General features: G+C 42.1%; 3 protein-coding genes and 1 long non-coding RNA gene across 8 annotated transcripts; 1 reads left to right on the plus strand and 3 right to left on the minus strand.

Moving 5' to 3' along the window:
- The first annotated feature begins 78,094 nt into the window (after positions 1 to 78,094).
- PTER (phosphotriesterase related) lies at positions 78,095 to 102,655 on the plus strand. Of its 5 annotated transcripts, none has more exons than XM_087775845.1 (7): positions 78,146 to 78,224; positions 82,183 to 82,242; positions 85,673 to 85,770; positions 89,281 to 89,716; positions 91,909 to 92,174; positions 95,627 to 95,767; positions 99,137 to 99,984. In XM_087775845.1, the coding sequence occupies exons 4-7, from the start codon at positions 89,285 to 89,287 to the stop codon at positions 99,345 to 99,347; spliced, it is 1,050 nt and encodes a 349-aa protein (XP_087631971.1). In that variant the 5' UTR covers positions 78,146 to 78,224; positions 82,183 to 82,242; positions 85,673 to 85,770; positions 89,281 to 89,284; the 3' UTR covers positions 99,348 to 99,984. The 5 variants fall into 5 exon arrangements, with proteins under 5 accessions (XP_087631965.1, XP_087631971.1, XP_087631960.1 ...); XM_087775825.1 differs by lacking the exons at positions 78,146 to 78,224; positions 82,183 to 82,242 and adding exons at positions 83,110 to 83,262; positions 101,516 to 102,655 and having other exon boundaries at positions 99,137 to 99,225; XM_087775839.1 differs by lacking the exon at positions 82,183 to 82,242 and having other exon boundaries at positions 78,095 to 78,224.
- C1QL3 (complement C1q like 3) lies at positions 102,349 to 108,369 on the minus strand. The gene is made up of 2 exons (XM_087775857.1): positions 107,448 to 108,369; positions 102,349 to 102,911 (listed from the first exon to the last, which is right to left on the minus strand). The coding sequence occupies exons 1-2, from the start codon at positions 108,033 to 108,035 to the stop codon at positions 102,732 to 102,734; spliced, it is 768 nt and encodes a 255-aa protein (XP_087631983.1). The 5' UTR covers positions 108,036 to 108,369; the 3' UTR covers positions 102,349 to 102,731.
- Positions 108,370 to 121,101: 12,732 nt separating this feature from the next.
- Positions 121,102 to 126,374, minus strand: LOC148057649 (uncharacterized). Its single transcript, XR_015708460.1, has 3 exons — positions 125,576 to 126,374; positions 122,708 to 123,001; positions 121,102 to 122,424 (listed from the first exon to the last, which is right to left on the minus strand). It is a non-coding gene; the product is annotated as an uncharacterized LOC148057649 (long non-coding RNA).
- A 7,063-nt stretch (positions 126,375 to 133,437) lies between these two features.
- On the minus strand, positions 133,438 to 243,486 carry RSU1 (Ras suppressor protein 1). Its single transcript, XM_087775893.1, has 9 exons — positions 243,355 to 243,486; positions 242,946 to 243,057; positions 231,980 to 232,030; positions 215,640 to 215,760; positions 211,848 to 211,966; positions 210,238 to 210,320; positions 209,850 to 209,964; positions 195,687 to 195,819; positions 133,438 to 133,904 (listed from the first exon to the last, which is right to left on the minus strand). Exons 2-9 carry the CDS (start codon positions 243,052 to 243,054, stop codon positions 133,802 to 133,804), a joined length of 834 nt encoding a protein of 277 aa, XP_087632019.1. The 5' UTR covers positions 243,055 to 243,057; positions 243,355 to 243,486; the 3' UTR covers positions 133,438 to 133,801.
- Positions 243,487 to 243,793: the final 307 nt, after the last annotated feature.

Raw genomic sequence — 243,793 nt, forward strand, 5'->3', positions numbered from 1 at the left:
GTAATCCTGCAAGTGATACTCAAGGGAATAGTACTGCTGACAACAGGCATCTAAGTTTAGCACCAGATTTGAAGACTGGCACACAGTCAATAATACAGTCCAAAACTGCTGCCCAGCACTCCTACAATAATAACAGCCACAGCTGAAGACTATCACGCACCCACCAGACGTTCTACAATAACATGCCTGGGAGGTGTTCCTGCAATAGTCTTGATAGTGAAAAAGCAGAGAGGAAAAAAAAAAAAAAGCAGCTTCCAGATATAAAATATTTTGAGACTCCCTTCAAGCTATTATAGCTGTGCTAAAACTGGCCTTGAAAATTTTAGACATGCTACGCATGGGCATGAAGAAACATTGGATCACATACTAATTTGAGTAGTGTTGATGCATTCACAAATAGCCCTGAAAAATTAGATAATTTAATGGAAACAAAAAAAAAATTAGTGAACACTGTTAGAGAATTACATGCAGTGCCATCTGTTGGCTCTTTTGTTCTACTTCCATTGAATCTTTGCACATCCATTGAAGGTTACCGTTCCTGTCTGAGTTGCATAAACCCAGCGTGAGTAAACAGAAATGATTTATTTTGTGAATTTCCAAGTTCAGAACTTGTGAACTGCAGCATTTAGCCTTGTCATTGATTAAGCTGTTGGATAAAGCATTTCATTAATCTTACTTCATTGTATAAGTTATTAATTTTAAAGGATTTGTTGCTATGTGTTTTCATAGTTCAATAAAAAATGAACAAGTTGAAGTGGAAAAGGATATGGAGCAGAAGGCCTGTGCCTTTAGGGACTGACACCGGTTATTAGACACATATCTTAAGGAATCTGAAATTCCTCCTGGCAGGTGTATCATAAACAGGGAGCTGCAACTTATGCTCTGACGGTGCTGAGATACTTGGCTATTATAATTAAACTTACATTAAAAAATAACCTCCTGCTGTTTCCCTCTCCTTCTGGAAAGGCTAGCAGTTTTCTTCAAACAATTATGACAGTATTTCTAACACCCCTGCATTAGTTTTCAGGATATAAAAAGTCACATGCTCCTTTACATGGCCAGACTGCAAATCTAGCAGAGGGGGAAGGGAGCACAGGAACAGGGAACAGGGAGAAGCGTTCCCCATCAGAGATGGGGATTGCTGGGAAGAGCAAGGCAATGGCAGGAGTGATCTCTTCTTCTAGTTCTATTTTTAAGACAAAGAGAAATAGCTACACAACTGTCTTGGTAAATGGAAAAAGAAAATCCAAACAAGAAAACCGTGTAAGCACTACAAGGCCAGTACTTTCCTGGGTTGGCCACAGATCCACATGCCATTGCTATGCTGTACATTTAACTCAGGCCATGGGGGATGGCAAAGTCAAAGTGAAGCTTCCCCAGAAAGTGTGACCTCTTCGGTCTCTTCCCCCGGACAATTCCAGTCTCCAGTTTCAGGCTCTCTCCCAGGCTGATTTCCTCCCTGGAGTTCAGTGTCCCACATGCCTGCTGACTCTGGATCTTTTCGCAGTCTGGTTCATACCTCATCAGTAAATTGCACCATTTCCCACTGTCCCATTTTCATTCCTTCACCTCTTCTCTTCGTCTCAGTTTTCACCTACCTGCAGGCTCCCAGTTTACTCACACGTGCCAGAGTATGCATATTATGACTGAAATTGTCAGGGCATTTAGAAACTAAATTTTAATAAACCTCTACTGATCCTATGCCAAGTGACTTTTCAAATTGCAATTTGGGCAAAAGTTTGACACATATGAACAGAGCTTTCTGGCTCCCCCATATTCCTGCTTGGGGCACTAGAAGTTTTCAGCCCCTCAAATGCATCAGCTGGTGTGAGGGTGCCAGCTTTTCTGCAAACAGGTTTTGGCTGAATTCTCCAAAACCAAATTTATTCTCCAAATAGAAAGTCATAGACAGAGCACTTATGAGCACTTACAGCTTTGCAAAGTTATAAGCAACCAAAAAGAGGGGATAAAATGGGAATCAATACCAAATCTTAGCTACAGCCAATGATGGGATGTTGTTTGTAATATGAACACATGCCTGAGTGGTGTCTATACGGCATCCTGTCCACCTGCTGCTTCAAGGGGTATTCAGGCTATGTCAGAAAATGCTAGCACTTCCAATTCTTCTCCAGCCAAGCCTTCCAACTGTAAATTCCCAAAGTGCGCAGAAATATTTATAACTAGCATTCATAATGCTAATTGAAATATTAGTAGGAGATACCAGCTGCTTCATGTATCAAAATACTGACATTCATTATTATTGGTTGGCAGAGACTTTGGGATTTTTTTTATTTTTGTATAAATTTGGTGTTCATTAAAGCATACTAGTGGAGATGAGAGTGTAGGGAAACAGAGATCTAAACATGAACTCTAGCCCTATGTTCTACGCCTGCTAAAAGCTTTAACTACAGAGCCAAAGTCTGAGCTTGGCTCCCTGGAAAGGAAAGGACTTGCATCATAATTTGACTTTTCCAAATTCTCTTTCTCAGCTGTGCAAGAAGAGCACACCAGATATTTGAAAAAGTTTATGTTACCCATATGGCTAGGTGTGCAGTTATATTAGCAAGAAGAATGACAGAAATGGAAAAAAGAAAATCTTGGGCAGCCTTGAAAGATGTTGCTTTAAGGAAGCTTAACTCAGTCCCTTCAGGGTGAAGACGTTTTATCCTACACACTGCCAATTTGAAGTTACATGCCGTTTTTTTAATTACATATTCAAATGATTAAGAAGCACTGCTGCTAGTGTTACGATCACAAGTGAAATTAATGTAGGGTCTCACTGCTTTTGGAATGATTTGGAATGTTATTACATGTATAACATCACATGTATATTAAATAAGAAAATAATGGCCATTTTAGACATTTTACACACTATAGGAACAGCAAGCACAATTTCATTATTCTCTTCATGCAGCATGATAACAAGTGTAATTCTCCCTCTTGGAAAGACTGACTATATAATTGTTATCGATCTTGTAGTACCAATCTTGCGTAACTAGGAGGACCCATTAAAATTTAGATGTCCCTGTCCTAGGCATTGTACAAACAGAAGGAAAAGGTGCACGCACAGCAAACAAAAATGACAACCTTAGTCTAAGACAAAAATCAGTAGCTGGCAAGGTAAAGAAGTAATATCATTTTCTTTATAGTGTATATTAGAAGCTGAATTGCCCATTGCCATGGCTACCACGCTGTGATTTCAGGACTGATCTTACCTTAGCAGTTTGTTAACTTTTCATTTTATCAGTCCAGACATTTATGTTATGTACTCATCATAGTGGTGCCCAAGAGAGCTGAAGGCTCATCACAGCCTCAGTACCCAACCGCTGGATATACACAGGGCAGAGCACTACACAATCAAAACACAGAGATTTCATTCTCAACATCCTATCAGTGTAACTTAAATGGTGATGGACTCTCACTCAAGTGTGACATTAGAGGGGGTATAAGGTACTTATGGCTCAACATCCCTTAGAAAGAGGCGGAGGATTACTGGTTAATCTTTCTTTACTGGTTAACTAGTAAAAATCCAGTAAAGCGTGTAAAATAAACTAGTTATTTGGTGTCTTTGACAGTAGGACTATCTCCCTCGTATCAGAACAAAGCACACACTGGACACAGTGACTCTGATCCTCAGTTTCCTCCTCTTCTGCTGCATTAGACCTTTGCACTTTGTTTTTGGCATTATTTCCAATGAATTAACACAAATGAGAAAGCAGAGGGGTCCCAAAACTCCAGCGACACTGGGGTGAACTGTGCCGGTGGTGGGACTCCCCACCCTAGGCTCCTCTCCAGGGGTCTGTGTAGGTGGGCTCTGTCACACACCAGTTGAGTGCTAGAGCTGACTGGAAAGTTTCAGCCACACAATTTGGTCTGAAAACTCTCATTTGTCAAAAATAGCACTTAGAGAGAAAGCATAGAATCATAGAATAGAATAGAATCATAGAATCGTTAAGGTTGGAAAAGACCCTTAAGATCATTGAGTCCAACCATTAACCTATCACTGCCAAGTCCACCACTAAACCATGTCCTCAAGCACCACGTCTACCCGTCTTTTAAATACCTCCAGGGATGGAGACTCAACCACTTCCCTGGGCAGCCTGTTCCAGTGCCTGACTACCTTTTCAGTGAAGAAATTTTTCCTAATACCCAGTCTAAACCTCCCCTGGCACAGCTTGAGGTCATTTCCTCTTGTCCTATTGCTTGTTACTTGGGAGAAGAGACTGACCCCCACCTCGCCACAACCTCCTTTCAGGTACTTGTAGAGAGCAATAAGGTCTCCCCTCAGCCTCCTCTTCTCCACACTAAACAACACCAGTTCCATCAGCCGCTCCTCACAGGACTTGTGCTCTAGGCTCTTCACCAGCTTTGTTGCCCTCCTCTGGACACGCTCCAGCACCTCAATGTCCTTCTTGTAGTGAGGGGCCCAAAACTGAACACAGTACTCGAGGTACGGCCTTGCCAGTGCCAACTACAGGGGCACTATCACCTCCCTGGTCCTGCTGGCCGCACTATTCCTGATACAAGCCAGGATGCCAGTGGCCCTCTTGGCCACCTGAGCACACTGCTGGCTCATAGTCATGTGGCTGTCAACCAACACCCCCAGGTCCTTTTCCGCCCGGCAGCTCTCCAGCCACTCCTCCCCCAGCCTGTAGCGTTGCATGGGGTTGTTGTGACCCAAGTGCAGGACCGGGCACTGAGTCTTGTTGAACCTCATACAATTGGCCCCGGCCCAACGATCCAGCCTCTCCAGGTCTGAAAGCATACAGTTTCACCGCGGAAGATCTTTCAGGTTTTAGATAGAATTTTTAACTGGAAAGGAAGCTTTTCTACCCAGAATTTGTCATCCAAGGCATAGAAACCATGGTTCCCTTCCCTGCTCTACCTGAAGTACATGGGGGATTTCAGCCTGTGTTTCCCACTGCCTTGTTTTAGCGCCCTAAATGGTAGCAATTGGTTATTTCAGGCTGGGTCAGTTTATTTTTCTTCAGTGTCTGGAGTGTTTCTTGTTTCACCCTGCTATGAAAGAGGTGTCTTTTTTTTGCAGCCAGAACATCTGTATGCTGCCGAGACTTACTGAGAGTGTCAAAACTCTACTATCAGATTTTTATCCTCACAGCACATCTGTAGGAGTTAGGAAAGAATATTTGTCTTTTTAAGGTGGAGATGGTGCACAGCATTTGTAGCGACATCTGTCCAAGGCCACAGAGGAAGTCTGGAACTAAAGTAGTATTTCCTATTTTCCCTGGCCATGAGGCCGTTGTAAGCCACAAAACTTATATAGAGATGTATAAAGATCTATAGCAACTCTAGATCCATTGATTTCAAATGAGCTAAATACCTCAGTAGCCCTAGCCCGAGTGCTTGAACTGTACAACCCTTTGCTGAACGTAAATGGCTTGCATGCATTTGAAATCGAGACCTACACTTCATCTCCATTTGCAAGGACTTCTGCAAGTAGTTCTTGAAATCATAAAGGTAATATGACCATTCTTTCTGAAAACACAGCAGCTCTGGTTGTCTTGATACTTTATTCCCTTTCATCTTTTCTAGTTACCCTTAAGTTAATTAAAACCGGTGATTTGAAGATCAGAGACAAAATCCAGTAATCTTTTCGTTGCTGTTTGAAACATCTGCATAGGCATTTCCACTTTCACTTAAGCCGGTTTCATTTTTAATAAAATCTTGTCTGGAGAGTGAGGTTAGCAGACATTTTGTTAGCAAAACAGCAGCTTAACAGCTGGGGAAGGCAGATCATCAGCTGCCCTGTTGCTATAGAGTCTGTCTCTGGCTGTTTTGCTATTCAAGTTTCATGCCTTTATATTATGCCTTTTAGGAATATTTCTAACACAAGCTTGCATCATATTGGATTAAATCAACTCCTGCCAGTTTTTTCTCACTGTATGTAACAGCATATTATTAATTAACTATAAGGTATGAGAGCTCTGACAGCTTCTGAAATGGAAGAGAGCAAGTTCCTTAGGGCTAGAGGCTAAGGATTTCATTCTGCAAAGAAATTCATGTCAGTGTAGTGCTGCACTTTCGTACTTTTTGTTTCATTTTGCAATATCAAACTCTACATCCCAATTCTATAATCCAATTCACGTTAACTGGACCAAATAACCATACAGACATAGGACACTGCTTAAGTTTAAATGCAGCATATAGTTGAGATGTACATACAAAATGGAAACAAAATGTAGAACACAGAACAAGGAAATAACTTACAGTTATGGAAAAATAAGACTAGGAACAGTCTTGAGATCTGATCTGCTCCCTTCCTTCTGCCCCATGGCAGGATCAGCTCTGTCTTTGCTGTTTGCAGCAGCTGGGCTCAGAGCTCCCCAGCTCTGGAGATGCCCTGGCTTGCATCCACTGCTTCCCGCTGCCTCGCTAGGTCATTGCCATTATGAAATTTAACCTTACTGTCTCACTTGAGCTTTTTGTGCTATGAGTTAAATTCATTGCTCTTTGCTTCTTTGTACAATAGTCTACTCCCGGGTGATACTTCACTTGTCACAGGAAGAAATTCTCAGAAATCAAAGATTTTAGGTTTATAACTTATCAGTCCAGATGCATGGAGCCCTCCCTATAGCTCTAATGTGTGATTACATATTCTACCACAGGTTAGCCAGGGATACTGCTTTTGCTAGGTTTGCAATGGCTCTTGTAGCAGCGTCATTACTTGGTAGACATTGCCAGTGCTGTGTTTTGCAATCACATGTAGTTATATTCAAACACATCACTCCAACATTGAGAGTGCACCACCAATGAGGCTGAACGGCAGCTGACACTCCCAGCTGCACTGACTCAGTACTGTACCACCGTGTGTTTCAGAATCATGTTTTTTGCTGTTTCCTTTGTTCTGTGTTCTTTTTCATCCAGGCAGTTCTCCATAGACCAGTTGTTGCTGTAGAAAGTTTCACTCAGATTGTGGCAATTCCAACCACTAACAAAAAACCTTTAAAAAAAAAAAATCCGTAGGGCTCATACGTCTCCAGTGGGATAATATGGGTCTTGAAAGACCAAAGGAAATCTTTACCATAAGAAGGCATGTTATAAGATTTATTTCAAGAGCATTAACATTATACATCTTGAACATGTTTTAAAATATCACACTCACTGAACTCTTAATCACATTTGAACATGTAATGATGATGCCAATATTTTGTAAGTTATTATAAAAATAAATTTCTTCAAAGATCTACAGAGTAACCATTGACAACCAAAGTTTCATCCTGTTGAGTTCACTGCATCAGTTCAGGAAGAAAATTTTTCCAGGCAATCATGTCTCAAATGCACTGTCTAATTAATCCATTAATATTAAAGGCAAACAGTTGCCAATCTTGCAGTGCAATTTCACCCCTTGTGCATTCTCTCTATAGCAGATCCATTATTCCAATGCAATTAAACTCTTTGAGTTTTTGCAATGATTTATTAATAGTAATTTGTAATGCAGCAATTGGTTGGTGCCCCAACAAACTATGCATATACCAAGGATATTGCTAGGTTTCAGAGCTTTCATTCTAAGATAAATGAAAGGGAGGGGTTGTGGGAGCCAGAGCCAGGATACTGTAAACATATCTTTTTAATTGCACCTTTTAAAATACAATGTGCTCGTGGTACAAATGATTTGTGAGAGTGCAGCATCAAAGTTTGTATGTGAGACTTCATACACCAGCATATAGCCAGCAGTCTTTTAAACATACTTCTCTCAAAGACAGGGACTCCCAGATGTTCGTTTCCCAGGTTTAAAAGTAATATATAAATGTTTTGATAATGTGGAACAGAAAAGAAATTAATCAAGTTGTCCTTCAATAGATACACAGAGACAGGAGTTTCCTTTCCATCTGGTACAGTCCAGTGGTTCCCACTGCAGTGAACTGATAGTGCATATGGTTGCTTTTGGTGACTAGTTCACTTTTTTGAACTTCTCCCTCCAAGGATGAGGGGAAAAAGAAAGGGGAAGGTCTCCCTGCTTCACCTATGTATTTATTATACCACTGACTCTGTGGTATCAACTCGACAATAAGAAGCTATTCTTAATGTATCTTTCCTGCTGGTCTTTACTAATTTGAATGACTGATACATCTGCCACAGGTATACACTTCTTGTAACCACATATTCACAGGCAAAATTAGAATTATGTATTTTGTAGTTGAATTTGGAAGAAGTAAATTCCACGTAACTAGTTGAGGGTACCGATAAGAAATTTCTCGCTTCCATACTGATGGTACACGAGACTGCCAATACCTGGGTTTTGTTACAGTTGCCCTCCCAGGGTGTGGCATTCCTTGTTATCGTTACTGGCCTTCTTTGCCATCCCAGTACAATTTATTTTGAAGACTAAGTTCTGGAGTATATCTCCATGTATCAGTGCTTTCTAAAAACTCTCAGAGCTTAAACATGATTTTAAAAGAACTTCAGTAACTTCATGTATTTAAAACTAAGTTAAATAACTTTATTTAAAATTTAAAATAACTTAAAAGCTGAAAAACTGATTTAGCTGGAGTTAAAATATCAGATAAGAAGCCATACCCAGCAACATAAAAAAATCACAAAAATTTCATTAATCTTTACTTCTTTCTTATAAACTTCGCTCCCTTGATAGTTGCTACGATTACCTGTAAATGCCGTAAATATCCTTACTAGACCGAAGAACCCAAACCAAATGAACACCAAAATACACTCAGCTTTTTAGGCCTTTCAATATTTTGTTTGAAACTTACTTTTCCCCAGTATTTTTATACAGTTATATGCAATAGAATTGAAGACAAGGTAGATTTTTCTTGTGATGATTTTCTGAACTGAAGCTTTAGAGAACACTATGTATTACAGGGTACATGAAAAAGATGTGATACTTGGCAACACCGTTTTTGTTTCATTACCATCACATCCAAATGCAGGGAAGCTGCTCCCAGCACTGCTAACATTTACTCCTCTGGAAATCACCCAGTCCACCATCCTTCTCCAGGCTGCAAAGGAGGAAGACGGTATCTGGAAGCAGCGATGAAAGCTGGCTGTTAAAAAGCATGCTCCAAGCAGAGATTTGTTTTGAGTCAGGTGGCAAAATATCTGTCTGCGAAGGAGGCAGGCTTCTGAGGAGTCTGTGGGCAGACCTCGCTCAGGTGGTGGCAGGTTGCAGATTCTCCACCAGCTGGTCTGGAGGCTCTCCCGAGCCGGTGGAGGAGAGCAGCTCCTCCTCTTCAACCAGCATCTAGCAGCTTTCACTTTTACACAGGAATAACTAGGAAGAGTGCAACTACTGCTTCTCAGCACAGAATAGGAGAAACCTCTTCTTTTCCTGGCTTAGACAAAACAAGTCTCTCCTAGACTCTCACACTTCTCCCTAGTGTGTGGTTAAGATCTTCCCCTTAATCTGTTTTTACCATGTTGTGGTGTAATGTTACTGTTGTCTGGCAGTTTGTCTGGCCCTCTAAGCCACACAGTACATGCACAAGATGCTGTTGTAAAAGGCAACCATTACACATTTCCACTTCAGGCCTGTAGGCTGGCTTGAAGATGCAAATACCTCCTTTATCACATGCCTCAGTGCAGGATGTAATATACAGCAGTGGTATTCCCTAGCAACAAAGTTCAAGGAAAAATCTTCTTATCTGGAGTTTAGAATTGGAAAACACAGCAAGCAAAAAGCCCTGAACAGACTGTGAAATAAATCTTCATGATGAAATTAAATACAATTGATTTTTTTAAACTTTTGTATGTTTATAGCCATCTCACAAGAGGAGGGCAATTTTGGAGAGGTAGCTGGAGGCAGTACCAGTGGGGATTTACTCCTGCAGTACTGATGACTGGACTGCGTATGGGCCCATTTCAGGGACTACACACTGTATTTAGCAGAGTTTTAGGTTCCCTAAGGAGTAATCAGTGGTAAGGGTGTGTATGAATGTGATTATGGGGACCTCAACGTACCATATGTTCTACAGGCTCAATGTATGGGAAAATGATTTCCTAATTGGTAACACATATCTGAAACAGCTGCTGTTTTAGAAGAAGCAAATCCATCACTTAGGACTCCCAAGAGGAGTCAAATCATCACTTGCTATGTCAAAGTGTTGGATTAACTTTTCCCCGTGAGGCCGAGTATAACTGCTGCTGTATTTGATCCAGACACCTGACTGTCTTTGTAAGTTGAACAAAGTCCTGCATGCCAAAATTAAATGGTGATTCAATCTCAAGGAAATAGGGATTTTCCAGCTTTCTTGAAGGAGACATTGTGAAAGACAGAAATCTTTCAAGAGGGGATTCCCCATAATTGCCTGGGTAGGTGGGGTGTGCAAACTAGGCGTCAAGGTTGAAAGAAAGCTTTCTTGAAATAAGAACACAAAAACTATCACTGTCAACTGAGGAAATCCCTACTATTTCTAGAATATCAAAATGCCTATAGAAGATTACCTCTGGCTTAGTTTTACTTAAGCCATGCAAGACCAAAGCTGTGCTGGTCAAAAAAAAGAGCCACCTCTTCAAAGTGTTCCCCAGATACTATTTTTGTCTTCCTCGGCATTCAGCCTTCAGCAGTGCACAGTGTGCACCTTCAGACTTCGGTCAGACCCTGTGAAACTCAGATAAGCAAGTAACAAGGAACTGGAAAGGAACGAGGAAAAGGATTTGAAGATTTAGAGTCTTACAGCAACTGAAAGGGAAAAAGGGAACAGGGAGCCCATACAGCCCAGAGTATTGATTCATCGAGTACTGGGGAGATTAATTGGAAGAACAGAAAGCCACAGAGGCAAAATCTTTCTAGAATTAAAGAAGAAAGCTAATTCTTGGTCCAGAAAAAAGAAGGAGGTCCAAGGGGATGCAAATAGCAGCTCTGAGACTGGTTCAGACATAGGTTTCTGGAAGCAAGAGAGGAAAGACCCACTCACAAGAATGAAGAGAGCAAAACAGAGATGAAAAGGAGATCTCAGAGCAAATTAATTTTAAGGATTTCAAGAAGCTTAGAGACAAAGTGGAAAAGGGAGACGAAAAGATGGTTGGGAAAAGCTTGCTTTCCATTTATTGGGAGCACTGGTGCTAAAAGCTGAACTGACAGGCAGGGGGTGAGGGACTGAACAGAAGGAAGTGATTTTATGGCTTACAGGAACAACTAGCCAGAGGGGAAAATAAGTCTTAATTGATGCAAGGTCTTCTAGTTTATTCAGAAAAAAAATACAATATTTTTTCTGTTAATTACTAGGGACAGTTCTTGAAATGCAACAGCTTGTTTTAAAGAGCATATGGTAGGGTGTGCTAGGCAAACGCAGCAGACAATGTGTTACTAAAAGAAGAAGATCTCTTTTACATAAGGAGACATATGTAATCCAAATTTATCCACACTGTATCATCAAAATGGGTATTTTAAATCATACCGTCTATAATATTAATATGCAGACTGCAATTACTCAGTAAGGTCCAGTCCTTTCAGACATTACATTAAGGGGCAGCTTGAATCTTAGATGTATAGAAAAAGATCGAGGAAGGGCAGCCAGGAGATCGCTATGATAAGTGATGTGCTAACCTGGCTGTGATAAGTGATGTGCTAACCCAGCCTGATCACGTGCTGAGGCCAATAAATGGTCCTGTCGTCTGGAAGCTTCTCGAAACTCTGCAACCACAGGACTTACTCCTTTTACATAAATATCCTTTTCCTGCCTTCTTCAAGCTCTCTTTGAATATGTGCTCATAACTTAAATTTATTTTTCAATAATGCTATTTTTATGGCATTAGGATTTTATATCTCTGCAACAACATGGTTCTCCTACTGTCTCATTGCCACCTTTTGTCAGCTGCCTCCCAGTTTTATATTCTTTGGCACAGTGTGAAGAAGTTTCTGATCTACCCTCTCTTATCTCTACCCAAATCCCTTTGTAGATGAGCCACAGGGGAGAAAACTGGCAGCACTCTGCACTTCACTCATAAAATTATTTCTGTTTAAAATAAAATTTTGTGTTTTTATAATAAAGTCACAAACGAACCGTGTCACCGAATGGATGAATGGATTTTATTAAAATCAAAAACTAATTATGAACGCCCATCTTCGCAGCATCCTTGAGCAGGAGGGAGAGCTGAAGGAGGACATGGGGGGACAGTGTCTGGCAGCGGGGATGGTGTGGGAGGAGAGGGTCCTACAGTGGGGTCCGCTCTGGGGACAGGCATTCAGACTGCTGGCTGTGTGGGTCAGGTAAGATACGGCGCATGTATGAGCCCTGGGTTAGTTGGGATTATAGAGGGGTGGCAGGGGGTCTGAACGAGAGGGCAGGAGGGGCTGGCACAGCCTGCAGCTCAAGGGGCTCTGCGCTAGCAACAGGCACCAGCAGTGGCACCTCTGAGGAAAAGTGGCTTCTGTGGCAGCCTCTATGTTCAGGCAACTGTCTGGATTTGTGCTATGTATGACCTCAACTCTTCACGCAGGTTGCAAAAGTGGGGTTGGGATGAAGAGCACAGTCCCACCCACACGCTTTGGTTTTGCAGGGGAACTGAAACCTCACGAGCGTTGCTCTGCAGCCAGCTGGGAAGGCAGCCCACAGGTTGCATGGCAAAGATAGTACCAGGCGCTTAAACCTGAAGTGTATTTAGGATGAGTATTTCAGGTGCTGTAGATTGAGAATGGATGACTAATATTTCCTGTTTTAAAACTAAAATCGAAACAGAAGTCTTGCCAACTTCAAAATAACAGTAAATCCTGTGTAACCTAAAGAAAAATATCCCCTTCCCAGTTTTGAAAGTCTTATTGTTTCAGTAATAGCAGATACTGTGATGCCCCTAATGAGCAAAGAGAGTGAGCATTAATTATTAATTATCATTAATTAATATTATGACCAATATTATCATTCAGTCATCACCTTTCTATAGACTTGGGCCCCTTGGTTCCTTTTTCATGTGCCTGACACCTTCTCCTCCTCTTGATTGCACTGTTTCTGCTAAAGGAGCTAGCAATACATACAGCTGCTTGTAAAGTAGAACAGGTTCAAAAATGCAAAACTTTTGTGAAGGTGAAACGTGTATCATTACAAGTTAGCACTTCAGTATCTATCCACTCTTGACTTAGCTGAGAGAGTGGTTCAAACAGCCCTTTATTCCATACAAAGGCTAATTTGTATAGCAATATCTACCAAGAGACTATGTGGAACTCTGAAGAGGCCATACCCACAAACAAAAAATCATTCACAGCATTCCCTCTTTTTCACTCTCCTGGCACATCTTCCTGCAGGATCTTGCAGTACAAAGTACTTTTCCTTTGTGAGTGGCAGTTTCCATACCAACCTTGCTTTCTTAAGCACACTTACAAAGAGCTGAGACGAAAAGGCTGAGGTTGAACCTGACAGAAACTGCACCCTGTGCTTGCTACAATTGTGGGTTTGCAGCCCCCACACATGGAAGTGTTCACCAGAAAGCACCATATCAGGAGCATAGCTCCTCCATTAAACTCCCAGCGCTGGGTTAGGTGTCTACATAATGCACAGGGACAGCTAGATATGGAGGAATGGAAATCACTACTGAATGAGGGGACACCTTGTAACAGTCAATAGGAAGAGCTAAAAAGGGAAGAGTGTTTCTTACAGACTTAGACATCTGTTCCTTCTCTGGCCCCAGACTCGAAAAACATACGTGAGATTCACAGACCAACACTCTGTCACTTAAATCATCCCTTTGGGTACAGACGACCAGCTCCCTTTGTTTCTTTAGAAAACACAGTCAGTAGCAACATCATTTTATCAGCTAGTCTGGTGTTCAGATCCGAGTCCTTTCCAGCATGAGACGGTCAAGCTCATTTCCCAGCAGATACGGCTAAATACCGATCCGTACGGCATACGAGGATGAGCCTCCTGCCTGGTACACTTTCCCTACTGTGCAAAAATAGTGGGAAGTTTTTTAGGGTCAGAAGGAGAGACCTTAGGAGAAAGCATGATGTTGTAAACCTTTAAAGATAATGTTCAGCTCAGAGGGCCTTACTCCAAGCCTTGCTGTAACACATGAGTAAAAACACATGCGTTAAACAGTATTAACCAGTTGTCCTAGAGTCGCACTACATGAAAGAAATTACATGGCCATCAAGAACTAAACCCCAGGAATCTTCATGAAAGCAAATGCTACAAACATCTAACACCTCTGCATCCCTGTTTCTGAGCAGAAGACCTCTTGCTGAAGCCTTTTCTCCTATTCTAGCTGCTATTTCCATCTCCTGCATCTGACCATGCCTCACATCAAAGCTGTCTTTGCAGTTTTCCCTTTGGCAGCCCACTTCCAGCCCCTCTCCAGCTAGAACCCTAGGCTTTCTCTGTCTTTCAACACTACCCTTCATCCATTTGTAGGTGCTTAAACTCCTTTGCATATCTGCACCTTTGCTTCTCCAGTGACAGATACTTTGAATTTTAGCTTTGGCATCATGACTCTGGAAAGATGTTTTCTCACTGTCTTGCTGCTAATTAAAGCCAGCTCACTGAAGGCTCTGATCCACAGCCCCAGGCGGCTCCTGTCCCTTTCATTTGGTACACAGTTATTTTCCAGGTGATTAGTTCGGGTATTTTTAAGTGGTTTTCAAAAGCAATGTTTGCTAGGTACAGTACATTAAATCCACCCATCAAAACCATAGTCATTATATTTTTAAGAGAAAGTAATTATTAATCACGCTAGTTAAATTATTCATTGTAATTTTGAATTGGTCTGCCACTTTGAAAATAAACAGCTTGTTTTGTCTTTACATACGTTTTAGAACTGCATTACTTAACACCCAGCTGTAAGCCTGAGTAAAAATCAAAGAAACATAAATCTGTAGGCAGATGTTGCATTTCAACATCTATTCCCACACTCAGCTCTGAAAATCCTGTGTGCAGAATTCACTTTCCTTGAGATGACTCAGCATCAGCAATTATCCCGGGGCAGCGAGGCAGAGTACGTGCGTCCTTTGAACTGACTCCATGGATCATTGATCCCAAAAGTCACTCACCGAAGGCAACAGGTGGTTGGACAGTATTACAGGAATAGGTTTATTGATTCAATTCCTTAAATAAAACATTATGAAGAAAAGACTATTCCAAAAGATCTGCAGATTATCCAGCAGGCTTGTGGCATGCGTTTCACTCCTGATATAAAATATTCATGGTACAAATGCCCAGGGAGTCTGGTTCTTGTCATCAGGATAGTGTCACACGACAGCAGCAACCCAAGCAAAGGAAGGATGTATGTGAACAGCATGTTTACACAGATATGTGACTGAGCATGAATGCTGAGTTCATTCACTTTATGCCTGCTAAAAATCAAAACTTTCATCTATATTTGACATTTAGCACAGGCTGAATCTTTTCATATATTTACACCAATTTTATATTTCCAGCCATCTCAGCTCTCACTGAATGTCTAGGCTCTCCCATGCCATTTCAGGGCAAAATCAAACAGGTCAGTCACGATTTAAAGCCGATTCTGCTCTGAAAGGAAAACTCATACAATTAGGGACAACCACAAGGTGATTTAGGAACCTGCCACCTCCCAGCTAAGCTGGGCTCACAGGCCGTGTGATATTGGAGCCCAGTTTGGGTTTGGCTCAGGAGGGTCGGGAGGCACGTGGGTGATGCGGTTACCCAGCCGGCTCTTCAGATGCAGCACAGAGGATCTGCTGAAGTTGTCTTACAGCTGCAACACCTGGGCTGTTGTCTCTCAGCATCCCAAAGGCCAGGGTAGGCGTCGAGGCTTAGCGCTGGTGTGCTTTCCACAGCGGTCTGCCTAGCCTGGACATAAGTGCAATGTCGCTGCAGGGCTGCACAGCTCGCCAAGGTAGCAAAAAGCTCCCCACGCCATCACTGCAGCTCACCTCCCAGTTGTATCAGGAATCACACGTTGACACAGGTTGTGGAAATGATTCCCTCATCTTGGTGGCCCCACTTGCAAAAATATTTTTGGGAACGGTACTGACTGATAAAAATATGCGCTATAATCTATGCCAAGACAGTGGTGAATTTGCTATAGCAACATAGTATGTCTGATGGTTATGTTATTCTGAAGCCTCAGCTGTGGGCCAGGACTCCTTCACACTAGGTATTGTACAAGCCCAGAATGAAAACTGTCACTGCGAATTTGCTATTTAAGTAAGTAAGTGATTTGATGAATGATGATAGCCTCAGTTGTGAAAAGTATTGCTTTTAGAGTATAAACCCTGCTATTTTTATCTTCGGTTGTTTGCTAAATATCCAAGTAAACTTAAGAGTTCCAGAGCAACATGCTTTCTCACAAAAGATTTTGAGTAATTTCTGACTTTCCTTATATCTCTACCCTAGAGGTGCCCTAACAAAGGCTTGACAAAGAAGACCTTTCGGAGGTTGTGGAAACTCTCAGTCCTTGCAGAATATTGATATTTGCAAAGATGTCTCACCATGGAATAAAATACATTCACATTTACCATGTATTTGTTATTTCCAACCTATTCATACATGACAATATGCTTTCTCTCCTACAGTGGAAGAGCCAAAACATAACCTCATGTAAGAGCATGTAGGTTAAAGATGACAGAAAAGGTGCAAGGAGAAAAAAAGGGGGTGCAAAGCAACCCCGCAGGGACTGCAGCTGCCTCCTGCTCTGATGAAATGTCTCCAGAGGCACCGAAGGAAATTGTTTAATAAAGGGGCCCTCCTGGAATATGAAAACCTGGTGGCATCACACTGGCACAAAAAAAGCAAGTCATTCCAGAAGAAAGGGTTGTTTCCATATGATATGATTAAATCATGCTGTGTATTCTGTCTATTAATGCTTTAAATAGTTTTCTTATTTAGCTTACTTATTTCAGATCCTCTTTCCCGCTGGCAGTGTGAGTAAACAGCTGTAAGCTGAGGTTTTCTTCCTAGTGGTGGGAAGAAGGAAGGACTCCAGACTTAACAGTGTGCAGCTCCTATCTAGTGCAGAGGAGATGGGCCCTCCAGCTCCATTTTGCGTACTTTTAAAATTTCAAATATCAAATTAATCCTGGTTGTGTGACTTTAACTTTCATGGTCACCTAATGAACCAGAACATGATACGTGCATCTTAGGCAGCTATTTGCACATGTGCTGAATTTTGTCTTTAAAAGGCCTGGTAATGTGAAAAAGATTGGTACAAAAAATTTTCATCCAATTTGATAAATATGTCTCTCTGTATCAACCCTATAACGATCTTAGACAGAAGGTAAATGGTTATATAAATAAATGCACCCAATTCCAATGGAATTTATTTCATTGCATTCACATGTTTTGTTTAGCATTTTTATGAAACCATATGAAAAATGAATGAATGCTCAAACTAGTTTACATCACTCCTTAGTGATTAATTACAACATAAACACCGTGATTCTTCTATGCAGAAATAGAAAAAAAATACCTCAGAGACATGTTTAATCATTTGGATCTAGTAGTGCTGTGTTTATTCGTTCCTTTTTGGTCCATTAGGGAGTAAATTAGATTTGACTCGCTTACTCTGATTGGCTTAATTGTACCAGTTACAGATGAAGTACAAATAAAACCATAATAAATCCAGCAGATGTTTAACCTGCTCAGCCAAGCTCTTTAACAGTCAACTCCAATTGCAATTTACACTCAGCAATTGAACAAGACCCTTAGGAAGCTGATCTGATTTTTCTAAAAACCAAACACTTTATTTCTGTGTTGCCGATACAAGACCTGCACACTGTATTTTCAGGTCCAGATTCTTTCACAAACATTTTTTGTGATCTCACTTCTTTCTGTGCCGGGCTGTGGGGGAACAGCATCCCCCACAGCCGAGGGGATTATAGGAGCTGCTGTAAAAGTAAATCACGTGGCTTCTGCCCAAGGTAAAACCACTAAAGGTCACTAGTATAGAAAACAAAAATTTCAGAATAAAATTATAAAATAATGGTTTTTAATGTCTTTGACTTAAAAATCTGAAAATAATTACATCTAATGCATAATGCACTAAACTGCAAGGTTCACCAGATCACGGTTTAAATTGCTATGACCTTTAAAAATACTATTTAATATATGCATGAGAAATTCTAATACTAAATACCGTATCTTAGTCAAATTGATCTTTCATGTGGTATTGAGAAACCATCTGTATCTATAGAACTAAAAAGGACAATATACATTAGCAAGCCAGTCCATTCTGGAGTTCGTTATGCCCCAACAAGCTCCTCCAAGAAACAAAGTAGCTTATTAACATAGAAAAATGTCAGTTATTTTAATTATAACGAGAGGCAAAAGGAATCCTCTCTGAGTGTGAAATTACTGCAAAGCCATCCATTGATCCCTCCGTTTAATCAGTCTCTCGAGAGCGCCAGGAAGACAGAAGAATATCTGATTAATGTGGAAGTGTCAGCCTGGGATTAGCTTTAGGCACCAGGTTTCATGTCAAGGGATTTCCCCTCTCCACTCCCAAACCTGGACCACTGGCTGGTTTCACCACTTGCCCCACTGAAGCAGGTTTCCCCTCCCTATGTAATGCCGACACAAAGACCGGAGGATGCCCAAAACTTTCTCTTAGGTTCCCTGAGCAAAGGCTCAGCAAATGAAGCACCAAGTCCTGGTGAAGAAAGCAAAACCAGAGCCCCCAAATCAGGTACTCCAAGGCCATCCAAGGAGGTCGAGCAGACCACTGTCCCTGGGATGAAGCCCAGTGAGGTGGGTCAAGAAGAGGTCCCCCCCTCCCCGGCCATCCCAGGCAAACCAAGGACTGATTGCCCGCAGGGGTGGGGGACTTGTTTTGGGCTGTATGGGGAGAGAATTGTGTAAAACTTGTGGGACATTTTAAGGGGATTGAGTGCGAAACTTCCTATGGGGCATTTAGGGGAAGGACCAAGGTGGGGAAAAGGAGGGATATGGGTGGCTCAGGGATCCAGATGAACCAGGCAAGAGGCCCACCAGTACCAGCTGCCTCCATCAGCTCTCTGCAAGAAAACCACAGCTTGACCCCACAGGCAGAGCCTGCTTGCTGCTTGTGCAGGTGCTTATGAGCGTGAGGAAGTTCGAATTCTCTTTTCTCTGTTGTAAAATCTTTTGCTCCTCCAACCAGAAGCAGAGGACAATACTCACCAAACAGCTGAATACACACCCATACTGAAAACAAATAATTTGCAAACAAGACATAGCCTGGAATATGTTCTGACTATTTTGAATATTGAACAAATCTGTCAAAATCAAACTCTGTTCGTAGATAATTTGTGAATAGCAGAAAAAGCTAAAACTGTAAATAAATGTTTGATCTGCATCATTTATGCTGTTCTGTCAGCATCTGAATTATTAAGCAGAAATCCTACTTAGATTCCTAAATGTCAGATCCAAATTTACTTGTCCCCAAGACAAGTCTGATCTGTTCAGAGGAGGCTGAGGCGAGCTGCTCGGTGCCAGGCGTGTATATGCCTTGCATTAGCACTACACTGGGCACCTCTAACCTATATCTGTCTTCCCTATAAACCAGTTGTCTGTTCTAAACCAAACGAAATCATGCAACATATCTGATTTTTCTTCTTTTTTGTGTATATGCATTATATTACACTCGATTATTGTGAGGTCAGAATTTTCAAAGCATTTGAATTATTCACCACCTACATTATTTTGTATTTTATTCAGTTTGCCATGAAAATTGCCTGTGGATTTAAACACACTCTCTAATAATGCTCACTTCTTATTATTGTACGGATATGATAATGTTAGTAAAGGTGGTTCAAAGATATATGTTTCAAAAACAACATAAAGGAAATTAAACCCTTTTGTTTTTATCAAAGATTTTTAAAGCCTTCTAAAAATATATTTATAGATGTCCAAAAAGCACATTTCTATAAAATGTTTCAGTGATTTATACATGTATTTTTAAAATGTTTAAGCCAAATTTCTGAGCTTTTAAAAAACCAATTGTCTTGAAAAAAGGTGGAATATGAATTCTTCATATATTGACTTTTAAAAAGTGTTTGCAAATAAAATCTGTAGTTAGAACATAAAACTTCTTAATAAGTCTTGAATCTCTTAATATCATATTAGACATCTTACTCTTGAATTCCATCCTACGCTGCAAACCATACCACTTTAAAAAGAAGGAGCCCTTTATTAAAACAGTATTCTTACACCAGCGGAGCAATATGGGAAGCTGTGATCGGAGCTGACAGTTGGTTTACTCTTACCATTTGATCACAAAATTTCAGTGCCATCTGTGGGAAGCCACACAGGCAAATGTGTCATCACATCTAATAATGAAAAGAAGAAACAGACAGAACGTGCTGTAGAAACAGACTGCTTTAATTACCCCCTATACAATGCTTTACAAAACTTGCAGAGGAAAAGCCCTGTGCGGACAGGTTGCTTACACAAAGGAGAATCTCACGGCAATGGCAAAACAAAGTTTGACCTTGGGTATTTTTCCTGAGCAATATCCAAACTGTAGATTCATTAAGAAAACCTTTTAAGTGTAGGATTAGGGTATTGCATGCCTTGCAGACCACTGAATTTAGCAAAGCCAGGCAACGCTGGTAGGAATGCATCGCTCTGCCCTGTGGGAAGGGCAGTGCCCAGCTGTGCTTGCCAGCTGGCTGCCCTGTGCCGTTGAATGCATTGGCCACATGTGATAAGATGGGGGGGAGACCCCATAGTTTGTGAAGTTTAACAGTTATGCTTAGGAGATAAAAAGGTTGTGGTTGATTTTTACTCTGAATGGTGATCTCCAGCTGCAATGAGATGAATGGAAATAGGTGCACACCAGCATCCCCCGGTGCCAGCTGGGATGAGGTTTGGTATAAGGACAGTATTTGGGGGACTCAAAGCACTCTGTGGGGATGAAATCCCAGGGTATGGGGTGATTCAAGCACATGAAGCTTGAAGGATTGGCCTGTGCTGATGGGTAGAATATAGTTTCAGTTTTGGAGAACAGATTGCTCCTGCGCAGGTCATGACACTCCTGTGTAGTTTGTGTCTTAGCAAAGAGATGGTGCTATGCTGTTTTATTCTGACTGCATGCCCTGCCTCCTGGATATTCTGGGCTGACCACGAAGGTGATGGCTTTCCATGCTGGTTCAAAGAGTTGCTAATGGGATGGAGGAGAGCAAACTTCTCATTTCTGAGGGTGGCCTGGGCATGAAGACACCACTGCAGTGTGATTTGTGCCAAATGCCACCCGACAACCAGGAGGGAAATCCCGTGGTGGTGGGGAATCATGCAGGTACAGTGGGCCCTGCTTGGACAGTGTTTTGGATGGCTGGGGAAAGCAAGTCATATGTGATCCTTCTCACCTGCAAGCCAGCACCCTGTCCCAGCACCCGCTTGAGGTCCCAGACTGCCCCTCAGCCTTTCCAGGTGCTTTTGTTTCTTCCTCATTCACATCTAGTCTCAAGTTCTGCTGCACTAATGTTTGCGGGAGAGAAAGTGGTGATACTGCTATTACTTTCTTTATGTTCTTCAAGCACTTTATTTTTCCTCTGTCTCTGGCAGGCTGGTTGACCTCCCCAGGGGAAGGGCCTATGTATGATCTAAAGCGGAGACGTCCAACGGCCCCTCAGAGACACTCCAGGCACTGGGTCATCAGGATTTGGTCTCTGCCAGGAAATAAAGTTGCTTGGGATTTTACTTACAGTCCAGACCGATCTGCAAGAGCATAGCCAGGGTCGGCTTTGGGCACTTTGTGGAGGCACCCACGAGTTGTCCCCCCAGTGCCAGCTCAGCACAGCACAGCTGGTGACATCCAGGTTTGGCAGCCGGAGCTGGCAGTCTCCGAGCAGCGGGCTGCAGGCAGAGGGTACGTCGGCACTGCTAACGCGGCTCACGCTGCACCCTGCTCAGGGGAAGGCAGGCATGGCTGCAGCTCAGCTCATGCCATAGCCTGGGACCCATAGTTATCCAGCCCGTTTGCCAATTCAGCACCTAAAGTTAGAAAAGGAGGGTCTGTAGTGTGGCACAGAAGTTTGTGGAGAAAGGCAGCTGACAGCTCTCAGGAACCATGGCAGGGCAAGCACATTTCCCGTTCCAGCCAGTCTGTCCCACTGAGAATGACACTGTAACACTCACAGCTTATGAACAAAATGGCACATTCATAACATTCCTGTGTGACCAAGTGTTGCAGCATTATACGTGTGCAAATTTGCTATCCTTGAATGCCACCTATAGGTTACTGTTTTCTGAAATGATCCTAATGCAAAACCATGGAAGACAGAGGTCAAAATGTAGTTTTTGATTAAAGCTGCCAAATTTTTGTGTGCTTACTTTGATTTTTGTAAGGTCACTAGCAATCGTGTTGTCCTCAAGACAGTTGCATCCATTGCCTGATCACAGTTCCTCTCTATCTGATTTTCCAAATCTTCTCACTCGTGGTCATAATGGCTCATTTATGAATCTATCATTCAAAGACTACTCTTTTGCAGGAACACAACCCTATGGATTTATCCCTTATTGCAACAAAACTTTTAGTTACTGCACAGTGCTGCCACACAGCATCCTTTGGAAGGATGTCACAGGGCACTTTGCAACAAATGAGTTTCAGATCTTTAACAAGGAAGTCAGTGATTTACAGCAGCTGTGGGTCTGGCCCTGCTTTCTGATAAGAGACTTTTGAACAGCATGCATTTTACCTTTCACTTGACACCATGTCCTTTCTATTTATTCATATTTTCCTAATTAGAGCAGAAACTTACCATTTCTCATCTCTGTAATAACATAAGGTTCCTTTGGGAACTGGTCTATTTGGGAAGTTTTTGGTAAAATAAATGAAACCGTCGAGAGATGATCAGTTCATTTCAAGAGGATTCATCCTGCAAGTTGCTGAGCACGACCTGCACTGTGCTCATGGCCTTCCCCCCACGCACCACCTTTCAAGAAGGCACTGCAAGACCACATTGCCTTACCCCAGCTCTGGCTCAGTGATTCAGGTAGAATGATTTAAGAACATATTGTATCCCATTCATAGTATATGCCAGCACATATTTGGTAGCATATTTAGACAATGTTGCTATCCTAGCATTATGGAACATCTCAATGTGACTTCTATTACTATAACTTCCCTGAAATGCTTGGGAAAAGAGGAATACAGATTTGCTTCAATATTTTTTAGAGACCTTCTAAAGAATGTGGATGAATAAGGTGTTACTATAACTATTTTCTTTCTGGGCTCTTCACACCTGCATATACAGAGTGTATGGGAGTAGCTGTATAATTTAACAAAGAATTTTTATTTTATTCCACTGTAATGTCTTCAGGACACTTACAATGAGATCAGTGCGGAAGGTGTTTGATTTGAGCCATTGCATCTCTAGCATCATATCAACTTAAAACAGCAATGCAGTAATGGAAGTATAATGCACATTAAGAAATTCATTTGATGCAGGAGGTCCTCCAAAAGGTCTAGGGACCTAAGATGTGTCCTAAAAATGTTTCCCGAAGTACATGGTCATTCATTACAACACTGAACTTCATTGATATGTGTAACAGCAGCAAAAGCCAGCCTCCTCATGCAATGATGTCAAATTCTTTTTCAAAAGTTTAAAGCTCAATGAATTGCTGCAGGCCTTCCTCAAATCCTTAGATGATTTCTTAGAGAACACCTGAAAATGAGTATGCAAACAGCTTGAGATCCCTTTGTTGTACAATCTAATGAACTGTTAAATGGATGAGCAAAGGTGCATAATCCTGTTCCCTGAACCTTTGTTGCTAAAGTAAACACTCAATGGATCATTGCAAACACATCCTTACCACATAGGCTGATAGGTTTCCTAAAGTCCCTGTTGCCTTCAAATCTTCCTGAAAAGACTCAGAAAGATCTTTGATATTTATATAAGTTTGGGATCTAAGGGTAAATTATGTGCAAGTCATACACATAACAATAACAAAGGCAGAGGTAACTAGCTGAAACCAGAAGGAGTAAGCTCTCCTAAGAGCAACATAGCCTGATATTACTTGTATTATTAGTAGTAGTAGTATTGCTTTATTATTTCTTGACTGAAGCTATTTGCCTATCACTTCCAAATATCTTCTAACTGTGGTATAATAATTAACAAATGCCTTTGTTTAAATAGAAGTTTGAGCTATTGAATCGCTGCAGTCTTCCATTTTTTATCACGTGTGCTAAAGATGCTGTTCAAGCATCTGTCCGCATTAGCAGGCTCAGCAGCATATTTGCTCTCACAGAGTCAAGAGAAGGCAGTATTTTCCTGACGACATTCCCAGAGCCATCTAATTGTTTTTCCTCTGTTAAGAGTCTCTCCCAGGAGGTATAAACAACTTGCAGAGAGGAAAAAAAAAAGCACTCGAGGCACCTTCTGAGATGACAAAGCACAAAAAGTTAGGAGAGACATGACTTTTCCTCCTCTTTTTCTCATTTCAGTATTTGCAGTGTTACTTAGTAGGACCTCAGCACCAATGAATCAGAAAACAAAACTCTTAAAATAATCCAGAAACGTTCAGAAGAAATTAATGTTTTGCAAAATCCCAGGCTACGCCATCTCCAGAGATTTCTCTAATGACTATTCTACTGGAGAGGAGAGCAATGCTTTCCCTCGGCCTCGTTCATGAAAATATTGCCCTAAAAAATTCCCATCCTTAGCAACAGAGAGTTTGGGCAGGTCTGGCTTCTCCTGCTCCTGATGGTGCATCTCTCATCTGATGGGCTTTTCAGGGTGACAACCCCTTTACCCAGGGAGGACTTCACTGAGGGGTCTCAGGTAGGGCTAGTGAGCAGCCACGGAGCAGTGGTTGTTGCTGTCTCCAGATACCATCTCCTTCACTCCAGAGCCCTTCCAAAGTGGGACGAAGAGGAGAACAAAGCGGTATCAGGAGAACAAAGGAGAACAAATAGGGGGTTCCCTGCAAGGGCTGCCTGTTGCCATGGGAGAGGGTGGCCACATACCCCATTTTCAAAGACACACACATAGAGAAGCTTCTCCTGAGCCAGGAACAAGCTTGGCTTTGTCATCTCTGTGGGATCAGGGATGCGATTAGGACTCTGCCAGTGTGTGACCTGGTAAACTGGATATTGAGGTAAGATAATGTGCTCTCATCCATTTCTGTCAACAAAAGCAGGTTTTGGCATGGCTAATGACAAAATTCTTCCCTCTGAGCAAAACAGTGCATTTTTATGATTCTGATGCTGGCTGTAATTCAGCTTTTCTGTATGTCAGTTGCCAGCAGCTTCCTCGGATGAATCAGTTTCTGTTCCCTAAACTGAGGCAGACAGATGTTAACAAAATATCTGTGCAGTACTTAATTCCAAATACTATAAAGACAACTTTCTTGGATTTACACTCTATCAAGAGGACTGGTTGAGGCTGTGCAAAAAAATTGTCTTGGAAACAAGAGGAGCAGAAGGCAGCCCCTTGCTCCAGCTTGGACAGAAGTCTTTGGGACACTCACATAAACCATATTTCATGTGCTCTTAAGTATCTGTGGGACTACAATATTTATGTTTGTTTCTACATGATTCAGAAAACATTAACTAAGATTCCAAATGATCTTTGCACAGAAAACTCTAGCATTGCCTTTTGGCCACAAGGTGATCAAAGAGCCTTTCGACTCATTTCTAGCACACAGACAAATAGTAAACAAAGCTTATTCAGCACCGAGCATCCATCTAGGCTGACAGATTTTGCAAGCATCCCACCAAGAGTGGAATCCTACCAGAATAAAACTGTACCAACTTAACTGAGTACATCACAGAGGCCAGCATCTGCTAGTCCTCTTCTTATTACTGTCAGATACAGAAAGCCTTGGTGTTAGGTATTACATTTGGAAAAGTATTTTGGCTTTTCCCCATAAAACATACTGCTTTGGCACAGATAGCTGGACCAAAGAAGAAGATACACACTGACATTATTTTGATTAACCTTCCAGGGAATCATTTGCGAGAGAGCATAAACAGTTCTATAGGGGAAACCTGAAGAATTTGGCAGCAGTATTAAATTGCACTCTACCTTAGTAGTTTCTCTTTCCAATCATTAGCCTGACATGGAAACAGCCTGGGAATAATTACCTGATCCCCTGCATTTTCTTTTAATGATGAAGAGAGCTCAAGCCCAACAGAAAAGCAATACCATTTTTAGGAATAGGAAAATATATGTATAGTAACATTTGCTGTGTATTAAACACATGCTCGTTTATAACAATAAGCCAGAAATGTATGGATTCCACTTTATGTGTCCTTAAAAAGAGTTCAGTAAATATTAAGGAAGCTATTATTGTTCCTAAAATACCTTAAAGGCACAAGGGCAAGTAGCTGGGTGATTCCAAGCAGGGTAGCTAAGCAGCTCCTGTGCTACAGCCGGTGTTTGCAGTGCAACCACCTCCAGCTGAACTGCTCACCCCAGATCCCCGTAGGGTCAGTGGAGAGGAAAGCATGACCTCCAAAGCACGTTTATGGCATGACTCACCCAACCTCTTCTATAGTCAAAATAACTGACACACTCTTAGAGAAAAAAATTTCCCTTTACATCTGATCAGAATTTCTCTCACTGTAACGTGTGAAGGTTTCCTTTCAGTGCTCACCTCTGGGAGGAGTCTGACTGCCCTGCCTCTAACCCTGTCAGGTAGCTGCGGACAGCAATTGCCTCCCCCTTCACGTCTCTCCTCCGGCTGAACAAGCCCAGCTCTTAGACACCCATGCCAGGACGGGTGCAGATCCCGCTCCACTCCCCGGCCGGCACCGCCTGCGTCTCCTCGGAGCAGGGTGAGAAGCTCAGACGCAAGTAGTGACAGGTAGCAGGTTTAACAGTGTTGCTTGTCAACTATACATCTGTAGCTAAAGCTAAACATGTGCCTAACCTTGACTGATGAGCAGGGCAGCCGCTCCTCCCACGCGGGCTGCTCTAGGGACACGTAACAGCAGTGAGCGTTGCGCTTAGGTACAGTCGACTTAGCATCCCTATTCAGAGATTAGGCAGGTGTCACTGACAGTCTCAAAATTACCCAGCCACTAAACTGACATTTTGAAAACATCCAAAAGTTCATCCACCAGCAGAAGTTTCAGAGAGAAAAAGGCAAGCGAGGGGTGATGGCAAAACACTGTTGCTAGTGTGACTTCAGTCAAACCACAGCTGTCATTGCCAGCAGCATGACTATGTTCACAAGGTAGGTAGTTTTAAAAATAAAAAGATTTCACCAGAACAGATAAGTGTTGTTTTAAAAATGGCAGATACTACTTTAGCATTCATATGAGAAACGTTATAAATAGGTAGCTTTGAATATAAAGCATGCAAGCCACAAGAGAAGACAGACCCTGCTTACACTGCTGCTGCCTGGATTATCTGTGCTGTGGCTTTGCCCCAGAATGAATTAGCCTTATCGAGCTACTTTAACCTCAACGAAGGACAGGAATGATGTTGAAGATGATATAGGGATTGTCCATGGGACCTGCCCTCTCAGATTCTCTTTGAAATTGTGATGGATGATTCTTTTTTTTGTGTGTTTCTTACATCATGTTTTACATGAAAGGCTGTAGGTGGGCATCGGATAGGACATGGAGGGAGAGAGACATGAGCGCGAACAGACCAGGATGCCATACTGCAGCTGGGCCAGCGTTATTTCCTCGGATGGGATAGAAAAATCCAGGTTTTTCCCAGGAACTCAGAAGGTTATGGGTAGAGCTGTTTCTATACCTTTGTACTTTCACTCTGTCTAAAAAGTTTTCTGTTTGAAATGTTCCTTTTTTAGCATTACAGATTCCTCCCTTTTGGGATGCTCATTTTAAGGAATTTAATCTCAAAGCCTTGGTCCATTTGGGGCATGCCACAGGCATAGTCTCTCCTTGTCACGGTGCTAAAGAATCCATTGATTAACCTGTACATGAAACTGTGTTAGATATTTTAGCAACAGTATATGAAAATTTATACAGTATGAAAACAATCGCAGGAAAGATGGCATATGCTGGGCATATCATGAGGGATTTTGTTTTACCAAGCAATTTTAATTTTTTTTTTTTTCATTTGAGTATTGCAAGAAAGATGAGTGCCAGGGATAAAATTAAATGAAAGAAGGCAGTAACTTAGCACTTTGGGACATGGAGGACAAGAGGTGTTGCATATGGGAAAACACACGATGAGAGATTCATGGTGTGCTGGAGCTTTGCAAAGCTTTGCAGGCACAGCCAAGAAAATTCAAATGAGAAGGAAAGGGCAAAAGGGAGTCAGTAGCATGAATCATAAGGGTGTAATGAGAGAAAGGTCAGGAGCCGAGATCATGTTAACCAACTGGCTAGGCTGAATGGGAACAAAGCAAATCTCAGGGAGGCCAGATTCAATGACAACGCAATGTGAGTTGATGATTTGTAATTTTAATAATGCAAAATTCAGTAAATAAAATGTTAAAATAAGCAACTTTAATAATTCATCACAACGTTTACTATTTTAGGACTGTTATTTTATAGCATATTTGATTCAATTGCTCAGTGTCATTGTATGCCCTTTCCTTGTAACCATGCCACAACTTAGACATTACAGTGTTTCATAAATGGCCAGCTAATTATCAGGTATTTCTGGGTTTTTCAATAAACCAGGATCCTGTCTGTCACACTAGAATATCAGCTTTGAACTAGAGTTACTCTCTTGCTCACTGAGGTTTTTTATCACCTCAGGTGGTCTATGTTTCTAGTGCTTGTACTAAACCAGTAACTTTGTGTAGGTTTGAATACCATTTAGGGCTTCAATAGTTTGTATCTTCAAAGCACTGTGTAAATATTAACCAACGTATACATACCTTAACTTCAGCAAATGATGCTTGTGTTAACTGCGGGAGTTAAGAGCCAGAGGCTGCATCAAAATTTAGAGGTTATGCTGTGTTTATCTTCGCTATATTTGTAAAAGCACTTGGAGGCGCTTTTGGTAGAGCTGAAATTTTTGCATGCAGAAATAGATAACCTTCACCAAGATGTATCTTTTTCTTGATAGTACTCTGTGTTTGATGCTGCACAGTGACAGATGCATGAATATGACCAGGTAAAGTGTTAAAGGCGGGCAAAGGCTCCAAAGACTAAAAGGTATTATTACACGGCTGACTGCAGGCTTGTTAGCTTAGCATTGATCCCAAGCAAAGTCATGGGAAAGATTGAGCATGATATATGTTATTGTTAAAGAGCGGTTTAAGTACAATGTAAGACGCAAGTATAAGGAAGACTAACAACATGCTTTAATGAAAACAATAGCATCCTTGTTAAATGTAGATTTTTAAATGTTAGTATTTAACATTGAAATATTGCTCACATTTTTTACAAGCTTAGTTAATAAAAAGTGACAGCTGACATAATACACTTAGATTTCCACAGGTTCTTTTACTTGATACAGTATGACATCCTGATTAAAAACATTTAACTGAACCACTGAAGCACACAGTAAAAAAGATTAAAAACTGGCTAACTGATGGATTTCAGAAAGAAATCATTGATGGGGTCTCTTTTCTAGGCTCAAATCTGTTCAGTCTCTTTACTGAGGAGTAGAATCCATCAGATGACTCCTACAGCTCAGCGAGACTAAGCCTTAGGAGAAGACTAGCTAGCTCTCTAGCTCTCTAGCTTCTCACTAGCACAGAAAAAATCTCATATATGCCCCCACCTTTGTAGCCACATACTCATATTTACTCTTTTGTTTTTCTTACTCTGGCATTTTTTAATCTGACAGATTCAGATTTCACAGTGTTCAGGGCAAAGGTCTTCACTCCTCAGTTGGAACCAAATCTTATTTTAGCCAGTATCAGGCTACTGTTAAGTTCAGTGAACTTTGGCTAAGGTCCCCAGTGCAATATTCAAATAATTAAAATTCCACCAATTCCTTGTGCCTAAACAGTGATGAAAGCTGGACTTCCCAATTCCCCTGAGGACCTCTTCCAAGAAAAACACTTGGCACAGGGATTTGGGTGAAAACATGCCCCTGTGTATTACTAGTGCTTGAGGGTAGCTTTCAGCTATAATAAACAACAGGTAGAACAACAGTAGAACAGTAGAACAACCCGTACATACAGCTTGCCCTGCACAGCAAAATACCCTGCAAACTTTGGGTGAAAACAGGAGATTTTGGCATTGCTATAGATATAAAATTTTGCAGACCCAGTTGTTGTGCAAACCTGAGCCAACTGCTCTCCAGAGCCCTGCTGATGGGGTTAATAGCCTCATAGCTACAGCAAGTGCACAAACTGAGATGACAGATGCAATGGACACAAGAATTAAAAAGTAATTCACATCATATCCATTATATATTTTTATATTAATTGCCAATCTGATTGTTGCACTATATAATCCATGAAAAAAAATTCAGGGAGCCTGAGCATAAATAGAGAGAGATTTTATATGGGCACCAGTAGGCATGAAAAATAAATCAGAAAAGCAATGGTGATCACACAATGCTCTCTGAGCCTGTGGCATGGAAGCAAGAGGTTTGCAATTTATCATGCAGTTAAGAAGGCAGCAGGAACCCTACAATTCCTATTGTGAAGCTGCAGAATTGTCCTACAGTCAGCAATTTAGTCTGAACCATTTTATTAAAATACCTTTTTGTGCTTTGCAATGTAACTTCTGTTTGAGACGATAGGTTTGAATTTCGGAAGGCAAAGAGTATAGAGTGAGAAGAGTCTCCAGACTGCAGTGGAGAGCTCTGCAAGCTCGAGAAGATGGAGAGCTATCAGCTCTCCAGCAACTCCTCTCTGTGGGTAATCATATTATAATATGCTTTCTTCTCCTGTAGGGGCTGATAAATATATGTATGTATAACAGGTCCAAGATGCATGTTTCTGCCATTTTTAAAGCCTGGTTTCTTACTGTGGCAATAACTTGTTTTCTGTTTAACACAGGCAAGTAAAAAATTGCTAGAACATGGGCATCTTTCCCAGTCTCTTTAAACATACTGCCTTTACAGGAGGGATGACGCGTTAGCTGCTCCCACTACAAACAGCATAAGGAGCTCACTCTGTCCTTTGTTGTACCGAGCTTGTTGTGGCTTTCATTTGACAAGATTACATATATGCAAACCTCAGATAATGTAAATTGTTTTAGCTTGATCTGACATTTATAGCATGACCCTATCTTGTTGGTTTGGAGTGCAGGGAAGAAGAATCATACAAATAGATGCTGCATTTCAAAACTTCTGTATGCGTCATGGATCTTTTTTGGAAGAACCCTGGGGAAACTGCAAGTTTCCTATTCAGCTGTTACCAAGTCTTTGAAAATACCTTAAGATTTCAATGAAGATTGAATAAATACATGGTGGTCCGGACCTGTAACTTTTTATGGCATAAAATATCACCCCAGTGAACAATCAAGTTAAAGTCAAGAGATGGGTCTCAGAAGAGGTCCTCCAGCCCTTTATCTTTCTCAATTATAATGGGTCTTTACAGTAATTTTGAGATCCTATCCAATAATGCAGCATAACATAAGAATGCAAGACTGGTGTTACCGAGGCAGCCCACAGGTTTGTTGAGCCCTGTATCCTCTTCCTGACTGTGGTCAACAACAGATGAATACTAAAGCAAGGGAAGCAGGCAGTTACATTTCCCCTGAGTTCTCTCCCTGACTCCAAAAAAATTGTAGCTCAGAGACTGTCTAAACAAGAGGTGTTGCCTTTGCATTTAATGAATGCTGATGGATTCTTTTCAATGATTTCATCTAGTTGTGGTTTTGATGTTGTGTAAATTCTTAATATTCACAGCACCCGGGCTCAAGGGGTTACACAAATTATCTGCATAGTATGTAAAACCCACCTCCTTTGTTTTGAACTTTCTGCCTGCTGGTGTAATTATATCTCTCTTAGATCTTCTAACTGGAACTGTCAGAACCATCATTCTTTCCCCATTAACACTTTCTGAGCTGCTCCTTATTTTGTAGATCTCATATGCCCTGAAACTATTGTTTCTTAAGGCACATAGATCTTTTTGGAAATAAACTTAGGTTGCAAGCAGAAAGTGATGTAAACTTTAGCTTCCTAGCAGGATAGGAAGACATCATCACTATCTTCAGACATCATAACAAAATGCGCATTGACCGTAAAACACTTCAGCAGTTTTCCTGTCTCACTCCAAGACAAAACTTTTCTTCCAAACTATCATATCCTGAGTGATGCAACATTTTCCTTCTTCTAAATTGTGTTCTGCAGCTGTATGCAAACAGGCTAGTTGTCAGAGAGCTTCCTCCCATCTTCAGTATCTTGTACACAAATTCTAAAAAGTGAATGGTCTCCACTGACTGGTGTATATTATTGTAATAAGGAATTGCACAGCATGCTTTTCACATTGAGGCAGTGCTTAAAGGTTTTTCTGAGGCTGTGCTTGCATAAATAAGTTGTATTTGTTTGGATGGTTGAAGTAATTACCACATTTCACACAGCAGCAAATAGTATGGGAAGATCCAATATGAAAAAAAAAAGCCTTAAATCATACAAATCTTCAGTTCATACTGACTCAATATTATAATCCATTTCCATTGTTTAGAGGAAAGGACAATTATGAAGTTTCTAAGCGTGCTTAATTATCTTGAGCCCATTTCAAAACTGATTGCTGTCTTTTCAAGCCTGTCTCATTTGAGTAGCACAGGGTTGTGATGTTCGATAATCAAGTATACCTTGAGAATGAATCAGTAAAACAATGAGTGCCTTAGCTCGGGAGTTTCTCTGCAAACTAGCTGCAATGCCTTCAACCACAAATCTTTCCTCCCTTCCTGACCACAGCAACATCAGAGATGGATCTTCTGCTCAGCTTCAGCCAGGAGGTGGAGTCGTGAGGCTTTGGCATGGCCCAGCCTAACTCATAGCCCACCAGCCTCTTCACATGATCAGTCTATTAGAGAACTATCTTCTGAAAATAAAAAATGTAACCCCATGAAGTTTTTAATAGATCATAAAGATCTTAAAGCCCCTGAGCCAACAGATGCTTCTGAATTTCCTGCACGGATATATTTTGTGTGGTTACAGAAGCCAGGACTTCTTGGGGGAAAACATTGTTGGAGAAACGGTGCAGGGAAAGAAAAACAATACGAAATTGTCTGCAGCCAGCCCTGCTCAGACGATATGGATCTGAATTTCAATTCACTGTAAACAAGCAGCCCATCTCCGAGCGTGTCAGCAGTTTTAATGTCATGTCATCCAATCAACACAGGTTGTGTTCTGGGAATCAGAAAACACTTCTGCATTCATGGGAGAGAAGATGTTTTGTCTTGTTTTACTAATTCCTTCTACTAAATTGTACCTCACTTAGCATCTTGCTGATGGTAAAGATCAGCATTCACTTTCTGGCATTGGCGAATACCTCTTTCAACACCACAGCGAGTTCATATATGCTTCCAGACTCCTGTACAGAAAGAAGTAGCAAATCACTCTACAGAGGGTGGCATTTCTTCTTCTGTGATCAAATCTGAGTGTACCACTGATGAACACACTTTTTAAGGTGAACTGTCTATTTGAAATCACAGTGTGCTTGAAAATACTGAGCTAGTTCTTCAGCTGCTGAAGACTGGCAGAGATCCATTTAATTCAATGGAGACGTGCTAATTTGAACTAAAGACCTGACCCTCTGTGCCTACCCATATTAAATTATTATTATATTAGACAGATTGCAGATAATTATAATCCTGCATGTTTCAGTTTATTGACACTGTGTCTCTGGGAGCCCTCTCTTAAAGGAATTTAGCCAGTCATCTGCCATTCACTTCAATTACAGAAATGCTCATACAGGCTCTCAAACTAAAACTGAAAAAACCCCAACCCAGAAATAAAAGACTATAAAACCACAGCAACTGGCAGAGAAATTATAGGCTGGTCTAATATGTGGTCTGCTTTCAATTCATTGTAAAAACATTGCCTACCAAGCTGGCAAGATTTGAATTACTCCTTAAAAGGCAATTCATGATCCTTGTCATGCAACATCAATCCTCACGCATAAGCCCTGTCCCATTCAGTTCTGGACCAGGGCTGGTCTCAGCACTCTTCAGACCATAAGGCTTCTTCTTATTTTAATTTCTCAAGAACAGATGTCTCCTGCCTGACAGCATATCACTGCCTTTGATCTGTTTGCTCCGGGAGGAGGAGGTGGAGAGCCACAGACTTGCCTCCTGCCACCCACTGATGTTAGTGCTACCAGCACAGAGCCTCACCAGCGTGGCATGGGGGGCCCATCATGTTACGGAGATGCTGCCCCACTGCTATGATGATGATGCTGCCTCACTGCTGCCTCGTGCCCTGTCCTGCTCCATGATGGAGACTAAGCAGAGGTAATGTTACCTCCTGTCTGGATGTTCCCATGAAAATCGGAAGGGAAAGGGGCTTTGTAGTCCATGTGATCCCTCCTTTTTTTTTTTTTTTTCCCCTGTGTGTTCATTTCATCAGTAAAAGACTGTGAACCTGGTTTAACAGATAAGTCTAAACCCTGTCTGTGTTGAACTTAGCCCTTGTCTGTGTTAGTAAAGGAGGGTTTCATTTCCTCTTACATTGTTAAATAGAAAGTTGTGAACTGTGCTGCACGTTTTGTCATGCACGGTGGGACAGGTACGACAACCACCTTAGCATGCTATTTACACAAACAAATTTAACCACACCAAATTTTACTCAAAAGGAAGACCATCCCATTTCTGGTACCTGAGCTAGCTCACAAATCACTATATTGCCATACACCTGGGATGAAATAAGCCCCTGCGACAGCACAGGCTGGGGCCAGCCATGGGCGGTGGTGGAGAGGCAGCTGAACCCGAATCTGCACTGGGCTCTTGTGGCAGGGAAGGGCAGCCACGTGCTGGGCTGCATGTGAACAGCGCAGCTAGCGGATCAAGGGATGTGCTTATTCCCCTCTGTCTGGCACTTGTGAGACCACATCTGGTGTGCTGTGTCTAGATTTGCATTCCCCAGTACAGTAAAGACATTAACAAACTGGAGATTCCACAGGAGGGACAACAAGAAGATTACAGTAGGGGAGTACAAATCAGGAGTGTAAATATGTAAAGAGACTAGAAGAATTGCATTTGTTGAGTCTGAAGATGAGAAGGCTAAGGGAAGATCTTATTGTCATCTTCAACTGCCTCATGGGAGGATATAGAGAAGATGGAGCCAGACTCTTCCCAGAGATGAACTGTGAAATTACAAGAGACAATGGACACAACTTGCAGCAAGAGAAATTTGGCAAGATGTAAGGAAAAACATCTTCACAGTGAGAGTAAACAAATTCTGGAACAAACTACCCAGAGAGTTTCTGGCATTTCCATCCTTGGAGATGATACTCAAAACACAACTGGGCAGTCAAGCAACCCGGTCTAGCTTTGAAGTTAGTCCTGCTTTGAACCAGGCACTGGGCCATGTGACCTCCAGGATCCCCTCCAACCTGAACCATTCCGTGATGCTGTACGGCATGGTAGCGGAAGAAACATGCTTTGAGGGGATGTAAGGTGGTGCAGGTCTCTGGGAGGCCAATGGGCTCATAAGGTCTAGATGCTACTTCTGAACCTGCCCCCAACATCCCGTGTGACCAACCACTCCGAGGCAACTTAGGCACCGTCAGCTCCCGGGGAACCTGGAGACAATAGAAACGCTTGTATTGTGCAAGCAATTGCCGACTGCCAGCAGCAAGACATTTAGCCTAGCCTGGGATAACTCCATCATATTTCCCAACTGAAAAATAGGGATACATAGAGTGAGACAGATTAACCGTATTTGAAGGATACCTGGTCCATAGCTATGGAGGCCATCAGACAGGAAAGGAAAACATCTATGAATAATATATACTAACATCCAATACTGCGGAAACCCATCCATTTTATCTGCCAACTTATCTAGAATGGAAATCAGTCAGGAGGGATTGCAGTTAAGTGGAGAATGTGAAAACATGACTTTAAATGTTTGGTAAGTACTTTTCAAGGCAATATTAACATTAATAATTCCTGCCGGCATTTGGACCTCCGTTGTCACCCACTCACTTTGGCATCATATCATACATGAAAACTTTTGCCATTTAAGCTAGTTAGTAACATCCTCCAACATTCCCACTAGCACTTAACTTTCAATTTGTCATCATTTAGCATTCCCAGTTTGTACAATTTTTTAACTTCTTCCATATATGGATAATGCCATGCATCGAAGAGGGCAATATCCAGAATCATTTACAGCCTATGGAGGTCCGGAATTCATTAGACAGCTCTCTCTGTGAATCTGATTCATGAACTGTAGTACCACCTCTGTCCTGTCTAGGATCAAGGAGCTCTTTGTCTTTTAAAAACAGGAGCCACCCACTGCCCTTTGCATGCATTGAAACTGCTGCTGAAGCCAACAGACCTGTGTGCATCGGAGGGACTGTAAGACTATAGTCTTACTGTGGTCAGCCTGTGGTACATAATTGTGGCTTAGTGGACATATGCCTATACAATACACCACAGTGCCACATAAGGGTACCCAAATCAGCTGAAATACTGATACGTTATTTCAGTGGTCCATCAGGGTGATTCATTTATTTCTCACCTTTAACAACAGGCTATACAGTTACTACAGTATCTTCTTGCAGTCATGAGAGAGGTACATCCAGATGCTGATTACCTTGATCTTGGCAAGAAAAATTGCTAGCAGGCAGTTCAGCAAGGTCAGACTGACCTCCAACACACTTGAGGTGCCTTGGCATGAGAGAAGTCTTTGGGGGATCGCTGGCCAATATAAGGAACATGATGAAGCAGCTGTATGAAATGTAGCAGTAGTAATATTCCCAATAAGCACCTAGCTTTTCATCGCTGCAAGATTTTATTTTCTTGTAATAACTCTAGTATAACTCTAGGTCAGGAGTGACCAGCTCTCTACAGACCCAGAATTAAGAATTAAAATAAACACCAGTGAATAGCCATAAACTTTCAAAAAGCATTGGATTTCATATTTTGCTGATATTTTACCATTATCTTTATTACAAGAAAATTACACAAAATCAGAAGTATGACTGGCCTGTTTTTATTGCATGTTTAATTTTGATACCTGCCTAAATCATTTTCAGTATAGAGGGGAGTTGAGGACAACATGCTTGACAGTGGGGCATGTGCCTTTTGGAGTAACTGGGGTTCAGGAGGTGCTGCTTTGCGCTGAGATATGACCCCAGGTTGTCTCTGCACATGGTGTTTTTCCCCATGGCTGGGAAGTGCAGAGGAGCAGATGGCCACTGAGGCCAGTTGCTGCCTGTCCTCCTCCAGGGATGCCTCAAGGGGTGAGGGACAGCAGCCCTGGGGCTCAGTGCATCGCTCTGAGAGCTGCACCACAAAAGACAGACATCCAGCTACTGAGACCAGTGGGCCTCCTGGGCTCTGTACTTTTAACCAGGGCCATGGGGGAACCTGAAGCAGGGGAAAGGGAGGGCAGAGAGCTGTGGCAGTCTGATCCTGGGCAGATTTTTTTCCCAAACATTTTGTCTTGCTTGCTGCCTTTTGTGTGTAAATGTGTGGGGTTTTTATTAGAGAGGGAATTGATGAGTTGTTATGAGCAGGGAGCATCCTATAGAATTCTTACAGTAACAGATAATCTACAAATTTATACTGGCTCTCTTAGTTCCTTAGGAATGGCTCAAAAGTATATAAAAGATGCAAGTATATATAAACATATTTCTTAAGGGTATACAATCAGTGAGAAGCTACAATTTAAGGTCTAATGTAGAGTAGCAACCAGCACGGCCTGCAAAGGTTGAAAGGCTTTATCAGTGGTGTGATCTCACGGCCCAGTTTATAGCAAATACAGAAGGGCTGAGTCTGACTGTTAGCAACAAGACAGCCATGGGCAGAAAATAGTTACAGAAAACACCAGTCATTAGAACAAGAGAAAATTCTCATTTACCACCCCCAGAAAGACTATATTCAACTCAAAAATAGAAAACATGAAAAAAAAAAAGAGGTGATTATTTCAAACAAAATAAAATGCTCAGCTCTAGACCTAAAAAAAGACAGTAATGATATGGGCATACAGAAGATGCTACTTTTCAGGGAAGCATTTGCCTTGCTAGCACTCTGTCTATCTGTGAGACAAAAATTACACAAACATATGAAGATGATAAAATGGGGTTATCCACAGGGGTAAACACATTCACAAGAGGGGGAGGCTGAAAGTCTGCATTTGCCAGTTACCCAGCACACTAGTACTTGATCTCTCTAAATGGACAGTCTCTGCTCCTCTTCTTAAGCACTTGTTGCTGCAGGCCTTGCTGTTCTCTGCCAAGCCCCTGCCTGGTTGCATCTCACCCAGATGTGCATGGGCCTGGGGCCTGGGGTGTCTCCCACAGCTTGTGGACATGCCATCTCTCCCACTTCCTAAGCAGTGCCACCTGTGTGCATTGAATTGACACCTTCTTCAGTCACTCCTTGAGGTTTCTGTAATCATTAATTGATAATTAATACTCATCTCCTTGCAAAGCTCTTGGAGCTGCTGCTTGTTTAAAGTATCATCTTGAATGACGCATGTTTTCATGCACTCCTCTTGACAAGGAAAATAAAGACTCCACATAAACAGATCTCTCTTTTTTTCAGTGTTATCTTCTTTGTCAATTTTGGGATTCACTGCAGCTTGTGACATACGAGGTCCTCTTTCTCTCAGTCTGACCTCCTGGACTTCCTTCCTATGCAACTTACTACTCCACAGCAAGCTCCTTGCCAGCTCTCACTTAGGTTTTCAAGCAACTCCTCCAGAAACACTTTTGCCCTTTCTATGTCTGTCTCATGAGCAGACATTGATTTTTCCAGTCTCTGAGCACAACCCACAGTCTCTATCCCAAGAATGACAAAACCTCAGGCCAAAAGACATCTTAAGTGTCAACAAAGCACATCTAAATCTCCACCTAGCTTTACATGCATTGGCCAAAATCTTAATTAGGGGAGTAATAAGCCAATGAGATATGCTGTAACCCTTAAAATACAGCCCGCTGGCATAGGTGGGAGCGTTCAGCCTGGAGTCTGTGTGTACCCTGGGGTGCTCTGAGTCACTGGTGCAATTGCTGCAGGTGTAGATATAGTTGCATCAGCTTTGATCTATATAACGCAAAGGCCATAGTGGCCTGGACCTCCACACAAGCTGTAAAAATCTGTATGGACTTTATTTAGATCTTCAGGTGGCCAACTCCCTGTGAAGTTTATACCGCAGTGGCTCTGGTACTGTGGTTACTTGGAAAGCTGATTTAAAGTCAGCTTGACCATGTCTCAAGCAGTCTTTTTTCCCAAGCAAGCACATGCACACTGCACAGTTCCCACTTCTGCAAGTACCAAAGGTGGGAATTTTCAGAGACAAAAAGATTATGGTATAGACAGTTGGTACCAAGTACAGGCACTTGCTTGCTTAATTAAGAATTATGTTTCCACCTTCCCATCTTCTGGTCCCCATTAATGCAAAAGCTCCACTCAGCCACACAGGTCGTGCAGTCCTGTGATAGCTCTCTGCCCTGATCGGTGGTGTCAGTGTTACAAAAGCAGGTTTGGTAGCAAGTATGGTTTTTTGACAGAGTATATCCAGCTCAGCACAGTCACTGCACAGTAATTAAAGATGTCTTTCTATTACACTGAAGCTCTCTTTTAAGTCTTTTTGTGCTTAACCATATACCTTGGAAATCGAAGAATTTATCTTATGATTCTAGTTTACACTAAAGAATAGTTGTAACATGCATTCTCCATGTCAATATCTCCCCCTAAATTACTTAAAGATCATAAAACTTTTTTCCTAAGGTTCTTGGAGAAATAATTATTTTTTTAATGGAATTATTAACAGTTATTATCTCTGATAAGCATTAGGGCTGTTGAGAAGAAAATTACCATGTGAGAGATGCATGAGGGGTAGACTACTTTTTACTATTAAATTACTTGCCTTGTTTATAGCAAGATTTAGAGTCCCCAGGAGAGCCACAGTGTATAAGGTAATGTAAATGTACACAATAAAAAGCACATCAAGTTTTTCATCTAAATAAGACAGGTGAAAAAGACCAAAGGAAGTCTCATTACTGTACCAAAATCTTGAGCAGGACGAAAAGGAAAAGAAAAATTATTTTATTTTGTTCATGGCTGGAGAAGAAAACTACAGTAATATTAAAGAGTCATCCACTCCTCATTAAGCTCACTTGCTTCACCACTAATCCTTCATCTAGTGCAATCCAAACGGAACCTGACTAGCCCTTCACCCAGCCTCGAAGCGTCTTCCTGGAAAATCCTTGTGGTCCAGTCTTCGTGTCAACGCAGGCAGTGGGACAGTAAGTGCTACCCCACAGAAATGGTTGCAGGTTCAGCAGCACCACTCAAGAAGAGTGAAAACAGCCCAGTGCAGAAGGGTGGCTGACAAACACTTCACAACCTAGATGAAAAATAAAACCCTTCAGTCCATTAGGAAACAGGGGCTTCTTCCTCACATCAGGCTACAAACCGGTTCTCTTACTGGAAATTACAGCTAGGGGAGATTTTTAGAAACAGTCATCAGCAAGCTTATCTCCAGACGGAGCAGGGCTCCCTGGTTTGTTGTTAACCACTCATCTTCTCTAAAGTTGTATGTTGACTTGTTTGTATCTTTACAGAACTCTGTTCAGAACTGCCAAAATGAATTCTTAAGAGATATGCTTAGGAAATTTTGTCCCAGTAGACTCTGCTCTCAGATAGCTTCTACTAGATTATTTCAGTCAACTGAACAAAGTTTTCCATCCTTTTCAATTATTCATTTTTTTTTCCTGAGATGTTATTTATACAGCAGTGTACACAGCACTTTGCAGTAAGTAGGTATGTCAAGCAAAGAACAATGTCCTCTGGACAGCCTTTGCAGCCCAAAGAAATGAATAAGGTACAGAACAAAACAGTAAGAGTAAGGCGGCAAGGTCACTGTAGTTCAAATATTTCATAGAACAAACGCAATGGTAAGGATGTTTGAAAAAGCAAAAATATTTGTCACATTGGGTAGGGTTTGTTCACTTAACTTTACACATCTATAATGCAAGAATCTATAAGCTAGTCACTGGAGCTTCCTTTCTGTTGATAAACAAGTATTTTTAGCACTAAGATTAACCTAATTTGGACACCTTCAGGAAGAGAGGAATCATGCTTTATGCTCTACCTATCATATTGACCATCTCCATTGCCTGCAACAGTCAAGCTGACCAACTCAGATGTGGGTATCTACCTTTAGTTAGATGATTCCAATCTAGTATTCTAGCCACATGACAATATCTCTTTTTAGTCCTTTGTAAATGAGATTTCTGCTTGACAAAGCTTCAACCAGTGGTTCCCCATTCTTTTCCACTGGGGGAGAGCTTTTTTTAAATCCCCCATTCACAAACACTTTTTTCCAGGAGATAATTGCTAGATTACCTCAACTAAATCAGCTGTCTCGTAGGCTGCACTCTAAATCAGATTTGGTTATAGAAGCCTGTTTTTTAAAAGCTGTCTCCAGATATTTTTTTTCTTTTTGTTGTAAATAGATTCCTGTGTACGTGCGGATTACAGCCCTGCCATGCAAAAGGCTGAGTCAGAGCGAACTGGAGTTGACCTGACTTAGCCTTTTACATGACTGATAGCAAGTTGGGATGGGGTAACTAGGGGGACACAGAAAGCTTCTATCTGTGTCTGTAACCTGTGGACCACTCCACACCACCATGTCCTCAGCCTCCATTGCTCCCGCTTCTGTTTAACGTGGTCACCCACTGAGCGGGAACGACGCTGGCAGACACCCGACAGGGTTTTGCTTGACACCCTGTGCCTGGCCTCAGCCCCAACCGGACACTCTCACCTCTGAGGAAGAGAGTGCAATGCAGCACGGAGAGCACAAGGGCACCAGATGCTCAGCACCTCCAGGCCCCTGCGCCAGCAAGGAAAGCTGAGGATGCTCAACGCTTGGTCTCGCACTTGAGGCTATGAATGTTGTCACTAGAGGAAGTACCTTTTCTTTTCTCCTGCAGGGACTGCACTGGGAGTATTAAGCCACCTTTGCTCTGGCACTGGGCAGCTATGAGATTACAATGATTTGGTGGCAGTCGTTACTGAAGCCCGTTGATCTGGAATGGAAACTCCTGTCTCCCATTAACACTGCTAAACCTGAATCAGTTAGTCTCCTGTATGAGACATCCTTTGTTTTTCTATTTAATAATTTCAGTAACTCTGCAATATGAAACTTTCTCAATCCAGTCCTTCTGTGTGGGAGGGTGTGAATATTTCCAGCTCATAGTAATGAATGCTTTGGCACAGGCGGTTGCAGCAGGCATAGAACTGTGAGCACCGCTTCCGAAGCCCAGCTCCAACATGCCTCTCGTTATACCCCAGTGCTAATGCAATTAGCTTTGCTTTGCATGTGTGCCATGGTGAGATGACACAGGCAGAGTGACAGAACAGTTCTCAAAAGACCCTGACGTTTATCTATGCTTTGTTACATACTAAAAATTAATTGCATTCCTTACATTAGACTCTTCAGTCTGAAAAAGGCAGTGCCTAAAAATCTGAGACACCCATGACACCACAACATCCCTCTGCGGTGCTTTGGTGGCATGGAAGAACGTACCCAGGTCAGCTCAGAACTGGTCCCTCCTGGCAGGACATGGGGCAGGGGGAGGCAGGTACGGATGCTGCCTGCGCTCTTCCCCAGAACAAAACCTCTCTCAGCTGCATTCAGGAGGAGTTTGAATTCTCCGTCTGTTTTCAACGTACACGTTGCCTTCCTTTTCAGTCCTGAAGCCAGGCTCCAGTGGAGACCCGGAGCAGCACAGACAGTATAAAACACTTCTGCTTTGCCTTTTCTGTGACTACCCCATGAATGCATTAACATTTTAGCATTTTTGCTGCATTATGGCAACACAGAAGTGTTGATGCCATTTAAAATTGGTCCCACGTAACTAATGAAGTTATTATATGTTGCCATGGTATGCAAATTGAATTGCAGCACAAAACCTATATATTTAGCCAATCATATTATTTCTTCCAAAATTAAGCCATACATTTCAAACTTTAAATAAATAGAATGAAAAATATAAGTTAAGGGGAGAAAAAGCAAAATATCATCTAATGAAACAAGGTGATAATAGTTTATTGTGCATGGTTTAATTATGAAAAGCACATTCTTCTAAACAATACAGTGCATACTAAAACTGAATAGATATAGATGTTAATTGTCTTCTCCATTACAAAGACAGAGCTAATGCCAGGGATTTGAGACAAATAGCACTTAACCTCCTGAACCCCAGATGAAGAGGGAGATAGATGTTTGCTTTTGATCATTCTGGTCTTTTCATGATCTGAATCAATAAGTACCCCTTATAGCTTTGAGTCATGTTTCTAATTAGTCAGCCTCTTGGGCCTGGTTTACAAAATAAAATATAAATCAACGCACATTTGTAAATTCCAACAAGCATTCTGGGCCAATGCCATCTCAATAAAATAATTAAAATGCCATCAGCCTGTTAACTTGCTCTCATCTCTGCCAAAATATATATACTGTCAAATGCCAACTCATACTTGGAGTGGTAAAGAAAAAGGTATTTTGAAGATACAATAGCTGCAATAAATATAAGATATAAAATACATAAATCTTAATATAAGCAATTAAAGCTTCACTGTTCTTTGTTAGTGCAAGGTATTGCAGAAAGAGAATTGATAAGCAATGCTCTTGACTATGAAGATGTATATGATCCAGAAAATACTCAATGAAGCTCACAATTAGCTTCTCTAAGTCAAGTGCAGCAGGTAAACTCCACATTACAGAGCAAAATACATAGAGTGCCACATCGGGGCTTGAATTTTACAAAGACAACAGCCTGTGTGGGACCCCCTTCATTGGGGAGCATCCAGGAGGCAAATTGTCCATTAGCAATATGATTAATTTTCCCTTCTTTCACTTACTGTTATGCCTCGTGTGTACTAGGACAAATGTGTAAGGACAAATTATCAAAAACAGCCTCTGAAATCCCATCTGCCCCTCTCTGCATTCCCAGCTTTGTGTACATGCTGTTGCTTGCTGCTTCCAGCAAAAGGCCAGATTCGGGTCTCATTGATACCAGCCAAGGAAGGGAGATAGAAATGAGCACATTTAAAGTGGAAGCCAAATTCCTAGAATTCCATATATGCAAAAGAAGGGACTGGAACTTCCCCATGATGGGTTTTCAGTAAACCAGTCAAGTGAGACATGTGCCACACATCAAAGATCAATTAATTAAATATCTATAGTTATGGGGAAGTGATAATGTCACCCAGGCCAACCAACAGTATGCAAGACTTGAGAAAGAATCCTTAAACAAAAAGTGAAAGATATAGAAACATATAGGAAATAAGATAGAATTTTTTTTTTTTTGCCAGAATAGATAATACCAAACTGTCCTGATATTTCAGGGGTTTGTATGGTAATTGCTGATGAAATGCCCTAGATTTCACTTACCTAAATTTAAGATAATCTACATATGGTGCCATATGAGAAACAGTTAAGCTGGCAGAGACTGGTATTAGTGTAAGGATCATAAATTTGCTCAGAAACTGACTGGAATGGTAATGGGAAAAGAAATAGGAAAGTTACTGGTGGAACTCCCAAAGAGTAAGTCTTAGGATGGAGCGTGCTTAAAATTTTTGCTAATGATACTGGCACAAACGTAAGGATGCACAAAATGAACCGGGTGCTTCTGACACACCACTGGGAAGTACCAGCATCGTGATGGGGATTCAAAAGGGCACAAAGGAAAAACAAATGACTTAAAGACCTGGAGGAGAGGAACAGAATAGTAAGACAAGTGGCACAAAAAGCTTATTGTGGGGGGAGGGGGAATTTTCTCTGTTGGCTACTCCAAGGGAAGTCTTAATTCTGTAATGCCTCGTTCCCCACAGAAGTTTTAGCAATCATTACCCACAGTTTATCTCGGCACTATTAATTTTTAAATCAAAGTGAGATAAAGTGCTCAGCAGAGATCTCTGTTGTTCTGCGTCTGCGTTTCATCAGGATCAGCAGCCGACTTGCTTTCTGGGCTGGGGACAGCATCCCTGTTTTAAGGCCAGGCTGCAGGAGCCCTGGGGAAACCTGGGAGGGGGACAGGTACTCCCGTGGCAAGCAGGTCTGTGTGGGCTACCAAGCCACTTCCAGTGTGAACCGAAGGTGATGCTTCTAATACGCATCCCAGATGTTCAGTGAGCTTTCTTTTTGGCAGACTTTCCACTTGCTTTTTGGCAAACCATTCTGCTCTCTGCAGTAATGCCATGGCTTTGATCTGAAAGCCCCAGGGCCCGAGAGCTGGGAGCACTGGAAGGATTCGGGCAGTGCTAACATCAAAACCCCCTCCCCTCTCAGAGCACCTTCAGCACTGGTCCCAAATGGGATTTACTGGGTTGCCTCGTGAATGTGCAGAGCAATGGGAAATGAAGGCAATAAAGAGGGACATGGTCTTGCTGGAGGTCACACTCATTTTGACAGTAGTCTGTGTAATTCTCCATGGGTGTTTTTGGACACAGGCTCTCAAAGGATTTTAGTCAGGTACTGGTTTGCAATCAGTTTTAAAAAATAATTGCAGTAGTGTCTACCAATGAAATCAAGCAGCTTTGCACTGGAAGTAGAAGGCTGGGGAGTTGGAACAGGAGCTCTGATTTTGTCCATGCTGATGACCAAGGAATCAGAGATTGCATGGCTACATTTTGTCACCCCAGCATAAAGGCCCACAGAAAGCAATATAACAGTCACTGGAAGACAGATAGGTGGGGATGTCCTTGAATAGTAGCATCCCTTATTTGGACAACCCCAACCTGAGCAAAACCCCAAGCTGGAAATCCCTCTGTTAATATTTTATGTATATCAACTTAGTTTAGTCACGTTAATTCACATGTCCTTCCACATTAAGAACCATTAAGACTTTCTAACCATTTATTTGTTTGTAGAAAACAATGTTTTGTAAGCACACTAAGAGCGAGAGTACAGCAATGGGCTTCTAGATCCTTGGCCTTTGGTGGACTGTGTTGTGATAAAAACAGTCCTGCTCAATACCTCAGGCAGTGATGATACAATCATCTTTATGGATAATAAAAAGAACTAATTTCTTTGTTTTGTTTTTATCCTGCTCTGAACTTAGGGAAAGACACAGAGAACCAGAGGAATACAAATTACATCTGTTTGCAACTCTGTGGCCTTACTGCACTTCATAAACAGGCAAAGCAGAGATGTCACTCACTCATCAGAAGGGAAGGCAGTGCATTGCTTAATGGCTAATTGAGTAATCAATGTGCTTCGCTGCCTTAAAAGACATCACACTAGAACTAGTGAAGTTTAGGACAAGAGGAAGCCTTGCAGCATGTGGAGGTTGAGGGAACTCAGCCTTCTGTAGGATTAGGCACAAGAGGGTACGGAGGGTATAGGAGGATTTTGCATCCCTCATCCTTTACCCATCTGTCAGAGTGCTGCTTTAATCTTGGGTTTCTTATTTTTAAATTACTAGGATGGAATTTTAGAGGCTTCTAATTTCCTCTGATGCAATTTTCTGCAAATATGAATAATAATTGTCTACAACATTCATTTCAAAGACTAGTTACTCTTATGCACCCACAATTAAATTCAGTTTCAAAAGCTGGAGGCTGCTAACGTTATATAAACAGGACAGAAGCAAAAATTAGAAGCCCCTCAGTCTATTTTCTTCCAATTCTACTTGTGGGCAATCTCAACCAGCACCAATGGACACCCTGCTGATTCCTTGAGGACAAAGAGTTGTCAGTAAGAAGGAGAAGACAAAAGTGTCATCTGAGTGGTGCCTCTCATTTGTAAGATTGGTAGAGTGGCTTAGAACATCTGTTGCAGGGCAGTGATAACTACTAGGTTGAAAACAAACATGGGACCATGTAAAACTGACAAGAGAATAAACTCTCTATAGAAGAAGGATGGGTTATGAAATGTTTTACATCAATGTTGCACTGAACATATTCAGCCAGAAGAAACAGAGAAATCAGGCACTGAAGCTAAATTTGTATTTTCTTTTATACTGGTGATAAACACAGATTTAAATAATTATCAGATACTGGCAATGCTCAAAGCAATTGGATTTCTTCTTGAGAAGTGGCCATGTTCTGATACTTTGCCTAATGGAGGATGCTGGGCAGAGACTGTAGGCCACTCCTGCACGGTGGAATATCATTAAACACCAAATTCTAAAAATCACAGACCTTCTAATAAGTGCAAAATCTTTACTGCATGGCCGTAGTTACATATGCAGTTTTCTATCACTGTAGGCACAAAATTAGCAGTACAGTTGTGTATGTCTTTTGTATCTTATTCCTAAAGATAGCTCAGTCTAGCCCGAGGGTAAGTTTTTTGAAACAGTAAAATCACTTCCCATTGAACAAATGTATTTTTAAGCTGTGATTAAGCTGTATAGCAACAAGCAAACAAGAATCTGATGTAAATACAAATATACCAAGTGCAAAATATTCAAAAAGCACACATATACCTTAGGAACTTAAGAATTTATTTGGGGCTTTTTTGTTTGTTTCTTAAGTACCTTAGGTGCCCAAGTCTCTGGAAAATTACACCTAGCTACTGAATTTTTTGAAATGTTTAGAAGTGAAGCACAGGGAACTGAGATGAAAAGCAGGAGTTTGGATAGCAATGTGGCAAGAGCATCGCAAACACTTGGAAAGATTTCTTACACGTTAATAAAAGTTTTGCTGAACAGCTACCAAATTACTCCTGTCACACACCAGGAGTATCGGCAGCCCTGCAAGGGTGTGGCAAGTGTACGGGGAATCCTCATTAAGGACGGCACTTCTGTCTACACGCACCCAGATGTGACTGAAACCCTGCTGCTGCTGCTTTCAGCCCTGACCTCTTCACGGTACGAGAGCTGGTGGCCAGGAACCTCAAGCAAGGAAGCATACTTATACCTCAAAGCTCAGCCCTTCATCCTCCCCTTTCGCCCGGCTGCAACAAGCCTGAAGCCCCTTCTGCTCATCACACAGGGATGCCCTGAGACATCGAGGCCAATGTCAGTGGTTGCCACAGGGCCTAGTCCCACAACACTTTCCCTTGTGACAAGCCTTGTACATTTTCTTATGAATACTTTTATTCCTAGAGGCTAAACTTTCATCATTTGCCTCGGACTGAATAGCAAGACTGTAGCATATCATAAGATACGTGTTTCATTCTTTAGCAGATGTAGATAATGGCACAGATTTCTCAGATTAGGCTGGAGAAATTCTTTGATACGTTAAAATAATTAAAATGGTCTGGCATGTAAATGTCAAAAAGGAAGAAATTTAGCAGAAAATGGAGGAGAAATGGCCAGATCTTCCTATTATCACTTGCTGTACATCTCAAAAGACAGCTGATTCCCAGCTCTGTATGGGTTCCAGCATTCAGTGATTTATTGGGTAATTCAGCATTTGCCAGTATGTCTTGTGCTAATTAAATGCATCGCACTCTATTCAGAAATGTCACAATTGATTTGTCTTCTGCAAGCACTGACTTTATTTCAATCTTCTAAAAAAGATTTTATGAGCCCCAGATAACTTACCCTGGCACATTCATCTCCCAGGGCAGCTTCTGCATCTGAGGGCAGTATGGGAAGAAACCAACAGTGAACATCCAATACAAATGTCTTCTTTGGACAGCTTATTTATCTGATATGTGCTGTATATCCAGGAGTGGGTAGCCTATATGGTGAAATTACAAGCTGCTCCATTAATGTATAAAAACACTCGAACATGACAGAAGTTAATATACAATATTGGCAGATTTTATTGGTTGATAGACTGAGCCAAAGAGCCATGCGGATTGAGAATGCTGTAATCTGTAACAAGGTGTTTATTTACAAGTGGTTTTGTGACTGAATTCGCCTATTAGCTAAATTGCATCAAGAGGAAATGAGCATAAAATAGCTCACTCTAAATATAAGATGCCAAAGCATGCTTAGTATAATATTCAGAGTCTGAGGACTATTCTGTCATTTTAATTCAGTGCTTTTCCCCCACATGTTATGCATAACCAAATGCTGAGGGTGAATTGCAGCATTTTGCCACTCAACCATGGAGAATACAGTTACAGTGTACAGTAGAAAACTGCTTCGTTCTGAGAAAGTACAATTCCTGACAGAAAATTGTGGTTGAAGCTTAATCGGAATTGAAAATCTGTGACGCAAGACAAGAAAGAGTGCCTTTCTTGTGACACAAGAAGAAAACAAATACCTGTTTTAAGGCAGGGAGTGATCATTCAGAGAGGCAGCAGGAGGGTCAACAACACAAATATTTTGAGTATTTTACTAGAAAACAATAATTTTCTATTACTATTATTTCTGTCCCAGACCCTTTACTGCTTAGACTCTTGTGTGACAGAAATTGTTGCAGAGAGGAAACTTGCTGCCTTGATGCGAAACTTTCTGGAATAGGCACGAAGCAGTTAAGCACAGTTTGAATTTGTCATTTGTCACATTAGCAACTGAATGTTGCATTTGTAGCAGTTTGGTTTGCACAGCAGAGGGAGGACCCTGTGTCTATTTTTGCTGCACAGGCTTCTGCTGCTGGGCCCCAACCAAGGATACTTACTATAAGTGGCAGTCTGAGATACTGCAGCAATGATGACATTTAACTGGAAGACAGTGATTCACACAGTTTACTCCCTGGTGTCAGACGGTGACTCTTTATACGCTTTCTGAAGAAAAGCCATTGCACTGGCCATAAATGTGGTCATTTGGCCATGGCTGTTCGTCTTGCCAAAACATGAATGAGTGTTGAGTAGAACTGGACTGTCAGTTCGAGGTCCCTGTCCATTTGCAAGTCTTTGTTGTCTCCTCTTCACTGGCATGGGAAGGTGAGGAAACACAATGTATGAACTGGAACAGGAAGGAAAGTCTTGGGTCCTTTATTCTGTAACTCCACACAGTCGTACTATACACTTCGCCTAAACTCATCAAGCTCGGACTGCTGAAACTACCTCTTACGTGAGTCTGTTCCAGAATCTCACCAACAATTAGAAATGTTTTTCTGCTAATTTCCATCTTAAAATATATATTTATTTGTTCTGTGCTTATTTGATTCTTTTGCTTAAATAGCTCTTCTATATTCTGACTACGTATGTCCTTTATGCATTTATAGAGCACAATCACATGCTCTCTCAGTTTCCACCCATCCAGTCTGCTAAGTTTTACCAGCCAAATGTTTTAATCTCCATTCCTCTGGTCATTCTCACTCCCTGCACCAATTCCAATTTTAATTCATCTTTCTGGCACACAGATAGCCAGAGCTATTTCCAATAATCTATATTGTACGATGAGTTTTATATTTTCCTCTTTTTCTGAAAATGCTTCATATGCTACATTAGTATCAAATTTGAGTTTTTCATAATTGCATGATAATTATTGCTTACAGCCACTCATTGAGTAACACACCCCAGTTTTCTTCTCCTTTTTCATTTCAAACCAATGAATTCCCAGTTTACCTGAAAAGATCTTGTTACTGTCCCTTAAGTGCAATTACATTTTACCCAATTTTCTATTACCTAATCTATTTCAGTCCTCTGGTCGTCCAGTTCTTCATGATATTCTGATTTGTTGCTCTATACTATTTTCTGGTGCAACAACGGTCTCACTTTTTAGGATACTGTCATACATAATGAGAAAAACTACAAGCTAGGAATATTGCCTGCTTATTAACATTAAGCCATTTGTTAGTAGCAAAAGCAAGTTCTACCAAGGGATTCCTTTCTCTGTATTCAGAATGTATTTCATATAAAAACCACAAATATGCCGTTTACATGAAAGAGGGGGAAATTACATACCAGAAGACATCTTTGCTGCAACCATATTTTACTAGTGCCTTATTTTTCCATGTTGCTGATAAAGAAGGGTGCCATGTAAGTAACTGTCCATTTACTACTAAAAGGAGCATTTGCTTCTGTAATAAAGGGTAAACATTTGTCTCCAGAAGTATTTTGGGATATCATTACTGCAAAAGGCTGAGATTGCTCACAGAAAGGCAATATTTTCAAAAACAGTTTTTCATAACTGACTGTTGGAAAGTAAGAATTAGTAGTTTGGCAAAGCCTTAAAAGCTGGTATTTTAGAGAACTGAGATGAAGGAACAAATCTGGTTAATGAAGAGATTCACATCACATATGGAAATTTAGCTGATTAGTAGAGCGATGGAATATGCTTCCATTTCATCAGGAAAACTGTCTGTCAGTTATGAGGTTATGCTGACCCAGAAAGCTCAGATCTAACACAGTATCTGGTGTTCTGATAAGTTTTGCTTTCAGCTGCAATTGCCAAGCCACTCTTTCAAGTGACCAGTTTTAGGTCACGCAGGGAATCAGTGCTCCGGGGTAACCTCCAGAGCACTTGCTGCTTTTCTGCCAACCCAAGAAATCATGGACTATTCCTGCTTACACTACCATATCCTTCAACACAAATTTTTACCACCAGGGATCACGTTTTCAGAAGGGGCCTCCAAATTTGCAAATTGAGTTTAATGCCCCACCTGGTGTGTTTGGTAAGTCTGCTTTCATAAACTGGGTGATGGCAAAGATGTGGTTGAGTGAGACAGCTGAGGGTTGATACCCCTCATCTACTGTACATGCAGTAGTGAAGATCATGGTTAAAAGTGACCTCCCTGCATGTCGAGCTGGAGACACTGACAACAGTGCCAATTCTTGGTCTGCCCATGGCACAGGTCAGCACTTGTGGGGAAGGGACTGCTGGCATCTCAGTCAGTCGCTGAAGAAAGAACATCCTTATACACCCTATTGTAGGAGACTTCTCTCATTTCTTTTAAACTTAACTTCTTGCTTGAGCCTATTACATTGCATACAGGGGGGAAAAATGGGGCTTAGTCCAATTAAACGTTCTAATCAGAAGTTAGAGTAAAAGCATACAGTTAATGCCTAGAAGACAGAAGCAATGAATCTCAATTTCCCTGAGCACCTTCTAATGGGACAGTTGCTAATGTAACTGCTTTTTCTTCCACGAATGCAAAGCTGATGCACTTCTTTACAAATATTTCCCATTCCCTTTCCTGCCAATTCATTCCCATTGGAGTAACTGGCAAAACTCCCATTGATCACACAGGCAGCATGATCAATGCCTCCTGTACCTGGATGTTTGTCTTTCTTTTTAGGAGATACTTGACTTAGTTTCTTCTTACTAGCACACTTGTTCTGCCTACTTGAAGGGCTTCCCTTCATGGCACTGTCACAAATGAGGATGGTCATTTAACAGATGTGAGCAAAACCTTGCCTCTGAGTCTTTCTAGATGGTAAGTCTAGAGAAAGAGGTAGCTAGACAGGTGATAGTGTGCATATCAACTGTTATTTAGATTAAAAACTATTTAGATCTTGGTAGGGAGGAAAGCCTAGTTGCTGACTTGCAGGGCATATGCATCAAAGAAAAGCCTTTTCTTAGACCCCTATGATACGCACTGCATGCACCACAGAGGAGCTGTATGTTAGAGCACCCCAGAAGTCCACGTACACAGCACTGCTAGCTCAAGTCCTGGGAGCAGTCTGTCCTTCCTTCCTTGCTATGGGATTGCTCTCTGGCTTGGAGAGGTCACACCATGCTATTGTGGGCAGTACAGATATGTTTCTCTTCTTTTCCTTCCCACACTGTTTACCCTTCTCAGCCAGGAAACAAATGAGCTACTCTTTCCGCATTTCTGCACCTTCTTTTTGCATTCCCTGTCTCTTAGGGGTGTCCCAGTGGCTCCAGTCCTGAGTGCAGTTCCCCAGGGCAGGTTGCACTGTGCCATCCTGAGCACATTTCTTTCCAAGAGAATGAATTTTCACTGGGTGAGAGACAAACAGGGAAGGCAGCAAAGGATTCTCTGTAGGACTATGCAGGACTGTTCTGCCCTTACTTTTATTTGGACCTCTGTCAAATAAAAGCAAGCATTTGCTGTCTGAGCTGGGCCCTCTCACTACGGCAACAAATGCAGAGTTTAGAGAGCTGGAGCACCTGGAAGGAAAAACAGGTTACTGAGAAATCATGTACTTAGGACAGTGTCCCTGAGCCTGCATTTAACGACTCCTCGATGCCCCCCATCTCAGGGGAACTGTTGCAGGATCCCACGCGGCGCGGCGTTCTCTCAGCCTCCTCTCCACCCACCCACGCAGCCACGGCGCCTGTGCCAGGCAGCCTCCCGCGCCGGCTGAGTCAGCATGCTCGCCGCCCGGCAGAGGAACCCGCTTGCCCCAGCCACCACCAAGCTCCTCCGTGCTCCCAATCTTCCCCAGGGTTTCTGAGGAGAAAGGCAAAAGTGCCTTCTCCTCTCAGTCAGTCTTGGAAGGCAGGCGTTCGTCCCACAGAAGCAAGAAGACTATGTTTCTTTCATTTGCAATTAAAATACAGTTCTTAAGCACCACATTTTAATGCAGAAGTAAAATAAACAATAAATCAACAAAAGCATAGTTTGTTAGTTGAGAGAAAACTGCTACATTCTGCCTTTGCTGCTTGCTCTCTGGAATATGACAGAATCCAGTCAGTCCCTGGGTGCCAAGGATTCAAATAAAAAATATATACATAAAAACAGACAGTTACTTCTAGCAGAAAGCCAGGATTCGTGCATGATAGACTCTAGAATAGATATTACTCAGTAGCTGCATCTGCTGAAAGTCTGGATCTTTCCCTGGAATCTGTTGTCTTACCTTTGAGCTATAAGCTGAACTGATGGGTTTCTTAGGGACCGTGAGCTTGTATCTGGTGTGAGGGTAAAGGTGACCACAAGTGCTCAGGTCAGCTGAGACAGTCATGTGCAACCAAAACACCAAAAAAATAATAACCCTACTGCCAGAAAGCCACCAGCAATAGAATAATTTGTGCTTCTAGCTATGGACGACCTGCTTCACTGAGTTTATTTAAATTGGCTGTACACATCCAAATGCACTGCACTTGGCCGCATCTGGCTTCCTGATCAGTTTGCAGCACGAGAAATTACATACGGAAAACTGCAAGCAGGTGGCTTGTCCTGGGCAAGGACCAGGGTTGCTGGAAGTGGCCTCAAAAGGCATTGAGAAAACTTGCTGTTTCCCTGAACCCTACACATGCTTCCCCATTCAGTTCTTGCGCTGTACGTTGTTCCTTTGCTGGTGGAAATGCTCCATACCATATTTCTGCACCTGTTACTCTCATAAAACACCGGAAATACCTTCCCTTAGTGTGAATGTGACTATTCACAGTGACAGGAGTCTGCAGAGTCCAAACCCTGGTTGAGAAGACACCCACTGTAATTGATAGATGAGGTGATTACCACCAGAAGCGCTACCCCAAGGAAGGGAAAAAAGCAGCTAAGCGCTGACGACACCCTGCAGTCAAGTGGCAACCGAGTCGCAGAATATCAGTCTTACTTGTTAATTGCTGTGATTCAATTCTGAGACAGCTGGAGGTCAACAAGAAAGCAATTTGTTTTGTTCAGTGGAAAATAAAAGCACTTCTGGGGTGCAATCCAGAAAATTCTTTTGAGTACTCACCTGGGCAAGGTCAGGCCCTAAACTGCATCATTTTATTTGGAAAAGAGTTTTAATGGAAGAAGGATGCTGAGGTGAGTGTGAAAAAAATCCCTCTTTAGGGTTGCCTGTGACTGAAGTTTGAATGAGAATTAACCCTTGCAGTCTGGACAACAGAAAGCGGAAAATGCATTGGCTAGCGAGACATTTGTTTCTCTCTGACTTACTGTGCCGACTCTGGCGGGGAGTAGAGTGACAAGCAGGAAGGACAGAAGAGATGGTCAGACGTTGCCTAGAAATAAAAACAAAATGCTTTTTGCAGGAAGCACAGAGAAATGAGTCAAACAGGGAATTAAGAGGAAGATTCAGAAAACAGATCACACACAAACAAAAAGAGAAAAAAAAAAAGCCACTGACGCTTAAGAAGGAACAAGGGGGAAACAAACAAGGGGGGGAAAAGACCTAAAAATTTACTGTGGTCCAAGAGAAGAAAATAACCGGCCTTTTAGTAGAAACTGATCACTCAAACCGTCCATAGGTAAAAGTGGTTGTAAGACAGGTCAGTATATCTTGCCACATCCTCAGCTGCCTTCAGAAAATCAGTATGTGTCAACTGAAATGACATCAGTGGAGCTTCTGGCCCAAAGATTTCAAATGGTTGTGATTAGCTGGCTGTCGATAGCAGATGTGTAACTGAAGTAAAATCCTTTCTAAAGAAAGAGAAGCTGCGAGTGTATCATCAAAACCAAATCACAATGAAACCCAAAAGGCGGAGGAATTATCCACATTGACTCAGTGGTGTTTGAGACATCCAACTCAGACCTGTTTTTCAAATTGAGAAGAAAAATATTTAGACCCAGAACCTGGGAAGCCTCATAGCCTTGGGTGTGAGCAACACTTGCATGAAGCTGGGCCAGTTCATCACATCCCACTTGAATGGTGGGGTTACAGTGACAAATAGTCACATCAGTGAAGTCCCTTGTTTCTGGTATCACACTGCTATCACTAAGCGTGCTCAAATGCCTTTCAGCAATTAAATTGCAACTTTACATTTGAAATGCCATGTTAGAAGGAAATGAAGATGGCATGTGGGAGGTCAACCAACATATCCAGCAAAGGAAACCTGCTCTCGGAGAGCAAACGGCGAAATATGACAAAAAGCAAGAAAGCTGCAGCAAGCAAGGTGAGGGTTGATCAAGCACACTGATTTTGGGGACACTTAGAAATAAATCTGGTCACCATGGCAAGCTCCTATAGTCTGCCAAAGCAGAGTCATTAAATGTGACTTCACTGCCATTCTTTGCTGCCCAGAATGATCCTAGGGAAGACAGCTATTCCAGTTTGGGCTTCCAGAGCACAGTGGCAGCAAATTCACTTCACTTTGTATTGCTCAGTCAGTATTCCTCACAGTGTTACCAATGATTACTGTTCCTCAATCAGAAAGTCTAACGAAAGTCTGCTAATGACAATAACAAGAGAGAAATAATTTCTTCTGTCATAGCTAGTCCACTCCTCTTGGACAGCAGATGGACCTACATGTCGGTGAGAACATGGGCTAGCAGGCAGACTGCATCACATGGGAACTTCATGCGATCAGCTCTGCATGGAGGGATGGTTCTTTACAGGACTCCGAAAAGTGTCTAACAAGAATTTCACTGAACCTAAGCACCAAGCAAATGAAATAAAAACTTGGAAACAGTTGTTATTTTCTATTTTGTCATCCTTTTACTTTCATGTTATGAAGTCCTTCCTACTCTTTTAAACAGGCTTGCTTTAGAGTATTTGTGATAGTTTCAGACCAGATGGAGTCAGTCATTGACAGGCAATACTGTATAACAAGTGTCCAATAATTAATAATTAACTTGGCGTTTCATAATTTGTTATAAAAATCATCATACACTAATTTACTGCAATTATGAATCCAACAGGCAATTCCAGATGTCTGCTATAGCTTGGCATCAGCTCATGTTCTTAATGTACTTATGGTACAGCATTTTCATTTTAAAAAAGAGCTCTAGCAAAACTTTACAACCAAAATACACAGAAAAAATCACCAATTCTCTTCCCCACACTCAAATGTATTATAGCTTTTCTCTGTCAGTAGAGAGTGTAGGTGTTCTCTTGTGAAAGGTGATGGAAGTTTTGTGCCTTTATGATGGAAACCTTGTCACCACTTCCAGAGCGATGAAAATTTCTCTGTGCAACAGCAGTAGGTTCAAGTTTTACTGTATTTAAGGTAAATTATGATTTCTGGTCCATAGCCTAATAAGAACAGCCTCCTAAGGAACATTACTTTGAGCTTTTGAGCTATGTTGCAGAGAATGTACAAATGTGGCGTTTTTCAGCATATTTGGTGAGACCTTGGCATCACAGCAGAAACTCTTTTCAAAGGACCAATAAGAAATCTGTTCACATAACTACCATGTGACCCTCATATGATTTCAGTATGATACCACTTCATAGGCTATTTTGTAATCAACACATGAACCCACATTTGCACCAGATTCATGACCCCTCTTGAGCCTAGAAGTAGGACTAGAGCATAATTACAAAGGTAGTCGGCACATTTCTGCAAGTAAAGTGGCCAGGGCCTCCTTCCCTTAGCTCCAGTTTATCACATGAGCATAACTAAGGGAGTTTCTGAGACATGGGGGAGTTTCAAATGATTCTGACCACAGTTCCCACATTATGGCACAATGCAGTAGTACTGGGCTGAATCCCAGGTGTGAGCTTTCCAAAATGATTTTGCATCAGGTTAGTTCAGAGCTCAGGACAAGTACTCAGAGAAACAGAACTTCTTAATCACCTACAGATGCATACCATTTTCACTAACCTCGGGTAACTTAATTTTGGCTTATGATCTAACAGTGTCTATGAGTGCAGCAAAGTATCTGGGAATTTTTCAGACATGAAGAAAAGCAATATCTAAAATTACGCTTGCAATTTTCCATGGCAGATTTTTGCATGTTTCAGATATGTCTGCGTACAGACATGTAATTAGATATAGTTAACTATACAGTTAATGAAGAAAATGCCTATATGGGCATGCAGATGCAGGGTCTAATTGCACAGGTCTCCAGAGAGCTCTGACAGCACATGGCAGGTTTGGTTTAGGGCATCAGGACATGGGCTTTCCCCTTTCTAGAGGGATTCTGCACAAGTGTCTCTGCCATACCGCCACTCCAGGCTCCCCTACAACAGGAGCGGTGAAGAATGAGTGTCCAGGCCACATCTAATACAGTTTTGCTGTTGAAATATCATGAGTCCTTTGCAATATTTGATGGTGCTTCTTAAAGCTTCATCTTCTTGAGCTAAATAGTTTAATCTAAAAATGCTTGATGTTGGTTTAAAAAAAAAACCAAACCAGCACATCTCTCCCTCCCCAACGCCTCTAGCCCTAAGGGGAGCTGCTGACAAAACCCTATGAACACGATCGACGTGCTCACAAAGACTCAGAAGCTAAATGAGAGCCCAAGCTGTATGGCTTCTCTCAAAACCCACGCTCCTGGGAAGGGAGAACCCCTTCTCCATGCTGCTGGAGGAACCCTCCCCATGCCACTGGGGAGCCGGCAGCCCTTGGGCTGCGCAGAAAAGCTCCCCGCTGCAGAGTAAATCTTTCGCTTACCCAGTAACTCTGGGCAGGAGCATCCATCCCAGCAGCTCCCCGGCTGCTCCCACCCCTGCTTTGATGCTTTTAGTAAAAGGATCTCCCTGAAACAGAAGTGTCTCAAATTTTTTTTTCATGTCTTGTTTGTAGCCCTGGAAGAGCCTTTTTGAATAAGCCTGGTTTCAGTGTATTCTGCCAGTTCAGACAAGCTCTGCAGACTTTAGATTCCAGCTTTTTCCTAGCCTACAGGCAAATTAGAAATACATGCACATTTTAGGAGACTAGAAATCTCAGAGGGACACCTAAAGGGAACTGGAACGCTTTCACTGCTAAGTCACACCAAGGGATGTTACCTTTATTCAAATAACCTTTACATAAGTGATCATTTGTACTGCCTGGGAGATGTCAAAGCAGTCGAGACAATCAGCAAAATGTCAATTCTCCTGCTTTCAACAGACTTTGCTACAGACCCCAGCAGAATCCTCTGCCCCTCTGGGGATAGAGTTGTCATGCTGCAGGAGTCAGAAGTGAAGGTGGGGTAGTTAATATCCCGAGCAAGGCACCTACATTGATCTCCAGTCTACTCCCGTTCATATTTCTCTCAGCAGGATTAGATGCAGAACAGCCTCCCCGAAGACCACTTAGCAGGCAGTCTGTGATTTGAACCACTTCAGGGCTTCTCAATCGGGTTGTTACTGAAGACTAACAACCAACATTTCTCAAGCTGCTCTGCCCTTTTGCTTAAGGTTGCTTCATGCCTGCTAACCAAACTGATATCTCAATCATGGCAGATTAACGTCACTTTGCTATACCCTGAGAAAAAGGGGAAAAAAACTGTGTTTCTTCTTTCATAAAGGCCACCACGCAAGAAGTAACCAAGATAAAGTTCCACTATCCATTTGCCCATCTGCTCTGTACCCTGTCAGTCAGGTGCTGTATTTAATTCCTCTTTAGCGAGAGAGGCTCTATCCTGCATAGTGAAAGATGCTGGGTAATACAGTTATAAACACCATCAAGCCTATAAAAGGGGCAGTGAGTGAGAAATAATTTACTTTTATCAGAACTACTGAATCTTATTACAAGTTCAGCAATTGCATGTCCTTCTAGTCCACAATCATGCCAGAAAAGATATATTGAACTGCTGTACAACCATTGAACTTACCACTCTTTTACCTTTCGTCCTTTGAAAGGTGACGAGGCTGCTATTATGGTGGGGCCTGCAAAACACAAAATGGAAACCATTTCAATTTGATTTTTGGAGAAGATTTTGTCATAAATCAATGACAAACTGTCCCTGGAGGATGTTATATCCTCACCTTCTTTTCAACCCCACTACAAAGCTTATTGTATTTTATATGATCAGAGATATATGAAACTGCTGATTGTCTCCCGTTTCCCTCCCCACTATTAGTGTCTATGTATATAAAAATATGTGTGGTCACAAAGGAAAGTGGGTAAGGGAGGGTAAGGGGCCTCCATTAGCCCTGCAGTCTGGTTCACAAGTGACGACTGAAAGGGCCACTGTGACAAACTAAACAGAAAAAACCTCTTCCAACACCTCAGGACTGCCGAAAGACCCTGGGAAAGTGGATGCACTCAAACTTCCAGTCTGGGTTTTTGTAACCGAATGTCACAACAGCAACAAAGAAACCTCTCCCATCTCTTCTCTTCTTCAAAAAGCTGGAAAGGATTTTTTTTGCATGTTGATTCTCATCTCGATTCCAGGAAAGAAACAGCTTGAGAAAGCACATGCCTCCCGTGAAATAACCAAAACTCCAAACCGCTTCTTGCTGTCTGTTCTGTTCCTGGCCTTCTGATCTATGCTAATTGCTAAACTTTGAGTATGCACTTGAAATTTTCTGTGGGCAATGTGACTCTATTCAAATAAAAATAGATGCCAGAAATTCTTTTCTAACTGAAATACAGAGAATGACATTTAATGTAAGTGTTTAATCATTATTAATTGCTTTGCTACTCATTAAAATCATGATGGGTTCATTTGAATGTATAGCATCATTTCTGAGAATACTCTGAACGAGTAGATATACCAGATCAGAGTAAAAAAGCATAGTGAAGCCTTCTAGGAATGCTATTTAATCCATAGAGGTGTATGTTGGAGCCGGTTAAAAATTCCAATTATTTGTCATAAGATACCTTCAAGAAATAACCCCATCTATTTTACCGTATAAACAGTTTTGTTGAAAATCCGAAGCCTAAAATAGTTTCAAAGCAGAATTATTAAAATCATTCATTTAAAAAATCCATTTTTATTTTTCAAATAAATTGTTCCTAACAAGTTTTGTGATAAAGCTATGTTTTGTATTTTCTTTAAAAAGTCAACCAAAATACGAAAGCACCCAGCTCTAGCCCAGGTAGACAGGCACCAAGTCGTCAGGCAAATTACACACGACCTGTCAGGGAACATGGCATCCCACAGCCTTGCCAAAAAGCCCACTACAGGGCTCTGTCTTGCAAGTCCAGGGAAAACTGTTAGCAATCCTGCCAGCTTAGGGGCACAGAGACTCCAGAGTATACTAAGAGCACAATTTTTGATTGTGACCCTTTCTCCATTAAAATATCCCACTGAAACAAGTCAGGACTCTCTCTAACCTCTTAACACAGAGGTCTGGTGCAAATTTCTCCACTGTTCTCTTCTCTGAAAAGCCCTGTTAAGACTTTCAAGCTCTTTACGACATCAGAAATACAGTGACAAGACCTGGCAAATCTAGCAAACCAAGCAGTTATAGCCACGTAAGGCAATATACAGCCATTTGTTTACAAGTACATGCACATAGATGTTGTACAATTTAGTTTCAGAAAAAAACAAGTGTAAAATATTATTATTTCTTCCTCTTCTCTCATAACAAACAATTTCTTCCAGTTTCCTACTCATTACATATACCATTTTCCATGTTTCAGCCATGAATCCCTGTGCTGAACGGGGTGAAACTTTTCAATGTTAGACACTAAAGTTTGCTATCGAGCCAGTCAACAGCATTGCAATTGTACTCAATTTTCATTGCTGAGAATGGCATGGTCTGAGAACTGGCACCAAACAGAAAAGAGAAACAGAGCCTGGGCAAAGGGAAGGAAAATAGTTATTCTACTGGAAAAACCCATCTTGATGATCAGGAAGAGCAATTAGTTTTCTCTCTAATGTTATGTTTCTGAGCAGAGCAGGGTTTTATAAATGGCTTGACTATAGCTGCAGGAACCTAGAGCAATGGATGCTAAGAAATCATGAGTTAAAAATAAATGTCTCTGAGAGATAATAAATCTATTTACATGACAATTTCTATTCCCATTTCAGAAGGTGAGCGCACAGCTGAAGGCATGCAGTGGTGAACATTTGGATATTTATCCCTACGTTGTACCTGTGCTACCCATCCTGTCACCCCTCCCGCACACCGAATACGATACCACAGTAATGCATTTCTCTGTTATATTAATAATTGTACCTTAGCTCCCATGCTAAGAGTCATCTGGGCTTTTACATATAAAAGCTGTTCTTTTATCTTAATGCAACAAAAGAATAGTTACTGATACTGAAATGATACTTAATCACATATAAAGATTATTTTGAACCAGGCAGAAAGATTCAAATAGCAAAGTTTACATATTCTTTTACAAAATATAGAGATGTTTCACTCTGCTCGTTTAGAGAAGCTGAAGGAACAAGCATAATGACATTTTCAAGTAAGAAGAAATCTGTCTTATTTGTAGAAGCAAGGCAAAAGGCAATGGGAGATGTGAATTTTCTTTCTCAAATTAGAGAAAAATTTGAAAATACATGCCTTAAACTCACTACCTTTACATTCGCTGATGGAATTTCTGATAGAATTGGAGTCCTGCTACTACCCTCCAAAAGACCAATATCGGAGTTGGTAGGAATTTTTCTGGTAAAATAGCTTTCTGTCACAAATATGTCAACTGCGCAAAACCAGAAGTTTGTGCAAAAAATAGATGTGCTTCAATAAAGATGACTACATTGGGGAAAAAAGGAGGAAAAAAAAAAAAGAAAAAAAAGATATTCAGAGCTAATATTTGCATCCTAGGGTTTTTCTCAGATGAGTGGCCAAAATACTGTGTTTTCAGTGCTTCTGAGGTGAGCAAGACCAGAAACAGAATTGCAAGGGAAAGATAGGTTGTGCCCCCCTTATTTTGTAGGGGGTGGCTTTTGCTTTAAAACCTGAGACAGGGAATAAGCTTCCTCTTTCATGCCCCCATTCACATAACATTTATGTCTGTCCTGAATGAGACCAGTCTATGTGATTTTCGCATTTCTCCAGTTTGAAAACAGGTGAACGTACTTGGGTTCATCCCCATGTGGAACAGGCAATCAAGAAAACTTTTCCAAGGAGGCTGAAAAACATTTCCTATTTGGACTTACTTAGTATTACTAGTGGCTGAAAAGCACTTTCAGTCTTAAAAAGGTGTTAAAAAAAATGTCCTTTCACAGCCAAGTGAAAAAAAACTTGACAGCAAGATAGCTACCTTAGCAATTAAAAACACCAGCAAAACCAGAGCTAAAAGTGTTTCAAATTCAGTTCTGTCAAATGTTAAACTGCAAACTATATGAAGCCATCTTTAATAGTCAATGGCTTGCTATCTAACTACCTATCTTCTGGCACGCTGATGAAGACACATAGGGAAAACAAGGCATTTTAAGGTATTTCATGCAATTTTTTCAAGCCATCAATGAAATTTAATTCTCTTTTACAACTGGAACTTTCCACAGTGGTAATACCAGCAGTCATATGGCCTTCACAGACATTAACAGCGTGAACAATTATTACTGAGGAAACCATCAAAAATGCAATTGTAAACCAACAAACACGTCTGAAGCCTTTTAATGCAGTTACATGTGAGAAACAGATTTCCAGACGTCAAAGATGGAGGTAGAAGTTGGATGATTCAGAAACTAAGGGATATTAAATTGTGGCTGTATTCAAAAGCCAGTGTTTATTACACAGAAAAATGAGCTGCAATGCGTACCATCACATTAAACACAGAGAAGGTAGAAAAATTCCCCAAATTCTTATCAAGTTACCTCATTTTAAAATTAGGCCTTTTAAGGCTATATTATTTTTTTAAGAAAATATCCCCTGTCCAGCAATACTAAGGAATTTATAATTGTTCATTAAGCTGCTGTCAGAGGCTCTGGACACTCAGAGAAAACCAACAGAGGAAGAAACTGGGCAGGTATTTAAGAGGACAGAATAAAAAGAAGAAAGTAGGGGGCTGTATGTACAAAAATGCAGAGAGAGATATATAAATAAAAAACAAACATTGTGAAACTCTGTATTTAAGACTGCAAAATCTTTACAGACTTGGACTGATAGAAAAGGGGTGTGGAAATGTAAATATCTTGGGTTTGATTATCAGAAACATGAACATTTTCAGGTCATTTTTTGGTGTCTAAACATGAACCTCTAATAGTAGAGAAACAAAAAAATAAGGTTGGAAACTTTTGTAATGGTTTTGTTTGTACTTTATTCTTGTCATCAAAGCTAAGGATCTAACTGAGCAGGATGGGAAGGAGGTGGGAGGAGAAGGGAAGTTACAAAATGATGGAACAACTAGCTCGCCCTACGTATGGACCCCACGTTTCCAGTCCTGATGTAGTATCTAGCACTAGGTGCACTGCTGTCTTGTAGAGGTCCACTGTCTCACTGATACATTTAAGAGCTGTTAGTAGAAAATACTAGAGGCGTGCAGAGTGTTGTCACTGAAGCAGAGCAACTGAAAGCAATTAATGGACTCCAAGAGCATGAACCTTATGGAGAAGAGAATTTTGTCTCAACATTTCAACATCACAATCACAAGTTTGGGTTGAATGACTGTGGATCATGTACAAATGATTTAAAACCAAGACGTGGATACTTTGCTCTCTCCCTTAATAAATTATTCCAGTGATTAATTACTCTTACTTGTTAAACAACAGAGTATCATTTCTAATCTGAGTTTGTCTAGCTCAGGTTCAGTGTTTTTACCTTTTCAGATGAAGAGCATATACAACCAGCTGCCTCTTCTTAATGTATAAGGATCATATTTTTCAATCTTACCCTTGATAAACAATATTTGAAAACTAATGGACTGAGCTTTTTGGGTCTCTCTCTTCTCATGTTTTCCTTGACTCTTTCTTGTAACTCTTCCCAGATCTCTTTTTGTGTTTTTCAGTATCCTTTGTGAAAAGGGAAGGATGGGAAGGAATGGTGAAATAAGACTTGAGTCACTGTCACTATAGATTTGAGGTAATTCCGTCTTCCTCCTTCTTTTTGATATTGGCAGGTGTAAGCACATAGGAATGACATTGCTGTCTTGCCTACAGCATCAGATTGGGGACTCAGCTTCTTTTGATTGTTTGCTGTGACTCCTATGTCATTTTCAGAATTACTGAATCACACCCTCGCCTTATCAATACTTTCTCTGAGTCTAGGTATAAGTCTTCGTATGGGGATGAACTTAAAGAGTATGTTCTTCAGGTAAGCATAGCATATATAATTTATCCGACTGTGATTTTTGTATCTATCTGTAAATTTTAGCCTGACTGTTCAAAAATAATTAGCAAGACAATTGAACAGCAACAAGCCAAGAACAGATACCTTGTTCCTGCCAGATAATTATTTTCCCATTTACAATTATTCTGTGAGACTTACTAAGTAGCCAAGTTCTTGGTAATACAGGTAACGTCGATCTCACCTTCTGCAGTTTATTTTTCAAGTTTAAAATTCAAATTTAAATTTCAGTTTAAAGTTCAAATTGTTATGAGAAGTGGTCAATTGTGAATGTTGACAGTTTTATGTCTTGTGTGAAAAGTAAAGTTTTCCTTTTTTAAAAAAACCAAAATTTTATGAAGAAAAAACATTACTCTGAAAAACTCATGAATCTCTAAAAGCCGTTTTCTGTGATGAATCTAGCAAATTCAGGGGCACTCCCTTTTTTAAAAAATGTAGCTGTAGAAAGTTCATGTTGTTTTGGAAATATTCAGCCTATAGCTACTGAACAATATCTCAGTATCTGCAAACCAGTATCATCCATAACTTTGACTATAACTTTGTTCAGACAGCAATTATAAAGTCTGTGTGTCTATGGCCTAAACAGACTCATGTTAATGTGTACATAGCATTATTTCAGCATGCAATTACCACTAATTATTTAATATGTCCTCATTACAAGCTGCACTGGGAAGCACAATGACTAAGGCTCCTGAAATATAAACTAATTTTGTATAATGTATATTGCATATAAGAGAATTTTCTGCAGCTTTCTTGCTTCAAACAATCTTATGCGATAAAAGGTATTTTCTTTTCTTTTCTTTTCTTTTCTTTTCTTTTTTTTTCTGTTTAAGTACCTTTAAGAGGAGAGATCACATGAAGGAAAAAAAATTATAAACATATTCAAGAACAAGAGATTTAGAAAAGGTAAACACTGTTTGTGTTCAGTATATTATGAGGGCAGGAACTAAACCTTTGGTCTAAGGTATCTAGGAAATCCTCTTTGTCAGCATCCACTGATTCTCAGACATCTGAAATGCAGATATTTTATACAAAGAGATATAAAATGAGAGTATTATGAGGGGAGAAGGAAACAGACTTGTCATGAGAAACCACATTAGAATGAGCTGGATAACACCCAAAATGCCAATTTGTTTTCAGGAGAGGAAGTTTCTTGAGCTATTTCATATTTTAGCTACTATTAGTTAATTGTGTCTACATTTTTGTATCACAAATGAGACCATTTGCTTGTGTGTGCTCCCCCCGTTACAGAAAACATCCCTGTTTTAATAGACTGCCATGGAAAGACACTAGGGGCATAGGTTTAACTTAAATGAAGCACGTTTCCTACTGTGAGATGCCAAGTTGATTTACATGCTCTTGCATCACATGCCTAATGGCAAAATACAGACAGCTCTAATCCAAAACCCAAGAGCTATTTAACAGTGCACATCGATACTAAACCATACTCCAAGACTTGAAGATGAGAATGTTTTATCCAAATCCATTACCAGGAATTTTTGGACAGAATAACACATACCTACCACATTTATAGCACCTGCTTACACCCTCAAAACTATAGGACTACAAGCAGCCTAGACCTCAGACCTTGGCTTTAAGTTAGCTACACCAAAGCAAGCTCCCATGAGCATACTAAACTGCACCAAATACTTCATTCTGCTTTAATGTAGATCTGATATATTCTGTAGGTTTGCACCAGTCCCATTTCCTAGTGAGGGAAGACACATTCCCTGGTGCTTCAGTACACCAAGACTCAAAGCGAACAGACTGATGGCCTGAGAAAAATGTCTCTCCTGATGCAACACTGAATGATTAAATAGAAGAGCTCTGAGCTCTGCTTTGCCTTGCCCGCTCCCTGTTCTTGACCCATGCGTTCACTGACTCACAAGTCAGCTGGTGGAGGACTTAGCAGTGCCTTCACTAACACTTCTCTATCCAAAAAATCTCTGTAGGCCTCATTTGTTATTAGGTCGACTAAGTATAGGAGCAAATTGTATCACTAGACTGGGAATCTAACTCTCAAATCCTGAGAAAAACCTATCATGAGTATACTGATAATGTTATAATCTCATAATTCCTTCCTGGGTCGCTCACTGAAACTGTAGTTTTAAAAATGCTTCTGCTGATCTTTAAAGAAAAGACAGAAAAATCCTCCTGCTGCCCCTCTTCCAGCCCCTACTGCATATGTAAAAAAACCCCAAAATTTTAAATAAGAAACAAAATTTGGGGGCTTTCAACTGCACTGAAAACCAGTTTCCTTCAGTATCTGCAAAATCAAACACAGGTGCATTTGGGAGTATTTGTACTGCTGACTGTTTGACTGGCATCTTCAAATAAATTGTTCATGGTCCAAGTACTCAGGTGTAAAGTTTGCACAATGGAATTCTAAGTGGAAGAAGCAAGCAAAGCTTGACACCTGCTATATCATGGTTTCAAAAATATATCTCTTTGAACCTGAAGTCCTGTCTGCACTGGGAACATTTGCTTATCAGTTAGGATGCTGGCTCTTAAGTCACTCAAACACACATGAAAATATCCTGTACCTTCAGATGTCTGCATGTTTTGGTACATAAAACAGAAGCTGTGTCCTGGACTTATATTACTTTATAAAGTGTTACAGGAGGACTTTATCACCACCCAACAACTTTCAATATTAAGTGAAAGCAATTATCAGCAGAGAGCTTTTAGTAAAATAAGTATAAAGGACGTTGAGAATGTGACATCAATAAAGTACTTAAGAAAGTGCTTAAATTAAGACAGGTAGCCCATTGTCTCCTGCAGGACCATGTTTAACTGCCTTGTTGAACTCATGCCTACATAGCCATCAATGTACAGCACTTTTAACCAAACCTTGCAAAACGCTTTCCCATAGCAAGCAACAGACCTGGCAAAATGTTGTGAGGAAAATCCAGTGACTTGGTATGAAGGAACATGTGGCAGACAGGAGAAAATCTACGATTTCAGCTCTGAATGCCACACAGCACTGCAATGCCTCCTTTGGAGGCAGTGTGAGCAGGACAGGCAAAGACCCAGGCTGCAGGAGTCTGGATTACCTTCTCCTTTGATTGGGGTGGTCAACTAAATGTCACACTGCTGGAGCAGTGTAGCAAACACTGAACTCTCACTGCTGATACTCTGAATGTCTGGAAAAATAAAGGAAAGTCTCTAGGACTGTAAATTTGGCATCTTTCATGACCATGAAATTCACACAAAAAAATTAGGTGGGTAAAAGTCAGCAGCCTAGTTTAGCAGAATGACACGAGTTGTACTGAGTGGCGATAAACCACTGAAAGTGTGGAGTGACTCTATTTTCAAAGCAGTTGAAAAGGTACTGTTCAAATGCAGCACTAAGCATAACTAATTTATTCTGGTAGTGTCTTCAGGCTGCCAAATGCATTTTAAAAAGGACCCCATTTAAAATGCATCCTTATAGCAAAACGTACCAGTGTTACCTAATTGGACAGCAAAAGGAGCGGACTGCTGTCTCCTTTTCGTGCAAGAATGGTGCAAGAAAATAATATTTCTGTTGCAGCACAATAACAAAGCTGTAGGTGACAATTGCATTTTCCTACCAGTTTCAGCCTTAATAGGTCAGTGCAATCACTATCACACTAAGCTGCAGCTTGCTGTATCAAAAAAATTAGAACAGACAGGCACCACTTTAAGGCAGTTGGTACAATTTACCTTGACTTAATAGGGTCTTTTGGTGGGAGGATGGCTAGGAGTATAAACAGTCCTACAGATATTGTCACACCTTTCTTTGGTGCTTCATAATATTGGCTGCTTTCATGGTATTGGTCATAGAGATATTTAGCTTGCTCAGAACAGCTGCTTAGTCTCTTTTGAATGTAATATCCCAGTCTTCATTCCATTAAATATTAGCAGATTTTTTTTTTTCATGTTCATCATGTTCAGATACAGGCAATGACAAAGTTTTTTCCAGGTTTTTCATGGCTGTTTTCTCTCCACTCTATTTTATGTGCAGACATATTTTGGAGCTGACCTACTGTGTGTTGCTTCCGCTGCGCTCCCAACAGAAAGACGGAGAGAGCTCTCCTGTCCATGCAGCAGGCAGGCTCCGAGTACCCTCTTTTCTAGACAAAGTATCTATTTAAGGCAACCTAGACAAATTTGCAACAAATGCTCTGTTGGTTTACAGAACATCATGTTTTCCAGTCATTTAATGGCCATTTTAATATCAGTGTAGAGGTGTCCTTGTTAAAGGAGGCATCCACTCCTCAGGGTCCTTAAGGCAGGTAATATGACTATAAGGAAGCTATGCCCAGGCTCCTTATCGTCTCGATAGTGTTTTGAGGGCCACTGGCTGGAAAATTGCTATGCATCAAGCACTGAGTGTTGAGTCTGGCTGGGTTAAAAAACTCTGGCATGTAACATTGTTTCTGAGTTGTAAGTATTCCCCTAATTTAATAGAAGAAGCCACAATTTGATAGAAACACAAGTAGCTGGATCTGGCTCTGCATATTTCTAGCAAACTGGCACCCATGTAACAGACAATTATATTAAATATTCATACCAAGTTAACATTTCTGAATTGGTAGCTTTTCAAACGGGAAACAAAAATAAGCCCCAAATTTGTAAAATGTGCCTATTATCTCTGATTAATTTGTCCCATCTGTTTTGCTCAGAAAATGATCTCTCTGTAAACACGGGCTTCCATGTATGATTGTTGTCACTGGTACAAACAAGAAGAGGAATTTCAGTAAGTACAATTTTCACACCCCTTTGCACAGGAGTAACTGATTGTACAATTTGCATGACAATATAAGAACTCAGACTTACAGCTTCTGCAAGGCAATTAAATAGGCAGGTATGGTGTCCCAAGTGCAGTGTCTGAGATAATTAATATAATATTCAGAACAGCAAACTGTAGCTTTGTCTCCTAAAATGCAAGCTCTTCTGATTTATCTGTCACTGAGAGAGGAGAAAAAAACACTCCCTTGATAATAGGAATATTGTGACATGAGACTTGGTATGTTGTCCAACATAAGCAAGGCAACAAATCAAAGAACACAGCAGCCAAATTTTTAAAGAAAGAATGTTTTCAGCTGAAAGAGAACTGTCCTTGACTTTCTTCAGCTGGATGTAAAACAAAGATTCAGCAGCAAATATGAATAGAAATAAAAATGTACATATAAAATAACTGTAGCTCTATCCTCAGAAATCAAAAGACAGGAAAAATGAGAAATCTCTCCCTGTGAGATTTTGCAACTGATGAATACTGTTTCAGGATACAAGGGGATACTGTCAGCTCATAATTTAGACAACACAAAAATTAACCAGAATAGCTTCTTTTGATGCCTGCTCGTGCCTTTGTTGTGCATGTGTACTTCTGCTTGCACGCGTATGAGGACGTATGTGTGGCTTTCAGTTCTTTGCTACCTTTTATCTTCCCTTTTTTGCCTGGAAGATGGACACAAACAAGGGAAGACTGATTAATGCACCTCACACTTGAAAGTTTCTCTCCAGGGGGAAATGCCTTTGCCCACACAGCACACCACTAAAAATGGTGAGGCTCCACATGGGAGCACAGGGCTTCCCACATGCAACAGCCTGCAGGGTCAGGAGAATTAATGATGCAAAATGTTGTCTAAAGCAGGCACTTGACTAAAGAGCAAAAAAATATTGATCTAAAAACTCAAGGAGCTCCTTGTAATGGCAAAATGGAAAACATATTTTTTCTGTGTCCTGTCCTTCTCCCATCAACATTCAATATGAGAAAATCCCTTTTATTTGTTTGCCTGATCTTCAGTTGGTTACTCTTGAAGAGCTGTCAGTTTTCCCCTTTCCCCATGGCTACATCAATTCCTGCATGATGTGCACAAGGCAGAAGGGAAACATTTTTACCTTCAGAGCTGGATTCTTGTCCCTGTTAGGAATTTTGCAACTAGGAATTATGCAGGAAAAAGGTAAATCCAGGACACCCTCACTCCAGCAGTCCCCAGCTGCCGTGATATCGCCTGGAAGTGACAGTAGTCAGCCTCGAAATTTCTACAGCTATGTAATATGGCTGGAAGCAATACCATCTAGTACACAGTTGGTATCATACAAATTAATATAGTGTGAATTCTGCTACTTTGCTGCTCACCCCAGTAGCTCTTTCTTTCCCTTTCAGAAAAGTAGCTGTGCTGATCAATAACTAGAAAATCTGTTAGAACCACAGAAAATTGTTTGCCTTGTGAAAACTGGTTCTCTCCTGTAAACATTTGCTTTTAAATAGCACGGACTGCAGCTGCATCCTAGATTGAGCAAGCCAGCAGAAATTGCTCACCCTAGTTTGACTTGAAAGGGGCAGTCATTTCTGCTTCTATCAATCAGCCTCAAACTTGACCCCTCTCCCACCCAACTTATGGTCAACGCCAAGGGACTGCAGGATCAGGATCATTAAGCAGTGCTGAATGGACAAGTCCTAAAGCGAAGCAGAGGGACAGTCAATTGTAGGCGGAATGCAGCAGATTTATATCCACTAGGTGAAAGAAAAATGACTCCTAAATGGGCTGGAGCAGCTGTGAAACTAGTCTGCCACAAGCAAGCATGAAGCATGGGAATCTCAGAGAAGAGCCTCTTTGCTATCCAGCTCTAAAAACAATTACCATAGATAAAAGCAAGTTCCTGGCAGGGTAGGCAAACTGACAGGGCTCAATTCTTAAATAGCAATCTGATCCCGGGGGAGCTTCCAGGTCACTTACAGACCTACCATCGCGGCAGCATTACTGACTGAAAATATGACAGCAGAGTAGGAGTGGGAGAGACTGTCCCTCCAAATACACTGATGTTGTCCAGAAAGAGAGGCATTAAAGAGGGGATTCCACACAGAAATTACTGTTCTCGATGCAGGTTTTAGGGGAATGCAATATAGTAAAGGCGGGTAAGAGTGAGCTGCAGCTTTACAAATCAGAAGTAAAACTCTCAGGCATTTAAATTTTTAATTGAATCCCCTTTTAGTGTGCTAAATCTGATCAAGATTAGTGTTTGGTAGTTAATTTCACGGATCAGAACAATTGTTGCATAATCTCCCAAACACAATTCTGTAAGGCCTAAAGCTGAATTATGTTTTTGCTGTGAGTACAAACGAATATTATTTTTTTAATAAAAAAGGAAATAATAGTATATTACATTGTATGGGGAGGCATCTATTTGGTCTAGTGTTATGCATCCATTTATATCAAAATTAAAAAAAAATCAGAGAAAAGATCAAGGTTAAAGTGAAGAGTTAGAGGAAGACTAGAGAAAATGCAATATCTTTCATTTCTCTAAAAGAATAGTTTTGAAGCGTGTGTCTCATGAGCCATGACAGGGAGCAAAAACTGAGAAGATAGAGCAGAGCAAGAAGCTGGACACTGAAGCATGGAAAGATGTATGCTTAGTATTACTTAGAGAGACAGGTGAAAACAACGAGTAAGTGAACAAGTGAGAAAAAAGATCAAGAAGATGCAGTTAAAGATGAAGTGGTAGCAGGTGGCCATACTGCAAGAAGGGAAAATAAAGAAACTCTACTTGTGAAAAAATATAGACCAATAATATAAGTTTAAAAAAAGAAGCTATCACAAATAAAACTTTTAGGATGTGGATGGCTGGAGACAGATATATCGAAGTTTTACTCAACAGGGAAATGCTTAAAGGCATCGTGTGATAACTCCTTTGCTGTCTGGGTAGTTCTTTGGATCAGATTAGCTTAGTGCAAAGTACAGGCAAGCTAAGGCATGCATGGATGCATCGTGATCGCTAGGGGTAACCTAGATAGCATTAATAAGCACAAATACTTGAGCTTTCCTTGATCGGGCATTAACCAATTTCAGACCCATCTGTTCTATTTTGGATAGCAGCCTGGATGTTTCATGTTATCTTCATATGCTTCTAAATTGCCATCAGTTGTATCTTCTATTAAATAATGTTCATAATTCAACAACCGTCTGGACAGAACAAGGGCTATGTTCTCCTCACTAATTAAAAAAGACTACTTAGAGGATGGGGTATAGAAGACCTGATCCCATGCCCCTAAATTCGCTCCTAGGTTTAAAGAACACTACTTAACAGCATCTTTCTGTGCCCAAATTAGCAGAGAAACACATTTAAACAAAATAGAAATGTGCTTTAAGCAAACAAGCCAAAGGCTTGTAAGCCAAATTTTATCTTTTCTTAAACATAAGCAATCTCATGACCTTCAAAGGTCTTTTCCTAAGCAATGGAAATTTGAGGCTATAAAGGACAAATCTTGTTTGCAATAAAGAAATGGGAGGTAGGGAATTGATTTAAGGAGATAGGATTTGATCCAGTGAGTTAGTGGGAAAATAAAACAGTCTAGCCTCCCTTTATGGTTTAGTTTGAGCCTGTAGAGCCATCTCCATTTCAATTCCCCTCATGAAGGAGTTTTCTCATTCTCAGTTTCTCTCACTAAAGACATAAAGTTTAAAAGGTGGCAACTAACTGGAAGAAATTGTGTTTGTACAGTGAATTGAAATCTAACGGCCTCAAGTTTTGCCCTCAATTACATCTACACAAAGATATTTGTAACTTTGGTACTAATTGCAAGTACAGATGGTATCAAAGTAATTTATCTGCAGCTCTTGGGATTTATCAAAAGAATGAAGGTAAAGTGGCAGGCTGAAGTGACCACTCTTGGTTTACTCATGTGTGTTATCACTGATCACTGGCAGAAATAAGCTTGAGTTTTGTGCTACTGAATGAAGTCATCCTAGACTGAGCTAGAAACAGAAAAAAAGCAGAAGTTGTTTCCAAAATTCCTCCACATAGTACTATGAAATGATATTGAAGTCAATAATAGCGACTGAAACAGTAAAAGTCACTCCTTATTTCTAAAAGTCACATCTTTATTTCTTGAAAAGAGATGGAAATGTTTATTTGGGAACCTTTTGCTCTCAACCAGAAGCCCGTTATAAATTATGCAAATTGCCCCATCGTCCCATCTTCCACTCTGGCAGTACAACCGGGGATTTCATTCCGCTCCTTCTTCTGTTCCTCTGCTGTGTAATCATTAACAGTAAGACATCTGCAGTTTAAGATTATATGTGACTAGTAAACCTGTCATTTTCTTAAAAAATGTCTGCATAGTCACTTGTCATCTAGATCGAGTAGATTTATGTACAGGTCTTTGAAAAAATTCCTCTTAACTCAGAAAGTGAACATGCACTTTTTGCTGAAAATACCTCAGAAGCTTACAGACTCCCAGGAATACTTATCTGCATACTGCTCTCCGGGACAAAAAAAAAAAAAAAAAAAAAAAAAAAAAAAAAAAAGATATTTTTCAGATCAAACAAAAGCTTGAAAATACTTAAATACTTACCCTCCTAAAATATTAATCAACAAGATAACAGGAGAGGTACCATCATATAACCCACTTAGAGTTTCCAGCCTAGTCAGACAAAGAAAAAATAGATGAGGGTGCTTAGAGAATTGTATTCAATGGCTGGAAAGCTATGGCTTATTCTAGAGGTGCTTGGTCCTCCAATCTTTCTCAGTTATAGCAAGTAATTTATTTTCTTCTTCATTATTTCCATATATGTTAAGCAGACATTAATTCTGAATATAAGGAGAGAAATGGCACTCTGAAATAATATTAAAGCTGAATTCTGCAAACTTTCTTAATGATCATCCTAGCTTGGCTATTTCTAAATACCCTCCACTAGCTCAAATAATAACTAAGAATGTACGATTAAGTAAGTCTTTAGTCAAAGTCAACATTGTCCTGCCTTTTGCCTCAGAAAACCGTAACTTAGTATTCTTCAGAGACATATTTACTTTTGCTGTTAATGAATAGCTTTGTGTTATTTCCAGTTAAGTATTATGTATTGCCTACTTCTTCCAATTTTTATTTGCTCCTTGGAGGACCTGCAATTTAACACTCAAACTGGTACATTCATCTGCAGCACATCAGAATTTTTCAAGAACAGCCATTGTCATCTTTGAATAACACTGCTAACCAAAAAACCCCTTCCTGAACAAAAAAGACATGGCTGAAGCCCCTTGCAAACAGTCATGGTTGCTTTTAAAACCCTACTTACCATACAGTTCATCTCCTGCATGAACTGAAGGACTCTTGTCTGTTGTTCTGTCAGTTAAGAGCAACAGGCGTATGCCAGACTGACAAGCAAATTATTCTTTCTAACCCTCTCAATTTATGGAATCGCTTTGAAAGGTGGGGGGGGGGCTTTTTATCATGATCAATAAAGGGTTTCCCTGAAGCAGTAAATTTTGCATATTTTACCCTTGCTGGATGAATTTTCTCTGTGGTGTTTTTTACATTCTGGGGTTCCTATTTATTCATGCTACCAACATGTAAATTGTGTATTGTATTGTATTGTACATGTGCGCAAGTGATACTTCCCATTTCTCAACGGCACGTGCAAATGCTTATGTTTGCAATGACCCTTGCATAAATACTGCTTGAAATTACACTTTGCCTCTTTTTCCTTTCCTTGCTTATTATCTTTCTGAAGAAAGAATAATAGCAACCTGTGGTGTTCAGTCACTAATTTTTATTAAAGCAAACTGGAATTCTCTTGTCAAGTCATACCAGAAGAAAAACTCATATACAGCATCATATTGAAGAAGTGCTTGTTTGTGCCTGGAAGTTTGTTTTTCCAGTTACATTAGTTGGCTTAGTGAATGCTATAATGTTTCACTGTTACCACAGCCCCGCCCCCCCCCCCCCCCCAAAGTGGCTTGTTTCAAAGAAGAAAAATACTGCATTTAAGCTTGTGTATGCATTTTCAATTGCTCTCTGAGTAAACTAAAACACTGAATGGTTTTTATATCTTCTGTAACACCTGAGTAACTGAGTCCTGAGCAGAAGATTTCAGGCTGGAGGAGGACCACTCGGCCCCCAGGGTCCCGGTGCAGCGGCTCAGCTGTTTCCACAGCTGCCTGGGCTGCAGTGGCTGTCACAGCTTCTCTGTGCTGGGAAATCCCACGCGGGTTTGGGTACCTCTGTGCACCCTCTGGGTATGGCCCCTTTATGGCACTTCCCTCTAGGTCACCCTGAAGAGCACTCCCTTGCATCAGGTCTGGCCTCGCACTCACTGGTCTGCTCTCTTCTTCCTCTGCCCCTGGAAAGAGAAGAGATGCTACTGCAGCTCATGCACTGCAAGTATCTGGTTCTTATTTTGTGTCTACTGTTATATAGTGGACCCAGTTTACAAGAGTGTCCCAAATGGGAAAAGGATCAGTCGTTGGCTTCAGTGTCCCTTTTGGTAACTGCGTGACGGAGGTGGACAAAAGGACAGGAGTTATTTGTTATTTAGCCCTGAGTAGACTGTAACTTCTACAAAAGCTGACACCAAGCTTTTCTTTATTGCAGACCTGGCAAAATAAAGAACATCTCTTTTTTTAATATTAAACTGCTGGTCCTTGTTTCTGAACCATGCAATATGGATATTCCAGTTTGTGATGTTACCGACAGTTGCCACTGATGGCAACATAACTGAGGGGTTTTGGGGGGGGTTTTGTTTCCCCCAATTTCATGAGCCATTTAATGTGGTAACGAATTCAATATTTCTAGGAAGCCCATAGCCTGGTTTTCAGACTTGGGAAAGGGGATACAAATGCCAGATACATTACATAAGGTTGTATATCACCTAAATTGTGAATACAGCGTCATATGTATAGACTCTGCCAGCTGCTGACTTGTTTTCGCTCTTCACTACACATGTAGTCTGAACGAGACAGTCTCATTACTTTATGTTTACAAGCCTCTGTTTTGTAGCAGATTGAAGTCAAGGACATAAAAAATAAAAATATAGTACCTTACTTTGATTTGGACATACTGAAGATTGCTTTAAAGAGAAGCTCATTCTGTGTGTGTAAAAATGCAGATTGAATATGGTTTTACTTTGTACCTACCCAAGTTTTAATACTGCTTTTATATTTTAAAACACAAAAGAGATGTAGAAGTGCAGGCCTTATGTAAAATTCATCGCAAATCTTCAAAACAGGTTTGATATGGCCAGTGACAAATGATGTCCCATAAAGCATTGCATGACTATTTTTAACATAGCTCTCATACATAATTTCTCCTGCATTGATTGCCCAGCACTATGAACATGTTGAAATACAAGGCATTATAAATGACAGGCTTTCATATCTCCACTTAATCTTTGCAGGACCCATACTCACTTGACTTCATATAAGAAGCAAATAAAAACAAGTGATGCTGACAACTGGAACCATCCCAGCAGCTTAGCTCTAGCCGTCTATCTGTATTAATCACTGCTGCATATATGTGGTGACTGGCTGCTAATGGGAAAGATCCCAAGCATTTCACTTGCTTCACCTTCTTCATCCTTACTTTCCCTTACTGGGCATTAATTTCCTCTCCAGTTGAAATCCTAAAGGTCAAGCCCTCCCCGCACCAATATCACAGTCATTGTGGACTCTGCCCCTCAGGTTTTGTATTCTCACAATGCTTTTTTTCTTTCTTTTTTTTTTTTTTTTAAGCCAAAATTCCATTTCTCCATCACTTTCATAAAAGCACAACTTTCTCTTACCTCCTACCTCTCTAAAGTTGTATGCTTCTGCACCCTCCTCATTTTTCATCCACTACCTCCACTTTTGTTCTTCCCTGTAAGACGGATGATAAAAGGCCTGAGCATCAGCATGCATTGGCTTTCATTTCTAGTTTTGCCCACTCACTTTCTGCATCACAGGATTATCTGGGATCTGAATAAAAGCTAGGATCCAGCTCCCCCAGGCAATGAACAGCCATATTAAAGGCAGGCACACCAGAATCCATTTGCAGGCACCGTGCTGCCGCGCTGAGCGCAGGTTGGGGCTCTGCACAGCGGGATGCAGGGCCGTTGCTGGCCCCAGCCTGGTACGAATGGGGACTGGGAAGGAGTCAAAGTAGAATGGATAGCAACGAGAACAGCAAGGACTTCTCCCAGAAAAGCCTGAGCTCTCCTTCCCCTGTTCAGGCAACACGTCTGCACAGCGCACAGGGCGGCTTTGCTGCAGCTTTGGCTGTGTGCGAGGGCTGGAGGAGTTCACCGCCCTTTGTGCCTTTGCTAGTCGTGTTGCCAGCACCTGTTCACCCTTCTATAAAATGTAACAGTACCACGCTGGATGCTGCGAGCCTTAGGGAAGTAAGGCACTTCTGAGGTCCTCGGTGGAAAGTGTAAGAACTTGGTGTCAGCTCTGGTTTCATTTCATACTTTGCACCTGCATTTTTATCCAGAATTTCTGCCATTCTCATCCTGTTTGTGAGTACTGGGAAGCGCCTCTTCAACCTTCCCTGTTATCTGCATTGCAAGGGCAAATGAGAAAATATTGCTTCTCGCAAGCCCAAGCACTCGGCGCCATCTCCCAACCCCCCAAAATGACTCAGTGGATCCAAGCCTCCTCCCCGCTGTGCAAACAGGGGGTAGGAGCAAGGACAGGCAGGATGCTCGCATCCACCGGCTCTCATTCGCACTTGGAGCCAGCGCTGGCCCGAAACACGGCTGACCCGCACTCCGCGGGAACGGGCTTCTGGGCAGCGCGAACCGCGGGTGGCGGCGAGCGGGCCCAGCGCCGGGCCCACCGCGGGCACCGAGCCGGGCGGCTGCCCGCGGGGAGCCAGCGGGGCAGCGCTCCCCTCCCCTGCCGCTCGCCCGGCCCGCCCCGGGCTCCCAGGTCCCCGCCGCCCTCGCACCCTGCCCGCTCCCCCCGCCTCCCCCGCCCGCTCCCGTCCCCGGGGCCGGGCCGCGGCGGGGAAGTCCCGCCCCGAGCGGGGCGGGAGCGGCGGGCTGGCGGCCGGGGGAGCCCTGCCGTGGCCGGTGGGGTTGTCGTGCTGCCGGCGGAGGGTCCTGCCCGCGGGGTGAGCGAGCGGGCAGGCGCGGCGGGGACCCGGGGCGCGGCTCCTCAGCCCGCCGAGCCGCTCCGCGCTCTCCCGCGGCCCAGACTCGTCCCGGGCTCGCCCTTAATGCCCTCGGCCCGCCTCGCGCCCGGGCCGCGAAACGCCGCCGGAGCTGAGGGGCGAGAGCTGCTCCCTGCCCGGGAGGGCCTGAGGCGGAGAGGGCGGGACGCGGCGGCCGCGGCTAAGGGCCGCGCGTCGCGGGCTGCAGGGCTGGGGCTGGGGCTGGGGCCGCGCCGGGAGGCCTGAGGCGGGCGGGCCGGCGCTTCGCGGCGGGGAGCGCAGGTCTGGGTGCCGGGGCTTGGGGGCCGCCGACCCGCGCGGATCAGGGCGCTGAGGCGAGGCCCGGCCCGCCCGGGTGCAGCCCCGGCGGAGGGGACCGCTGGCGTGAGGGGGAGCGGCGGCGGAAGGCGGGAGGAGGCCGCGGCCCGGAGAGCGGCGCTGGGTCAGGCAGGGCTCCTGCAGGGAGACCCGCAGCGGGTCTGGAGCTTGAGGTGATGAACACCGGCTCCTTTCTGGGAAAGCATTTCACGGGATCGGATGATAGTTATCAGCAGAGTAACCCCCAGCTCCGTCCGGCTTCACTGTGCGAGTGCAGCTACGCTGCTATTATTAGTGCTGGTATTTAATATTTGTACAGTCATAACAAGTTAAACATTGGAACTACATCCTCTCTAGTACTCCTCTCCCGTCAGTCCCTGAAGGTGGCTCTATGAAGGAACAAACGCCTCAATCCAAAACTGGGACCTTCAAAGCCTGCCTTCAGCTGCCTCTCCATCTGGAAGCACCCGCAGCCCTCTGCAAGATGCTTCCAGAGTTGCTTAAGCTTGACGAGGCTCAACCGCAAAGCTCCAGACTTGCCTGCGAGCCTTGCTGGGATCCAGACACCACACATTTTCTCCGTGGCCTGAGGTGTGCTGCCCTTTACAGAACGCAATTGCAGCAGACGCCCTGCTTTCTCCTCCCCTTGCACCAGTTTGGCAAGCTGCGGAGAGGAGTGCTGGTTCTGAGCGAGGGAGGTCCGGGTCCCCTCTGCCAAGTGGGGTTCAGCGCTGTACCCAAGCCGCTGCCCGACAGTGGCCTTGGGTTTTTGACAGCCCCTCTGCAGCATGTCTTGTGGTGATGTGGCCCCGAGTTAAAGCTTGCAATTCCTGTTGGTGAGGAACTCAAACGAGCATCTTTTGGCCTAGCAAATGAGTATATATGATCTCTAAGAAACTTGTACATATAATTCTTTTTTTAGGCATGTCTGTTGTTAAGGATGGTATCTTCTGTATGCTAGAGGCTTGCGATAACTCTTGAATGAAACAGACTTTTAGTCAGAGGTCACTTGCTTTTGGAAAATTGTGTTTTGCTTGTCTGGAATTCCCCTGTGCTTTATATTGGATACAGTATTTGATGCCCTCTGTCATAATATGTTCTGTAGTGTTTAAAGGTTGTTGCCTTCTTTCTGCTGGGGGCTGTGTTGCAGTGATGGGTGAAGCGATGCTTGTGATAGGTAGTTTTGTATCATTTTGTCAGGTACTTTGGGATTGTTACATGAAAGACTACATAAGTGTCATTTATTATTATGAATGCCTCTCATGTTTTGAAATTTAACAGACATAATATTTGCCATCATGTCACCATCATCACATTTATTTTTGTAGTTATAATCAAAGGTGGCAACAGTAGCATTCAGATGCTTAATTACATTTCGTATAGGTGACCAGTGCTAACTTACTAAATTAATGCATGACAGAGCAAGGACAAGTGTCACTGCTTCCCTCTGTGGTTGGGGAGCCGTCAGCTTGCTCCTCACACACAGAGATCAGTGTATAGCGAGCATATGGCACCAACGAGTTCTGTGTTTATTGAAGGACTGTTTCTCTGAACATTCTGTGGATTTTATTTCTTATTTCACTTGATGCAGATCCAAAATACTTTTTTCCATCTTTCAAAACTTGAAATACTGAACAAGGTTCATTTTTTAGTAAGCTGAAACCACGACTTCTTAAGGTTTCATGAAAACAGAGAAAGGGGACTTCTGCTTGCATCAGACTGGCCACCTGTCTGGTAGGGGGAGGATTAGAAATCCATCTAGATTGTGGAAACCTAAGGTTCAAGGCCCTGGTTTGATTCAGAGCAGTTTTGAACTTAGGTCTTCTGTGTTTCTGGAGAATATACAAGTCATTGCATGACCAGCTATATTGGAAGGGAAAGGGAGTGTCCTATCCTACTAGTTCAAAAAGAAATTTCATCTTGTTCTCAAAACTGGTAAGGTAGGTCTTCTGCTTTAACATCATTTTCTGGTCACAAATCAAAAAACTTCCTCAGAATTTTCTAAGCAGTGGCCATGTCTTTGGTCTGATATTAATATGTATGTGGGTAACAATCCAAGAAAGGCTTTTTGTCCTAGCAATGGCTGGGATATGTTTCAGGAGTATTTAACTACTTGGGTAAGAAGAAGAAAGTAAGAAGAAAGACGATGACCACCACCATCATCTCTTACATGACAGTTTTAAGTAAATCACAAATTTTCAGTTGGATCTCAGAAACATGTAGGATCACTCTTCTCAAAGATATTCTGAAACCTTAGTTTTGCATGGAGCCAAAGTCACGGGATTTTTCCTGAAGTAACTTCTGCGGAGGAAGGAGGACCAAAGAAGAATGGTATGTTACCTGCTGAGGTACTCTCTCTTTTTCTGCTCTTTCAGGATCTCACGTCTTACCTCAAAGTGTAAAAAGAAAATTGTTTTATTCCACAGTTGTCTTTGCCCTGTCCTGAGTCTCTGTAATGACGACTAAATGAAAGGAATGTAACTCTTTCTTTGCTGTCATTTGCATACCTTCTGGCAGATGGGTCATTTTCAGATGGGTTGGGAAATGTTCAAGTGGTCTTACTGCTCGAACTCTTGAGGGTTGTAAACTTTATTGCAGGACTTGACTCTGTGTTACTCACTTCAGACTGGGTAGCAAAGATTTTAAAAATACCCAGATAATTAATAGTTTCCAGGACAAAGGTACTGAGTTTGTATCTTCTCTCAGAAATACTGTGAGATCACATTCTGTGGTACAAAAGGACAAAACAGTGGCAGGGTTCTGTGTCCAGTTCTTGTTAAGACTGAAGATTCAGCAATACCTGGAAAGAAAGCAGAAGGATAGGCAGGAGACCTGACAGTCTTGTCAGCTTGTGTGTGTTGGTTGTTCCTGCTGTTTCAGTATTGTGCCCAGCTGCGGATAAGAACTTAGTTCCAGGAGTTGTACAAGCAAGAGGTCATTGCCTTTGACCCCTGCCAAAGTATGCAGACTCTATAAAGACAGTCTCTAAGTTAAAAGATACTCTTTAAGTTACACCCATCAGCTTTAAGCTTTCACTTGTCTCACGTTAACTAGTCTTATGTGGGCTAGTTTCTCATTAGAGCAGAAGCGGACCTTGAGAAGAGCATATGGCTTCCATTTCCTCACACAGACATAGCAGAACAGTCACAGTTGAAACTGTGAAGGCTTTTCTTGGGGTATTTTTTTTCCAGTGGGTCTCCAGATTGAGTGCAAGTTTTGGGATACAGTTGTTTGCAGTACTGGGAAACTGAATTTAGTTCCGCGTATCTAAAGCCACCGTTCACTATTAAAGAAAGTGGTTTTTTGGAAGTCCCTGCTTATCCCAGTTGCTGTGGTCTGTGATCTTGAATGAGGCACTAAACCCCATCTCCACACTGTTCTCCACTGTGCGTGGCTTAACAGGCCTCAGTGCATCAGCAACTGGTATGTTCTGCCACAAAGCTGACCTTGGGGTTCATGCATCTGAATTTTCTAGCTAGTAATGTCCAGTCTTGAGTAGGAGGTGGTAATGAACATCACACTTCCATTGCATGGTTATGTGTGGTGAGAAGGGTGGTGTCTGTTCTTTGGTGCCTTTGACCTCCATCCCTTTTCTCTTTAGTTCTGCATGTGAAGATCCATAGACTGATTTGGTGTGGCTCTTGGTGATGGTGCTGCACAAGTGAGTGATAATGCTCCGTCCAACATGCTTACTGAAATGTTTAAGCTCATGTGAAAATATTTAAGCATATGTGACCTTAAATAGAGAGCAAACCAATTAAAGTCAATGAGAAGTAACAGTAAGAGTAGTTATGTGCATGCTTAAGTTTCAAATTTGAAGTTTAGAGGGAATGAAGACAAGCATTTCTGAAAAGCACACTTTTTTTCCTATATCATGTTGTCCTAGCGAGAAAGAGAGTGTGTGCTTATAGCGCAGCACCCACGAGAAGCAAATATGATTCTGTTTAGACTTAAGAATACAAATGCATGCATCAGCATGCAGGACTCAGCCCATATTTGCATATAGTGTAATGTGACTTCAGTCCTGATTTTTGGCCTAAAAACACTATGTGTGCATGTAAAATGTAATTAATGTAATGTTGGACCCCAGGGGAGAATTTTTATCTGACCTTTTATCAGGAGTAATTTTGGAAGCTGCCCAAAATGTAAAATCCCCTGAAGTTCTTCTAAAGATGTTGATGAAAACCCACTTATGGGAATGTTGGTCTCAGATCTCTGAGGAAGAGAAACTTCAGTGTGACTTTGCTCGAAGAAGCCTAGGTTTTGAGACTGTTATCTGCACAGAAATAAGGTAAAATAAAAGTCTGACTCTGTTGCGCTTACAACATTTGAACTTTAAGCAAATTGAAAAAGAAGTGTGCAAAGTATTACATACTGAGTGGCTTAAACTCTGCCTCTGGGGCAAATCACTGTAGGTGTGCATACGTGGCCATGTGCCAGTCACATGTGCTTGCTTTGATCCCAAAGGTATGGCCATACTGTGGAATCGACATGAGAGGCTGGCGTTCTGGCGTGGCTGTTCCACTGTAAGGAAGAAACCTGTTTTATGTATGTTTGGCTCAAAGTCTAGCTAGAGCAAGAATGTGACCCTCAAACCACGAGAAGCTGGAAGGTCTGTCTGTCTGCCACTAGCTGAGCAATGGGGGGAGTACACCGTGAAAATTTTCACTTACCCTTTCAGGTGAACATTTCAAAGCTTTGCTTCTCACTTGCCCAGGTCCTTTCCCCAAAGCGTGCTTTTTGGAGGTTCTGAGGGCAGTGAATCAATATATTGGCCTTTCACATATGTGTAATAGTGTTTAAATTTCTCTTACAATTTAAGTAACTTTTTTTTAGCTTGTAGAACATTGCCAGTGCCACTCAAGCAATGTAACTGCTCTGGTGTGTGTGCATGCATATTTTGCTGGGACTTTTCTTTATTATTGTAGGATTACATAAGGCTTGGCTAGAGTTCTCCTGAATTTTTTCATAGGATGTATTGTAACTTAATATAAAGTCTTACTTCCAGTATCCTTTCTCACTTCTGTAGTGTAAAAGCTTTCTGGTTGTTCAAAGCATGTATAGAAAATCTAATAAAAAACAATATTTAGTGTTTCTTTTAGCTTGGCTTCTTAAGGAAATTTATGTTTCTGAATGGTTATGGGACCAGAGGTAGGTCGTTGAAGGCCGCTGCATTAACCCACCATTCTGAGTATCTGCAGGACAGTGTGTTTCAGGAAAAAAGGCAGCAAGGTAGGGATAGGTGATGCTTTTTAAATATTTCCGCCAAGAGTTCTCTAGGTTTTGAATCTGTTGGCCAATTTCTACCCAGTCGAGAGAGTACAGGTATCTGAAATGGTGAGGTTCTTACTTGCTCCATGAAAATATAGCCACCCGAAGATGGGAAACTGCAGGTGCCCCGTTAAAGGAAGAGCTGCAACATATGCTTGTATGGGGTTAGACAGGAGTTCTTGTAGGAGAGAGGCACTGTAAGTGTCCCCCTCCTCTCTGAGAAGAGCTTTAGTCAAGGCATGAGTGGTGCTGTGAGAGTGCCCGTGTAGGAGTACAGCGTTGCAGGCTGTTGGACACCTTTGCAGACATTGATGCAGAGGGAATTGCTGGGCTAAATGACAGGTGAGCCTGTATCTGTCCTTCTGGAGCAGATGCAAGTTCACTCCTACTGCTGCTCTCACCCAGCCTGTTGTGGTGGACTCTGCTCTGCAGCCCCTTGTAGCTGCACTTCCCTGACGCTGTGCACGAGCAAAAAAGCCATGCTTTTTTAAGCCAGTGTATGAGAGAAAGCTGGGTTTCAGGCCTGTTTGTCCTGTAATTAGTGCTTGTGAATAAATTTTTGAAGAAGGTAAAGTAGATCTGGCACCCATCTGTCAGAGAAGTTAGAAAACTTGCTTGTCTGGTGGGGAAGAAGAAGAACTGTGCTGGCAGTATTGAGTTCCTTCCACCCCGTAAACCTCTACAGAGTTGGCAGAAGCATGGGGGAAGAGAGAAAGAAGTTAATTTTTTTAATTCTTTCTGACATAGTCTACACATGTTCTCTTACCCTCTGCCTTTCCTCTTCCTTTGTTTTGCTAACTTTTTCACTCATTGCAAAATGTTTACATGTAGGGAATGGTGAGATAACACAGCATAGACTAGCTAATGGTAATTTACTACAGATGTGTCATATATATCTAATTTGGGGCTTTTCCATGCTCTGTAGAGGTTGCTCGCAGTAGAACTGAATGCTCAAAGGATTTCCTCCATCTGTAAATATACAGCGAACCTGCACTACGTCACATTTCCTAGGACCGCATGGTTATAAAGGAAAGACGCACTTACAGTGCTCTTGATGCAGCCAGGGCAGCCCTTGTTTCTAAATTGCAGCTGTGTTTAACTTTTTCTGAATATAATAAATACCTATTGAGCCATTCTTCTTGCTTTTTTTTGTAAATTTTGTGTCACAGCAATCTGGATTTAGTGTCGCTGTAATCTCACATTGTAATGTAATGGCAATAAAATGATTCCCATACAAGTCTAGAGAGAATCTGTGCTAATACCATCTGTGCTTACTGAATCAAAAAAAATGCGACGTTAGCATGTGGAAACTGTGTTTATGCAATTATAATGCTTCAGCAATATGAGATTACTGTAGGAAGCAACTAATCCAAACCTAGAGAGACTTCCCATTACAAGACCATTAAAATGACACAATGACTGAAGCACAAGTTTCAGATGGGAAAAGCGGAAACACAAATCTTGTCATCAGTATTCAGGCAAAACAGCTATTGAACTCAGTGGAGTTTTTACCAGACTCAGGAATGCAGTACCATGACCTTTTTAGCAGAAAGTCTCTTTTCTCTTAACAATACCTCTAGGAAAAAGATTTACTTCACCAGTATTTAATAGTTGGCTAATGGTGAGAGTCGTATTTTATGCACCATACAATTGGTGGTTGTAAAGATTTGTCCAGAGTTTATTACAGAAATGTTAAGGTATTGTTTCAAGGCTGTTGTGAAATAACACAAGTTTTGGTTGTATCTTAAAGCAATTCTCATTTTCTTTTTATCTGAATATGTAATTTTCAGGAAATAACATTTATTTCTCTGTTTATACAGCACCTAGAGCAGAGAAGCCTTGTTCTATGCAGGAGCACCTTGGTGATACCACAGCATAAATTAGTGATTTCCAAAACCAAAATACCTGTTGTTGCCAGGTAAGAGCCTACCTGTTTGTCTTTTGTCATAGGAATTGGCACCTTTCCCCCTCCCCTCAGACCAGGCTAAGATTCAGTAAATACAATTCACACGTCTTACGTAGGGCCATCTAAAATATACTTGTCCAGGATTGTTTCTTGGATCCTTCTGTAGTCCATGGAAGGAGGCCGATATTACAGAAAGTGACTTGTCCTGTTCTATTACAAACATTCAAAATAGGCTGGATGAGTTGGTTGCCTGTGGATATGTCTTTCCATCTCCACTATGAAAATGGTCTAGATGATTATTCTGTAGAAGACATACATCATTTTAGATGGCTAAATGAGGTGATATGAATTCAGTCCTTGGTGTATGAAAGAAGAAACTTTCTCGGAAGAAAGGCTTGTGTTAAACATGGCATGCAAGTCATTAGTAAAGCACACGAACATTGATTTCTGTAGTAACATATACATGCTTAAATTAAGCAGCAGTCCTTATTCCATTTAAAAGCTGTTTGCACCTAAGATCTGTTTTAAAGACACTAATTAAATTCTGGTTCTGCCAAATGAATCTTATTAGGAATAATGTGTCGTTATAGCATAATCAGGGCATGCTGTCTGTGTAAATGACAGTAGGGAAGATATCAGGACAGTGGTTTTAAAAATAATTCCAGTCACGGGTTGTTGGCTGTCTTTATTTTTCATAATTTTTTTTATTAAAAGTGGTGGGTTTCTAAAACTGTGTTAGTAAGCAGGCACAGACATTAATATTAATCATATTTTTCATGCAGATAAAATTAGGCCTGCTTTAAATGCTGTTTGTGTCAGTTTCCATTTTTGTGGTGCTGCTGGTATTTATAAAAATCCTTGGCCTCAATCAAAAGGTTCAATAGTAGGCATTGGTTCTGTAAACTCTGTATGTGTACTATAATCTGAAATCTAGAGTCTAAAAATCAACAGATTGGTATCTGCTACAAGAGAAACCTGGCACTGGAACTGGTAATTTTAAATGTTTCCTGCTGTTACAAATCAGAAGACGGCAGCCTCAGGCTATGAGATCTCATACGCACAACCATAGGTCTTCGCAGTGGTCAAGCCAGATTAATTGAGGGTGATCTAAATTAACTGTGTTGGGAAGAAATTAGTGGGAACAAATGTTGAAAGACAACTTTTTATCAAAGTAGTAGTCTGAAAGTGGGCTAAAATTCACATTCAATTAGAGTGGCCTTTTTGAGTAACTATTAAATAAATAAAAAACTGAAATAGAAACTTGTTAAGGAAACAGACTGTAATCACTTTGTGTCAAGTTTTAGCAAAAGAACTTCAATACTTATATATTTAATTATATAACAAAATATTTATATAGGTTTGTTTCCTAACTTATGGATTTGAAAATTGTCAGTGAGCATGGGGAAAGAAAATTGTGTCTCGAATGCAGAGAGTAGTTATCACTTTTTATGCTCTCAGGGTTTTACTGAATACCAGAGTGTAGATATTTAATGCAAAAAAAAAAAAAAAAAGCAAAGGTAATGCAATTATCTTAGAATTATCCTAGTCTCTTTGCTGTGCATATAAGAATGACTCAGATCATTGAACTTTTTCCAAAATAGTGGGTTGCTCTATAGAGCACCAGCTTTGTTCGAGGATAGAGTTAATGACTGGGTTGGACAACTTAATTGAATTGCAGCTAGCAGCAGTTTCTGACTAAGACAGGTATTTTGCTTTTAATTATTTGCTCAAGAATAATATTTTCTGAAATCATGCACTTCTTAATTTATTTGGCAAAAAATAAATCATTATATTAATCAGCCAGCAGTCTGTTCTATGAGAGTAATTATTCTTCTGCCTTCTCAAACAAGTCAACACACTAGTCTAGAAATGAAATTTATAAAAGAACAGTTCTTCCTAAGTCTGCTTTTACACAAGGCAAGCAAACAGTCAGTCAGTCCTCTCTCTTTCTTACGGGTGGCCAAGTTTTCATGTTAAAATAACTGCCAGCACTACAGACTTCACTAGGCAGGTGATACCTGCCTTTTGTGGGGGCTGGGGCGCTTTTGTACGTTGGTACTCTGACAATGACTGCTTCTCGTGAGATGAAAGTATCCCCAAAGAGACCTCGATGCCCTTTGATATGTAGAGTTCAGTGCCCTTCAGATTCCAGTTTTTCTGTCATCTTGGTAGATTAACTTTAGCAGTTAAAAGGAAAGTGTGCTCTGAGGGCTTCACCAGTAACAAACCTGTGTTTATGATATTATTCACGAAGAGGGAGACAGAAATGGGAAAGACCCTCCCTTTAATCAGTAATGCATGCTCTAGTTAGTCCTGTCCTCTGGACATGATTAAACATGTATTTTGTTTCATAACTGATGATTTTGGTTGACTAGGGATTATAACTGTATATCCTCAAGCCTTTGCAACTGGCATCAGGCAGATCTAACATGAACTGGGTAGTCAGCTATGTTTAATGTTAATATGGTGCATAAACAAAAAAGACTATCCCCACCCCAAAAAGAAAAAAATACCCCCAGATCTCAATGGGGAGAGCTGCAGCCCATTCTGACCTGTAGCAAGTCAGGCTAAACATGCACAGGGCAGATGCCTTTGACGTGAACCAACTGCAGACGGTAGCCTCAATGTACATCTTTGCCACTACTCATTTGAAGTTTTGAGAAACATTGTTTTGTTCATGTTAAAGATGAAGAAAAAAGTCTTTTAGGGGCTGAGCCATATAAATTAAATGATAGGTTAGGGTCTGTTCTTAACTGGTAAAATATTTGGCCAATGAAGCTGATGGGAAAAGTACTTTGGCATCCGCCCCGCTGGTTGAGGGTCACGCTGTATCTTTAGTGGCTGTTGTCGGCTTTGGAGGAGTTGTCCTGGGCTGTTCCAGACCTCCATACCTCAGCTGGCAGGAGAACCTGAGCCTCTGTTGAAGTCTAAGGAGCAGATGATCGCCCCCGTCCTGGCGTTCCTCATACAGAGGGGCAAAGAAGGTGCCCAAACACAGACAGCTTCCTCCACGTGCGAGGGGGATAGCGAGCCTTGGAGGACACAGATAAATAAAATGAACGTACCAGTAAGGAATACTCAGCCTTGGTGCCAAGTACATTCATCTGGTGGCTCAAGCTGACAAAGCTTGACAGCTGCTGAAGAGCAGAGAATCTTAAATGAACATACAGTGGCTGTTATTAAATAGGAAACATTTATCTTGATGTGATATTGACTATAGCACAATAAATGATGATGATTTCCCTGTACGGGAATCTGGTATTTTTACATTGCTAGAGTACTGATACAAGCGCAGTTGAGTAAAATAAATGCTTTGTTTTTCGTATTGACCACGCTACTGGAAACAGTGTTTGAAAACTTTCCAGCGAACACACACAGCGTGTAGGTACGTGTGTGAGAGAGAGGAGGGAATTCAGAAATTTTGTAAGAAACGTTTGCTCTATCTGAAATGGTTTTGTTTCCTTTCTTCGTCCTTCCCACGCTCTTTTAATCTGGTTTTTTTTTTTTTTCCTTTTGCTGAAGAAAAATGTCTTCCTTGGGAGGGAAAGCACAGACTGTCTTGGGCCCTGTGGATCCGGACCGCCTTGGCTATACGTTGACTCATGAACACTTGACTATGAACTACAGCAGCTGTTTTTGTCCACCTTCTCCAGGCCAGGAGCCTCTGTCTGATGGGCCCATTGAGATGAAGAACTTGTTTTGGATTAAGCAAAACCCCTACAGCCATAAAGAAAACCTTCTTTTGTATCAGGAAACAGATGCTGTGAAGGAGGAGCTGTTGCATTTTAAAGCAGCAGGTGGTGGGACAATCGTGGAAAACACAACCACAGGAATCGGTCGGGATATGAATACTTTGAAGAAACTTGCAGAAGAAACTGGAGTCCATATCATTGCTGGGGCTGGGTTTTATGTGGATTCCACTCATTCTCCTCAAACACAGGCCATGACAGTGGAGCAGGTAAGTCTTAACCATTGCTTCAGAGTCTCTCTCCTCTGAATTATCCCTGGGTGAGTCAAAGTTGGAGAGAAGTTCCAGCAAAGTAAATGAAATCTAGACATTCTCAACATGAAAAACTTGGGAACGGTGTTACTGCTTGTGTGTTACAGCTAGACCAATGCTACTCGTGTATGCTGGGATTATCTGTCAGCATTTCCAACTCTTAAGCTCCATTTTCTCTCAGGGATTTGTTATAATGCAACAGTAAAAGGAAAATAAAGTACTTTATATGTGGGCATCTGGTACCACACCAATTATCCTGTTCTTTTTACAGTTTTTAAGGAAGGAATATATCCCTTCTGCCTCTTTTGTCTCTTCTTTTCTGGCTAATTGCTTCCCAATGAGATCACCCAGAATTCTTGTAAAAAGCATAAATAATTGCAGTAGGTACAGGACAGTTGTAAATCATTGCTCTGCTCAGGCTGGCTGTTATATCTCCTCTACCATTTGTCCAGACTTTTCAGGGCAGAGTCTACATTGAATTGTTTGTATGGTGCCTAAGACAATGTGTTAATAATGACCAAGGTCCCCAGGTATTCCAATAATAATAATAATCCATTCATCTTTTATTAAGAAACTGTGATGATAGGGAGAAGAGGGAAGGGAACTCTCCAGGGCAGGAGGCTGTGAATGTGGATGAACAGAGCTGAGAAAATTTTTTAAAAAACTGTCGCAGTTTACAAATGAGTCAAATTCATTTTAAAAATCAGTGGTTAAAACTTGAGCAGATGTAAAGTGATGCAGCACTGCCAACCACACTGGACCCAAGCTGGCCCAAGCTGTACAGAACAGTACTAGTTTTCCTAAATATTCTTGCATCGCTTGAAATTTGATACAAATAGATTTCTTGGGGCAACGGTTTCCCTTCTCTGTTTGGTGGACTACTGGACACCCACAGATGTCCTGTACTCAGCTGGTAATAAATCTTTAATCCAGTCCAGAAGACAGTTGGTTACTTAGAAAGCGTTGTGCAGTGACTGATTCGTGGTAACTGGTGGTTCCTCGTTTGCCAGTGAATGTGACGTGATGATATGTTTTCTGATTAGGCAAAGACAATTTGAATATTTTGTTGCCAGCCCTAGCTGAGCTGTGTAGTGACACAAGGATTTTGCTGCAGGAGAGATGCTCTTCAGGAGAGGAGTGAATTCTCTATCGTAGGATAAAGTGTTGGGAAGAAGCCTGCTGTAAATTGTAACAGCTTGGACTGACTTTTGTGTGTAGATTGAGTATTTACCAATGTGTGGTATGAGGCTATTGAGGAGACAAGGTGTGGAGTAAGGATAAATTACAGATTTATTTGAAAATTGGTGTGGGGTTTTTCAGTTTTCTGGATTTGCTTGCAAACCTTCCTTCTTCCTTTGTTCACTTTATTCTTCCTTAAAATCATTATTTCCCTAACATTCAAGGCCAAAGAGTTAGAAGGTCGTCATCAGTGCCATTTTGTGCTCTGAATTCTGAATGTATTCTTTAAGATATTTGGCCTATAAAGCTGTTATAACAAGCTGCTTTTATTGGGAGATTCTGATGTCTTCTTTTGCTTATGAATATTTTAAAAGGAAGTTAATTTTGACCCTGTAAGTTTGTCAGCTGAGCTTTGTTCTTGTACTTCTGAAGTCATTGGAGCTCCTGTTGTTTTATGTCGGCATTCCCACAAGCAGGATTTGCCTTAAACTTGTCTGTTCAGGATCTTTGCCAGAGTTTCTCCTTTCCCCTGTCTGAGTGACAACGTTTCCTTATTCTCTGAGCCCTTGTTTTGCAAGAAATTACATTGAATTGTTTCTGGAGCCAATTCAGGAGTGCGAGGTGCAGGTTTCATGCTGAGCTAACTTTGTTTTTTTTTAAAGAAAAATTAGTCTCAGCCTAAATCAGTGTTCAAATTTTGTATAGACCAGCTTTACCAGCAAACCTGGGCAACTGTGTGAGTGGATACTGTTAAATCGGTTTGCTTTGTGTTTATTTTGATCTTAGTGAATGGCTAGCATAACATTAGTTGACAAAAACCAGATTTTAACTGCAGTGTTTTCACAACTGTTAATTAAGTAAGTTCAGAGAGACCTCAGGAGTATAACTAGCACAGTGTCCATAGGGCAAATTTGATGCTATTGAACACAAGTGGTATTAATAACCAAAATTCTCATTTTCCTGTTCTCTAGCTTACAGGCATTATTGTTGATGAGATACTCAATGGAGCGGATGGGACTAACATCAAGTGTGGTGTGGTGGGAGAAATAGGTTGCTCCTGGCCTTTGACTCAGAGCGAACACAGGGTGCTTCAGGCAACAGCGCAGGCTCAGTCACAGCTTGGGTGCCCCGTTATCATCCATCCCGGCAGGAACAGTGATGCACCTTTCCAGATTATCCGCATTCTGCTGGAAGCTGGGGCTGATGCTTCAAAGACGGTCATGTCTCACCTCGACAGGTAAGCACACTATTCTGCTGTCCTTCTGGCAGTGTTGCCACAACCTGCTGGGGTTCAGGGGAACTACTCTGCAAATAGCTAGGTTTCTGTTTTGCGCTGGGATCACAACATGAAGAATTACTTTCGAGTTTACTGACTTAAAAATATGAAGCTGCTTATACAGAGCTTGATGAGCTTCCAGCATTTCAGTCGGGATCAGCTTTTAGGTTCACACTGATAAGAGATTTGGGGATTTTAAACACTCTCTTTGAAGGCCTGGGAGCGAGATTAGGAATAACTGTAGCCACATTTTTTAAAAATGGGGATTCCATTAATTCGTATCCCTGCACAAATCACTGCATTTACAAAGCATTGGACATTGAGCAGCTTCACCAGATTGGGTGGGAAGCTGCTGGGCTTCCAGTGTTTTTGAAAACTGGGCCACTCTTAAGGGCCTGACCAAAGTATCTCAGATACTAATGGAGAACTCTGTGATTTGGCTAGATGCTGGGTCAAAGCAGAAGCCAGACCTTTTCAGTTCTGCTACCAGACAGAAGAAATATTGCTTAACAAGAAAATAGTTGGGTTTTGGATAATCCTTAGCATAGACCAGAGAGCTAACTTTTAGTTTCCTTGAGAGCAAAAACCAGGAGCCCGACATCAGACATGGAGAAGAATTGGGGTGCTTTTCTCTCTCCCATTTAGAAACACAGCCTCTATTCCCAAATCAGTTTTGTGTGACCTTGTGCTGCTCATGGTGAGCTGGAAAGTGTCCAAGCATTGATTAGTTTGGCCAGTTGCTGAATAATGGAGACTGTTTGTGTCATATGATTCTCAGCAATTGGATTGTTTGCCCTCAGTGTGAGTGTCATACAGGCAAGAGCACTGTGCTCCAAATTTCTAATGGTTATAGGCTCTAAGAGCGTGTAAATCAAGCTACAGGTGTTTTGTATTCACCCAGAGCTCAATGTTTTACTTGGGGATTTTAGGAGCATAAAATTCAGTGCCATGAAATTTCATTTATATTTGATTATATATAAAGATATGAGCATTCTTTATGTATTTACCTGCATTCCTTTTTATCTATAGCTATATTTTTCTCTCATTTCTAAAGAAAAACTGATTACCTAAATCTTTGTACAAAAGAGGACTGAGCAAGCTGCGGATGTCAGTACTTATGTAGCCATTTTGATAAAACATAAGCATCCAGTTATGTTTTTTTGCCTTTGTACGCTGTTGTAAATCGTTGAATTCAGTGATTTATTGGTGGAAAATAAGCAATATAAGTAGGAAGACAGTCAAGACAGAGGTGCAGTTTCACTAACAGCCGCTGATGCACAATATGACATTTCCTTATACTCCTTCTATCATTACTTTCACACATTCAGGTTGGCACTTGCTGTAACATAGACTCTAAACTAGTGTGAAGTTTGGCTTTGCAATGTGCATTTAACATTTTACGTCTCCTCCAGTGAGAAGAATCCACGTGGGAGCATCCCAGTCCCTTAAATGTGAGATAAATTTGTACATAGCTCTGTATTTCATGCCTGCTTTTGACACAGACAGAATGGTAGTTTTCAGGTGGATTTACAGTCAAATGATAAAACTAAAATGCTGGCTACCATGTTTTGCAATTTAGCACCTTAGAACAAAAGATAGCAAGTGTCCATAGTGAAACTGTGGTGTAGATAAAGGCTGGGAAGCAAAAGCTATTGCGTCTTGGCTTTGGCCATTTATTAGGGATTAAGGTTATAAAGGTATCTTGGTAGAGATCAACATTGATTCACCTGAGTAGCTTTTGTTAGAAGGCTCACAGCAACTGTTGCCAATGCCTGTTTGATAACGGTTTGGTGGATGTCCCTGTGGTGATTTATGGATGAGGTCCAAGCAACAGGATGCTTCCCTGTGTCCCATCTTTTCTATGTGTTCAGGGACACGTGTTGCCCAAACACCTAATTCCAGCACAGAGATGAGCAATTCAAGCTGGGAACTGCTGCTGCTGCTGCATCTGTGTGGCTTGCACGGGGACCCAGTGGCTGATGAAATTAAGCTCCCCTGCTCTTCGTTGGGACAGAGCACCCAAAAGCACAGCACTAACATTAGTTTTCAGAAGAAATTGTTCTGGCTGTGATTTTGAAATATATTGTTGGGTGGTTTTTGCTACCTGCACAGGGCTGAATACTCTTGGCTGCTGTCTCCCCATGAACTGAGCAGGGCTGGATCTAAAACGACCCGTTCTCTTGCTCTGCACTTTTAAAGCTCATTTGGTAATAAATGTTCAATCTCTGTAAACGGTAACATTTATTTAAAAATAACATTTTTTATTAATTACAGTTGGCACGTCTTAGACTCCTGCTGATGGCAGGCTTGTTCGAACAAGGGTTTTCTCTCTCTCAACCCATCTGTTCCTCCTACTTGATCCTGTCGTTAAGTCATAATATTGAAATTGTGACATCAGTCATTTCCATAGCAACAGACTGTGATGTAATTGTATAGGGTAAAATTACTTCGTGACATCAATATCTGCAATAATAAAAAAAAAATAAACTACTGCCCTTTTGGTTAACTATGCTGTTCTTGAGCAAACTTGTTTTTCCCGTAGATGAAAAAAATTGTGTTGTGCTTATAAAGATAAATTTATAATGTATCATTTGAGTGTTTTTGTTTTCCTTTGGATAGCTTATACTCTTGGTAAAAGTGTTTCAAAGAAAAAAAAATATTCCAGAGAGCTCTTATTTCAGTTGCCATTCTTTTCTGAACAAGTGATGGGGTTTAGTAGCTTTGTTCCTTCACTTTTCAAATCTGCTGCAAAGCCCATGTCCCAGGTACTCACAGCGCCATTATATATTTTGGTGAGAGCGTTTCCTTAAGGCGTTCTGGCCAGATCCCAGTGCAAACAATGATATATTGCTGTTCTAATGACAATCTAGAAACATCACTGTACAGAATAGAAACTAAAGACAAAGTTGTGTATTACCGGTGTGTGATGGATGAAACAAGCCCTGGATGTAGCTGTCTCCTGTAACTCTTTTGGGAAAGTAAATCTGTCTTGTGTAAGTAATCCATTGTCTTTTTTTAAAATGTCACTGTGAATTAACCTCCTCCTTAAATGTCCTTCCTTGTTAGGTTGTCTGTTGAGAGGTTTAGTGATATCAAAAGTAAGTAACTTTCCTCTTTCCATTTAAAGATTATCATAAATGTTTTCATTATTTCATGGGGGAAGAGTTGGGTTTGTTTTTGTTTTTTTAATGCATGAAGTCCCAGATGAATGTGAGAAGGACAATGCTGCGTATCAGCTTAGAGTGCATGTGTCAAACAGGAGTCCTGTTTATCAAAAGGGTGAATTAAATCTTAAGATTACTGGGTTTGTTCCTTGCAAGTAGGAAGTTGCAATTACCTGTCCTCGTACCATAAGATTTTTTTCCTTTCTGTTACAATGCTGACTTTGTGTTGTGTATGTGTTGTATATGCAGGACTATATTTGATACAAAGAAACTTCTGGAATTTGCTAAACTGGGATGCTATTTAGAGTATGACCTATTTGGTACAGAATTTCTTCACTACCAGTTCCATCCCGATATTGACATGCCGAGCGACAGTGAAAGAATTACAAGGTATCTGCTTCCATGCAGTTTAAGCTATAGCATTGCCATTGACAAATGAATGTTATTGGTACTTAAGGGCATCACAGAGTAATTCTACTTGCTGTTCAAAATTGTCTTTTTTTCATACTAAAATAACAACAAATCTTTTTCTGCTGCTGTCATGTCTTTAGGGCAGCATGTATAATTTCTTCTGTCTGCAAAGGAAGATGTAGAATCATAGTGTATAGAAAGTTACTTAAGAAAAAGATCAAGACCTTTTTTAACTTCATTCTCCATCCTAATTCCGTGCTGATTTGGTTGAATTTTGTCATTTACTGCATTTATATAGACTGTAAAAAAGAAAAGGCTGGAGGTACAGGACTTAGGGTTTGGCTTTTGTTTGAAACGTAGTATTGGAAACCTAGTGCTGCTACTAGGCATCATCTGAGCCTGTTACATCTCACGAATGTGCTAACTGAGCAAAACTCAGCGGTTGTCCTGGATGGATTTGATCTGTGCTTCCGTCCTTAAAAACAGAGTTCTGTTCTTCCAAGCACTTTATCACCTCTCCTCCCCCTCTCCTTTTGCCCTTTCTCTCTTGTGAAGGATGAGACTCCTGTCTCCTCAGAAATCCCATGCTCCTTACACTCACAGTGTGAAAATATTGGGCCCCACTGGCAGGATACCTGTTCCCTGCTTCTCATCAGCACGTGCAGTCTCAGCTCAGCTGCACGGCAAATCTGTTGTGCTGTGCTAACACAAAGTATTGCCAAGGAGATGCATTCCGTGCAGAAACTGTCTGAGGCAGGTAGGATCAGCTGGGAATGGGCTTCTCACTCTGTCCGGAGGTGTGATCCTCCTGTGCTATTTGTCCACACTGTTCATGTGCAGTGAAGTGGCAGGTTTCTGAGGGGTGGGGTGCCATCCTGCCTGTGTCTTTTTTCCTTCTAGAGTCAGAAATAATTCTTTTCTGCTCTTTGATGAGAAAGATTTTATGATCCCTGATCACTAATGAAGTAACTTTCTAGCTTTCACCTATATTTCAGACATAGCTTCCCTACCCCTCATTGTCAGATTAGCCTCAAGGCTTTTCTTCTCTGTTTTCAGGCTGTTCTCTTCTTAAGAAGGTGCTGTGGTTGCTATTTCACTTACTGCCAAGCATTTGCTGCTGCTTTTCACACTAGAAATCATTTCTCTCTCTTAACAGGGCTTTCAGTCTTGCACTCAGTATTTCAAACTGTTGCAATGAATCTGCACTTTTCACATTTAGAATGGGCAGAGTTGCTGCCCTCCCCTGTGCCTCAGGAGGCCAGCATGTACAGAAGCACCGTGAGGAATATGTGTAGAGGGATGGACTATGCCTTGGTTAACAAGTGCTTGTTCAACTGTGGCAAAGTTTTCATTCCATCCATGATACTTGCTCAGCCACCGATGTCTCTGCTTAAACTCTCTGGCATTTGAGTATTTCTTGCAGCAGGCTGTTTATAGGAAGAAAAGAGGAAAAGTTTGTCTTCTCATTGTGTGGTGTGAATATGTGCTCTTGAATTCGAAGTGCCATTAAATGGATTTTGTTGGGCTTTTGATGCATCCACACCGGACATACGATGGCAGTGGCAATCGCCTTAGGGTTTGTTTTTTTTTTTTTTGTCAAACAGCACCAGAGAGGCGGAAATGAAATTGACCTTTAAATGTGTTGATGAAAATACTAAATGGAAATATGTGTTCAGGTCTTGTCTATTCAAAACGTAACCTTCTGTAGTCATGCCATACATACTCAGATGAAGTTTAGCTCTGTGTGTACTTCCGCATTTTTGCTGCAATCTATTGCCAATACAAGTAAAAAATGGAATTTTTTCAGGGGCAGTTTTTCTTTGAGTCAGAAGCAAGTACTAGCTAAACTTACAGGAATGAGCAAAAAGCAGCAATGAATATGGAATATAAAGGACTGTATGGCTCCCCAACCCATGAAATGAGTCCAAATATGAAAGGAGATGATTCTAAGCTGATGTTTGGTCAGCAAAGAACTTAGTCCCTCCAGTGTCACTGCTCTCATTCTTTGGTTGGCTTGTGGTCTCGCTGTATTTCAGGCTGGAGAAGATATCTGTGACATTGTAATACTACGGTGTATGTAGTGTTGTGCACTTTATGGCACTATTTATGGTGTTTTTATGAAAGATGCTGATTTTTTACCAAGTTCTATCATACTTGCCTTCTTCCTGCTGCCCATATTGATTTCATCCTGCTACATGTATCTCCTCATAACTAATTGTAACAAAACCTGACAGTAAGGGCTTCAGATATAGTGTGGTTACTTGTAAAACTAGTATTTGCTTTCTTGCTGATCAAAGCACAGTCAGGAGGGTAAGGATTAGAATTTCACAGCACTGGCAAATGATGGAATTGGGTGCCTTCCTGAGGAACGAGCACTTTCCAGGTCTGGTCTATCCGTCTCTGCCACTTTGATGCTGCAATCTACTGTCAAACTAAACTGGAACTTAGGGGGAAACTTAACAGTCATGCAACACAGACACCCACCGAATAAATTCTAAAAAATGAGTTGAGCAAGGGATTAAGGTTCCCAGAGTGAAATGTGGACCAGAAGGACTTGTTGGAGCAGCCCGGTTACAAGGGAGTGACCAAAAGGATTGCTTCTTTTTCCAAGTTGACTTCTCATCATTTTGCCAAGTCTGAGCTGGGCTGCTGTATTAACTCCTCTTCTTTCCTGGCATATGCTAGCACTGCAATGCCTGTCTTATTTATCTTCTTCTTTAATGAACATCTTTGAAACATGTTTGGATGATAACTGTCTATGTGGAATATGATGCTGACAACTTAAAATTTTTATTAACCTGGTCTGCTAAATGGGAATTAACTAAAGATGTGAAAGTATTTGTGTAACTGAGACGGGTTTCTTCGAGGACGTGTCACACACAGAGTCTGGCCCTTAACAAACGTAACGGGACTAGCTTTGTGACAGCAGCAAGAACTAACCCCATGAGTCCGTCATGCTGAGAAGGAGCTTATGTAGGAAATTATTAGTTACTCATGTATATAAAACCTGTGCCCCATGCTTGGGGATGCCAACGTTCTTGAATTCCTCCATGGACTTAATGGGACTGGGAATGCAAAGTCACGTGCCAGCCGGAAAGAGTTTTCCTTCTCCACTTTGAGATGTGTGGTGGTATGTTTTCAGAGGTGTTTTTGTTTCATTCAACAAAATAAGTGTTTTAATTTCAATTAAATGTAAGGAAATGTGTCTTCCGAGTACCTAAAAATAAGTGCTTTCAGTTATAATACAGTCCAGCAGTACAGTAATATAAAAAATTTAAATCCTGCTCAGTTCTGTGCTGTTGCAGAGTGAGAGCCTTTCACTGACGGGTATACTTCTTACTTTTGCAGGATTCGTATGCTGATCGATGAGGGCTATGAAGACAGAATTCTGATCGCTCATGATGTGCACACTAAGAATAGGCTGATGAAATATGGAGGTCACGGATATTCACATATCCTTAAAAATATAGTTCCTAAAATGCTAATTAGAGGCATATCCCAAGATAAAATTGATAAAATACTCCTAGCAAATCCAAAGCGGTGGTTAACTTTTAAGTAGGAATAATGAATAAATTCCTATTTTATAGGGAAGCTTGATGAAATTCAGATTTATTTCAGGAGAGCAGTCATTTTAAAACTTGGTTCTTGTCAGAGAAACTGGAAGTTATTAATTAGATGCAAACAAACTGATTATGACTTTTATTGTTAATTAGAACAACAAAATTATGTATTCTCTCTGCATTTTCTCCCTTCTAAAAGTCTGTTCATGAATGATTTACTGGATATGAGCCTAGCTGCAAAATCTTTTCAATTGAAACTTTAAAATAATTGTTTCTAGAGAGTAATCTAATACTATTATTAAAAGTTACCCAAAAATATTTTTGAAGATGCATCATCTGGACTTTGAAGGAAATTACAGTTTTCAATTAATTTCCCCTTCTCCAGGGGGTGATTTTAATCCTTGTAATATTGACAGTCTTCTAATTGTCCTTGTGTTCTTTAAATAATGCTTGATAAAAGGTCTGGGACTTTTAAATAGCTTCCATAGACAAGAGAAAGCAAAAGAAATCTCAAGTAATTCTAAAAAAATACTGTTTCTTTCTAGTTTAACAATTTACTTATTTTTAACTGGAAGTGTAAAAAATACATGGAAAAATATATTTTTGAATAAAGCAATCTGATGACCTCTTAAACTATGTGCGGTATTATTATGGTTGTCTTTTTTTAATCGCATTGATTTTTTATCCCGAACCTTTGGAATCCCACAGCAATCAGGTGAAACTTCAAGCAGACCAGCTTCTTTTTGTAAGGATGCAACACCAAAAGTCAAAATATATTACATAATACAGTTTTAATGAGTTGCAATAGTTATAACAAAGGTTGTGATATAAGTCTTTACAAATCAGTGTATCAAGATATGATGAAAAAGGAAGAAATGTTTGCCTTATATGTATTTTTCACATAAAGTGTGTTCTTTGCTCTTGCCTAACTTTAACCAGGGCAGGTGATTTATCCAAAAAATGGTCTTAGCCAGTAGCAGCGGTAGCCTGATTTCAAAAGCTTCTTCAAATTATACGACCATATACGTCTTGTAGTATTGAGCTTTTCCAATAAATACCTTAGTAAATATGCGTTGCTAGTTGTAAATGATCTCTAGCTTGGTACATTACTGTTTGATACTACATAGAAAATCTCTAGCTACACCGCTGTTCTGAGTGCGCTAAACAATAAAAGCAACAGTCGAACAAAGAGACATGAAGTCAGTTACACACCTGTTATTAAAATACATGACCTCATAGAAAAGAAACAGGAGTAATCACTACGATGTACGGATATAGGTTGGCACTTTGTCATAAAGTAAAAGCATTAACCGTTCTGGTGAGATAATACACAAGCAACTGGCAGCACGACGTCCCTTTATAAACCCTAGATGAGTTAGACAGGCGATCCTCTCAGTCAGCCTAGACTAACTCGGCGTTTATTTTGAATTGGGCGACTCAAAACAGAAACAGAAGGGGTAACACGTTCTGTTTAAGAAAAGCTTCACTCATTCAAACAGGAGATTTTGAGAGAGATTCGTAAAATCTTCATCGGACTTTTACTGAGCAGCCAGCACTGAAGAGCATTTTTGTCACAGTGGCAGACGCTTTCAACATTTCAGCGCAGATATATCTGAGTTTGTACCCTCAGTACATTAGACAAGGTTGCTTGTGGCAAAGTACATGAAATAGAAATGCTAGGGGTAGCATCTATTACTCTTTAACGATTCATAGAAATGTTACCTCGATTTTGCCAAAATGTTAAAAATAAATAACATAACCAACGGTGCTAAGGAGCTAGTTAATTATCTTGCTAAAAATTAGGTTTAGAATGAAATCTGCAAGTTTTAACCTGAGAGAAATCGACAGCCTCCCCTCCCAAAACCAAAACAAATAAAAAATCAATTTTTCTGAATAAAAATATTCTGTGGACATTAGTGGTATGACTGATTTTAAAGCATTTTTATAACTATGTAACTCATAGTACCTGTGTTTAGTTTAATTCTCCAAGCCATTAATCCTTTATATGGATTAAACTTCTTTGAGACTTTATATATATCTCTATATATATATGAATGAGAAAAATAGGTTTTAATACACGCTTTTTTTTTGCATGTAAATATCTGCTTCTTTCTTTGCATATGTGTTATCATTTTTGGTAATATGCTTCTCTGTGTCCATTTCATAGGCACGCCTTACTACAAACTGGTAACTACCTACCACGGAAAAGGTCTGTGTGACAACATTTTCCCACGTGTCAGATCTCCTCCTCTTCCTTTGTGGGGATAATCCCACTAACTTCAGCGAGACGAGACCCCTAAGACAAATAGGGTTTTGACCCATTATATTCCTACGAAATTCTAGTGGAACATCTGCAGTATGTTAAGTCATAACTATTTTATTAAAAATAGTACCCAAGTACAGACTAAGTCCTAAAAGGCTACCGAAGACTAATTGCTGCAAAGAAAACACTCTACCTTCGTCTGAGGATGTGGATGCCAGGCTTGCTAACTATTTACACAACTAACCATCAAGAATGGGCCTGTAATATTGCCTAAATATATATTTACACATGTTTACAAATTAAAAACCAAATCCTCTTTCCACTAACATCAATGGGAGTTTTGCCATTGGCTTTGGTGGAATCAGGGATTCGGTCCAATAGGAAAGTTTGTCAATTGTTACATTTTTCAGAAAAAAAAATGTTTCTTCTATCCTTTTTCTTTTAGAACGCAGCTAAGGGGAAGACAAAATTTAAACAACTCCTCTGCATTGATTTTATGTTGAGAGTCTAATGTAAACCTACAAAGCAGGAACATTGAGTTAAGGCTTGAAGCTGATTAGTTTCTAGTTTTATGTGGAAGGATAAGAAAAGTACAAGGCAAACAATTCCTTTGGAGAGAGAAAGTATATTTTGATTACCTCTTCCTTTTATTGTAAAATCATTCCTCACCACACTATGAGTGGACTCCAAGCATCATTGTTTGCAAGTAAGTCACAAGAACCAAAGCTGAAGTATGGATAAAGCAGCAAGATCATAACACAGCAAAGTACCATATACACTGAAGAAATAACTCGGCGTCCTTAGGTGGTTGGGTTTTTTCTATAAAAATTTGATCTATGTAGGACTTCATTCACATGGACACTAACAATGAGGAAGTATTTGCTTTGGCGGTAGTGGATCACACATCTGTTTAACTTGTTTTGTAATTTTTTAACGTAAGGTTTCTCTGTGTTGTACAGATGTGAATCAGGTAGCATTCGACTTTCTTTCCCCGCTGCTGAGGTGTTCGGTGGTCGCTCTGCTGGGGTGCTTGTTTTCATTGACTTTTGCCACGCAAATCCATTGCTCAGAAGAGCAAGCTTCGTTTTTGGACTGGTTTGGCGGGTCTTTTTACTCATTATCAGTCAGCATAAATAATAAATCCAGAAAATGTGCTGTATTTGTTGTTGTTTCCTCCATGTGCTTTTCCTCCATCTAATTTAATGTAAACTTCATCTCCTGGCTCCAAGTGAAGAACCACGCTGTTACTGGCATAGTCGTAGTTCTGATCAGCATCCTGAGCAATCGCACTAGCTCGAACCTACATAAAATACATAATGAGTGGTTAAGAAAACTCAGATAATTTTTACTGCTTGGTGAAATAAAAGCATATCCTCGACGATTTATTCAGCATGCGTACGTTGCTGCTTTAAATGGCTAGCCACATACATTGTGGTTTTTTCATATGGCTCTTACAACATTTGAAACTAAAGCAATAACCTGCTCATTTCTTGGTTAGCGTATTAATACACAACGGCTTGCACTCCGGTAAATGTTTGGAGCCTTTTTTAAATACAGGCATCATCATAGCTGGAGATCGGAGAACTGAATCTGGTCCTGTTCTACATTGGTGGAACTTTTATTTCAGTGGAACAAGCGCTTGACATTGGCGAGGATCCACTGCGAGGCCCTCCTGATACCGGACTGGACTTTTCCCAGAGGCAAGTTACTGTCATACCGGTAACGGGATCACGCTGCAGGCAGAACACCAACAGTACGCACCCGCACACGCGCACACCAACGCGCGCAAGCCGGTGAGGACCCTGGCTGGGGTCTGGAGAAGCTGTTATTGCCACATTTCAGTAAGCAATCATTTCATTTCTGTGTGTTGTGAGAGATGCACATTTGAAAAATCACAGGCGAGTCGCTATTTGCGGTCAGAGGTTTGGGAATTTACAAGTAATTGAGAACTTTTCATTTGCAACTTTCACTTAAACATATGTTTTTTCCCATTTCTCCCTTGCTATTCCACTACTGATTAAATTTGACATTACTAGCAAACTGGAAGTCATCTATAATTTCAAGATGTACGTTGGTTTCCAGCAATGAATAGCCTGTGCCATTGTAAGCCTCCAAATTATATATAATTTGACCCTGTTTGGTAAAATACTTAAATTTAGTTGTATGTGATTTATTTCAGCGTAACACATCATCTGCTTGTTGCTTGTCTTTGTTGTAGCATAGTTACAGAGCAGTAAGTGATTTAGTGGTCCTGCAAACCTGAACTAAGTAATAATGCATGACTTGGTGTACTATATGTGGGATTTTATCTGTTCTGCATTGAAAAAATAGGCTATAAGTCACAAATTTCCATGGATTCCTTTCAAAGTTTAAATGGTAAATTTCTGAATTAAATTTTCATGTGATATGATCTCACATTAATATTGAAATGTTAAAAAGGAGGGGGTGCTTTACCACGCAGGATCTTATGGCATTATGCAGCTTAAAAATCACAGTAGGTGGAAATTCTTTATACATCCTGTAAGAAGAGTGAGAAAGGCTTAAAAGACTTTTAGCAGTGTGACAGTCTGCACATTTAAACTGATACGTGACACGATGATAAACCACAACTATTTCAGGACTTCTTGGTCCCGAACTGCCGGGTGTTTTTTCCAGAAGCCATCTATTTTGCTAGTGTTTAAGCAATAATTACGCTAAGCAGACGGTATTTCCTCCCGATTAATGACTAGCAGGGTGGAGCTGAAGGCTCTGGGCCATTAACCCTGGAAATACCCTCCGAAGAAAATACCGGGCTGAGACTGTTTCTGGCAGTGTAAATGGAAAAGGCAAATGGGAAGGAATAAAAAGGCTACAGGTGAGGTAGAAAAACTTACATAGAGACCTGGCAAACAAAATGGTTTACATTACTCTCTGAATTTCCGTTTAGATCATAATGAAACACTACTTTGTGGATTTGTCTAAAATGTAGTGTTTCTGTGGATAGTAAAGGAGAATTTGAATTGTACTAGTGACTATCCTACGGGAGTCAGCATATGGACACTGACTACAACAGCGATGGATATTTCATTTATAAGATTCCAGATAGTACATACTGGCTGAAGAAAAAAGATTCTGGGTGTTGAAAGTTTAGAAACCAAAGTGTAGATCTTACTGCCCCACGTACAGCGACAAATGTCCTGTAAACTCCGGCGTGCTGTTCTTCAGAGGTTTTACCTCCTTGTTTGGTTAGCCAGAGCAATGTCTTTTTAAAGCTTGGGGGAACAGTCTCGAATGAATCCTCAGTGCACTGCTGCAAGAGGGTAAACGTATCTCAAAATTAAACCATTAGCGGACTATACATTTGTAAGTTGCATGAGTGCTCACCTCCTCTTCCCTGAAGTTGGGCTCTCGGGTTGCGCACACGTACTAGCTCAGCTGTGCGCTCTCAGCACTTCCCTGTTCAAGCTTTATTAAAGAAGGCAATGTGTTAACAGTGGAGACCTTGAGGTTCCTCTTGTGCCTTGCTTAGGAAGGATTTTTTTGCTGTAAGTCATACACTTTCCAACAGTTTGGGTTTTTTCATTGTTGGAAAACACTGAATTTATAATGTTACCTTTGCCAGACTCCATTTAACGACTCGCTTCCAAATTTTCTGATCTTTCTTACAAATAATACACAAAGTTAACGGCTATCACATCACATCAGCGTTTGGTGTTTCAAGTATAAATCATAACCAAAAGGAGACACTGCTGCATTAAAACTGTGCGTCAGTTTTAAATCGTCTGTATGCAGATATTTACCTAAATGCTTATCTTTGCACAGAGATATACAAATACATACATAGACCCCTGCCCTTTTTTGTTTTCTTTGAATCGCTGCGAGTTTGTCTCATGTCTGGTACTGGAAGTAGTTACATTTGGGAACAGTTAGACTTCAGGCTCAATTCGATATTTACAATTGGTTACTTTTTTAAAAGTACTGGTAGGTATTTATTTTTCAGGGTTTGGGAAAACAAACACTTTAAAACATTATAAATAGGGGTCAAAAACAGATTAATGTTTTAATTGCAAGGAAAATGGTATTCTCGCGGTGGACGATATTGCCTTCCTATGCAGAAATCAAAGTGAATGTATTACAATGTACTCTGTTTTATTAGTCCTGGTGTATCTGCTGAGATGGTAGTATTTACGGCAGACGCTTTCCAATTTAATTAATTGCTGCTGATGCCCTCATTACGCTGGTTTCACAGTACTTCCGAGGAGCCGCTCACAAAGGTTGCGCGGCACGGCCGTGATTTACCGGCCGCGGCCGCGGCGGGCGGCGGCGCTCGGCGGGGGAGGAGAGGCGCCAACGAACGAGCGCCTCCGCAGCTGCGGGGCGCGGCGGGGACACGGGGGCCGACTGCCCGCCCTGTGGTCACCGCCTCGGGCGGATCAATGCCCCCCGGCCCGCCCCGCCGGAGGGGGAAAAGCCCGGGGCGAGCGGCCGCGGCGTGCCGGGACAGCTCGGGCAGGGAGCGACCGGCTGGGCGGCGGGGGGCGGCTGGGCCCTCGCCCTCCCGCCGCAGGGGCCGGGGGCGGCGGGAGCAGCGCCGAGCCCCCGGAGGCACGGGAGAGCCCGGGCACGCCGCACCCCCGGCGCCCGGAGCAGGAGGGACGGCCGGTACCCCGGCGGTGTGGCTGAGCGCTGCCATCGCTAGAGCCACCGTGCCTGTGTCCGCTAACGAGACGCGGGAAAAGCCCGAAGCCGCCAAGAACGGCTCCCCGCGGGCAGTGCTACGGGCACAGCCTCTGCCAGCGCGGCGGCGGCGTTTACCCTAATTAAAATGGATGAGTCCTCTGTCTTTCAGACGGAGGCACCGCAAGACCTTTCATTGCGTTGAACCCTTCCACCCTCCCGCGGAGCTGCGGGCAGGGCTCGGGCCGCGCCTGTCGCCGCCGGGCGCCCCGTGTGCCTCCCCTCCCCACCCCGCAGCGGCCCCTGCCCGGCGCTGCCCCGCCGCGGGGCCGGGCCTGCGGACGCCGAGCTCACACGGGTACCGCCTGGCCCTGCCCGGGGGAACCTCGCTCCCCGCCGGGGCTGAGCCCGTCAAAACCGGCGCCCCGCTGCGTGGGAGCCCCGTCCCGTGCCGCGGCTGCTTTCCTCCCCCTCTCCCCGCGCAGCACCGCCCTCTCCCCAGCCCACCCGCCGCCCCCGCTCCCCTTCCTTCCCCGGGAGTTTCCCCTCGCCCCCCGGGGGGCAGCGCCGTCTGCGCGACCGCCCCGACCGCTCCCGTCCCGGCCGCGCTGAGGGCAGCGCTTCGCGGCCGCGGGCTGGCCGACACCGGCCGGGACGGCAGCCGACACCGGCCGGGGGGCCCGGGCGCCGGCCAGGTGCCGCTCTGCCCGCGGGCCGGCCCGGACAGCGGGCTGGGAGCGGGCGACAGCGCCGTGCCTAGCGGGGAAGAGTCCTCGGGCACCCGAGGCGAGCGGCCCGCAGGGTCCCCGCCGGCTGCGGAGCGGCGAGCGCCGGCTCCCCTCAGCTCCCCGGCGGCTCGCCCCGACCGCGCTCCGGCCCCGCTCCCCCGCCCCGCGCCGCCTCCAGCGGCCGCCCGGCTCCCCCTCCCCGCCCGCCGCCCGCTTCCCGCCCTTCCCGCGCCGCTCCGCCCGCTCCCCTCACGGCGCCCGCTCCCTCAGGGAGCCCGGCTCCCCCCGGCACCTGCTGCCCTCAGGGAGCCCTGCTCCCCCGGGGCGCCCGCTCCCCTGGCGGTACCCAGCCTCCCGCAGGAACCCCGGCTCCCCCCGGGCGCCCGCCGCCCCCACGTCCCCCGCCGCCCTCACGTCCCCGGCTCCCCGCCGGCGGCCGGCGCGGCGCCCACCTGGTTGTTCTTGCAGAGGTCGGCCCACATGCTGGTGCCGTCGCCGCCCCGCATGAGCACATGGTAGGTGAAGAAGTAGATGCCGGGGATGGAGCAGGTGAACTTGCCGGTGGTGGGGTCGTAGTGGTTGCCCAGGTTGGTGACCACGTCGTCGAACTTGAGCACCTCGTAGCCCTCGTGCTGCCGCTTGAGGCCGGCGTAGAAGGCGATCTTGGGGACGGTGCTGTAGGTGGCGGCGCTGATGGCCCCCGCCGCGTTCAGCCCCGGCGCCCCGGGGGGGCCCGGCAGGCCCTGCCGCCCCGGCTCGCCCTTCTCACCCGGCGGCCCCACCGGGCCCGGCGGCCCCGGCTCCCCCGGGGGGCCGCGGGGCCCCGCTTTGCCCGGCCGGCCGGCCTCCCCCTTGGGCCCCTGGATGAAGGTGGGCAGGGACTGCATGAGGCCGCGGTCGGGCGTGGCCGCCGTGCTGGGCGCCTTGGTGCCGCCGTAGGGGTCGCAGACCATGCGGCAGGTGCCCAGCATCTCGTAGTGCGCCGAGGTGCCGGCCGAGCTGACCAGCACCGGGATGAGGATGACCAGCAGCAGCACCATCACCACCCCCAGCGCGCCGGCGGCGATCAGCCGCCGCCTGCTGCCCACCAGCCGGCTCAGCGCAGGGCGATCCTCTTGCCTGCTTTTGGACAAAATCTTGATGGTTGGTCGGGGACCTCCTCAGAGCCGAAAAACCGCCGAGCCCGCGCGAGCTCGGCTCCCCCGGGGCTTCGCCGCCCTCCCGCTGCCGGTGGCGGCGGGGGCTCCCGCGGGTCGCGGCGCTGGGCTGCGGCCGCTGCAGCCGCCGGGCGGGAGGGAGGGAGCGGGCGAGGAGAGGCAGGGCTGCCGCCGCGCCCCGGCCGCCCGCACTTTTATGCTCCCGCTGGCGATCGACTTTTTTTTTTTGCAGGCTGTGCCAGTCCGAGTCAACTTTCCCTGGAACTTGCCTTTCCTCTCGCGATCGCCCCGCTCGCCTCCTCGCTCGCTCGCTCTCTTTTTTTTTTTTTTTTTTTTTTTTTTTCGCAGAGACGACAGTCCTCAGCGGGGACGCGCCTCCCGGCCGCCCCGCCGCCGCCCCGGTGCCCGCCGCCGAGAGCCCGCGCCGCCGCGCCGCGCCGGAGCCGCAGCCGCAGCCGGAGCCGGTGCCGGAGCCGGAGCCGGAGCCGGAGGGAGAGCGGGATCCTGCCCGGGTGCCACCTGCCAGGAGAGGAGGAGGCTGACGAGTGCGCTGGAGCAATTTATAGGCACCCAAAAGCGCAGGGGAAAGGGGAGCTGCTTTGGCATCTCATTCCAGCATCTGCTCTGCTCTTCCCACTCACAGAGAGTTTGGCATTACTCTGGCAGTGTGGGAAATATATATTTTTTTTTCCCCTCTCTCCCTCCCCCACCCCTCCCGCAAACGGATGAACAGCAAAATCGTGAGCCTCACTCACTAGCTGCATCTTGCGATGACAGCTCTTTCTGGAGCAGACCAAAAGGAAGAGATGTGCTTAGCAGCCTCTGGGTACCCTTCAGGTCACCGAGCGAGAATGAAAAGGTCAATCCACCTCCTGCCTAACGCTTCCCTGAGGCCACCCTGCCATATTAGGGTTTTCGGGGAAATATCGCTTTAAATGTAGGGATGCTTTACAGTTACCGATTGTCCAAGTGGAAGTTATTTGAAAATATACCTCCCACCTCGCACAGTAATAGAGATTAGCAGCTCTCACAATTTCGGATCTCCCTCTTCCCCCCCCTCCCCGATTACAACCATAAAGGCAGAGAAAGAAACGGTTCTTTCTGTGAATTAAAACTGACATACTCATCAGCGGCTGCAGCGTTTCCTGGTGTTAAAGCCAGCCACCGCTTTGCTAGCAAACTGACACCGAGGGAAAGAGTTCCCTTTTGTTTAGAAGCCAAAGGGAAGTGCGGGGCATATGCAGATCAACAGATGCCTGGATCTGAGAAAAAGGTCTCTCCGGCTTAACTCGGGGGCAGCAAAGCGTTCTGTTAAGTCTTTTTTTTGTGTGTGTGTGTGTGAAAGGTTTCTCCTCCCCCAAGGGCTGGTGGGCACCTCTGTGACTGAGTGGGAAGGTGAATGTGCAATATTAGTGGCATTTCTTCCGAGAAAATATTAAGGAACTTGTCCTGCTTACAGATATACAAGGTACACAAAGAGCTGCTTAAACAAACAAACAGAATTGATTCCTAAATCATACTTCTGTATTCAGGAGCAATGGACGTCAATCAAACGTGGGTGACATTTGCCTGTCAATACAGGGATGATGGCTGGGAAGAGTGTGACTTATTACAGCAAGGCAAGAATCAGAAATGAGCAACAGCGGCAAATAGGACAACAACCAAATAATAGCATCTCCAGCGACGATCAGAGGGCTGTGATCTTGTCTTGGATTTTATTAGCACGAATCCCCTCTCCCCTCACCCGTTTTCTTTTCTTTCTTTTCTATTCCGCAACACAATAAGGTCAAACAAGCAGGCAGTGGGAAACAAAGATTCATTGATTCTTCCTTTTAAGCAGAAATGTCAGCAGCTCCTTTTGCTCTTTCCTGAGAGACTCAAAGGCAGCGAGTGTGTCCGTGCCGTGTAGAGATGGGCCAGCCCAGCTCCTTATCGCCCCAGAAAACTCCCGATAAAACTCCCAGTTCCTGCACTTGTAAATATCCATCCTTCCCCTCTTCTCCCCTTTTCTCTCTTTTTTTCTTTCCTCTAATGCTCTGTCTTTAAAAAATTCTTTATCTGGCGCTGACACAAGCTGGCCGGTTCCCTCAGCGAAGGGCTTCCCCTCCAGACCCAGGGAGGCAGCTGACCACGCTTGGAGGATTGCGTTTGTATCTCGTCGCTCTCGTCACCCCGCGGGAAAGGGCTGCCAGCACTGCTCTGTCGTCCGGGCAGCAAAAAGAGAAAAGTTGTGCCAAGAGTGACGGGTCCGTCTCAGCCTGTAGCTGGCCCCTTGAGGTGTTGTATTTAGTCATCCCTAACCTGGGCGGTTTTCGTGACATCGGGATGTGCGTAAACTTCCGTCGCAATGACCGTCTTACGCATTGGGAAAACAGCAAATCTCTTGCCTTCTAATAGACACAAACCTACCGTGGTCTGTCAAGCCATAGTGATGCTGGGTGACTTACTGGCACCAAGCACACTCTCAGTTCCATACCCCCGCTGTGATAAACCTGATTTTTAAAGTGGGGTCCTGCCATACCAACCACGTTTACCTTCTTAATAGGCAGTTTTATCCTCGTGCCTATTGCCAAGAATGCTCATTCACTCTAAACTCCTGCAGACTTTCTCGCAAAGACAACAGCCGCAAAAATCACAGCCTGAGTAAGCAGAAGAGAGAGAATGGGGCAAGTACTGGTGGTGGCTTGTCCGTGGAGCTCGTATGTTAGATGGGAACATAACCTGGGACCTTGAATGCCAGACCAGTGTTTTAGTTACCAGATTATCCTTAGCTCCCAAGGAAAAAATGTGTTTTCCAAGGAAACTAAGAATGGGAAACCGCAGGGCTCAGAAGTTAGGCGCTGGAGGTCTCAATAGTCTGGAGCAAAGTTAAAGGAAATTAGAAACCTCTTTTTACCGTGGGACCTTTGTTTTCCTGAAGCGGTATGTCAAAGCATTGATTCGCTGTAATTACGGCTTGGGTAGCATTTATGTTATAATATAATTTCCTCTCCACGCTAAAGGCTAACAGTTGAGATTGGCAGTCCATTCTTAATATAACCATTGTACCTACGTGAGCTGCTGCCAGTCTTAACGTGTTAAATTTCTTTGTATTTTTGAAGCCCTCTTGCAGGCTTGCTCCAGCCTTTCAGCCTGTTTTGCTTCCTTCCCCGTTCTCTGGGCCTTTACGCATTCAGCCCCGCAGTTGGTGTTCGAGCTGTATCCCCTGCAGCTTCTGCCATTTGAAACAGCCTTCTCGCAGCTCTTTTCCTTACTGACTAATTAGTTAATGTTCATACAGAGCCTTAAAGCCGTACAGCATAGCAGGCATGTCCATTTTACGTGTGTGCCGTTGCCTCAGCACTAAGAGAGGGAAAAACTGGAGAAAACCCTGTGAGAACGTACCCGCTGGCACACAAGGGAGCACGTTCTGCAGTTGCCAGGCACAAAATGGCTCCTTACGCCTGCACTGCTAAATTCAAAGGGTTCGCCCAGGAAAAAAACACTCTGTGAGAAAGGGCAACCCTTTACGAGCTACGGTGAGCAGGAGTAACGTGGAAAAAGGCATATGCCGAACAACGGAGTGTTCGAACGCTGTGCCAAGTTCCATACTGTTTCTGCTCACTCCTATTGGCATCTGTTTTGCTCTCGCATTTTAACTCTTTTTTATTATTATTTCAGAGAAGTGTTTTTAATCGCCGTCAACTTGAAAATTAAGGCTTTGCTACACCGTACCTTTATAAACACTGGTTTAACTATGGATGTAAAGGTTAGCATTTCAGCCTGGGTACCAGGGATATGGTCAAGGAACAACACGCACTCACTCCAACAGTGCATTCAATGCTACAAAATAAAATATATCATAAAAGGGGGAAAAAAATATTGATATCGGTATAGATGGCTCAAAGGTACCATGGTGACATGGTGCTGACACCTTTGCTGCTATCCTAAACCATTCCTGGTGTCCTGTTTCAGTTCTGGTCACCCAGTTTGCTAAAATCTCAGGGCTGGCACACGTGTCATGTAGTGGGCCCTGGAAAGGACCACGTCCTGCACCAGTTCTGGTGGAAGCTCATACAGGCAGCGTTAACTAAGCTCTCCCAGAAACTCGTTTTGGTCAGCATGACTGAAGACCATCTGTGTTTATAGTGATGCAAGTTGCCCACTGGATTCTTTCATGAAATTAGGATTTTCATGCTCATGGAAGGAAAATCAGCTCTGGTGCACAAGCAAAAAAAAATTGTTTTGCTGATTTTTGGAAGCTTTTACCTGTCCTTTGGGATGTAGGAAGTCCTTCTGCAGGGTGTTCTCCGCTCTTCAGGGATTTAAACCATCTTTGTGTGTGTGTGCAATTGGAAATATTCTAGATTAAGTTTTATCATAAATAATAACGCCCTTTGAAGATGAGCCTCTGAACGTGAAGGCAAACAGGAAAATGATCCACACAAAATGTGTCCAGCCTTGAAAGGGTTACAACCACTTTTCAAATCTGAATGAGGGGGGAATTCGGGGAGGGCTGTCACTAAAGTGACAGGGCTCAACAAGGAGAATTTGCAAATAAATTCCACATATCTCTTCCTTTTTAGTTTTTAATCTGAAAAGATCAGTCAAACATGGCTGGTTACTGGCGGGGGGGGTGGTGGTGGTGTCAGGAATTAAAACATCTGACTGGTGAATTACCGCAGATATAAAAACATAACTGTGTATGTAAAAATAAGTCTTAAGCACATAGGGAGCTAAAGATTACATATTCAACTGACCAAGTTTAAAGATATAAAATAGTCATATATGACGCTTGATAATTGCCAACATAAACAGCAGTAATTAACCATAGAAGATACTCATAATTGCAAGTGCCCTTGTTTATTCCAAAGATTAAACCACCAGTTGCAAGCATAAAAGATTGGTTTTGCTTGTTTCTCCTCTCCCTTCCCATGTGCCTGCAAGCCTGCTTCTCTCTTTGTCTTCTCTCTCCTCCTTCCCTCTCCACCGTCTAAGGTGGCGAATCCCAAGCTGCGGTGATGCATGGGAAAGCGTACAGTCAACCTGGCGAGTATTTTTTGATAGTGACACTAGTACTTCTCCAGCCCTGGTCGTGCCTGACCGGTCAATTGCTCTTGCGCTGGTCATGCTGTAGAACAGCAGGAGCTGTACCGAGGGTCAGCTTCACGGTCTCTGGGTAAAGCTGTGCCTGCTGTGCCCCTTTTTCTGATCGGTCACCCCTTCCAAGTGGCAGGCCCATGCTTTCCTTTGCAGGGGAAGCTGTGATTCGGACAGTTTCTAGCGAGGTCACTAGGAGCCATGGTGCTATGGAGGTGCGATTGAGCAATGCTTGCCCCAACCAGTAAATGCCCCCTCCATAAATAGCCTCAATTTGCCAGTAAGTGCACTGCATTTCAGGAACTGTCTTTCAAACCCAGTGTTTGAACAACCTAGAGTTGTTTTACACAGCACTTCCACCAGCTTTCTTCACAGGAGCCTGGCCATCCCGTGCCCCCAGAGACCACGACAGTGCCTGCTTGCAGCAGGGTCCGGCTCACAGTCTGCGTCAGCTGTACTTGCTGAAAACACCCTTTTCCTCTACACACCCCACCTCTTCCTTCCCGTAGGGTGGGCATTTTAACTCATCACCCTCTTTTGACGTAGAAGTCTTGGCTTCTGCAACCACCTATGTGACCACATTAGTGGTTGCGATGATGTTTTTCATGTAGGCTTTCTGCTTGACCCCCCCATAACTCCCTTCTGATCAAAATCCATAGCAGGTAACCTGTCATAAGCAGGTGCACAGAAGAACTCACAATGTTCATTAATAAACCCCAAAATATAGAGGCATTCATAAGTGCTCTGAAATCAAGGAGTATTGCTAATAGCGAAGGCTACGGTGTCGGCATTCTTATGAAGATGTAAATAGCAAATACAAAGGGATGGAAGATGAATGCCTCTACCGTGGGAGTAAGATTAAACAACCACTTTGTCCCTGCTTAAAACTATACTAATAAGGCAAGGCATAAATCATGTTGCATTTCTGTTAAAAATTATGTCAGTTGTTAGAGTCAATCAGGAGGAGATTTCCAAGTGATTTGCCCATGAGTATGATTTTGGTTACCTTTGAAATGGTTATTAGACTGCCAATGCTATTAAAGAGAGATGTTAGAGGAAAAAAAGCAAGAGCAGAGACAAGCTTTTCTAAACTGTCGTCTGCGATTTACCCTACCTCCTCCAAACCTGAAAGACTCCCTTTCCATTGTTCTACCAACCCAGCAATCTTCTGGCGTTTCACACCAGAGTCCTTTATATTCATCAGGAGGTTGATGGATGGGCAATAAGAATGGATAGCTGGGAGTGGAAAACTCAAAATTAAAATCCCCAGAGTGGCAAGATGCCCAAGAGATTTATTTTTTCTTCTGTCACCCCCTCAACTGATTTTCTTTTTGTGCCCGATTATTGATTTTTGAAGTAGTTAATGGTGTAATTTACTTTGCAACTTGCAATTATTTCTGATCATTCATTTTTCTCCCTATATGTTTCATTAGTTAAAGCAGGAGACTCTTTGGTCCCAAACAATCTTCTGTACAAATGGCATACAGTGGAATCTGGCATGATCCTGCAAGATGCTGAGCCTTTGATTATCACGGGAGGCAACTGCGCTCCGGATTTTGTGAAATTTGGCCCTGCTTTGTTAAAAAAAAGCATGTTGCAATTTTGATCTGTAGGCCCGATCCATCACAAATGAGGAATAGCTCCACTGAAGCGAGTAAGTTGTAAGCTGAGAAGTTAAGAAATGCACGCGAGATCAGAGTTGGCTCCACTATTTGCATCACGTTCAGAGAGCTGCAAAGCCCAGGGAGATACAGTGAGTGCTCTGCTCCCCAAAAGGGACTGGTTATGCCTGCGCAACGAGGAAGGGACCAGGACGTTTCCTCGCGGCTTTGTAGAGATACGAGCCGTGCAGAGGAACCCTTGTGTATGTTTCCCAGCATAAGGCATTGCTGATGCTCTTATTAATTGGCTATCCTGTACCAGGTGTAACTTTGGGTTTGGTATTTGTGAATTTAACTTCGGTTTGTGCATTGGGCAATAACAGCAAAAACAGGATGCAGATTGGAGAGAAAAATCAAAGTTGTTGTCACCTTCTGAGATGGGTATGTGTTCTTACGCAATGCATACATGTTCAGCCTGACTGTTGGTATTCTTTCTATACAGCAATAAAACACTAGTATGCACAATTACTGCATAAATCCAAAAAGCATCAGGTGAGAAGAAGAACGCAACTGGCTAGAGAGCATGTCTGCCATCTGGGGACGGAGATTTTCTGCTCTCCAGAAAGATAAATCTCAGCTGGAATTTTCCGTTCAAGTAATGAGACATTATACATATGTTTATAATATGCAGACACACACATACATGCCCATGCACATCTATGCACACATACCTAAAGTGAAAATGTGTATGTTTTTTTCTGGAATCAAAACAGAACACTAAAACCTGTGGTTATCATAATTCAGCTACCTGCCATTTTGTATTTCATTGTTTAAATGTGACAAAAAAGAGAGGCTAATATACACAATATTCTCTGAAAATATTCTCCCTCACTGGCGTGCACATGGAGTTACTCTACTGAGCTAATTGATGGAGTGCCGAATGCTGTCTGCGCTTAACACATGAGCGACTCCATTGGCCTGGAAGGAGCCCTCGCTCCTGTGTCACTGTGCAGTGAAGCTCACTGAACTCTTACATTAGACTTTCACTGCTATTTGTGAGAACAGAATTTAGCCTGGAATCTTCTGTTTAATTAACTTTATATCACTAATGTCAGCCTTCAAATGTCTAAAAGAGGCAAGAATCTTTTATGAAATTTAATGCCGGGGAGAGAGAATGAAATGGGAAGAATTTGCACTGAGTATCTGATAAATGCCACTTCTCCCTGCGACGCTGGGAGGAATCGGAACAGGATACCCGAGGGAGGGGGCAGCGACTCTGAGCGGAGTACGACCCTCTGATCGCGAGACCGTTGCGGATGTGGATTAGAAAGGGGCCATCATTTCCAGAGAGCAGCCTTTCCAGCCATCCTGTTGCAGTGATACTGCGTTGAGATGAACGTAGTCAGGCGTTGTTTTGAGAATTCATTTTGAACCAGGCACAACGCCACGCAGAGTCTGTCTGCAGGAGGAATCGTTGTACTTCCACGCACGGAGCAGCGCTGCAGCGAAGGTGAATGGCAGCAACTTCAAGGCAGCTTTGACCAAATTCTTCCTCCAGACAACTTGTCTGGTAACTGCTCCTCCAACATTTGTCTTCCACCAGGTAGGGATATTAATGGCTTTAAACACAAACTAATTTGCTGCCAAATTTGTCACTCAGGTTCCTTTATTCAGGAAGTATGGCAAGCGAAAAGCAATATGCTGTTGTGCTGCCAAGCATGGACACTGTGGGATCCAGCCATCAGACAGCCTGCATCTAAAGACTTCAAGTCAGAGCTCCCTCTTTATGTACCTAATCATCTCCTTAGGGATTATATCCCAGATTTGTTTTTACACTGGGCAGGCATCTAGTCGGCATTTAACATATATCTTTTAATAGGTTTCCATACTTAATTATGTCATTATCACACCTCCTCACTCAATCTATTACACCTTTCTTCGTTTTCAAGTGCTAATAAGTAGCTAGTCTGAAGCCAGTAAGTAGGTAGCTCAGTGACAGCATCACATCTGGGCTTCCCTTCCTCTTACTATGCTCAGTGGACAGGTAAAAATACAGTTTCTTTTTTTTTAATTTTCCAGTGAAAATAAAATGGCTCACCGCTATGACTTCAGTATGTCACATTAGAATAGTATCCTTTATCTGCTGAAATTCCTTCATCCGCGCAACTTCAGCCAAGCGGCACAAAGGACAGACTGAGCTGCCCTTGCTGTTTCCTTTGCAGGGTTCTCTTTCATTTGTGCAGAGGAGAGATCTCAGCGCAGAGGATGCTGCTGCCAGAGGACTGCGAGGGGATGGCCAAGGCGAAACCATCCCCAGCACTCCAGTCACCCGGAGGATTCGCTTGCCTCCTCTCTGGATGATCACGCCTGCTGTGTTCCCGTTCATACGGTGCCAGGTTTGCAGAGTCTCCCTGCAAGAACACTTTGAACGTCCATGGGCCCACAGATACTATCCTGGAGTCAGCTCTTTATTCTCCACCCATTTATTGTCCCTGCGCTGGTTTATCATCAATGACATAAAAATATAAATGAACTGATTTCCACATGCTTGAGGTCAGACAGGCTGTAGAACAGTGAAAAATACAGACAAAAGCTGATTTTTGTCACCCTCTGGACAAGTCTGCTGGTTGCCCCCACGGCCTCTCCCACCGGACACCTGCTCAGAGCAGAGGACGCAGCCCTTGCTCACCCGGGTGCTACACAGGGGCATCCCCCGTGCCAGCAGAGAGCAACGGGGAAAGAAGAAAAAGTATTTGTCATGCAGAGGCCACTCGCCACCAGGTGATGGCAATTTTCAGGTAAGCTAGATGCTGCAGTTGAGGTACTTGATTCTGCAAAAAGGCATGTGTTTGCCTAGCTCCACATGAGAACTGTGGGAAGTGGAACAGAGAGCAAAAGTCTGTGGCTGATCTTGCTGAATGGGACAGATGGCAACCCTTGCCAAAAATAGCTTTGCTAGAAGTAGAACACATGGTAAATTGCATTAATTTTAATAACTGCTTTTTATGCTTTGATAAAAACTGGCAAAGACCTAAAGGATCCTCTACCCAAGATAATTAGCATAGCTCTCCTTGACTGCTCCCCTTTAAAGAGAATGCTGTTTCGAGACTCTTACGGCTCACAAAATTGAGAAGGATGAGGCTGCCCACTTGTGCCAGGAAAGCAGAGTGCTCGGCGGTACGTGGGACCCACAGAGAAAACAGCTTAGCTGCTGATCTGTCAAGTAGCTTGAGGCCACTAAAGCAGCGCTGAGTTTGGTCTACAAGGGACATGCTTGTCTGCAGCCTGGCAACATCCAGCGTCTGTCTGGCCAAAGGATCTTGCAGAGTCACACTCTGAAGGTGAGCAGATCCAAAATCTTAAAAAAAAATTCAGCAAGAGCCCTTTTCCAAAAGGAAAGACCTATTTTAAGGATTTTTTTTTTTCCCCCAGCAGATACACAATTTCCTAGCCGCTGTAGGGGAAAGGGAGCAGGCAGCTCCTTTGCCCACTGCAAAGGGGATTTTTGCCTACAGCGGTGCCAGGTACAATAGTTGCTTTGCCATGTGAAAAGGGATAATGGGAAGAGCATGCCTGAGCTGGGCTAAAGGGCACCGCAGCTGGTAAAAGATGCTGTGCGTCCACTACCGCTTCCTACAACAACCTCTGGTCAGGAATTAGGGATGCTTGACTTGGAAAGAAATCCTCCTATCAAAGCGAACTCCCCCAGCCGTGGGGCCGGGCGCAGTGTCAGACAGCGCCAGCACCTCGTTTACACCAGCCGTCTCACTGTCTAACTAAATTGGTTTAGTCGGTTGCCCAACTACGGCTAAATCAAAACATAGTACTCGGCTGCTGGCAGTGTCCATGCAAAGGGCTGTGCCAGTGACACGAAATTGGTTTCTAATTGATGCAGTTAATTCAGGGCATCTGTTGTTCAACTGGGTCTAAAATGACGTTTAATTACCTGGGGGATCTCGGAGAGCCAGCAACGCCTGCATTTCTTTCCAGTTCTCAGAAATACACAATGCGCTTCCTACTCACGGTGCTACACATTTTTGGTATGAATGAAATATATTCTCTTTTACAGCTAAAAAGGGTGCCTGTCAGTCCAGATCAGAGTCACTCTGGGACACAGTCACAAACCTGTCAGAGGCAGGCAGGCAAGAGGCCAATGTCTAGGAGTGGTGTTTGTCCCTGTTAGATTAGGGAAACTCGCCAGAACTGCAGTTTTGTCCCCAAAAGAGCACCGTGCGATTGCGGCTGAACGGGGTTGATTTTCTTCTTCCTGCCAGGGCCAACCTCAGGCAAACAGACAGGATTCGTGCCGCCTAACAGCAGCCTGGGCGGCTGAGTGTGTGATAGAAATGTAGAAATACAGAAATACAAATGTGTCTGCATGCAACTAAAGCCCCCAAAGTACACCTGAGCTAAACATTGTTGGTTGGTTTGCAGGTGTGATTCGGATGCACTAAATGCTGATTGTTCAAAGTGCTTGGGCAGATAGCTTGGAAAAAAATCTTGCTAATTCAGGTCTTCTCCAGCCACAGGGTCTACAGAAGTGAGCAAACTCTTCCCTGTATGAGGGGCCTGCTCCTCTCAAGCGCGGCGTGGTTTGGTTTTTCCTTCCCCAAGCCAGCACTGAAGCGCGCAGGCAGGAGCTCCGCAGGGCTGGGGGGATGCTCTGGCCCAGGGAAGGGGCAGCTGCCAGCCGGCAGGGCCGTGCCGCGGCGCTCGGAGCGGGGCTGGTCACCGGCAGCCGGAGCCTCTGTGCCCCAAAACGCCTCCCCCCTTCCCGCGCCCTCCCCTGGCACCCCAAGGATCCGGTCCTTGCGTGCGTGCGTGGATTATGCTACTGATGTTATTTGTACTCGGTAATTTTTTAAAGCTCAGTGATTTAGATTGACAAATGTATTCTGATTTCCTAATATGTTTTCTTCACATCTTTGCTGTGTTTTTCCATAAGAATTATTCTGTTCAGCAGCTCAGGAAAAAACAATCAACAGCTAGAAGGTATATTCCACTTCAGGTTTTTGCACAGAATTACAATGCCTCTTCTTTTTTTTTTTTTTGTTCTCTCTCTGAAAAATGTATTTGTCTCTGTGTTTTCCCCACGGGCACTGTCCTGTAGCTCCGTGTTTAACTTCATACTCCCATACCCCTCCTATTTTTGTCGATGTGTTTCCATGAGGTGTACTGGGTCCGTCTGCCACGCGGGTGTTACTTTCGCTCCCGCCTTTTTCCTACAGCTGCACTGTTGTTTACCAGCCTCTTCACAGGGCACCTCGGAGGCTCTTGATGTTTGTATTGCTGCAAGTGCATAGTGAAGCCCTCTTCAAACACAGCCATTAGCCGAAAAACACCGTGAGAGGAGCAAAGAGCTAGGGAGAAGCGGACATACTTGAGCAAACACCGCAAAAGGGATGAGATATTCTGGAGCTGCTGGGTTGAAACATTTGACTGCATCACAGGCAGCAGATGAGGACAAATTTTTGACTTTTCTGCAAACCTGTGGGTTTTCACTGTAACTGAAGATGGATGTCTCAGTGTGTCAGGAGATGAGAAATCTTAGAAACACCAACAGAATACCAAAAACACTGCAAGAAAATGGAGCTGATTCATTTTCTTGCCTCACTTAGTAATCAAAGAAGTTGCTTTTGATAGCTTGCTAGTGAAACAGGCTTTGTCATTTTTCTCCCAGAAATTAGCAGCTTTATTGGAATTACTGTGAAGATGCCAAAAACCATGCAGGCGGTGGGACGACTGCACAAACAAACTGCATTTTAGGACTGACTGGGGGTGCCCAAGCCCCAGCTCCGGCGCATATCGATGAGAGCCACCAGCCTGTGCTCATAGGTCCCATAAATGCAGAAACCCAGCTAGGCACTGGTGGGATTTCTGAGAAGTGCCCAAGAGAGTGCTATTACATCTATACTGGTTGAGTTGAGTGGGTTTGTTTGATGGCAGACAAGTCATTCTTCAGTGGGTAATTAAAAGGATTAGGTATCGGTATAGGAAGAGTCCGTATGATGAGTGAGACTGGCTATCTGGCAGCTATTTCCAGCATGATGGATATGAAGTTATTTGAGCACGCTAGGCAGAAAATTCCTTTTTTAATCCAACATTGGCAAGTTTTTTTCCTGATACTATGGAGAAGCCAGATTATTTCTAGAGATGGTGCCTAGGTTTCTGTTTAGAGCCAAGTTTCTGAACTCAACGGGGGCAGATTTGCCCTGCAAGCTCAGGGTGGACGCACGCTTTCTGTTTAGGAGGGGAGAGCCTGAAACGGCGCTGCTCCACGCTGAACCCGGCTCAAAGATTCACCGTTGTCCAAGTCTTGTGGCCGGCTCCAAAGGGGAAAGAGGGGGAAGCAGAGACACCAAGACCTGCCCCACAGATGGCTGTCTGCTCACTGCTAGGGCTCAGCTGCAGAAGGAAAGCCTGCTCATTTACCAGTATAAAGAAGTTACTGGGACTTTCTTCTGGACCTGAGTGCTAACACTCCAGTGCTCAACAGCAGTGAGCACACAAAGAGTCTCCATATGCGATAAATCATAATGCATAATACGTTTGTCCATTTTTTCCCAAAATTTTATAGGCTGGTCAAGCAAAACTCTTGCTGCAGAGAATTAAGGAAATCCAGATCCAAACCATCCGTGTCTCAAATGCTCTAGTTGTGCTGCTCTGACCTCTGATCCTCGGTTTATGTGCTAATCTCTATGCCAGATCCACTCAATCAGAATTATTCATATTCTTTCTGAGCTGCACCCAGCCAGCATGGTCCACCTCGTTTACTGGGTGCACCCAAGCGGTGACCCTGAAATGTAACGGCGGGTCATAGCCGAGTTTGCTTACAAGGCATTTGCATTTTCTATAGCCCACCTGCGTGCGCAGAAGGGGAAGTCACTTCACAGGCTGCCTGACAGGGGAACTGTGACCGATGGACACAAGAATACGACGTGCTTACCAGAATACCAACCATCAGATTAAAGCATTTTGCACTACTCAGAAGCAGTTTAGCATACTTTGCTCAGAAGGAAAGTTCACGGGAACTCCACCAGCTTTTTGGTGAACCTGTCTTATTTGAAATTGTGAGGGACACGCTCTGTGAAATAAGGGCAGAGGATTCCCACTGTGGTGCCATTAACTCTTTTCAGACACCCACATAAGCGGCCTGGCTTTCAGAAACGTGGAAATACTGCTTTTTACCACAGACCCTGGGTACAGAGGAAATTTATTTCAAGGACCCCTCAGCCTTCGGTCCTTGCAGTGGGGTGAGTGGCGAGAGGTGGCAGCAGGCAGGGCTCCCACCGGTGCAGGCTGCATGGCTGTCCCCGCGCAGGGCACCGTGCTCCTTGTCCTGGTCGTGAAGGTTTATTCATCTTCATAATGTCTTGTAACTCCCACCCAGGTGCACCTTCCTTCGCCCACTCCGTTGAGAAGTTTGACCCTTCGCCCTCAGTTTCCCATGTCCTTTCTTTTCGGAGTGCTACCACTTGACTCCCAGCAGCCGGGCTGAAGACCAGCCCTTGCTCCAGGGCTCTCAGCAATGTGGTGAGCTTGCACGAGTACAGCCTCAAAGGCAGCTGAGCCTCCTCTGCTGGTTGGTAATGCTGAAACAGAAAATACTGACTGAAGGAAGGTTATTCCAAACACATGTGCCTTTCCTTCTCAATCACGCTTGAATTTTTTGAGCATCGGTGCTACAGAATACAAATAAAGCCCTCTATCCTGCTGGCATGGCCACCAGACAAGCTGGGAGGCAGGAGGGAAAAGGTAGGAAGCCCTGTCAGATAAAAAACTAAGGCATGAGACGGAGCAAACGTGCTTTGGGCTTCATTGGCAGTTTTGCACCTGAAACGGGTCTGAAGGCTGGTATCTGGGCAAGGGTCTTACATGGTGCCAGCAGTCACTCTTCGGCCTAAATTCTGGGTCAGCCTTGTTACCAGAGCAAGCTCCTGTACTGGCTGCTGATGGCTGCCTCCCTCTCTTTTAGTGTCACATCACGCTCAAGAAAATCGAGGTGCTGCAAGACCTTGGAGACAGGAGTCGTGATCCTTGTGGAAGTGTTTCAGAATTTGGGCCGAATTTTATTTGCCTTCCTGGTAGGAAACGTCTGCCATGGCACCTGTAACCAGGAGAGCAGGCCTCAGCGACAAATGACGTTTGTTTTCTTCTTTTTAAGGGTGACTAAAAGGAAAAAGACATTAAGTAAATACAAGGTGGAAAAATGGCTTATTTGAGAAATGTAATAGATGTGCGATTTTCTTAATAATCCCACAGAAACTGATTATCTCAGTTTACAATTAGTTTAAGGGAAGACTGAAAAAAATGACGAGGCCGCAGTCATAACCATCACTTTAGAGGGGGGATTGTTCATATTAGATGGAGCGGTGAATTACTAAACAGACTTCTTCATGTCTGCATTGCTGCAATTACTCCCAATTACTGTCACTCACTCTTGTAAGGGATTTCTTGCTGCTGTGTTTCCACTGGCAGCTTCCCTCCACGGGGATGGAGCTGCATGCAGCCGCCACTGACAGGCGGCGGGGCCATGGCCGCCGCCTCGGCCGCACCAGCCGGGCAGTGCTTCTCACATGCCGCCGGCCCCCCAGCTCGCTGCTGCGGCCCTGGGGTTGCTAGTTTTTGGAGCAGGGCTTAGCCGGGTCACCAGGCAGGCTTTACCCAGACAGGGATGCGTGAAGAGTGGTTGACTCGGTCTCCTCTCACCGCTCTCACCTGCTGCACCCAGCCTCTCCTTCGCAAGAGGCTTGCCCTCAGCCGAATTAGGTCTCTGCCCTTTTGCGGGGTTGGCCCATGCCGGCGGCCGGGTGGAGCGTAGGGAAGCAGCCCCTGGGCCGCCCCTCAGCCGCAGGAAAGCAGCGGGCAGCACCGAGGCATCTGTTACGCGTGCTCACACTTCACCCCGGCCAGAAATGGATTGCCTGCTCCAGGAAAGCCTTCGTGTTTGTGAGAAGGTGCCGGCTCTGTCGCAGCTCCCCCGGCTTGGGCTGGGCTCCCCTGGCGCGGTCTGCCAATCGCCTCTTCTTGTCACTGCTTTTTCCTCCCCTTCCCCTGTTGCTGGCTTGAGGAACTTCTATTAACCTGGCTGATTTCAAGACCGTCAAAACAATTGTTTTGAGACTTGTCCAATTACTCACCCTGTTATATCTTTCCCAGCATGGGAAAGGGGGGAAGGAGCAGTTGGAGGACTCAGACCAGCTTTCCTCGGTGATTGTTACAGCTCACCTCCCCGAAGACTCGAGCTCGCAGGGGCATGAAGCCTTGTATATCTTGCAATACGCCACGAATGGCTCCTACCGCCAAGTCCTCCTGCCTGCTGAGCCGAGCCCCGGCACCCACGCCCTGGCGATGGCAGCGGCCCTGGCCGCTCGCTGGCTCTTGCGGCTCTCCTGCCGCAGCGGAGGCGGCGCCCACTTGCAGATGCAGCCCCGTGCCTGGTGCCAGGGCGTCTGCAACCCCTCCCCACCTGCGGGTGCTGGGTGGCAACCTCCGGTGCGTGCCACTGACACCCCGGTGCTTGCATCACCTTGGCTAGGCAAGGCATTGCCGAAGCTAGAAGTAACGCACCACGTAATGGCAAATAATTACTGTGGAAATGCATTTTTTTTTCTTTTGTTTTCATCTGTATCTGATGTATCGTGACTGAAAACAGACTCATGTTTTTGGAAAGGAAACAAAACTCACTCCTCTCTTCATTTCTTGTCTTTTTCTTTGAAACCCCAGATCCTCATTCCCTGGACACCCTCCTTTGGTTGTGGGAAGATCTGGGCATTGATGGGACAGAAGCAGCTTGGCTCATCCTTCCCTCCCAGATTCAGACTTTTAACGAGAGCCTCTTATTAGTGACAATAAACCACCAAAACCCAAGCACTTTCCATTATTGTGGCATTTATTTGCACTTACGAATGTGCCTGCCCTAGTAAGGACTAAGAACTATGTGGCACTGATGTGATTTACCTAGACGTTCCTGCCGGTCCTGAAGACCTAGGAGCGGCACCTTCCTGCTGGTGAAATTGATTTCTTCCATGCATTTATTGAAGGCAGGCGATACTGTCCCCTGCCAGCAAAACCACTGCTCAAACCGGGTGGTCTCATGTTAACCTCATGAACGTTAGCTCAAAAAGTATGAAATCCCATTGGATCCAGGCATCGTCTGCCTCTCAGTGCCTGGATGCTCCTGGAGACTGAAATCAAACCTCTTGTAAACCCTGGCAGGGCGCTGAGCCCGACCAGCCCCCAGGGCCTGTGTGCACGGAGTGCAGTCCTCCTGCCCTCGGGACTGAGCACCCGCTCTTGCCAGCGCCATTTACTGGGGCACTTCCCCTGTGACTTGCGGTTTTCAGCTCTGATTTGCATCGCTGAAGTCCCAGACGGAGCACCAAGGCTCGGCTCTGGCCCTGGCTCGGGCCCATCTGTCCCGACTGGCTCGATGTGGGGGGTGGCTGAGGGGCAACACAGCATGGGGACACCCCTCCAAAACCCACGGGCACGCAGCGCCGACCATCACCGCGTGGCAGAGAAGAGTTCTTGCCCCCACCTGCACTTTGGGGAGGAGCTGGGCTCAATGCTGCTCACCTCCTGGTGTACGTTTTTGCAGGATTTGTCTTCTACCTTTCATTTCCCAAGAGGGCTTGTGAGCTTCACGAGCACCCGATGAATCTCTGTGTCCTTCTCCTCCCTCCAATCCCCACTCCAAACCAATCCTTTCTCCCTCGACCCATCACGCCAAAAAGTCCTTACCACCCGATAAGCTTTTCCCTGCCACCTGCAGTGTCATCCCACTCTTGCTTTCCTCAGGGTCCCTTGGTCACCCTTCTGCCTTGCAAGCTCCCAGGCTGTTGCGTGGAAAGATGGGAGAGCCAGGCTGGGATTTTCGGAGGCTCTCGGTTTCCAGCGACACCTCATAGGTATTCAGGCTGCCTTCCTCCTTGCTGACGAGCCTCGTCTACAGAGTTTTCCTGCATAAAAAACTGCACATGTCAGAGAGGAAAGACAAATGACGATAGCAATAATGTGGAAGAACATCCTCTGAACATCTGAGAGGGCTGAATTCATGAACCACTTTTATCAAGGCGTCCAAGAGGCACTTAAATATTAGCTGCTGCTTATAAATAATATTGGTATGTTAAATACACACATATTTTCACAGTTTTATAAAGCGAGTGATCTCTGTTTGCTTTCAACTGGAAATCATAAAGTAAAAATCAATGAGCTTATATCAAGCTTGTATTATAGTCCTTGAAGAGTCAACTGACTCTATAAAAATGACTGTTTTCTAACGAAGATATCATTAATTGGATTGAGTTGGCAAAGTTTAAGTGCCTTGTCATATTTTGAATGCTATGCAGTGCTAGAGCTTATTGATTTTATAGAACAGCCTGTAGATAAATGTAATGATTAATTTCATTGGGTTTACAAGAACAGAAAACTTCTATGCAGAACTGGATGCACATTTTTATTTTTATTTTTATTTTTATTTTTATTTTTATTTTTATTTTTATTTTTATTTTTATTTTTTATAACCACCTGTACCTCACAGGACTGTGGGTCTAGCTGTGAAGCTATGCCAGGCGGCCTGGCCTTCCCTGGTGCCTTATTCAGTCAAAAGAAATTCCATTTTCCTCCCAAACCCATGTTTCCCCCCCCCCTTTCATTTCAAGGGCTGTGGAGAAATTATTTTTCAATCTTTATTTCTGGGGCGGGGTGGGGTGGGTGTTTCTGTTTTCTTGCTGAAAAATGGAATGGTTGTTAAGTTTTGTCCCATGTTTCTCTGTTTGCGAAGCTGTCAGTGGCAGGTCCGTAACCCAGGCCCAGCTCATTTCTAGGTCAGCGCTTACCTCGGGGATGCAGAAGTTGGCTTCTGGACGCGGAGGAGCACCGCTGCCAGGGCCTGCCCTCACGGGCTTCCCCGTGCCCCCAACTCCAGCCCGAGGGGTCAGCCAGGCCAGCTGCGGGGGGTCTGGCTGCCCCCCAAATGGGGCAAACCAGGGCTGCCATCCTCTTCGCACGCATCGCAACGGGGCTCTGCTTGCTGCGCAGCCCAGGAGCTGTTTATTCCGAGACTTCGGGGCTATTTTTAGCCCTTGCTATGGCACTTTGTGCTGCATGGCTGCCTCTGAATTATTTGGTTTCTTAATTGGAGGAGTTGATGTAAAAGCAAAGTGAGGGGAAAGGAAATACCAGCGGCCTCCCTGGGGACACCCTGCCAAGCCTGGGGGTGACAGTCGCACTTACTGTGAACTGCCTCGGCATGGTTTTGTACCAGAAACACGAGGAATTAAAAGGATTTCAGGCCTTAATATTTGTTCAGGGCTGGTGTTTCCTTCCTCGCTGTTCTAATTGTATTATTGCACCCACTGCTGGCAAAGGCAGAAAACTGCATTTCTCAATGCTGCTGGTCATTCTTCCGATTTGCACAAGCAGCTGAGAGCTTCTGACAATTAAGCTCCAAGCCTATACATTATCGGCAGGGTACCTGAATTTAAATCAAAGTTTTGATTTTTATGTTTGCCCTCAGAATGGATTAGTATTGAATTCCTGATCTACAAGGTGTTTAATGCATCTCTGGATATCACCGGGCGAGCAGAAATCTTTGAGTACCTTAAGTCGACCAGAAAGCGAGACAGGAAAGTCACTTTGGACGGTCTGGATGGTAGCTGCTAAAATCATATCCCAGTAAGCACCCGTGTACCTCATTCCTCTGAATCAGCGCTCTCTTCTGCTCCAAACACAGATGCTCATTTCTGTGTGATCTTGGCAAATCACGTATGCCAGGAGCGTTTGAGTAGCTACCTAAAATAAAGTATCTGGATCGATATGAGAACAAATAAGAGGTGACTGAAGGTGCTCAAACCAGGCCACCAACAGTATGGTTTCTAAAACGAAGCCCTCCGAGGGGGCAGTTGACAAGATCACCAGTTGTCTGTGCCACTGCTGTGATGTTACATCCTAAACCACGTGGCTGGAGGGAAAATAACACCCAGTATTAAGCTAAAATCCACTCTGCCATTGCGAGCCTGAGCCACCGCCATCCCAGCACACATCCTGGCCTTCGTGGCGTTGCCCTTCCTCCAGCAGTGCCCTGGGTCACAGGGCTGAGCCTCAGACGAGCCCTTTGGCTCTGCTCCCCTCTGGCTGCTCCCCAGCGAGGCGCTGCCATGCCCAGCCCCACGGGTGGTTCCTAGGAGCGACTTCTGCCCTGGCGCTTTGGTCCTGGGGCACGCTGCTGACCGAGCCCAGGGTGGCCCCAGCGGGTGCAGGGTTGGCTCGTGAGGATGACGGGGCAATTGCCAGGGTGGGAGGCGGCCCCACTTCTCAGGCTCTGCCTGGCAATAGCTCCGTGCTGCTGGGAAACCCGCTGCCACCAGCCTGCGATTTCCATTCCAGCAAAGCAAAGATTAGCCAAACCAAGAGAAGCACAGCATTGCCCAGGCTCAGGCAGAGGGCAAGCCTTTCCCCAGGGGCCTGTAGGACGCCAGCCCTTGCAGAGGGCACCCCATTAAAACAATTAATGAAACTGGGGGTACTCTGTCCAGTGCTTGCATGCCGCCATGCACAGGCATGAATCGCTCCAGGCTGGAGGGGACAGCTCAGCGCCAGGCTCATCCCCCTGCTAGCACCCGGCCAGCCATGGCCACACTCCCCACTCCTTCTCGTGCTGGCATCTGCCCCGGCACCAGGTCATTTGAAACATTATCTTGAATAACCGGGATGTCAGGAAAATTGTGAAGCTACGCTCGGCCAGGGGCTTATCACCGCTTGGCTGGGCACCAGCTGTGCACTCAGGGCTGCCCGCAGCACAGCAGTGGGGCAGAGCGGGCAGAGAGGCTCCTGCCAGCCGCAAGGGAGCCGAGGCAAGGAGTGAGTGCCCTGGCAAAGCTGCCATCCCCGCTGCTTTGCCCTCGATTGCACCTCGTCCCTAAAGCTGCCTCCGAACATGTCTATCAAGCTGCAGGGGTGAGTACCACGGCTGGCACTCGTGTGATTCCCATGCTCCTTGATCTAAAAATACGGTTAAAATTTTGCTCTTGAGATATATTGTCAAATGTCAGTTTTAGGGGCTTTTTCATGATAGGGAAACAGTTCTTGGCAAGCTGTAAGTCAGTTCCTGCTCCAAGGGGGACGAGGAGCACAGCGCCTGCATGCAGCACTCGCAGGTGAGCTGGGAGGCGGGAGCTCAGCTGTGCCAAAGGCAGCGGCTTCAGTGGCAGCGCTGGATGGAAACCAACCACAGGTATTTATAAATCACTGTGCTTTACAGGCAAATTACTTCTCCTTAGATCAGAGGAAACAAAGTACCCAGGAGGGGAAGAAAATCTAACTTTTGGGAGGTTATCATGCTTTCGTCCCAGAACATCTGCCAGCCCCGGTGTCAGCGCAAGGCAACAAACACATGGCACGAATCCGGGAGTATAAAAGATGTGTCATTGCAAGAAGGAGTAGGAGGAAAATAAAGCAAGTTGACAGCTCACATCCTGTGCCATAATCCTAGAAATTGTTAATATTTACAAAATTAACAACTAATATAACGGATGACAATCTCACTCCTCCTGGTTGTCATGAGGATATTAACAGTTACCACCCGCTCCAAACTGGAAATATTACCCGTCTCCGGAGCTCCTGCTGCTCAGCACGCGTGGGGACGGCACAGACTCGCCCTCCCAGCTTTCATACCAGCACCAAGCCGCGAGCCAGCGCGGAGCACCCAAGCATTGCTGGCTCTGGAAATGTCTCCTGACCTCACTCTGCTCCCTGGGAGGGAGCAGGGGGTCTGGCAGAGCAGGAGGAAGGTTTCTCCCTCTCCCCGGCTCCTCCAGGAGCCCAGCACCTGGCCCTGCGCATGGCAGCGTGGTGGGGAGAGCCCAGAGGGGGAGGATGGGGAGGACACGGGGTGCTGGAGGGAGGACAGGCGAGGGCCATACTGGCTCGGATCATACCTCCGAACAAGCTGCCATTTCAGGAGAAATGCCCATGCTGCTGGTGTGATTTGCCAGCTGTAAGGCTGGCAGCTAATTGATGAACAGATGCTACAGTGTCATTTCCTTAATAGGAAAGACCTGGCTAAAACCAAAATAAAGATGCTTGAATACCAGTGACTCCATGGGAAACATATTTCCAGACTAACAATCATAAAAAGGTGAAACTTTAGAATCACAATTTTGTTGCCCACATCTTTTTTAAATAAGAAAGAGAATAACAGCAGTGCCCAAGTTCTCAGAGCTGAGATATTTTTGCTTGTTTCTTTTTTTTTAAACTGTTATCTCTCCCTCAGGAGTACTGTTGGAGGCAATACAGGGTTAACAGACACTGTAAGTACAAGAAAACCATGGATGGTGCCTGCACGTGTGGGATTTCTGGCTTCACTGTGCCCTATCTTTAGCAAGAAGCATTAATTCCCCAGGCCACTCTTTGCACAGGCACAGCATACCGGTCTCACGGTAATTTAGAAAAGTTTTCTTCGTCAGGATGCATTGTGTGCAAAAAATCGCCAAACTCTTTCCAGTTCACCATATGCAAAATAAAAACAGAGAATTACCTGCATCGTTGTTTTCAAAGAGCTCCCAGATGCTGGAAAGCTTAGAAAGCAAATTTCTTTCTCACAGGAATCATTTTCTCCCCTTGAAGTGGCATGTTGTTGGCTGTATGAGAGGTTGACCCAAAGAGGCAACCTGAACGAGTGCCCATGAAAGAACGGATGGCAAAAAAGTCCTTTTCAAGGCACCTTGAGATCAGGGATCTCATTGTCAACCAGGCCAGCGCAGCAACATTGACCAGAGGAGCAAAGAGCTGCCTTCACAGAGCTCTGTGCTCCAGGTGGCACAACACGATTGCTCACCTCGGGGCAGCACCCAAGGGCTCACTGGAAGGGGCCTCAGTTTGATGGATCCTCTGGAGAAATGACCATGGGGACCATCAGAGGGACTATCACGAGCCGCGATGCTCATTAACTGCTTCACCGTAGTAGGACACAGCAGTTCCTTTCCTTGAAGTACAGTGGGGAAATAAATGTGACCCAGTAAAATGAAATGAGTTGTTTTTAAATATTAAAAAAGTGATGACTCTAGAGGACAGATACATAAAATCATCAAACTCACATTAAAACTGTTGTGTAGTTTGCTTTAAGAAGCTGGTACCTTTTTAAAAACACTAAAACATTAGCATGTTACCTCCCAGATGGTTTGCTTTTCTTCCCCATGTCTTTTATTCTGCCCTGAGCCTCTGAAGAGCACTCCTTTTCCTCCCATTTTGTTTTCTGTTTGTAAAGCTTTATACATTTCAGTTTTTCATCGTCTTCTCAGATCATTATCTTATTTTTTCATCTTTCTTTTCAAGAAACTTCTTTTTTCCCCATCCGCCACCATCTTCAGTATAATACTTCTCCCTTTAGGATTTCTTTTATCCTTCTCATCTTTACGCCTTTCACTTATTCTTCCCCAGACCCTTCATTCTTGCTTTTGCTTGTCAAAACTGTGTTTCTTCCTCCTTCATGGGGGAAGAAGTGGGAAGGCTGGGTGGATTTTTTTGCTATGAACACCCAGGAATGCTCCAATCAATACTTCGAAACCCTGCAGAGGAGAGCTTGCTCGAGTCTTTCAACACTTTCAAAATTTGCAACAGCAGTTAATGGAAATCTGACTAATGCTTGAAAATCAGCTTATTTTAAAGCTGTGCTGTAGCTTCCCACCAATAACATTATCAGGCCTTCCCCAACAAGCTTTTATTTTTACATTAGAGACTCTACTCCATGCTTTGAAACCCTTGTAGCCCTGTAGCAACTTCTCTCTTTCGAAACCCCCAGACACGGAGCAGGTGACGGACGCAGGCGCAGACACCACCCGGATGCCTTTAGCTCTGGCTGGATTTCTGTTCAAATCAAAGGAGAGCCATATTGCTCCCCCGCTCACAGAAAACCATGTCCAGGTGTAGCCAGGGAGATTTCAGAAAAGCGGCGAATCCAGTTTAGCTGGAAGTGAGCGTACGTAAAACATCTTCAAGGCTGTAAGTAGGGCTCTAGCCGTGGCTGCAGGCACCTGTCAGGAAAGCAGTGGCTCAGCCCTGTGGGCACTGCCACCCCCGAGGGCTGGGGGAGCATTCAGTGCCAGGGAAGGATACTGGGGAAGGATCTAGACCCCTTTCCGATAAGGTGCCTTTGCTATTTATTTTGTTCCAAAAGGAATTTGCAATAGCAGTTCGGGGATCTTCTGACATTTCACTGCCATTTCTTCAGGGCTTTTTGTAGCATGATGATTACTGTCATTAGGTACCCTCACGTGTTAATGCCTACGCTGGATTTAATTGTGTGCATTCCAGCTGGGGGCCAGTTCTTGCTGTGAACTCTTAACGTTCACCCAACCTAGCGCCTCCATGGGCCTGTTTTGGTTGGACCTGTTCCCCTAGACAGATCACTTAAGAGGTCCGGAAAATCCTCTGCAGAGCTTGCAACAGATAGAATTGACTGTTCCTGACAAGTCTACCATTTTTACTGTTTTCCATCTGCCTACCAAGACTGCCTCATTCTTCTGAAGTACCAAAGACCACTTAAAATGTGTCTAAAGCTTGATGCCAACTTCCTAGCCCTGCTTGCCAATTCAAAAAATCTGTTGCAAAATATATGTCAATACATCTATTCCCAGACTAAGGCAACCATGTATTACTTAAATGCTGGGGTAATCCTAAATGCGATCGAGAGGCTGGTCCTGGTAACAGAGTCTTCAGATACAAAATGGCTTTTGTAGAAAGTATCGTTTCTAGCATGAGATATTTAAAACCTTTTCTTCTCTCATTGAACACAACGGGCCTGTTTGGCAGTCTGGGCATGTTTCCTGGCTTGCTGTCCGGATGGCAGCTGAAACTCGGCAATGGGTTGCTCGGGTATGAAATTCATGAAATGAATTCATGAAGGGCAGGAAGGTCCTGACACGAGCGATCTAGGTATGAGTATCTGTTCGTGCTCCTTCAGTTACCTGGTTAGCTTTTGCTCTGCTAAGGCTAAAATTGTTTGGAAATCACTGTCTGTAGATTTTAGGTTTTTATTCCCCACTGGTAAGACCCGAAGCTATTTGAGATGTTAAACAATTTGCGGCTTCTGAGCTTGGTTGTGGTGCCGGCTTTGTACAGATAAATATAGAACCTGTGGCATTTTCAAAAGCCATTTGGAACAGCTCTTCAATACAAGCACTTTCAGCAGAGATTAAATACATTATTTGGGTTTTCTGCCTAAAAAAAAAAAAAGATCACTTAAAAAATTGGCAGAAATACCATTTTCTTCAAATGAGAAAGTTCTCTTTCCCCAAATTGAGGCTGGCAATTGGCAGCTCTTTACAAAGACATTTTTTCTTCTTTCCTCTCTCCCTTCCCCTACTCCTTGATTTCAAAATAACCTTCAAGGCAAAAAAGCAGGACATAGCAATGTAAAAAAAAAATAGAAACTGATTAAAATTTTTCACTCCTTGAACAGAATGCTTTACATTTTAACTAACTTGTATCAGATAAAATGCTATCACATTCCTACACAAGAAATTAACACATCGCAGAAAACTGGACACATGCGTTCCTCAAGGAATTTACTATTCAGAACTCCTACTGAAGAAACTGAAACACAATACAAATAAAGACGTTTATTAAAATCACTTGGAATATTATATGAAATTTAGTATCGTATAATATAGGTGCAAAACCCCTGATATTAAGAGATCGTGATACATGTGAAGAGAGGACATTAATATACATATAAATAGAAAATGTGTTTGACAGTGATATATTAAATGGCTACATAAATGTGACCATAATTAGGAGAATATGTAATTTTGTATTCCTTAAGCAGTATCTTCTAAAGCAGTATACATAGTAAATTGCTTTTACCTCTAGTGTCTGCTTTCTTTTGGGTAACAGGAGATGCGTAGGAATATTATAGGCACATGCAAAAGCAATGTAAAAGATATAAAAACAGAGGCAGAAGCCAGGGACTTATTTGTTCTTGGCTGCCAGAGGCTTACGGCTGATCTTCTTTGACTTGTCATTGTTCTTCTTTGGAGGTTCAGGATTCGCCTGCATGTGTCTGCCATAAAGACTGTAAGGAAATGAGACAAAGAATATTTGTGATACAACCATTAAACACAGGCTTTCACTCTGCAGCATGTTAAGCAATGCATCTAGTTACTAGAAATAAAAAAAGGAAGGTCATTATACTTATTTTGTCTCAACACGCTGAATTTTCTATTAGATCTCATGCTGCAGTCCGTAATATTAGGTTTTTCGTGACTTACCAGGAGAGTAAGATTGGGAAGAGCAGGCCTTTGGAGCAGTGAAGGAGCAATGAATTTTGCCTTCAGAAACCAGCAACCTTTATTCTGCAGTTATGGGATTAAGGCTTAGAAGGCTGCAAGGATGTGTATTCAAGTCGACAATGACAAAAATTGGGTTGAACTGGAGAGATAGAGTGCCCACTTAGAGCAAAGTGAGCATCATCCCTAAGCAGAAAACCCAAGGGCTTGATAATGTGACAGAGAGCAATGGTGTCACAGCCGCCTTTGCTGCTCACACATGATTGATAGTACTGGGACAGCTACCAACACATCAATGCCACATTAGGAAGTACCACTGATTAAATGTTGACAAAGTATCCTACAATTAAGATGGCTAGCATTCACAGCGAAGCTAAATAGACTACATGGCTGAGAGGATCTTGCTAAATATCACATAGTAATTAATAGATAATTTATGAGTAATCCTGATCAAACTAAATTAAAAACCTACCCAAAATAAACACAGCTCAAACTTAACTTCCCTTATTGACATAAAGTGGTTTTTGAAGACGTGCTTTGCAGGGGTGTCAGTGTACCTAGCAGGGAACAGAGACGAGCTTTATTTCTGGTCATTCACTGTATAAACACCAGCAATGTTGACACCAATACTGAAATCCCTCTGAAAGGTGTCCCCCTGCTAATACTTGAGCCCAATGCTGGTGAGTGTCCGCCCCAATCCCATACTAGGCTGTTGCAGTCAAGTTGGACACTAACTTCTACCATTTGAGAGGAATTCTGCTACTGAAGAAGATAACGGCACCAGTTCCCACAACAGCCTTTTAAGCCTGTCAGTGCTTAAGAGGCATTTGGGCAATGCCCTTAATACCGTGCTTTAACTTGGTCAGCCCTGAATTGGTCAGGCAGTTGGACTAGATGGTCGTTGCAGGTCCCTTCCAACTGAAATATTCCACTCCACTCCACTCCACTCCACTCCACTCCACTCCATTCCACGACAGGAGATTAAAAGCCACCACCTGCTCTGAGCTTTATTTTGCTGTATCTGGAAGATAGTTCAACCCTGGGGTGCCTGGACTGCAGAATGGGATTAGAGCTTCTCGCAGGGTGGGGTGGAGAGGCAGTGCTCGCTTTCACCTCCTCAGCAGCTGCATTTTACATCATGCTGCTAAATGGGTTGCTGTCAAGGTGCGCTGTACCCAAAACAGCCTTGCTCAAGGAAAATACAACTGTAAACTACGGCATTACTTCACCTTACTGAAATTTTATGTGTGCCATCACCTACTGCCAACAAGGGATCAGATGCCATTTCCTGATGAACAGAGAGAGCCCTGACCCTCTGTGATAACTGCATGCTTACTATTAACTACAATACACTTTTTTTTTTTTTTCATACGAGATACAGCCCGAACAGCACAAGGCTGTATTTTAGCTCAGTACACAGTATGCGTACTAATCAAATACCCATCCTAAATAACTGTCCTGTTTTGGAAGGCATTAAGTGAGCCGAGGGAGGGAAGATACGGAAGGAGATGTTTCGGTATCAGGAAATGCTGTCATTGTGGAAGAGCAGAGAAGTGTCATTCAAGGAGGTTGTCCCATCAGAAACCAATCCAAGGCAGAAAAAGTCAGGGAACAAGCAGCATCTTGTTCTCAACGATATGCAGCGCAGCATTTGAACCACTGTCAGCAATGATTCTGTAACTCTGAGAAGTCAGCAGCAGAGAAGTGGAAATGCATGCTCAAATCTGTGAACGCCAATAGTTAATTAAACACTAAATTAACATTCCAGTTGTTTTTTGGCTCTAGAGAAATAATGCTACGTTGGAGCAGAATGTGAGTTTTTTTCATATAAGAAAAAAGTCCCTATTTGGGACTTTAAGCACTGAATTAACAGAGAATCCACTGATTCACTGTATCTCAGCACAAAAAAAACCTTCGCAGATGGGAACAGAAGTCCCCCGTCACTGTCCCATCTTCCACCTCCTGCTGCCCCGCAGCTCCTCTGCGCTGTTAGTGCCAACCCAGAGAGGACTGTAACAGCTTTAGTGGTTTTCAGGTGTTACGTACCCTTTTTTTGCTCAGGTTGGTTTAGGCTCCACTTTTTTGCTTCAGAAACTTTATATGAATTTCCCTCTCAGATGACACTTTTGGCATTCATTCTGCCTCTCATTTCCTACTTTCTCAGTGCAAATGTTCAAGTTTGTGGACTGGCAGAGCTCAGATTAGTGAACTTTTTCTGAAGTAAAAGGGTGTGGTGGGAATTCTACTGACTACATGGATGCTTTTGAAGTGCAGAAACTGAATATTGACAATTTTGAATGAACTTCAGAGTTCTAGTAAAATCTACTTGGGCAATGTCTTTTGACTGCGAAATGAGGTCCAGTGGACACTGCTTGCGTTAAGCAGTAAAAATCCCAATTGTCCTGTAAGTATTTTTGGTAGCAGTTTTTCTTTGATATTTGCTTCTTACAATATTCAGTGCTATTGGTGCTCCAGCAATTCCCTCCACCCCATGCAAATACTATGTTAGTAGTAGTAGATGTGCATGAGTTGCAGACACCTGCAGCACTTTTATGGTCTTTTTACTTATTCTCATGTCCAACCACTTCTATCGGCACATGCACTGAAGGTTCATCCAGGAAAATAATTATTGGGTTTGAAATAAGCAAGTCGAATATATCTACTTAGGTTTCTCTGGCAAAGTTTCAAGGAAGTTTCAGCTGCACATTGCTATCTCAACTGAAGATAAGTGCTTTACAATCTATCACAGTAGTCTGTTACACAAAGAGCAAGGATCAGACGTATTTAGATTATACAAGCCTTCACAGACAGGGACTCTCTCTTGTGTTTGCACACATCAAATACGAGAAGACATATGGTGTCACAACAACATTTAAATACAATAATGACTGTGATAATGCCTCTGGGACAGAATTTGCCTTCTGTTACACTAGGGAAAAGAGAATTCACAATTTTCAGTGAACTTCTGGTACAACAACAGACACCACTTTTATAGCTCCCAAGGGGAAAAAAAAACAGAGAAAAAACTAAAAGAAAAAAGCTAATGGTGCTGATCCACACGGCGAAGCAACTATCTGAATTATATGAGAACCTATAACCCCTCGGCTGTAATAGATGTGGAGATTACATATACAGTCCTTAATGATTTCGATACCTACTGGAAGGATACAGCCACAGAAACCATAGCTTGCACGTCACCGTCTGTCAGCCAAGCTGTAGTAACTAAACGTGTACATGCTCTCGCTCTGGCATCACTGCGAAGTCAAACGTGTTAGGCAGAGACACTCGCACACCGTCCTCGGCAGCGGAGGTCAGCTTAAGACATGCACACAGACAGTTACGCAGCTCAGCTGATGGATGGTAATGTACTAGGAGATGGCACCTTGACACATCTGTTTGCATGACTAGACCCTTAGCGAAGGCAGATGGTCTCCATAAACAGACAAAGGAATATTGAGGCAGATTGTGGCTACTGTTTCAAGGCAGATTTGTGAGATAAGTGCTGAGAATACATTCATGGCAGCACCTTCACACCTGATATTTTGGAACGTCACTTGTTCACGGGGCTGCTATAGCTCCGAGCAGGACACTACACACAGCTCGCAGACCAAAACCTTAGCTGAAGAACACAGTCTGGAGTGCAAACAAGTATTTGAGATGTTTATTGTTTGCGGCAACAGTCAGAAGCTAGTTATTATAACCACAGTTCACAAATTGCTGAACCTTTGTAGACTTAGCAGCTACAGTATTGCACGCAGCCTTCTCATTATGTTAAAGTGAAAGGGGAGATTAAATGCAAGACTGAAAACGCAGAAAGCCTCAGATAGAGATTTCCAGTTGCTTTCTTTCCTTGTATATATTTTCAAAGCAAATCTCTCTCACAAACATAAATGTTTCTTTGTATGCAAATATAAACAAAATCTCCCTGCATTCTCTATCTGCCCCACTGGAAGTAACGAATGAGAGCACTATGGCTGCTGCAGCAAAACTAACAATATCAAGTGAGAAAGATGCTCATTAAACTTCATCATTCTGTCTACTTTAATGATGCTTTTACTTAATAAAAATTCCCCGAGCAGTTGCAAGGATATTAGGCAAGGTCTTTGGTTATGTATCAGGGGTCTAAGCTGTCACTAGCAAGCATGCAGTTCAGGAGGGGCATTCCCTAGAGGAAAGAGTGAATACAGCTTTCTTGTAATAAATTCAGAGAGAATCAATAACCACAGCCTGCCACATTACTTAAGCATTTAGGAAAGTAGGTGATCCTTCTAAATTAAACTAGAAATTGCTAAATGTTGCAATTTACAGGATAAGATCAGGCATGGAGCCTCGTAACTTGAAAGCATAGCGTCTTGCTACCAAAACCTCTGAATTTAAAAAAGAACTATAGTTAAAATTCAAAAGCTCAAAAGAGCCACTTTCAAAAACCACCCTCAGCACAATTGCCTTGAATTTTTCTCTCATACAACAAAACATTCACTAGCTGAAGGCTGCACGTTCCCGAAGATGAAAAGAGTGAGCTTGTGTAAGCTAGTGAAATAGTGTAAAGTGTTTGATGCACACATTGGTTTTCTTGAGTTTAAGCATTTTGAAAGAGGATTTCAAGAATGAGCTGTAAGAAATGCATCGCTCTCACTTTATGTCTGTAATAGGCCTACAGGGTGAGTACGCAGAATGAAAAGGATGCGCACGGTTAAACACGATCCTGGAGAGATGCTACCTCCAGGTATGTACCGTAATCCGAGAAACAAAGGTGGAACATTCCAGCACTGCTCGCTTTTCCAAAAGCTGGAGCTCAGGTTCAGGTGGGTATTTAATGCTCAGATGTAGCTTCAAATGTGGGTATTTACAGTGACCTCAACAGGACGGTCCCCAGCCCCAGCTGCTGAAGCAGGAGAGGGGAAAGCCTGAAGCACTGATGATATCATTAGAGACCCAAAGCTGAAAGAAGTGCTTGCAAGACTGATATGTGCTGGCTAGCCCGTATTAGTTACAATTCTCAGCCACTTACTGCAAGATGCTTTTGCCCTGGCAGCTTTTGCGTAGCTTATTGCTGCTTCTGGTATCCCCTCTGAGCAACGGAGACTGGCGTTTTCTTCCATGGGAGCTGCTAACGTGTCATCTCCTCAAACAACACCTTCTCCTGGGAAGGGGGCAGATACTGGGGTTTAATTTGCCAGCAATGTACCAGTGAGGGAAAATCGTGGGGGTTAAAACTACTTTGCAAATATCATATTATTTTGGTAGTTTACTGATAATTTATTTTTATTCTCTGGGACATAAGTCATGATTTAAATCAAGAGGAACATTGCATGGGTAAGTGAAATGAATATCTGGTTTCCTTGCACACTCGGATGGCAAGCTGAAGTTTTAGGATTCTTAACAACGAAGAACAAACAAGAGTGACTCATTTTATTCAGCTAATTTTTTACCCCTTGTTTGCGAGTGCTCTGAGAGCAGATGGCAGCAGTGTCAGAGATGCTCATCATCTGAAGCTCTCTGCAAGTTTCTTCAAAAGCCTCAGCTTTGGCCTGTCATCTGTCTGCGTACCAGCTCACTCCTCATGCTCCAAAATGGAGGCAGCGCTGCCTGGTTGAAGGGCACACGTGCCTGCTACGCTGCAAGAGCCTCTGGGCTACTAAACCTGCAGCTCTTAATGTGCTGCAAAACCGCTGCAGTATTTTTAGGTCTGTAACAGTCTGTCTCCCTCTATTGCCCACTCACGCTCTGGTATGCCTAATACTTCAGACTGCCCCAAATCTCCACAGCCCAGAGCCCAGCCCCAAGACACTCTGAACTGTAACAACCTGTGATATTTTTCTGTTCCCTCCACTTGCCCCAATCACCTTCATAACCCAAAGTTCCTGCAGAGTTTGCCCTGGCATCACCCTCCCTAATCCCCCCAAGTCCCGCACTTCACCTTTCAAAGAGGCTTTCTGTATCACCAGAAATCCCTAATCCCCTCAAGTGCTTTTTGGGCACTCTGCAGGGGAACTGATCACCTCTTCCCATCTTGGTTTAGTTCTTTTTTGTAGCTAGTTTCATTTTTTAGAGCCTGAATTAGATAAGGAGAGGATTCAGTACAGGTGGAAAGCTAGGTATCCAAGCCCACGTTGCAGTCAGTGGAGATCTGGCTAATGAAGCCAGTGAGGTAGACAGCTTTTTGGATGACCAAATACAAGCATCTGCTCTTGAGATGCTTAGTTGCTATACTGTTACAGATTTTCACCAACTACAGTAGACAGTGGGCAGCTAGCTGACACGTAGACACTCACGTTTAGATATTTTAAAACGCTAGATGAAGTCCACCCAAAGCAACCACTCCTTCTCTGTTCCCACTTCGCACGCTCTCACAAGCTGTTAGCTACTTTATATTATAGACTCTCCTGAGTCATACAGTCCAACGTTGACTTACTGTGAATTCCTGCCTAAAAACACTCCAAACCTCAATAAGCAAAAAAAAGTATTCTGCCAAAACTGTCCTGGAGCTCGCTCCCTCAGCGACTGTGTAGAACGTGCATCCTCTGAAATAAGCCCACCCATCCCATGCGTCTCCTACTGGCCACTGCATCATTCAGCTCCCCACAGGGCTCCCTTCTGCCGGACCCCTCAACCCCAGTCTCTCCTCTGTACATTTGCTCTGCCATATACCTGAAGAAGAGAAAGACTCAACCTCTATGTGCCGTGTTTCCCACCCTCTTTCCCTGCAGGTTACTGTCAGAGATGGGCCCTGACCTCTGGCCCAAGCTCAGGAGCTCCCTGTGGTGCTCCTCACGATAGCATCAGCAGTCTTGCCGTGACGCCTCAGCAGCCCAAACACAGCAGCTGTAAAGGGAATATGGTCCAGTCAGGTGTATAAGGAGACACCTTGGGGGAAATGTGCCTGTGTGGGGAGATCTGAGCCAAGGTAACCATGATTTACAAACACCTGCTCTCCTATAGGGCTGGCAATTCCTAGATAATTTTAATTCTGCCAGACACGTCTGCTCTTAAACTGGTTAATTTAATCCCTGCTTCTCTGAACTCACCATCTTGCATGTTAAGGAGAACTAAGTATTTTTTTTTCCAGAAAGGAATTCCAAGTAGGTTTTGGGCATTTCTTTAATTAATACACAGTACTAAAAGAAACCCTTCTCCTTACATTCTCTGAGGCCTTTTGAGCCTCTTGAAGCAAGTACTTTAAATGAGGGACTTGTTAGGGGAGCACAGCTGGAAGCTCATAGAAACCTAGCAAAAAAAAGAAGTCTTTTTTGAAGGAAAACATACAGGCAAAGATTTGCAAAACTGGCTAATGACTTTGCATACCCAACTTGAAAGACCTTACAAGAAATGTGGCTTTTGGAAGAGAGGGTTTTGAAAGCACATGAAACACCAGCATCTGCTTTCTCAAAGTCGTATATACCTAACAGCCAGGGAGCTCAGCACTGAAAATCTCAGCTGTGATACAAAGTCAGAGAGACACACAAGGGGACCTCCATGGAACTGTCATGAAGATGGAAAGGAGAGGACATCCTTATGCTTACTAGCCTGAGAGGACCAGGGAGAGAACAATTTGTTTCTGCACCTGGGTAGAGTCCTATCGGACTACCTCAGTTACGAAGAATTTCTCACTGGGACTCACATCTTCAAGCGCATCCGGGAGGGCTGATCTCCCTTCTCAGGCTCCACTTCCAATGGATCGGTGAGTGGTTCAGCCTGCATGTGCAGACCAGTCCCTGGATCCACCCCAGGCGTAGAGAAACTTCATAGGTCAGAACCTGAAGTCCTCACGGCCTAGAATTCCCACAGATTGCAGTGGAGTATTTTTCCCCTTGCTTTCTTTTCACAGATCAAATGGTGCTTTCCCACTTACGTGTGACCAGAAAAAAGATTTTAGTGCCAGATACAGGCATCAGCTGCAAACCCTGAGGGCTGAGATACCCACTAGAACAAATGACATCCTCCACCTAATGAATCAAAAGGAATTAAAGGGCCGCAGAATCTGCACAAGCAGGCTCAGCTTCTTCGGCAGAAGCCAGCACAGGTGGCTGCAGATAAAAATGCACCAGCAAGAAGCAAAAAGACTATTCAAGTGAGAAAGAAGTGTGTTCTGTTTACTGAAGTCATCTGTATCGTCACAACCCTTGTCTTTATGTATTTCTAATTCCATAAGCATGCAGTAGATGAATCAACAGTTTGCTCCATTTCACCAAAACATGTTGTTGGGACCATATTCAGGGCCACCTGCCTGCTCTCAAACTAACCCTGGACAGGCAGCGAGCACGGTGCAGAAAACATACTGGCACGCAGTACAGACACCTTCTTGGAGCCAACCCAACAGAGTCTTCTTCATTCTTATGTTATTTTAATGTTGTTGTCCACATGGAGTCCTTTGGGCTTAAGTAAACCAGTGCTCCTTTTCCTTTTTGAATGCTACACTAAGGGGCTTGCTGCTCAGATAAATCCCCTTACATAATCTTTATTATTGATTTCCTACATGCATTTTGCTGTGCACCTAATTAACATTAAAAAAAAGGAAAACAGAGGGTAAAAATAGCTAAGTGCAAGCCAAGGAACTTTCTTTAAGTTATTCTACGTCTGGCAGGTATGTACTTCTTTTCCAGTAACTAGACAAAGTGTACCAATAAAATGTATAGAAGGGACTCCGGGGAAATACTGATATGCAGACTCTCTTTTTTTCTCTTTTTTTTTTTTTAAGCAAAACTGAAGTGTCTGAGTTAATCTGAGCCAGCTCTGCTGCACACCGAGGATGACCAATTTCACTGGCAGTAGCAGGGAGAACATTCAGGGGACTGCAATTCTCCACACACAGGGCTTACATAGCTGCCCTGCTCTGCTGGGCTGGCTGACATGCCTCTCCCAGGGTGTCTACCTTCGTCATCCCGACCGGCTGCAGAGCCGGCTGCCTAACAGCTCCTCAAAATAGACACAAGGACCAAACAGTGACAAGGGACACCACAACATGGTGGGGAACTCAACCAACGTAACCCCCCTGAATCACCCCTCCTGAGACCCTCAAAGGTAAAGGACTAAGCCCCAGTCCCTCCGCACAACCCCCTTGTGTGACCCAACACAAGAAACTCCTCTGGAAGGAGTCATATAGGACTTATGAGAAGCTTAGGGGAAGGACCAAGAGAGTGGAAGGGAAGGATCAAGGGGGATGGCAGAGAACAAGTGCAGGAAAACAGAGAGAGGATCAGGCAGGGAATAAATGAGGCCAATAGTGTGCAAGCAGGAGGCTGGTCAGCACACTTGCTTGCCTAAGCTCTGCGCCAAATCGCCTCCACTTTGTCCTACCTAAACCCTGTTTCTACCTGTTTTCTGTGTGAGTGTGCTCTCTGCATGACCCACCAGCAAAGTTCAAGCCAGACTAGCTGGTCACTAGGACGGACTGAGTCCTGGATACTGGAGAGACCAAGGGTCTGGGACCAGTTCCCAGAGAGGGTGAGCGGCTGTAGGCTGCTAAGACTGGGTCTGGGGGCCTGATACTTGAAACATCAAGATTTGAGAGCCAGGTACCAGAGGGATCCCTGACATAGGGTTTTTCCTGAGCATTGATCCCTAGAAATGCAGTCTGGCTGTTGTTTGCCATCTCTGTGTTTATGTGGGCATCTGTCCTCCCATCATGCTAATCTGTTCATGGCTGGCCATGTGTATATCCATGTTCTGAATTTGTGGTTAGCCTCGCTACTGGCAGGACAAGGGAACAAGGATACGGAGCAGCTGCTCACTGCCATTAGTGGAGGAATCCCCTGGCTCCTCCAGCCCACTATTTAGCTGCTCAAAAGCACTACCAGGAAAAAGGTGAAGAAATGAGGAAACTCTCTTCACCTTTTTGACACAAAGGACTACATCTGAAGTGCTACACATCACAGACAATCCAATTTCACCCAGTCACCTGAGTTGGCTTTGCTTGACTCATGGTGGATATAATTTCCAGAAAGGTGGTTCCAGGAGAACTTTCTTGGATTGAATTTTTGCATATGCATAACAGGTCAATGCAAATATTGAATTTTGCCATCTTCCTCATGAAATCTCTTTCCAGTTCCCAAATACAGCCCTTTCAACTACCACCTGGCCAACACTGGCACAAACATGGCAATGATGTCAATCTTCCAGACACTGATCAGTTGTGCTCAGACAGGTCTACATACATGCAAAGAAGCAAGGAGATGCAAAGCCAATTTCAAAATCATTGTCACCATTCATGTTAAAATACTGGAATTTTGAAAGCCAGAGATCAAGTACTTCATTATGGAAGCAAAAAATACCAATACACTGTTTTTTCAGTTACATACATCTACTGCAGAAGACCAAAGATGGTCACACAGATACCATCTAATAAAATGATAGAGACTATTCACTCCATTTTCCAGCCAGTTTTGAACAAAGCATCACATCATTAATATTTGGCAAACAATTACTGGGTTTTAAGCAAATCTTTGGCATTTTTCCATGGCTTTTACTGTGCCAACAAAGCTGTTCCAGAATCTTTTCAGGAGGGACCTATGTTATGTGGCAGCCAATAATCTTTATGGTAACACTGCAATGAAAATGTCGCTTACTGTAATGAGCAGAGATCGTAAGTTAAGCCCCCAGCTACCTTTCTATTATTTTTCATTACAGTCTTTCTGGGTGTGTTATGCTTCAAGAGTACTCAGGGAATTATACCAAACTAGGCTCACTGGTCAGCTCTTCATTACTCAGACCACACTGAAACTGAGCAATCAGCAAACTGAACCAGCTCCTGAGGTAACACAAGACAGTAGCATTTGTTTGAATATTTATCATTTCTTTTTTAGCTTGTCCTCTTTCTCAGAGCTCTGTTCTGTAAAACAAACTTGCCTACAGCTGGAGGAGGTTCTGAAACAACAGGAAAATCACATAATATTTTTTCATGCCATTAGCACCTTGAGCAAAGGGTTGGGCTTCCTTTCATCTACCAGAAACAAACTGTGATATACTCATGTTTTCCTGACAGCAGCGTTTTTCCTAGATATGTGTTCCATAGTGCTGGATGAGCTGGGTGAGACAAGAAGTCTCACTTGCTATGTGAATCCTTGTCCCTGCTCCATTGCAGATTTTTACATTGGCTTCCTTCCCTCTTGCAAAGCAAGAAGCTGACCACCCCTTTGGAAAACAGCAGTTACACTGACATCAGTAAGTTCTGATGTCATCCAATATGCATGACTTCCCAAGTTGCTTTCAGTGTCTTTCAAGGCCCACAGTGTGAAGAACATAGAGGTTTTTGAAAGGCTTTCTCCTCCCTGATGTCCGTCAAGATGATAACGGCAATACAGTGTCAGTCTGATTTTTGATTTCGACAAAATCAATAAAAGTTTTGCTTCTGATTTCAGTGGGTGCAAGGTTTGGCCTTTAGTGTCACGCAATCTATTCCTGACAACTGAAAATCCACTAGTGCATATCATGCAGCATGGGCTATCCCGTGAGATAGGTTTCATCACAGTCGTCTTGGAAATCACCTGCATTTCTTATCTTAGCTCTCTCCTGAACCGAGTGACTTGGGAAGTGCAAAGACCTCTAGATTACTTAAGAATTACAATAGAGGTTTCATAATAATTTGTGTTGTAATTAGTGTTAGCAACTGAGGCATATCTTGGACACTGTGCAAAAACAAACACAGCTTTACGATGTCAATCAAACAGCACGTTCTTTGTTATTTAAATCATCTACACATGGCCATTATTATCTACGTAAGCAAACAGGCAAACTGCACGTGCAGTACAGCTCACAAGCCCCAAACGATACAGCAACATATGAACAACATCTAGGCTGGCTATGAACACTGGAGTGAAAATTGTGTCTTCTCATCAAGTGCTAGTAATAGCTAGGGCCAATGAGTCACTCTGTAAACTTCTTAATGCACGCATTAACCAAAATAGTTTCTCTTACAAGGAAGGTGCGATTATGCATACCAATATGATCTGGTTTTGCTGAACATCTTTTTGCCGTAGGTAGGCAGCACTCATCCTAAATTGTTGGTGCTTACGTACACTCATGAGTTAGAGGAACGAATACAGAACTTTCACTTAAAAGGACAAGAACTAATTTACTTGATCATCAGACATTTGCAAAAGGCACCCACGGGAGCCTTCAAGAGTGATGCAAAATAAACCAGTGGTTCCACCTGCTTCTGGGCAAGAGGAAAAGAAACATGGAGTTGAAACCACTTGCACTGAATCAGTCTAAGTGCCATGGTAGCAACAAGGCAGAAAGAGTGCAATGATGGGGAGCCAAACCCCAACTGCAGTCTTGGAGGATAAACTGCAGGACATCTACTCTGCATCTTCTTAGAACCATGTTGGAAAACACATTGTAGGGAGGGCAAACAAGTAAGGACTACTGTCCTTACTTTCTGGTTCCTCACCACACAGGCTACTAACATGTTTGCCAAATCCCAGCCTATGCACGCAAGGTAGCAAACAGGCACCCCCTTACTTGTGAAACCATCCTAGTATTCCCCAAGCTGGCAGCATGGAGCGGATTTATGAGAAATGCAGGAGTGGGAAAAGCAAAGTGGCAAAAGATTTGTCAACAGCTCTCTGTCACCAAGAAAGCACTTCATTAGCCTGTCAATTGCAGAGTGTCTAGGAGATACATTTATTGACAGCTCACTGCCAATTGATCCAACATCTATATAAAGCTCTTCTTATGCAATGAGCTTGCTGACTCACATGATCATGAGATCTATGGAGAACTAATAGCTGTACTAAGCCCCAAAGTGCTCTAATTTCTAAACAAAATGAAACCAGAAGTGGTAAAATCCCACCAATATCTCAGCAGTTAGACCATATTCACTGCTTACAGTATAACGTTTTAAAATGAGATTCATTTTTGATACACTTCATAGGTGGGGTATGAACGCAACGGTGAATAAAAGTTCCTATCGAAAACAGTTTTTCACTTTTATGGCCATTTGTGCTTATGGAATTACTTTTAAAATACAGGGAGTCTGCATTTTCTATTTCCTCAGCTTAGCATGGAAGTACCCAGTGCTGCTCAATTCTGTACGCCAACCAACTGCTCTGTGCGGTCCGGTCCCTCAGCCCCTCATTGGGTTAGGATAATGCTGCGAATGGCTAATTGATCCTGCAGTGGCTTTAACAACTGGCAGTCACTTCACACAGCCAGCAGCATTCCTGCAGCGCACACGCTCCTAACCCTTGCTTGCTTTGCTTTGTACTACCTGTTTTATCACTTCATGATAAGGCAGCGTCAAAGACAGCAGGAGTAACCTATTCTGGCATCTCCATCTGGCACTATATATCAGACTTGTGCTGCTCTGGTGGATTGGTTTCAGATCCCTGTTGGCAGATCAAAGGCAGCAATAATAACCACAAATCAATCCCTCTTTAAGGCCTAAAACATCTTCTCCCTCACATAGGATGCCTCATTTCTTCACCACCCCAGAGCCCTTATAAATACCAACTTTGCCTAGAAACAACAGTTGTACGCAGATACTCAGGCCCTGGAGAATCTGGCACTGTGTTTTTGGCTGCTTTCTCCTATTCACTGACAAACAAAATGAGCAGCATCAGTAGAGAGGGGCTCATGTAGATTAAACACTTGAGTCCCTGGAAGTCAGAAAGTTGCTTGGTGCCAAAGTGAGGGCATACAGAGAAGATGGCTTACTTTCCTCAGTCTCATCTCAGGTAATGTATTTTCCAGCGCCCATCAGTGAGACAGTGCTGTATTTTCACTGAAGCACCCACCTACCATTGGCTCACTGCTCAGTGCTCTAAGCTGACCAACAGATGTTTTCAGAGCACGTGTTCACATACAGAATAGATGCATCCCCAGCTGAACAACTGCACTGTGGACAGATTGCTTTCTAATGGCATTTCCAGACAGCTTACCCACTGGATTAGCACATGCTCTAGAAAACAGGACTCAGAAAGGGGATTCACGAGGTTCGAGATCCACAGGGCTGCTCCAATACAGGGGGAACATCTGGTCCCTTTTGCAACGACTGTGCCTGCATTCTTGAGATCGCGCTTGAATTCCTGATGCTCACCTGTTAGATCTCAGGTAAAGGCAGTGGGAGTTAAATGACTCAAAGGCTAGGTATCAGCTCTCTGCCTGCCTATGCTTTACTGTCAAAATGAGATTTTTACTGCAAGAGAAGTAGCTTTTGTTTGCTCCCTCCCCGCAACACCTTCACAGTGACAAAGCTGTATTTACCATGATGTAGCTAGGCAGTTCCCTAGGACTCAGCTCACCTAGAGACATTGTGGCAAAAAAAAAAAAAATCTGTGCCTTGGATTTTAGAGGAGAACAGCTATTATGCTGTAAAAGATATACCTGCACAGGCAGTGAAGACAAACTCTTCCTCTTATCTTTCTTTAAGTCTTTCAGTCTTGTAACCTGCAGTTTGAACTATGTCTCCGAAGAGACTGCAACATCAGCTAGAATAGCAACAGTTCAACATTCCTACTTTCTTCCTAAAATGAAACCCAGAGGTAAATAGTGAAAATGAAAGCTGCTTAAAGATCTTCTGAAATTCTTAAGAAAAAATGATCAATTAAAGGCAGACAGCCATAAAACCTCTGGTGCCAATATTGCATACCAGTACAGTTTGCAAAGGCCAGAAAGACCTAATATTTCAGGGTTACCATATAAGGGCCTGAAGAACATTTTGTCCTAAAATTCTTTTGCATACAGATGTAAAATACTTTGATCCGGATTTTTTCAGTATTCAATTAAGATAGAGTTCCACTCGATTGACTGTTTATCACTGATAATTTTTTTACTATACACATAAAACCAGAACATTGTCTCAACATATGGAAAATGTGGATAGTACATATTGCTCATAGCTGCACATAATTTTAAGAACTGTAACTGTACTATTTCTAGATAATTTTTAAACTATGACAAAGATGCATGCTATTGAAGAAAAATGGCAAGCCTATAAAAAGCTACATGTGCTTGAGTCAATCAAGTATAAAAAGTATCATTTTTTTCTTATAGTATGATTCTTTTACATGCTAGTGTAAGTAGGAAGTCAGAAAGATTATCCAAAGATCAAGAAAAAAAGACCATCCTCTTCTTCCCCCCTCCCACTACTAAGCTTAGAAAAATATCCTAAAAAGGAAAAAAAAATTACACTGGCAGCTTCTAAGACAGTCTAATAAACCTTGGGGAAGTCCTTAGTGTTGAATTTGCCTTCCCGGTAGTACCTAAAGCACTGCTACTAAAGCAATACAATAAAGTTTATGAACTTGTCTTTACTGCTGCATAATTTATCTTTGAGAAATGACACTATGGTGAAAACTGCTCTCTATGAATCTCTTTGGTGCTTCTGTGGCCTGCAGTTTTTATCACAGCAAGTAAACTGGATCAAGATTGAACTCCAACCCAAAATATATATAACATATTTTTGTATCAATGAAAAATACTTAATTCAAAAGTTAAACACTACTATACTTGTGTTTTCTTATGCTCTACGTCAACTTCCCAACTAAAAGTCTTTTTGAGATACTTTACACTGAAAATCAAAAGAAACGAATTCTAGAACCACTCATCTTTCTTTCTATTCCAGAAACTTTCCCGTTTCTGTTCTATTAGTTTCCTGCCTAACAAAACCCAAATACATCCCCTCATAAAAAAACCAAACCAAACCAAACAAAACAACCAAAAAAACAAAACCAAAACCCACAAATCCAAAGCCACACTGCAAATTCAAAATAAACATAATTAAACCCCAGCAACCAAAGCCAAAGGTATGCCGACTTCACTTCTTCACCTGGTCTAGTGCTCATGGTATAGCTTACTCAGACTGCTTTCCAGCACTGTAGTTACACTGCTCTAGAAAATGTTTATTTTCAGGGTCCACACTTTCTGGCAGGTCAGCAAGTTAACATGACTACGCAGCTGTTTGTTTACCAGATTTAATGTGATAGAGGCATGGGAAAGCCTAGCCAGAGGAAAAAGGTAAAGGAAAGAAAATAGATCAATCCATTTTTGTAACTAAAAAACCCCACACAAATCAGACGGTATGAATCAGAGGTGTAACTACACAGAAGGACACGCATACATGTTGTGGAGAAAACTTCACTGTCACTCAAAGCCCAGAAGCCGATGCCAAGCTGCCATAAAGAGTGGTGAGGATCAAGCACAACGGAAGGGAGACCCACAGCATAACGGTCAGCCCCCATTTCTTGCCAAGGAGGTACTAGATCAGTCTGTAGAACAGCTTCGTAAGAAAACTGTCAGGTATTCAGCATAGCCTGGAAAAACAACAGCGCTGAGGGACTGATGACCTACGAGTGCAGTAGGGTAGTTTTCATCCCTGGATGTTATGATTGTTGGCTGAGTGGCATTTTCCATGCATTTGTCTATTACAAGATAATTTCAGGACGCTGGATTATTTGATGAATTCCAACATTTCAGGGAACATTCTAGGCAATGGGCAATATCATACTGATTTTGATGAAAACAAGAAAATAAAAGGGGAAAGGTATACGTATATGCACAGGGTTTGTGACCTCTTGCAGTTAGTTAGCAGATGCAGCTGTTTCAGCCACCCAGGTCTGTAGGTAATGACCTATAGATCAAAAAGCCCGTGGATGGCTGCCACCTTCTTTGCCAGCGTCCCTGCCTTTCCTCCGTATCTTTACAGCACTCGCTCCCAGTACAGTTTAGAAATGCTGACACCCAGAACAAATGGCCTTAGGGGGAGGAAGAAAGCCCAAGCTAGGGAAAGGATGGAAGAGAGGAAGGAAGAGCTATGAGGACAAAAGAGGGATGAAGAGACACACAAAGCTTCACGTATGGAAAAGCAGCTGACCTTGGCATAGGAAAAAGAGTACAACACCGGTATATTGCAAGACACACATAGGCAACTCTCACTTTGGTGAAGAAAGGGATCATGGAGGGAATGAAGAATAGATAAGCATGCAGACCATGTGAATTCAGGGAGCCCGTATGGTATAGAACAGAAGAACATGGGGGGCCTTGTCTAAGTTTTCAGTACCATTACTTCAAGACCAAGCACGTTCAGCATGAGCACAGACTGCAGCAGACCCTTCCCCGTTTAAACATACATGGTGCTCGTCGCTTCTTCACATCCATCTTTCAGTCACATTAGCTCCGTTAATGAAAAAATAAATGTTGCAAAAGGGAAGTATTAACATAGCCAATGCCAAGGACATTAATTTTAAAAACGCTATTTACTTTGTATCAGAGCAGTCATATATCTTGATCTCAAGCAGTTCTTAGCCTTGTCCAGATTCTGATTCCATGCTATAGAGACAAACTCTGTCCTGACTCTCCTTCCTGCCCATGATTCATTCACTCGACATCTTTAGTACTGTACCCCCTTGATGGGCTTCATGTATTTAGTAAAAGACAATAATTTTTATTTAAGCAAAAATGAGTTTTTTAGTTCAAACCCTGGATAGTGACTTACTGTGAAGTATAGACACAATACAGCTCAAACTATCTGCTTGAAGAGAGAAGTCACCTGGCTCCAAACACAATGGTTGGCCTCATGCTTTGTGAGAAATTTGCAGCTCCATGAAGAGAGTGGATGGGTGCCCAGTCTTGAGGGATAAGCAGTAGGTCCAAGTTTCACTCAGCATCTGGCCATGAAGATCCATGTTACGTCCTAATAGTGCAGATGCAGGACCCTAGTGAAGAGACTCACGCAGGTAACCCCCCTTCCTAATCTGCTCCCCTAACACAAACCAACCCCAGATGTCAACTCTGCATTTTCCCTGAATCCAGGGAAAAAAAAAAAAACAGAGAGCACAAAACTACGGCTGAAGCACAAGGAAAAGGTCAGCCCATGGCTACTCTCATAGTTTTTTTGGTTTGCCAAGAGAACCAGGCAGCCAGGGCAGGAGAGCCCGTGCAGCCTCTGGGACGCGAGAGTGGTGCTCCCAAGACAACAGAGGACCTGGGAATCATCTCCATAGCAGTCACTGTTAACATTAAATCCAATATTTGCAGGAATGGGAGAGGAAACAGCAGCAATTACCCTGTCAGGAAATGTGCCAACAGATAACTTGGGAATAACCTCCATATGTGAACACAAGGTGAGTTTATTTCCACCACCTCCTCATCTGTCCAAGCCACGACTTCAGTCGCTTGCTAGCAGACGCCAGGCGACCTCGGTGCTCTCATGCACCCACACCACATTACTGCCCGTCTCCCCAGCGGGGCTCTTTGGCAGACATCACACGCCGAGTTAGCATTACTGAACCCCCAGCTGATATTCTCCTCAAAACTCCTCTGTTCCCCCCTTTCTCGGTCACTATGGCAACGCCCATCATCCTGCAAACAGCACCAGCCGACTCGGGGCTCACTCTGCACTCATTCATCTAAGCTGTTTTAAGAATTGCCTCTTTTCCCTGTGCAATCTTTCTAAAAACTGAGTTTTTCTCCCTGCTGATGTCCCCACATCTTTGACACAGTTCCACTGCCCCATGTCGCAAACCCACGGCTGCCCCAGATGCGGTCCCACTCCAGACTAGGTAAAAGAGCCAAAGTCAAAACAGAGCACATTGCGTGAATATCTCTAAGTAGACTGGAGGCAGACTGAGGACGTTCCCTTTTAAAAGCTGTCCCTGCTAAGTAAAGGCATTGAAGATCATCTGTAGACAGCCAAAATAAAAACAGTGAGGCAAGCACAAAATAGCAGGGCTTTCCTTCGATCTAGATTTTTTCCAGGATACATCTTCCTTACTCACTATTTTGTTTAATTGGGCTGTGACTATATGTTATTATTCCTCACATTACACCCATTCTGTATTTACATTAATCCTGGCCTGGGAGAAACAACACGATTTCATTTAACTTGATTCTGTTCTTACTGAGTTTTTGCTATATTTGTGAAATAATATTTTAGTACTGGAAGCTTTAGCTCAGATATTCTCGCAGCCTTTCTGAATATTTTTTTTTATTTGGAAATTATTTTTAATAAGGAGGGGAATACAGTTGTGGTGTATTTTTTAATTCTGCCAGAACAATGAAGAACAGGTCAGGGGTTCACAGCTTCATGATAAAATAATCAGCACATAAAATAAAAACAGCTTGAAGGAAGAAAAACACTTTTTTGAAGGAGTCTTCCATAATTTTTGCAAAAATTAGTTTAATAGTACTGCTGCTTACGTGTATGGGGATAAAAACTACACATGCTACAATGGGAGATCTGTAACTTCTCTCAATACATGGGAGAAAACAACATTTTCTTTCAGAAGGAGAAAGTCATTTTCGTTGAGGCAGTATATAATTTTCCACACACAAATGTGTTCATCCAAACCCAACCTACATGTCTCTGTACCTTATGCTCAAATTTTCTCTCACTGCATTCAATACATTAAGTGCTGCCTAACTCCCACCTCCTGAATTCAGAAAAAAAAAATCATTTTTTCCTTTAAAAAAAACACCCTTTGAAATACAATGTATTCTTATTGTTATATCCTGCAAGTTAGAGGCTGAAAACAGCCATTAGTTAACAACCTACCCATTACCCTGTAAGGTGTTAACAATGCATGAACCACTTCTGTAAGGAAATTGCCCAAAGAAAAGGGCAGGGCACACTCCCTGATCCACTCTCTTCTGGAGAACAAAAATGTACTGGGGGTTTACCACTCACAAAGCCTTGCTCTTTCACCCTCCTGTGCTGGCTAGCCAGCAAATGAAAGGGTGGGCCACAGCACGGCCAAGGGTTTAGCATCCCTGCACGCAGACACACATCTAGGTCAGTGTCTAGATCCTGTAAGCTCTGTACCTTTTCTGGAGCCACCCCACCACCCTATGGACAGGGAGATGCTCGAGATTATGCACCACCGTACTTAGCACACTGAAGGCTGTGCACCCTTATATGCTTGAGCTATCAAGTCAAAGCATTTGCTAATTCTTGTATCAAAAGAGGGGAGGGGATGTACTGAAACTTGCACTTTTCTAGAAGCACAACGAAAAGAGACGATCCAAAATTGCTCAGAATCATTTTAAAGCCTGTTAGTTCAAGCTATGATCCCAAAATAATACGATTCAAATAATTCAAAGTAGTCACAGAGTTTAGCAATACAGTGGTATTAAAACAAGCGTGGTCTATCCAAAGTAAACATGGTAAACCAGAATCACGCAAAGGAAACCCAGAGTCCTAAGAAGAGGACAAGCAAGAAAATACAAGTTGGTTGTGCCTTTGACTTTGTCCATCATTCCTCTCTCCCAGTACTGATTGGTAATGGGAGGAAAAGGCAGCCAATATCCTTTTACATCCTCTGCTTTGATTATTTGGTGTCCTTGATTTCTGCTTTTACTAAATTCTCCATTTTTCTGCTATTGCTGCACTTCCTCCTACCTCTTCCCTTTGCCTAATCAGCTGATGCTCCTCATTTATCTTCCCTGTCGAGAATCTTGGCTCTTCCCATTTCTCTTCCCTTTCCAGCTCATCAGCCTTCGCCTTCTTACTGGTCTTCCTCCTGTACCACTTTTATGCTTTCTTCCTTCCTTTCCTTGTTTTATCACTTTTTTTCTTTCTTTTTTTTTTTTTTTTTATATAGGATACTCATCTTTCCATCTGAGCTGCCTTTTTGCCTCTCAGGTGGTAGGATCTGAATAGGAGATACTCTGTTTTGAGACATTTAAGTAGGAAAATGAATGACTCTTCTTAGCATTTTCCTCAGCAGATGGACACACACTACACAGAGGGAATCTGCTATAATGTGTTTTAAGATATTTCCCTGGATCCCATATCATCATTCAAAAAAATATTTTTAAAGTATTTAAAAAGGATTTCATATGAAACATTTCATATAAATCTTTATAGGAACTGCAGTAAGTTCCATTTTTTTCCTTAAAAAGTAGGCATGAAATAAAAGTTATTACTGACATCTGTCATATTTTAAATTCCTTTATAAAATTTAGTAGTGGCAGCAACAGATGTAGCATAAAACACTGTCAAATGATCTCCTTAATAGAGCATCCTTTAAGGAAAGCAGCTTCATCATTGACAGTTATTTAGTAACACAGGAGGCAGCTTCCCAGAAGATATTTGCTGCTGTTATATTAGAGGTAATTAAACTATAAGGTGATTTATTTCTTTGCAGCCATGTAATTGAATTTTCTAAAGCCATTAATGATACCTTATGAAAGTATCAGCAGATACAGAACATGATTATCCCCGGCAAAACTGTGTTTACACGCATAGAGCCACAAAAATTCTACAAAATGCCATTTATTGGCAAAACATTAATGTATTAAGCCACAAAGGACAGTGAACTGAGGGTAGAAACGCTGTCACCAAACGTATGTGTCTCCTTCACCCTTCCCCCACCTCTCCCTTTCCTATGATTGACAGCTATTTTCTGAGAGTAGGCATTATCTGCAGGCAAGAAAATCCGTGTACATAAAAAATAGTTTTACATTAGTCCTATTGCAGCACTATTGATTACTAAAGGAAACTGTAGGCAACAATATATATATATATATATATATATTTTCAAAAAAATGTGTATTTGAGAGTGGAAAAAACCCCCTTGTACAGAAATTCAAAGGAGTATCAATGCCTCACATATATTCCCCACCATATTAACTAATCCAGCAAAAAAGATCCTTGATATGTCATTTGCTGATTGATGAGCACAGAGAGCTGAGACCCGAGCATGGAATTTTATTGCTGAAGACATTTTCATCTGCAGCCAAATCACCAGGGAAACACTTTGTCAAACAACTTCATTCTGCAGGGAGACTTTGTGACAATATTGGCAACTTAAGAATTTGTTCTGTTTTTTTCCAATAGCGTCTACCTGTCCATGTTGAGAAATATTTACGGTAGCACCGCAATTCATGCAGATGTCCAGCTTAAGACCCGGGAAGAAGTGGTTCACATTTCATTGCAACAATACGTAAAAAATAGATGCTTACAAGCTCTATTTTTTAATATCTATCTATCTATCTACATATAAACGATCCAACACATTTTTGGCAGAGTTTAATACCAAACCCCTGTACTGCCATAATAACAACTGATCTTATATCGAGCATCTGCAGGGCTACAAATTGTTACTTGTTTTCCAGAGCTCAAGTACCTCTTTTACCGTTTTTTGGGGGGTCTTTTTTTGCAGCTGGGGGACTGAATCTAACAAAATGCTGCTAACTTCTATACCATCAGGTTAGGGAAGATGTTAGGCTTCCAGCAGGACACCAGGGGTTAATATAGCCACACTCTTATCCTCTTGCTGCTCCCGAAATTGCTAAGGAATCTGAGTCCTGCTGATTGTCTTGAAACTTCTAATTATTTTCTGTGTTGAAGGAAATTCCCAGGTTTCACAATTTTTTACTGCGGTGGCAGCAAAAGTGACCCGCTATGAAATTTTCTCAGCTGAGTAACAGTCATTCGGTGTCCTCAATGGCTCAGCTGTGCTGTCCACAATGGGCTAAACCTGATAAATCCAGAAACGGGTAGCCCCAACCAGGATTTATGTATAAAATTGTATGTACAATTCACTTGTCCACAGATGAGCATAAGAAAACAAATGAATGGCCAAACAAGATGCTTAAGACTACCTGGCATGTGATGGAGTGGGGGAAGCGAAGAGCGCTACTATTTCTTTGCGGAAAGGCATACTTTCAACCCGGCGGAAGAACGGCAATAAACTCCCAGCTTCAATTCAAGCTAATGGTAAAACTCCAGTCTCTTGCATTCAACGGGCTTAGAGTTTCTCCTTGAGATTTTAGGGTTAAATCCTCTAAGCCTCATTGATAATTCTGCATCTGAAAATGGGGGGTTAAGTTGAACAAGTATAATTTTTCCCAGAGAAGTTTTCCTAGGCACTGCAATGGCATTTTACTTGGGCAGTCTGCCAGTGGCATTGTTCCACTGACTAATTTAAAGGACGGGGGATCAAGTGTTTAATACTAGCTGTCAGTCAGCTTGCAAATAAAAAGGGTTTCATCCAGCACTGAGCATCCATTTCCACCATTCCTGTCACCACAGGATCCACTCAAACCCCTGCTGCTCCCCATCTTCCTGATGCTGGCCTTTGGAAACACACACAGAATTATGCTTTAAAAAAAACCCACACCATGCCACACGTATTCTAAGCAAAAATAACATGCCGAAATATGCTCTGAGCAGGTTACCTCCAACTTCATTACCTTTTTTTAAGCTACGAATACATTTTAATAGTTAGCTCTTGTGAAACGTATTTCTCTGTGTCACCTACTCTTACAGAAACCCTCAGATCAAGTCTCACCTCAGACAAATCACCCCCTTTGTTTCTAGATAAATTCTGGCAGGGATGAAGGCTGAATGATTTGGTGTGAGATTTTAAAATTGCAACTCTTCATACCTGCTGTTTCATTTGCTCTTTTTCCATAAAAGCTGAATTTAAAATACCCCAACACATTCTTTCCTACACCATGAACAGCTTAGTAAAAACAACTGGGTGGGTCTTTTACTGGCTAAATGACTTTGTGAGTAGAGCCACTTGCCTAACATGCTCCTCTGAGACCATCTACACATCTTTCTAAATGATAGCCGTGCTCTTCTTATAAGGGACAAGTCCCCAGCACTGAGCTGCTTTTGCAATGGCTGGTGAGGGGAGAGCCCAGCACCCTGTTCACTTGCCCTTGGTGTAAAAGGCAGAAATGACTCCTCTGGGCTGGGTATCCTCGGTTTGACACTGCCGATCTTTTCCTAGCAGATCACTTTTAAACATTTTTTTCCTGGATCTCTGCTTTGTGATCTTTGGCTTGTTGACCTCTGGCTGGTTACTACAGCTTGGAAGTTCAAATGGCATGCAAATAAATAGAATCCAGACAGCAATGTAGTAATTCTTATTCTCCAGAAAACAGAGTGAAGGAGGACAGGTTGACTGGACACCTTGCCTCACAGCTGGAAGAGGAAGCGCTTTTCCCATTTTACCTGAGAGTATGAATACAGCTTTTTACAGGCACTGCTGCATTAACGTGACAGGTTTGCAATGCCTTGGCTTGCTCAGCAGTAACGATCTTCCAACGTCCCTGTCAGATTAATGCACAACTTTCCTCGGGACCCGCTCACTGGAATACTGGTCAGGAGGGAACGTAACTTTGCAAAACCAGCGTCCAAACCAGACGGCTCTACCAGGAACTGCTGCAGTGAGAAACACGGGGCTGTTTGCAAAGTCCTTTGATTCAGCGTGCTGGAAGGATGCATCCCTGACCCTTCAAAGACCACGCTGCAGCGCAGCTTTTCCTCATGTTAGCTACAATCGTTGAGGATTTTGACCGAATTATCTAGATTTGTTGCAAATCCTTTCCCGCCACTGGGCTGTAATTTTTGGCAAATGTCTCACCCCATCTGGTCTTTGCCCCCAGCAAACAGGAGACAGTGGGAGGCAGTTAAGGTATCATCCTGAACATACTTTGACAAACTGCCAATGTAAAGAAATCATGCAACACCTCATTACCATAAAAACATGCTGTTTTTTACTCTCTCCTAAACATAAGTGTAGCTACACGGAGCTTGATCACGAAGACCTGTTAAAAAACAGAAACAAAACAAAACACTCAAGAAATGACAGCTCAGCTATTACTGTTGGGTAACGAGTCATTTCTTACAGAGCCCGCGCAGCAATTGCTTCATTTGAGACAAAAAGGTGTTTGAACGGAAGGGGCAGACGAGAAGGGTTTTGATCTTTCCTGTTAAATTTTTTTAAACACTTCACTGTTACAATCTAACCTGGTGAAACTAAATTTCAATAACAATATATATGGTCTTTTTCTTTTATATTTAAGCCATTAAGTTTTAATCTTGTTCCACTCAAGAGTAATATCTGTGAACAGCACTGCTATTAGGCCAACGGGAGTTCAGTAGGTAATTATTCGTAGTTACCTTAATCACAGATGCAGGCCATATAAATAAGAAATAATTTCTTATTTTGAAAGTATTATTTTTTGGACAGTGGAAAGTCTATTTCACAATTTGGAAGTTGTTTCTCCAGGATCTTCATTTTCACAGCTCAGAATTACTAACGTGAAAACACCTTCTTTCCAAATGTCAAACACCAGGCACTAACACTGTGTCTGAGTCCTGAACGCAGCTTCACCAAAGTGACACCACCTCTTTCAAACCTGCCTTCTCTAAGAGGAAAGACATTAATACCTGACCAAACCGTGCTAACATTGCTCCACCTCAGGAAGCTGACTCCCAGCATCTCAAATAGATGTCAGAAGACTGCTACTATGGACTTACTACCTAACAACAAGCTTTAGGGTACAAATGCTAGTTTCACCTAAAATGCATCAGTTTAGTTGTAAAACAAGGCAGCTTTACAGTAACTCAACAGGAACATATATCGCCATTCAGTGCGCACAATCTCTTGATCATAATTTATCCTACTGATGTGTTTTAAAAGAAAGCAAAAACCAGAGTGCTGGATGGCAAGAGCAGCCAGCATCAGAAGGCAGTGAACAAAGCTGGTGCGGTCTCATCGCCAGGGTCCCATTGCTGGGGGCAGTTACACAGTTAAGGTCATAATGGAGCAACTGCAAATGCTGCATTTTCAGTCCTGCTTCAAAACTATTATTTAATCCCTTATATATTGCTGTCTCCATTGGAACACCAGAAATAGCATGAAATTAGGACTCAGTACTTATTCATGAGATCAAATTTAAGCAATTCTTCTTTTCAGGATTATGGGCTTGATTCTCCTCTCATTTGCTCGCACATAGAAAAGGAGCAATTCTGCTGAGGTCAATGTCAGTGCAAGAAAGGGACGAGTCATTCCGTAACCGCAGGTCTGTACTGAAAGGGAAGAAGCGATTCCCATCCAAGGTAGCACAGACAACAGCAAGGAATGAAGAAGCAGAGCTACGAGTTTCAGCTGCACAAGGCTGCTGAACCTGATGTTGTTGTATCTTTACTGTTATTCTTACTCATTAAAGCCAACTCGAATATGTTCTGGCATGCTGAGGATCAGGCTTTTCTCTGAAGAACAGACATAAGCAATGTTTGAAGTGTGCTCTGTTAACATCTCATGGGGCTCATCCTTGCTAGGTGTAAGCTGAAATAGCACGATGGAGCTTTGACCTCGTACGTCAGTGGACAATCCCTCTATATAACTTTAAGAAGTTAAGAGACAGTGAATTCAGAGTATATACGTGTTTAAGTTTTACCTTTTTCTTACATTTCAGGGTAAAAGATCTAGCCTTTGACATCAACTGTCAAGACTATACTCAAAAATTCAATGGGTGGCCTGGCTATAGTGATAAACAAGTTCACAGATGATTCAGAAATGTTACCACAGAATCAATCACTGGGAACACATATGGTACGCAAACACACCAGCAGACAAGATTTAAATCCACTGAAATGACTGCAAGGAGGTTTAAATTTAATTAACATGATACAAGATTCAGATGGACAGACATGAACAAAAATAGACGATATGAAACCCTGAAGGTCCCTCCTTTCCATCACAGAAAAGAACTGGAAAAAAGCAAGCCATGGATATTTTACAGGTATGAGTATTAATAACGGAATAACTGTTTCTATATTCCTTTTACTTCCCTGTGAGGGAACATTTTTTCTGTTCTGACAGTGACAACTTCTTTGACAGACAAGAATACTCTTTAACTCCACAAGGTACCAACTTAAACTGCCTCTTAGGAAAGCTCAAACACCGATGAGTACCACATAATCTGGGGAGTGCCAAACCTGAAAACCCCTATCAAAATCTTGACAACGAACACCACAGCCTCACACCTATTGAAAATCAGCCAGACAGATGAAGGAACCATTATGTTTGCAAGAAATTTTATCCAGAAGTACAAAGCCAGGATGATAGTACAAAGAAACCTGTCAATCTGGACAGACAATACATTTCAGAATCAGACAAGTCACGCCGAGCAGCACAGCAAACATTGGCAGCTGGAAGGCCAGGACCACCACCGAGGATCTGCAAGCAAAATAACACGCAGGTAACAACTCTTACCCATACCTGCTCTCACTCTTCTCTGGGAATGGCTAATTTCTAACTTGATGGGATCTGAAGAAATCCCACCAGAAGAGAAGAAACTCGTTTTGCAAAGTTTAAAACACATTCCATATTTAAGGAAAGGGAAGCATGACGAGGCCCGGATAACACAATAGAAAATGAGTGGAGAACTCAGTTTTACCAGTCTCTATTCAGGAAGAATTAGCAACTTTGTCTCGTAAGACGCTATGATCAAACAAGCTCTGACCTCAGAGGACATGGCTGACCTTGAGTATTAGATCTATCACCAACACACGGTGATGCAGCTGGGCAACTTTTTTTAATTAGCCATGCATCCCCAGAGTACAGGAACTCACTTTCCAACCGTAAGCCAGAAAAAAGTGGGATACAGAAGGCCACACTGGGCCAGAGGATTCGTCACTGGCAAGACCTCTTTGAGACTGGATCTACGTAGTATGAAGAAGTACGCTGGAGCGCCAACACATCTATTAGATTTAAGCGGCCTGTGAGCACTGAAGAATGTGAAGAGAGGTTCTGCTTCACGCTGCGTCTGCTTACTGAATTGCTGGGCTTTAAAACAACATCTCTCTTCTGCCTGGTCAGCCAGCCCACTCCCCAAAACACCCCACTAACTCCACGGAAGAGGTTTCCCCTCCTCTGGGCGCCCATAACATTCTCTTCGAATTGTCTCAGGGAATTTATCTCCGATGCTATTCATCACTTCTGAAGTTCTCACCTCCTCTAATTTAGCAAGTCAATGGCATTACGTGAAGGGACTTCAAAGGTTAAAAATGCAGCTTCTAAATTATCTGGATCATGCCTTTGCTTCTTGAAAATAAGCATCTTTTCTTCCTTGAGAATGACTTTTCTATTTTGCTTGGCTGCTACCACCATGTAATAACCATCGGGAACACTTGTTGGGAAAACTAGCAACTGCCCCTCAAACATGCAGTGAAATCACCACTCTTCTGCAAAGAGGGTTTTCTAAAAGCAGGCTATTTAGGCCACTTCCAGCCTGCACGACCACTCTTCTCCAGCAGGAAACACAAGAATTTTTCTATATCAGGATCTCAGCTGTTTCTCTGAAATTCCCCAATCAGTACTTAAGAATGAGGTAATTTTTTAATCAAAAGCCTATTCTGCGAGCTGTCTGCCCTCAGGTCCATCTCATTCATCTCTCTGGACATGGGTTTCAGTTTTCTTCTCCAAAGAGGTTAACGGATTGCTGTAATTGGATGGCCCCAAGAAAAGTGCTTCAAGCACCACAGCAGCTAGAAACAGAACCCAGCCCATGCTCTGAGCAATGAAAGATTTCCCCCTTATTAAATATTGCTAACAATGTGTTATAAGCACTTCAGGGGAAAGTATGATCTAAAGAGTTAATTCCCTTGTATCTTGCTATGAAGAGGTCTTCCCTGGCATTCAGGCTAAAACTGTCCATATCCCACTTGTAACAAGCTAAAAAAAATTACTCTGACTCGTGTATTCATCTTTTAAACATCTGTAGACTCCTATGATCCCGTAATTAACTTCCTCCCCTTACTGCACTACCAGCAACTAGTACTGCCACGGAAGCACAGCTCCTCATGTGTCTTCTGCTTTATTTGCAAGCCTATCTCCTCAATTATTTTCTAAAATTACTTTATGAAAATGCACGAATAAGAAAAGATGTCTTTACTGCCCTCTAATCTTGTGAAATCTGTATTGTATTTTTCATCACTAAAAAAGCACACCTGGTTCTGCATTCTTTCTGTGTTTTGGTTTGGGTTTTTTAGGAGGATTGTGAAGAGGTCACAAGGTATCTTACTGTAATAACAACAAGCAGAAAACAAGACAACTTTAACTAATCATTCATACTCCGTTAAAATGGACATGTCTGAACGACATGCAAAGCTATGTGACACACTGTCTTTTCAAAAGCATATTTCTGTAAGTGAAAACCTGGCGTGTCACATACTCCCTCACAATTAAGACTTACTGAAGTTTCAATCTGAATATACCTTATGCCTTTTAATTCTCAAAAGAGCTGAAATATCCATGTAGAATTGGTGAACATTTATTGAGAGTTAGCATAACACTGAATAACCAAACAACGGCAAATATGTATGTGCCATCCTCTGTGATGGCTGTGAAAAAGAAACTATGTGAAAACGCCTAACTACCAAATCAGATTAGACTTTTCAGTATTATAAGCTAAACTGAAGCCTTCCCCATTTTAACAAAATCGCATATATAAACTCTGCACTGACAAAAGCCCAACTGTTATCTGTTGATACCACTCACAGATAAGAACGGTCCCTGGGATGGCCCAGCACCACACAACGGCAACCTGTGGTATGCAGAGTATGAGGAGTAAGTCCCACAGTACCCAACACGCTGAATTGAAGATGATACATCTGGACAATACCAGTTAAATCCATAAATACGGTGACTCACTAGAAGGATAATAAGATATCATCTCTTATTGAATCAGGATGTGCAATGATGGATACCCTGAAGAATGATGGATATGCTTCAGTTAGAGGGAGAATTTCTGCTAAACACAGAGATATCAGAGGCAGATCTGAAAAAAATATTTACAGCCTTCAGATGAAATACAAATATTATATCAAAAGCATTTGCTATATCACTTAACCCAGGCAAAGATATAGAAACACTTTTAAGTGTCATCTTTCACAAGCAGGTCTTCCAGAAAAATCCAGTTATCCAAAATATATTTCTTCTATTCCCTGATGCTAGAATTTTGAAGAAATGCATTAATCAAAATTGTTTCTCAGAAATGGAGGTTTTCTTTCTCCTTTTTGTTTTTAAGGTTGTGACGGAGTAGTGAGGTGAAAAGTACAACAGAGCCATTCATTAAATTACACACTCATACATATTCTTTTACATACAGACTGTCCAGAAAGTAAAAAAAAAAAAGATCACCATCACCCAAGTGTGAATAAAAAAATGTAATTATATTGAGAGTTCCTGTTCTAAAGGCACCAGAATTACCTGTCACACCAGAGCACTGTTCTGCGGGTCTGAGGCACAACGTTGAAAGGCATTTGTCACTGAACCAATTCACACAGGAAAACAGTTTAAACTGGCAGCACCTACAATACAGTTGGACTGAAAGGAAGAAATATTTGCTCAAAGTTTGAGGTGTGTAAGACACGGGGACAGAAGATGGCAAAAAAGATGTCTTAAAAATATTAGAGCAATCAGCTAGGACTGTTACGTCAAGCACAGGGGAGAGCTCTCTGGGAGCAGAAGCAGCAGTGAAGCATTTGTCCCACATTAAGCCCTGCTCCCAGTGACATTTCTGTGTGTTGTTATTTACATGCCGAGAAATTCTTGCAGTATGCCAAACTAAGGGTGCTTACTCGGGAGGAAAGACTTAATGACAAATGTTATTTCTGCAAGAACACATCCTCCTTAAAAGCGGTGTCTTTAACTACAGATCTAATATATTTACTAGAAACTCCACTTGAAAACCTGTGATTTCCCAAAGCCTTGCTTTATGACTGCTCCTCTTCTCAGACAATGTTTTTCAACGGGTTCTAAAATAGCCTGGCGGCTTCCAACATAAAAACTAAACGTATCTCCCAAAGCATCAAAAAATACGACCAATAGATAAAACCACTTTATCTAACTTTTTAAAATACTGTTGTTGGAGTTACAAATCCAAGAAACATAAATAAGAACTGGGGCCACCAGGTGTTCTTAAAAGAAAACTATCTCCTATCGTTATACAGTTGGTTTGAAGCTTCCGTAACTCTCAAAATGGAGGTGAGATCTTCTGAGTACAAGAAAAATATTTCTTAAGTTCTAGGTGTTTCAAAACTTGCCTAAAAAAACCATATGCATGCTGAACATATGTGAAAATGAGATGGACGAAGGCCCTCTATGTTATCTAAGGTGCAGACTGCAGTTCCAGAAATTGCATGATTTGACGAACAAGTCACCACCGGTACGCTGGGCTGTGGATTTACAGCTCATGAGCTGCCCGCAGGCGTCCTCCGGCCATGACAGGTGACCTTCACTGGAGGGGTAAAGCACCTTTGCCTCAGGACACGAAGGTGCATTTTGGCAGGTTTTAGGGAGCAGCTGGTATGCTGGAAGGTGGTGTGACCATGCATCTCACCCTTGCTCTGAGCCTCAGCACTGAAGAAAGGGCAGAGAAGCACACTTGTAGCAGCTGAGGTCTTAAAAATAGCTTCCAGCCCAAAAAGCTGAACTGGTCCTGAATTAATCGTAGCCTCTCAGGCAATGCAGCAGTTAGAGTGACTCTATGTAGACCACGGGTCACCAACCTTGCACAAGTGGCATGTCAGAGTGCATGTATCCATCCCAAATAGGCAGAAACCCAACAAGTACCAGAAGATGCTGCATCTCAGAGGAAAACAGGGCTCTCCTTTTACCAGCAGTATCTATCCTCTGTGGAGGAACCAGCTCTTCTGAGACAACAACTTGGTGGGGAGCAAGTGCCAGAGACGCTACTTCTCTGGGACACCTCTCAGCAGACTACAACCACTAGCTCCTCTTCTGCTGAATGCCACTTGAAGTACGTGGCCCTCTTTGCAATATACTCTTACACAGACTATGTCAAACAGACAGCTGACATAACATGAATCCATCCATTGAATACATAGTTTTCCAATATTAGTTAACTTAAATGCCTGCCCTTCCTAACTAGGTAAAGCCTCTGAAAGCCTATAAGCTCTGCCTCTGCAACCCTTCAACTATTTCTGCTATAAATCTGATCCAAAATTGTAAATTTTGTTTTCTCACCCAATGGACTCATTTTTCACTGTTCTTTTCTATATGATTCCAGGCTGAAGAGATTTTTTTTTTATAGTTTTACAGATGTGTACTACACAAATCACTTTGATACAGGTATGTATAATCTTAACCTAGTAAATATTTTGAAAGTTACAGAATAAGAAAAATTTTTACGGGCTTCAATTGGCACAATGACTTCTAAGACAAAAACATTATTTTTATCATGACTGCTCACCTAGAATACAATTGCTGCCCAATGAAATCCAACAGAAAAAAAGAGAGAATTAAAAATTCTTTTTTTTTTTCTTTTTCTAAATTAAACAAATCCTTATATGTCACGATCTCCCTGCTGGGCCCTTCTAGGTCGTGCTGCCCTTTCACTCAGGAACAGACTCAAGCCTTTGCTGTGAAATAAACAAACAAAAGGTATTTCCCAGAGGAATAATTTTATCCGTCTCTAGGTAAGTCTCCCCCCCGCCTTTACATTCCCATATTACTCCTGAAAGACACTGACAGCAGACTGAAGGCTCTGTCACACAAAAATTACATCTGCAGAGGACAGGAATTCAATCTTGTAACACTTCTTTCTGACCGGATAAAATTTTGTAGACCCTCTCCTAAAATGGAAAGTGTTTTTCTCTTTCTAATCGGTTTCATCATTTGGCAAAACGAGCCTCAGAATTTCAAAGGAGGATTGTGAACGAGAAGGTTTATCGGAAAGGAAAATGATGGCTACTGGCTTTCTGACTGCCAGAAAAAAGGAACACAATTAAAACATTAGCCATCCCCTACTGAAGAGAAAGACTACAGGAGACAGGTATTTGCCAGAATATCTGCTAAGACTAAAACCGTAACTCTACCTTGTTAGAAGTTTTACAAATAGAATGAGAAAAAAGAGAGTCCGAAAGGGAAATTGCATTAGGTGGAAAACAGTGTTTTAGGCTGGATATAACACACTTCTGATTGTAGAATGGAACTAATCCCATTGCAAGCAAAACACTTCCGTTAAGGACAAGCAGAAATCCTGCCAGGGCTGTCCCAAAATATTCCTGTTCTGTAACAAGAGCTCCACCGCAATATAAAACATTCGTACTTCAGAGTTTGTACTGTTACTCTGAATATGCTTCACTAAAATAAAAAAAACCCAGATAACTGCCAAAAGAACATCTCCCTCAGCAACAATGAAAAATAAGAGCAACAAAATATGCACAGTTTTCCTATAGGCAGCATATGTAAACATTTTATTTTATTTTTTATATATACTCATTTTACCAAGCACATTTCCAGGTTAAATAAAATAATGCTATTTGAAACCGTTTACATTTGAAATGACTTTTTTTACTTTAAAACACCCTGACATGACAGGCAAGTTCTACAAGATGATAAAACACGTCTGTTATTGAGCAGAACTACTCTACAGAGTGCTTCTACAACTTCAAGTTTGTGTCCAGCAACACCCCTAATGCTGAAGTCTGACAAACAATACCTGTTTGGCCATCTCTTATTGCTGAAGGGGTTTAATAGTATTTTGTGTAGATAACTACATTGCATACAAATACTTTGTCATTTATTTTGGCAGTGATGTATGCAGAGTTTACTGTTAGCCACAGCAAATGCAAATTTTTTTTTTTTAAGGAAAACTACAATCGCTTATTCTTGAAGCCTGTATTTTACACCTTTTTGAGCATAAGCAGATAAATTTTCAGTGTCACTGTTGCTGAGATTTCCTGCTATTTTTATTTTCTACTGACAGAATATTCAAAGCTGACAAATGTTGTAGAACAGACATAGTTATTAAAAGCTTCAATTTACAGCAAATAGTGACAGTTTGCTTTTGCTGCTCATAAACCAAAAATCTACAAGGTGTAAATAGAGGGAAGGTGGCAACAAAACACTTAGATAGTTCTTTAAATAATTCTACAAGTAACAGTGATACAGAGTAATACACTTGCTTTCATTGTGTGCATCCAACATCATCAGGTTTATGGATCTTGAAACGGCCCTTTTAAATTCAGCTTATACAAAGAACCCCCAGGTACCATACGCCTAAGTAAAGAAAAAGACCAAAAAGATAAAGGAAACAGCGTACGGTATATTTAAATACGCCTCTCTGAACTGCTGGGCTTTGCTGTGAAATACCACTGCTCTTCTATACTGACGTGGTGCTTATGTTTGAAAAAGTGGTGTCTCACCTCTTTAGCTTCAGTCTCTAAAATAGTTATTTCTCCTTCTTCACTCCCCTCTCGTCCCCACCATAAAATTTGGGTGGTAATTACTACTAAAGTTTTGCAACACTCAAAAAGTTTGTATTTATCTCTCAATAACCATATCAAATACTTTATTTCAGTACACAGGTCTCTGAATCAGGTTAGTTTTAAGCCCTTTTGTCCAACAGTGAGGTAGTTGTCGGAGATTATGAGGATCCCCAGGAGCATGGCACTCTCTCTGCTTAGATATGGCTAGTCAGGTACATAAAACATTCCTGGTTTTAAATACTGAACTGATGGTTGTATATCCTGTAAATTAATAATATTATAAGGTAGAGTATGAAGGATAAGGAAGGAAAGCATACCTTCCACTTCATGGTAAAGACTGGCAGAACTCAACAATGTTGAGGAGAGCTGTAGCACTTTGTATTTTGCATGTTCTGGCGTTACTGCTCTTGCCAGTGCACGTGCTCTGCCCGACCTCCGCACCTGCACGAAGGCTGAGGCAGCCGGAACGTGTCGGACCTCATCTGACACAGGACCTACAGCAGGTCTGTGGATGGGCAGCATCCCCTGCGTGATGGAGCTTAAGGTGCTTGATCAAAGGGCACTGGCACAAGAAGAGGTGATTTACTGAGTGGCAGAAGTGAAATATGGAAGACTAAATCATCTTACCCAAGCTGAGATCATAAATGAACGTGCTGAGTAACTATTCTGTGATTGCAGTGTGCTACGACCCTAACCTGTTTAGTGTGCACAGTCAAACAAGTCTGATGGTACATTTAACATTTTATAAGAGATCTCCCCTTATTTCTTCCCGCTAAAACCTTTTTTACCACACAATTCTTTTTTCCACATATTCAACTTTAACTCAAAAAAGGCCTCCCTGTGCTTAAAAACCTGTGTGCATAAATCTGCATTTTGCATAATTGACACTAAACAGTTTTGCATAGTTTTTCCTTTCACTGCACTGTGAAAACTCCCAGCACAAAGAAAGCACAGCACACACTGCTTTCCTCTCCAACAAGTTAAAAATTCTTAATAAGACTCATTTTCAGTACATCAGGCTTACAGGAAAATATTTTTTACTTTAGTTATAATACGCACAGTAATTGCTCTGAAGACTGAAACAATAGGTGTTTCAAACAAAACCAAATCAGTTGTTGATTTCACTGGGGAAACCAATTTAAATGCAGGTGTGGGTTCTGACCAACGCAAGTTGCAGCATGTTTCCACAACTGGTCATACAGCATCTGTATACCGTGGGATGAACCAAAAAGAATACTTAATACATACCTTAATAAGAACAGCAATCTTGAAGTTATATGTTTGATGCATCAATTTAAATTTTATTTCTTACTTTCTCCTAGTTATCTTCTCAGCTCAAAAAAAAAAAAGTAATGTTGACTAACAAAACAGTGAAATTCTATTTATTTCATCTTTTCACACTGATATTTTTAAAGATGACCTACAGAAGACAATCTTTCAGGCTTCGTTGCTGCTTCCAAAAAATCCCCAAAGGAAAAATCTTTCGAAAGCCACACTTGACAAGACCAGAAAAACAACCTCATAAGGTAGCAACCATACTGTGGCACATTTCTCTACTTTAAATACTTATTTTTTGCTTACTAAGAAACTTGAAAGTTTTCTGTTCACATTCTTTCCTGACAAAGGTGTGTTTTCAGCTACATAAGGATATTGTAAAAGCTCTTAACTTTTGCTTTAAAGTAAATAAACTTCTCTCCTTCTTCTGTGTTAAAAAGTCTTCAGGGCTGGGACAGAAAATTATTTTAAAAAAAAAATCAGAAAATCTACTGTAATGTCTTATGTGTGGTTCACACCTCCATCTAGCAAAACAGACACTATGAAGCAACCTGATGGGTCTGAAATAGGAGGACTACAGTTCCCTGACAGAGGTTAAGATGATGGAGGTATTGCCTTGCAATGAACTTTGCCCACTGAGAAAGTTGGAAGCAAACCAAACCTGCATTCCAGATTTCATGTGGCCTTTAGAAACAGTTGCTGATCAAAATCATGATCTCTCTGCTGAAATCCTCCCCCTCCCAAAAAAAAACCAACATACAGTGTCAGGTCTCTTTTTCCCCTGTGGGATTTGATGTCACTATTTTAATCTTTGTTCATGTAAATATTATGTATTTACATAACATTTATGCACCTAAAGCACCATGGACAGACCTGAAGATCATCTGATATTACATAGCAACAAAGATGGTGGTAATTAATTATCACTTCAGTAGCTTTTTTGGGAGAAGTAAAGCACAAGGTACTTTTTCTTCTTTCTTTTTTGGGGGGGGGGAGAAGGGAAGAGGAAGGGTGAAGAGAGGCCAGACTTTGAGAAGACAGTAAGAAACAGAGTCAGAAAAATAAGGCTGACAGGACATTGAGAACTCATCTGCTTCAATCTTCTGCCTCATGATAGGATTAACTCTAGTTTGTCTTGAGATCTTTTTAAAGATCTCCAGTGATGACCGAAGTCAATGTAAGTCCAGTTTTTTTGTATTATTCTCATTCAGCACTACAATTTTTTTTCCTTCCTCTTCTTCAAAGACTTGTAAAATATTTGAAAACATTTAAACATTTACTTCTCCAGGGTAAACCCCTCGACTTTGTCCATCTTTCCTCATAGGTGACCTTTTCTAGCTTTTGACTTTGCCTGTTCCTCTGCTCTGGACTTTCTCTAACTGGTTCCCAGCTTTCTTGCAGCTGGGATACATACTTTAAAGTAGGGCTGACAGAACTGAGTACAGCAGGCACATTACTTCTCCTGTGTCACATAAGACACTTCTCCAGTGAGTGGTGGCATTTGCTGACCCTCTGTGGTTCCAGAGCTCATTCTGCAGGACCAGTGCTCAGCAGTAATTCCCAACCATGTATTCCTGCAGCCAGTACTTTACACTTACTTTACTCTGCTGAACTGCAGGCTATTCTTTTGAGGACACAGTAGTGGTAGTAGTATTTACATTTCAAATGTTATTTCCCAAAATCATCAATGGTGGATTTTTTTTATTGTAACTCTGTCTCCTGTACCGTTATCTTCGTACTGTTATCTTCTCTTCAACTCTGCTAATCACTTTATCATGCTGTCATGTTTACAGAAAAAACACTTGTCTACTGTTCTCAAATACACAAGTTCCAAATTTTTCAGAGGAATACTTTCTTATGCAAATAAACTGTATGACTAAACAGTCAGTAGGCAACTAGTACAGTAAGTAGAAGAAAGAGGAAGAAAAATAATGTCTGATATAAACACTGATATACCTTGTCCCTGTTATTCATGGTAGCATATTTCTCTTCATTTTTTCCTTTATTCTTAGCTAGCAACTGCTTATATTGCAACCTTAGGATCAAGCAGTAGAAGGGAATGTGCTTTAACCTTTTGTACAGTAGAGTGACAACTTCTCCCAAACAAGCAGGAGTGGAGGAAAGAGGATCTGACTTGCACTATGAGATGGGGTTAAAGACAGCATCCAGGAAAACTCTGCTTGAGAGATCTGCTGAAACATCTGATTTCTCCTATAGCAATACTGGCTATTCTCGGAAAACCAGCCACTGCCTTCCTGTAAATTTTCTTTACTCAGATTTGTCTCAAGAAAGAGGCTGAAGACTTGAAAATGTTCTCAAGCATTCATGGTCATTCTGAAGAGTAATTTTCCAATGCAGATACTTAAACTCTGATCCAGCAAAGTACTAAAGCACTAAAAAGTGCCCAGCAGCTGTAGGCATCTATAAGGGAATATATGGCTGCCCAGGAAAGTGGTTGAGTCTCCATCCCTGGAGGTATTTAAAGAACGGATAGATGTGGTGCTCGAGGACATGGTATAGATGGACTTGGCAGTGATAGGTTAACGGTTGGACTCGATGATCTTAAGGGTCTTTTCCAACCTTGACGATTCTATGATTCTATGATATAGCTATTATATGAATTACGTAGCACCTCTGATCCAGGTGCTCTGTGCAACAAGCATAGTAATGACAAAGAGGGAGTCAGAGGGGTGTAAAACTGTAATGAAATGAAACATAGGTTGGCTAATGTGAATAATATTTTGGGCCAATTAAGTTCTGTTGCAAAGCCTTGAAAATTCTTCCATCAGAAATAAAATTTTTGAGCAATCAGGATTTGAATCCTGATGCTGTTTCCTTCACAACAATCTGAAGATCTGGCCATTCCCCACTGTCCACATAGCAAAGAGCATCATTTCCCTCTGCATATGTCACTCCTTTCCAGTCCATACCAGAAGTTACCAAAAATTAGTTTACCCTTCTTCATTCCAGTGTGTTCAATTTTCTGTTTCTCTTCAGTTGGTTCTGCCCAACTACAACCTGATACAAAAGGACCATCTTTTTTTTCCCCCTATCAATCCCATTTCCTCTGCCCTGTCAATGATGTTAGCTTTATTGCCCCATTTACCCACTTCCCACGTAGCAAACTCCTGATGATCTTCCACCAACCCATGTATGGACAAATCTCTCCTGATATGCTATAGCAAGGAATTACCCCCTTACAACTCAACATTTTCAATGAGATCCCATTTATATTGTGAAGCATTTAAACAGTTATCAAAAATATTCATGAAATTATAAAGCACTTGGGAAATGTTTATTCCCTTTGACGTTGTTTCGTCTTTCAGACTCCTCAGTTTTCAAGATCAGGAACTGTCTTGTATTTGAGTGTCGTCCAGGACATTTTGGTAGCATCCGAAATCTAATAATCATAACAGCAATAAAAGCAGTAACACATTTCCAATGCTGTCCTTAGAGATTTCATGTTCCAGAAGGTTCAGCCAATTAATGGAAAAATCAATGTTGCCAGTAATTGCTTTTAGAGTTGGTTGGTTCAACCCCTTTGAATATGATGGTTATATTTCCACCCACTGGGTAAACAACCATGATAGAAAGCTCATTTGCATGATTTTTAGAACACACCAGCACAAACTGAAGTTATCTGCATGATTTGCAAGGCCTACAACATGATGTTTTTTTCAGTCTATGTGCCAACATTGAAAAACCCTCACTTGCAACTCAGTATGGGAGCAGGGTATTAGGAAAAAACCCCTAATAGAACCCTGTCCTTTTAGCTATAACACATTTTGAACTTCTTCCACCACTTAGTCAACAAAATTAGCAATCAGTAGAAATCCTAAAGTGAAATGGATGGTTTAGTTACCGTCAGTAACATACTTCCGAGGTCTGTAACAAATAGCAGCATCAAATGAATAAATAATGTTCAAAGTCTAACAGCCGGCTTCCCTAACAGTGTGAAAATATGTAAATGTTACATCGCTTTACTCTTCAAACTGGCTCTCCTTTCATTCCTCAGAGACTCTTCTGTCAGAATAACAAGCTAAAAACAAAATATGAATGACAAGTGCACATACTTAGCTGATTGAGAACATAGAGTCGAACAGTAACCATATTAATCTCATCTCTCAAAGAGGCTGTGTGAATTCCAGGCAGAAATATTGATTTTGATCTAGTCTACTGCAGCGTAGATTGATAATCGGTGCTCAAAATCTATGCGGGAGTGCTTTCCTCCAAAACGGCAACCTTCAGCACTTCTTAGTTCAATTAGGACACCTAGAATTTTATACTTAAAGCCCATTAACACTGTCAAAATCCTCTGCTATTTCTATGCATCCTTGACAAACATCTGACTTGTAAACTTCCAGTGTACACATAATCATAGCCTAAAGACATAAGAAAACTGTAAATGTTATCAGTGACTTTACTCTTGATCTGGATTTTTTCAGTGAAACAAGTATTCATCATAGTGAAGTAAATTCTTTCTTTAGTGCACTATTGTCACGCCGGCTTGCCTGACTGTAGTACTGCAGTGACATTATTACCCCTCGCATGTCCCGAACGCAGCTCAACAGCGCTGCACCATCCTCACTGTCCCCTTCCATATACCGCGCACCTGCCGTCATGCTACAAGATCCTAAACTCATTCCCAGTAACTCATCATCCCCTTTCCTGCAACACCCCCCCTGCCAACTCACAAACCACCTCACCAGACCAATGCTCCTGAAGCTGTTGTTTAGCACTTAAGGAGTAAGCTGCAGTAGATTACTGGGTACACAGTGGCTCACTTCAGTATCAAACAGTGGCTCGCAGCTCCCATCGCTGCTCGTTTCTGCATGACGGTGCCTCATCTGAAAGTCCAGCCACAATGGTTGTTCTTTGCCACTATCCCTATCTGTGTATTAGCAGAACAATTTGATGGTACAGGAGACTGTGCTGGCAGTTTCAGGAGCTTCAAAAAACAATGAGACAAATTAGCTGACAACAGGTCCCTAAATAGTTGATAAAAGGAAGAGTCAGGGATGTACTCTCCATCACCCCTAATATGACAACACTAGATGCTGGAAGAGAACACGGGAAGAGACTGCAGGGAGCAGCCTGTCTTGTGTGCTCTCCCTGAACAGTATCTCCTGCCACCTCTCAGGGAGGGGCTGCTGGGCTCGATGGATCGCGGGTCTAACACAGAAGGTCTTTTCTTATGTCCTTAGGATGTCCATTGTAGAACCTGGGAGCTGAAGCAGTCAAACCACAGGCAAGACTAGCCACAAATGAACTAGCTGTAAAGGTTTTATCCAGGAAAAAAAACCAATATATTTGCTCGAAAAGGTCAAGAATCATTATTCTATATCGAGCTATGAAGCACTCTCGAGCTACTAAATGAAAACTGAAACATTTCATTTAGAAGTTTCACTGTGAGAGGTTAGGGAAGCAGTTGCCTAAACTCCAATTAGTGCCATATCCCATGATTTTCACACACTAATTCACAAAGGCACATTTTAATTAAAGGAAAAACACCAGGTCACTTTTGTTGGCATCATTAGGAAAAAAACCCACAACACCCAACAAACCAACAGCAAAAAAGCCACCCAGCAGGCACAAGCAGCTCTTTACTGTTCTGTAATGCCATAAATAACAATTACACTAAATCAGACTTCAGGAACAAGGCCCCAAGTTTGAGCTAGTATTACTCTTTACTGACTTGAAAAGTTTCTGAGATTGCAATAACAATAGCATTAAGCATTGCCCCTCCACGGAGTAGGTTCACAGGAAAGCAAAGGGTATAATAAAATTGATGACAGTATCTCATTGGCTGCTGTTACAGATGGACTGACCAAAGGTAGTTATTGGCCCAAATTGTCTATTATGTTGGTTAAAGAAAAGGCTGAAAAACTTTCAGCCTCCCCTGGTAAAATTGATGTCATGTTGTTCTGAGTGGAAAAAGGGCTGTCTGCTCTCTGAAGGAGAAGAGAAAGGTTAAGCTTTCCAAGTGGTCCATCTTTCATCCCCAAAACAATTGTGCTGACAGTAAACCTTGAGCCTGCCGCCGCCCTGAAACCCACAGGTAGTAGGATAGTCACTGCTTGCAGAGACTTTGCAAAGAAATTAATACCACTGGCTCACTATTAGCCTGTAAGCGCAAACCCATCCTGGTCTCTCAGTAGCTTCCAGCCAGTCTGCCTCCTTTTGTGCTGGATAGCCAGAGAGAAACTCCTTCCAATTACAAAACTCCCAGAAAGTCCATCGAATATCTTTTATCTATGCCGTTTGTGCTGGCAGAACAGATGGGTGAGGCTGTTCGGACATCTGGGTGCTTCTCTTAACCCGCTGCCCAGCTAGAGGTGTAAAATGTTGAATTGTATACCGAGAAAATCCCTTTGCTAACTGTAGTGCAAATACCATTTCACAGAGGGTTTGAGGCACTTCGTCATGTACTGCTCTGTTGCCTGGCTCCGTCACCCCTCTCAAATCGGCACACAGTTTGACGTTTGCTGCTACTGGGCTGTAAGGTTTCAGAATCCAGTCACTTGGAGTATATGCCTTGTCCACTTGCTATAGCAAAAACTTCTAGTAACCACCATCTGGGAACTGATTTCTGTTATCACATCACTTCAGAGAAGGACACTTGGATGTACAAACCATTACGACACAACACCCTTAGGGTGGGAAGAGGCATGGGGGTAATTTGTGAGCAGAGTTTTTGTTCTGCCTGAGACCTAATGAAGTTGAATAGCACGTTTTCACTGTGATCCTACTGGCTTGAACCACAGTATCCCACTTTCTGCAGAGAAAAAAGACTTTTCACACATTATTCTGATGAAAAGTTAAAACAGAAGGCAGCCCCCAAAACCTGGTACAACAGTCCCAAACATTTGAGCACAGGAATTAAATGAGTAAATATCACTATGGAAAGATATTTTACTTAGTTTATGTAATGGTGAGCTCAGACAGAAAGTGGATAAATAGGCTGGCTAAAAAAATTAAAAAAAAAAAAAATCCTCGGATTTCTCCTTATGGATACTTACACTAGGCCAGCAAATCCAGCTAGAAACCTTGCCAGAGATAAGGTAAAACACATGCAGTTGCATTTTCTTTCATTTAACTTTCCTTATGTCTCATTTTTTCCCCATTTTATTTGCAGCATTATGCCTATGTGGAAGACCTTAATCTTGCAACAGGATTTCCTGGACCACTTGGAGTCCAAACAATTCTGATGCTTTGGAAAATCCTTTGATAAACAGAGAGATGCTCCATTTCTGTAGGAGCAGGGAGTGCACAGCTGGGACTGTGTCTTTTGTCTGAATGTAATGCAATTGCCATACCTCAGGTGTTCTATAGGCAAACCACGGTCATGGCAGCAGTGGTCACAAAGCAATTTGTCATGCAGATTTGTCGTGGTTAGTTCTTGAACTAATGTGGGTTTTCCTTAAACTGTTTTCCATTTAATTATAAATGGGAATCTGGATGTATTCCAGGAAGACATCAAATAATAATGTATAAAGAGGGATTGGTCTTTTATTCTCCACCAAAACATATTTAATCAAATAGAAAGTGTCTGTCTGATGGTTTGTGCAGAACTTCATTAGCTTCTAATTGCTTTTGACAACTAGTGGAAATAATGCTGCATCACCATGCAAATGGCAGTACGGTAACCCATTTCTAAGGTAACGCCGTAAAGCAAAACATTCCAGCTACAGCATCAGACTCCTTTGGCTTTACACAACAAGCCCCAGCCAACTTATAACTGTTCTACACTCCTAATGTGGAAACATTTTAAGTTAAATTTTTCTTTCTGAAAACTAAGCTTTTTCTTCTTGGGATCTTCCAAATTACTTTAAAAAAAAAAGAAAAAAAAACCAACACATGGCTGATAAAATAAGATACAAAAGATGTATCATCTTGGGTTCTTTCTGGATATTGGTACAGGCAGACTTTTTTGTTTGAATTCTATTGGAAATAAAGATGTCTTACCTGTGTATACAAATTAGCCAATGGTTTGCAGAACAGCCACCAGATAAGGCAACTGTGACTATCTTATAGTCACTCTAACTGCATATCAGGTTGGTGGAAAGCCTTCTCATCCTGCGGGGTTTTTTTTCCAGCAAAAGAGTCTTGTTGCCCTGACAAATCTGGGGGAACAGCTGTGAGGCACCACACACTCAGTAGGTATATAATTGATTTTTGTAACTTTGCTGGGACATCTGTGGGGATGGTTATAAAACTGCATTACCTACATGTTTCACCATCCTATGATACCTTTAAAAGAAGAAATTTATAGTTGTAAGCTTGAGAATAGAAAAGCACATAAAATTTAATTAAATGCATATTCTAACTTTTTTCAATGTATATCCCTTTTTCATCTAAATAAAACCTTTTTTTTTAAAAAAAAGCAGCAAACAATTATATGTAGAAAACATGTATTGCTACTAAACCCTTTGAAAGTATTCTTAAATATAAACTGCAAATACGTGTTTTTAAGAGATGCTGATAGGGGTTTTGGAAAATGCCCCATGGATCATTCTAAAATTTAGACAAATTTCCATTATAATGTCATGATAAAATGGTTCAGATAATGTATTGAAGCAAGACATAAGAATAGAGCAGTTCATCTAGGCAGCAACCAGTTATGAATAATTTTAATAAATATGTAAAGACTACATTCTGCCACATAAAACAGCTAGTCAGTTGTAAACCTGCAATACATTTTTAGGCTATAGTAAGTGCATATCTAGAATTAAATAATTAATTATGATCCCCATGAATATAATAATTTGGATTCTGCAGTATCTGCATTTTGCCTCAGTTCCTCCCATGATTCATTTTGATCATCTCAGTATTTTACCTATGAATATTATTTTTACAAATTTATTTTTAACACCATTCGTATTTTTATTTCATGCCAACAGAATTCTACACTGCAATGCCCATTGTTTTCTAAATCTATCCTTCTTCCTAGAAAAGGATAAAATGGAGCTGAGTTAATGGATGCATCTACTGAACAATACATAATTTCAGCACTAAACTAAATATATACAGGAACGTCGGTGAATATTTATGGAGAGATGTGTGTGCAGAGACACATACACCACGAACACATAAACTCGCAACTTGTTAGAAGTCCACCTCTCTCCTTCTAGCACAAACACAGGGGGTGTTTTAGCTTATCTTAATCCAGACGCCCTACTTCTCCAATATATATACTCATTAATGCTCATGCATATATTCCCATGCCAATGTACAAACACTCGAGTGAAAGTGGCCTTTCCAATTCCCAGCTCCACTGTCCGTGAAATTTGTTTGTGGAAAGGAAGATTTCGTGTGAACTATGTCCTAGTACTACCTAATATCACAAATCAATCCTTTACAGGGAAAGAGAAATGACTAACCTTCACCCTTGTTACGAGGATCTCATTTTCTTACACATGAATGTTAATACCTTTTTCAGTGACGAAGTAATGAAAGCAACTCACACTACTTACTTTGTGAACATAGGTAAACCTGGCTCTAGTAAACCAAGTTTCAGAGGATTAAAACTAAATGTTAAACATAATGAAGCAATGAAACGAAGTTTATGAATAATTATCTAGATTAGTGGATACATAAGTTGCCAAGCAGAGGGAATATGAAGTTTTAATTACCATTCATAACACCATAAGCCACAGAATACCAGGCATGTATATGTCCATAGGTAAATATTACCGAAAAAGTAATAATCAAGCAATGCAATACTTATAAAATTAAATCAGCCTTGAGAAAAGAAGGCTTAGAGGTGATCTCATCACCATGTACCAGTACTTAAAGGGGAGCTACAGAGAAGATAGTGACTCCCTTTTTACAAGGAGTCACACGGTAAGGACAAGGGGTAATGGGTACAAGTTCCTCCCAGGGATATTCCGACTGGACACGAGAGGAAAATTTTTCACAATGAGAACAGTCAACCACTGGAATAATCTCCCCAGGGAAGTGGTTGACTCCGCTACACTGGACACTGTTAAGACTCAGCTGGACATGGTGTTGGGTCATCTCGTCTAGACTGTGCTCTTGCCTAGAAAAGATGGACCAGATGATCCTTGAGGTCCCTTCCAACCTGATATTCTATGATTCTATGAAATCTTCAGAAAAAGGAGCAAGCATCAGTACTGCCATAATCCAATGGGGATCCAAACACAACACCAGTATGTAAAAGGAAGATGTTTACCTTTGCAAACTGAAGTGCCAAATATTTGTGGGTGCTCAGGTTAGTCACTAGTCTAATAAAATGCACCTGTGGGTTTCAAGTTGGTCCGTAAGAACCTCTACCTGCAAACTCTCCTCCATAAAACAACACGGGATGTGCAGATTATTGCAACTCTCAGACATGTATTTGCTACCTCCAAAGCTATGAATCTATGCAGTGAATCACTTGGAACTGATACACTACTATCAGCCAGATTTTGATCACAGGCACTGCTGAATCTCTAGGGCAATCTAGTTGGTAGTATGTCATCATATGAACAGGACTGTACTTAAAAGGAAAGCAGAACAAACCAACTTTTCCAGAAGAGATTAAAATCTCATTTTGGCATGTGTCTACAGAATAGTCTCAAAACGGAAGCAAAGAGTAAACAAATTAATCAAGACCTAAATTGTGAAATGCCAGAAATGCCAGATTGAATTTCCTAGAATTTCACCCAACTTCAGGAAGAAACTATTTTGTTTCAATTCCCAGAGTAAAATTGCAAATTAAAGCCTATCAACAAAGAAAAAGGAGTCAATATTACTAATTAAAAAAAAATGCAAAATGGCTTGGTGGAGAAATTTGTAGACAATATAGCATGATTTGATGTACCCATGTGTAAAACTATTTTTGAACCATCTCTCCCAGTTATATCAAAAGTATCACACCAGAGACCACCTCAGACGCATCAGGTCAGGTACAGTAAGCATCCAAATACACTGAACAGAATTCATCCTCATGAGCTTCTAACAAAAACGCAGGGTACAAAAGACAACCGCAAAGAAAAAGAAAACATCATCTGTCCCTCAAGTTCTCCGTACTACTGATTAGAGCAGCTCTTGACCCTTTCCATCAGTGGTAGGTCCTATGGAAGGGGCTGCGGGATCTCGGAGCTGATGAGCAGGAACCCACCCCGCTTGAACTCTGTGTGCTGAAGAAAGGGTGGATCTTTATGCTTTTCTCCTACCTATGGCACTCGAGAAACTTCTAGTCAAGTTACAGAAAATGAAGGCCTGGCCAGGTAGATTTTACACTGGGAAAGACGTAAACAGAGAAAACAGAAACTGTGTGCTCTAACGCTGGTTTGATGTTGACTGGCTGACTTCTTACCAGCCATCTGAGCTGCAGATTCTCCATGGTAAAATGGATATACATTTTTGCTTACTGTATATGCATTCAGTAGCCTGGTATGACCTTTAGGAGCTTATGGCCCTAAGTTAAAGTCACCTTGGATTGAAATGCCTGAGAAGAAGTCACTGTGTAGAAGTCACTAAAGCTATACATGAAATCTGCGACAGACGCAGGACTGGGATTCTAACTTACACCTTGTCAGCTTCCTGATACCTCTCCAGCTTATAGAAAGACTTGGATCTCAAACTCCTACTTCACTGTTCATCCAATGGATGCTTCCAAACTTCCTCTGGGAGTACTCTGAAATACATATGTATTTCAAGCAAGCCTCCTGAGCCACTGTCCAAATCACAGCCTTTAATCTACAGTATTTAACAGCTCTATTTACTGTAGTTTTATATATTCCACCACAAAGCTGTCCTAAACCTGGACCAGTCCAAACTCCAGTCTGCCTTAAAATCAAGACCAGAGAAGATCAGTCCTTTCTATTCTGAATGCAAATGCTACCAAGCAACAGCCATATAAAAGGTACACAGGGAGATGGTTAGTTATTTTGACATGTTAATGACAAATACACCATCTTAGAACTTTCATGTCTCATTATAGATTTATCTCAAAAATAAAAAGAAGATAAGAATCTAATCTTGAAGTAAGATTCACACAGATGAAACTGTAGGTAGGCTGGTAAAGAGAGTTAAAGAAAACGTGCAGCTGCAGTCAGATGTTAGCATTGATTACTGGATGTTATCATTAGTTTTAAAACCACCACACCTTTATAGCTATAAGAGGAATAGGAGAACTATATCTAGTTGTCTTACACCTTATATACACCACTAAGTGAGCAACCCACAGCAACCATTTTCATCCATAACTCACTTGAATTGGAATCAGACCAGGGAGACAAACTTTGAGAGCTACAAGACAACAGTGTTTCTGTACGCCGTCCATCCCACAGACAGCCCTATTTTCAGTCATACTTGGGACTACAAACACAGAAAAAGACAATGCTGAAGTTAAATACGTTTCTCCTGTAAAAGCACGCATTGGGTGGAAAAGGGAACAGTAGGGTTTCTTTGGTGTCGTTCACAGTTCTGCATCACTTGGTAGCCACCCAGAAACATCCTTTCTGGTTATTAACACAGAATAAATTCAATCTCCCTTCAGTTACTTTTTTTATTAGGCAAAAATATGTGAAAGCTAGCTACAAGAACTCCACTAATGAGACTTGCTTATTTTCAGCATCACCAGATTCATGTGAAATACACAGGCTGTCAGGATTTTTTTCCCTCCCCCTATTTTCTGCACATAGACAAATCCAGACTTCCCATTAGTTCACTGTTGCAGAGTTCTTATTTTTAAGTTCTTAAAAGCACTTGTGCTCTCTTCATAGGAGGTTTGCTTTATTTGGTGCATGAAGCGGAAAATGCATGTAAGGACCTAGGTCGTCCTCCTCATGCCTCTGGACACGCAGCTGAGCGGTTGAGGTAACCAGCCCCTGAAACTTAAACTTAGCCCAGCTGGGCTACCTCTTCTATGGCTGTGCATCACTGCCCTCTGGGCTAGCGCTGGTGGTCAGGCACTGCGTTCAAGGAGGTAATTCAGACTAAAACTGCAAAAGTAAGTGATTAGTTTCGAGCTGTGTCAGCTCCCCGAACCTCCTTGCTACATGGTCACACGAGAGCCAGTGCTGGCCTGGGCGCGTGGGTGGGAATGCACAGCCAGGGGTGGACACAGAGGGCTGGCGTCACTCGATTGCTTCAGCAGCGTACCACCCGTGGAGGGGTGGCCAAGGGGCCAGCCTTCCCCTCTGGGCCTAAAGAGCATGACTTAGTTTTTTGGTGAACTGTCTTGGCCCCTGAGGTGCCCCCTTGACTACAGGGACAACCTAAGGCGATTCTTTCATCCTTCTCGCGACTGCTTCACATGCCTACGTTTGAGTACTGAGATGAAGCCAGGCTCCATAACACAAGACAATTTTCTGTCTTCATCGTTCCCAACACACTTGTCCTCCTCTGAGGCCAGGGCTACCAGCTTGCACGTGGATTTTCCCACATTCACGCCAGGGAGCCAAGCGCAGTTATCAGGGGAAGGTGAAGCGACCAGCCACGCTCCCAGCGCTGTCACCAGCATGTTCTTACCACACACCTGTGGCTAGTCCCCTTGCAGTTGAACAGGCCAGCCGGGCCAGGGAAGCCCACAGCTCGTGCATAGACTGGGGAGGAGACTCGACCAATGCAAATGCTAAATGCAGGAGCGTTTTGGTAAGACAAGCATTTTGCTTTAACAAAAAGGCAGATGTGGGAAGTATTCAGCTCTGGCTTTGCTCAGTTACAACAGCCACAAGGAGTGTGACTGGGAAATTCTTCTTAAAATACCAAACAAGCAATCTTTTCAGAAAGGAGAAAGATTACTGTATCAAATAAGACACTAGAGGTTTAACTGGAACAAGTATCAGAACTTATGCAACCGGATCAGCGACTGAAGCATATTCGGGGCATGCTGATACTACTCACAACGTACTTCCATCCCACCCTGCTCCTGAAGCACACATGATCTACTGCAACTAACTATAAAAGTTTCAGATTTTAATTAAAGTTCTATATTACATTTTACATAGAAGTTTCATGCTTTACCAGAATGGTGCTAACATGAAATATACATACATATGTATAAAAAACTGAAGGAAGAAGAGTCTAGCATGAAAGGAAGCAGTTGTGTCACAGTGATGACTATTTTAATGAAAGTGCAAACAAAACCTCTGACCCTAGCAGTAAATGCAATACACAAGTGTCAAAAACATGTAGTCTTGAATGATCTTTTACATGCCACTTTGTTCACCCTATTAAGATGCTAGTTGTTTCTTTGATTTATCTGATAATAAATTTTTGATGACTAGTGAGTCTCATAAAAATTGCTCTGGTGCTGACTACATTGATTAATAAGCCCAAAGAATCGAAACTGTCAGAAATTCATGTGCAAGAGTAAATTACTGCCAAACATACATTAGATATTCCATAAAATATAGAATAAAAAAGGTTGATTTGGTAATTTTATCTTGCATCAATTTGCTTGATATAATTTATATTCAGGATCATCACTGTCAGTCCTTGCATACCTTTCCTTTTTTTAAAGTCAACACTAGAGTAAATCTAAATTTGGGACAGCCAAGAAATGAACTGGAAACAGAATATCAAATGCAATAATCAAAACTAACTTTCAGAATTTAGCTTGGAAATTACATCCAGTTGAAAGGTGATTAAAAACCGTCTTCTCAGAGTTGCAGCTTTTGTAAGAAAAATTCACTTGTATTTTAGAAGTAAAAACTGGCACGCATATATCCATGCCTAAATCCCATTCTTCCAAAACTGTAGTATCTCCTTATTGGGGTTTCTGCATGTAGCACATTCTTGCAATGCATCTTTGAAGAGCCTGGGACTCTGTGGTCCCACTCTCTTTAAATAACTCCCCAAAACATTTAACGTGCAGAAAGCCCCACAAAACTAGACACTGGAGCAGGCCAGAGATAGGGATCTGGGTATACATACGAATAGGGATCAAATTTCTGCTTTTCCTGTCAAGGGGAACCATACTTACAGCACTGGGTTTAGGATTTGCTCCATTTACTTTTGCATATATTTACCATCATGTGACAGCATTTTGTTGCAAGATATATGATTGCAGGATTGAAAACCTATCTGATTATAAATTTATAAGTGGGCTTTATGGATAACAAAAAGGATTCAGGGAATCACCGTTCCCCATTCAGTGAAATAAATGCTGCTGTTTACACCTAGCACTGAACTCAGCTTCTTAAAACATCTGGCGAAACTATGAAGAGGACTAATATTCTTGCATTTATTATTATTGCTTTGGTGAAGCTGGAGCAATTGAAATGGTCAGTATCCTAAGTAATTCTGTTTACTCTTTATGCTCCTGCATACTTCACTTTAGACTATAATTTCTTTCCCCAATTTCCCAACCAAGTGTAATAAAGAAGAAAAACTAGAGGATATTTTTTCCTGGCATATTTGATACTGATTTTCAGTAGATCTGATTTTTAGGGTTAAATTATTAATGTGGTTGGGTACAGAATAGAAAAAAGACATTGCAAAGCTGTAGTCAAAAGGACTTGCCTAAACAGGACCTAAATCTGACTATCCCCAGCTTTAACAGTAGGACTTTTCTTGTTTGGGTGGAAGAAAGCGTTGAAATGCAGGACTGAGAAATCCTGTGTCACATACAGTAGAAGCTCCTGATTTTCAGGTTATACTTTTCAAGAAAAAGTTAATTTTAATAACAAGAATTTAAAATGAAATCTGATCACAACCATTTTCAACACTGTGCCTTATGTACAAGGGGCTGTAAAAGTGCATATAAACCGGATGGCAGTAATACCTGCTAAAATAAAATCACAGCTTTTAAAAAGTTTATCAGAGCTTGTCCTACAAGTGGCTCCAGCAGATTACACCAGAATCATTCCCACCTCAGCCTTCCACTGGATAAACAGTTGATAAAGGCAATCATAAAATTAGGGACACTATCTAACTGATCGCCCTCACCAGGAGGGTAAAAAAATTGCTAAAGATCACATAAAACCCTCAAATAATGCATGACTGAAATAAGAAACTGGAGTTCAATAAAAGCTAGCATGTAATAAAACAGATATGACTGCACAGAGAATAGAAATTGCAGACAGTTCTGCTTGATTATAAAAGCGCCACTTTTTAATTTATCTCTCAAATAAAATCAGCAAATGTGTGTAGTAACTCTTCTCGTTTGGTTGTAAAGAACCAATCTGAAGAAGAAAACAAGAAAGCAAATCAACTGAATTTTGAAGATTACAAAGGGTTAACAGGCTTACCACTATGTACTGTTAGCTACACAAGTGTACCAGAAAACCCTTATTGCTACCAACATGTTTTTCACATTAGTTCTCAATTAGCATTGTTTTGTCTGCCATTTCCTATTTATACTTCTCCTCTTGCAGTTTCGAGGATTTTCTTTAAACTGCTCTATCCTTTTTGTTACCCACGGTGAAGTCCGAATTCTGTTCTCTGCAATATCCTCACACACACACAAAAAAAAAAAATAGGTGAGGCACCTTCAGAGACCATCAGTCAAGTTTCTTAATTGCATGCACTTTGGGCACACTGCCTTTAGTTAGCAACAGCACTACCCAGAAATGTTGAAAAAAGCCCTTGAATACATTGGAGATGAAGAGCTGGACCCACCGTACCCACAGCAGCTAGAGCAGCAGAGCACACTGTTGGATACGAGGCCTTAAAATTGGGGCAGGTCTGGTAAAGTCTAAAATCAGACAATAGAACATCATCTTTGCATACTAGGCATAATGTATTAAAAGCCGTCATAGTTCATACAGTAACTTTCATACCGAGATGTTGCTGTAAAGCACATTTTCCCAGAAAGTATCCCGAAGCAATCAGAGGACAACAAGAGAAAACAAATCTGCTACTTTCCCCAGCAGCTTGCCCTAATAACCATCCTTTTACAAGGCTGTACCTTGCTTTTTTTTCTTAATCTGCTTGACTTTTGCTCTCAAATAATATTGAGGTGTCTGTATCTAAACACATTTTTAACATCCCTTTAAAACTACTGACACCAGAACTGAATTCAGTATCAGCCTCAGCTGATGTTGAGAGTAGTAAGTTCCTATCCCTGTATTCACTAACCCAAGGCTTCTTTTAAGCCTTTCAGATATAGCATTGAACTGTGAGCTGACAGAGCATTTCAGTTATATTACATCTCTTAAAACATTTTTCAGAGCCAACTGCTTTCTGGAAAGCAGTATTCACTCCTTTTTATCTCCTCCTGTAATCATAACCACAACACATGGTATATCCTGCATACCTTATTCACAGATACACAATTCTTCTTTGAGCTGCTTTAAAATACGCTATGCACAGGCACAGTTTATTAAGTGATCCAGGACAGCCCACATATTCACTGTTGTCTTTCACCAGCTTCCAGGTCATCTACAATTTCTAGTCAGAGATGACTGTATATTTGCTTCCAGATACCTGAGAACATCGAACGGTTCCAGGTCAGATCTCTGTGGAGCTCACCAGAAATGTCCTTGTTTGTAATTATCTCCCAAGACCTACCAGACAGTTGTTAATTCCTCTTAGTGTTTTATTGAAATTATACAGTGCTCGTTTTCTAATGAGAATGCTGTGCAGCTGTACAAACTAAATGCTCCACGAAATTCTACGTAGCTAAAGGGTTGCCTTGACCGATGAAATTTATAATGTTTCTTCAGGAAATAGTTCTCAGTTATATTCATGCCTTAATTGTATTAATTATATTCATACTACAGTTACATTCTTTAAATCTTTACTAGTAGTATCCCATGTCTCCTCTTCTCTATTTAACCCAAAATTGATGTCAGAGTAAATCAGGTCATAACCCCCCAGTTTGGTCTATTCACCTTCCTTGATATTGGAAGGATACTAGCCTTACTGTCACTTTTTGGTATTTCCCTGACACCACAATTTAATGAAGACTGAACTTTGGTAAGTCCAGATTCTGTCAATCGAGTCTCCTAAACCTTCTGAGTGCACATCCACAGGCCTGGAGGTTTAAAACTGTTTCTCACAACAAAATGTTGGTCAGGCTTCTACTTAGTGGATTGAGAAATAACTCATCTTCCCCAAAAGATCATCCTGCTTGCACTGAACACAGAACAGAAGCATAACAGAACACGACTCTCCGTCCTTCATCACTATTAATAATCTGACTACCGTAGTTCAGAAAAGGCCCATTTAGTTTCTAGGATTTATCATAATCAGATCGCCATAACCAGTCTCTCTGATGACTAAGAGCCTAACAAGATAGATCCCACTTTGGATCGGCCCTCTTTCCCACTGCGCATGCTTTATTCAACCCCACCCATCATTTTTCCTGCTCAGGGTGCCACTTGCCTGCAGTTGCACATCTCACACTTTGCTTGCTTGCTTGCTTAGACCCCAACCTGTCCCCTAGGCCAGGTCCTCGATTATGTTTCTTACCAGTTTCTTTGACACATCCCTACCTGTTTCTCATTTTGGATTTTACCACAATTACCACTGATTTTTAACTCAGCTACTGATCCTGCCTTGCCCTATTGTTAGATACAACTTTGTCTTGTTTCCGTACTCAAATCCTGTATCCTACTGTCACTGGATCCCTGCCTTTGGTTTCATCAAGTCCTCAGCTTCTGCACTTTCCTCACTTCTTCATTCCAATTCTGCTTCTAACACAGCCCTAGACATCTGCCCCAGTGACTTAAGCCCTGGGTTATCATCCTTGACATGGTAAATGGATTACTGCATAATATTCTAAACTTTACATGAAAGTTCACATCAAAGGGAATGGTAATATCAGTAGTTAGACCAGTATTTATATGTGCAGTATCTATATCTGTCAGATACATCAGTGATAGCTTTGTTTTTATTACATATCCATCTTAGTAATATATAAACACAAATATACAGAGATACTGTTTTTCTTGTTTATCTTTCAACATGGGTTCCAGTTTGTTCTTCTTTAGGGAAGAGTTACAGATTTGCATGTAAATGTTGTCTAAAGATGTCAGGACTCTGAGTCATCTATTTTCTCTGTTGGAAATAATGTACTAATATATTTATCAATTTTTAAAATACAGCCAATAAATACAACATTTGGTTGGAATACGAATCAGTGTTTTCATATAAAATATACAGTACCATGCCTCTGATACAACAGAACCAAATGTAAATGACATTTTTATATTTCCCCACATCAGGTTGATAGAAGATTTTTATTGGTTGATTAAAATTTTTTACTGGTACGTGATCGAAATGTGTGAACCATGATTGTTAACACTTGTTTATTTCTTAGCTATGATGGATCTTGCTTCCTGTCATCCTTCGAGGGAAGCTTAATTTGCCATGAGTTCATCTTCCCAGGAGACGCAGCATTTCAGAGAACCTCACCTAAGGCAGATCACTGAGGTCATCTCTTTTCCACTATCTTTACCCAGTCTTTGAAACCACCCTAAAATACACAAGGTCACAGCTACCAGTGGCACAGATGGTGCATCCACATCAGGGGCCAGATGGTAAAGATGCCAGGCTAAAAAGTCACTGAAATATAGAAGTGAGCTCCAGCAATGGACTGTTGGACACAAACCACCATCTTATTTTTTGTACGGCGCCCAGGACAACCACACTGTGCAAATGAGAAGGGAAAAGAAGTACTTACTGAAGGTTCATCCTATGAGCACATGCACAAGAGCAATCCCTCTAGGAACAACGAGAATACCTGTTCTAGAAGTATAAGTATTTGCAGAGCTGAGCCTAAAAAAAAAACTATTGCATGAAGCCTTCTACTCCACAAACTACCAAAGAATACTAGTGACAAAAGAAAAGAAAAATAAAGAAGGAAAATAGCATTTATTATGGCCTATTTTTCTTAGCAAGGCAGGGTAGACTCACACTATCTAAGTTCTTGAAATCTTCATCAACCTCTGCGCATCATACAAACAGCTGAGGCATCTAACCGTACTCCTTTGATTCAAAATCTACATTAGACATTTAAAGCAATTGATCTGTGTTCCTATCTATGGTCTTCATTTCCCCCAGAGAGTCCAGAATAGTCACCATTAGAAATTACTCCTGAGATCATACTGTGTTCAATTTGGTTCCTTCTGGTATTGTTACAAGATTAGATAATGACTGGATAATACAAGAATTTATTTGATTTTACTTAGAGACAGCCAAAGAGAAGCATTCTCGCTATCTATCTCTTCAATCTAAGTGGAGAAAGGAATATTACGGAGATTTTTATAAACTCAAATGAATTTCTCCCGATGAATATATAATTTATATAATAACAAGTAATTATTAGGTTATTAAAAAAATTTAGTCATTTTAAACTATTGCACAAAACTGCCATGTGCGTTTATTTAAAGAAGTTATTAAATGCAGAAATATGCAAAATAATCTTTTGTCTTACTTATATTAACAGACAACAGAGCTTTGTCTCCCTTAGCTTAACGTCAATTGCACTGTTCAGTTGTCTAAATATATAGAGAAAATCAGGAGACATGAATACGGGAGCACAAAGGTCTGCCTGCATCACAGACACGCCGTCCTCTGCCACAAGCAATCATGTCATAGACTCCTGCTCAAATTGATCAGTGCTCACTTTGAAACAAACAAGGTTTTGGCCTTCATTTCTTCTGTCAGAAGGCTATTTCTATCAGAAGGTTATTACTTTGTTCCTTTAATAATTAGAGACCTTCCTTCAAATATATATCAGACCAGCTTATTTATATTTGTTCTCAGGTCCACCGTTTTTTTAATGCCTTAAATAAGGTCTCTTCCTCCCCCTCTCCTTCCCAATGACAGCAATGATCTCTGTTATCAGTCTTCGCTTTGCTAAATAAACCGAACACCTTTTAAATCTCTTGGCTCTTCATTCCTTTTATCGTACTATTACCCTTCCTCACTTTGCCTGTTCTTGCCTGAATTCATCTTTCATGAACTTGACGACCAGAACTGCATAATATTTCCTTTTCTGTACTGGAAAATTTCCACTCTCTTAACCCAGCTCTGGAGATCGTGCTTCTCTTCCCCTCACTCCAGCATATCACACTGGTGGCTCACAGAAAACCCGTAACTAATATACCCAAGCCTTCCTCTTCATTTGCTAATTCTTCCCATGTGGCGTGCTGATTCTCTTCTGTGCTGCTAGCTTTGTGTCATCAGCAAACATCACTTAAATACTCCTGCTTTTTGTGCTAACATAAAAAAATTAAATTCTTGCAGGTCCAAGACTGTGCTGCACAAGTAACACCATTCCAGGACAATCTCTCCTCCTATCAGTTCAACCTGCTGATGCCTCCACCTCAACTTGGTGGTGGTGATTCCCACTTCCTCAGCATCCTTCCCAAACACCAACACACAGAGTTTTTTACTTGTTTGACCTCTTTTCTACTCCATGATGGGTGGTTTTACTGATCATCATCTTTACATCTTGGACAGCAACAATCACACAGCTGAAATTTTATAGGCTTAACAACTGTGGAATAAGAACAGGAATTATTTCAGGATACTATTTGTATTCTAGTGCATTACTCCGAGTATCTTGCCAGTCTCCTCTAGTTCTTAAAAATACATGCTGAAATACTCTTCCATTAATATAACCCAGAAAAATCTCTTACTTCATGACCTGTGTCTGCTGCCCTGGAAGTAGCTGCTACATAATAGTGGGGGTCCAGTACAACAATTCATTCTCAAGAAGAAAGCTGGGGCAATTGTCTCTAAGTAGAGGATTGAATCAAGAGTGGATTTTTCCAGACTGTCACTGCCGATAAAATGAAGTTTTCAATTACAATGCTTAGCACAGAGCAGCCTGCCCAGGGAAACCTATGTTCCAATGCCGCTGAGCGATACATGCTCAGCACAGCACTTGTCAAACCATTTCCTCTGCTAAGAGTTAATGTGTCAGTCTTTAAAATGGCTTGCTCTTCTACCACCTTTCCTGATGGAAATGTGAAAAGTGCAACTTACTTCATTTCGCAAAACATCTTGTCCAGCCTCTTGACTCCAAACTGACTGCCTCGAGGGGAAAACCTGCTTTCTAGAAACGTAACAAATGGTGACTGTTCTATCATAATTCTGCTGCACTGGAATAAGGAGGTCAAACAGGGAGACAACAATCATTAAATAAAGTGTTAAAAGGTGATTGCTGGGTTCAAGAGCAGCTTAAAAATGCTAGAAGTCTGAATGCTATTCTAAGCACTCAGGACCTAGCAAATTATTTTGTTTTAGCTGAGATTACACTATCAGATGATGATGACTGCAATAGACTCTGCTGTGACAAAACCAAAATCACTACCCTTTCTGTTACAAGAACAAACAGGCAAAGAGCAAGTTTCACATGAAGACTGATCAAAAGCACATGATTAATGCCAGAAATGTACCCAAAGAGCAGCTTTCTGGATTAACTTTGCTGTAAATGTCAGCAACCAAACCCACCCACTGGTACCAACTGCATGTCTCAGCTTTACCTGTTAATCAAATCACTAATTATCTTACACTGATCCTGACGAGCATCACAGGATTTCAGTTCTTCATAGGAGCTTAACTCACTGTTTTCTTTCAAACATCCATGTCTGTCTGCACTTGTCTAAGTACATTGTAACCACTAAATCATACAATCCATCATCTCTTTGTCAGTACCCTAGACAGAGAAGATCCTCTGAGAATATGCTTACAACATAAAGGTCACTTTGAAAGTTGACTGAAGGCATGAATAAAAAATAAAACATTTAGTTAAGCCTTTTGAGGAGATGAGGTTGCCATTACCCTTTACTGTTTGAGCAAGTTCTTCAACTGGTTTTCCACACTGTCGCGACACACGCAGGGAGTTAAATGGCAGATCCTGAGCATATATAGAACCAAAGCCAAAATTCAGCTTACTAACTTAACTTTCAGAAAGTTAGCACGGCAGTCAGAGATTAAGAATCATTATATACTTGGCAAACTGACCTATTTCCAAATGATGCTGTCACAGGATGATATGTGCAGTGGGCATATTTTAGCCAACAAAAGCTAGCAAAGTGCCAAGAGCTGCTGAATTTCCTGTTAAGAATTAAGAGCCCCTCCACACACATTTTCTGCCACAATATATGGCCCATCTTTTTGTCAGCACAAGTCTTGCTTGAAAAATGAGGGTTGAAAAAAATCACCTGGCATCATTTCTCATGAAAGGTAAGGAAATTAAAGGAAATGAAAGAAGCTACAAAGTAAGAAGAGCTGATCTGAGGGTCCTACTGGCTAACACGGTTCTGAAGTAAAAGTGTAATTCCAGTTTTATACTTTGTGCTAGGTGTCATGTAAAACAGGAGTGTGAAAATGTAAAAAGTATGTGAGACAAATGACATTTTATCTTTAGACAGTCATCCCTCATGGGTGTCATCCCTACTTACCAATTAGTCACTAGAGCATGAATATCCTAAGACAAGGCTAAAAATGGGGTGTAATTTTTCACTAAATATGCTTGAAACAGCCAGTACACTTCACAAAGAAAAGAAGAGGTTTGTGATCTATGTGGTAACTGCTTCACAAGCGCAACCTCACAGAATCTGAATGGAAATCTCCAATATTGACTGCAGCACACAGTTATGGCTTGTGCCAGCCATCAGTAGAAACCTCAAGGTTTAGTAGCGTGACTGCAAGTGAGTGTGTTGCCAAGACTGAGTTACCACTTTCTGGCTGAGATAACAGCAACTGAGTAAATATGATGTTCTAGTCATTGCAAACACAAAATAAACTGTATTAGCATAAACCCACTTAGTGAAACGTAACTTGCTAAGCCCCTGAAACTTGGCATTTGTGATTGTATGAGCGTAGCCTCTCTGTCTTAGCTAGTATAGACAATGTTAGACTTGTAAACAAAGTAAAATCAATATTTCCAATCAGCCAGCAAAAGCAATGGGCATAGGGAGACAATTACCACCTCTGGAACTCAAAATCCATCTACCACATAGATGTATGCATCCTGGTTTATGAAAGTACCTGAAAGTAAACTTACTGATCTGATTGTCAGCTGCTAACATATGTGAGCTGTTCTCTCTTCTCAGTGTTGCAAGTGAGGTTATCTAAACAGCATTCTATCCAATCATCCCTTTAACTGTACTGCTTTGTCTCAGAGTAAAAGTTAAGCTGGCTGGGTCTATCAAATGTTGCAAGTTAATCTTTGAATTTTTCTTTTGGTTGAATGATCAAAAAACCTGCCAAGAGCTCAGTTTTGCTTAGTTAGGTATCTACAGAGAAAATTACTACATTCACATCTCAACCTTGTGATTCACTTAATGAGAAAAAAGACACAGCACTGGACATAGGCTCTGAAAGAAAAAGGAAGTTGAAGGTGGTGTACAGTTGTTAGCGGGAAAAGATCAGAATTTCATCACAAAAAGGAGTTTTCATTTCTTCTGTGTTCACAGCTTATTTGCTTTTGTGCACAATAATGCTACTAGACCTGTTACCTAGATTATGCTATTGCTTATGAGTTTTAACACCTAAAATCAAATGCAAACAGAAAAATGTCTGTAGAAGGTGGCATCCAAGTAATTTTCAGATCACATATTAAGGGAAACTGAAAATAAAAAGAACAATCTTTTTCAGCAGAAAAATCCACAAACTCTCTTTATAGCATGTGAAACAAGTACAATCAAGAATCAAAAGAAGTTGCTACTGGGATTCTAACAAAATTATGCAGATATTTTTAATTTATGGCTTAAATATAAAATGGTTATATGCTGAATATAAAAAAATGACATCTAATTGTTAACATCTGCATGCATGAGGTTTTCATCACTAATCTTTGAAAATAGTGACATTTTAACTGAATAAGCTTCTGAGATCAAAATAGAAGCCATGAACAAGCCATGGAAAGATTCTTTAATTTTACACCCACCCCCCCCACCCCCCCATTAATGGGTAGAATCTGATTTTGCTTCCACTGTTAACTATACAGGCTTCAAATATTTACTGTGGACAAAATCAAAATCAGCCCATTAGCCAATAAGACACTGTTACACCTCAGCAAAGAACAAGACAGCAAACATAATATGGCTAATTTAAAACAAAGAGCAATAGTTGAGGCAAGTGATGAATTACAGAGCCTTTTATATCAATTTTGATTGCACAAGGAAAGTTGCCAGAGCAGTTTAATATATCCACAGTTAGATACATAACAACAGCTCCCCAGCTCCCCAGACTGAATATGGGTCAAACCCTCAAAACTGTAGTTCAGTCCTTGAAACTTTGCTGTCCTCATGATGCCCAGAGCTGTCCGTGTGAGAACTGCGTAAGGGTCCCTAATCTACATTGCTCAAACAAAAATATAAAATTGGCAATAAAAAAAAATTACAAAACATTATCAAGAAATCTAGATGCAGCTACACTAATGGTGAAGGGATGGTCTCATTATCAAGAAATCTAGATGCAGCTACACTAATGGTGAAGGGATGGTCTAAGGAGATAGACAGCTGTTTTCCTACACCATGTCTGTAGTACAGAGTACTACTGGAAGAAGGGTGTTGCAGCCTACTTAAATCTATGAATAAATCTATCTTGAGAACACATATTACCACATAAATATCAGGACACTTCTGAGACACACAATTTTTGTAACCACTCTCCCATCTGTGATCCTTTTCACTTAAATCCTGTAAATGAAGAACAGCCTACAAAAGCCATTGCTGGATCATTTAGTTTCATATAGAAATTTGCATCTCAGTTACGTAATTGGAATCCCAAAACCTTCACTTGTAAATACGCTCCTTTGGTAATTGAGTTCAGACAGCTACCATATTAAAAAATTGACAGAAATGCTTCTAGATCATTAAAATATATTTTTTAAATAAAGGGGACTTAGCATTTGTACATGGAACTTCGAATTAAAATAGAGAAGTCCCAGCATGAGGTTTATTTTTTTCCAGTTACACTGTTGAAGAAAATACTAGTATCTGTATTTGAATTACCAGGGTTGTAGACTTTTGTAAATTGGTCCAGATCAAAAAAGCTTTGAATTCTGGATGTCTCTTTCAGAACATAACAACCTGCATCCAAAAACGTTAACAAATATCTATTTCAATCTATAAAACCTTACTGTACATACTTAAAATTAGTACTTCTCAGAGGCTTGTAATACTTGCTCTTTCACATCTTTCATGTTAATAGCTCTTAGAAATGAACAAGAAATGCAGGACAACATCAAAGTCTTTGTGTTTTCCTAATATGTCTAAATCACATATATTTACCTTCTCGTCAATAAAATTCCTTAATATAAATGTACAGGTTTGCATATTTGCCCTGAATACCAAGCTACTGCATGGATTGTGAAAGAAGGGTGTAGCTGATAACACTTTGCCAAACACACTACAGGAAAAAAAACACCACATCTACAGTATAATTGACATCTAATACTTACTATTTATATGTCTCTGAACGAATGTATTCAAAAACATGAGATACTCCCAGCTGGAACTGATCAGCAATCGGGGTAACCCAAGGATTGTTCTCTGCTTTGAAGACTTGCTTTTGACCAGTCAAATCCAAATTACCTGAAAGCGATTAAACAAAACAGAATAGGAAAAAAAATTTGAAATATGAAAAATTTGGAAGAAATATCTTGCTGTGAATATAAAACATTTCATTCATTTCAAAGAGTACAACCATAATAAAAACAAATATTTCAGTCTTAGCAGAGAGGAAAAGGAGGACATGGTAGTTCCCACTATGATGGATGCAGTTCCACTCTATTCATTTCACAGTGTTACTACATATTGCACAACAGATTGAACTCGGCCCACTGCATATAATATTTATTCATCAAATTAGTTTTAAGCAGGGCTTAATAGCACATAGGTGTTGGGGTGTCCTTCTGCAGGCGAATAAATTCACTCAGCCTGGGCAGTACAACCGCAGTAGAACTTGGGGCTTCCTGATTCCTAACTCTGAACCTCCTAGCTCTGTTGCAGCATTAAAAGTCTCGCATAACTTTACCATTAAATATAATCTTCAGGCCTATGGGACAATTCGGCAAAGCATCCCTCTCCACCACGGCTTGCAGGAATGAAAGGAGAATGACACTGCGGTAGGAATTTGCTCTGCTGAAGCTTAGCATTGCAACGCATTTCTTGATCGCTGCTCCAAGCATAATGTCAACAAGCGATGCCCAACAGGCTTTTTGCCCTCCCAGTGCCCAATGTGTTGTTTGTACCGAGATCCTACCACTGATCTGTGGTTATAGTTCTCTATACTGAGAAAAACAAACAAAAACGTCATTCTTGCAACATGCCAGTTTTACCTATTCTGTTGACAGGAAGACTTAAGAGACATTTTAGGCATTTGCTTGGGGTTGGTTGGTTGGTTGGTTTGTTTGTTCTGTAAATGTTTAGCACCCAAACCCAAAACAGTACATGCTCTACTGAAACTCCTCATGACTATGGATACAACAGGCTGAATTCCAGGACAGTCTAGCCATTGAAATATTTTCTTGTGTTCTTGAAATTAAAATAAGAAATGTGTGCTACCATTTAAAATTTATTTTTGTGAATTTTACGATGAAGAGAGGCCTACCCCTCCCAAATCTAAAAAGTAACAAAAAAAAAAAAAAATAATCTTTAACTATGGGAAACAAAGCAAAAAAAAAATTACAAGGTTTTGGAGACTGACTGAGCCAAGCTGTCAGAGAAATCTGAAATCAACCCGATGTACTAGTTTTTCAAAATGCACTCGTCTAAGTAGCATGAACACACATGCATGCTACAGGAGCTGCTGCAAGCTGTGTGCTTGCTGGCCATTTCAGTGCATGTTCTACATTACAGCTAGTCCTTGACGTGTTTCTCTCTGTGAAAAGGGTTAACACAATTAGAGTAAAGACAGACCATTACACCCTGTGAAAAGATGTCATGCATCTCGTATCTGCCTATCAACAAGTTACCATTACCTTAGCAAGCTCATCTGTCAGCTGTCTGAGGCCTGTTCTTTTGAAATCACAACAGGCAGAGAGCATTTCACCCCTCTGTCAGTCAGGCGGCAATTGCCCTCACTGCCTCACGCTTCAGCGCGCCTCGTTAGGAGCCTCGCACCCATCTCCTTTATTAAGGGACTCGGCAGCCCTGTTCTAACAAGGATCAGGAAGCAGGATTAAGCACTGTGACAAAGAGGACCTAATAAGCTAGAAACTGGTGTGTCTAAATCTATGCTGGCTCAAGGTGCAGGCTCACGCTGCTCGCTATTCAGCTTTCAGGCACAGGCCACCAGGGACGCAAGCCAGCGCTGTGATTAGCCGTAACCCTCTGACCGGTGCCGCTATGAAGATCATGTATCACTCAGGGGCTTGCTTTGCAATTGCAAATTGGATTTTCCATTTTATTACCTGCAAAAAACCACACGCATTGCTCTCCAAAACTACCAATGCTGTAAGCACTCACTTTTAATTACAGCTCTGCAAGTGCTGCATCAAGGTAAAATGATCAATCTGTGTACAACTAATAAAAATAGTTAAATTTGGGGAGGCAAGCTTGGCCTCGTCATGGGTCAAATTCAATGTTGCTTACAGGAATAAGTCACACATTCCCAAAATCTCAATAGGCAGGGTCTCACAGCTGAATCCTCTCATCCCGAGCTGTGTCAGAAATTTACCGCCCAGGGGATGCTGCCATATTTTTCCATCCCCGCAGCGTAGTGTGCTCACTTCCATTCCAAATACCACATGGCCCATTTAAACGTAATTAATTGTAATAAATACTATGCTACTAACGCCAAAGAAATCTTACAGCAAAAAGAGGACTCTTGCAAAATGAACTGTAGGTCTCCATGCTAAAGTAATCACTTCATTTTCCTCCACCTTCTGTTTTTCCCCAAAACATACGGGGGAGCAGGTACAGATATTACTTTTTACCTTCAGAAGGAAGGGGCAGGCAGAGGCCCTAAGGGTAAAATTAGTCTGGTTACAGAGAAAACTGGGGTACCCAAAAGTCCATAATCTGCACTGATATTCACCCCGTCCCTGCCCATCCCACCGGCTGCCGACAGCTGAAGCGGGAGGTCAGCTGCCACCTCACAGCCCGGGGTTTTAATTAAGGAATTTCATGAAGCGTTGTAGTGAGAAGAGGAACAACCCGTCTGTCCGCACTGCAAGCACCAGGCAGAGAGTGGGTGCTGCTCCGCAGGGGAGTAACGGAGGGGGCACCCGATGCCTTAAACTCCTCCCTGTTCGCTACCGAAATCTCTGTCTGGAAATGAAGGACACAAATGGGCAGAAAATTAAGCAGGGTAAGAAGTCACGGAGAGCCTGCCCCGCCTCAGCAGCACTAGGGAGGAAACAAAGTCTAGCGCTCCTGCCATAAGGCAAAGCCACTTGAGAACAAAGAAGCCGTATAATTAAAACTGAGACAGGATGAAAACGTGTCACTCCCACATAAGCATTTATTGCTTGGGGCCGTATCCTGGTGTCCGTTCTGCCCTTACAACTAAACCCTGTGTGAATCAAGGGCATACCTAATTCTGCTCCGGCTGCAGGACATCCAGGAGTCCCAAGCACAAGGCCAAAGTCTCGGTAACATCTCAGGACCAGTACGTGCCGGGGTAACCAAACACATGGGAGCCCTGCATAAACCTTCTGCCCCAGTGCACCAAGATGAACCCAGCAGCGTGGAAGAGATGATCAAACCCGCCTGAAGCCATGGCTCTGGTACCAGGCTCACTGCAGGAGTGCTGTGCAACTGGACACCTTACAGATGCGTCCCTGTCCCCCCACCAACAGTCTGCTTGCCTAGAAGGTTTTTTACAGCAGCACTGTGCTAAGAAATGCTGTTGTTCCATCCCTGCAGCACTAGAGCCATGGGCCAGGGAAAGAGCCATGGCAGATGCGCCTTTATGTATATTGTCTAACAGCAGCATCAGCAGAACACTATCCCCAGGCCTTTAGGAAATTTATGTACTGTTCTGCTACACAGATCACATCAAATCCCTCGGATATTTTTAGTAAGCAAAATACAAAATTGCCTCTAGTAAAAATCCAGTACTGAAGATTCAATCACAAAATATATTAGGGTTGGAGATTGCATTGGTCATTGCTGGTTTGTTCTTTCAGTGTACATCAGCCTACTAAAAAATATTTATCATCTCTAAAATATGGCATAACGACTAGACTAAAATTGTGTTTCCTCATAGGGGACTTAAGGTTCCTGCCATTTTGCCATACTGAAAGAGACCAACTCCACTGAAATGCATTACAGTCGCATGCCTTTGGTAAGGGAGGAGAAGGCTATCCTTAAGACTTGCCAGCACAGCCCCTTTCCTAGATCGCAGAAATGTTTTTCAAATTATTTTTGAGTGCTTCTAAAATTATTCTTATAAATAAATAAATAATCAAAACTGTATAGCCCCGAACCCAGGTCTAACATGCTTAAAGAACCTTCTAGGGTCTAGAGCACGTCTTATGAGGAGCAGCTGAGGGAGCTGGGGTTGTTTAGCCTGGAGAAGAGGAGGCTGAGGGGAGACCTTATTGCTCTCTACAACTACCTGAAAGGAGGCTGTAGCCAGGTGGGGGTCAGTCTCTTCTCCCTAGTAACGAGTGACAGAACGAGAGGAAAGGGCCTCAAGCTGCGCCAGGGGAGGTTTAGGTTAGATATTAGGAAAAACTTCTTCACCGAGAGGGTGGTCAAGCATTGGAACAGGCTGCCCAGGGAAGTGTTGGAGTCTCCATCCCTGGAGGTATTTAAAGAACTGATAGATACAGTGCTTGAAGACATGGTATAGATGGACTTGGCAGTGATAGGTTGACGGTTGGACTTGATGATCTTAAGGGTCTTTTCCAACCTTGACGATTCTATGATTCTAATTTCTAAGCCTGAAGGATACTTTTTTTAAGCTTTCTATCTTGAACAGACATAGATTTCCAAGTAGGAAGAATGGAAAGTGGATGTATGCTGCTACCAGTGAGCAGACACTGAAAACAGAACAGAGTCTGGAAAAGAGAAGTGCAGAGCTAAAGGTGTAACAGCTGACTGCTGTGGATGACCTGCACAGAATGACCACAAGCCTTCTAAAAGAAGCCAGCTGTGTGGTCTTAGAAATACCTGATCTTGGCATTTTTTTTTCTGTCTCAGCACTCATTGTATCTAAAGATGATCCTGAACCATTAAGTTTGATTGGACCAGTGTGACTGAACTTCTGTGTCTAACCCACCGTAAAAACAAATTGTTCCTATGCCCAACTAGTAAGGTGTGCAGACCTGAAAACTGTCTGCTGCCCAAATATCGTTAGCTGCCACCTAGAAGCTATGGTAAATAGATCTACACCAAAACAAACCCTTGAAAATTCAAGGCTAAAATCAAAGTATGCATATTTTTAATTTTCATGTATTCTACCTTATGGCATCCATTGACTAAAAATACCATTTATCACTGCTTAAATTCAGAGCTCCCACAGCCATGGGTGGGGAGAAACGACATCTCATATGGCAGTGGGCACACCCCATCCTGAGTGACATTAAAGGGAAAAGGAAGCTACAGTTTCCCTGCACCTCCCTCAATAAATTTATCCTGCATTTGATCTAAAACTCAATGTTTCTTGTTATTTTCTTCAGTGCTGTTGAAATAAAAAGCGGTTTGTGTGAACATTCATATTTTGCTCAACTGACTGCAAAGGTCAGAAAAGAGCTCATAAAAGCAAATAAAATATTGCCTCCTGCAGTTGTGTTTGCAGAAAATAAGTGTCAGAGGCAGTGATAATGCTACCTATCACTTCGACCAAGGGTGTCTCCAGACTTCCCAGGCTCCTACTGTCCATTAGATCTAGCCTGCAAGCACCCTTATAGGCAACTATAAGCCCCTCAGCCTCTCGTGACTTATGATATACGGAATGTATAATATTTACCCAATGTATGTATACTTAAGGTATAGTAAGTATGACTAGTGTACATAGGCATTATTTCAATACAAGCAAAAGGAAACAGAACGAACACAAACCTGACTTGCCTTTCCACTGGAATGCAGCTTGGCAACACTTTAAATACTTTCAAAAATTAAAAGGTGAAATAAAGTAATTAAACAACGCTGACATTTGAGAAGTGAACGTTGGCATTCAGCATAAGAAACATGATCCTAGCTGCAAAATACCAGATCAACGCTTTTTTGTAATGGTTTAAATTCATCCCTAGTAGAGGTTCATTAAAATCAATGGAAATCATTTTTAGCCGGTATACTGTCGAGTTCCACATCTGCGTCCCGTTGATACTCTGACTCACCTTCCAGCCTACACCCTACTGCACTGACCTCAAGGAGAGTCCTCAGGCTGTAACACATCCCTTTTAGCAATTCCTCTTAAGACTGCAATTTAAACGTTCTTTCCCTTTACAACACAAAGGTCTTACTCTCTCACTGCCATACATAAGGACAGAAGGAATGAAATTAGTTTTATTTCTTTATTTAGATATCAATACCCTTGAGTCCTGTTTTATTAAAGGCTAAGTAAGGGATCAATCTACTACTCTAAATTTAAACTTAGGTTATATGTAAAAATATGTCTGTCCTGGCTTGTTTCAGATTTGCTTTACACTACAGGGCTTATCATTTTTATTACTTTTGTGGCATGTGCTTTGTCCCCACAGAGAGAGAGATTGGTTTAAGCATAGGGGTGGAAGAGATATCATGACTGTTATGTCATAAAAATGATATCAAAGCAATTAATTGTGCATGTCTTTAAATCTATGTAAAAAATGAAAATATATACTGATTTCTATGCCACAAAGTGTTATCAAAAGTAAATGACTTTTACACCAATCTTAAGCACATGTAAGCTGTGCATCCGTAACTCGTACCATTCCTATAAAAAAAGATCATCTCTGCTTTGAAGACCTCTACCACTTTTGAAGGATTAGTAACAGAAGAGAGTAGATTTAAACAGCAGTTATAAAGGAGCAGTAAGACAGCAGAGAGCAAAGACTTCTTGTACATAAGTGAAGTGTGACTCAGTCTTTCTGGAACCAGCAGAAATATTCACAGAAATATTCAGTATGATAAACAAATCTACAGCTCCATAGCATATGTTGAAAATACACATTTGCTTATTCATGAGTTTCTATGCACTAAACCAACTAGTAAATCTAAACCTAGACTGAAGCGCCTCCAAAAGATCAATCCCAGCAGCACTTCTGCCCTCCTGCTCCTGCATGCTTGTACCGGAGAAGGTCTAACAGTATCACTTGGAGTCACCAGTGCTTCAGAGAACCCCAAAACAGCATTTGTGGTGGTTTTATGTAACAGGGGAAAAGGTTCCAGTCTCAAATAACAAGAAGTCAGATTCAGTACATACAAATAAACCAAAGAGATACTCCAGAGCATCCAACAGACAGAAGAAGGCAGGAAGCCCTCCTCTGACTGCTTTCCTGACCACACAGATGGGAATGTCTGCAGCCTCACTTGTGAGCGTTAGATAGGAAGCCCCAGGGTAAGAGAAGGCTGCATAAGCAACCTGAAAGCCAAATACTGAAGCTTAAGCCCATCCTCAGTTTTACAATTAATTTCCAGGGCAGAAAACAGGAGTGCAGATATTGTAACATTACACATTATTCTAACAGCTTCTTAGATGTAAATAAGAATTTCCAATAATGAGTTCAGAGATTAGACCTCAACTTGAATGTTCGCTTGAATACATCTAACAGCAGATCTCTGTGTCAGTTCAGTAATTGAAGAGTTTAACAAGGGCGTTTCAAACAGAAAAATATCTGGTCTGAAAAGCATCAGGAGATGGAGACTCTGCCAGTGGTGTCTGGTTCAAACGGTTTATCACTGTTAAAATGCATTCTTTATTTCAGTGCTGAACTGAGCTGCCTTAGTTCTCAAACACTGCTGCTGCTTCTGCCCATCCACAAGGGAGAAAGATGACCTGTGCTTCCTTGTCATGGAGTCAGTGAGGATCGGCAGCGAAGTCTCCTCTCACTCTTCCCTTCGACAGGTTAAATGAAGACTCTGATTATTCTGTGTGATCCCAGAATAGCTACTCCATTTGCTTCAACCCTTAGTAAAAGGACCATAGCTGAAATAAAGTAAAAGCAGACCAACTAAATCTTGAATTCTTTACCCTTGACGTAAAGGTGAAGTGATACAGGGCAAACTGGTATTGCCTCAGCTACCACTATTACAGTTCTATGGGAAGAGGATTTTATTCTCCAGCACTGTCCCACCTCAGCTTTTCATAGAAGAGAGTTTAAAACAAAGTGAATTTAATCCCGAGATATTTTTACGAAATTCCAGTGTCACAGCAAAGGTCAGCCAGAATCATACCAAAGTGTAATGGGGAGGCTAGCACGAGGAGATTTTCACTCCAGAATATGTCAGGACTGAAGATGAAGCCTGGGAAAAACACCAGAATGGATGAAAGGCTGAACTTCTCCTTTAAACCACATTTCAGGTATTAAGTACAGGCAGAATATAGACCTAACCTGGCTGGGCAAAATCACATTTCCATATTCAGGTGACAGGAGGAGTGGTTAACTCTCTGGGAACAAGGGGAAAGCCCTGGCAATTTCTACTGTCACTCCACACAACAAACCTGACCTTAGCAGGACAACTAGTAGAAAGAGTAAATAATACTAACATTCACAGATGAAAGCCACAAAACAGGAACTTATTCAGTGCAGCACACAAGGCACTCCTAGCCAAACCACACTCTGCTAATGGCCCGTACTTCCACATGACAAATCATGCTGTTTCAACAGCCAAACTCCACCACACACAGCCTTCAGGTACCAAGGCAACCAACCCGGCTGATGCCGTCATGTGGGTAGCTAAGGGGAACGGCAGAAGAAACAGCATTTTGACAAAAATCCAAGAAATTATTTCAACATGTTTCCTATATTCTTTCTAAAATTATTTCAAATTACTTACAACTCAATTAAATTAATTTCTCCCACATTCCTACAGTAAGAGAGAGACAATTTACTAGAAGACCTACAAGTATTGCTAAGATCCACCGATTTCGTTCTTTGAAAGGTGACACACTGTGCTGGACATACCATTTCCTTCACTGCTCTGTGTAAAAACGTCCAGCGCTGACTGGGATCTCGAGGTGCAAACCGACAGTCATTGCTAAGTGTTCCCGTGAAGAAACCCAAGAAACACACTACGCGGCAGATGGTCTTTGGAACAAAGGGAATTAACGTGATGTCAAAGTAGTTTAACATCAAAGACGTTTTAATGGCACAGGAAGTATTACAGGCTTAGAGGATCAGCATCCCAATTTATTTTGAAATATATTGCACATTTTTTCCAACCTCAGGAACTCCCCTGGGATTCTCAATTACACAGGAATTCAACAGAGCATTCTCTCTTTGAAGGGTGCCTTATCAGACCAAAATCTAGTTAAAAATATGAGTTCAAGAAGGATTCACAGTATTGCTTTTGCCCCGCACCTTTGAAATTTCCATTCAAACACAGGTTGCCAAGTACTCAGAAGAGTGAAACCACTTAAGTACTATGAAACATGTAAAATGAACCAAATTTAACAACAAATATAACATTTGCTCAGATTTGCTCTAATTATGGTACTTTTACCTAGCACAGCTCTGACAGAACAGGTGAAATATTTGCTGACAGAAACATCATTATTATGCTGATGGTACTTATAATCAGAGTACAGTCAACATTAGGAAAGCCTACACACGCACACACTGTAGTCATCCGAGAAGCGACAGTAGGACTTGCATATTTTAAAAACTAATGTAAGATCAAATCTGAATCTTGGGAAGTTTGGCAAGAATTACAGCAGTGTAAGGAAATGAATGCCTGTGGTGCAAATCTAAATGGTGGGCTATAGAAAACATCTGTGTATAACGAAACTGCAGAGTTGTCATCTCTTCCCATACACCTTAACTCCCATCAAGTACTTTGTTCCTAACCACGTAAGAAGTGGTGGGTTTTGGTGTTGCTTGGTTTTTTTGGTTTTTAGCTTAAAATAAGGCTAAAATGAGAAACACAATTAGAATATGCACAAATTCTCAGAGATGCTTTTCTTACATAAATCATCTGTCTGTGACCTATCTCGTTATGTACATTTTTCTATTATTCCTTAACTAATAACTGCTACATCAGTAGTTCTAGAAAACTTATCCACTGGGAAGTTTAGTAAAGCTCCTTACTTTCTTACACCACCTTTGCCTTAGTTCCAAAAGTAGAAACAGGTAATTTTTTTAAAATTGCAAGGTATCAGTGAGTTGTTCCAGTGCTCAGAGCTGGTGTCCAAAGAGCCCCAGGATGTTCAGGCTTCCAACAAGCACCACAGACCTGTATTTGCAGGTGCGAGCAGCGCTGTCTTGTGACACAGGTAGAGTGCAGCGACAGTTTATACTGAAATAAGACAAGTCTGGCGTTTACGTCAAGTATATTTAGAAAAGAAATATCTTTTGTGAAATAAGTGATTCCTGTGTTTGCACATGCCTGTTATAATTACCTAAGTAAACTCCTATTTCGATTAATATTAACTTGAACAAACAACTGCAGCAACTACTTTGTGTAATATAATATTCATTCACAAATTCTAGAGTCATTTCAAAAGCCTAAATTTTAAAATGTCTTCCTGTGATGGAAACATTGAGACTTTAGGCATGATTCCTTGAACTTCCTATGTAAAGCCAAACCTTTATCCACAGAAGATAATTTAGCTGTTCAAAACTAAAAAAAGGGTGAAAAAACTACTTAGCCATTCTGACATACAGATTTAATTTACAAAATGTTACACCCTTCTTAAAAAGGAACATGGCTACTTACCCCATCAAGTTTTTTTTTTCTTTTTTAAAGAATTTGAATTTTCCACTTTTCAAGTATCTACCTAACTTTGCAGTTTTGACAGTGTCTTCCTTTACCTGAGGAAATTCTTTGATAAACTAGAACAGTATTGAATAGTATACTTAAAAGCCATTGATGCCAACATTCAGTTTTGGAAAGAGGATGGTAATTAAAAATGCATCCTTAGAAATCACTGTTCTTCCCACATGCATAAACATGAGCGAACTCAGTGTACGTGTGCGCACATGTGTGTTGGCGGCAGGGTAATGAACACAGTCAACATTAGAATCTGGGTTTTAAAAATCATGCTATTTGTTTTCACAGCAAAAACGCAAATCTACAGATAAGCTTGTTACATTCTCTGAGTGGCTATTTACATTTAGCTACAACTTTGTGAATATTCTGCGCCATATACCACTCTTAACACTGCTGACTCTGCTAAGAAAACCTTTTATGTGGCACACATGGGTCCACCCAGATGACCATACAATGAACTTAAAAGCACCATCACTGATCTTACTAATTGCATCTGCCACTTTACGTGGTTCTTGTTTCTACTCGGCTTTCTTTCCAAACACCATTCCAATTGTTAAATGGTCAGAATACACAAAGTGACAGATTTAGTGCTTCCTTGGCAATTTATATAACTGACTGCAACTCTGTTGTTGCAGTGAATCATGATTTATTTGTCTCGCAATGCAGCACATAACCTTTTAAATGCTAGGGAAAAAAATGCCAGCGCTTCTTTAAAGTTTATATATGACTGCCCACCACCATTCCTCATGAACGGGGTTTTGAGAGACAAATGATAAAAACAAGCTGCAAATTCCACCCCCCTACTCCCAGCCATTTCCTGCATTCATCACTCACACGTACTGTATTTACAGACAAGCACCCTCACCCAGAGCACCAGTGCACTCTTCTAGACCCCTCTTTTCCTCCCGGGCAAGAATATTTTTCTTAAATTAGTGATAGGTATTCTCTGCTAAACACGGAGGATAATACTGATCTCCCCCAGCCCTCTTACTGGCGCGTGCCATGCTCAATCACATCAGGTGAAATTAAGAGCAGACTGCACGGTTTTCTTTATTGGTATCTCTCTCCGTTCCGAAACTGCGATCCCAATGCCTGCCTGTGGCCTCTTCTCTTACGCTACTCTCCATGCCTTCTTCTGCACTTATTTCCATTCTCTTTAAAAACCAGTTTAATGTACTCCTTCCTCCCCTTCTCCTCATTCAAATACACTGTTTTATTCTGGTGTTTATATTGTGCCCATCTCCCTGGTAAATGAACATCTAATGACTCATTGCTGTCCACCAGTGCCCAAACTAAGCCAGTCAAAAGCCTTCAGCACCTTTAATTATGAAAGTGATAATGAGAGAGGAAAGCTTGTTTACTTTACCTGGAACAGCAGTACCTCCAATTAATGCAAACAGGACCTGCTCATTGAAAAGCTATTTATCCAACATGCACGGCACAAAGTATTTGGATAGTTCTCCTAACATTATAATTCAATTTTAAAAATTTAGGAGGGAGAACTCAGACAGCAGATAAAATTGTCTTTTCCTCAGATGGCGACTATGGAATTAGCAGTCCATTCATTAGGGTTTAACACTCGCATGCCACCTTTTCTTAGCAGACTTTAAAACTGCCTGCAAAGGGGCCTGCTTCTCTAAATTGTCGTAGTTTGCAGAAAGGGAAACAGGGCTGCAGAGACGAAGTGACCTTCTCTAATCATTCAGCAGATTCATGCTTGCCTGTGGCCTGCTCCTACCTGGCCTTAAACAAGCCCTCCAAAGCCCAGCCTGGTGCTCCATTTACTGAACTCCATTCCCTAAATGTTTGCCTAGATGTTTAATAAACAAGCAAGAATACTGCTTTGCACAGTAAATATGCTTGCAAGCTGCACAAGTTACAAATCTAGGCTTCAGTGTAATGTTCTCTGGAAATATACCCCAAAATCTAAGCCATTTTAAATACTTTATATACTTCTAGTGCTACACATGACATAGACTGCAATAGAAATTATGCCAGCTAATCATGAATGAAGATCTTGGGTAAGACCATAAAATGAAACACTGGTAAATTAATACATGAAGAGGAAAGGATAATTTATAGAATAGCAGTTGATAAAGAATGGAGATGACAAGCACTTAAGCCATGTCAATGCACCTCATCCTGATCAGGTGGGGCAAAATTAAAAGTCCTTTTTCTACCAGATTGTGATATTGTTCTATAACGCAAACAAGTGTTAACTAAAAGAAGACATGCTTCCCTTGGCCATCCTGAGTTTTGCAGATCAGCACAAAACAAACATCAAGAATTTTGTTTCAAATGTTTCCATTCGATTTGGACAACGACGGTAAAACCATTTAAAGCGAATTTGCTGTTACGCTTGTAAGGCAGCAGCATGTTTACAACATTTAATTAACCACAGAAGGTAGTACTACACACTTCTGAAATGTTATTGCTGTTGAAAGAGACTTTATAAATAAATATGACTTTGACAAAAAGCTAAAGGAAGTATACCTGTGTCAAGGCATAAACACCTAAAATTAAGGAAACAAGAGCAACTTTCATCTACCAGCACTGAGAAAAAAAAAAAATACTCAGCATCATATAGTTCACTAGATTGAAAAAGGCAAAAAACCCATGGTGGGTAAACAAAGAAAAGTCAAAACAAACATCTTCCCCCACTTCACTAAAAAAAAGCAGACACTTTCCTTTGCTGTATAAAACAAAAAGCATACATTGCAGACTGTCAGATTTATGCACACAGCAGCCACATTCTCTAATGGGTCAAAGCAAGTTCTTATGACAACAAACAATTTTGCTTTATCATGCTAACTTCAGTCACTATCTTTTTGAGTTTTGGGAACTATTATTTGGAAGGTACTAGTAGCAACAAAGAAGTTTCCCTATATAACAGTCCATAATAACAAGAATCAAGGAATAAACCCTGTGTAATAGGTGTTTCAACAACAGGTAATTGATGCAGCTACATTATTCCCAACAAAAATATTTTATGACAATCTTTAAAAAGATCTGAAACCAAATTCTGGCTTGGGGCAAACAGGCACAACTTCATTGAAGTTAATGCCCCTCACATAAAATGGAATACTGCAATACGAATTCAGCAAAATCAATACTGATGTTTCAAAGAAAAACTCTACCTTATAGGCTGAAAGAAGCCACTTGTAATCGTATTTAAATGGCCAATATCACAAATTCAAAGTACATCAACTAGCTCCACTGCTTTAAGTGAAAGAGCTGCCAACTCACCAAGAAAGGTAGACTACGGGAACAGAAAAACAAAAAATTCCTCTAATTTAGCTATATCTTACTCTAGTTGATCAAACTTCCATTTTTATAGGAACAGTCAGAAAAATGCCACTTATACTGCTGTCATTTTTGCTTAATATAATTTTGGCTGATCCAAATAGTGTTCTCAAAATGCAGGCAGAGACAAGAATAGCTTTGCAGACCCGATATTTATGGTATGTTATGTAAAGCAAGATGCCATATACAAATTAGCAGTTAGGTGTACTAATACACAAGGAAAACGTAACATGTAAAAAAAGCTAAGAAAACCAGACATACATCATCTTCTGGCCCCTCCTGCACATCCAGTAGGAGTGAAAAAGTAAGTGTCTCTCAGGGGAAAGTAAGTATTAGCAGCAATGACGACTTAAGCATAATCATTTCCTAGAGATTAACAACTCGTTTAATTTCAGAGGAAACACAGTGCATCACTATCGTTATTATTCAAATAAATAAATGATCATCCATAATCTTACCTAGTTCTGGGGGCAGCACAGTAAGACGATTTCCCTGGATATGAAGTTCCTTAAGCTGAGTGAGCTCACCAATTTCTTTAGGCAGTGATATCAGGTCATTGTCTCTAAGACTCAGCTAAGAGTGAATATAAAGTAGTCAGAACAATTTTCGGTTACCATAAAAAAGCAGCCTAAAACAGAACTCTACTCCCTCTGCCCCCATCTTTCTCCTAAAAACTCAGTTCTTCCAATTTATTTACAAGTGTCTGCTGGTAAACAAGAAACAGTTCCAGGTGTAGTGGTCTATTCCTGCAAACATACCCTACTCCTCCTCAAATTGACTAGATTCTATTCCTACAAGCGTTGCAAAAGTGAATTGATTTTCCAAGAATTTAGATAAATTACTTACTATCTGCAACTTTGTGAGCTTCCCAATATCTGGCGGCAGGATTTCAAAATCGTTGTCACTTAGATAGAGTGCACGCAGGGTGGCTGCAAATTAAATAGCAATATATAAACAGGGTGGCATATAACCCAACCATTTGAGGTCTAATCAATAAAAGGGAGTCAGGTTTGATTAATAACCCTGACTCGGTGAAAAGCCTTTGACATACCCAGGGCTCACAATAATAACAAGCAGGTTAAACTTAGATTTACTGGCTTATTGTATTGTTGGTGAGTTCAGGAAAACATCTATATTCAAAAGGACTGGCACAATTAACAATTTCTGCAATAGTAGACTCTGGCAGGTTCTGGCACATAGTCTCAATGCTCAGCTGTCAGAATACAATAATTACTCTTTATTACCCCCGATTCTTATTCATTACATCAATTTGCATCCTAAACAAACATTAAAAAAAATCATCTGAGTTTTTTGGACACATACCCTTCTATGTTAAGCTCTATAGAAAGCACAGCCTAAAACTGGGAAAGAGACCTTAAAAGAGATCAAGACAGAAGACTCAAATTGTATAATTTGTAATTTCCATGCTTAGTCTCTACAAAATTCACAGAAAAAGAGATGACCCAGCACAACCATGTAGCTTTCTATTACTGAACGAGCATACAGGACAGTTTGAAAAAAACAAAACAAAAAAAATAACAGGGAGACTCACAAAGAACTGTTGGGTGCAGCGGGAAGGAAGGTGGTCAGGTCAGCAAAACCCCTCCTCTCCACCAGAGAGGAGATCCCATTTCTTTTACGCAGTTTATTCCTCCTCCTCTTTTCATTTCATTACATGTGACCATTTTTAATAATGCTGACTTAATTTTCCACTGACAGGTTACAATCACAAAATCTCTCAGACAGCGGCACTCCTTCCTTTCCCCTCACCTGTCACTTTTGCTGCTACATGCACTGATCCTGAAGTCACTTCAGCATTGTATACTGAAAAGATCAGTAAGGTAGCAGAATCACTGAAATCCAGAAAGTGCCAGAATTCAGGTTGCTTAGGCAACCATAATGCAGCCCCTTTGCACATATGCATTACAATACCTTTATTTTAACTCTCTGAGAGTGTATTTTCTTACCATGTGCAAAGGTCAGCTTAGCTCTACCATTCCTGTGCCAAGCTTAGTAACCTTAGCGTATTTTTTAACATACTGGTCACTTCAACATCCACAAGCTGTTAAAGCTATTTCAGTAATGAACTATCGGGAACACAATTGTTTCCAGAGTGAACACACCACTGTTGCCTTGTGAAACAGTTTACTTTCCCCTGAGGCTTGCAAGCTTCCGTGGAGTTTTAACTGAGTATGGGACCCAAGGAAATATTACTCAGAAGAAAGCTAATATACGATTACTAACCAAGTCTTCTTGTGTCCAATGGTGTCAGGTGACTGCATATCAGTGATAAATATTGCTGAGCTATGTAGAAATATTCAAGAGATATTCAAAGAAAAACATAAATATCAGAAAAAAATTCTGTTGGAGTTTGGTCTCCATCAAATAAATTTCAACTGCAGAAAGCAAAGCACCATATCATGAAGATTTGTAGAGTTTTTAGAAAAGTTTCTTACTCAGATAGAAGAAGTTTCCCGGTAGAGAATTTTCATTTAAGTTGTTGTAAGTCAAGTCAAGAACCTCCAGAGCTGGTAAAGAGCCAAATCCCCTTGGCAAGGTGTTTAACCTGTTCATGCTGTAGGTGAAGAGGAAAAAACAGAACATGGCTTCAGTATTCACTTCAGCTGGTAGGAATAATACAGGCAACAAGAGTTTCATTTCTAAAAAATGTGATCTACACCAAAATTCCCTTTTGTTTTGTTTTGAAAAGGGCTTGATGCTACAAGATACTGAGCAACCCTTTTGAGGCGCAGACCTTTTTCAGCTCTTACTCTCATAAATATGCCCAAAACTTATGCACTCGCAAGGGATCCTGTCCGTTATGTCCATCAACAGCCACACCTGAAAGACAAAGTAAAAGGGAGAGAGGTGCCACAGTGCTATGTTCATCTTAAAGCGTGCCACTGAGCAAGCTGCTCCTTGGTAGGTGACCTATCTTCTAGCTAAACTACAAATTACCCCTTTGCACAGCATCTTTATCTGCCATTCCCCCATACCAGATCGTTCTTCACCACGGTACCAAATACAACAAGAAGTACCTCGACTGCACGGTATTTATGTTCATTGATAATTGCTGCTCAAACCCCTTCTTAAGAACAGCAAATTTGTGTCACTAGATAACTATTGATGCACATGGAGCATGAAGTAAATAAAATGTCAGCCCTCTGAATGATGAGGCTTAGCCTAAATATAGCTTGTTCAGCCAGTCTTAGAGGGTTTAGAATACTAGTTCCTACTGGCAAAAGCCAGAAGAAGATGGGGAAAGCTAACAGGAGAAAAAGGTTTCTCTGATAACCTGGAGCAGACAAGCCACAGAAAACACAGTAACATTTCTCTGACCTTGGAGGGCTTGAATGAGGGGATCCAGCTAATCGCTAGAGCAGCTGCAACAACAAAGGCAAGGAGCTGGAGACGATATTCATAGCACCTCACTGTTTGTGTACAAGCTAGAGCTCTGGCTGCTTACCACAGAACAGAGAAGAACTACCAGCCCGTTATTTATACTGTCCCTAGTGTACATACACCAAACATACAGCTTGTCTGGATGGATTTTGCTTCATTTGTCACCCGGGTTTGAAAGTGGAACAGAGAAGACAGTCCTATCTTCAGGAAGAACATGTACAGGTAGGTGTTTTGAAGAACTGGGTTTTATTCTTACGATGGGAAGCAGTCATGACCTTTCACGTTATCTCTAAACGTATTCTTAATTTGACTCTCCTTTTAACACAAAAGTAGTAAGTAGCAATAGCTACAACTGAAGTCAAGAGAAGATATAATGTGAATTTATGAAGAGTGATGTAATGCTAAAACCCATGAAAACTCAAGTCAAGGTATTAACAAAGTTGGGTACCCAAAAATAATGACTTTTGGCTCTATTCTCCAGGGCCTTCCCTCCCCCTCTCATGCAATGTTTGTCAAACACTGTGCTATACTGTGTGATAAATACTATGAAAGACATCTATAGAACACTTAAAAAGCCCATCTTCTAAAAGTCCTTTGGATGCTGAATTAAACACAAGAGCAGCTGCACGTCCAGACTAAGCCTGATGATTACACATATTTCTTTTACAGACTCTCAGATACTAATCTCACTTTCCCTCTCCCACTCTTGCATGAACCAGACCCACCAGAACAAGAACCTTCAGAGATCAGCTCTCTGTAGCTAAATTCTGAATAATATCTTTTTGCTCCTCATCCCCGATGAGAAGTCCTACCACAGACATGCACCTACAGTATTACTGTCGCAGTAGTAGCTATTAAAATACAGACAGGCATTCTTCACTATTGCTTCTGCAGACTTGTCACTGCTTTTAAAACTGTTCTTAATACCAAATAGGACTAAAGAAAGCAGCTTCTTTTTCACTAGTAAAAATAGTAAGTGCCCCTGATGGCCTTCCCTTTTATAAACCAGGAACGGGGAGAGAAAGTGTTCTCCCTATTGACAACAGGCAGAACGGTATCTGTTCTTTGAAAAAGAACCAGCTGAAAGTCCCTGCCCAGCACTATTCAGCCCTGCAAAAGTACAAACATTGAGCTTGTGCCACAGAAACGGTGCCACACCTGCCTTCCAAATGTCTTTTTTTCTTTTTAAGCTTTCAGTGCAGCAGTACACCTTCTCTCTTCCCACCCCACTACTCGATCATTCTGCACCAAAATCATCTATGCTCTTATTTATGCTTCCCCTCTCCCCCAGAGGATTGTTTTGATGCCCTGTGTGTACACATGCACTGCAGATGACAAGAGGGTTTCTAGGTTCCCAGCCCCAAACTATCAGACCAGAGCAGTTTCCCCTTCACTGATTCCAAGGACTTCTAAAGCAGAACCCATTTTGCAGAACTAAGCCTGTGTCTGGAAGAATATGGGTAAGGAGGGCATTAAGAAGGAAGAGCATTTAATCTACAAGACCTTGGACCAAGATCTTGGACCACATGACACACAAAGGTGGCAACTGTGGTTCCAGACCTAAACATATTCTGGTCTTAACCCCAAGTGGCCTTTCGTACTACATTAATAGAAAAAATGTCGTGAAGTCCAGTACTTGAACTACAGAAACACTTGTGGCTGCTTCAATCAGTGGAAAGAGCCCAACTTCTTCCTCCCTCTGTACACTGCAACACTTCTATATGTCATTCCAAAATATGGATTTTAACTCCCAAGGCATATAAAATGCTGCTTTTCAGAACAAATATTAATTCATGATCAAATCCAGGTTCAAACAGGTATTAGGGCATGCTAGAGATCTAAAGTGACTAAATAAAGACGAGAGAAGACAGATCATCATGAAAACATTTATTGGCATTCCAACAGTTCAGGATGCAAGTCAATTATCAGCACTTTACAAAAGAATCTAAAGCAGGATACACAGAGCCTAGCCAAAATCATTTGATATTTAAAATAGCTAAAAAATCCTCTGTTTAAGGTGTTCAGAAGTTTGAATTTATAAAATAGAAGCATTCCTTCTATGAGAAGCCTATAAAGCTAACTACTAGTTACTACCCCCTACTATAAAGCTAACTACTAGTTACTAGCCCCTACTAGTGCTTTCCTAAGCAGTTACACTTTAGTATGTCCAGTTAGTTTTGAGAAGGTTCTGTGCTTCACATTTATTTTCTTAGTAATTCAAGAAAGCCTTCTGGAACTGTAGTTATTATAACGTATCACCAACTGTACTGGAATATGGTATCTGAACACCTAACAGGAATGCTTCTGGCTCAAATTCAGTCAATACTAGCTCTTTGAATTAAATGCACATCACATTTAAAGATCTGCTGCTTCTTTTACAGGTTTAACAGAAATTGAAATTTCTTTAATCCCAAATTTGGGACTTTGGAATTAAAGTCCTAAATTAACATGGAAAAATCAGTGTTTGGTTGTTTTTTTTTTTTATTTTTTTTTTAACAATGCAGAACAGAAAATAAAGCCTGGCTCTTACACAGCAACCATGGAATTAAAAGACAGTTGCTAGGGAAGTAAAATTCAATAATTGTTAAGTTTGACTTCAGTATTAGATGAATGTGAGTTGCTGTTGCCCTTAAATGGTTATCAGTGTATGAGAGTAAGTGCCTGATCACTTAAGTATCTGATTATTCAGGACACTAGCTAAACACTCTTAAGCCATAATCGCCAAGTTATCATCACAAACACTTTCAAAAAGAAACTTCAATAGCAAAAAGAAAGAAATTCATTTCAGTTGCGCCAATGTTTGACAGCACCTCTATTACAGCAAATTTTTGCATTAAGATACGCACCCAAGATTCAGGTGTTTGAGCTTCTGAAGGCTGCTAATCTGTGTAGGCAGCTCCTCAATCTGGTTGTTGAAAAAGTTGAGCACTTCTATGTTTCTCAGGTCTGCGATGTTTGCTGGCACAGCTGTGGAAAAGTTTTCACAGTGAGAGACTGCAATTAGAGCAAGCTACCTAGGCTATAGATGCTCTACTAGCATCTGTCTTTTGCTGTGTTTGTACAGTGGCTGATAGTAGAAACAACATCTAATAGCTATCGCAATAAAAGCAAAGTTTATATCAAAAAACTCTCCTATCTAGAATCTGTTCTCATTGCTGAGAGCAGTTCACTTTGTACTCTTCAGAAAATTACTACCAGTATTGTAAGATATTTTCATTAACAAAGACCACTGCAGAGAGAATGCTCTCATAGACTAACAGAGAGAAGCACGGCTTCCTCTGTGTTCATGTAGCACACACAGGTCTCAAAAGAACAGAGCTTAAGAGACTCAGACCATGTCATTATTTCAGTTGAAAAAACAAAAAGGATGATCCAAGTAGTTACACCAAGATAACTGTTTTGTTAAGGGCCTTTAACAGAAAACATGAAATAATTCATTTTTAGCATTGGCCCACTCTGCTTACTGCTTAAGTAATCTAGTATCCAAGTTCTTGTCCATTTAATATTCAACAAAATTTACAAAAATTTAAGTTCAGCCCTAAAAGATGAACTGTTCAGCCAAGCTCATTTTCAGTTACCTCCCATGAATGAGTAACTGATCAATACACATACATGGTTACATTGGATTAGCAACAAATCAATACCTGGTTACTATCTAGACACATGAAAAATACGGCAGAAGCACAATACGAATATGCCTGTGCAGATGAGGTTAAAAAGCTATTCACATTGGCACCTTTTCCCCCTTAAACTTAGTGAGATTTAAGCAGACAGCTGAGGTTTACATAAAAGGAGGTTGGCAAATCACCTGCACTGAAGCTTGCACCTGTGTTCAATATTCACCTTGGTTCAGTCTCAACTTTGACTGGATCAGGAACCCATAGAGCACACATCTAAATAATCAGAAGTTTTTATGAGGCCATGATTTTCTTTTATTTGTTGGCATGAGGCAATCTCAGTCTTAAAATGGAGTCAATAATGTTTACAAAGCAGATCATTATAGTATGTCATATTTACTAGATTATAAGCCTAATTACATTGTGAACAATAACGGGATCCCTAACAAACACTCTAATTACACTACATAAATATTACTGTTGAGGGTCATATTCATTGCAGGAGATTTTTAGCAGACTTTTTTTATAAAGTCATTAAGGCAAATCTGAACATTAAAAAGCCTTCTCTTTGTGGTATTTTCCAACTGGTCCATGCACATCTGTCGCTCAATGATGGCAAGAGTTATGTGCCTTCAGAAAGTAAAGGGTAATGTACTACTACTGTTTTAAATTACTCCCTAACAGCAGTTAACTGAGGATTTTAATTGACATAATTCAGCTGCTTCCAGCCTCAGTATTTCACCAGAACAGTAATTACCAGTATTAAAATGTTTTCCTTTCAGAAATTAGACTTTATAATTTGACTTTGATGAGATGCAATGGACTGGCAAACCATGTTTCTGCCTTCTCAAGCATATACTATGTTTATGCAAGACAAGGAATCAGAAGTACTAGCTTTTAGTTTAGTCAAAGCCTAAACAATACAGAGACCAAATACAATTCTCCTGAAGTGACACTGTTGATGCAATTAATAAAAATCTGGTATGAAGGTTTTGGCCTTTTTGACAGTGTCAGAGATTACACTCTCCTGGAAAAAAAAACAGTGCAACTTAACATCACAAGTTATGCTGAATGTAATGCAGAGCTCTGTTGTAGGAACAGTGAAACAGGAGCGTGACATTCAGGAGACCAGACTTACCAAACCTACAGTCAGCTTGGCTGCCTGTGTGGCAATTCTTTATTTCAATTATTCAGGCTGAACACCATCACAAGATGATAAAGAAATTAAGAAGCTATTATCCAAGATACTGAAAGTTCTCAAAGGCAACTAAAAAAAGTACACCTTACACCAAGGACAATACTACCACTGCAAAGACAGGAAGCCCATGAAACTTTTTTGATCTTGCTGTGAGGCCGGCCCACAGAAACTGTCAGACTACAGAGACAATTTGTTAGTGCTACCCTCATGCAGGGAAAGCCAACAATACCTGACGTTTCAGTTGAATCAGTGTTGGTTAACAGGCACCTTACATTTAGTCAGTCGTATTCACAGTGGATTTAGTTACCTAACGACCTCTTGCATCATGGAGTAGCAGCAAAGCTGTTCTGCATCTGTGAAGAGACCACAAGATGGGGACAAGTACCCCCCAAGCACCCTGACAGAGTCCAAACAATAAGCGACATCAAAGCAAAAAGCTGGACCCAGTTACTGAGCTACCTAGAACAGGGGATGCTGATTTAATGGATGTGTCCTTTCAAATACCTGTCCAAACCAGCTTGTTTCCCACTTAAGAATAAATGAATTCTTAAACCTGTACCTCACTTCTGACTTAAGCTAGCAAACTGTGGAGAGATGAAGAATCATTTAAAGGAAGAAGGTGGACAGCTAATTAAAAAAAAAAAAAGGGGCAAACAAAAAAACCAACAAAACAATCAAAAAACCACCATGAAACTACCTAGAAAAAGGTGACACCTAGACATCAAGATAGGAAGAAAATGGCTTCCAGAGATTTGTTCATAAAGATTACACTTGCACTGGATCACAGCATCAAAGGGAAGCCTAGTTTCAGTGGGTTACTACACAGTTGAAGTTCTCAAATTCTTGCAAACACAGGGCAAAAACTCAACTTCCATTGACTTGTTTATCAGAGGTTTTTAATTTGGTTTTCTTTTGTCAGGGCACGGGTGTGAGTAAGTGTCCCTAGTGAGCAATAGGAGCTGTGTCCTTGCACACTGTCCACTAAGTTTCTGATATATCTGTATAATTCCCACATACTGTATTTCATGTTGTGAATCACACTTAGGATACTTTATATCATTATTTTCTTCAAGCCATACTAAAAGCTGCTTGGGTAAGCAGGCTGAGATGAGAAAAAGGCTAAAAATTTAGCAAAGGATTTGGATTAAATACTTTCTGTTTCACCCTGTTAAAATAAAAAGCTTCAATCCACAATTGGGTTTTTCGGTTTGGATGGAGGGGCTGGAGGTATTTTGTGAGAAGGAAAAACAGATGAGTAGCTCAAGACCAGGCTTGTGGTAGGGGAGAGAGGACTCTATCCTGTAACAGCTTATATTCTGCTTCAGCAATTCAGTTTCATTTGTAATATGAATGAATGCTGTCTTGGATTCAAAGAAAAACAGAGGACTAAAATTAACTCCTGTACTGGTCTTGTAGCTGAACTGCACAGGTTTAGTACCTTCAGGTCTAAAGATGAGCAGTGGTCAAGCAAGGTTGACTATGCATATAATGTTCTCTGTTCTGGACTTTACATGACCAAGTGCGTCCCAACTACCATCCCACTGTTATGTTGCAAAATTCTTCCCAGATATATAGCAGACTGCCAAATACCAATAAATTCATGTTCTGGCAATATCGAATTCCACTGGAGTCACCTTCTCATGATGAGCAGTGAGAGTGAACTGTCAGCATCCTGGTTCCATTCACCCACATATTTACAGTACGATCCACAGTGTCTTAACAACTCTTCTAAGACCATCTGCTGCCCAGTGTCATTAACAACTAAACTCCCCCTCAGCAAATGCTAGTAAAATTTGGCAGACCAATGCCTTTGCATTCTCCTGTGAAGCTTCAGTCACATCATGAAGCCCCATTCATATTAAGCCTCACTTCACAAGGCCAGAAACAGCTTTCTTCCCCTTGTTCAATACTGGAAATTGCAAACAGCGATTCACTATGACAGCTATAGACTTCACCTTTATTTCAAGAGCTTGGTTGAGAGCGAAAGGGAGGGTCTACAGGCTGCACACCAAGGAATAAGAGGACTTTGTTCATGCTCCTGGCAATAAGGATTGGCAACTTGTTATACTTCAAAGCTTTTAAAAACAAATATGCTCTTTTTTGCCCCAAAGTTAGTGGCAATTCTTTAGGAACTAAAATATATTCCCGTCAAAGCATCCTTTCACTCAAGGCAAGTTATTAAATTTTATTCCTACATAAGCAGCAGCTGTTCAAAAGTTCTGATATGATTTCCAAAACATATGCAAGAAGGGTTAAACGCTACTATTCATTGACTATATATAACTGGATCTGGCCCTTAGTTCTCTCTCCACATCAAGAGCCAGAAGCCAACACTACACATCGATCGTTACTAGAAGTCTGATGTTGCCCTCTGTTGGAGAACAGATACTGGGTTAGATGGACCTTTTATCCGAAACAGCTATCACGCAGAGAAACATGCTAAGAACATTTATATCAGTTAAAGCAGCTTGGAGTTACAAATGTCTCAGATGTAAGCCTTTCTCATAAAGCAGGAAGCCAAGTGGTTCTCATACCACTACTTAGCACTGACACCTGGATCCAGCTCCGTTTGTACACCCAACCTCTGAGGAGGGAGGAAGGACACAGAAAACAGAAGAGGAGAAAAGGAGGTGCATTTTTTTTTCCCCCTCCAGTTCCACTCTGCCACTCTTTAGTCATTCATCTAGGTTTCAATACAATTCCTCTCGTGGTGGCAGGGCCCTTCATACACCTGAGAATGCCCAGGCTTTGGTAAGTGTTTATTCCTGCAAATGATCTCCAGGATTATTCCTCTTGAAGCTGCTGTGGAGCACTGGAAAACAACAGGAATCCTCACAACTTTAAAAGTAAACAAACTCAGGTGTATGCAAGATTAAGTCTTCATTTGCTTTTCATCTAAAAGATAAAATCTAGTCTGGTTTTTCGTATTTAGTAGATAATGACATTAAATCAAACATTTCTAAAGACACTCTTAATAAAAAAAAGACCCATACAAAAATTTCCTTTACAAGTTAAAACTAATATAAAAAACATTTTAGACAAGGAAGCTCAGATGAAAACCATGACAAGAGCCAATAAACCACCCAACCGGACAAGTGAAATGATTCTGTAAGTCTCCATGAGAGGAACACAGGGTATGTAAACTGAGATAAACATTTCAATTCATGTATATCTTAACACTGAATGTTCAAAATAAACATTGTCCCACTGCTGCTTGGAAAACCGTATCTATAACACCTGCCTATTCATAAAGCTGTGCGCAAGTAAGCTTACCATCTCCTCAATAAATACGATTCAAAGGCTACAGAAAACCTCCCATTAAATTCAACGGGTTTTGAATCAGACATCAAGTGAAATAGGAATTTTAATTATTTAAAACATGATTAGTTTCTTTGGCATTCATATCTTTGGAAACTTTAAGCTGCAGAATCCCTGTTTTTTTCAGAATGTTTCTTTGGTTAATGAAGGAATTTTGCAGCACCTAGAAACAGGACGTTCAATAGTACTCTAAACCTTTACAGGTTCTGAGGAAATATTTATCCAGAAGAGCTACTAAAATAGCACTACTTGTCAGAGAAGAGATTTAGAAGACTCTGACAGTTTCTCATTAAACCATTCCACTTAAAACCTGGTCGAGTCATACAGAGTAAAGTGAACTCAGTACAGACCTTTGAGAGTGCTATCAGTCCATTGTAGATACCAGGTAAGGTTTTCTTGCCAAGAGCAAGAACCTGCTTCTTAAGCCTAAAGTAAAACCTGCGGGCTATACAATATAATAAACGCAGCTCTGCAGACTGTTGCTAATCCAGTTAGCGTCAACAGGAACTTTTCATGAGGAAGGATCCCTTGGAGTAAAGGTCATAAAGACATGAAATGTTACTCACATTTCATGGGGGAGGAAGAACTTAGAATACTAAATATATAATGCATTCTGTGCATCCAATATAACTGTAGTCGTAGAGCTAGAGTCATGTTTAGATTAATTTGACAAGGGTTCTGTTATACTGAGAGAGAAGCAATCAGCTTCACCAAAGAGGAATTAGCAGAGGGAGAACACAACAGTTTTCATTTTAAATATTCATAGGCATGCTGATATCATACTTGGCAGTTAACTGGAGAGAATCTTTACCCCAAGTGAAGCATACAGTACTTAATTTACACATTATGTAGTTGAAGTTTCCCCTTTTGCCCTCTCTCCGCTCTCTTCCAAAGATGGATACCAACCTTCCTCATACTGAAAACATTAAAACCAAACTTGTCTCCTTAATCTTCAGCTCTTTCCAGAAACCAGTAGAGTTCGTTTTCGCAATTATCCACAGAAGCACTGCAGTTATGAAAATGTTCTGATGAACATGTTTAAATTATACTATAGCTCACTGATGTGCTACTGTGCTAACAAAACAATTTATCAATAAACAGCTTTAATTTAGAAGCCAGAGTCTACGGAGAAGTGCTGTGACCACAAGAAAGGCTGAGGAAGAGACTGGGAATCAAGTGACATCTAGTGAAGAGAAAGGACAAATCTGTTCTTCGCTGAGAAGAAAGCTGAAGATGCACTTCAGAGTTTGCAGAGAAATGCTAGAAACCAGGGGCTGAGGTTAGGAAGGGATTACTAGGTTGAAAATAAATCACCTAACAGCAAAGAACTGAAGCCACACCAAAATAGCTCACAAAAATCTGATGTTTGTTAGCTTTTCTTTTTTACAGCAGTAAGGAACACTACTGCTCAAGTGAGGATGGGTACAAAAATGTGGATATAAACATGCCGCTTCATTTCTACAAATAATTTTAAAGAAAACAGAGTATTAGCCAAGCTTTTTGAATTAGTGTGACATGCAAGTACTGTAGTGGTCCACAGCATCTTCAGCTTCAATAATTGTTTTGTGCGGAGTGCACAGTTCAGCCAAGATGCTTTGCTTACTTTTATGCCCGGAGAAAAAAAAAAAAACAAAACACATGTGGTACACCATGCAAAAAGTTGAAGAACACAGGCTACATACCAATGTTACAGGTCAGATCATCTGCATGTGTTGATATTTCAACAGCAGGGAATGGTTAAGAAAAATAACTTCTGCAGGACTAAAGAACTTCAGCTGATAGTGTTAAACTGAGATTTATTATTAGGCTTCCACAAAATGCAACTGCGAATGGTCTCCTTCGGGTGTTTAAGTTGTTTAAGCATGATCTTTTCCAAGTTTCACACTACTGCACAGTAGCTGGCTTTAGGTAGATCAAACCAGCTGAATGAAGCGTAGCATGTTCACCTTCCCCTCCCTCAACATTCTCTTTACTTCAGACTATTTAACATGCTTTCTGCAGCTTACAAGAGGGACTAACCAAAGATGCCCTGAACGCCAGGTCTTGCACAGGTGCTACAGGTTATCCCTCACAGGTGAAGGTCGCTTCAGCCTCTTACTCAGGACTACTGATCTACTCCTGTGCTTAGCAGTGCTTCTTTACAAAATCCTGCATTCACTGTGAGTATCTAAACAAATAGTCCACAATTTCAGTTTGCTTTATTGGACAGCATTAGTAGTTTACACTTTTTATACCACTGGAATGTTTTTAAGAACTCCCGTAGGACTGTTTTTCAGTGCCATTTGGATCAGCTGGCTTCCCCCCATTCGGAATCAGGGCCTGCCATGCTGACGCTGTTTACCAGACACCAGTCTGTCCTCTAAGCACACACACACACAAGAAGAGGCTGCAGTAAAAAACCTCACTGCTCAAAAGCAAAGTCAGCGCATGTGTTTACACGTGTTCTTATTCCAGCCCTCAGAGCAGGGAATGAATTAAACTCCCTCCTCGTTTGGGCTGCCTATACTCAGTGCTTAAAGCCACTTCTTCGAGTCTGTGTGGTAGAGTCCTCTGTGCACCTCTACGTTAGCTGATCCCAGGCTTCAGCTGACTATATGTTTCATTTCCAGCTACAGCAGACGTTCCTCCTAGACAAGAGAAACCATGTTACCACAAATTACCCATCCTCAGATAAAGATCGGGAAATTATTTCACCCTAAGGATTATTTCACTCTACAGTATTTTTGACACAGGGCACCAATGGAAAGAGTAAGAGGCCAGATGGGTGAGTGGTCTGAAAGGAAATGCTGTGTGGTTATCCACTTCAGACCAACACACCTGATTACTAGAAGAACCAAAAGAATTTAGTAGGGCCAGTAGCGATAGGACAAGGGGTAATGGTTTTAAACTAGAAGAGGGTAGATTCAGACTGGATATAAGGGAGAAATTTTTTACAATGAGGGTGGTGAAACACTGGAACGGGTTGCCCAGAGAGGTGGTAGATGCCCCTTCCTTGGAAACATTCAAGGCCAGGCTGGATGGGGCTCTGAGCAACCTGATCTAGTTGTACATGTCCCTGCCCATTGCAGGGGGGATGGACTAGATGACCTTTAAAGGTCCCTTCCATCCCAAAGCATCCTATGATTCTATGAATACACAGAAAAGAGAGTACAAACCTAAGTATACAAAACTAAAGCCAGTTTCCCCTCAATCTAGACCAAATCTACCTTCTCACCTCTGTCCTTCAATATTAGCAACAACAAAAAAAAAATCCACTCAGCTTTTTAGACAGTAAATTGATTAAGATGATACAAAATTAAGCTCTTTAATGAAGTGAGTTCACTTGTGCAACATTCACTAGCTTTGAAAATGCCAACTTCAAAATAGTCTATATCTGGCAAGAGGATTTCCAACAATTTTACATTACAACCTGTACATACACATGGAGAAAGATCATTTGTATGGGGCTTCCACAAAAAAAATTAGTCATTTTGAGCCACTAGGAGATAAGTGAAGACACAAGACATTTATACTAAAACACGTCAGAAAACATTGATACTTACAAAAAAGGAGTTAATATGTTTGCAGATGCCTTTTAATAAAAGAAAAACAACAGCTTCTGAAGAACTATGTTAAAGACAAGTGCTTTGTGGCTAGTGCTGTATTTAGTACATAAGCTTACTTATGATGCAAAACTGACTTTGTTGCCATACAGCACAAACTTTGACAATTTAATTTATGCATAAATTAGGGTAGTTTCAGCATGCACTCTTTATACCATTACAGCACAAAACTCTTTCATAAATTATTCTGCTTCATTCTCCCAAAGCTTCTTAAAACCAAAATTTATATTATTTAAAGCTAAAATGCTCTACTATCTGTACTTTCTCAGAACCAAAGGTTTGGGTGTTTTTCAGGGAGAAAAGAAAAAAGCTAACAAGGTATTTAATCTAAACATTTGTGCAGAACTCTGATGTCACGAATGCAGTAAGGCATATGTATAGGGATCTCCTTTCCCCTCCTTCTCACGTCTCACTGTGCACTGCATTCATAAAGAGATCTCCCTTTAGAGATCCCTGCACCAGAAATGGGAAGTAAAAGCAAATAAAAATATATAACAAAAATGAAAGGCTTACAGTTAATTTAAAGCACCACTCCCCAGCACAGTTGAGAGGCCACTGCCAGGCTTCTGTCTTGTGCTTTGGACACAACCCTAGTTTCACTACGCAGAAAGCTTACTTGCACCATTTTGGGGTATATCATGTCAGTACAACAGCGTGGAATGACTTACCAGAAGGAAGCAGAAGCAGAACCAAAGTAGAGGAGAATAAAAGAAGCAACAAAGAGTAAAGAGTATACGGGCATCTAGTTCCCTCCAGAAGTCAGCAAGGTTGCTATATAGATAACCTGATACCAGGCAAAATGCAAAGCGTCAGACAATACCAGTGGGAGACACCATAACGCATTTCAGCAGTCTGGAGAAGACAAAGCAGCTAGACTGGGAGGAGTTCAGGACAGACAGCTGCAGAGTTGCTAACTGTCTTTGGACTACCTCCAACACATCTAGGTATACACTAGCGCCAGGAAGGTGACTTACAAAGATGGCCTATTGTAAGGATGACATCAAGGGAACTTAGCAGCGTATTAAATAAGATCAAGGACACCCTCAAGAGGGTTAGCAGCGATGAAGGGACAAGCTTCTGTGCTGGTCACACACAGAGAGCAAAACAATTTGGAAGGAGATGGTGGAGCAAAGAAGCAGTAAGCTGTGGGAGCAGCAAAAAAAAAAAAAAAAAGGAGAAAAGTTTTGAACTGGGTAACTGCTCTGCTGGAAGAAGGCAAAGTGCACAAGGATGATAAAGGGTGACCATGTGGCTGTCAAAGGAACATGATGAACGAGAAACAGCTATTCTGACAGGATCAGAAAGTTAACTCAGAAACAAAATTCAGGCATGGAAATGAGAACCAGCAGCTAAAAGCTAATGGGTCACCTCACAAAAGGAAAGGACTAAAGATGAGGATAGGATTACACTTCAGTATCAAGGAAGAAGCAGTGGAAAGAGCAGAGGACAGGAAGGGACAGCAGCTCAGAGGAAAGGGAGAGGAGGACAGAGAATGCGACATCGAGTAATACAGAGGAGGTTTCAGAAGAAAATAGTTGTTCCCAATCTCTTGTCATTCAGATGTTTGATAATATTGGGCAAGGAATCAGAGCACAAGAGCAAATGGATAGAAAAATTGTCAGGAGCGAGCTATGAATAGCAAACAACTTTTGAGGACATTTAAAGGCAGCACAAGAATATGGTGAAGCTGGCAAGCACAGGATCACCTAAGGTTAAGGCGACTGAGGAGAAGAGCAAAGCTAAGCTGCTGTTCACTACTACCTACCAGGCAGACTGAATTGCTACCAGGAGCATAAGCTTCTTCCCACGGAAGAAACTGCTAAAGATACTTAAACAGTGACCTCTAATGGACAAATCATGTAATACTAGTATTTCCACTGACAGCAGAAACACCCATGGACTCCAGGTACGACCGAATAATGACACAAGAGCTGTAATCTCTGAATAGATTCTCCAAATGATTACAGCATCAATTAATCTATCAGGTAGGTAAGTCAAATAACTGTTACAGTAGTTACAAGGCATCAAAAAGTTACAGCATATCCCCAAAATAAGTGAAAATAAAACACGTCAAGCTGGCAGTACAATAGTTGCGCACAGAGTGATGACCAGCGCTCGTACCTGTTGTCAGTGCTGAAGTAACCTTTAACATCCCAGCCTGCTTTCTGGTCACGTCTTCCCCTCTGCGCGCTCCTGGGTTGGACTACTGCTAACCTGAGCTTCTGGGAGCTCTTCAAGCATGCTTCCTATTCATCATGCAGTACCGGGATCTTCATTGTTAAACCTCATCAGCATACCAAGTACGGGTATTAAGTGTGACTATACTAGGATGTGAAATTTTGTGTACGCTTTAAGTAGCTGGAGAATACCTTGATTTAGCCTAGCTATCTAAAGTCTAGAAGTTTCAGTACCACTTCATGGCAAAATAGTTCACAAAAGCTGCTCCGCAAGGAGAAAAAAAAGTCAGGTAAGGCATAAGCCACAATATATATGCTCAAACAGTCTTAGATGTTTCCTTTAAAAAGGGACATTTCTCTGTTGTTAATTCTACTCCAATTATTGCTCACTTACAAATCTAGTGGCATAAGGGGACCAAAAGGTGAAGCCCTGCTGACTTCAGTTCGAGCCTGCAAAGATACTTTTTTTTCCTCCAGTCAAAGGCAGCTATTTGGTGTTCTAGTGCAACCAATTTTTAAAAAAGCTAAGCCTTCAAGACAATGTGATACACAAGCCTTATTCCCAGCTGGATACCCCACCACCCCCCCTCACCTATTTTACTCTCTCCCAGAGCTCCAAACTATTCTGCTTGAAATGACATGGGGCAAGTCCCAGACTAGAAAAGACAGTCAAGCTTGGCAATATGCCTTTCCTCTCCCTGATCTGGGCTCCCTGGACATCCCAGTATTCTGCAATTCCCAACAACTGTCCCTCAGAACTGTTATGAAGTCACAAACTCTCGCAGAAGAGGTTTGAACAAAGTAGGACAAAGTTTGATTTCAAGAACTTCTATGACAAATTCCTTAACACAAAACTTCAGAAGCCTCATGCCACACCAAACCATTGGAAACCAAAACACAGCAGCACACGCGACTGGCACGGCCACCCCAGCATCAACCACGGAGCAGGAACCCGAGCAGCAGCATGCTGGCTGGCCCTGCAAAACATGGAGATCGACACCAACACCCCAAGTTCACTTTCATCCTGTGCAGGGGTGTCAGAAAGAGCAAGTGGCCAAGATTGCTGCGGACTTTGAGAGAAGTTAAGTTCCACTTGAACTTGGGTGAAGCAGTCCTAAGTAGAAGTGCACAAAACAGTAGAATGGATACCCATAAAAATTATGACTGCTGCACAGAAGATGCAGTAACAATATTTGTGATTGACCAAAGTGATCAAGCACAGTTTCTACAGAAGTATGTCCTGTGGCTCCAACTCCCTCCATACCCCTCCAGCACAGCTACCCTAATTCCCTACCACTATTCATGTCCTATTAATGATCCCACTGAGCAGGAGGTGAATGCCACCTGTATGTCCCCCAGCTCCCATCAAATGGCATGGAACAAAGACAACTTAGTCACATCTACCCAAATTAATCCGCCACACTGAAGGGAGGATCTCTTATCATTCAGCCGCTCATTTCCACAAATTTGAGGAACATTTGTCAGGACTTCCATTTCATTTATTTTGATATTAGCCAATGGGTTCAAAAGACACCTGGGTCAGGATCAGACAATCTATGCAGGCTAATAGCATAAGCATGACCGTCTTTAATTTTTCTTCTCATTAAATCACTAAATGATGGAACAAAAAACTCCCAGTACAATACATGGAGACACTGGCCCATACGTATGTCTACATTAAGTTAAGAAAAAAACACAAATACTCACTTTCTCCCTCTGCTTTCAACTGGATTGTCACAGGAGACCCCAAAGTGGAATCATCCTGGGTTTGTCACTTACACAGCAACTGGCTCAACAGGACCGCAGAATCACGGCTATTTAGCCTCCCCTAGAGTTTTGCTTCTGATTTTGAAGCACAAAGTTCTCATCAAGCAGCAGAGGACAGACTCAACTATTTCAGAAGTTACCTGGAGCAGAAGCAGCCAGTTTAAGACGCCTCCATTAGTACAGCACCAGACAGCTGAAAAAACACAGCCTAATATTCTCCACAAAAAAAAAAAATCAATGTGGATTTGAGTACTTCTGGTAACGAATGATTTACAGACATGTAAATGAACAAACGTGGCAGTATGAATGGCTTACTAGAAATACTAATAAAAACCATGCCACAAAAATATTCTAAGCAGTATGATGGATTTAATAGTGCGGTCCTCATACTTGCTAATGAAACTTTACTCACTTTTAATAGAGTTCCCTGGCAAAAATATTAACTATGGTTACATAAAAATATGCATATCCAGTTTTTACATGTATTTATTCTTCCAGATAGACATATTTCCTCTAAACAGCAGAAAAAAACAGCAAGCAGAACTCTCATTTAAATGGCAGAAAACTAGTAGAAGATGCTAATATGACCTTAGTGTAGCATGTCAAGTGTCACTGCCACCACTTTCCTAGTCATTTTAAGAACAATCTGCTACAACAATTAATTACATAGCTTAAAAGATTAGGTCAACCGTGTCAGATACGAGAATATGAACTTGAAATTTAGCCTTTTAAAACTTGTGCTGTCTATTTAAATGTCCACATCAATTTGTGAAAGAATAGTAAGGTTCAGACCTGATGAGTTACTTCTCAGGAGAAGCAGAGGTTTTACCTTCCCGTAAAAGAAACCAAAACATAGCAATTAGAAAGGCTGACAGAATCCCTTGGCTGAGAGAACAGATATACTTGCAGCCTGCTGATCTAAGGGCTACTTTAGAATAAAACAGTAATTAAACGTTGAGATTTAATATAACGCAATTTTAGAGTAGTGGCAATCCTTAAACTGGTATTTTGAAAACTAAAACTGCTTTAAACAAATGGCATAGTCTGCATTTTTCTTGAATAGTTAAACAACCTTCTTGGAAACCTTATTATTGTGTCTTTTTCTTCTCCCAGTCAGGCCTACAGCTAAGACTTATAGCTAGGACACAGGTTAGTTATGTAGCTTTTAATTCTGGCGCGCACGTTCAAGTACATCACCTTCCCCAGGCTCAGTTCTCCAACAGCCAAGTTCACCGTGATTCGAGTCTCCTTGCAGGAGTTTCAGCCTGTCTTCTCTTCCTCAGAGCAAGGTAGATATCTGCTGCCTGCCCAGCCAGTTGTGTGTTCAGCTGAACTCACCCTTTATAGCTACGTTTAAGATTCGTAAGGTGTCATGTGGAAGAGCTGATTAAGTCCTTGGAAGTCTTAGCTTTCAAAAGTTGTAGGATTTTTACAAACCTCGGAGAAAGAATAGTCAAATTTTCCAAGAGTAATGCTTACAACTCATTTCATCCTTGTGCCAGGTAAGCAGCCCAGGTAAGCAGTCATTCAGGCAGAAGATACCACAGCAGATAATCGGCACCAGAGAGAAGTTCTGCCTGGCAGCACTAGGTACCCAACTTTGGACGAGTCGTCCAACCTTGTTACACAGACAGAGATGTGCAGAATGAACTGCTGTCTGAAGGTGCCCACAACCCTCCAAAAGCTGCAGAGAAAGCCGAAGTGGCTCGATACATTTAACTGCCGAGCTTTTAGGCAGCTTGAGTTCAGAGACAGGCACCTCCTTGCAGTGACCTGAGGGAACACAAAAGCCACCAGCTGGGTGGCCCTGTAGCCCAGCTCCATCAGTGGCTGATAACAGATGCCAGACGGCAATATGCCCAAACCAAGTTTACCATAATGCTTTCCCAAAACATTCTCTCAGCTTCCAGCTATTCATAACTTCGTGTCCTTCTCAACTAGAGGTAGGACTGTGTGCTTCATAGCAATGCTTACAATTTTCCCTTCCTGAATTTGCCCATGAATTTACCCATCAGTCATCATTTACATGTTAGATCGCTGGAAATTGCTGGCCATATTTATAAATAAATTGAGATTTCTTTGAAAACTACTGTAAGGACAAAAATAAGTAGCAAGATGCCAGTTTAGACGACACTATACAATCAGAAGCAGGGCCTAGAATAACTAATTCTTACTTCTCATAGCCACTCACATAGTGCCCATACTTTTATCTATTTCCTACTACTACTTCAAACCCTTTAAGCTATGCATTAGTACCCAATAAACACTTCTCTGGATGCAGTTTATGTGATAGAATCTGAGAATATTTTCATTTATTCCTCATGCTTAATCCTCTGCAAATGCTCAAAGCCTTAAAGCGAGATTTTTGCATTAATACATATGTTTTAATAGGTAATATTATTAATTAATAATATCTTGCAGCTCATGCAGCTAATAGTTTAGGATTCAATAGGTTTCTGTTGGTTTTTTAACCTTAGTCTCAATTTGTAAAGCTTTTCTTGGGTATAGCCTGGTACGTGCTACAGCACCTGTGCAGTCATCTCCCCAGCAGCCCCCTCTTTGGTGGCTCCATTCCCCTCCCCATTTCCTGCACTCTTAAAAAATTCAGTTCCAAAAGGGAAGGTCTGTTTGAGACAGAAGTCCACTGGCACGTGCAGAGAGCAGACAAGGACAAGCAGAATATCAACAAAACCAACACTTCTCTTCAGAAGATGCACAGTAACAGGGATCAGATGAAACTCGCTGCTTTTATTTCGACAACCAAGAAGCAGGAGTGTTTGCATAAGACACTGACGGGTAAGCCTGAAGTGTTCTCCTACAAAGAAATAAATTTCTTTTGCCTTGCAAAAGCCAGTCTGATATCTACTTCCACTTAATTAAGTCTCATGTTTATGCTGCTCTCATGACATGCTATTCACCAACACTTCACTTAAGGGCTTTTTTACTATGGGAAGTAGAATCCACGAGGTAATAACTGAAGGTGGTGTGTGCAGTACAAGCAAGACACAACTTACACTCAAAAGATTCTTTTTTTGACAGGAGTAGATTGACTTTCACGCCTGAAGCTCACATATGTTTGGCTATAGATATAATGCAGTTGAGTTGTAATTTATTTTCATTTGCTTCAGTCAAATTAGTTATCCAGATACTAAAATGCAAACTGTATCATTTTTGATAGAGTTAAAAAAAAAAAAAATCAGAAGTCCTCACCCAAACATAAGGACTTCAGAGCTGTAGTAGGGAATGGATTTTTGGCTGAACTGGTAACAAGACTGAGAATTACAGATTTTGCAGTATGTGGCAGATTTGTGTTGAAGTTGGAAAGGCATGTTGAACACAGCTGCTAAGTCACATCCTCAATCTCTTTAGTTTTAATAAAGTGCTTCACCAAGCAACACTCTTAACAGTGACATTACACTCTTCAAAAAAAAAAAAAATTCAAGCTAGCTGTGTTTTCGATATTGCTCAACTGCCTGTAACGAAGTCCAAAAACAGGATTATACTTACTTGTAAGCTTGTTGTGACTCAGAACCAGCTGTGTGATATGAGACAACGTAACTGCAAATGAAGAGAGAAAGAAGTTAGTTTATGGACATGGCAACTGAGAGCTTGCATCTATTTCAGCTGAAAAAGAGGCAAGTTATTCTCTCCACTCCAGTAACTCCAGATTCATATGCACAGTCACAAAACACAAGGCAAGCTCAAGACTTAAGGACATATCCAGCCACTCCTCTGCCCCTTCACGATTCCGTTACCGCATCAAACAACGTAAGCGGTAATTACTGGTGCCTCCCAGCAGAGGTCTGGTTCTGGGCACACATGAACGCCTTTCCCATTTCCACCCTTTGAATCCTTCCCAAGGGAAACCCGACAGGTACTACAACATTTATCCCAACAGGAACACATGCCACATGAGCAATTATATTTCCACACGTTCCCAGTTCATTATTTTCAAGTCACTGCTAAATTTAAGTCCTAAGTACCAATAGCGGCATTTACAGCCTTGCACCCATAAAGCACAGTAGCAGTTTAGCATCATTTTTGTGTGGTAAATGGCCAGGTGACAATGTGCAATATTTACTCAAATTGACTGAATGATCTGATTGATCCAAGCCCCTCAGATTCCACCTTATTGAAGAAACAAGCGCGGGGCATGAGGCAGCTACGGAGTCCAGCACTCCCCCAACACTTCATCATCCTTCACATTTCTTCTTGCCTACTTCCACCTTCCACACCACTACTGCTTTCCCTAGAAGCTCCACAGCCTACAACTGACAACATTATCTGATCAGAAAAACATGCTAAAATAGTCAGAGGAGAAACTCACACCTTGAAGTAGTTCTCAAACATCCTCCTCCTCCCTCTAGAAAGTTTGATATACTTTATTGAACTAGAAAAATTGAGACATTTTCCTCCCCTACACCTTTTTCCTTAGTTCCAGCATAGCTTCTTCAAAACAGCTATAGAAACTACCTGGCCAGCCCTCCTAGGCAGCTGGGAAATTTTCCTGCCTGGAGGACAGCTGACAGTGGTACGTGTCTCATCCCTCAGAGCTTTCCTCAAGCAACAAACATCATTAGCATTAGCATTAGCCCAGAGATAGCCCACAGGGGTCTTGCTCACCAGGATATCTTCGTTCCCTAAGGCAGCATGTGTGAAAACTGGCCGTGCTCATCAATACTTACTAAATTGCAAGTTGGAGCAAACACCTTGGAGAGCTTTTACTTACTGATACAGCCACCTGTTTCAGCTAACCCTTGAAAGCTCATGACTTACAACAGGCAAATATAACCTGTTAGCAGAATGAAAGCAGTCACTCCAAGGCAGGAACAGATTGTAAAGTTCAGCGCAAAAAAATAAAAGCATTGCCACAGGTCCCTGTTCAATTGCAGGTTGTGGAAGAAGGAAAGGAAGGGAGGAGAAAGGAAGAAACAGTGCACCCACCCTAAATTTCTCCTAAAATATGAGCATTCTAAGTACTGCCTGCACCAGCCCATGAAGCAGAATAGGAGGACAGAGAACGAAGCCCACAGAAAGCCTGTAAGGCTACTATATAAAAACCAGCACTAAGGGGCAGACAAGTGCAGCAGCCTCCACAAAGAGCTCTAAGCCTTAAAACATAAAAGGCACATCAGCATCTGAACCACAAGCAACCACTTACACTAGCGATTACTTACACATAAAGCTAAATATATGAACTCAATTTACACAAAGTAATTGAGAAAAGGTGCTGGGGATAAGTTACAAGCTCGTGAACAAATGCCTAAGTAGTCCTTATGCAGCATTTATTTCTCTTGGTTTAGCTATTTTAATAATTGTGACCATCAGCGAAACTCAGCATTTTACAGGCCCTTGATATCCAGCCCTGACTGGTAAGAGCCCAGCCATCCGTAGGGAAACCCATCTGCTGGCATCCTGAGATTAAGTGCTCTAGTCTGACATCTCCAGCTCTAAGACAACCTCATCTAGATTGTTGTGGTTTAACCCCAGCCAGCAACTAAGCACCACACAGCCGCTCGCTCACTCCCCCGCGGTGGGATGGGGGAGAGAATCGGAAGAGTAAAAGTGAGAAAACTCATGGGCTGAGATAAAGACAGTTTAATGGGTAAAGCAAAAGCCACGCGCACAAGCAAAGCAAAGCAAGGAATTCATTCACTACTTCCCGTCGGCAGGCAGGTGTTCAGCCATCCTCAGGAAAGCAGGGCTCCATCACGCGTAACGGTTACTTGGGAAGACAAACGCCATCACGCCCAATGTCCCCCCCTTCCTTCTTCTTCCCCCAGCTTATATACTGAGCATGACGTCATATGGTATGGAATAGCCCTTTGGCCAGTCTGGGTCAGCTGTCCTGGCTGTGCTCCCTCCCAGCTTCTTGTGCACCTGGCAGAGCACAAGAAGCTGAAAAGTCCTTGACTAGTGTAAACTCTGCTCAGCAAGAACCAAAACATCAGTGCGTTATCAACATTATTCTCATCCTAAATCCAAAACACAGCGCTCTACCAGCTACTAAGAAGAAAACTAACTCTACCCCAGCTGAAACCAGGACAAGATCAGAGCCAGATCCAAACTGACATCACCAATGCCAGGAAAAAATACCTTTTCCTGCATTTAACTTAAGAAGCCAAGTCATTCTAGAGCTCTGAGGCTTTGGTTAGACTCACCAGCACCAACAAGAAATCAGCCTTGCTCCACTGTATTTAAAGAGAGTCAATGATTTTCCTACCACGCAGTGGAGTTACCTACTCTGCCCTTGCCTGTTTCCTCCCACCCCACCAGGAGAGTAATGGGTATCTTCTGCACTACAATTCAAACGGCTTGTGTGCCTATCCATGTAATGTCCTCCTGGCCAAGATGCCCCCTTTCCCCCATTAGCCAATATAGGAAAGGTCCAATTAGTCAAGTAATATCTTCCCCAAGCCTCAGATGTTCAAATAAATCCTTGGTGACCAGACGGGCAGGAAAAAGCATACAATGCATACCAACGAGTTCCACCAACTTCATATTCTCAATCATCTCACACAGTGTCGTGGTTTAACCCCAGCCAGCAACTATGAACCACACAGCCGTTCACTCACTCCCCCCCAGTGGGGTGGGGGAGAGAATTGGAAGGGTGAAAGTCAGACAACTCCTGGGTTGAGATAAGAACAGTTTAATAATTGAAGTAAAATAAAATAGAATGATAGTAGTAGTGGTAGTAATAATAATAATAATAATATAATACAATAATAATGTACCAAGCAAGTGATATACGACACAATTGCTCACCACCCCCTGACTGATGCCCAGCCTGTTCCCGAGCAGCAATCCCTTCCCCCCCGGCCAACTCGCCCCAGTTATATACTGAGCATGACGTCATATGGTGTGGAATAGCCCTGTGGCCAATGTGGGTCAGGCCCCCTGGCTGTGCCCCCTCCCAGCTTCTTGTACGCCATGCAGAGCATGGGAAGCTGAAAAGTCCTTGACTGGTGTAACCACTACTTAGCAACAACTAAAACATCAGTGTGTTATCAACATTATTCTCATGCTAAATCCAAAACACAGCACTATACCAGCTACTAAGAAGAAAATTAACTCTGTCCCAGCTGAAACCAGGACACACAGGCAATGGTGAGGACTAGCTAGGTCCCTGTGCCTTTACAAATCACCACGCTGGGATGTCAGGCAGCTCTGCGTGTTAAGGACACTGAAGAGAAGAGCCTTTAAGGCTGAAGCGTGGAGCGCTGCAAAGAGCAGGAGGAGATGGCATTCCAGCTTTGTTCTTGATTTGGGGTACAGGAACGTTTCAGCATTTCTCCTTTGCCCTCCCCATGACAGTAGCGTTGGAAAGTAAAGATTTTGTTTAACCTGCTTTTTCACAAAAAAAATTCATTATTGTTTTTTGATACTGTACAAAGTTGCTCCCACCTCACTTTAGAGTTGTTTTTGAAGCAGAAAAGTTGACCTGAAGTGGCAGAATGAGACCAACTAACACAACCTCATACTAAACAGCCAGCACCTCACCACAAGCATGAGCGACAAGCAGACTCCCAACAGGTGGGACCCCTGCATCGCTGCTGCCAGGCAAAGGGCTGCAACACCCACGCTGAACTGCAGGGACTGGGAAGTCAAATCAGGCCTCCAGGCACAGAGCGAGTTCTAAGAGAACTTTTGCACTATTTCTTTTCTCCTTTGAAGTTGATGCTTTCTTTGGTTTATTAAAGCAGAACGGAGACGGAAGCTGTCACCACACTTCTGTGGCCTTGACCAGTTCATTCCAGTTTTGCACAGAGCTTTGCCAGCTTCAGGACGGAGTCCAAAACTCAGATAATCTGTTCTTTACTTCGGTGGAGTCCAGAATGAACTTCATTACATTAAAACCAGCAATCCCCATTACATGCCTCTTAATAAGCAGCTAGACTGACTTGAGAAACTATGTGAGGAAAGCGTCAAATTTAGCTCATACATCCACCAATATGACAGGCCTTTCTCAACTCTTCTGCCTATGAACCACCTCTTCTTCGAAGAGGGTATTACTTCTATGAATAATTACTTGTTAACACTAAGGCTAGACATGTCCAAGGTTATCAAACTAAAACAAACTCTTCAAGGCAGTGGTAAGGAAGCAGTCCTGATCCACCCCCATGCCCCACTACGTGAAACACCCACTTAAAGCACACAAATCAGAATGACAACTCAAATAGACTAAAAGAAGTCTTTAAGGTTTTCTGTTTCTGTGCTCAAGATGTAATTCAATATTTAAAAGAAAAAAACATACCAAATAACATTCATAACCCTGCAAGAAGCCAGCTTATGAGGAGACACCACTTGCATGCAACTTCTTTGCACCACTGAAGTATAAAGTCACTGAACTGCACTAAGTGCTAGACAGCAGCACACATGCAAGTATCTGCTCCGGATCACTTACAAACTGAACTAAGAAACCAAACAGTAAGAAAAGGAAGTGTTTTACTAACAGAGAACTGAGACAGACTCTGATCTAATCCACGTGTACACATATGGAGGACCTTTCCTAACATGATTTCATCTTTTCTATACATAGGAAGTGAGGATGCTTACTCAAGGGCAATTAAGCTTTGGGACTGCAGACTCGGGTCTTCTGAACATCAAACTCCTGCTGAATTTAAATATCATAAAAAGTTCTGTGCATATTTAGTTTTTAAAGGTAAGCCTGCTGACTAAACCATCAAGCCACACGTACTGCTGCAGGCCTTTAACAACACAAGCTTACAAGCATTATTCTCACTACTCCCTCTCCACATTTGTCACATCACTGTCTTCTTCAAATGAGTATTTTCTTCTCACACGTCTATACAGAATAGAATGAAGTCCCAATATCAAAAATGTCAAGGCCAAAATTCCTAGACCAAAGACACTTCAATGTGGACTTTACTGTCCGGATCTGACTGAAGCCTAGACACCTTGTCTGAAACTCCACTATCTCAGTCAATCCAGGACAAAGAATCCCAGTGCATCTTTGACCTGCAAAGCAGACTGACATCCCCCAAAGCAACAAAAAGGTAACACTCTGATATTACTTTGAAAAGAGCAAAGGTTTAGGCATCTGTGCTCTGGAATACTTCCAGCAGCGTTTTAGCCATATCTAGACAAAAAAGATTTTCAGTCTTGAAAGGTCCAAAGCTTACTACCAGGTCAGAGACAGGTCCACAAGCATTTTAGGAAAGGGAGCCTAGATATAAAGTGGCATTGGGTCACTCCTTACAAGGAGGGGAATTTGCTCCCTTACATTGAACTGACCTGTGTGAAACAACCAGCCCCTGGAAATACTAAGTTTTTCAGTACGCTGCCACTCGCCTACTCCTGTGAAAAGGACTGTGCAGTGGGAACAGCTGACTGGTTTTTCTCATCCTATATATAAAATCAATTCTGCATGACAACTAAACTATCAGCTCTTCTGATAAAGACAGATGTCTTAAGCAACTAATTAACATCCCTGAGTAACATCTAGAAGGCTGAAGGGGCCCTAGTGGGGCCGTTTTGCTTTGGACATATGCAGCTCAGGCAAGCATAACTAGCAGGACCCGCTGAGGATCACTCAACAGGTCAGACGATTCACCCCGAGCGCCAGTCCCCTGAGATTCGAAGGGCACCGGGATTCCCACAGGGGAATTACTGTAACCTCCGTATGATGCCACTGGAGATGCTCCTAGACACGAAGCAGCAGCTCCTTGAGGACTGCAGACCTCAGATGCCTTGTTAACGTTACAGTAATTAGCACACAGGCGATAAGTTATTTTGATTTCAAGAACGCACCAAATATCCACACAGAAGTTTGAGAGTCAGGATGCTACTGTTTGCCAGAGCAATTTACTTGCACAGTAATTACAAATTCCCATTATGGTCCCAGTCCCACTATTGCTTCAAAAAAGAGTGGGACAAGGGAAGAATATTTAAGCTCTTCCCTTTTGGCCCTAGTATCAAGCTTTTTCATACACTGTTGTCATGCACTGCAAGTTAGCTTTACATAAACTATTTAGCTGACAAAACTTGAATTAAAAAAAAAACAAAACAAACAAAAACCCACAAAACAGGAAGACTCCAGAGACCTTGCTGAACCAAGATAAGACATTGTCTGTCCCATCAGAGGAAGTTAATGCAGGATGAGCATTACAGTATCCTACAAAATGACTTACAAGTAGCCTGCCCCTCCATCTTCTGTGCTTTGGTTATTTTAGGAGCGGACAATTATATCAACACTAACTTTCTGATAAAAAATTCTAGGCATGTTAATTCCTACCACACAAGCATGTACTTTATGTAAAATATGAATAGCTTACAGATGGAATGATAATGAGAGCAAATTAACACTTACAGAGTAAACAGGATTTCATCCAATATTCCTTCCCTGACAGCAAGACTACAGAGCAGCAGATGTCTCAAGTTATTTGGGCAAAATAATTCCTTAATTCATAGCTTGCCCATAGCGATCACTTAAAGATAAATCGGTGATTAGAGACTGTTCCCTACTCCAAGAACAATTCCACAGTTGTTCATGGCTGTTTAAAGTCCTACTGATAAATGCCCTAACCATCAGGCTAGGGAAAAGGCACATCATGCCCTACTTGCTGAATCCGATTGTTCACCCTACACGATGTCTATTAATGCTCTCTGCCACTACCTGTCAATATCCGGGTGTTTTGTATACAAATATGGTCTGTTTATTTCACAATATGGAATTAAAAAAAAGAAATTAGAACACTTCCACAGGGCAAGACATTTTTTAAAACTATTCATGTATGGATGCACAACTATAGTATAGATGTGCTCACAAATGGTATGGCATTTGTCTTATCGCATGCCAGAATAATAAGAAAAGCCTTTAAAGGTTAAAACTGTTTCACATGGTCTTTGCATTAGTATGATGGGCTAAAGTACAGAACACCTAGATCAAGGGATATTTTTAGTCTCAAATGAAATCTCTTTTCTACAGAACATCTTTGAAAAGAGTTTTCTCATATTATGTTTCTGAAAGCCTTGAAAATTCAGATGCTCTGAAGGCCTGTAGCACAGTTCCAGTTTGTACTTTAAGTTGTTAATAGAAAACACAGAAGTGCCTGGATTCGAGGAATATTCCAAAAATAGAACTCAACTTGTAATGACTTTAATGAACTCCTGAGCAAGCAGTGGTTCCAGGACTACTGAACTTTTCTTTGTGAATCTGAACGCCACGTTATAAACAAGCTGATAACTCCGCTTTCCCTTTACTAAACACAAACGCAGGAAGACATGTAGAGGTTGCAAAGCTTCTAGGTCTAAGCTGGTTTAAGACAGTTTCAGATACCGAGTGTCAGTCTCCATCCAGGTAGGAAAAGTATTTCACCTTGATTTGGAAAGAGACATTGGTATTTGACAGAGGCAAGTTTGGTCTGTTTTGTCTCTCCCACAGCTGCTACAGAGGGTGGAAGTCAAGGCAAAAGAAAATACAAGTGGCTACCCTGTATTGTAGCACGTCATTCACTAGACTGGAAAAAGAAGCCAGAAGAGAATCCTGTCCAAGCCAGGGCATATATTCCCCTTTCTCTTTTCTCCTCTCTGCCCCCATATAGCACCAGTTTTCTATGATCACTTACGATTTGTTTGGGGGGTTTTTTGTTTGTTTTTGGGGTTTGTTTTTTTTTTGTTTGTTTAAAAACCACACATGACAAGAACAGGTCTGCACCTGATGGAAGAGGATGGGCACACTGAGCAGATGCTACACGGTGCACTGCTTCCAAATCCTTGTGTCTGCATTAACTCTATGTGAATTAAGTTAAGAAAGCTTAAATATGCGCCCACTAGCCACTCCGCAGCAAGTACTCAAATATGCAGTGGGACAAGGGTTGGTCCTCTTCTTGAAGAATAGCCAAGACTATAGGGAGCAGCTTACTTTAGGAGTTACTGGCCACTGGGAAGGGTGGGCATTCACAACCATTGAATAATTACATGAGACAAAATCCCTATCAGGGGCTATTGAACACTGTAACTTAGGAGTATCCTCCAATCTAGTAAGTTCTTAAACCTCAAACGACCAAAACCAGGGAAAACACCACCAATATGTTCTCTCCAATCATAACCTAATCTTATGCTTACCTCTGAACATGTAATAGTGGCCCTCATTAAAGACAAGATGCTAAGAAAGAACGGTCACTGGGCATGAATCATGATGGTTGTTTTTAACAAAAAAATTTATTTCATAGAAAAAACAAATTTTGTGAAAAGGCAAGCTTTAACACTGCACTGCATTGGAAAGATATCCAGCACACCTAGAAGGGAAGGCACCAGGTCAGACTCATTTAGCTTCCCTGCCAGTTCTGAGAGACAGAGAAAACCAAAACACCCAATCTATACTAGAAAAGGTCATCCTTTAGGAATCAGATGACAGGGTTAGGAAACAAGCAAGTTTAACATTTTCTTAAACCGTTACCTACAATTCAGAGGTAATACCTATTCATTACTTTTTTTAAAGGCATATTTGGAGGAAGTTATTCCTTCTCCAGATGAAAAGTGGCAAATACCTTGACAATAAAACAACAACAACAAAAAACCAAAAAAGCCAACTTATAATGCCTTCTCTGCCAGAGTGCAGAGTAACTGAAAAAGCAAGAAGGTCTCAATTAACTGACCAGAAACCAGTCATCATTTCCCCTCCCCTAACTTACATCTCAAATTGGAGAAGGCCCCAAATCCCCACAACTAAAGCAAGTCACACAATGTGCACCAAGCGTATCTGCACATAGACTTGTCTGATGCAGTGTAACTAGGGTACCACGAGCCTCCACTTCACATAGTGAGTTCCCTGCCAAACAAGCTTCAAATGCTTAATTAGCAACTTGATATCAGGGACCACCTGTGGACCAGCGTCCCACACTGTGGTCCCTAACCCTGCCTGCACAACAAACCCGAGACAGTTTTTGTACAAGAAAAGCTTTTTTTTTTACTTTAGCATTACTGATATACTTCAACATTATCTTTTTCCCCCCCATCTGAAAGATCAAAGCTGGCTAATTAATTATGTGTCTTAGTGTTGATAAGTTTAACAGGCACCAAGTCTACTTAACAAAAGCAACAGTACGCTGCTGCTGCTGCCCCATACTTTTATTGCATTAGTTTATCAGAAAGGGATAAGTATAGTTCTGAAAATGGGTCTGTAGTTAACGCGAGCCAAACACGTCTTTGTCTCAAACAACTGTTCATCCAACAGAAATACAGTGAAACTTTCTATTTAACACGAGTTCACATATACGGGCTTTACAGTGTCGTCTTCCTGAAATCCCACACGCAACTCAGAAGCGGGAAAAGAATCAGCAAAGGATGAAGACTTCAGTACAGCACGTAGTTCTGCAAAAGCGTACTGAAGTCTTCGTCCTTTACTGATGGGACTGAAGATACTTTGGTCTGCTCCTGACTCTGCAGATGACGGTGAGTTGGTAGTGAGCCATGTTTCCCTGAACTCATTTCCATCATGTAAGAAGAGTTACATAAACTTGCTCCTGATTGCTACCAAGTTTAACAAACATGGCAAAGAGCTAAGCCAGGATACAGTTAAGAGTTTCAAGTACGCTGGTTGTTTTAAATTTTACTTTTTTCTCATTGCACCATGCATTCAGGAAGATTTCAGCCTGTGGCATGCTACAGCCAGCCACAACTTTAACTTACTGCGTATCAGCTGTACCGTAACATCATATGCACTCTTAGCCAAAGCAAAAGCAAGGCAAAGCTACCTGCCTTGCTCTTCATTTATGAGTTCTCCAGAATTCTGACCGTTTTGTTATTGGTATGCTGCATTTGCTGTAAGTTATCTACAGCAAACGCAACCTACCAATAACAACATACCGTCACAATTCTGGAAGCACGTGCAATCACGCAATATCCAAAGTATGATATTGCTGTACCTGTAATACAGTATTACCTCACTCTCCTTCAGAGATCAGCCGTGCCAGCTCCAGGCTCACCTCACCCTATCCCTTTCAAAAACCAGCGGAGATGCTGCTTGGCGGGTGTTTTTGCTTTGGTAGCAGGAAGAGGGCAGGATGGACAGGAGGCAAAGTCTCCCCATGACTCGAGCGCCAGACGGACAGCAGTGACAGACAGGGAGCGCTCCGGGCTGCGGGCGGTGCACGGGCAGGGGTGAGGGGAGAGGCAGGCGGGAGCCCCGGCTCCCCAGGCCGGTCTCTCCGGTGCGGTGGAGCCGAGGCTCTCCTGGACAGGCTCACACCCCGTTAAGGTGCTGCCGGGAGCTGGAAGCAGAGCGTTTCCCGCCGCCCACGACTCCCTCCCCGAGCCCCCGATACCCAAAGCTTCGGGGCACCCCGGCACAGAAGAGGCCCCGGTCGCCCTGCCAGCGCCCAGGGCCGCGGCGGCGGGCGGGAGCGGGGCGGGCCCCAGCCGCCGCGCCCAGGGCCGGGCTGCCCCGGCCGGTCCCGGGACAAATAAGGAAGTTTCCGCGCTCTCCCCGCCCGCCGCCGCCGGTACCTACAGAGGCCGGGCACGTCCAGCATGTTGGAGATGCCGCGGTCGCACATGTCCACCTCGGGCTGGTTCTTCTCCCTGCTCTCCTCCACGATCTTCTTCAGCGACTTGGACATGGTCTGGGCGGGGCAGAAACGGGCACGGTGAGGCGGGGCGGGGGGGGCCGACCGCGGGCGGGCGCCCGCCGGGACAGCGCGGGCACGGCTCCCGTCCTGAGGGGGCCGAGGGCGGCGAGCCCACCCACTCCGCTCCGCGCCGCCGGGGGTCCCGTCCCGTCCCGTCCCGCCCTGACCCGTCCCGTCCCGTCCCCCCGCGCCCGCCCCAGCCCCAGCCCTGCAGAGCCCCGCCCGGGACGCGGGCCGCCCTCCCGCCGCCGGGCGGAGGGACGGGCCCGCCGCTGCCCCGGGGGCACTCACCGCGCGCTGCTGCGGCGGGACGCGGCGGGACGGCGGTCGCTGGCCCGGAGGGCGGCTCCCCGCGGCTGCACGCGCCCGCCACGCCACGCCCCGCCCCAGCCCACCGTCGCCCCCGCCCTCGCGCGCAGGCGCACTGCCGCCCCTCCCCGAGCAGCGGGCGTGGCCTCCTAGGGCCGGCCGGCCGCACGGGCGGCTCCACCCACGGCGGGGGGAGGCACCGGGCCAATCAACGCGCCTCCGCGGTGCCGGCCCGCTGGCCATTGGCTGGGGGCGGCGGAGGAAGGTTCGCTGGCCAATAAGCGCGCCCCGTCGGTGACAGCGGGTTTTAGGCCGCAAGCCGCTAGGCGCCAGTGCGGCTTTGGCGCATGCGCAGAGGTGGAGGCTGATGGCCGCCGTGCGGCTCGGCTCGGCTCGGCTCGGCTCGGCTCGGCTCGGCTCG

Source organism: Nipponia nippon, unplaced genomic scaffold (assembly GCF_047370975.1).
Source record: "Nipponia nippon isolate SJK-2023a ecotype South Korea unplaced genomic scaffold, ASM4737097v1 scaffold_1, whole genome shotgun sequence".
Taxonomy (NCBI): Eukaryota; Metazoa; Chordata; class Aves; order Pelecaniformes; family Threskiornithidae; genus Nipponia; species Nipponia nippon.

Excerpts from the sequence above, each read along its gene's own strand:
- C1QL3 (XM_087775857.1), bottom strand. The coding sequence starts at position 108,035 with ATGGTGCTGCTGCTGGTCATCCTCATCCCGGTGCTGGTCAGCTCGGCC. Across the intron at positions 102,912-107,447 it reads ACCTCTGCAAGAACAACCAG|GTTCGAGCTAGTGCGATTGC; the intron begins GTGGGCGCCGCG and ends TATTTTATGTAG.
- RSU1 (XM_087775893.1), bottom strand. The coding sequence starts at position 243,054 with ATGTCCAAGTCGCTGAAGAAGATCGTGGAGGAGAGCAGGGAGAAGAAC. Across the intron at positions 232,031-242,945 it reads GCTGGACGTGCCCGGCCTCT|TTACGTTGTCTCATATCACA; the intron begins GTAGGTACCGGC and ends CTTCATTTGCAG. Across the intron at positions 210,321-211,847 it reads GGGAAACTTCTTCTATCTGA|CCACCCTGCGTGCACTCTAT; the intron begins GTAAGAAACTTT and ends TTTAATTTGCAG.
- PTER (XM_087775818.1), top strand. The coding sequence starts at position 83,221 with ATGGGGGGAGTACACCGTGAAAATTTTCACTTACCCTTTCAG. Across the intron at positions 83,263-85,672 it reads ATTTTCACTTACCCTTTCAG|CACCTAGAGCAGAGAAGCCT; the intron begins GTGAACATTTCA and ends CTGTTTATACAG. Across the intron at positions 85,771-89,280 it reads AAAATACCTGTTGTTGCCAG|AAAAATGTCTTCCTTGGGAG; the intron begins GTAAGAGCCTAC and ends CTTTTGCTGAAG.